At 36.4% G+C, this 212,128-nt stretch overlaps 1 protein-coding gene across 1 annotated transcript; it reads right to left on the bottom strand.

Moving 5' to 3' along the window:
- Positions 1-30,167: 30,167 nt before the first annotated feature.
- Positions 30,168-190,109, bottom strand: CFTR (CF transmembrane conductance regulator; the record flags this gene model as incomplete). The annotated part of the gene is made up of 27 exons (XM_084229492.1): positions 30,168-30,517; positions 31,685-31,790; positions 32,393-32,565; positions 39,520-39,609; positions 47,884-48,039; positions 53,865-54,116; positions 67,553-67,653; positions 71,065-71,292; positions 72,132-72,282; positions 75,771-75,850; positions 79,567-79,817; positions 80,282-80,319; positions 84,932-85,060; positions 87,493-88,219; positions 89,685-89,771; positions 93,298-93,392; positions 115,342-115,533; positions 119,562-119,744; positions 124,512-124,604; positions 126,415-126,661; positions 130,594-130,719; positions 131,415-131,578; positions 132,478-132,567; positions 135,411-135,626; positions 156,532-156,640; positions 160,613-160,723; positions 190,057-190,109. The coding sequence occupies 27 exons, from the start codon at positions 190,107-190,109 to the stop codon at positions 30,317-30,319; spliced, it is 4,449 nt and encodes a 1,482-aa protein (XP_084085618.1). The 3' UTR covers positions 30,168-30,316.
- Positions 190,110-212,128: the final 22,019 nt, after the last annotated feature.

Here is a 212,128-nt window from a genome sequence, read left to right as displayed (position 1 = left end):
TGTTACCAAAAAAAAAAAAAAAAAAAAAAAAAGTTACAATCTAAAGTTTGTACTGGCTCTTTCACAGACTGTACACAACTGTTTTCCTTTTCATGTGACAATATTTTTACATTTTCTATAGGAAAAAAAAGATAATTCTGTCCTCATTCTAGCAGTCAGTCCACGTTTATTTTGACTGATAATTGTATAGACAAAATTTTTTAAAGTTTCATTAGGAAGGCCACATCTGCAAATTTCTTGCTAAGGTGGTGTGTCTAACTGTGGACAAAGTGGGCCTGATGGCCTGGTAAGCTAGGTTCTGGTGGTGTGGATCAGAGGGCAAAGAAGTAACTCATTCAGATTCTCCTCCTTGGGGAAAAAAATAGCATTTGCAGCCACAGGAGGTTTATCAGGGTCAAGTTTTAGAGGCAGGGCTGTTCTGGGACCATCAAGGCTTCTCGATGTTCTTTGTCCCTAACTCACACAATGGCTACCACATTATCCTGTAACCTCTAGGGAGAATGTTTGGAAAAGACCAACACAAGTGATGGTCCATAAACTTAAGCTTCCTCTGGCAGATTCCTAATCCTAGCACAGAGGTTTGGTGGAGGGTGAAAAAAAACGTACGGCATCAGCATCATGTCACAAGTGATTAGCAAACTTGAGAGATGGTTGAATACTGTGTGAATGTCCTACAACTATGGGTCAATCAACCATCCACATCTTAGATGTTTCCTTGCTCATGAAGCATGACAAATGACCACGTTTATCCACCTGGCGCTTACCTAATGAAAAGGATGGTTGTAAGTAGAGTTAGGAAAAGATTTTGAGAAAGACTGCCAAACCTTGGTTCTGGAGGATTATTGGATAAGAGATGCAGGTGATTACTTGTTGAAATGGAGCTCTGAATGGCCTCTGTGTGCAGACCCAAACAACCAGATACTGTGAACTGTGAGCTAAAAAGGTGAGAACCTTAAATCAAAGGAGGAACAACTCACTTCCCTAACCCTTATTAAGTACAAAGAAAAAGCTTAGAGTTAGACCGGCGGAGAATGAAAAAAGTTTCACATGGTTTGGAGACTGATTTCACATGAAAATTCCAAATGTACTTAAGACAGAAGAATGAACCTTCTGAGATCTTCCACTAGCTGCTCTGAGATATTATCCATTGGACTCCTCTTTGTGACATTAAACATCTAGACTCTTTTCCAATGCTAATACACTCCACATTTCTTTTTTTTTTTTTTCCTCAAGAGACAACAACCGATGCTAACCGCCTGGGAGGAAAAATATATCTTAATAATCCTAACAGTAAATAATGTTAATACAAAAGGATTATTAACATAAGTCCACTCTATGTTCTGCTGACCTTCAAAAGTTTCCTAAAAGATATCTTTTTCTCTGAAGGAACCTTGATAGACCACTGGCATCAACATCACAGACGCATCACAAGCCTAAATTTGTCCTCAGTGTTAACCTCTAAATGGAAAAAAATATTTAACATTCAGAAAGGATATAAAATCACTAAGTGTGGAGCATTTAAGCACTGGTTATGTGTGTCAACCTCACCAGAAAGTCTTTGTTGGAAAAGGGTTCCATGACTAATTTATTCCTAACTTTTTTCCTGATACCTCTGAAGAAATTAATGATAGCACTGAAAAACCTCCACACTATAAAAATGTCCATTTTCCAGAAAAGGGAGTAAATCAAGAGGAAGCCCCTAACTATATAATGTTCCTCTTATTGTTGCTTATATCTTCCAGTAATTTTTAATCTCAAGTTACTTGAAAGGCAGAAGAACAACTCATTATCAGTTTATTACTGAGGGGTATAAAACTTCATTCAAGTCTACATATTATGAATAGCTGGAGTTTGAACCCACTGGAAACGAACACAAGAATTCAAATGAAGAAATGCTGTAGACTGAATGTCTGTGTTACCTAAAAATTCTCATGCTGAAACTTAATCCCCGATGTGATGGTATTAAGAGGTGGGGCTTTAGGGAGGTGATCAGTTCCTGTGGGTGGAGACCTCATGAATGGGATTATTGTCATTTTAAAAGAAATCCCAGAGTTTCCTCATCCCTTCAGCAGTGTGAAGACATAGGGAAAAAAGGATTGTTCATGAATCAGAAAGCAAGTCCTCACCAGATCCTGATTCCACTGGTATCTGGATCTTGGACTTCCTAACCTCAAGAACTGTGAGAAATTTCTCTTGTTTATAAACCAACCTCATCTCTGTTTTGTTAAAGCACATAATAAGATAGGAATCAATGGTTAGGACTGGCTTTTTTTACTGGTTAAGGTCAATTAGATTAGGAAACAAAGCAGGTCTTCCTCTCCCCATCTCCAAATCCAGACCTTAATTATGACTTACAGACTCACTGCAAAGCAAGAAAGACCCTCTACCAACACTACTATGTACCAAGCATGGTTCATTTCCCTCCACAAAGTTATCACCGTCGAGTGGAGGGAAACACTTTACAGCAACAGACACTAGGTATTAGCATCAGTTACACATGGGAGATAGGAGAAAGAGTCACCAAAACTTTGGGGGTATATGAACAACATAATTTATCCAATTGTGTTTGAAATTGAGTATATGAGGCTTAAGACTTAAAGAGTAACTAAGCAGTTGATTAGTGATCAAGGCATAGGTGGTCACTCTCCTGCCCAGATCCACAGCCCTGAATAGGAAAACTAAAAAGGGGAAGGGATTCAGCATCCAGTACCATATTGGACATTGAAGATAACAAATCTGTCACAATTATGCTCACTGTCAGTTCCAGCCACAAAGCCAACTCCATAAAGGCCTTCTCCATTCCCTGCAGCCCCATCAACTTTCAGGTACCCGATACCTCTTCTGAAGTTCCTCAATATTGATTCATGCTGCTCTTATACAACCTATTATTTATTGTCCGCTTTGCATCAGAGGTGTTGCTAGTACTTACACATTCCCTGAGGTCAGAAACCATCTTTACACCCTGCACATAAGTACTCAATAAATACACATATTTAGTATTTAATTAAATGAATGACTTATTATTAGTGACTTAACAGAGGCAATCTGGGAACCAGGGGTGGCACTAACAGTCAAGGGATCAGTCATAAAATCTACCTGTTCTGCTCTTACTACATCTACCTGGAGAAAAATGTATAAAAGTACTTGATTGGTACCACTACCTGCCACAGTCCATTACAGTTTACGTTCTCAATGAGACCATGAGTGGCACAAAAATCTATCTTCTTTCAGTTTCTGCTGTTCTGTAACTTCATCATGCAAGTCTGTCCCAATTCTGTTCTTGCCTTTTTCCTTATTCTAGACAAACTAAGCCGTCATGCTTCTTACTTCAAAGATAAATGAGGCCACCCACTAGGAATTCCCTGATCATCCTGTTCTTATTTCATGACATGCAGATGCAGTCTCAACTGTATCTATGAAAATGCACTTTTTTTTTTTTTCAGGATTTCCTGAGCCGGTGCTGCCCCCAGAGGGGGCATATCCTTGCATTCATCCAGAGCAGGCTTTCCACAGGCTGCCTCATATGGGGCATGACTGGGCATGGCAGGAATACCAATAGGCCAGTACGGGAGACAGGGGATTTCTTTATGTGGGGGCTTCAGCACTCCACAAATCTGTAACCAGGCATGATCATAAAATCTGATGTGGAGGCGGGCAGAAGTTCCTACACCAAAAGAGAAATTCTCAGATACCACCAGAGGACTGAACCACCAGAGGACTGAACTATCAATTCTGACACTATTTCTCCAGAGATAGCCTTAGGTGGCACAAGTAAATGGCCTGGTCTCCCAAAGCCATCCTCTTTCGGATGGTAGTCGAAGCCCAGGCTGTTACCCATTCTTATGACAGAGACTATCTACATCAGAAGTTCCTATGAGCTCCTCCTCGGTGGGGTGGATTTACAGCATGGCACACTGAACGCAGAAACATTTTATTTAATGCTTAATGCTTACTTCTATCTTCTTTTGTTATAAAAGGGTATAATGTAGGAACAACCAGAAGGGAGGAAAGCATAGGGCAAAGCATGGAGAAGGGACCCAGAACTCTGTGCCATTTCCAAAGGCTCCACTCTGCCAGTGTCCCCACACATTTGCCAATTGGAAGCTCTCTGAACCCCGCTCTGTGAGTTTGTATGGAGGTGTCATTACACAGAAGTATTTGATTAACTCATTGGTCATTGGTGATTGATTTAACCAACACCACCTCAGCTCTCCCCAGAGGATGTGGTGGGTGAGTTGATGCTCTAGACCAATAGTTGGTTCTCCTGGCAACCAGCTTTTGTCCTTAAAGGACTTCCAAAAATCACCTCATTTTCACATAACAAGAGACACCTTTATCACTCTCAGTTTTAGAAACTTCCAAAGGTTTTCATGGGGAAGTGAAATAGGAAGCCTGGTTAAGACCAAATATATATGAGAAATACATTTTGGCCATCTGAACGACCAAATATGTATTTCTTATCGATCACAGTATTTTAATCTAGTCAAAACTTCCCTGGAGTGGTGTTACAGCTAAGATATGTTCCTCTAATCCTCCTCAGTCTGTCTCCTTCACAGGTATCCAATCTGCACTAGTTTCTCTCGCTCCTTCCTCATTATTCCTCACAAGTGTTTTCCCCAACAAATCTCTTAAACATCTACCACATCTTGGTGCTGCTTCTTGGAGTATTCAAAGTAAAATACTTATCTCAGAAGGCCGGTTTTTCCTCTTCAGCTGTACAATTACTCCAGGACCCAATTCTCCCATGACCATTTTGTAGGTGACATACTATACTTTCTATTTACGTATTATTTCTGTAGACTAGCCTGCTACTCAACATGATGCATTGTAAACATTTTTCTAAGTCAAAAATCACAGTTACCAAGCATTGTTATTAATAACCACATAGAATATTGTCCTTTGCTGGTGCCCTACCCTGAAGCATCATTTCTCACCACTCTCCTCACAACCGAGCTGTACCCAAAAGAGCAGATTTCTTTGATGCCTTCATACTTTTAAAACTCTGTTCCTTTGTGGAGACTGTTTCTATAGCTAACCACATACCTCTTCTTCTCTTGGACAAGGAGATCTTCCCTGACTCTGAGTCAGGTGAAATTTCCCAGCTCTGTTTCCCACATTCACTACACTTTGCAGCCACTGTACTAGGCCTGTCCTCCACCAGAATGATTGCACTAAGAGGAGGGGCCATGTCTGTACACTTCATTCCAGCAGCTTCAGCACTGAAGACAATGTTGTCAGAATGAATATTTAACACATAAATAAGTAAATATATAAATATGGTTTCTGTATATTAATGTTTACACCTCTAAGGCTTGAATCTTCTAGTTTCCAATGTTCTCCTCTTTTTCTTCTAACACACCAGATTTGGGGCTTTCCAATTTCCATTTGCTCTACTTGAAAATATCTTCCCCAGGATCTTCTGAAGACTGAACATTTCTGGTCATTCACGTATTAGTTAAAATGTCACCTTCTCAGGAAGGCCTTTCCTGGCCACTAGCTACCCAACATAATTACTTCTTTCATACCCCTCTTCTCCAACACGCCATGTTTACTTCCCAAAACTTCTCCACCTGAATCCCACTGGCTCTGTGGTCAAAATGTCCCCCAAGCCTGATCCTTTTCCCTCCCATTGCCCACTAGAGTCCATTACCCCCACCACAGCCATGGGAGTCCCCAGAGGAATCCAAATTAATTCAAGCTACTCTCCTGCTCAAAGCAGGCCCGCTTTCTACAGCACTCAGACTAATAGCTTTGCTCTGGGCTCAAACAATCAGTCCCCCTCTTTCCATTATTTCCTGGGTTATTCCCAGAAGTCACACAGGTCTCCTGCTATCCATAAATATGCCTCATGGTCTCCTCAGGGTCTTTGTACCTACATTTATCCCACTAGACCACCCAACATTGACAAGACCTATGCCCCAGCTTCCCTCAGAACTCAGAATAAAAAACAATCTCTGACCCTGTACCACTTCGCCCTGACTTTCATTTCTTCACAGCATTTTTTTACTTGCTAAGAGAATGGCTGGAAGGGTTGGTCTCCAGAAAAAACAAACAAACAAACAAGAAGTCATGATCTGAAGCTGGGAATTTTGAGCCCTGTCCCTCCCTTGCTTGAGAAAGGAAGATTGGAAAATGAAGTTAATAACGCGAAATACTGACATGAGAGCACCTTCACGAAAATTGTGAAAGGATGGAGTTCCAAGAACAGCCAGTTCTATGAAAACACACCCCAAATCCAAACCTGGCACAAAAGCTCCTGGGATCCTCCCAGAGCTTGCCCTGTCTCTCTTCATCTGTAAACTTTATCATATCCTTTCATAAAGTGGTAAATATAATTGTATCCCTCAGGCCTTTAAGCTATTCTTGCAAATTAATCAAACCTGAAAAGGGAGTAGTAGGAACCTCCGCATTGAAGCCAAATTAGGTAGAGTTAGGGGAGCTTCTACTTGTGACTGGCATCTAAAGAGGGGTGGGAGCCATCTTGAAGGACTGAGTTCTTACCTGTGGGATCTGATACTATAGGTAAATGGAGTCAGGAGTTCACCTGCAGGACACCTAGCTGGGGATGCAAGGACTTGATGTATGTATGTGGGGAAGTCCCTACACCTTTGGTCACAGTAAGGAAGAACCTAGGCTATTCCCTACACAGGAGAGAGAGAACTGAGTTTCCAATATGCTTATTTATTTATATATTGTTCCTTTATGAATAATAGAACTTGGACTTGGCTTTTCATCCTCAGTGATGTCATGGTTGTTTCTCAATAAATACTGAGAACATCAAGGAACTTATATGTGTATATTTCTTTCCCCCTGGAATATGAACTCCTCGAAAGACTGTCTCTCAGGTTTATTTGCGTCCCAAATGCTCACCACTGCTCATGGCATAATGAAAGACTCTAAGTTATCTTATTAAATAATAATAAACATGGCACTGATGCATCTTGGAATGTAGTGGTGATTATTTATATTTGCATATTTGTTTGACTCATAGTTTTGTTTAAACTATTAAGAAGCATATCTTTAAGTTGTCCTATACTGACTTTGTGAATGTCACCCTATACAGAAACAAATGTCATCACATTAAGTTGATGAACAGCACACAGGGAGAATGCCTCGTGATGCTGCAGGCAGATTGGACGGATGCAGTTACAAGTCTGGGATATTGGCAACTACCAGGAGTTAGTCAGAAGGGAGAAGAATCCTTCTTGAAAGCTTCCAGAGAGAACACGACCTTGTCAACACTTTGATTTTAAACTTCTAGAACTTCCAGACATGTGAAAGAATAACTTTCTGTTGTTAATCCACCCAGGTGGTGGTATTTTGTTACAGCAGCCCTATGAAACTTATAATGCAGTACCTCCAATAAATAAAAACGCCATCAGTCAAAATTACAGTAGTGTGAAAAATAAAAAAGCTGAGAAGAGTTGGATAGTGGTATTTCCTTCATTTGAATGTTGGAGATTCTATAAAAAAGATTGTTCAAGGTGAGGAGCTAACCATAAACTGGACATTTGCCTGAAGAAATTAGAATTTGTTTCCCCATGCCAGGAAATGAGTGCTCAGTTTAATCTCAAGCTACTTATTACCTTCATTGATGAGCAAGCTACTTATTGCCTTCATTGACAGAAAGTCCTGACATAAAAGTAGTTGAGTGATATGTATATGTCCTGAAACAGCCCCTAGGAAAGCCCAAACTTATGTAAGTGTAAGAGTTAACACACCTAGACAGGTACAACACTCATTAAATTGCAGCATTATGTAAGAAACAATGCTTATTTGCCCTACATTCATTGGGTAACAAAATCTCAAATGAAATAATCAGTTTAGTTACAGATATATATCACCAACAATACCTAAAGGATTTCCTTAATCCAAGAAATTAGGAAACAAGTACTGAATGTAACTAGATCCACCCTATGGAAAAATCATTTCATACATGTAGAGAAAAGCACACTCCTCTTCTGCCCAGTGAACAAATGAGGTTTGGTAAGTAGAGAAGTTGAGGCCAGTTGGAAGTTGAGGCCAGATTCCAGGAAACAGCAGGCATAATACTGAGGTCTCACAGTATGCCCTGAGGCGAGAGAAAACAATTTATCTCTTCTAAGGGCAGAACAAGTTTTAACCCCTACTGGAAAGTTTTATTCAAGTATGGAAGAGAGAAAAAGGAGGAAGGCTACAGTCCCCCTCATAGAAAAAGCTGCTGATTCTATTGTGTTAGATAATACTACATAGATCTCTTGCCTGGTAAAAAGAATAACATTAGCAATTTCATATGGTTCCGTCTGATGAAATATGCCCACGTTTTGGGGAGACACTTCCTTCTCTGTTCCTCTTGGTGGGAGAAATAACTTTCATATTGAGTTCAGAGTAAGAATTTTACCAGTGTACGTAACAGATCTCCATAATCCTTAATTTTAGGAATGATGATGCTTAATTAAATCAAACTTAGAGAATGGCATTTCTTTTTTTCTAACTTGTGTATCACTTTGTTTAATACAGTCAGTTTACTGAATTATTTCAGTTAAAGTAACCATTGCAGTTTTAAAAGCACGAGAAGAGAGATTCTTTTTCTCATGAAGCTCTTTTCCAGCTAAAGCAAGCTTGATGAGGTGTCTTTGTCTACCTGGGGCTATACTCCAAAGAGAGCCTTCTAGAGAGAGCTGATTGTCTTATATATCCTGTTAGCCAGACCAACTGAATTCAGAGATTCGCGTTCACACCAGCTGTAACTATTCACTGGAGGGAATAAAACTGGTCACTAAAATAAGGTGCCGCTGGCATAGCCACCTCAATAGCAAATGTTCGTAAGCAATGACCTAGCTGTCCTGAAGGAGAAAGTAGGCCATCTTTAAGCCCTAAAAGGGTGTTTTCAACACCATCATATGAAAACCAGAAGGATAAATGCCATCCAAGAAGTGCCTGCAAGAGAGTTGCCTATTTCACATAAATTAGTAACATTCCACCAGCTGCTCCACTTGGTACCTGTCTCTAAGCCCTGCTACTTTACACAATCACTCCAAAGAAAGACGCACCCAGGATGAGAGCCTCTACACGGGCCAACCTACCTCCTCCCTGCTGCTTTCTCAGAGGCAAATATCTCAAGATCTGGGGCAATGTTTCAAGAAGATCCAGCACACATTCCTTTGGGGCCTCTCATGTTTGGCATGGGTTCTTAAAACCTAGACAGCAAGAGCCATGAAAGCAAAGACTGGGGGGAGCGGACAAATTAATTTAATGCAAGTTCTTTCAATAAATAGGATATATGCTCAAATAAAATAACCAAGCTGCTCTAAAACCAAATGAACAACAATGTAACACGCAAGGTCAGAAGAGCCCCCAAAAAGTTGGGTTTGTCTTCTTTTTTTTTAAATGGTGAGAAGATAAACAATGTCAGCTGGTTGTGTTGACCCATCTTTATAGGGGCATTGCCTCTTCTGTTTCAATTGAAATATTGTTCCAGTCCCTTCCAACTCCAAAGAACAAAGTAAACATAATCATGCTTGATGTGCCTTCCTGGAGCCTACCGTATGTTTATATGGGAACTTTATTCAAGGTTTATATAGAGCATGTTATTGAATAATAACTTTTAAGTCCTACAGGATAGCATTAATAAAAGATATGGTAGTGGTAAACATTTAAAAATCCTCGTAAACAAATGCAGAAAATACAAAAGAAAGTTTTAAATCACCTTTTAATGGAAATGAAATTCTATTCTCTTTTTCCAAAGAGTTCAGCTTTCTTAAAGGATGAAAACTAAAAGTAATTTCTTACACATTATATTGCTGTTCACCTGGGAAAGTTTCCACAAAAATTAGAAATGCTCCTTGCTGCCAATGGAATTGAAGTACATCTGACTATCTCCATTCTAACAGGTGCCTTAAAACTTGCAAGACCCTTACTATATATTTGTGTTATCAAGGCCCTTACTATGTCAGTAAACTCAAAACTGGGCCTCCCGGGTGGCGCAGCGGTTGAGCGCTGGGCTGTGAAGCTGCCTGCAGCCTCTGCAGCGCCGGTTTGATCCCCAGCCACCGGTGAGAGTCCCACATGGCGCGCAGACCTCTCCTGTAGACCTCTCCTGCCACCTACTGCTCCTCTCAGCAGTGTACTTCGTCAGTCTGCCTGTTCTGCTCCCCACTCTGGTTCTGGTGAATTCTTTCACCCTTCCTCGCTTCAGACTGTACCCAGTGCTTGTATAACTAAATATATCTTTAAAAAATAAATAAATAAATAAACTCAAAACTTTGGGCCTCCCTGGTGGCGGAGATGGTTGAGCACAGTGCTGTGAAGCCGTCCGCAGCCTCTACAGTGTGAGTTCGATCCCTGCCTGCCAGGGTGCTCCCAACCCACATGGCGCAGCAGACCTCTCCTGACTCTCCCGCTGCTCCCCTCAGCAGTGTATTTCAGTCAGTCTGCCTGTTCTGTTCTCTGCTCTGTCTCTGGTGAATCCCCTCACCCTCCCTCATATCCGGCCTGTACCCTGGTTCTTGTATAAATAAATCTTAAAAAAAAATAAACTCAAAACTCTGATGAAAGAAGTTTTGTTTCCTGGCTTGGTTAGCTTTGGTAGGTTTTGCTTGTTAACTCGGTTACAGAGATAATGACATTAAGTTGAAATGGAAACACATACTGCATTTACTCAAAAGGCAAAAAATACTCAAATCTCTTTTCCATTTTCTCTAAGTCAGTGCCCTGAAGTTCAGGCAGCTCTCAGCCATGAAAGCTACTGTTTGCTTGAGAGAGGTAAGTGCATTTTGTGATCAAACAACAGCATCAAGCTTTCTTCTTAGACTTTTTTTTTAATGGTGCTGTTGATTTGGGCCTGAATGCTGGAAATACTAAAAACTCAGGTAGTTAGACATTTTTACCTCTGCAGAGGTATGAGCCAGAAAATCTTGGTTTACCTGGCATTCTTAGCTTGTATATGAAGTTGTAAAATCTTTATTACTGAAGTGTGGGAGATTGAGATCTAAACTGGCTGCTTTTTCTAAGAAGTGAAATCCTGGAAAGCCTATCATGTATCTCTTCAGAGAAAAACACAGCTGAGGCCAGCACCATGGCACCTATTGCTAAGTTAAAGATGCTGCATCTATTTCAAGACATGAAAGGAACATATTTGGCCATAGAACCACACAAGAAAAACTTTCCATATTCTGTTACTGAGTCAGGGGATTGTATATGAGCACTTATAGACAGATGAGGGAATTTCTATGAGTAATGGAAGGACAAAAAAGATCTCGGAAATCAGTTTAGAGAAAAGGATAGAATTAACTCAAATAACATTTTGTTTTTCATGTGACTAACTATAAGAGGAAACTCTGGGGCCTCTTCTGTGGCACAGTGGTTGAGCGCTGGGTTGCGAAGTTGCCCACAGCCTCTGCAGTGCCGGTTCGATCCCCGGCCACCGGTGAGGGTCCCACATGGCGTGCAGACCTCTCCTGCCACCCGCTGCTCCCCTCAGCAGTGTACTTTGGTCCTTCTGCCTGCTCTGCTCCCTGCTCTGGTGAATTCTCTCACCTTCTGGCACTTCTGACTGTACCCAGTGCTTGTATAAATAAATAAATAAATCTTTAAAAAAAAAAAAAAAAGAGGAAACTCTGCAGCCTCCATTTGCTACCAGACCAGGATCTCCATTTGAGGATGTCATTCACATTGATTCATTCCTGCCTACATTGTCATAGGCCACAAGCAAAATGTAATGCTACACTAGCTATACTTAGCTGAAGTAAATATTGAGGCTCCTTTAGAAATGGCATCACATACTCTGCCAAGAAAATGCACCTCTGAGCAAACCCTCATGCTGCCATATAATTCCAGGGGCATATGTGGATTCCCAAAAGCTCAGGTTAAAATTCTTAGGGCTGGAAGATCTGACCACCACCGAGGTAACTTATTGGGACCATTTCTATTTGGGGATGCCCATAGTGAAAAGCTGAAAGGTGACTTAACCATACACTCTGCTGTGTGAGGAGAAAAAGAAAAAACATTAATTCTCTGCCCTTCCACTGTAGGTAATAAACCTTCTCTGCATTGTCAACCTAGCTCTGAGGGCCTGGGGCCAGAGGAAGGATGAAATTGAGGGGTTAGAGTTTGACAAAAAATAGGGGACTGGGAGTCTGGAAGACATAACAGGTGGGATAAGGACTGGGACCCCAGGAGACATGGGAACACTGGGAGACATAACAAAAGAGAAAAGTCAATAACTAAAAAGCCCATGACACTATCACTGGTTAACCGTTAGGACATTGACCAAGGTTGACCAAGAAACTACACAATCATCATAGCTCATCCCCTGGACCCAAAACATGAGCATAACTATAAAATCCCCGAAGTTGTTTTCACCAGTGGGAACCCATTTGGGAACCTTCCTGAGTGTGCATGGGAGCTTGTTTTTGCTTCTCTGTCTTTGCATAAATCTCACACCTGCTTGATGCTGGCAGGAGCTGGCTTGTTTCTTTAACCCTTGTGGCTTTGCTCCCAGGAGCTGACCTGTATCTTTAAACAAACTTCCTTTGGCTTGTTTGCTTACTGCTGTTTGCTTGTGATATTTCAATTCTTTGTTTCACTGGCTGTGATTTCCAGTTCAGCATATCACGTCATATCATGTCATAAAATTAATATGGAAATTTCCCATCCTACCCAAAGTTTTCATGAGTTCTGACTATAAGTTCCCATCATTGAAGATGACAATTATCAGACTCCTTCTTAGGATCTTGAAGACCCCAACTATTTCAACTGGCCAGAGTGTGAAATGGCACATATCACTGGGGTTTTTCAACTGCTGTCAGAAAGCTGTCTCTCTCTTACCTACCTCATCTCTGTAGATTCACAGCAAAGATGCGACCACCCCACCTCCCCACCCTGATCCAACATACTAACTGCCTTTATTGCAGACACCTCATTTGTCTTGTGAACATGAAGTAGGTAGTTCTGGGTAGGTGAACTCTGAAGTGAGTAATCTGGTAACTTGGAAAACAAGTGCTAACAAAGGTTTCCCAATAAAGCTTGTGAGGGTGGGGAACTGCCTCTCAACTAGAACTTGGACAGACTCCTAGAATTTTCTAGCTCTCATTCAATATGAAGAATTACAATCAAAGACACACAAGTCAAAGAAATAGAAATACTATGGAACTCTATCAAGATCAGGTCTAAAGAGTGTATTCAGGATACCACTCTCCCCAGTCAATAAACACACCTACACACAAATTCATATACGTGGTCACACACCCACCATCACACCCATGAACATTCACATTCTGATATGTAAGATTAAGATGAAATGAGGGCTTATTTGGTTTGGATCAATGTTCCCATCAGGAAGGAGATTCAATAATGAGCCTTGAAAGAGAGAATCTTAAAAAAAATCGATACTCACTTTTCTACAATGAATTACCTTAAGACAGGAGATTCAACAAAGTTCTCTTACTTCTGGAATTGATAATTTTGAGCAAAGTTTCTTAAGAAAGGTTTAGGGGAAGGTCAAGAAGTTTTTCTCAACTAGAGTTTGGGGGAAATATTTTCTGACTTAAAAAAAAAAAAGTTCTCTTAAAAGTGATGTTAGATAACCTGTAGTTGCTGAGGTAGAAAACTGAAATATCTAGAGTTGTTTGCTGACCAGTAGCCATTAATTAATACTTTACTAGCAAGAAGACTATCACCTCAAACTAGGCCTCATAACCTGAACGCTCATTCATTAGAACACCGCATATGGACCATCTGGATATGCAGCTGGCTCCCAGCCTCAGACCTCCTGAAAGTCCTCGAATCCTGTTGTGTCCTCTGAAACCATCCCCTCTCAATAAAACCTCCTGAATTTTCAAATGCTTGGGTAAATGTTTTCTTCACCATATTGCTCCAATGGAAATACAGCTTCCTCTGAGCACACTGTTTTTTCCCCAGGGCTTTATCAAGTGGATTGTTTTCTTTACCACACATTTTAAACCACCACTTCTGGAGGTGAAAGGTGTTGGCCTCCTGACCCACAATGTTCCATCCACACATTGCTATCTGCTTCCTCCACAGATATCCTTCTTTGAAGCTCTAAAAGACTCTACCACCTGAATACACTAGACCTTCCCATAGTCAAGTAGATTTGCCAGGGGACGGAGGAGGGCGAGGAGAAGTTTTCCCCTATTTGTTGAAATGACTCCAGATTCACTATTATCCTCATTTGGCATCTCTTATGGTGGTTTTAATATCAATGAAAATAATTACTGCAATGATTTGATTTCTCAGTTCATAAACAAACATCTTTTCCTCCACCCTATCACAGCTATGAATTCCTGTCTAGTACTTTGACTTTGTCATTACCAATATCTGCATCCCATCTGTGACCTACATTTCAAGCATTCTGTTCTTCTATTCTCCTATCATCTCCTTCCTTCTGGTATCCCAACTCCAAAAACATTGAGACCCCACGGATTCACAGTCCAATGGACCACCCACCTTTTCAATATTCCTCACCTATTCTGTGTCTTATATTGCCCCTCATCTAGTTTACATTATTTGGTTCATAATTAGTCACTCCTTTGCATTCTCCTCAACTCCCACTTCTCTGTCTTCCTGTTCTACTTCTTGGCATAAACTCAAACCTAGTTAAGTCCACTATTCCATAACTGCAACTGTGTAGCTGAAGGTAGTTAAAAAACACACAATTGTCCTGACCAGTCTCTCTCTAAATTAGTAAACTCTACCAAACATTGGCTCCTTCATAAGCCTATTTTTCCTTCTGGCCCATTTATTCCCATATCTTACTCCAAAGTCATGTGCCAAACAAGCAGGATGCCAAAAGACACTACTTCTTTAGTTAAGCGTCTAGGAAGGACCGGTGTTTACCAAAACCCTGAATTAGTTGCATTCTGTCCTATAATAAGCATGTCTAGGGCTCCAAATGCTCTCTTAATTACTGAATATCACACAAATATTCCCATTTTTTGTATGTGCACCATGACTTGAAAAGATTGCAGGAAACTTTCTTTAGAGGGCAGTTTACACTTTCTTTTCCTTAAATCCCCAATATTTCTTTTCCCACCCTCACTCTCAATTTATGGTTTTATTACTATTCAATTGATAAAAATTGAGCAAACCCAGAAGAATTAACATTGTTAAAATAGCCATATTACCAAAGCAATACAGACAATGCAATCCCTACCAAAGTTTCAATGGCATTCTTCATAGAAACAGAAAACAGTATTGAAATTTATTTGGAACCAAAGCAATCCTGACAAAAAGTGGAATGGCAGTTATCACCCTACCCAAGTTCAAACTATCTAAAAAATGTGTAGTAATCAAAACAACATGGTATTGTAATAAAAATAGACACACAGAACAATGAAATAGAATTGAAGCTTAGAAATAAACACACACGCATACACATATGAACAGTTAATTTACAATGAAGGAGTCAAAATATACAATAGAGAAAGGGTTAAGTATTTTTTAAATGGTTTTGGAAAACCAGGCAGTCAAATGCAAACAAATGCAACTAGATTACTACCTGATACCTCACACAAAATTCAATATGGATTAAAAACCTGAATGTAAACTTAATTATAAAATACACAGAAGAAAATATACACAATTCTGTCCGCAACATCAGTCTTACAGATGTCTGCAGGGATGTAAATGGTGAGGGAAACCCAATGGTGAGGGAAACAAAAGCCAAAACATATCCTTTAATTTCAATTTGACCTCTATTCTCTGAATTCTTTTTTTTAATTTAAATTTTATTTTTATATTCCCCAGTTACAACCCCCTTATTTTGACCCCAATTCCTCCTTTCCTTGACCCCCCCCAATAGTGTCTCTGGTTCATAGTTGTTTGTTGATTTTGATATTTTCTTTATTATATTCTTTTTCCTGGTCCCTTAAGTTTTCTAGATTCCTGCTATGAGTGAGACCATCCGGTATTTTTCTTTTTCTTTCTGGCTTATTTCACTGAGCATGATCCCTTCCAGCTCCATCCATGTTGCTGCAAATTGCATGTGTTTATCTTTTTTGAATGCTGAGTAATAATCCATGGTGTATATGTATCACATCTTCTTGATCCAGTCATCTATTTTTGGGCATTTGGGTTGTTTCCAAAGCTTAGCTATTGTAAACAGTGCTGCTATAAACATAGGGGTGCAGGTGCTCTTTGGAATTGATGTTTCTGTGTCCTTTGGGTAAATACCTAGGAGTGGAATTGCTGGATCATATGGAAGCTCTATGTTTACTAGGTCCAGAAATCTCCACACAGCTCAGCTCTCCATAGTGGTTGGACCAGTTTGCACTCCCACCAACAGTGCAGAAGAGTTCCTTTTTCTCCACAACCTCACCAACATTTGTTGTAGCTAGTTTTTTTAATGTGCGCCATTCTCACTGGTGTAAGATGGTATCTCATGGTAGTTTTGATTTGCATTTCCCTGATTACAAGTGATGTTGAAATTTTTTTCATATGCCTGTTGGCCATTTGCATTTCCTCTTCAGTATTCTCTGAATTCTTCTCCATACAATCTCAGTCTCCAACTCTTTTCCAACTTAGATTGTCTCAGGACTTCAGTCCTCTCTGATATTGATTCAGACCCTAAGCCATGGAATCTGAAAGTATCATCCAATTTCAAAATGCCTACAGAACACCAGGGGATCATGATATTATTAACTAATACTGATTCCATAATTCTGGGGTAGAAGTCTGAGATTCTTCATTTCTAATAAAATCCTTGGTGATGTTAATGGTGCAGGATGCAAGAATCTAGTTCAACCTCATAGCATGTTACAACCTACATCATAATGACTTTTTTATTTCTGTCTCTACTCTGGATCTCTCTCAACTTCAGAATCATATTCAACTTCTTACTTTCCATTTCACCTGGACATCTCAAACTTATGTCACCATTGAGTCCTCTCCTTTTCTACCCTGTGCCCATTTCATCACCTAATTTTGTTGCTTTTATCTTCAAAACACATACAGTACCAAACCACTTCTTGGTTACACCATTGCTGCTATCTTAGTTCAAGTTTTTCTGGTCTTTCACTATTAAAACACACAATCAACAGATCTCCCTTCTTCAGCACTACATGTCTTTCAGTCTATTCTAAACATATAGCTGAGTGACACTGCTAAAAATAACTCATTATTTCTCTTCTCACTTAAAACACTCCAATAGTTTCCCTTATCACTTGAAGTAAAAACCTGCACCTTTTTTTTATTATTTTATTTGTGCATGCAAGAATTGGGGTAAAGGCCAGAGGTGCAGGGAATGAGAGAATTCACCAGAGACAGGGTGGGGAGAACAGGCAGATTTACTGAAATACACTGTTAAGGGGAGCAGCAGGTAAGACAGGAGACATCTGCTGTGCCATATGTGGGTTAGCTCACTGGCCAGGGATAAAATTCAGGTGTTGTGACATAACCCCTAGACCACCAGGGAGGGTCCAAAGCCTGCATTCTTAAAGAAGCCCATATCACTTGGTCATCCTTTAACCCTATTATTCTATTTCTCTCTCTAATCTGGACACTGTCTCCTTGCTGTTCCCCCCAACATACCAAGCTTGACTCTGCTTTTGCTTTCCATTTACTTCAAATACATTTCTTCAAATAACCACATGACGTGTGTATATGCACAATGGAATATACTCAGTCATATAAAAGGTGAACTCTTGCCGTGGCAATATGGATGGAATTGAAAGGGACAGTGCTAAGTGATGTCAGAAGAAAAACAAACACCGGATGATTTCATTCACATGTGGACCACAAATATCAGGGCACAATTGAGGTTATTAGAGGGGTAGGGGAAAGAGTTCGGAAGAAAGCAGTGAGAGGGCCCAATGGCCTATGGTAAAGGACTATAGGTGTTTGGGTGGTAGATGTGGAGGGTGACATACAACTGAGGAGGTGCAAATCTAGTCCCCTACTACATCTGACTGCAATACTGATTTGGAAAAATAAAAGCTGTTTGAATCTGCAGTGTGTATGTGGAGGAGCCAGGGTGTTACCACTCTAAATCTCTGCTTTACTTCTCTCCTTAATTGCTATTAGTTTAACCATTATTTTCTGTCCCCACCTACTAGAATACAGCCCTATGAGATGGAGGACTTTGCCTTTTTTGTCTGCTACTGCATCCCCAACACCTAAGAACACAAAGGTGGCACACGCACATTTGTTGAACTTCTGATTTAAAATTCAAGGAGTCAGGAAACACACACACACACACACACACACACAGTTTGCAGGCAAACTATAGAACTGAGACATACCACAGGGGAGGGGAGGGGAGGGAGAGGAATCACAATGGGGGAGGAAAGAACACAAGAGACTATGGCAAATATTCCCCGGGTGAATTGGGGGTGAGAGCTTTATGGAGCTTCCACCTGAGGGGAGAAATCAAACATTATACAAAAATGAACAATGATGTAAAAATTAAATTAAAAAGCATTAAAAAATATTTAAGAAAAACAACAAAAGACTCTCAAATGATGTGACCACTCCCTTCCCACCACACACTTTGAAAACAAATGCTTCTAAAGTCCCCTCAGGTGCCAGGTCCCACCCTAGCATTCTTATACTCCCTTGATAATCTTCAGTTTTGCCTGTCAAAAAGCACAGGGCCCCACTGATTACTGGAGATGGGCTCCTGCACCCCGTGCCCGCCCTGAAGGCGTTCTCAGCAGGCTGCACCTTAGAATCACCCGGAGAGCCAAGCTCACTGCAACCCAACACCTTCTCCCAAGAGTCTTCGATGGTTAGTTTGGGTTGGGGCCTTGTACCTGGCTTTGCTCAACCTCTCCAGGTTTTCCTAATGTTCATCAACATTTCACAAACACTGCTGTGGTGATTATCACGTCCTTAGCTCAGGTTCTTACAACAAAATACCAAGAAACATGTATTTCTCACGTTTCTGGAGGCTGGGACGTCCAAGATCAAGGTGCCAGGACACCTGGGCTCTGGAGGGACCCTTCTTCCTGGTTCAACCGCACTGCAGCCACTTCCGCTGCCGCTGCGGCCCTCCGGGCCACCTTCTCACCGCATCCTCACAGGGAAAATGAGCAGAGCCTTCTGGCAACTCTTTGATAAGGGTCCTAATCCCACTCCTGGAAGCTCCACCCTCACCAGCTAATCACGCCCCAAACTCTCCACTTCTAATATCACACGGGAATTAGGGGCGAAACATGAATGTTAGGGGATACACACACATTTAGCCCACAATTACTTTGACCTCAACAGAATAGTCTAGATCAGTGGTTTTTAACATCTTAATATTAGTGAAAATCCCCTGGAGGGTTTGTTAGAAATTTCCTTGGCAAATTCCCAGGTGCTTCTAATTCAGTAGATTGGGGAATGGGCAAGGTAAGTTTGTTTTTACAGCTTCGCAGGTAATGTCTGATGCTGCAGACCCCAAAACCACTCTGAGAATCACTGATCTAGTTCTTTCAGGCTGATTAATATCTGTGTAGAGGAACCTCAGAAGCCTTCCAGGGAGTGGTGGAGGGCCACTCTCACAATCCCAGGTCATGTGGTCAGGCACCTACACCTGAGCTCATTTTTTCTCCCTTGCTCAGAATAAGTCTCCTCATTTTTCTTTTTATGAAAGCTTGGTTCTGTACATTCACTATGGGGGGATTGCAATTGTATGGGGAATATAAAAATAAAATTTATTAATTAAAAAAATAAAAAATAAAGTTATACAAGTATTCATTAAACTCTTACTGTGCATAAGGTGCCGTGCTTGGCGGAAGAATACAACCATGTTCTCTCCCCATAGCAAAGTTAACCACCTGTCTCAGTGTTTTCCTGAATTTCTTTGAAGGATCAATAGGCAGCCAGTGGGATTATTGCAGAGTTCTACAGATGGGGATGCAGATTAGGCCTCAAAAGAGAAGCTAGGTAGGCCCACCCTTGTAAAGACCAAACAGTTTGTCTGTGACATCCCTTTAAGAGACAAAAATAGGTACTCCTTACTCCACCTTGAATGGACCGAATGGACCGCAGGTGGAAACACTGTGGATATGCAAATATTTTCCAGTCAAAGGTAAGGATTCCCCACACCCTTTCCTGGCCAAATAAATACTTTCGACCAACCTTTCCTGAAACACAGAGTGTAAACGGCACAGGAAACTAGGGTTGCGTGACTAAATACACAGGGAAACATTGCGTATGACATTCCTCTCAGAGTTGAGAAGACACCTTTACATGTTAAAAGTTCCTGAGAGAAGTCTTCCAGTAACCGATAGCAAACATCCCAGCAAAGAGACTGAGGAAAGCACTGCCCCAGGTCAATCCAAGCTCTTCATGACTACACTTACAGACTGTGGGTATGTTAGGCAGAATCACTCAGACTTTAATAAGGACTATGAAAAGATAAACAAATCCAATCCCTCCCCCCGCAAACCAAACAAAAAACCCAATGACAAAGCCACAAGCCTGAATCTTGGTTGTGCTAGAAACATAAACTTGCTCCTGCTGTGAGCTACTGTTTTCCTGAGATTTACTGTGGTTTGAGATCCAGTAGGAGGGCAAAGCAGGGCTGATTCTCTAAAGAGGAAAGCGTAACTAGGAAGTGGTTCTCTGTGGAGAACTGTAGCAAACTGTCCTATGACTCACTCTAATTAGAAATTAATCTAAACCTTCCAAATGGCTCAAAATCAAGGAGTGAGATGTGATTTCTAGAAAGACCTGGAAACCATTCTCACAAGGTATGGAACCTCCTTCACAGGGGTTATCTGAAAAACAAATTGAGAATTATATATAAAAGACACTTGGCACTTAGTGGGGGGAAAAAAGAAGAGTTGATTCAAAAAAATCACCTGGTGGTGAAAGATCAGAAAACTGAAAGCTACAGGAATTAGTATTAAGCTGGAGGACTACTCCCCAGTAAAGCAGCTGTGTAAGGGTAGGACAGGACACTGAGCAGGTTTTCTGATATCCAGCAGACCGGGTAAAGGAAGAGTCAGAGTCCTCAGTGGTTTTTTGCAGGCTTTTTATTGGGATTACCAGGTACACAGCAGGCAGGGGTTCTGGGGGGCCGATAGGCTGGCAGGCCTCCCAGCCCCCAGCAGGTCTTCACTCTGGGCTCCCCGGCCTTCTCTAGACTTCTCTTTTAGCTTCTTTCTCTGCTTCTTTTTTTTTTTCCCATCTACCTATGCCCACACCCTACTCCAGGTGCCCGCCATCAGGCATGCATTCAGGACCACAAGGATCCATCATCTATCCTGATGGCGGGAGGGCAGAAAAGCCTGACATTTTTCCTTACCCTTCAAGCTGTTACTGGTGAAAACTGTCAAACAACCAGTTACAAGTCTCGGGAAGTTGCCCTAATGGCACACAGCTAGTGAAGCTACATTTGTTCAAGAAAATATAGTAAATATTAGAACAGTTAAAGATGGTGGTACTTCAGTCACGATCTGCTCACACTTTCCTCTTCTCAGTGCGTGTGACAGTGGCTCTACTCTAGGATGTCGTGGTCAAGAAGGTGAGTTTCCCTTCCTCCCAGTTCATAGTCAAGATCACGGTTTCTCCTGGAAGTGTAGACCAATGACATTTCTCATTTCTCCACCCCGCAGTTCCATGTTACAAGTGAAATTCCAGAAGAGTGCACTGGAGAGGTGTAGGGTAAAGAAAATGTCAGGCTTTTCTGCCCTCCCGTCATCAGGATAGATGATGGATCCTTGTCCTGAATGCATGCCTGATGGCGGGCACCTGGAATTGGGCATGGGCACAGGTAGATGAGATTCACCTGGGCTAAGACTGTGCTTTTAAGGGCGGCGTCACAGGGACGCCAGCAGCAGCAGCAGCCGAAAGAGAAGCCCGAAGCAGAAGCAGAGAAGGCCAGAGAGCCCAGATAGAGTGAGGATTTGCTGGGGGCTGGGAGGATTGCCAGCCTCCCAGCCCCCCAGTACCCCTGCCTGCCACGTACCCGCTGAACCCCAATAAAAACCTGCAAAACCACTGAGGACTTTGACAGCTCTTTACCTGCTCTGCATGGGATCAAAAAACCTGCACAGTGCCCAGTCCTGCCTTTACAAGAGGTCAGGGGCTCCCTTCTTCCCTGCGGTCCCCACTGTCTGCATAGGCTCATTCCAGGTGAATACTGGAGTGGCAATCGCCCTCATCCCAGTTAATTCATGGCATGGAAATTCTATGCCAGGAGAGGCAAACTTAGAAGACCAGAGTCTATAACCCAAGCCCAATACCTTGCTATAAAGATGGGGTGTTGCCCCAAGATAAGGGAGAAACCGTACTTGACCCCAGCTGCCAGATGGAGAGGCAAAACAGTGTTCTCCCCAAAGGATATTGTGGAGATTTAGATGGTAAGCCATTAAAAGCAGGCTGGTAGCATAAGATCAAGTGTAATCTATTAAGTCAGCTAGTTTAACAGCTAATTTACCTACGAAGAAATAAAACAAGTGAAACTAAATGTGTCTCCAGTTGGTGGCATAATCACACAAAGAGATTTATTCCAAGTGGTTTGAAAGCACAGTAATTTCTCTGCAACTATATATATATATATATATATATATTTGGTTGAATATATCCCAGAGATGAAGAGAACTGTGCAAGAACTTAAGGAAAAGAAAAATAAATGTTTGATTAACTGTAATATTGGTGTAGCATTGTACTGTTATCTTGAAATGAAGGGGATACAAAAACTGATTATATAACATTTAATTTTTATCAGTTAATGTTCTCGAGAACTGGGATTCTTGGCATAGGAGAGAGTAGAGATATAAGATAGAAAAGATTTAAAAAAACAACAACAACACTGACGTCCTCAACTTGAATAGGGAGTAATGGATGAACTTCTGACATATTTTCAAAAAGCAGATCTAGAAATAGGTAGAGATATAGACATAGACATGGAGAGGTGTGTTTCTTTGCTCAGTTTAAATCCATTACATATTTTACCTGTATCTATTCCTTAGCCTTCTTTAAAGAAAGGCTGATCCAATGACCAACTTAACAGCAATGAGCAACTCTGGTGACCAAATATTGGTTTGCAAATACTATTTCTTAGTGAAAGGAATTGGGGCTCTTTAGAGAAATGGTTCATTCCATGTCTAAAGTAAGCTTAGAATATGTATAAGTAAGTTTAGAATATCTTGTCAACCAAAATACAGGAAACTATCAAAATCTACTAGGATAGTTCAAAAAGGTATAGGAGTCAACTAGAGATGAGTTTGGATCTAACTTCCAGTTTATGGGGAAAATATAGAGAACAGAAATGCATTTAACAACTCCACGGAGATGAAAACAGCAAAATCCAAACTGGGAATAAAGAATAAACCCATTTTCTTCAATCAGTAAATTGCAAGGAAAAATAAAATTTAATGGAGGGGAAATCTATAAAGGGATTTAAGAGATTTATGAACCAATCACAATATGTGAACCTTAACTGAATAATTAAGGTTCACCACAGTCAGTCTTTGATTTATACTAATCCAATATTAGTGAATTCCTGTTACCACACAGTTACCACACAATCCCCTAGCAACATGGTTCAAATGTCAGTTAGTGCAGTATGTTGACTGAGAATAACTGCATAAAGTACAACCATTATTATAAGCTCCTCGGCCCCAAATCACTATGTAATAACAGATTTGCATCATGCTCAGTGACCAATCATGTCACTTTTTTCAAATTCTGTTGGTCATTGGCACCGTGCAATTGTTATTCAGTGTTGGAGGGTGTCTTGCTCCTTGTCTCTTAGTGATAAATTCACATGACATTTTACAAATGGAGAATCAAAAGAAGGAACTAGCCAATAAAGATGAAAAGGCTGAAGGTAAAATTCCCACCAAATGGAAATGGAAATACAAAAAAAAAGAGCTGAGCATGGGGATATTGACACTGACAATCATTCAAAACATTAGATGAGCAGCCGAAGGAACTCAGTGATGGTGACAGCAAACTTACTGAAACTAAAGAGGTTAAGTGGTGTGACAAAAAGACATCCTAGAGGAAGTGAGGTCAGCAAAAATAAGTGCATTCACAAACTCTTGGAAATATTTAACAGTATTGAAGGCACAAAGGATAAAATTTTGGAAGCTGGTCCAAACTTGGGAAGGAGTATGATAACTTGCCAAGATATAGCAGAGGTGCTTTCTTTGTATTAAGTTGTATGTTAGAAAAAGAAAAGCATTGTTCAAATTATTTTTGGTATTTTAAAAGTAAATAAAAACACTTTAATTCTCAATGTGTCTAGTGTTATAAATTCTAGTACACTACACAAAAGTTAGTTTTAGCCGGATATGAATTTCCCTATTTATTTATCACTATAGCATTAGGTAACATCTCCATTATGTGACATGATTTCCATTTTTTCGGTGGTTAGAATATGTAAGATCTATTCTTTTAACAACTTTCAAATATATACTTTAAACTCACCAGAACTTATTAATCTTCTAACTGGAAGCCTGTACCTTTGATAACATCTCCCCATTCCCCCACATTCAGCTCCAGGTACTCACCATCCAATTCTCCATACTGCCATTAAAAAAAAAAAAAAAAAAAAAAAAAAAACAGAGAAAGCTAATTTTTTTTACAATTTTTGATAAATATTAAAATTTAATTTCTTAGGAGTAACTACAAAGTAATAATTACGTCTTTCCTTTTCTTAGCATTTGTGTCCCTAAATAAGGAACCAGGAAAAAGACTAATTATAATAAAGTAAAAATCAAAATCAACAAGCAACTATAAACCAGAGACACACTATGGGGTGGGGGGGTAGGAGGGATTACAGTCAAAATAGGGGGGGTGGGAATTGTATGGGGACTATAACCAAGATGAAAATGCATACACAGTACAAAAATGAAAAATGGTATAAAATATATATAATAAAATAAAAATAAAGAAATGTAAAATTAAAAAAAAAGTGATTCTTCTATTATCCCAAGGGTGTCAACAGTGAGCAGGAAAGCAATGTTTATATCCCCAAACAATTCAAGCTTAGTTTCAATATTTACAATACCTTAAGGAGAAACTATCTTGGAGATTATTTAAGTTGGTGAAAGTGTACTCATGTATTCTTTTGGAAAACTGGCTATCCTAGTAGAACCAAACCTCCATAAGGGGGCAATTCTTAAGATTAATATGTATTTTTTGTACAAATTTTGTCTTTTAATGAATGGAAGTTGCATTGTGAGTTGTTTTAACTTTTTTATCTAAGTAACTGTTGAGCATTATTGCTACATTAATTCATCGTACTACAAGAAATTAAAGGTCAGCATATTCACTGAAACAAATGGTTTCTCACGTTTTACAATCACTACATCATTTTACAAGCAGAGAAACTGAGTTATTAAAAAATCAAGTGACTGTTTCCACTACAATAAAGATAAACCTTCGGCCAAGAGTTCTCTTTTCTCTGAAAATAAACACACACACACACTGATGCCCAGTTCCTGTCAACTGTCAAGTGACAGTTCTCTTTGGCTGTACACAGTGGGAGCAGCTTATAATTCCCAACCTATTGATTTGGAGTTCCCATGCCCCAATATATTTGCCTTGTATTTATAGTTTTTCCCCCCATTATATCCTCTAATAGGGAATTGTAATTACCCACACCTGTTTTAACAAGTAAAACAGGTTTCCATATTGAGTTTTTTAAACCTCATTCTAAATTGTCTTCCACCTATTTGAGGTTCTTTCTTTAGCAAACTACCAAAATGTTTACATACGGGGTTTTATTAGCATTTCTCTTTAATAGGTAGCAATTTCTCAACCTTGGAAAGTCCCTGGTTACTGGAAGAAGTATGCTTGTTTCAAGATTTAGTTTCATTGTACATAATGAGGAAAAACAAAGTGAAAGAATTGAGAAAAAAAAATAGAGAATGCTTGTGTTAGATGGGAGTAAGTGTAGGTTGAAACAAACAAAATCTGAAACTCGAGACTTTGAGGAACAAGCAGATAAAAATAGAAAGTCTGTCTAACAGTAATAGTTTAAAAAGTGGCAAAGAAGAGGAGAGAAAGCTGATATGACTGGGATGAGCAATAAACCCTAAGTGACCAACATTGATTTTCCCTTCTTAATTGCATATTTTTCTTCTAAAACTATATTTTCAGAATTAAGGGGTTTTTATGGTCATATTTAATTTGCATTTCAATCCTTCTACCTTGGCAAAGGTTTCTTTTTACTCAAAAATGAACCACAAAGACATCAAGTTTCTCATCTGTCATATATGAAGCTTAGCAGTCACCACTTCAACCTAACAATAAGGAAAAAGTTGAATAAATTGAAACATCAATAAACTGTCTTAGATGTTTAGAGCAATAAGGTCACAGGACAAACTGTTGCCCCCCCAAATTAGAAAGACAAGTATATAGAGAATTACCTGAATAGAAACCATTAAACAGAAACTTCCTTAGGAGCCAGTGCTGAGGTAGGAAAATCTGACTTTTAATTAATGAAGTCCTAAAGGCTTACTGTAGACAAGCCTGAGAAAGGAAAACTCTGAGAGACTCTAAGAGGAACTCACAATAAAGATCAGGGAAAAGCTGACAAAGACATTGCAAGAAAAGAAAATCATAAAATAATACATCTCATGTAAAATACTCAAGAAAATGTTAGCAAGTCAAATCCAAAGGTGTATAGAAAGAATTATATAATACAACCAAGTGGGATTTTTCCTAGCTGGTTTAGCATTTGAAAATTAAGCTATGTAATCTATATTATCAACAGGCTAATGAAGAAAAATATACATGATGACAGCAATAGATACAGAAAAAGCATATGACAAAATTCTAAAACCGATTTCCAATAAACTCTTAGATAAGTAGGAGTAGTAGAAAACTTCCTAACTTGATAAAGAATAACTACAAAAAATCTTAGCTAACATGTGTCCTGTCTTATCACTGCATTTGGCATGCTACTAGAAGTCCTGAATAATGTAATAAACCTAGAAAAGAAAGTGATGAAAAAAGAACTGTATTTGCAGATAACATGATCATCTATGCAGAAAGTAAAAAAAAAAATAATCAACAAAAACCTCTACTAAGTGATAATAACATGGATGAAGGATACACATTAAATAAAGTCATAAATCATGTTCCCAAAGACCAGCAATGAGCAAGTAGAATTTAAAACACATCATTATATTAGCAAATCCCCCTACTGCAATACATAGATACAAACCTAACAAAATATATACAAGCTCTATACGAGAAAAACTATTAGACTCTCCTGCACAAAATCAAGAGTTAAACAAATGGAAAGACAGTCTGTAATTGCAGATAGGAATACACAATATTATCAATGCCAGTTCTCTGCAACATAATCTTTAGATTCAATATAATTCCTATGTCTTCTGGTGGAAACTTACATGCTTATTACTAGGTTAAAAAAAAAACAATCAGAAAAGGTTACATACTATATGATTGCAACTATGTGACACTCAACAAAGGCAAAACTATGGTGACAATGAAAAGATTCACAGTTGCCAGGGTTTAGAGGAAGGAATGAATAGGGCTCATGAAAAATAAAACAAAGTAAACCACAAACTTTGTGTGACACTGGTGTGTCAAAGAGGGTTTACTTATTGCAACAAATGTACCATTCTGATGAGGGATGTTGACATCAGAGGTTGTGTGTGTGAGGGGTGGAGTTGGGGGGATAGGGATGTAAGGAGTATATAGAAATTCTCTGTATAATTTCTGTTCAATATTACTGTGAACTTACAACCACCCTAAAAATTAAGTTTATCTATGGTGGGGTGGGGGCTGGAATAGAATAATGAAATAGAGCATGCTCTGAGACTGCCCCCTTGGGGTCATGTGTAAAAATAAACCTTTTTCACTAAGAAATGACTGGACTGGAGCACTAGGCATTCAGTAGCAATCTACTGTTTATATACCAATGACATCTGCATCTTCATGAAGAAACCGCAAGGAAGAAAGTGACCAAAGAATTATCATCAATTAAAAAGAGCTGAATAAAGGAAAAAAACACCCCCACGGCCTAGTGTAGAAATACAATTTCCTTTGATGAGATTTGTTTACTTATTAAGAACTATTAGACAACTGCCATCTTTGAATAAGCTTTCCAAAAAATAAGTGGACCCTTGTGAAATACATCATATATATGGAATTTATCTATATATAGGTATATAGATATAAAATTTCTTGCATTTTAAACCAAAAATAACCTCAAAATTATCCTAACTCATGAAAGCATAGCCACAAAACAGCTATTTGTACACCTGAGTACATAAAGCATTACTCAACATGGTGGAAGCACGCCACCATGACCAAACACAAGTCCACTGACAAACAAATGGTTAAACAAAATGTGTATATCCATCCAATGGAATATTTTTCATCATTAAAAGGAAGAAAGTTCTGGCATATGCTACAACACAAATGAACCTTAAAGACATAGTAAGTGAAATAAGCCTGTCAGAAAAAGACAAATGCCAGGACTCTGCTCATGTGAAGTGCCTAGTTAAATTCAGAGAGACAGAAAGTAGAATGGTGGTTTCCAGAGATGAGGGAGAGGATTGTGAGGGCATTTGTTGAATGGCTACAGTTTCAGTTTTACAAAAGAAAAAAGTTCTGAGGTAGAAAGTGATCCTGATTGCACAACAATGTTCAATGCACTCAGTCACTGAACTGTATACTTTAAAAATATGCAAAATTTGGTAAATGGTAAAAATTACCATTAGAATGGTAAATTTTATGTTAGATACATTTTGCCACAATTAAAAAAAGCAATTTTTAAAAGTGACTTCATTCATGTGCAATTCTCAAAGAAGCTACATCTAAAGGAAAGATTCATGTTTTGTGTTTTATGAACCTTACAGATTGAAGAAATCAAGGAGACAACATTAATGAATGCACTTGAAGACAGCTAAGTTTCACACAAATAAATGGATTTTATTGACACATATTTTCTTAAAGTAATAAATAGAATGCAATTTTAAGAGTTACTTTAGAGTTTGAAGGCAGCATATCTGTGATAGGATCAATCAGATTTTGGGGTACACTCTTCAAGAACTGCACGTAAGGGGGAACCTGTGTGCTAACTAGGAATCATACAGGTATGTGTAACATCTGTGTCAGCCCTGATGCCTCTCTCCACACATAAAAGCAATTCATAATACCTTGCCAGTATCACCCTAGTTCTCCCCCCAAGTTTTAACATGTCATAAAAATATAGCTAGTGTCATAAAAAGTCAACATTTCAAATATAAAAATTCTTTTATACAAATATAATTCTTAATATAATCATTCTTAAAATACAGTCATTTATATGTGTTTGAAACATTATTAAAATAAATAATATTTCCTAGAGAAAAATTTCACTTGTGTCACAAAATTATAAAACAGAAGCATATAAAACTAATTCATGATTGACTCTTTTTCAGTGTGTCTCCCGTTATCTCTCCCACTCATATATACAGAATGGGGTACATTTGGCAAGTGTGAAAACACACAACAGCACCCCATATATACTCAGATCTAGGTCTTTGGACTTCATGTATATCTACCTGCACTGCCATGGTGGGAGCGCCTCTCTACCTGCAGCTTCTGCGATGAGAAGGGCGTACCTGTGCCAATTCACACGAATGTACTTTCCAACCATCCTTCTTCAGTTCAGCGCTGTTAGGAGTTTGTGACTTTCTGGAAGTTGGGGAAAACTTCTGCCTCCAAGGAGCTGTCTTTTCAGTCCCCTGCATGGCACTATAACAGCTCTTTTTCCAGGAAAGGGATATATTCTGATTATCTGAAGTATTAGGATTTTGGGGACTGTGGAATGGTACAAACCTTGACTTCCAGGGCCAAAATTTGTCTCCTGACTGATACCTCAATGTTGCATAGTGCTTATTTTGACAGGCTATCTTGTGACTCACTTGCTTCTAATTCATGGAAACAAGACAGTCAGAATGATTAACAGGCAATATAGTTTTTTGTTTTTATGTATCTTGGAGAGAAGGGAGAAAAAGGGACATAAGTTTATATAAACCACTAAAGTTTTCAGTTATCATCGTGTAATCATATCTCTAGGTAGTATAATGATAGTCCTTCTCCGATACTACAGATTAATGCTTTTCCCTAAACAATAAGTTGAAGAATTAAGTTGGTTGCAGTTTATACCCATCTTTCCAATTACCAACAAAGGGAAAGTGTCTTCAGGAAAATCTGGCTTGCAAATCTTCAAGGATTGAAGTACCTTTCACACAATTTGACCATTGCCAGAAAGCCATTATGCAGACCCATGTGAAAGCCCTTAATTCCTCTTACCAAAAATTAAAAAAAAAAAATTAGTCATCCTTGTTTTATGAGGCAGGAACTTTTCTTCCTCCAACTCTGTGAGTGACTATCCAGTACTAAACGTCTGTATTGCTCTCTAAAGCCGCGTGTCTTGCACCTCTTCTTCCGTCTCCTCCTTCAGAGCAGCAATTTTGGATCTGGACTTGTGTTTGCTGGAGTTCCGGAGGGGGAAGAGCTTCAAGCGGTCCGAGGAGCTGATGGCCTGCCGGAAGAGGCTCTTCTCGCTTAGCAGCTTTTGGATGGAATCATACTGCCGCACTTTGTTTTCCTCTATGACCTAAGGAAGTGGCCATTAGTAAGATCTCAGACAGAAGCAGGGTGGACCAGAGCCAGGACAGAAACTGGCATAGGCTCAGAAAAAATAAAGACCAAAGAGAAGACACAGTATCCAGGGGCTTGCAGTCCGGACATTCTCACCTATCTCATTAATGGCTGAGTCCTCTTGCTTATGAAGCTTATACAATAAATTTTCTACTTAGCAGCTGGAAGATTTATTTTTTTAATGACTGTAGTACTGAGCACTAGGCTTCTTCAGAGAACTTTTTAGGGTTCTCTGAAAACAAGAATGATTCCTGTTTCATCCCTTATTTATGACCTTAGAAATGAATGTAAATCCACAGCACAACAAAGCTGAACCTTTTTTTCAGCTGGGGATTTTTGAAACTGAACAATTCCAAACTGGTGCCTGAGTTTGATGTGCCTCCTTCCATGTTCATGTTGGGCAAATCCAAGGCCAAAGAATAGAAGAGCTTTACCCAACCTCTGGAGTCTGATCATGGCAGGTCAAGAGGTCATGAGTCTGCACCCTAATTTGTCAAGTTGTCCATAATAATGGTAATAACAATCCTTCAGTCAGGAAAACATTTACCTCTGGGAACCTCAAAAGGTTTAACAGAGATGACATGATACATCATTATCCTCAGAACTTCCTTATGACTAAATCCGAGGGAATGTATAAACAGCACTTGAAAGAATCTGTGACAGTTTGGAAAGCAATATGAGAAGCTGGTTGGGAGAGTCATTAAACTGACCCCTGACCCCAAAGAATAATTAGAAAAATGAAAAGAATCTTTTGACTATCACATTAAAACCATTATCAGATTGCAAGACCATCCAGGCTTATTCTGGACCTCATCCAAGGTTTAGTTATTGAAAGTATCAGGACATTGTCTTTCTTGATCCCTAAACAAAAAGGTTCAAAAATGTATAGATATTCCAGTTCATTCGTTAACTTGGTAATATGCTGTTATTTATTGAATTCCAGTCTCATAGCTCAAATCAAAGCAAGAAACTTGTGCAACAATTTTGAATAAAGCCGTTTGACAGTAGATACATGTTTTAAGGAACAACTTGCAGACTGTTGTGATTTGCAGTAACTACCACATATGAGATTATTATCAAGACTTAAAGGAGACATGAGATCTTAAATAAATCATGCACTCACCAAAAATCGTTGACATTCCAACATTGCTTCTATCCTGTGTTCACAGAGGATTACCGTGCAATCAGCAAATGCTTGTTTTAGGGTTCTTCGAATGATTTGGTATGTTCTAGAAAAGAAAGAACATACCACATATAATATCACAGAACATCATAATAGCCTTTCAAACTTGATAACATAACTTTCAACCTATCTTTAAATTACTTATCTTTCTTTAAAATACTTTAAAAATTATTATTGATGTAGAGTCAGCTTCTATAAGGAAGATTCTGCATTTCCGTAAATAAAATAACCAAATATATTGAAGATAATTTTCACAAATAAATATGTTTTCTCATTACAGAGAATCACTAGTAGTCCTGTTGTGTTCTAATTATTCTCTATTGCATACATGTGACAGAAAGAAAAATCATAATGATCAGATATGCAGTGCAACTAAATATTTCCTCATGTATTGACAAGGGCAAAATGTTTATGTGAAATTCCAAAATTAGTCAGAAAAGAATGTAGGACTCTTATATCAAGAAATATGTCCTTGTGCTCAGGTCAAATAGTGACTCTTCCCTTGGGCAGTTACTTCATATCTGGGGTGGGGTGTCCTCCACTTGTTTACATGATGGCCTCATGGGAATCTGTGTCAAAATGAAGTAGGCCTTCCTTGATAATTCTGCTCCAACTGTATTACTACATTGCAAGAAGTCTGAAACTCACATTGGATCCAAATGAGCACTGGGTTCATCAAGCAGCAAGATCTTTGCCTTACTGAGGACAGATCTGGCCAAACACATCAACTGCTTGTGGCCATGGCTTAGGACACAACCCCCATCCACAAGAGCAAAATCAAGCTTCCCTGGAAACTGCTCTATCACAGATCTGAGTCCAACCTGCAGAAAAGGAAGAAGGAAAACACCGTGCTTAGAAAGGATGGTTTAGATAACACAAACTTAAAAACAGTCAAAAGACTGACAGTCTAAAAAGGCATGTAGACATTCTGAAAGTCTAAATTTCCTATCTCCCACCCTCCTGCTATTTGGGTTTGATTGAACAAAAGTCTATGTGCTTTCTTGGCAGCTCTAAGGGCTCCATGTATGATCTGTCTTGTTTCTGTGCTGACCTTCACTCACTATGGAAATTTTCAGATGTCTATCGTGTGCCAAGTACTTCCTTAGGTATTAAAGAAATGATAAATGGCATAAGGCCCCTAGAAGGTCCAGGATTTATAAAGACATACACAAATAATTACAACACAACTGAATATATGCTACTGAACATAATATTCCAGAATGTTTTTACTCCAGCACAACAGATTGTTTTATGTTACTTTCCATTCTCCACTCTGTCATAATACAGTATTAAAAAGTAACATAAAAGAATCAAGTGAGTAGCTCTCTAAAACCATGTCCGGGATGGGTAAAAGAGCCATCTTAACAATTCTTCCAATCCATGAACAGGGAATTTCTTTGTGTCTTTTATTTCTTCTAACGGTGTCTCACAGTTTTAGTTGTATGGGTAAAACAACTTCTTTGTTAAATTTATCCCTAGGTAGTCAAGTTTTTTTGATATAAATATAAATGGGACTGTTTACTTGATTTCTTTTTCTTCTAGTTTATTGTTTGTGTTTTGGAATACAACGGATTTTTGTATATTGACTTTGGAGTCTGCCACTTCACAGTACTAATTTATTGTTTTTAACAGTTTTTTTATGCATTCTTGAGGGTTTTCTATCTATATTATGCCATTTGCAAATAGTGACAGTTTTACTTCTTTCCCAACTTGAATTCCTTTTATATCTTTCTCTTTTCTAATTACTGTAGCTAGAACTCTCAATACTATGTTGAACAGTAGTGGTGAAAGTAGACATTTTCATCTTGTAGTTCATTTTAGAGGAAAAGTTCTCAATTTTTCATCATTAAGTATGATGTTAGCTGTGGACTTGACATATTAGGCTTTATTTTGTCGAGGTATATTCCTTCTATTCTCATTTTTTGGAGATCTTTTTTTAATTATTTTTTAAAATTATTATTTATTTATTTATTTTATTTGTTTGTTTGCTTATACAAGCACTGGGTACAGTCAGAAGTGCGGGAGGGGGAGAGAATTCACCAGAGCCAGAGCGGGGAGCAGAGCAGGCAGAAGGACCGAAGGACACTGCTGAGGGGAGCAGCGGGCGGCAGTAGAGGTCTGCGCGCCATGTGGGACCCTCCTCTGGTGGCCAGGGAGAAGCTGGGGATTGAACCGGCACCGCGGAGGCCGCGGGCAGCTTCGCAACCCAGCGCTCAACCGCTGCGCCACCAGGGAGGCCCGAGAGCTTTTTTAAATGACAAATGGATGTGAATCTATAACTCTAAATCATACATAGTGTTGTAAACCAACATTACCTCAATAAAAAAATATAATTTAAAAAACAAATACATATTTCAACTCATTACTCATTTCTTTGATAAAATCAATTCTAAGAAATTGATGCAATCACAAAGTGGAAAAAAACTGGCTTCAAAGCAATGGTACTAAGAGATTTAAAGGTGCTTAGATATTGGGGTAGAATAAGAGTTTTGTTCACACCAGTAGCTTATTTTTTAAAGCTAGATAGGAAAAATAGCTTGAAAATGCAAACAAGATACAGAAACCCATTATTTCAAAATAAGACAAAAGTGATTGAAGTCTCAGCTTTTACTATTTATTCAGATAAATATACATTGATGTTCATTTTTTGCAAAGCATTGCTAAATATTTGCTGGCTAAAGAAATACATACGTAATTGTCTCCAGTCTTTGGGAAGTCTGGGATTTAGTTATCAGAAAGTAAGATGTACTCCCACTTAACTGTATTACAGGCAGCATGAGATAATGACTTTAAGAAAGACTCTCAGGAGTCAAGTGATGAATTCAGAGATGGCCGCCTCACTGTGTTTGTTCAGCAAATATTAACTGTGTGCCATGATGTTCACTGCAGACAACAATCCTTTCCTTGACTGAGTTTCTCATTAAAGCAATCTCACTTGGTGAAAATTCATTAATATTTAAAAGGATTTCTGAGATTGTGGGAAAGGTAAGCACATTAATTAGACAACAGGGACTCCTCTGATGTATCCTGGGAGACACAAATATAAAACTACTTTCTGATCCAAGTGTTTGATAATGTGAATAAAGGACATCAGACTAGAGTACTCAGATGCTTTCTGGCTTCAATTTTTTAATTATTGGCTTCAGCCTGCAAATATTCTACAGCCTTTACCTTCTTAACACAAAAGCAAAACTTCTCACTTGCTGCCAGGCTCTCGTTTAGTTATTACTCAATATTCCCTATGTCGTTGAGAAATCTCAAAAGGTTAATGTGCTTCTCGATTATCTCCACGTCTTATACCACAACATTTTTTTTTTCCTTCTTCAAACATGTATTCCTTGTCTTATAAGAAACCACACTTTCTATGACCATTTCTCCCTTTTACCATGTATGGGCAACTCTTCCTTTTCTGGACACTTGATTATTAGTCTTCCTCACTCCCAACTCTCTAAACTCTTCTAATAAGTGCTCATTCATTCTTAGGTATATACTATCACTCATGAGCTAACGATTTTTCAAATCTTTATCTTCAGCCCTGGATATATACTTCTTAAACTCTTGTCCCCCTTGGGAACCCTATTACAGTGACCCTTGCTCAGGCCATCCTTATCTCTTAAGCATCATGCTATTAATCCCAAGTAGCTGATTTGTCACTTTAAAACACAACACCTCAGGGATCCTCTGAAAATACCCAGTGGATTATAAAGGATTATGAATGCTTTTGTGGTGGGCATGGTATGGTAACACACATTTGAAGAGATGACATACATCTTAAGTGCTATAAACCAACATTACATCAATAAAAAACACAATTTAATATAAATGTATATGTATAAAGAAAGAAAAATTAAAGATTGACTACATTACTCTCTGTTTGAAATCCTAAAATAGTTCTTTTCTGGAGAGAATACAACTGAGTTCTCTCATATGGCATATAAGACATCCAGAATTGATGAATTACTTTTGGTAGCATCGGAAAGCTTGCAGTTCCTGTATACCTTAACTGTCTCTCGAGTTTTAGTGCCATTACTTAGCATTCTGAATATTTCAGATCATCCTTTAGGGCAGTCCAGTATCTAGTGTTGATAATATGTGTGCAAGTTCCCCTGTTAGACTGTCAGCTTCCTGAGGGTAAAGATTTGTGTTCTTTAGCTATGTGCCAATACTGAAACACATTGTCAGTCTTGACATGTCCATTCATTTATGACAAACACGTACTAAGTTTCTAGAATGCTGGCCAAAGAAAACAAACATGATTTTGATGAATGACAAATGCAAACTTAAGGAAGAATGGCATTATAAATGAATGGGTGCTGGCTTTAGCTCTGCCGATGCAGAGTGTGAGCTATATGACAAGTCACTTTGCTTGTCTGTGTGACTCTGTTTGCTTATCTTTAAGACTCGATATAATCCCTTAAAATCAAATTATAAAAATAGAAGGTCCTTAACAATGACAAAGATGTCAATATTTTATTTTAGATTAGTTACTAGTGTTTAAGGATTTTTTTCAGTATTTTTTTTTCATTGTATTTCCCTTTTTTAAAATTAGGTGACATTTTATAGCACTATGTGTGATTCAGAGGTATAAGTCAAGTGACTCATCAAGAAAAGTACTGGTTAAAGTCTGGGGCTCTACAGTCAAATAGAAGTGGCTTTGAATCTGCATTCCACCACTCATTTGCTGATGGTGACAGTATGTTACTTTAAGCCTCAATACCTCACAGGTAAAAAGAGGGGGAAATAATAGTATAGAATTCAAAGGATTATAATGAGGATTAAATGAGATAATTTGTGGAAAGAGGCTGGCACAGAGAGTGGCAATTGGTAGGTATCTATTCTGTGGTAGCTATTAGTATAATTATATAGCCTAGGAAATTCCAAGGACAGTGGCCTCTTCATTGAAACACTATCCTGGTATGACAATAAGCTCTGTGAGATTTTTCCCAAGTTGCCTTGGGAAGGGAGCAGGAAGTATTGCAATACTATTAATTTATATCATATACCTATAATAAGGTTGAGGTTTTGGTCAGTAGTACGTATTCTCCACTTAGTATCACACAAATCAGACACTCATTTCCTGAGTCTATATTAGGAAAGCTACTTTCCTGTGTTATAGTTTGTACTTCCCTGTGATAAAGACCTGAGTAAAGTGTGTTTTTTTTCCCAAATGAAACTATTTCCTTCCTTCAAGTAAGTAATTAAGCACCTAAATGTTTTTCACTATCAATATTTTGAGGACACAGTTTTAAAAAGTGAATGATGGTGAGACAGACCAATTTAGAGCGTATTTCATGACCTTCTTATCTCATTCTTTCATTTACTATGAAGTATAGTTAAAAAAAATCATTTACAATCATATTCTAACAGAAATTGTTAGAACTTTAAATTCTGAAGTCAATGAACACTCAACAAATGCATTACTTATTTTCTGCCATATGTGATAGGCTTTGGAGAGAAAATGGGAAGCAAAATACGCTAATTGGTTTTGAAAAGATATAAAAGTATGTTACCAACTCTATGTACTGATAAGAATAGCTTAAATTAGCCACTGATTACTTGGATGTAAATGATTGCTTACTCTTGTATTCCTTAATAGACTCTTAATGAGAGTGTATTAAATTCTAGGTCATATGGCAGACCTGGGGATTCAAAGATGAATAGCACTAGGCCCTGCCTTAAAGGAACTCATGGTCCAGATGGGAAGGAAAATAATAAGTGGGAAATTGCTGTTCAAAGATTTAAGTGCTATAAAGGAAAAAGATCTAAAAGGTAATTGCTAGACAGATAATCTAATTTAGTGATCTTTAGCAGATTTTTTAAAAATACGAGATACATAAACATATTCCCAATACAGTGCTATTTTCTAATATTATCATAAGCCATTTTTCAATAGATTAAAAGTATATACAATTTAGTTTGGCTCTATCCAAGCTATGATGAATTAAAAATTACAGTTTAGCATTAAAAATAAAGCATCATCAGTATGTTATGTAGATATGCAGAATTTTGAAGATTACAGAATTTGGCCGTTTTATGCTATTAGGCTAGTAAATCACATATACTTCATATACACTATGATTTAGAAAGAAGTTGTTTTGTGACGTATCAAACTAAAAAATGTACCATAGTCTGTAAAGGACCAGGCATTATCTTCAAAATGTTGACTTTTGTTAATGTTGCACTCTGGAATGTTATTATGGAGCAAGTGTTTGCTCTAGTGAAAAGAAAACATGAAAAAACTCAGCAAGTTGCGGTTGGACTGAACAGTCCATGAGTAGGCAGTGATAAAAATAGACACTCTCAACTCTTTGGACAGTCCTTTCACTACTCTGCAGGTTTTCCAGGGCAAATTTTTAACCCAAAAGGCCACCATTTCTGTTACTTAGCTTCTTTGCTAAAATAACTGTCCAGATTATCAAATGTATAAAGGAAGGAAAATGTTTTTTTAAGAATATAACTAAGTATGAATTGATCAAATAAAATTCTAAATACAGGTAAAAGTTTTACACATTATATTGGTAATTAAAATAACATCTTTTAAAATTTTAACTAATTTTTATGACACTGATTTGCTGTATATTTATTGTTACTTGGCAATAGTTTCAGATTTTATAAAGACTAATGTCTTCCTTCTCAAGTTTTTTTCCCTACTACATTGTGTTCCTATAGTTCATTCTCTGAAAGTCACATCAAAGATCTTAATATGTTCCACTCACAATTTAGTTAATGTTTTCTTTAAAACTTCTGTTTGTTGGGTAATAAGGAAACTTTGATAATGAAAATGGTCAGTCTAAGTGCATTTCATAAGGGATGTGTAAGGTTGGGCCCTCAATTTGTCAGTGTTAAACACTCACAGGGATTTTGAAGCTCGTGGCAGAATTCACTCTGAAGGGAAAAAGAAAATGGGTCCTGTAAGTGTAGACTGCCACCGTCCACAGCTTGGGACTTCAACCTCAAGTTTTATGAAATGGAAGAATTTATGTTCTCCCTTTCTTTAATATAATGCCTCTGTTTCAAGAACTATCAGTTTACAGATAGAATATTGTGGTATAAGGAAACCAAGAATTTCACTCTACTCCCTTAAACCCCAAACTCTTCTGTATAATGCCTTCAATTATAATGAACCACCTGTTGGGTAAGTAAAGAGTGTTATTTAGGAATTTCAATTTTGTTTTGATCTATGTATTTCCCATATGGTGTCCCAAGGACTTCAAGGAATGGAGAATACCTCATCTAGATCTTGTGGAATTTTGCCCACAAGGTGCTTTTAGTCACATCCCCTAAAGGCAATTGACTACTGCTGAGACAACTGTAGCTATTTGAAGGAGCTCTAGAATAATTATCATCCTTCTTTCCTAAACCTATACTTCCCAGGAAATACGACATCTCAAAGCAAATCTTCCTTCTTATCTTTGGGAACCCAGCTAGGGATTTGAGATTGTGTGGAAAAAGATCTTTTGCATCAGGAATTAACGTGGATTACTGCAGGTACCTGGGTCTCTCCTAGTTCATGTCTCATTGTTGCACATTGCTGGAAAGGAAGGAAAATGAGTGCTGTCTCGGGAGCCTCATAATTGGAGACTTACCACTGAGGAGAATAGAAGATCTAGTCCAAATTACTGCATATTCCAGGCATATCAGTGCTCTCCATTTTAAAGTTGTATATATAGACACACATACATTAACATAGGTGAGTGTGGAACATTATTTCAGCTATGAAAACCACTCTTGTGTATGAGCTGCCTTTTTAAAATTATTTTAGTGAGCATTCTTACCTCATCTGCAACTTTCCATAATTCTTGATCATTCCATTGTTCATAGGGATCCAAGTTTTTTCTAAATGTTCCAGAAAAGATAAATACTTTCTGTAGCATAAAGAGATAAGAAGAAAACATAAACAACCAAAACATTTTATATGTTTCCCTTGTTATTGTACAATATTTCTACCAGAAATAAATATTTTAAAATTGGCTAGCAAACACCCATGTACTTACCATTCATTTTTATTTTCAAGTCTTACATTTGGGCCTCCCCGGTGACGCAGTGGTTGAGCGCTGGGTTGCGAAGCTGCCCTCAGCCTCTGCAGCGTCGGTTCAATCCCTGGCCACCGGGTGAGGGTCCCACGTGGCATGCAGACCTCTCCTGCTGCCCACTGCTCCCCTCAGCAGTGTATTTCGTCAGTCTGTCTGTTCTGCTCCCTGCTCTGGCTCTGGTGAATCCTCTTACCCTCCCGAGCATCTGGCCTGTACCCCGGTTCTTGTATAAATAAATAAATAAATAAATAAATAAATAAATAAATAAATAAATAAATCTTTAAAATAAATAAAATCTTACATTTACTTTGTTTAATTTTTAAGAAATAAAATATTACAGCTACATTTGAAGCACCTCATTAATAGTTATTAAGTCCCAATAACTTTAGGATAAAGATATTAAAATCATTGTAAATGGTAGAATATTATTTTTTTATCCTAGCAATATTCCTTACTATAAGCAAATATAAAATCAAAGTTAAAAATTATATGTTATAATTAACTCATTAGAACAAATTTATCTTTTGTTAACATATTCTTTTTGATGTTCTTTTATAAATTTAACTTCCTAGGGGATTTTGAAGTTGTTTGAATTTATAGATATTCATATAAACATACCTGTTCATCTGGTCTATGAACCAAGGGACACCTCTACTTACAAATCCATAGAGGCCCACAGGAGAGGACCACAACTTAGAAGTCAATGAAAGAGTGGAAATCAAACGTTTATTTAATTTAATGAATGTTACAGAAGGGAAGGAAGGGAGGCAGGTAAGACTGATCCTGCTGAGGTGACAAAATAACGATATAATTCTTTGCAAGAAGCACTGAGCTATATCATACTAAAACATTCACCAGATTGCTGTTCACTTAGTCTAATATGATAAAAAAATATTTTAAGAGAAAATCACTTTCATTGAGAAATGCTGATGTGACAATAATATTTAATTCTCTCTGTGCATACAGATGAACTAAAAATAATTTTTATTTTAACATTATAATCTTTTTTTCTTTTGCCTTTGATATATACCACAGTAAGGAGAATTAAGAACTAAATTTCTTGAAGCCCTTAGTTTCACACAGCCTGTGAATTGTTTCCCCAAAATTTATTTCAAATCCATTCACTTCTCTATTTCTACTAGTACCTCATGGCTCAAAGTACCAATCTCCTTCTGGAACACAACAAAAATCTCAAACCAAAGTAATTTCTTCCCTTTCAGTTGGACTCTCATTTAGCAACCAAGGCAGTCACTGCAAATATAAACTGGATGATGTCATTAACCTATTAAAAAGCCTTCAGTGATCTTTTATTATATTCAGAGCTAAGAGTAAAATGCTCAGATAATCTACAGATCTTATGTGATTTAGCCCCTTCTGCTGCTTCTGGTTTACTTAGTTCTCTGCTCTACTCTCTTTCCTTCTTATGCCAGCTGCATGGCTTTTCTTTCTCCCCCCTGGGAATTTCATCTATTACAGTATTCCCATGGCCAACTACATTCTTCATGTCTCACGTTAAAAGTCACTTCCTCAGAGGCATCTTTCCTGACGCTAAAAAATCAAAAATATGTTCCCCCCCAAACATGAGCTCATAAAGTTGTACTTACTTTCAGACTTACAGTGAACATTAAAACTATATATGCAGGGCCTCGCCTGTGGTGCAGCGGTGGTTGAGCGCTGGGTTGCGAAGCTGCCCGCAGCCTCTGCAGCGCCGGTTCGATCCCTGGCTGCTCCCTGGCCACTGGAGGAGGGTCCCACATGGCACACAGACCTCTCCTGCCGCCCGCTGCTCCCCTCAGCAGTGTACTTCAATCCTTCTTCCTGCTCTGCTTCCCACTCTGGCTCTGGTGAATTCTTTCACCCTCCCGCGCTTCTGACTGTACCCAGTGCTTGTATAAATAAATAAAAATAAATCTTTAAAAAAACTATATATGCATTTGTGAGTATTTTGCTTTTAATGTCTATTTCTTCTCTTAGACCATAACTTTGCAGAGTACCCTGCTATCAGCTCACAGGTTTTGTATCTAATATATGCTCAATAGATGTTGACTGAATAAGTAATTGATCTAATGTGAAGATAAAAATTAAAAATATAAAAACATCAGAGTTCAGCAAATATTATTTTTCTCCCTTCTGGAAAAATATTTACTACAAACCACCGTAAAGGAGTAATACTAACAATCCACTATAATTTTGATCATTCTTGCAGAAACCTCACAAATGTACATCAGCCAGATGATCAAAAACAGCATCAATAATGACAAGTCATCTTGAGCAAAGATCCTTGGTATTAAGTGATAAAAACAGCATTTTGCCTCTATGATATTCCTCACACATCACTTGAAAAGGCATACAACATATATAACTGAGGAGAATTCTACAAAACACATGAAAAACATTCCTCAAAACTTTTCAGAGCATAAAAATTATATAAAGCTTGAGAAACCAGCACAGACAAGTGGAGCTTAATGAGACAGGATGATCTAACATAATGTGCCAGCTGGAATGAGTCCAGGAACAGAAAATGTTAAAACCTAAGTAAATCTAAATAAAACAAGGACTTTATTATCAATACTGTATCAATTTGGGATATTATCTGCAAAAATATATCAACTGATATCACATTAATAATAGTCTGGGTGAGAATTCTTAGTATTTACTATCTTCACACTTTTTTTGGTAAATCTAAACTATTATAAAATTTAAATTTTACTTATAATCATTGTTAAATTTTTTCTAGCACATAGCATTGCATAATTAGTCCCACTATATGTTACTAGCATTTGACACAACTATTCTTACTGTTTTTAGTGTTATTTGCTAGCATATTATAAAAATTTGAATAATACACAATGATATATAATTCATAAAAAACTTGGATCATACTCTGTAATTGCTTGAGAAATGGCATGCCTAACTTTTTCTCATAATAGCCCAATGATTTATATGTAATACGAATGAAATGTATGACAATATATGTTGACTAATTTTATTTACAATAGATAAATATTCAAAATTATGAAAGAAGAAAATTTTGTTGAAATTAGACAACTAGAAATCTTAGATGTGTTAGACTTCATACCGTTTAGAAATTCTGTAGTTTTCTTTACAGTTTATTGTCCAGCATTAAAGTAATGCCTTGATTTTTATTTTAAAGAAAAATTAATTGAGTGAACTAGTTCCAACAGAATCCAATTTCATACAATTAATCAGACATTCTGTTCCTGTATAACAAAGAGTATTTGGCACTTTCTGGCTTCTAGGGGTGCCAGCAGGTATCTTAGTTTTGTCTTCTAAAGTGTTTGAAATTTCCACAAACTTATCTCTAAAGCTGAAAGGTTCTTGAAGGTAACATAAGCCCGTTTCCTGGTATATAAATGAAACAGCCGTGGTCCTGAAGTTACACGGCTAAGTCAAACTGATTATACAGCAGAAAATACACTAGATCTATAAATAACAGTAATCCTCTATCTCTCCTTTCAGACTATTCACCAGCAGGAAAGTTATGATGTATAACTACTTGAAATTTATTTTACTGTTATGTAGTTCTGGCATAATGAGCAATTCCTGGAACTCAACAAGAGCATCATTGCTCACCACCTGACTGACTAATCTCCTTGAAGTTGACTCTTCAACAACTCAACTCAGTGCAGAGGGCCCAGCCTACATGGTGCTCAGAGTTGGTCACCTGTCACTGCAACAGGCATTATGTTTTAGCCTTGAATGTCAAATTAAAAAACAAAACAAAATGGGACTTGCTACTATAGTGATTATATGTAATATAAATTAAGTAAGTGGGAGAAATGACTCCTTATTCCTAAGCATAAAGCTAGTTATTTTTCTCTTTTTCCTTGAATTTACACTCTACCCTCAGAGTCCAGACTCTGATCACATCACAGCAGGATCTTCCTATTCTGACTACCTAGGTTCATTCACCACATGCAGCCAACAGCTGTGTGCTCTTCTGCCACCCTATACCTTCCTCTTCCTAGTTCAAGAGGTCGGCTCATTCCTTACTGGGCCATTTCAGTATTTGTCAAGAATTTCCCTCTTTCTCCTTAACCCCCACCCACCTCTTTTTAGTTCCTGTCTCTATACTTGACCATAATATTCCTGCCTGGGAACCTGAATATCCTCTCCACAACCCTCTGCCTTCAACCTTTCTGAAACATACAAACTCTACAACACTTTATGGTCCCCTTTCATCATCACTTCTCTGTGAAATTGTCCATCCTCATTTGTTCATTCCAACAGCATGTACTTCAAATTCAATACAAAGATGAAAGGGACATGAGCCTCTGCCTCAAGGAACTATAAATGGTAAAAATCACCACCACAACCCAGTGTTTTGTATCTACTATGTGCCAGGAATAGCCTAAGTGCTTTTAATTATTACTTTACTCATTTAATCCTCAAAAAGACTCATTGAGGTAGTTGCTTCAATTACCCATTTTATAGACAAGGAAACCATGGCTCGGGGAGATTAAATAACTTGTCTAGTAAAACTCAGAGACTGGTAGAGCCACAGTAAAGAGATTAAGCAGTGACTCAGCACATAAACAACATAAATTTAATACATATGCTATTGTGCTATGTGTATATAAGAGAAAAAATAAAGAAAAAAAGTATGTTTTATTTTGCAATTCTATTATATTCATTTTGCAGGTGTTCTTTAATTATTGAACTTCTCTTTAATTCTTGCTTCCTGCAAAGTGTTTGCAATATTGAGTGTAAATTAAACAAATAAACAGATAATACTTATATAAGACAGAGAGATGTGCCAAGAGGGATTTAGAAATTAAGTTCTAGACACCATGTGAGATTAGGATGTGGGAGTTGTTGGGAGAGATCAGGACAATGGTGGGAAGGAAGGGAGTTTAGCCTTTGAGATGCTGATGTGACTATGGTGAAGAAAAATCATCAGACACAGGAGGTGCGTAGACAGAGGAAATGAGAGAGAAAAGCAAGGTATCTTTCATGGAACATTAAGTGCAGTTTGACTGGAACTTAAAGGTGCTCAAGGGTAGAGTGATGAATCTGACAGGAAAGGTTGGCTTGGAAAACATGATTGTCAGGGACCTAAACCACCATGGTAGAATCTGAACTTTACTAAGTAAAAATGTGGTGTCCCATAAGGTTTTTGATTTGGTAAATCACAAAATCAAAATGCTATTTTTAGAAGTGTAATTTGTGAACAACAAATAATGAGAGACACAAAGAAGATGAAGAGAAAAGCACAACACTGGAGTAAATGGAAGGACACTATGACATGGTGGCAACAGTGACATCAGGACATGGGCTGGAGTCTGTTGTAGCCTCGAACGGCACACCCTGACTGGCTGGTGCCTTGACCCATGATTGCATTTATCAGTTTGGCTTCTCCCTTTGATCTCTGATGTCATTTATCAGCTTGGCTTCTCCCTTTGATCTCTGATGTATGGCAACAAATGTCATTTAGGAAGTTCACAGGTTGGATTGGAAGCAAAATACATTTTATATAATGACAGAGTCTACAGTAATTGCTACAACTTTAAGCATGTAAGAGTTTAATAACCAGTTAATAAATTGTTCAGCAGAATGAGAACTGCTGTACTCCAATTATGTTGCTCAGATCTAGAGATACTATTTTGGCCCCTTCTGATATCCCAAAAAGATTCTTTAACTCTTAGTGGAAGTGCAATGTGCAGACAGGTTATTTTTAGATCAAAAGTCTCATTGTAAGAATGAACCTAGTCATTCCCTGCAAATAGGTTGCATCTTTCAAACTTGTAATTGAAGCTTAAAAACTCCATTTTTGAATTATTTTTTTCTGTTTTTCATGAATTAATTGCTTAACATGGTTCAAGACAAATAAACAAGTTTAAGTCCTCGTGTTTGAATTGCCTAAGACAACGGGGCCTGACAAAAGGTGTCACTATCACTCCTATGTGTCTTCTTTACAGCTCACTGGTTAAGTGGACAAATTAAAGAAGGCTCCAACTTGAAATGTACACAATACCCTATTCCCCAAGATTGCTTTTTAGCTACAGGAGGGAAGAACAATTTCAAAAAACCTGCAAAACTTGCCAAAACTAATGACACCTGTGATTCCACAACTGATATTTTGGGATCACTACGGGGGAGAGGGAATGTTTCACATCCATGTGTCTGAAAACAAGTTTCTAACTGACCCCAGAGATCTCTGATGTCCCCAGTGTCAGAGATCTTGGAGATCTATGCTCTTGCAAGGTCAGAAAGATGGAAGAAAGGAAAAGATGGAAAAGCAAACAAAATTAGTTCTCAGATTTTTAGTTCCTGCTTCCTTCTTTTTTTCAAGGTCAAATTCCAGGAAAGGAAAAACAAACAATTTGAACTTTCAAAGGTAAGTTATGAAAACGAAAGCATCTCTTGATTTGGATATTAAAGATATACAAAGAGTTGATCCTCTTTTTCTCTTAGGCACTTGCTAACTGCTGTCAAGATGCCATTGTAGAAAAATAATGCATTCTGGATAAGACATTCTTGTGATAATGGGAGACAGTCCCAGAAGCCTAGGTCACAAACATCAAGAAGAAACAACTATCACAAGAGCATATATTTTTGAAAGTATATTTCAAAGTATTTCTTGTTTATAATAACCTTGAAGCCAAAGAGAGGGGAAGACGAAATCAAGGCAAGTTTGGAAGATAAGCTTTGACAGAAAGGCAAGAAAAAGAAATTTTATCACTCCAGTCCATACAATTTCCTTCCAGGTTTTATGTACTTGGATTCCTAAATAGAACACACAATAAAACAAAAATATCTCTAGGAGATGGTAAGCTAATGGATTCCTATTGAAATTGAAATGTTTTTTAGAGTTTTACTTACTCTAACAGGTAGAACTGTCCAAAACACAATAGTAAGTAAAGGTTCCTTATTGTAGCTAAGACAGGACCAGAAGACTTAAAGTCAACTGAACAGCAATGCTTCTGGGACAACCAGATACTATTCAGTGTTCTTTAACATTGTTACACTGCCTAATGCCATCACCTTGGGATACTTGCATTCCCTATTTGTCTTTAGATCATCTCACAATCCCTTTTATCTTTGTGAAGAAAGAATACTGTTTTTCAAAAGTTAAACAGGATGAAGTTCCTGGCAACATGCAAAGTCTAGAAAAATGAGTTAAAAGCATCAATCTAGCAGTTACAATATTTAATGCCTCATTAACTGAAAGGAGCAAATGTTCCATAAAGATAATCTATCAAGAAGTACAAGTTCCTTTCTCAGCCTCAATTTGTAGTCAGTCCATCTGGAGATGTTCCCAGCATTTTAATTTTGGGGTATAAGAGAGAATTGCTGGCACTATGGTAGTGGAATGAATTCAGTACCCATTAGCACAAAGTGAACAAAGTGGTAAGTAAAACCGTAACTATGTCCATAGAAATGAGAATAAATTGCAGAAGAATTATGGCATATATGCCTTTCAGATTTGGTTTCAGTGAAGATATTCCTTAGTGTGATTTAGATCATTTTAAACTGGAATTTTAAGCTGCTACTTCTCACATATGTAACAAATCCTCTTTCACAATAACACAGAATGATACTAAGCCAGTGAGGCTAGAGATCCTTTGTGACCCAAATCAAAGAGTGACATTTAAAAAGAAAATAGCTACAGTTTAATCTGACATGGCTCATTCTATCCAAAGAACAAAAAACAATCATTACACTTTCTATTTTCAATTCCACTACCTCATGCTTCCCAATGTTTGTTATTTCAGCAGCATCTTTTCTATCCTTCAAAGCATTTCTCAATCTGCTGTGACTGCTAACTTGGAGCGCAGACTACTGAAGCAGGACCCTAAAGATCTGATAAAAGCAAAAGCCCCACGTTCCCATCATGAATTTTGTATTTTGGTAAAGGTAATAATTGCTTTACCAAAACTATTAATATTTCAAAACTACAAGTCACAGTATTCCAGACTTTTAGAGATAACTTTTCTCCCTAAGAAAAGACTGCTTTGCAGAAAAAAAGACAATATATAATGAATACACTGTGCAGGGGAATGATAATTGTTTGAGTACAAGTGTCAAGTAATAGTAAATAATTTATTTAGTAGCTTTTTCCCTGGCTAAATCTTTTCCGTTTACCTGTGGTATCACTCCAAAGGCTTTCCTCCACTGTTGCAAAGTTATTGAATCCCAAGACACACCATCTATTTGGATTTCTCCTTCAGTGTTCAGCAGTCTCAAAAAAGCCGATAACAAAGTACTCTTCCCGGATCCAGTTCTGCCTAGGAGGCCCACCTAGAATATAAGCATGATGAAATTATCCCCGTGACATAAGGATACCATATTATAAATGTATTCTGGCATTAATTTGAAAAAAATCATTGGAACTAGTTTATAAAATATTCTCACCAAGAAAGATTATCACATCTTCAATCAAACCTTTCTATACAATTCCCAATTCTGACCAATATTGACATGGGGCAGAGCAACTCTGGAACAGAATATAGAAACTGACCACAAGGAACTAAATCCCTAGCTCTGGCTTCACTCATTATTCAACTTTACCAGTGGCAAAGAGGTTGAAAATGCCCACTTTGCAGGAAAGAAAACAAATATAAAATACCTGAATGCACATCACTCCTAAGAATGGTATCATTTCAGAAGCAGTGACCTACAGCTTGATCTAGTCCCAAATGTGAATAGAAGCTTGAAAATTAAAAAGTGGTACAGTTCTATTACTTAGATGCTACCGTTAACAAATGAAGCAAGTGCCAAGTCCAAGTATCAAGTTCACACAATCAAGAATAGGTTCAGTGAGCTATATATTCCCAGAGAAGGCAGGTTATCAAACCAAATTTGTACATTTACCCTGATTGGCAGGAAGAGAATTCTGGGAAACAACAATAGAAACAGCAGCAAATAGGATATTAAGAAAAGAGAAAAGCTATTCTTGTTACTTAAAGATGGTACAATAGCATTGAAGTGAGAATACCATGGTATATTACAAGTGAGAATACCATGGTATATTACATGGTATATTGCAAGATAGAGTACTCAGGCAACCTACTGAGAGCCCCAACTCTGTGTTCTGACATCAACTCAGATCCAGCATGTAGAAGAAGGTACTTTAAGTAGCATAGACCATTCCTGCAGTCATTGATTTAACACTGAATAAATTACCCAGCATTTAGAGGCACTGAATTGATGTTGAATTCCTCCCCTTACATTATTCCCACTGCCTTCTAATCCTTTGATCCTTTTAATAATAGAGTTGAGCAGAGGGTATTTTAGAATAGTGCTTTTCACACTACCTTCGTTTTACTGTTGTTTTTTTTTTAACTCAATCTACTGCACATCAGTACTTAAAAAAAAAAGTTTCTAAAAGCTTACTCTAAACTTCTATACTTAAATCACCATAGACCAGTAACAGTCTGCAAACCAAAACCAGAGCATGGATTGTGATAAGTGCTTTAGAGCATACAAGAAATTTTAACAACAATAATAAATTACGGAATACTTATTTGGAACCTAATGATAAACTTTGGGTTGCACTTAGTAAACAGTAATGACACAAATGTCTTTCTATTCATCACATGAGCTCTATAATGAGACTTTTACAAATGTTTATTCTCTGAAATAACTGAAAAATCAGATAAACTCAATATTATACACAACAAGGTTGTATATAAGGTTTTTTATACTATTAATCACATTTGGTAATTATATTATTTAATTTCCTTTTTGATTATTGTTTATATTTACTCCAAGAATATACGTTCAACAAAAGCAGGGTAGCCTATTTTGTTGTCCATTGAATTCTCAGCACTTAGAATAGTGATCAGCACATATAAAATTCTCAAAAAATATATTTGCTTTGATTGAGGAATGGTCAAATAAAAGTATGACTGGAGAAATGGATGGATGGATTGGATGTATGAATGATGAAAAGGAAGGAAGGCCACAGGAAAAAAAGGGGGGGAAGGAAGAAAGAAAGGAGGTGAGCAAGAACTAAATTTTGGTCAATTATCAGATGAACTCATAATTTAAAAATCTTGAGGAATTTCATTTCTGAATCAGTTTATGTTGCCAAAAATACATATATGTTGTGGTTTTCAAACATAACAGTAAAGCTTTATAGACGCAATATGAATATGCACTGTGCAGACAAGGAAAGGAAGAATAGAAGGGAAGTTCAACAAAGAAGTGATCTGCTTTAAAGTCATATCAATAATTTATGATTAAAAAAAGGTGGCTTGAGATCTAAATTTGTATCATTAGCCAAGGTCCAAAGGATTAGGTTAAATGGCCATGCTGCTGGGCCTCCCCTGGTGGCGCAGCAGTTGAGCGCTGGGCTACGAAGCTGCCCGCAGCCCAGCTGCGCCAGTTCGATCCCTGGCTGCCGGTGAGGGTCCCACATGGCTCCACAGACCTCTCCTGCCACACCTGCTGTTCCCCTCAGCAGTGTATTTCATCAGTCTGCCTGTTCTGTTCCCCGCTCTGGCTCTGGTGAATTCTCTCACCCTCCCGCACTTCTGACTGTACTCAGTGCTTGTATAAATAAATAAATCTTTTTAAAAAATAAATAAATAAATGACCATTCCCTTTCCTTAAGAAGCAAATATTGAACTTTTTAACGGACTTGGATTTTATGATGGAATAAGATTCAGCTGAGAAGCAATTTGTAAATCTTTTGTTTAACTTCAAAGATGTTAAGTATTGCTTTGATTTCCTTATATGATTAAACTTCAGGTAATGCATGATGTCTGACACTTTTCAACAGCAAGGAATCTTACTGGTTTGTACCTAATAAAGGTTTCTTATTGTTTATATAGTTGGCACATAATAATTCTTTTTGGGATTTGTTTTTCCAGACTTCTCAGTGGTCTGTTGAATAAGGCTAGAGTACTTCCACAAATAAGCTTTTAAGATAAATCCTAATTCCAAGTCAGTGTTTTCTAGTAACTTCAATGTACTTCCTCTCTGAGAATTCTGGATCAAGATAAATCAAAATATGATGTGGAAAGTTAAACAGTGTTGAGTTTGGTGCTACTTGTAATTGCATTGTACCATGAATAGAACACTCTTAGTACATTCTTGTCAAAGTGCTTATTTATCATTTTAATACTGCAACAGATTGAAACCTGTTGTAATTATTTTCATTTCGCTGTGACCTCCAGAAATCAAGATGCCAAATCAAATGAAATTTTATTTAAAGTAAGTGAATTTATCAAAGTGATAAAATGTTTATCTTTTATATTCTGGTGTATCTGTTTATTATTAATAAAAATAGCCCTTGAGAATATGTTCCTTATAAACCAAGTATAGTTTACTGAATGATATAGCTACTTCACACCAATTTCTATCAATAGAGGACATGTGTTTAACAAATCAAACAGGTATTCAAGTGCTTATGTTAATTTGTTCTGAATCCCTGATATTGTTTGAACTGTTTCTGGGATCTCAGTATATTGAAAACAATACAAGTGGAGAAGGCAGGTAAGCTCACCCAAAAGAACAGACCTTGAAGTACTATTAAAAATCCATTTAATCACAGAACTGCCCACTATTGTGATATCTACAATTTGTCACTGAAGCATTTTGATAGTCCATGTTGATCATAAATAACCTGGATCCAAATTAAAATCTCAGCGGATATTTTCAGAAGAAAAATAAAAGGGAAAAAAAGGAATTGATATTTCATTTGGGGGACAGCAATCTGGACATTAAAATTTAAGCAAAAAGAATTTTAGAAAGTTGAAGAAAAACTATTTAGGATTGGAAAAAAAAGGGTTTTTAAAGTAAATGTTGTGAAAATACTACATTTCTTATGCATTGAAAATATAATTTCAAGTACAGGTTCTGTGAAGTAAGTAGATGCATTAATAGCTAATAAAGTAATGTAATCTCATTTCCATAAATAATCACTATGGACAAAATATTTTAATATGAAGATTGCATATTTTTTTTAATCTTTTCACCATAATCTGTGCTGAATATTTATATACCCTCAAATTCCTGTGTTGAAATCCTAACCCCCTATTGTGATGGTATTGGTATTGGGAGGTGGAGTCTGTGGGAAACTAAGTCATAAGGCAGAGCACTCTCAGATGGAATCAGTGCCCACTGAAAGGGGACTCAGAGAAGTTCCCTGACCCCTTCACCATGAGGCTGAAGCAAGAAGACAGGCATCTCTGAGGAAGCAGACCTTTACCAGACTACAAATCTGTCACTGCCATGATCTTGGACTTCCCAGTCCCCAGATTTGTGAAAAATAAATTGCTATTGTTTATCAGTCACCTTAGCTAGTAGCCTATGATATTTCATTACAGCAGCCCAAAAGGACTCAGACAGACCACATAAACAAGCACCTTGAAATCCATTTAAAAATAAACAAAAAATGGCCATTTAAGCCCTTTTCCAATGTTTTTTTTTTTTTCTTTTTTAAGGTGAATTAGATCACCTTCTGAGCTGAGCTGACAGTGCTTTGGGCCTGGAAATAGTACACCAAACTTGAATTTACTTCATAGCTCATTATGCAAGAAGCATGTTTGGGGCATCACGTTACAATTTGCAAGACATTGTTATGGGTCCTAAGGGCAAGGCCATAGAAATGTCATTTTAAAAGAATAACATTTTAAGACTCAACTTCCCAGAAGAACACTTTAAGAATCAATTTCTTCTTTAAGGAAGCATATCGCCTAGAATTAGGATAAGCCATTCATCCATTTACATACATAACATTTAATAAACTAGGTACAAAGAGATAAAAAGATGAAAAACAGGCTTCCAGTTTCTAGTCCAAATGACATGTAAGGAACATTATTCTGTCCCAAAAGGTAAAAAGCTAAGAAAACTGAAAAATCAAATTCTTCTTATTTCTGTCAGAAAAAATTAAGTCACAGGGCAAAGTTTCTCCACAGAATGTAAAGACAGACAGGCAAATAAACAGAATCATAACTTACCAGAGCCGAAACCCATGAGCCAGAACCAGGATAGGAAAATGTAAGCTGTTAATAGACAAACTACTGGAGGCTCAGTGTGGTCAAATCTAAGGGCAAAAACTCCAGAAGAGACCAACCCTAGAAAGGCCCCCACACTAGTGAGCATTGCTTCCAAGAGCCCAACCTCATTCATCATCTCACAGTGGAGGAAAAAAAAAAATCACAGACTTTCCAATGCTTTAAATGATCAAATATTCTTAAACTTATGGTCAAATGCAAGTGAAATAGTTTATACCTTTAACAGTGATGGTGGCCTAACAAAAATTATTGCCTATTGTCTCAACAGTTAAAAAAATTCTATTGAAATTAAACCAGAGATGATTTTTTTTTAAATTCAACTTTCATAAGAATTCCCTATCTTAGATTCTATTTCCTTGAAAGGAAAAAGGAAAAAGAAATCAAAATAATAATCCTGTCTACATTTATAGAGCAGAATCACTTATAGAACGTTAAGAGTAGGGAGAATCACTGACTCCTTCTCCAAGAATCAGTTTCAGAACCAGTACATTTTAGTATCTTCACTATGTCCAGCCCAGTGCTGGGATCCATAAGGAACACTTCAAAATGATGCATGGTGTAAAGACATTATTTATAATTTTTAAATGTTGAAATTATTGCTTAGTAGATCATTTTTGCTTAGCATATTATTGGGAAAAAGTTAAATAATCCACAAATAAGTAAATAAATAAAAGCTAAGGAAAAAAATGTATCACTTGTTTGACAAAGTATGCATCAAGCATAATGTGAGATATTAGATGGTGTCAGCAACAAAATAATTCTCTTACCTCGAATGTAAGTTAGTTTCAAGATGCAAAATCTAAAACATGCTATAATTTTGGTTTATTTAATGACTTCTTTAGTGGTCACCTAATAACTAATTAGATATTCTGGAAAGAGAATCACATTTAAAATTGACCTATTTTAAAGGTTCAGGACTGCAATTTAAATTTCATGTGAAAAATTAGTGACTCCAAATAGTAATAGTTAAAATATGTGCATTCAATATTGGTCCTAGTCTATATAATAGTGTTCCAAATGGATTCCAGCACACTGACTTGGGCCACTGGGTTTCCCCTACTGAACACAGTCCTCACAAAGCAAGCAGTGTTTCAATCTCACCCTCTGGCCAGGACTTATCGAGAAGGAAATGTTCTCTAGTATGGCATTCCCACCATCTATGTATTTTGCTGTGAGGTCTTTGACAGTCATTTGACCCCCTGAGGGCCAGATATCATCTTTCTTCACATTTTCATTCTCAATAATCACAACTTTTGAGAGTGGGCCATCCTTGGATGGTTTGATCGACTTGGTAGATCTACCTTCTTCTGGTTGCATATCAATAAACTTGAAGACTCGACTCACAGATCTCATCTGAAATAAAAATAACAATATTTTATTTTTATTTATTTAAAAGCTACAGGCAATGTCAAAATTAGTTTGATATTTTCTAAAGAATAAATTGTAAGATGTGATGCTAGCTATATAACCAAGATGTGACTTGGTTATTTGTTAGGTTTCTCAATGAACTAACAGGAAATAATTGGATATAATTAAAAGCTTAACCAAAGAGAATTAGCTAGGACTTATACAAATGGGCTCTGTACAGACATGTTTATTTTTGTGATCACTTAAGTCTCAGTTATGCAAGCCACACATAAATAATCAAACCATACACAAGGGAATGGATGACGTCAAGGAGAAATTTTTTTCTACTTATGAGTAGCACTGCACAATGTTGTACATCTGGCATATTATAATAAAATGTTCCACACCTCAGAATCACTACTGAAATTTCTTGCCTTTCTCTCAAACTGTCTTAGTCAGTCCATACAATACTCTGTCAGCTGAATGATAAGTACACCCTTGGTGGTTAGCAAATTGAGTAAATTCATAATAATCTTCAAACAAATTTAAGTCATTGGCATATATTTTTAGTTAAGAAATTACCTTTTTAGCCTAACTGACTTTAAGATCAATTCCCATTGCAGAACAAAAGTGACTGCATTAAGGATTGTATTCAAGTTAAATATACATCTGCTTTATAAATCTATTCAAGTAACATTTAATAAAGTATCTTTAATGTACACAGAAATTAAAGAGCTCAAGTATTTTTAAAGCACTTAAATTATTTAACAAAAACATGTTTTTCCAAATAATTTTGATATGTTGGAATTTGGAATATGATTTTTAAAATAGCTCGGCATATCACAGCCTCCAATAAATATTTAAGAAATCAACAGTTGAATAAAGGAATGAGTATGTGAATGGCTACATATAAACAGAAAAATAAATGAATAACAGAAAGGGTTGAAAACTCTGAATTCACTCAATTTCTATTTTTAAGAGATATCCTGATTTTATGGCTCCTCTCTTCCCAGCTATTAACTATTTACTGAGCAGAAAGTGATAGCTGTGTTGTTTTTTTTTTTCTTTTCTTTATTAGTGACTGTTGATTCTGGCTTTACTCAGTCAAGAATGTAATCTCCTTTACAATGATAATATATTATTTAGCTTATTTCTAGCTAAGGCTTAGACTACTAGGAATGATTCTTTGCAAAAAAAAAAAAAAAAGTCAGAAAAAATGCATTTGTGGCATTTGCTCCTATTATTATTTTTTAATCAAAAGGTGAACTGGGAAATACTCTTCATCTTTAGCATGGACTGACTGGTAGATGAATCAGAGAAGTATAGACATTTATTCTATATTGAATATCAAAATTTCTGTCTAAAGATACATTCATATGTACTGCTTGTTTTCATAGGCCACAGATCAGGCCTGCTATTTGTGAAGTTCTTTGTTCTACCTAGTAGTTCTGTGTTGATCTTGAAAATATCTTTGAATTATCTCAAAAAATTATTCAAGAAGAAAATCCTTTTAAGGCAAACTCACTGTTCATGGGAGTAAAATGTCCAAAGCCCACATTCATCATAAATAACTCTAGGGAAACTGAAGGCACATAATCACTATTGCTCCCACATGTAATATTTTAAATTCCAAATTATGGATGACTTTCAAGGGTTATTAAATCTGATTCAGTTATTTTTTATTAACTTTGAATTAAAGTATAGTCTTGCATTTCACTGTCATTAATTTTCAGAGAACTGCTAGTCTACCTAAGGTCTGCAAGATAAATTAGAATTGTAACTACCACTGAGATGAAACTGCCAGAGAAATAGCTCAATTGCATTTAAAATACCTCATGGTATTTATCCTGCATTAGAATAACATCATTCTCTTGAAGTGACTGAGAGAAATACAGAAATGTAGCTTGACTTTATAAAACAAGGTTGAAACTTGATATTTCTGCATGTAAATTCTGTGAAGAATTCAAAACTAGTTTTTGAGAAGAGCTTCAGGTTATCAGGAAAGACACACAACAACAAAACCTTTACATATTTTTATACTTACAACAATCATTTAAATATTGCTATCTAAATTATTCAAAATTATATGTAGTATTATTAGAAGATACAGACATTCAAAATCACTAATCACTATTTTGGCAGCATCTTTGTGTGAGGATTTATGCTTGAGTATGGCAACACATATATCTATATATGCTCTATTCATAACGGTCATAACTGAGGTGAGTCCGGAACGTCTAATATCAAATTAAACATCCCTAAAAAATTTAGAAATTGAAAATTTCAACTTGCCATCTTTCATATAGTTTTTTAAAGTGACCTCAAGATAAACTATTATAGTTATCCACAGCATGATCAAATATCCCTGACCAAGAACAAACTCATCTTCACAGTGGGCACTCATCCATAGCATATGAGCAGATATTCATTCAATACAATGGGCTAGAACACTTTCTGACAAGAAGAAAAGGTGGCTAGTACAGATAACTGCATTATGGTAAATGTTGCAGCCCCTGAAGGATCATGCCTGAATAGAAGATGTGGCCAAATAACATCATGATTTACTAACACCTGTACTTCCATTTACTTTTTACCACCACTGCTTCTCAAAAGAGAAGTTACATCAAAGCCAGAGCACAGAAAATCAATTTTTGCCCTACAAGTTTTAAAAATTGGCTTTTAGAGTCACAAACTTATAGTTTAAAACATCTGAGACATGGGGCCTCCCCGGTGGCGCAGCGGTTGAGCACTGGGTTGCGAAGCTGCCCTCAGCCTCTGCAGCGTCGGTTTAATCCCTGGCCACCAGGAGAGGGTCCCACATGGCGCGCAGACCTCTACTGCTGCCCACTGCTCCCCTCAGCAGTGTATTTCATCAGTCTGCCTGCTCTGCTCCCCGCTCTGGCTCTGGTGAATTCTCTCACCCTCCCGCGCTTCTGACTGTACCCAGTGCTTATATAAATAAATAAATAAATCTTTAAAAAAAAATAAAATAACACATCTGAGACACATGAATAATGATTTTTCAGCTTGAAAAGTTAAAACTGAAGAACTCAAAGCACAATGGTTATGTAAAACAACAGCCATAGAGGAATTATGATGGACGTGAAACAGCTCCTCTCCTATCTCACAGTGCGACTCATGAATGAGTGTTACAAGAGAAGAGTGCTTAGACATCAGTTTCTTTAAAAAGAGTTCTGACTTGCAATTGATCTCTAGTTCTATCCTCAAGTAGATTTGCACAGTAGAGCCAGCCTTAGGGAAGCGTCTAACACCTGGCATGGCAAGGAAGCACCAGTAATGACATGGTAACTTGACATGTCCAGACACCGATACCTTGACAGAGTTTCAGAGTTCCCTGTATTTCCTTGAAAGGAAGTCAAGTGATCCCAATTCTCTGATCCTTCAGGGACTTTATGCCTTGACAGAGAGCTCACAGTCAGGGCAAGAAGAACAAAAACTCAGTCTACCTGGAGTTTATATACCTTTAACTCAGACAGAAACACCAATACCTCAGAGGTAGTGAGCATGATAAGGGACAACCCAGGGCCAAATATTCCCTTCCCGCAGTGCCTTAGAATTCTTCAATCTCCACTCAGAATTTAGATTCACTTCCAGCAAGATCTCAGAATTTCCTGAGATTGTTTCTTCCAGGCAGTAGAATACAAGTACAAATAGAAAGTAAGTTCAAAAATCACAAAAGTCAAGTAATACTTCTTGCACATTTGACTTCATAAACAAGGAGTCATAGATACAATGAGGGGTGGAGCCAGCATTTATAGAACCTGAAGCAAATAAGTCAAGGCACTCTTCTCAAGAAAAAGGACCACGTTTGTGGAAATAAAATTAAGGCCAGCATCTTGAAAGGTGTCCATGCAGGTGGGAGGACCCGAAGCTTTCATAGCATGTGTTTCATGTTAAACCTACTTTGCTTATTGCAGTTATATATTTAAACCATTTCTTGTAATCGCCCTTACATCTTTTATCTAGCACTCAGCAACATGAAGTCCCTCCCTTAATAAATCTTTGTTCATAATGAATGAATCCACTGTTCTTTCTACCTCATACACAGAAAGCAGCATCTGGGCAATGAGAATGATGGTGCCGTGAGTACCTCAGCAGGTAATCCAGGCTGCAATTTTACCTCTCCACTTTTCAGCCTGAAAATACGCATTGCTATTTGAATTAGAAGGAAGTTGCAACAGAGGAAACTATTTTCAATCTCATCTATTTGTTTTCATGGAACATTTTAATCTAACTCAATCCTTTCTCCGATTTAGAATGTCTGCTAACCATTTTTGGGTGATATGTAAAAACCGCCATTGTCCAGCTGTCTAGATTAAGCAAGATAGAAATTCAAACTTGGAAATCATCATAGTGATGGTAGACTGGCAAGCTCAACCTTAAGCTGTTGCTTCTGCGGATAGAAAAGGGCTACCAGAGTAGCAGTGAGTGGGTAGCTCTGCTGGACTTCAGAGAGGAAAGTCTTTGTTGTGACATCACCAGCTTTTGTTTTAGATTTTCAGAAGTAAATGCTGAAGCCAATATGAGACTTGGGCATGGAAGTACTGAACCTATTCTTTATGAGAAGATGAAAACATGATATAATTTGTACACACTTATGTAAAACTGGAGTTTAGCCAACATGAGGTAAGATTTTTGCCTGATAATCATCTGCTTTAAATTTTTGGTTTCATCACTTAAAAATTTATTATGATCTAAAATTTCTACTGAGACGATCTTTAAAATTGAATCTCATTATCTCTGTAATAATGTCTAAAGTTACTAATATAAGCCTCAGAAGAACAAATTCTTTTAGATGTTATTAACAAAAAGCTCCACAGCTATATTCAACCTAATAAGGGACCTGTCTTATGTGAAAAAGAAAATGATTCTTGATTTTCCTTTTCACTTTTTGTTGGCAAAGAGGGAAGAGAAAATTTAAAAGACCTTTTTTAGAGTAAGTCAGGAAGCCAGATTCCTCTCACTCACAAAACTATTTGTTCCATTTCCTTTTATCCTTTCAGTGATTTAGCAACCAAGCTATTAATATTATGCATTAACTATCAAGCTACGGGCCATGATACCCCAAAGTCATGCTAAATATTTCATAAGCCTGAGGTCTAGCTGGCAACACTGTAAAGAGATTTCATAACTGGTTGTTAGATTTCATAACTGGTTATTAGAGGAAGACTGCAAAAAATGTGAATAGAATTATATGGAAAATTGACACAGTGTGAAAAACATCACATTTTCATAATGTAAACTGCATAAAAGGTAGGATTAAAGTTTTTTAAATCATAGATCCTTTCTGGAGGGCCCAAAATAAGTGTTCTGTAGTATTCACGGAAGCCCAAGGCTAGATGGAGTCATTAGCATAATCTTTAGACCTTGCACACATATTTACAAGACAATGACTACTATGAAAGCAGACGATATGCTAAAAACATTATCTTGAAACCCATTCTGCATTTATCACTTACACGCCATTCAACATAAAATGTCAGTTATGGGCCATATTTCTGTATATTATAAGTAGTATAAGTGCACAGTATTTTATAGTATTACATGGAATTAAAACGTCTAAGTCTTTCTAAATTATTATAGCTTAGTGTCTAAACAAATGACAAATCTATGGCAAATTCTAACCTGTGGCAAATCACATGGCAAGTCAGTGTCACTTTTTCTGACTGCAAATGTGACAGAGATGGTGTTCATGACAGAAGAGAAAGGAAATCCAGCACAACCAATGACAAAAGGCATATCCTACATAAAAAGTGTGGAAATATAATTAGTCTTTTTCCTGGTCCCTTATTTAGGTTTTCTAAAGACTAATTATAATAAAGTAAAAATCAAAATCAACAAGCAACTATAAAACAGAGACACCTTATGGTGGGGGCAGGCGGGGCAGGGAGTAGGGTCAAAATAAGGGGGTGGGAATTATATGGGAAATATAAAAAAAAAAGTGTGGAAGTATGAAATGTGTTTGTACCTACAGTTAATAATGAAGAGCTTGAGTGATCATGACATTAAGTGTGCCAACAGGTAAAGAAACACCAAATTTACTCTTCTATGTGAAAGAGCTGTCATCACTCATTCAATCTACTACTCAAACTGGAGCTTGCTTACATTCTCTCTGGTGATATTTTTAAAAGTACATGACAGGGCCTCCCCTGGTGGCACAGGTGGTTGAGTGCCGCACTATGAAGCTGTCCGCAGCCTGCAGCGCCAGTTTGATCCGGGCTGGCAGGCAAGGGTCCCATATGGCGCGTCAGACCTCTCCTGTTATGCCAGACCTCTCCTGTCACGCCTGCTGTTCCCCTCAGCAGTGTATTTTGTCACTCTGCCTGTTCTGTTCCCCGCTTTGTCTCTGGTGAATCCTCTCACCCTCCTGCGCATCTGTCCTGTACCCTGGTTCTTGTATAAAATAGATAAATAAATCTTAAAAAAAAAAAAAGTACATGACAGACTACCAGCAAGTGGTTGGTGAATGCAACTGGGTTTATGTGATAGCCATGAAAAATATTAAAGGAAACCTAAAGAACATAATATAAATATAAAACCATTTATATATATGTAGCTATACCTATAGTCATAGGACAAAAGTCATTAGCCAATGCCTACCAATTCCAAAGTAAGTTCTATCTCATAGACCAGAAGGACAACAAAACCATAACTCCATGGACAAATCCAATCATATTTACCCCTCAAAGATTGAACTGAGTAGGTGTCCTACAGATCATAAATCCCAAAAATCTAAAAATAGTTCCTATCTTGTCTTTCGTAGAAAAAGCTGGCTAAACGCCTGCCATGAGTCATGAATCCTAGAGATCATCTTAAGCCAGTGAATCTCAAGTCTGGATAACATTTTAAAATATATATATACATCATGCCCAGTTATCCTGCCCCCAGTCAAGAAAACTGATTTAAGGGCTTCCCCGGTGGCGCAGCGGTTGAGCGCTGGGTTGCCAAGCTGCCCGCAGCCTCTGCAGCGTCGGTTCGATCCCCAGCTGCTCCCTGGCCACCGGAGAAGGGTACCACATGGCGCGCAGACCTCTCCTGCCGCCCGGTGTTCCCCTCAGCGGTGTGTTTCGTCATTCTGCCTGCTCTGCTCCCCGCTCTGGCTCTGGTGAATTCTCTCACCCTCCCGTGCTTCTGACTGTACCCAATGCTTGTATAAATAAATAAATAAATCTTAAAAAAAAAAAGAGAACTGATTTAATGGGTCTTCGAGGACCTTGAATAATCTTAATGTTTTAAAAAAAAAGTTTCTTCATGTGCTGCCAGGTTGAGAACTCCTGTTCTATCCCATTCCTTCTGGGTGCATGAGAAAACCTAAAAGCCAGGAGCTTTGTGACAGACACAAAGCTCAACAATTTGCCCAATCTTTCTAACATTCCAGAAATCCTTCAGGTTTGTCATATCCTCTCCTAGAAGTTCAAGACCAGAGAACATTTTAAGGTGCTTTCCTTCTCTCTCTTGGTTCTAGTAACATATTAGTTCAAAGTCATTGTTCAGTTCTGACAATTGCAGTAGTAAATAATGTAATCACTGGAATTTCACATTCAGGAGTAGTGATCGTATGTGTAATTTCTGAAATTAGGTCTGCATACATGCCAATCAAGAAATGAAATCTTTCATTTGAAAAGGGTCCGGAAGAGAATGCCAGAGCAAAGAGGAAACTTAGAAATTTTCTGCACAAACTCTTTCATTTTACGAGTAAGAAAAGTGAAGGCCTCAAGGTGGTTATGACTTACTTAAGGTCACCTAACTTTCTGGTGGCAAAGCTAGAGTAGATTATAAAGTAGAAAGCTACTCCATAGAAAAGAAAGAGAATGACTGGATGGAAAGATGTGTTGTGACAAGAGGTAATAAGTGGGAAATAGACCACAAAGACCTGTGGAAATAGGAAGAAAGACAAGATCAAGATGGCTATTAGAAAGCTACTTCCAACAAAAAATAATAAGGCATCAGGAGCAATGAAGAAAAGACAGGTTCCTCTTTTCTCCTCCCATCAGGTTTCTTGTTGGTCGTTGTATAATCAGTCACTTGATCTTTACTGGAACCCAAAATAAACATGGGCAATAAAAAGACAAAGAGAAAACAGAGGGTGTTTCTATTGACAGGAAAACTCTTCTCAGATTGCATCAATCTTGCAAGATCACTTCAGAAACGTATGATCAGAATCAAATTATGATTTCTCTAAATGCATAAGTTTCTCTGCTCATCCTGGTAAATGCTTTCCTCTTGGGCTCTTAGGAACACACAGAAAAAGACGGATCATTTATCTATTACTGAAGTTAGAGAATTAAGGAAACAGAATAATCATGTGCTCAGATCTTTTAATTGTGCTCACTAAGTGGAAGACAATTCTTAAAAGGTCAACTGTCTCATTCAAACTACGAGGAAAAGTGCAGGCAATTTCTCAGTCACCAGATGACTTAATGTCACTGTTTAAAACATCACGTTTTCACCTTTCTAGCTCTTATTTAATCTTCATTCATTTATGGAGGCAGAAATCTAGGCATGCATTACCTATTTAAGATACATAATGCTTAGGTAGTTAAGAAAAGCCTTATGGTACTAAAAATTGTCAGCATGTTGTGAATCCGAAGAAAATAAATCAGTATACAACTTCATTACTATAAAAAGGCTAAAAAAAAACAGCTTTAACAATAACTATAATTCATTTAGTATTTGAGGTATAGAGTGCAAGGGAATTAATACTTCTTATCACCTGTACAGAATGGTATGACAAAGGCAGGTGAAATGGAGCAGCCATACACACAATTTATGTTAAATTAAAAAGTGAATTAAAAATAAGTTTTTAAAACATTGTGCTATAGAAAGTTAGACAAATTAGCTAGGATAGAAACTCTGTTTCCTTTTAATGGCTTCTTGATACCCCATGTGTATTTTATGGATATTCTGGATAAGAACTTACGGCTTACAAATGTCAAGTTTACTGAAAGACAGTCTGTCACTGTGTTCTGTAAACACATGTCCAGTTTATAGCTGGATATATGTTTAGAAAGCAGGTGAGTGTTGTAAACTAGAGATTCACTGAGAGATGGTTTTTGAAGCATAGATTAGATAACACATAGGAGAGTGTACAAGCAAAAGAGGGCCAGAATATAGCTAATATTTAGAGATTTACCAGAAGTGAAGGGTCAGTGGAGAGGCAAAGAGGAACAGGATGTAGAGGAAGACAGGGTAGAAGTAACATCAGGGAAAAAAGAGGAAAGCATCACAAGAAGAAGAATCTGTCTGTGTCATGCATACTGCTGGGAGGTTGAAAGAGACACACGTATTGGTTCTAGCAAGATGTTAGTCATGAGTCATGGGTTAATGGAAATAATGTAAGGGAGGTTGTGGTAGGATAGATAAGTGGATAAAGAAGATGTATTATATATACACAATGGAAAACTACTTAGCTATAAAAAAAAGATGAAATCCTGCTATTTGAGATAGTATGGATGGAAATGGTGGGGATTATGCTAAGTGAAATAAGACAGAAGGAGAAAGACAAATACAGGATGATTTCACTCATATGCAGAATATAAAGAAACAAAGCAAAGAAACAGGCAAAACAAACCCTTGAAATATGAAGAACTGAGCTTACCAGAAGGAGAAGGTAAGGGGTGGGCAGCAGAGGAAGAGGGGCCCAATGGACTATGGTGGAGGATTATTGGGACTTTGGTCATGGGCATAGTGTGAAAACATATCTTTAGAAGTGCCAAACTACACCCCTAAAATGCATGCATAATGGTAAACCATCACCTCAAAAATAATTTTAAAAAAGGAAGAAAGGAGATTGTACAAAGAATAAGGAGAAAAAAATGGAGACAGGAACTCTTTCAAGAAGTTTTGCAAAAAGGTCAACAAAATGGGATGCTAGTTGGAGATCAAGGACAAGTATTTTATTCTTGCGAGAAAATCTCACAAAGAGGAGTTAACTGCATATTACTGGTCTTTATACTACAGGAAAGGCAGAGGGACAGGCAGGACATATAAGTAGAGATACAACAGGTGGTACAACTGATTGAAAGAAATGGGGAGATTTCTTTCTGCTGCACCTACTTCTTTTTTCTATGACATATGTAGCAAGATCACTGGCTGAGAGTGCAGAGGGTAGAATTATGGGAGCACCTGAGAAGAGACACAAAGGTGGGAAAGAACTATCCTAGAGAATAAAATTTAATTTTTTAAATTCATTTTAAAGATTCATTTTATTTATTTATGCATAGAATTGGAGTGTAAGCCAGAGGTGTAGGGGGTGAAAGGATTGATCAGAGACAGAGCAGGAAGCAGAACAGACAGATCTACTGAAATACACTGCTAAGGGGAGCAATGGGCATGACTGGAGAGGTCTGCTGTGTGCAATATGGGTTAACAACTTGGTCGGGAATCAAACTCAGGACACAGCTACAATAGCATAACAGCACTGAGACTTAACTGCTACGCCACCGGGGAGGTCCAGAACTAAAATTTTAGAATTACTAAAATGTAATGAAAGAGTTGCTGGCCAGTTTTGAGTGCCAATTGTTGAGTGCCAATAGTTGGTCATAAATACAAAGTGATTCAAGATAACAATGAGAAAGTATTGTCATCTAAATAATGCCTTTACTAGTTGAAAGCTAACAAAGCTAGGCACCTGGGTGTGAACAATCAATGAGTGGTGAAGAAAATTCATATTGCCATCTTTATAACTTCATACATTTGCTGATTATTGACTGCCCATGTATAAATTAGGTCAGATGGGAAAGTGATATATTCTTTCCAAATCTAAAGACACTGTTGCCTCAATAGTCCTGTACTTAGAAGTAAAAGTGTCAAACAAAACATTGTGCTTTGTATACTTAGTTCTAATTATTCTAATTCAGTTAACAAGTCAGTTAAGTGAAATAAGTTGTTCTCACTTCAGAACTACAAGTACCTTTAGTGTTAATATCACATAAACATAAAATTTGAGGGCACAGCTATCTCCCCTCCTGCTCTCAACATACTCCAAGATGACAATGATACACTTACTGTATAATATTGTCAATTGCATGGGTGAAAGCAATATGACGTGAATAAACAATTATATAAATGCCCATCTGTGCTAGTTGGCAGAGAAATGAAAACTAATATAATCACTTTGATAATCAAACAAAAGAAAATACTTTTTAAAATAAGACTGTATTATGACTTAATAGTTCTTTGCAAAGGTCCTTTTATGCCAGGAGATGAAAGACACAATGTCAAAAGACAGGTCACAAAGCCCAAGACGTCCATGTGAAAAACTAGAGAAGTAAGAAGACCTTAAACAAACTTCAATGGAGAATAGACATGGAGAATGGAAATGGCCCAAATGAAGGTTTCAAATATCAATGTGTAGAAGGTGTAATATAAAATAAGAAAATTAATATGTCAAAGAGAAAGTAATTGTGTATATGCAAGTGCAAGACAAAGAAATGATTTTATATGAAGATGTGAAGCACATGAAGATTTTAATTGTAAAGTCAAAGTTGCAGAAAATTTGAAAAAGCAATTAAATGAATGCAAGCACAGTGTTTATTACTACTTTCCTCTATTTTTCAATAGAAATATTTTTAAATACAATTATGAGACCCAACCTCACAAGAGCTAAGTCAGATGAATGGAGTTGCTCGAAAGAAGAGATCAAGCTAAAAAAAAGTTAACGTAAATAAACCTACTACAAATCAGATTAAATTATATTTCAATTAATTATTAAAATGGCTGTTAAACACAGTATTAAGATACTAGGCAAAAAAGTTTGGTTTTTGTAATGGTATTTGCCCTGACAAAGTTCACAGGTGAATGAATGAGAACACGTGAACTGTCTCAGAGAATGGGAAAAGGAACAAAAGCATAAAGTGTAACACCATGTTACACAGTCATCCCAACTTGAGTTTCCAGAAGCATTTTAAATATACAACTTCAGCAAAACAAATAAGTGTTGATGATTAAACTATTCAGACCAACTCAACAACCTGATCAAAAATTATATATTTGATTTTCAAATAAAAATAAGAAATCTCTTACTTCTTTTTATCTCTCATTCTTGCTGGTATGGGATTTGTGTCCCTGCCACAGTGTTAGCTCATATACATTACTACAGTCTCTGCATTCTACAGAACCAAGACAAGAAAATAATAAAACCAAAATATGATCTTTGTACATAACTAATAGAGTAACTGAATGTGTGGCAGTACTGATCAAGGAAGAAGAGCAAAGACAGTAATAAACTCTCTAGAAAAGAGAAGGGAATTATCAATAGACTAGAAACTTGAAAAAACAACAAAAACATGTGTACTATGAAAAATGTAATACCAATAAATTAGAAAACCAAAGAAATGGAAGGGTTTCTTAAACAAGTCCCCAAAAGCATAAAACAGAAAGGAAAAGATTCATATATTTAACTTCATTAAACTTACTTAAAAGTTTCTTTTCATCAAAAGACAATGTAAGTCATAGACTGAGGGACCATGTTTGAAATATATAGAACTGACAACTGATATGGAATTTATAATATTATATAAATCAATTAAGGGAAAACCATAAGCAAAAAAAAAAAAACAAAAAAAACAAAAAACCTGTCTACTTCAAAAGGTGGACAATTGACATGAAAGCAATTAACAGAAGATGAAACCCAAATGGCTAGTAAAGATGTATTAGTTTGCCTTCTCTCCTTAGTTGTAACTTCACATCTATCAGACAGCCAAAATTAAAAAGTTTGACAATAGGGCCTCCCCGGTGGCGCAGCAGCTGAGCCCTGGGCTACGAAGCTGCCCACAGCTTCTGCAGCACTGCTTTGATCCCTGGCAGCTGGTGAGGGTCCCATATAGCACGCAGACCTCCCCTGCCACCCGCTGCTCCCCTCAGCAGTGTACTTTGTCAGTCTGCCTGTTCTGCTCCCCACTCTGGCTCTGGTGAATTCTCTCACCCTCCCGCGCTTCTGACTGTACCCAGTGCTTGTATAAATAAATAAATAAATCTTTAAAAAAAAAAAAGTTTGACAATATCAAGTACTGTTGACGTTAGGGAACTTTGAAAATTCTCATCATATCTTGATGGGAGCATAAATTGATACAACAATTTGAGAACAATTTGGTGCCATCTAGTAAAGTTGAAAATGGGTGAATTTTATGACCCAGTTATACCAACCCTGGGTATCTGTTCTAAAAGAATCCTGAGCAAGTACACTGTGCAAGAACGCTCACTGCAGCACTAGATCTTGATTGTGACTCTTTATTTATGTGAAGGAAAGAGATAGGGTTTGATGAGAGATATAGGTAGTGGCCTTCATTTACCTGTAGTGTTTTATTTCTTAAGCTAAGGATGGGAGGATGGGGCAGATAATTGTCCCTAATGTTATTGCTTATGCTTTTTCGTTTGGTTGAATGTGTTCATAAAAGTTAAAGAAAATAGTAATTACTTACCAAGCTATCCACATCTATGCTGGAGTTTACAGCCCATTGCAACGTACTCATGATATTCATGGCTAAAGTGAGAATTATGCCAACAGATCCTTCTCCTTCCCCTATAGGTGGAAAAAATAAATAAATTTTATGTTATTTTCATCTCCTCTGAACCAGTTTACTTACTTCTATTATATCACAGTAAAGTTACATTTCAATTTTGTGTAAAGCTTAACCATATTTTATCTTACTTCACTAGTAATAAACTCTGCTAATGGTAAGCATTCAACCAATATTTTAAACCGAAGAGTGACTGAATATTAGGGGTTTCCCTCTTTAAAAAAGCTTCAGACATTAATTTCTACTACTACTCTGTGAGTTGTAAAACCATTAAAGAATATAATGGACAATGAAAAAAAAGTCCTGATGAGTCACTCTGTAAAGAAACTGAGAGCAGGACAAAGGTGTGTTTGAGCGGCATCCACAGATGTTTATCTGAGCTTTGTGAGTTTGCACTGAAACTTCTGCTAATCATATGTTACTGGGAAGAAATGGACATAGTGTTTCATTGTGATATCAGAAATCATGGATCTGCCATTTGAAAGAGAGACTGCCCTCTAGGTTAAAATAAAAATGATGAGTCTACCCAGGCAGAACAATACTTAAGTGTTTAGTTAGAGAACAGATTTTCAGGAAAGGAAAGAACCACTAATTAAATTTCATAAGTATGCAATATTTATAGCCATAAACATTTTGTAATAGGAGTGTTCTAAAATTTTAATAACTTTAGGATATCAAATTGAGTGAGAATCATTTCATTAATAATGCATGATATAAAATTATCACCGGGCTCTAAAATTGGAAGAAATATTCCATCTTATTATTAATTGAAAATTTTGCTTCTACAATTCTTCTAGCAGAAGATGAACTATAAATATCAGGTATGTGCTTTTAGTATTAATTCTAAATAGGTATTAATTCTAAATAGCATTAATTAATTAATTAATTTAAAAAGCATTAATTCCAAATAGGTAAGATCCATACAGGATCCCAATACATTGCTCATTCTGAAGGCTTAGATGAGCATAATACTTTAGTAATAACAATAATATTAAGTAATGTTAGTCTTATGGGTATTTACTATGGGCATTACTGTATTCTAAATGTTTTGCACAATTATCACATTTACTACTGTCCATAGTACTATTACTATATCTATACATGAGGAAAATGGAAACCTTAGAGAAATTTATCAATGAGTACAAGTTAGTACTGATGAAAAATCACTGGAGGCAGGGTTAATATTAGCTGTGTGGCTAACATTCACTCTACTGATTTGATTATTAGGTCCTCAACCATACTTACTGCTAAATTGCTCTATCACCCCTGGTGAAGCAGGACTCATTTATATATAATATAGCATACGATGTACTGGTTTGAATTGCTAACAAATTTTTGTTCTTCGATCCTATTTTAAATAACCGAAAGGAAGAACTATAACTATGAACCTAAAAAAACCAATTTTTTTTTCTAAAAGTTGCCTAAAATTACTGTACTACTAAGGATTTATTTCATTTTCCTGCCCACTTAGATTCCTTTCATAGAGACACTTTCCACAGTCCCAGCTGAGAAAACAATGAATGTGAGGAACCTGTTATTCTCACAGCAGCTCTGTTGAACCCTTGAAATGAACTGAGTCTATTTTGTGTTTTCTCCAGGACTTTGTAACCGATCAGAGGAAGTCTGCTGCTATGTTAGGGGGCCTGAATGGAGAAGCCACACAGTCACCTTGTCACAGCTCTGGTACACTGGGAAAACCAGTTTTCAGAGAAATAAATGAATGAAAAAGTCAGAGAGGAATGGACTCAGGCCAGCACCTGACCTCAAGATGGGAAGAAGGCCTTTGTCTGATTTTCCATGCCTGTTCCATTCCCTCCAGAAGCCCAGGGTGCCTCCTGCCCAGGGTCCCACACCGTGGTCCCACACCAAGTGCTTCATTTTGTTTGAGCAGGACTCTGTTCTTACGACCAAACAATTCCTCAGATGGTATTTGTTCTGGATATCTATCCACTGTCACATATAGAAGATACTTCAATACTTCCTATTACTCCATAATTCAGCTTCTTAAATTAGAAGCGCTTATGTGTCTATATAGGTTTTCATTTTACTTACAATGAAATAGTTCGTGTTTTATCCAAAAGATCCTAATGTTCAAGACATTTGTGTTTGAAAAATGTGGCACTTAATTAAAATTCATTTCACTTCTGTGGCATTTTTAGTCATGCAAAATTCACATTAGAACAATGAATTTCACCAACTGGTAGTTAAAAGAACAAAACTCACCAGGGAGAGGAATTGTGTGTGGGGAGGGGTTGCAGGGAGGAGGGCTGTGGATGTTTCTTTCCCCCTATTCTGAGAACTCTTTAATAAAGAGATTTTTTTGAAGTCAGGATCCATTACCAATATGAGTCAAGAGATGATTTTTTTAACTTGAATCTCAGATTTGCTATCTGACACTCTGTGTTGTAGTGTTTTAAACTATAAAGCAGAAATAGCATTGTATAGAGTTCAAATTCAAAGAAATCACTTATTCAACAACAAGGTGATAGACATTCAATGAAATTATTTGTTCAACAATAAATCAGTCATTTTCTTATTAATAAACTCCCAAAATTCTCTTTAAAGATTTTTATGTAATTTTTGTAACCTAGAAGAATATAGCATTTTATGCAAATCAAAACTACCATGAGATACCATCTTACACCAGTGAGAATGGCACATATTAAAAAAACTAGTAACAAGAAATGTTGGCAAGGTTGTGGAGAAAAAGGAACTCTTCTGCACTGTTGGTGGGAGTGCAAACTGGTCCAACCACTGTGTGGAGATTTCTGGACCTACTAAACATAGAGCTTCCATATGATCCAGTAATTCCACTCCTAGGTATTTACCCAAAGGACACAGAAACATCAATTCCAAAGAGCACCTGCACCCCTATGTTTATAGCAGCACTGTTTACAATAGCTAAGCTTTGGAAACAACCCAAATGCCCAAAAATAGATGACTGCATCAAGAAGATGTGGTGCATATACACCATGGAATATTACTCAGCATTCAAAAAAGATAAACACATGCAATTTGCAGCAACATGGATGGAGCTGGAAGGGATCATGCTCAGCGAAATAAGCCAGAAAGAAAAAGAAAAATACCGGATGGTCTCACTCATAGCAGGAATATAGAAAACTTAAATAAGGGACCAGGAAAATGAATAACTATAAGAAAGTGAAAATCAAAATTAACAAAAAACTATGAACCAGAGACAATCTATGGGGGGTACGGGGTGGGAGGGGAGGGATTGGGGTCAAAATAAGGGGGTTGCAATTGTATGGGGAATATACAAATAAAATTTATTTTAAAAAAATAAAATAAAATAAAAAATAAAACCTGTTACTCCAATAAAAAAAAAGAATATAGCATTTTATTGGTGGACAAGGCTTTCAATTAAATGCTTAACTAGTATTATGTGTTCATCCTACCTGTTGTTAAAATGGAAATGAAGGTGACAGCAATGAAGAAAATAACAAAAATCATTTCTATTCTCATTTGGAACCAGCGCAGTGTTGACAGGTACAAAAACCAGTTAGCAGTGTGTAAATTCAGAGCTTTGTGAAACAGGGCTTCAAAGTAAGGCTGCCGTCCAAAGGCACGAAGTGTCCATAGTCCTTTTAAGCTTGTAACAAGATGAGTGAAAATTGGACTCCTGCCTGCGAGATAGTCCCAGAAACAATGTAAGTCATGTAAATATTGCAAAGTATTCAAGTCCTGAAAATTATTAGCTTGAAAAAAGTAATCATATAGCAAATGCCATTGCCAAAAATAGTTTTTCATTCTGTTGCCATATGTTAAGTAAGAAGCAATTAGAATTCTGCTTTAATATATTACCCTCCTTAATTTTTACTTAGTTACCATGGATCAGAGCTTATTATAAAATCACTGTCATTATTCATATTTCTTGTCTACTACTGGGTGTTGTTTTTCTGGCTAATCCTACATTAATCACTGCTGAGAGAAAATCTTTTTTTCTTTTAAGACAATTTATTCAAGTTTCTCAACGAAGAAAGTTTATATGACTTATTTTAGCTCATATGCAGAAATGTACGGGAAACTGAACCCCTGAAAATGGACCTATATTAAGGCTGTTACTGAAAAATGTGCTTCCCAAATAGCTCAAGTGTGTTTTGGGGCATGCAAAAAGGCAGACCCGGGAGGATAAGGAAGGGTGTCTGGAAAATAGTAGCACTCATTTTCTAATTCGATTTATATAAGTGAATTATGAATGAATATCCTATATGCCAACACTGGTAAGACTCTGCATACTTGTTTTAAAACAAAATGAAGTCACATGGTCATTAAAAAAAATCTATGTATGCTTTTTAAGTCACTGTTTCCTTTTATAGATAACTATGCTTTTAAAAGTCATTGCTATTTAATGCAAGTGCCTGAAAGTAGGGAAATAATTATTGGCAAAGTAGATTAGTAATAGAGAATCAGTAGTGGCTCTTGTGGATTTTTCATGGGTAAGCATTACAATTCAGTGTCATACCTTCAGATTCTAGTTGTTTGAGTTGCTGTGAGGTGTGGATGAAGTAGGCTCTCAATATAATAAAAGCAGCAATCACTGGCACTGTTGCTAGGAAGATGTAGGGTTGTAAAACCGAGACTACTGTCATAGCTCCAATTACAATTAGTACCAACTGTAGGAAGTCAAACAAAACATGTTGGTGATCAAAGGTTTCACACTGCAAAATGGACAAGGTAGGTCAGCAATATATTTCTAAAGTTTTTCCACACTCCATTCCATTCTAAATAAGGGGTAGGTATGTTTCTACTAGAAAGACAGTCACCTCAAAGTATATTTTTCATAGATTCTATGAATATTCAAGCATCATTTAGATCACTAATAATAACATTTGAAGATTTAAAAATATGGTGCTCTTGGATCTTAGGATAGTCTCATTTCCCATACTTTGAACAATGTTGTGTGATAAAATTTAAATGAACATGATTTTTTTCTAATCTTGGCTACTTTTAACATGAACTTTTTATTTTAAGATAATTTTAGTATGAATCTGAAATACCAGGACTTATTTGTTCAGATAATTTCTGAAATTGAATATAACTCTTGCCGTTTTTTGAGTGAGGAAGATCAGACTTAAATAAATAAAGGTCATTTAAGCAAGTTACTTTACTTTTCCAAATCTAGTTTTCTCATATTTAAGACTGAAAAAATATAGAGACAGAGACAGACAGACAGACACACACACACAGAGAGAGAGAGAGAAAGAGTGAGAGAGTTACTTCCCTCCCACCAATTCTATTCCTGTTCCTTGAAATACCTGGCAACATCTATAACTTAGAGGTTCAAAAAATGATTTGGGAGAGTGACTGATTTAACTTGAAATTGGGCTTATTTTTGCTGTCTTCTATGGTGTGAAAATGAATTTTGTGTTTCAGTCAAATCCATTCATTACAGATATCTCCTTACATTATCTACCAAAAAACTGCAGCTCCACTGGCAATCTTAGTAAAGAGCTAACCATAAACATAGTCTTCAGGATCATATTAAGGGATTAAATTCTGTATTTCTAAACCCATACATTTGGGGTGGGGCATAAAACCAATTTCAATAAATGCAAAAAGACTGAAACTACACAGATTATATTCTCTGATTAGAACACAGTTCAATTAGAAATCAATAACAAAATTTATCCTGAAAATTTTCAAAATATGTGGAAACTAAATAGCATACTTCTAAATAACTCAGAAAGCAAAGAAATAACAGCAAGAAAATAAGAAAAAATATATTGAGCATGACACTGAAGTTTTCTTTGCCATGGTTAAAATTAAAATTTTTTTATCTAGGCTTCGATAGAAAATATTGATAAACGTACCTAGTTAATTTAAAATTTCATGGAACTTACAGACTAGTGATCAGGAGTCCATCTGGCTACTTATCGATACATTTTAAAAAGAAAAAGTCTGCTATCATTTTAACCCACTTGAAAAAAATATGACGTAACTGTCAGCAACAAGGGTTAAAATAATACACCTAAAATAATAAAAATAAACCTATTAAACTTTCATATGGTAATTGGTGAGCCAGTTCTCTAACCATTTCCATGCATACATGCATTTTCCAGCTGGTACAATCAAATACTGAATATTTTGGTAGGTAGATGGCAGCAAGGATGGAGGTGTAATTAAAGTGTGCATAAATCTTCTCTTAATGTGTTATTTCCATTTAAAACTTCGGATGATCATATCTCAGTGACAATTTTCTAGTTCCCCAATCATCAAATTCTAAAATTCTCCAATCATCAAATTCTAAAATACCCTCACTATTTCACAAATACTCAGATGAATCTTACTGTGCTGTGCATTAGATTAAATCTATATGGTGATTCAATAATCTAAGGAAAGTCTTCCCTATTCCATTCTTGCCCTGAAAGTGCTACCAGTACAACAAGAAAGCCCCAGATGTCCTAATAACTACAGGACAAGGGACTTCACTGATGCAAACCACAGTACTTAAACCTAGACCATTCATTTATCAGAAATAGGATCTTTTGGGGGAAATAAGATAAAAATTAAGTCCCAGTATGATTAACTAGGGAATATGACTTAATTTAAATAATCATCCATAAGAAATGCCAGTATGTCTGAAAGACAAATGTTGTTGCATTTGGTAGCATGGAACCATTCAGCTACTCCATAGGGACCAAATTGGTGGTGTTGAATTATAACACCAGTTTAAAATGCTGATATGGTGAGGATTCTTATGAATGAATCTGTAACTATTTTTTTTATAAAACAGATGGAATTGAGTAGTCAACTTACCAAGGTATCACACCAGAAGAGAGAAGAAAGAGAAGTAGTTTAAACATTCACGAGAGACTTCTAGCATAAGCATTTGGAATATAACCCAAATAAACAAAAAAGTAAAAAATAGGTCTAGCTATTGAAGAAAATAACTTCATTTGCTCCATTAGAGACCATACTTGGGCACTGAAGTCAGAAATTAAGCACTGTGAGCAAAATTAAGGGCACTGTTTTCATATATTTGATATTTTAATTACACTAAAAGCCTTAAATTCTGCCCAAGGTTTCAATTCACAATGGATTAGAAACAAATTATTTCAGACTGTATAAGTAAGAGGACTAGATAATAGGTAGACAGGCAGCAGATAGAGGGACTATATGAAAACGTGAGTACAGATTTTTAATTCCCATTCACCCTTACCCAAATCTTACACTTTACTAGCCAAAAACAAATTAAAAAACCCAAACCCAAATCAATAGTCTATAAAACTTTTAAGGCACTATCCACCCATGATCCTAGGAAGTAAAAGGTTTATTTTCACCGACCAATGCATCTCAAGCATTCCTGACACTAAATCAACATAAAGCTGTCTGTGAAATGGGAGTAAATAATGAAAATGAAGAATTATTTTGAAATTAGTAAGTAAAGAAAGAAGATAGGTAAAATAAGTATCTTTTAAAACCCATGCAATGAATACCAGATTTGGGTTTTAATTCATTAAAGACTACTAAGTACTTGAGAATTTTTAAGCAAGGGATTAATGAAATTAGTGGAATGAATATGGAAGAGTTGTGAAAGACACGATAGAGATCTCAGTAGCAGGACTCCTATGTATTGTATTATTAGGATAAGAGAGAAAAATTAAAAAAAAACAACTATAGGTTCTGAGGCTATAAATAGAAGACTTTTGTACTTTAAAATATGTTGGCTTCCCTTTCATGGGGGAAAAAAAAATCACTCACCTAGACATAGACATCAGAAGGATACTATGATAATAGTTTTTCTCTGTTAGATTATTTCAAGTTAAAATATATCCTGTGTGGTTCAGGACCATTGAGCCAATCTGAAGCATACAACTTTAGAATTGAAAGAGATCATCAGCAAATTTACCTGGCCCATTTTGCAGGTTAGAAATCTGAGACCCTTAGAGATTAAAATAAATAGCAGTATTTGTAGAACAGAATGGCTACAATCCTGAAACCATATTTGCCATAACATTATCAAATGTAAGGAAACAGAGTAAATAGAAATTAAGTTTTTCCAAAAAAAGGAAACAATGAAAAACAAAAAGTCATTTACTACTTTTTTCAAATTATTAAAAAATTACAAATGCAAAGACACTAATTACTTATTTTTACAAACCTGGATGAAGTCAAAGATGGTAAGAGGCAGAATGTCATCCAAAATTGCTATATCTTTGGAGAATCTATTAAGGATTCCACCTATAATATAAAGGAAGATGCCTCAAAAAGCAGTAATCTTAAAAAGATATCAATACATTTAATGCTACAATTGGATCATCACAGAAGCATTGAGAACTCAAATAAGAATAAGCAAATCATAAATAAGGACTTAAGAAAATTTTAGCATCGTACGAAGATTCTAAGTAACCATGTGTTCGAGTTATTGTCTCCCATCTTCAAACCCCTGTAAATACAGACTGCTGTAAAGTTCAGGCAAAGCCAATGTCTTTAACAGACCCCTAACTACAGATTAGGTCAGGAATGGGCACTCTTCTTACTACTACAATCTCACACTTGCAAGGGTGAGTTTAATGATAATTTACTGGATATGCAATCATCATTTTCCTATGCCTGCTCTCTATTAATATATAGCTCTCCCTCTCCTCTAACCTCTACATCTTTTTGACACATTTCTCCTGAACCCATGGCTGATCTCGATTCCTGCTTGCCCACCACACGACCCCCCTTTGCTGTGTTCTCTCTTCTTCCTTCCTCACTGGCAATCTAAGTGTCAGCCTGTCTTCCAAACTATACATTCACAATTGCTAAGTTTGATAATTTTTTGCATGAAATCGATCATATGCATAGCATCTAATATCTGGCAGGCACAATGCTAGGCACTGAGGTAACAGGTAAAAAAGTTGCACTCCTTGTCTCTGAGAAATTTAATTAAATATATCATTAGATAAAAATTTAAAATACTACACAAACAAGGTGATACTAAGTCATATCATTCACCCTCTCCTAACTGCGGGATAAAGTCCAAAATTCTTAGTTAAATATTTAATGTCTTCCATAAATTAGCCTTAAACCACCTAACTAGTACAGGCTTCCTCTATTCAAACATTCTGCCTCAACTAGATAGGTTTACTCTTTAAATAAACCTTAAATTCTCTGCCTGGTCCAGGTGGTTGTTTCCTCTGCTTGAAAACCCTTTTCCCTCTTGTCTACTTGTTAAAATTTATTTCCTTCCTGGCCCAACTCAAATGCCTCTCTATAAGAATGCATCAGTGTGAGTAGCAGCTAGAATTAAGCCCTTTCTCTAGATAAACTTAGTACCTTTAATACATTTTGTCAGCCACCTGTGTTATAACGATTATATCCCTGTCTCATATCTCAGTTGCTTGTGTACCAGTCTTATCTCTTGTTCTAGATTGTACACTGAAGAGGTCAATGGGATCATGCCACATTTATTTGGCATCACAGTCCTCAGCAGAAAGCCTTATATGTAGGAATTATTCAATGAAGAATTATTTATTTAAGTTACTATCTTTTAACCTTTACTGATAATATGTTCTTCTGTATATTTAAGCATATTTGTATATTTCCCCAAAAATTAAGAAAACTTTTAAAACTAACTTATAGTATTTTTACCGTTTAGAAAAAGACAGTTTCCTTTTGTGAAAAAATAACATTCTGGTGTTTATAATATTTCAAATGGTGGTGTTCTGTCAAAATATGTAGTTGCATACTTTCATCCATTCAATACACTTCAATGAACACCTACTGTGTGTTTGCATCTTAAGTTCATATAAAGAGTAACACAGGAAAGTCAGGCACAGTATCAGTGAAAATCAGGAAGAACACATAACTGTCCCAGGATATATCTGGGAGAAACAGAAATGCACATACAAGACAAGAAAGCAGTGGTTGCTGCCAAGTATAGCAGAGAATATAGTGAGGACAAATGAATTAGAAATCAGTAAGAGCATTAAAAGCAATGGTTTTTTAAAAGCAAGCAAAATTCCTGCCTATAGAAAATGCAGTTGGGAGTAGGGGCAGGAATAGAACATATGGATCTTACAAGATCTTGCTATTTCAATTCTCCAGAGCATAAATAGAAGGAATGCAAAAGCAGAGATGTTTCAGAATCACCCTATAAAGTATATTAATGTTTAGAAAGTAAGATAAATACAAAAATGACATGAATGGTAAATATCTAAACATGAAATAGAGAAGGTTCAGAACTAACTGAACAGTGTTTAAGAAAATAAGGATCTCTGAAAAGTGTGGAATGGAAAGTACAGCACCCCACAATCAGCAACACAGGAGGAAACAAGGGTGCATTTCACGTTGGCTCTGTAACAGGCACAGAGACTGCCTCGGTTCATCCTCACAACGATCTTCTTAGATCACTATTCCTTCTCCTACTTTACAAATGCGGACATCAGGCTCAAATGCAGAAGTCAGGGCAAGCAGTAACTCCTATGGAGCCAAGCTGAGCCTCAAACAATGCCTCTAATCTTTCCCTTATATCTCATTACCATTTCTGCCTGCTGGGCAAATCCCCTATCTTCTCTGGGCCGTAGCTTTTACATAAAAATGAAGTCATTGGATTAAAGTAATTTGATACTCTCTTTAGGTCTAAAATTTCTTAGCTCTGACAAGTATAATAAAATGAGACAGCTCTACTGACACACAAGGGCTTCGGAATAAATATGAAGAGCTTCTTGAATACTAACACTGACATTCTGTCACCCGGAAAAAAAATTTCTTAATATTTTTAGATACAAATCACTCTTTGAATCTCAATCTTGGACTTTATTTTTTGTTTTATAATCAAACATTTGTGTGTCTACTTCCTCTCCCTTGTCTGTGAGTTCTTTCAGGACAAGATGGTCTTATTTATGTTTTCATGTTAGCCCCTGACTTAGTGCCACACACTGTAAGTGTCCAAAAGATTTCTATAAGAATTAAACATAGGGAAATGCTTAATAACCACAGGTTAAATGCAAATTTGCTAAAGGAAGATCAAAGAATTGATTACTTTTAAAATACTACATTGTCATTACTTTTGAAATCTTTGTTCCCTTTATTTCACTAACTTTATTTTCTATGCTTTATTTTTAATTGTGATATAACTGACAAAATTATAAGTTATTTAAAGTGTATAATGTGAGGCTTTCATATATTGATATATACTTGCGTGTGTTAGTGTCTATATATATACATATAGGTGTGTGTATACACATATTGTGAAAGGATTCTTCCCACTGAGTTAATTAACACATTCATCACCTTCCTATTCACCTTTTTTTTGGGTAAGAATATTTAAATTTTACTCTCAGCAAATTTTAACTATACAATATAGTATTATCAATTATAGTCATCATGTTATACATTAGGTCTCAGACCTTACACATTTATGTTTCTACCCTTTTACCAAATTCTTGGTGGTGTTCAGAAATAGTTAAAAAATACATTTGGGAATTGGCCCCACCTCCAAAAAAGAACAAAATCTGGAACAAACTTATATGATCATCTTTGAACTGTTATAGCAAACTAGATTATTCTACCCCATCAAAAGACTTTATCAGTAAAAGACTTTTCTGTTTTTCTTCATTACTTTAAATCTCTTCTTAAACAATGCTATACATTGAAAGCATGATGTCTGGAGTGGGCTAGACCAAATATCTAAATAGAGGAGGGCAAGTGAGCCAGAAGGGTTTGATTCTGCTTCCCCAATACCATCAGCATCATATTCTAACTGTGCTAATTAAGTGATATAGAAATATGAGCAGCAACCATATCTGACAGACTATAATAACTGAGAAATGCACATGCCAGACATAGGAGACTCAGCAAAAGGCAGATTCCCCCATGCAAAAGCCAACACTACCACTGGAAGACCACTAAAACCACAGGTCCTACTGATGGGGGATCAGCAGTTTCATTTGGTATACCTAACCAAGTACCTGCTTTCAAGGTGTTGAGAGTGGACATAGGTGCTTGAAGAACAGAATGTAACATTTTGTGGTGAAGAATTTTGGACACTGTGATCAGAGAATGCACCAGTGGTAAACCTCTGAAGAATCCCAGAGCAAGCAAAGTGTCGGCTACTCCCACATAAATGTAAAAAACATAATAGTAGCTGGTTCTGGTGATGATCACTCCAGAGGTGTTATTTGCACTCTTAGTACTATTTCCTTTGTCTTGAGGAGATTCTCTGTAGAGGAAAAGGGAAATTTTTATTTGGCAACCAAATTTTTCTGTTGAATTTCCAATACATGTAAATGAAGTCTAATTTGAGTCAAAAGAAACAGTATTTCATTAGTCCAGTTTGTGCCTTCAATCTCAAGGATTTACCATTGCAAGAACATTTTTGTCAACCATTTGAGATAGGTAAAACTCACCTTCTTTAAGTTCTTAGAGACAATACTAAGTATATAATGTTTTAAATATTTTTATTACATTTTATGGAAACTAATCACAATTAATGTCTTTAGAGACTGTCAAGGAGCTGCAAGACTACACGTGCTCACAATTTTCTCCAAAGATCTCTATTGTCCACTGTAATAATACCGGGGCAGGGGGGTGGGGCGAGGACGGAGCAAAAATTGCAATATTTAATAAGACCCAGAAAATCAATACAAACAAAACACAATTCACAATAGAATATGGAATACTCACTTTCCAAATAGCCACAACACAACCAAAGAAACAGCCACCTGGAATGGAACAGACAGAGTTGATAGTTTTTCACTATTTTTACCTATTTCTCCCATACCCATCTCTAATTTCACCATGACTTACAACAAAACACACACAATTTCATCTTCCTTTGCTTTGCTTTCTGGGCCCAGTAGCTGAAATAATTGTTCTAATACCCATTATTTGTGGCAAAACATTAAGTTAATGGAATTCAAATTTCGCTCAATTTAATACTTTACCATTTCTCAATGAGCCCGGGAATAATATAACCTTCCCTCAACAACAACTATTCCTTGAACTACACTGAAGATCTAGGATTACAGCTAAATGTCTCAAGTAATATGCTTCGTTTCTTAAGGAGAGTCTAATCTCAGCCTGCAGGCAGGCTGTTTATCCAGGTATTTGATAGAAATAATTTTATTGTACAATGATTACGAGGAACTAATGCCTCTGAGACTAATTAATTATCAGAAAATATGAAGTTGGTATTTATGAAGACCAGTTTAAAGTTTCAACAGTGTAAACATTCAGTTTATAAAATAAGATATGATGCATGCAGATTAAAGCATACACTACTGGTACTATTATAAAACATCTGGGTTTTCTCAAAGTGGAAACATTGGCTTGATCTGTGCCATAACAATGAACTGTGTCATTACAAAACAAACTTAACAACTGTGATTTTTGTAGTTCCTTTGATATTCAAATGACCCCTACTACCTTGTTCTATTTCAAAATGGATTCTATTCTCCCAAAACCTATGGAGAAACAATCTTCTGTTGATGCCATCCCAATTATAGTACTAGAAATTACTCTGAAATTATACAGTTAGCCCAATAGTAACTCTATTAAGGAATCAAGTAGAAAAAAAGAGAAATTTTGAGTGAAATGATTTTTAAAATGAATACAGTATATAAACAAAAAGGGCAGAAACAAATGTTCTTGGCATAAGAAATCTACAAATCTTATTTTATATTCAAGTTTCTCTTAAGAATTCAATAGTACCATGTAAATATCATAGTATCATATAAATTTTTTTAGGAGAACACTTACTTTTTTGTTATTATTAAGAAGTTATATTATGTACTTTAAAGAGGTATATAGTTTTATGGGCCTCCCTGGGGGTGCAAGGGGTTAAGCACTGCACTATGAAGCAATCCGGAGCTTCTGCATGAGTACAACCCCCTGCCAGCCAGGGAGAAACCCACATGGCGAGGTAGACCTCTTCTGTCTCCCCCGCTGCTCCCCTCAGGAGTGTATTTCCGTCAGCCTGCCTGTTCTGTTCCCCACTCTGTTTCTGGTGGCTCCTCTCACCCCTCGCATCTCTGGCATGTACCTCAGCTCTTGTATGCATAAATAAATAAATCTTTAAATAAAAAAAGAGGTATACAGTTTTAGTTAAATTAACATATCTGATAGTAGAGTAACAATAACAAATATAATGGCATCATTTTCACTTTCCTACTTTTTTTCATTATACACTAGCCTCCATGCACTGCATTAATTATTAAAAAAACAACTATCTTTGTTATCTTGGAATTCAAGTAAATTCAAAATGACAAAAAATCTTGGCAATAATCTAGTTATTTCAATGGTCTTTGTTTTATGATAAGTGTTTTCCTATTTCCTAATAAATTACTCATGAACCTAGATACTGATATATTTCTGAGTCATTCTTTGATTATTAAATTCCTCCTTTTCTCCAATTAAAGGAGTGCCCATAAAAACTAGCACTGCCAACATTCTATGGATATGAGTAGATCCCAGAAATAAACATCTTATAATATTTTTATGGAACAATTACCAAACAGTTCTCCAAAGAACTAGTATAGTCAGTATAATATAAAGTTATTTCCTGGTTCGTGTGAATAGAAGCTATGGAACCACCGATCCAAATCAATAGCCTTTACTGACCAGAACAAAAGCATTTCTAAGGCCTGACATAATTACTTTAGTAAAAATATTTGGGCATTCAGAAACAATTGAACAAACAAGTTCTAGCATCTCATTTCCAAAACATTTCAAAGTAAGAAAAGTTTATGCAGTGAATAATAATGACAGCCCCAAATAACTAAAAGAGAAAAGCAAAAAATTCTTTAATTTTAAAATTTTTCAGGATTTTCAACTTGGTTTCATGAAAAACAGTATAGTCTAGATCAGCAGTACCCAAGAGAAATTTCCACAATACTAGAAATGTTGTATTTCCACATTGTTCAATATTGTTGCCATTTATTACATGTGGCATTTTGATCATTTAAAAATGTGGCTAATACGTGACTGAGAAATTGAATTCTAAATTTAATTTCAGTTAATTTAGTTTATATGGCCATATATGGCTGGCAGCTACTATATTAGACAGTGCATGCATAACTACTAGCTATAGGAGGGTATACAGTAATATTTTCTATATACATATACACCAAGTATCAGAAATATAACAATGGTGCTCTCTACAGATAGGTTCATGAATGGCCATGATGATGATTCATGAACTTTGAAAATGGCTGTAGATGAAGAAGATGTAGCTAGTATTTAGAAGCCAGTCAGAATTAAAAGTATGTAGAGTAACCAAGTGCCTATAGTTGAAAAACTTACTTGCCAAAATAATTAACAAACATTCTAGGATATGGAATACATGAAAGCTGAGTATGTATGTAGCAAAACCCTAATAGCATGGTTTTAAAAGTCAGACGTGATGTAGAATTAGAATAAGAACATATTCAGGACCTATGGGAAACCCTACCATGACATAACCTGTCCAGACACAATTCTGATATTCACAACTAAAGAAAGTAAGTATGAAATGAAGTAAAGTGCCAAGGGCAATGTATTAATAGTATGATGATGTATATAAAAAGCTTGAAAATATGAATGTAGCAAAGAAGGTATAATGGTTCAACATTCCATCATAAAGAGTTTTAATAGGCTACAAAGTAAACATTAAAATATCTACAGAGGTCTTTAAATATTACTTAAGATTTTTCACTGTGGTAGATATTTTGCCTAATTAATAACAGGTAATTTCCTCCAGTCATAATAGATGTTCCTGCCTCCCCTCATGCCCCTGTCCATTTTCCATATAGCAGAGAGAATGGTCTTTTTAAAACATGAAAAAGATCACATTATATTCTGGCTAAGGTTTTCATTCCAGTCAATTGGTCTTACTTTTCAACATCATCACATCACTTTTGTCAATCTCATCTCCCCAATTATGCCGGCCTCTCTTAGAATCCCTGGTGGCGCACCAGTTGAGCCCTGGGTTGCGAAGCTGCCCGCAGCCTCTGCGGCACCGGTTCGATCCCCAGCTACTCCCCGACCACCGGAGGAGGGTCCCACATGGCGCGCAGACCTCTCCTGCTGCCCACTGCTCCCCTCAGCAGTGTACTTCAGTCCTTCTGCCTGCTCTGCTCCCCGCTCTGGCTCTGGTGAATTCTCTCACCCGCCCGTGCTTCTGACTATACCCAGTGCTTGTATAAATAAATAAATATATATCTTTTAAAAAAAAATCCATAATTTAACAAATCCTTCCAGGACCTTCACATTTGCCCCAGTCTTTGTATGTCTGACTCTTATCTTTTAGGTGGCAACTAAATGTCATTTCCTTAGAAAGGTCTCCCTGTCCACTGTCCTTTTCCTACCTGTAATTCAGTGCACTGTTAATTTCTTTCTGGTGCTTGCCACTTTCTGTAATTATTTTCATCAAAATGTTTTTATTGTCTATCTCTTCCATTAGAATGTGCTTTATAAGGCCAGGGAGGAGTCATTTGTCCTCTTCCTCATTGTATCCTCAGTGCTTAGCACAACACCTAGCAAATACTGGGTATTCTGTGAATCCATTTTTTAAAAAAATAATAGACAAGAGAATACTTATATAAAACAATTACAAATATCAACAGAGAGAAAATAAGACAATGCTCATATAGAAAACACCTTTTAAAAATCAGGTATAAAAATTACAGAACCAAAGCTGATTCATTCTACAATCACTTGAGAGGGCTACCTCTCAAGTCACAAAATGAATCTGATTATAAATTAATACCTATTATTTAACAAACTATTGTTAAATAATGTGTTTTTGCCAAAGGAGGAGAGCATGATAAATGCTCATGTTAACACTATAAACATAAGTACACTGGGTTATTCCATCTGTATGATCTATTTGTCCTTCTCTGTATACATAGCACATTGAATTATTTCTGGCATATTCTCACATATCAAAAATATGTGTGGAATGAGAAAATGGCTGAATGGTTATTAAAGTAAATTGACACCTTGACATAACTTACTACACTGATTTCAAAGCTTCACAAGTCAAATCACACACTAAAACACAGACCATGCAATGGGATTAACAAAAGGCTAGCACTTGTAATCAACAGCAGGGATATTGTAGGAGTGTATTATATGACCATTTTATTAGTAATGTCAAGTCACCCAGGGATTCCTTATTAACAAAAAGAAGGGAAATCATAAAAGAATAGAAAACAGCAGTTCTCTGACACATATCTGAAAAAAATCACAAGATGAGAGCATTAAAGATTATTTTTTGATACTCCATTCAAATTATCCCTTCCAAATTATCCTTAATTTAACTTTAAATCACATTTTTTTACAACAGAACATTCTTACCTCAGCCAGAAAAATAACTAAACACCAAATTAGCACAAAAATTAAGTTCTTATGAACAGTAATATATCGAAGGTAGGTGTTCCATGTAGTCACTGCTGGTATGTTCTCCAAGTCATCAAAAAAACACTCCTAAAAAAAAAATTATGGTTATTGCAATAAGACAATACTACTTCATATCACTATTTTGGTTTCATTTTTACTGTTTGGAAATAAATATTAATATTTGAATCTAAGTGAATAGTAACCAATATAAACCATCATGAATGACGTGTGATGTCACTCTACATTACAATAATGTCCACTGAAACAACAGTTTTTGAAAAATGAGAAACCCCATAATTCTTCAAATTCTAAAAAGTATTCCACTGATTATATAATTGTATTCTGTTTGGACAATTCCATGACTTTAATGATGAATAATGTCACACCTTTTATCAAAGGAATGATTCCATCCAACGGAAGCTTCCCAGAATCTCCTTTCACTTATTTCTTCAGGGGTCCATGGATGAATACAGTTTGATATTTTGGCCTGAAGGCCAGCTGATATTTGTTCATTTCTTAGTAACCTAGGATTATCTATCTTTCCAGTTATGACTTAAATTATGTAAGCTTTACCCTGGGTATAGTACCCTGGAAATTTTGTCCTTTAGTAGATACACTTCAAAATAAAAACACTGATATCAGATAGTCTAATGGAAAAGAATAGTTTCTCATGAAGTCAACAATATTCACAGAAACAGCACTAGAACTTCGAAGAATGGGCCCAAGGGGTGCTATAAGTGTATAACACACTGGTTAGGTACAAAGAGTTTTGGAGTGAAACAGACATGGATTTGAATCTGGAGTCCAACATTGATCTCCTAGATACTGTCTGAATTTGGGACTATCACTGTGTTCTCTGAACCTTAATTTTTTTATTTGAAATGAGGCAGTGACAAGCACCTTCCAGGGTAGTAATGGGGACTGAATAAATTCTACCTGGAACTGGTAGCAATCAACAAATAACTATTATTAGTCAAAGATATCATTATTTACAACTAAACTTAGGGGTTCAGGTTTGAGAAGTTCATTCCAGCTGATATGAAAACCACATAAAATATACAAAAACAAATAAAAAAGAGACAAACTTCTAGTTTTAAAATAGTCATGCTGATATAATGTATAGCATGGTAACCATAGTTAATAACGCTGTATTGAACACTTAAAAGTTAAAAAAGAGAATAAATCTTAAAGAAAACAAAGAAAAAATACACACAAGAATTACCCTTTAGGAAATCTTTTTTAAAATTATAAAAAGTCTGAAAGTATGTACTTTTCAGAGTTCACCAATTCCGGTCTTCATTTTACAAAGGAGAAAACTTTAGTCCAGAAAAATGCTAATTTGAGACTTGCCAAATGTCACACCACTTTTTTTTTTTAAGATTTATTTATTTATTTATACAAGCACTGGGTACAGTCAGAAGAGCAAGAGGGTGAAAGAATTCACCAGAGCCAGAGCAGGGAGCAGAACAGACAGACTGACAGAAGTACACTGCTGAGGGGAGCAGTGGGCGCAGCAGGAGAGGTCTGCACATCATGTGGGATCCTCGCCTGGTGGCCGAATCGAACCGGTGCTGCAGAGGCTGAGGGCAGCTTTGCAGCCTAGCGCTCAACCACTGCGCCACTGGGGAGGTCCTGTTACACCACTCTTAACTGCGCTACACTGTTAAAGATGTGATCTAAATAAAATACTGCCTGTTTCATGCAAGGTTCTAGCAAAAAAAACAAAACACAAGCATAAGCCCTCTTCTTTTATACTGCTTCCTATTTTAAGAATAAAATAATTTTATTCTTTAAAGCTTAATAAATTTTCTTACTGAAACTATCCCTAGTGTATATTGAGTTTCACATACTTTCTTTAAAAGAATTTTTTTTTTCAGAAATCCAACATAGACAGCAAATTTCAAAGATAAAAAACCCTTCCTAAATTCAGGAAACTAATATTTAAGCCGGAATGTGAGTTAGCCTTATTGAGAGATTATATGATTATTATGTACCTTGGATAAGCTATATCCACAAAAAAACTATTTTGTAGTTGCTAAATAACTGAACCTATTTGTTCATATATTTATTCATACTCCAACCTCTTCCCAGAGAGGTTTTAAGATGTTAATAAAACAGATGCTTTCTAATTTATAATAATGTTTATTACACTAACCCTGGCTTTGACTTACAATAAATTTGATGGAAAAGATACATCTATCACAAAAGGAAACAGTTGATTCATTTACATTTTAAAATAGTTTACTTAATTGTTGGACTTTCAGAATCTTAAGATAAACCTCATCCAAAACCTGTAATTTGAATATATATATATATATTTCCATAAAATAGTTCCATTAAATAGTTCCATAAATATATATATATATATTCAAATTACAGGTTATGGATGAGGTTTATCTTAAGACTATATATATATATATATATATATATATATATATATTGCCCCTATATATATATTGTCCTTCTGTTTAATTACACTCAAGGGCTGGTGAAAACCCACTAATAAAACTTATACACACCTTCAAATCTTCTTCATTGATTTCTTCACTTATTTCCAAGCCACTATCTTCAGATAACCGTCTTGAGTATATATCCATTTCAGTTAAGTTTGCTTGAGGGGCCAGTGACATTTTTCGTGCAGATGCACCTGTCCTTCTGTGAATGCTTTGACCTTGGTTCACTGAGGAGCATGTCATCAGGTTCAGAACAGACTGCCTCCTTCGCCCCTGAAATGTGGGGCCAGTGTCAATCAGACTACTCCGTGGAAGAACGGCCTCTCCCTGCTCAGAACCTGCAACTAAGGACAGTCTTCTCTCTAAAGGCTCATCAGAATCTTCTTCGATGCCATTCATTTGTAATGGAGTCTTTTGGACAATTGAAAATTTTCTTATAGAGTTGACTGGATTGAGAACAGAGTTCTTTCTTTTTTCCCCAAACTCTTTAGGCTGTTTAAAAGATTGTTTTTTTGTTTCATTCCAGGAGACAGCAGCATCTCCTTCTAAAGAGAAACGCCGTAAAGTCTCAGTGAGGATTGAATTTCTTCTGTCTGCAGTAAATTGGTCAAAAGAATCATATCCCATGAGCTTTGAGCTGAAATCTGGCCGTAGATTTTGTAGTTCAGAAAACGTTCCATAAAAATAGCTGGTACCTTCATGTAAAATTAATATTTTGTCAGCTTTCTTTAAATGTTCCATTTTAGAAGTGACCAAAATCCTAGTTTTGTTAGCCATCAACTTACAGACACAGCTTTAAGGACATAAAAAGATACAAATAAGATCAACTTTATAAACGCTTTATTATATTAATGTATTGCATTTTAACATTTTATTTAAAGTATTCTCATATAAAACCTCCCTCTTGTGTTTATAAAACATAAAGAATGTTATCATCATACTTAAAAAAGATTCTAAAAGTAAATATTCAATAGAAATTAATTTGATGCCTCTCAAATTATTACATGAAACATTAATTTATTAAATTTTTACATCATGTCACATTGCAAAGTATAAGGCAAACATACCTAGCATGAAATTAAATATCTAGTATTATAAAAATGTTTAACTTTGAGCAAATTGTTTAACCTCTAGAGGTCTTGATTTATTCATGTTGGAAATGAGGGAACTACGAGGTCACCTTTAAAATTCCTGGAGGTCTATATTTCTGTGTCTTCTAAAACGTTGGAACTTCCCTATTCTTTAAAATTTCTGTTTATTTCCTTTTACATTTTAAATTGAACACCGGTTTAGCTCCTAAGAGCTTATAGTAAGACTAATCTGACTTGTTAAAAAAAAATACAAGAATTGGGAACCTGAGAATTTGGGTAATAAATTTTACCCTCCTCTAATAAAATTTTCATTGATCTGGACATAAATCCCAACAAGAACTAAGGGAGAACAATTTCATTGAAGCATCAAAACATTATATATTACTTAGACAAAGGTATCATTCTAGATTATACTCTAATATACTAACATAACTAGCAAAGTTTATATTGGTAAGAAGTTAATTAGCACAGTCATGGGATTATAAAAATAGTATTTTCTATATTAAATTTAAATTCTAAGAAAGGAGCTTCTAGAAATAATACAGCCATTTTATACACATATCTACATCTTTGTTGCTTAAAATTTTTATTTTTCCAATAAACTACTTTATAGTCCATGAAATCACTTTGAAATTTTTAAAATCAAGTCATACAACCAAATTTCCCTGTTAGGAAATTCACACATATGAGCTTTAATCAGAGCTCAAGTGAAAGGAAAATCCCAAGACCGGACAAAGTTCTTAAGAAGATATTGAGGGAGATGAGTAACCCACACATTCACCTACATTAAAACATACAGCAGGTATAGTTCCTTAAAAGTTTACTATCTTAGGAGGAGATACAATAAAATACTAGCACAGAAAAAGTAACAATAATTAATTATAATCAAAATAATAAACACATGCTACAGTTCATTAATACCATAAAAATTACATATAGTGATTATTAAAACAATAGCAATGAAAGAAACTGGTTTAGCATGAGATAGTCCAGAGAAGATTTTAAGGGAAGTGATCATGAATCTTGACCATGAAGGGAAGATCAGATTTAAGTGCTTTATCACATTCTGCCATACTGAGTCACAATAGTGGATTTACTTCTAAAGAGGTAATTGGCAGTCCGTGGTATTTCTTATTATGAAAGTTTTAAGTTATTAAAAAAACATACCTTTCAAATATTTCTTTTTCTGTTAAAACATCTAGGTATCCAAAAGGAGAATCTAATAGGTACAAATCAGCATCTTTGTATACTGCTCTAAAAAGAAAATGAAAATGAAATTTGATTTCCTTAATATTACCTTTGTTATTTAGAGGAGATGATTTTGAATGAGGAACAAAAAGGTAAGTCACAGATGATATCTATGGCTTTTTACAACACTCCAAGAACTGAAGAAGTAGTTTTGCTATTCATGAATGGCATATACTTGCAAAAATTAAAAACTGAATCGTACCAATTCATTCCAATTAAAAACTTATTTAACACTGAAAATCTACCACAGGCACAGTGCCAGAAAGAGATTCATGAGGTTTATAGAGCAGGAACATTTTATGAACTTATTTAGTCAAGTGCAATAGTTTTAAAACTGAAACTGTAGTCCTTTTGGGGGAAACAAAGTGCCAATTTAGCTATTAAAGTTAAAAAAATTTTAAATTGACATTTAAAATGAACCAAACAAAAATCCACTGGACAAGTTAATGAACAAATCAGTGCTAAAATAGGCGATTGATTATATGCTGTTACAAAAATGTATGTTCTAAGTAATTCAACAATTTGTAAAGTGAAACATAAATGTTCTACCAATAAAGGCTGAATTTGAATGCAAAAAAATTTTTAAAAAATTTTAACAGTGATATCTATTTACAGTCAACACCATATAAATATTTGATAAATAATGATAAAAATTGCATTGGCTTTAAAAAGATTTAGTGTTTTTGTATTACCATAGCACTATGTATAATGTCCAGGCTATGGAAAAAACCTAAGTGCCCCAAAACAGGTGAGTGGATCAAAAAGATGTGATACACACACACACACACACACACATATATACACACAAACAATGAGAAATTTCTCAGTGATCAAAATAGATAATCTCATGCCATTTATAGCAACATGGATGGAGTTGGATGAGATTATGCTGAGTGATTTGAGCCACAAAGAGAAAGATGGTTTTACTTATCTGTGGAATATGGAGAACCAAAACAAAAGGTCAGATGAAAATAAGGTTAATAACCAACCAATGAAAGCTGACTATAGAACTGAGGATTCTAGAGGGGGAGGATAAGGCTAAACCAATGTGGAGAGTGAGCAAATAGACTGTGGTGATGGACAAGCGGTGCTTTGATGATAGGTGTGCTATGGTAACTACACCTAAAAGGGGGACACCCTATTCTGTCAAATACCAACAACAAAAACCAATGTTAGCTAAGTAAAAAAAAAAAAATCAGTGGGGGAAAAAAATATATATATGTACTATTTCATTGCTGTAAAACACAGCAACTAAACTGCAACACTTATGGAACTATTTCATTTATTTTGTAATGGTTTTTATTTTTTACTGCTCTTATAAATAATTTTATAATCACATTTTACTTTTTAATGTTTTCAGTGTTCACTACTACCAGCAAATTTATAGCAGTGCTGCTATGGCTGTATTATTGATACTGCATTTTGCTTATTATAGTCACAGTCCCTATGCTATATACACAAAAATTCCAAACAAGTAAAGGATGAATAATTCATAGTAAAAATGTATACCTATTATATTTTATTTATTAAGAAATAAATTTTTTATGTGCAAGAAAATCTAAATTGAGCCTAGAATAGTAGTATTAAGATGAAGATATAGTTCTATATTATGAAATAAGGTAATTTTTTCAGGTGTGGTTGTTAATAAACCCTCCCCTATCCCAATTATACTGGTTCAGTGTTTATGTTAATAGTTCTTGGCACTTTCTACAAAAAGAAAATTGTATTCAATTAGCATGTAATTAAGAGAATAAAAAAATATAAAAATGTCAGGCCTCCCCTGGTGGCGCAGGCTGGCGAGGGTCCCACATGGTGTGGCAGACCTCTCCTGTCTCACCAGTTGCTCCCCTCAGCAGTATATTTCATCTGTATGCCTGTTCTGTTCCCCATTCAGTCTCTGGTGAATCCTCTCACCCTCCCACGCATCTGGCCTGTACCCCAGTTCTTGTATAAGTAAGTAAATCTTAAAAAAAAAATAGCAAAATGTCAAAGTAAAATATAAAAGAATCTTTGCAGTATAAATTATTGTCAAAGACAACATGCAAGAGAAAAAGGATCCCCATCAAAATTGTACCTTCAAGGTCTTTTTCCCCCCACTTTGTTCTTCTATCTTTCCTGCACACCTGTGGCCACAGTTTCTCAATATATTAGAAATAACATGTCATCATCTAGTACTGACACAAGAATATTCTGATCAGAATAACAATAAATAATCCTTTCCAGTAGTAACAAATTGTGTGTATCTTACAGTAAAACCAAATCATAATCTGGTAAATACAAACCCAATTCTATGTAGAAGCTATATAACATACCTTACCTAAATTTAAAATCAGAATGCTTAAGTCTTGCATTGGCTCACATCTAAGTAAACCAACTTTCACTTATTTAGAAGTCATTAACTTGTCTGTGAATTTTTTACATATATCCATTGATTTATTACTTCACAGTGCAATCCCAAGACCCAGGCATGGTTTAGTATAGAGTTGAGATGACCTGGTTCAAATTGTGGTTCTTCTGTTTCCCTCATGGCTTTCAGCAAGGTAAAAATCTAACATCTTCAATTACCTCATGACCACTTCCAAAGTGGGAAAATATTTTTTTGTGGGATGATATGGTTTATTAAGTAAATTATACACACACAGCCCACCTAGAATAGTACCAGGTAACTACATGTACTCAATGAATTAGTTTCCTGTCCCAGTTTTTGAAAGCAGGAGAAAGCAAGGGAAAAGAACCAAAATATAAGTGAGTCAATGTGATTTCTTGTGAACAACTTTGACAAAGAGTGAGAAGAATTATGTTCAAATAATTATGTTCAAATAAAACTGGAAGAACACTGACATCCCATATCACCAATATTTTTTAATTGAAAGTTATAACCACAGTTTTTTTTTTTCTTAACACAAATTAACTATGCACTTCTCTTTGACAGTTCAAAATGTTCTAAACAAGAATCACTCTCCCGAGGGATAGCTCTACTCTCGACAATGTTAAGTGTGCTTGTCTTATTTGTTGGTATTTCTTTAAAGATCAGACTTCAAGATTTAATACAATTGACATAATTTGCCTTAATATTTTGCGGTGAAAATTATTCATCATGTTGAAAATTTTGAAAATGTATGTTTATCTAAACCAAGAAGCATAAACAAAAGCCTAAAGTAGTTGTGTGCATTGTAAGATCTGGGTGAGCATGGGATTGTTACAATAAACGTAATAAATATTTATATTTTCTCTTTCCTTGTGCTATTCAGAATCCCAAGATTTTTCATTTGCAGTAAACCATACCATAAGGCAAATAAATATATACACACATCAAAGCAGATATGCATTTTGAGAATGTCATCATTTGTATCAGCTATGAAATGTTATATCATTATCTATTGTTCTTAAGGATGATTCTTATTAGCCTGCCATAAAATTCGAGGTGTGTTCAATTCTAGAACAGAATATAAAGAAACAGAGAAAAGTCTCTTATGTTTGCATGCATAATATTAACAGCAAATGTTCACTGGACCAATAATTAGATACTTACCTTGCTAAAGAAATTCTTGCACGCTGACCTCCACTCAGTGTAATTCCACCTTCTCCAAGAACTATGTTGTCTTTCTCTGCAAATTTGGAAATGTCCTATTATCAAAAATAGAAAGAGAGGAATTGTTTATATTATTAGCTTGAATTTTAAAGGCAATTTTCCCCAAAATGTTATCATATATCAGACTACAACCACAGCTGAAATTTTGAACACTGCATCTCAATTACTTCAAATGGTCAATGTTATTTTAGTTGGTCAGAACTGCTGAAATTTTAGAACTAAAATTTTAATTTGTGGAATGTCACTCATTCTTAAAAAGAATTCTTAAATAAAAATTGGGAAATATCAAAAAGTAAAGCATATGTATACTCACAGGTAGGTGAATGTGTGTGTGTTATCCACAGGTCCACCCCAAAACCTAATGCTACCAATATGCCAAAATCCACTTCCTCCCAGTCTGAATTTACTCCTTTTAAAGGAACCTCCAAAAATGAATAAACCTAATTTAAAAAACACTAAAAGAATACCTTCCCCTGATGTGGAGAAACATATTTTTGGATGGTAATGGGCACAAGCAAACTCCTTTCATACTTCTCACCCTCCCATCCAAACAGCACAATCTTCTTCCTTATTCTCAGCTCTTTATTCCCATCTCCTCATGCCATCCACTCTGCCTCTCCTGTCACCTCCTGCCAAGTGTCATCCCTTTACCCAGTTAATGTACTTCTCTGTAGCAACAATCAAGCAAAGACTGTAAGAGATTAGAATCTATCAGGAACAGTCCTTCTAAGTATAACTTGGAAAATAAACCATAGTTGGAGAAAACTAAATTATCCCAGTGATTTAATTAACCATTTTAAAGTAAGTTATAAAACAGTAACTGGAACATTAGTGTATAGATAGTTGAAATACCCATACAACAAACAAAATTCTAGAAGGCTTTCTGGAAGAGATGGCTTTGGCTTGAGACTTGAAGAATGAGAAGAGTTACAAAGGTAAAAAAAGTTTTTCTTATTTTACTTCCCATTCATACACATCTGATCTTTCACTTGGTTACCACCTTCTAATTCCTTTCTCCATTAAAAACTCTCCCCTGCAATATTGCTCCTTTTTCTTCACAATCCAGAATGAAACCACCATCTCTCCTTCAACTACAACCAGCACTGTCTATTTTAAATTATCAACATGATTACTGTTGTTACTCACTTGTTTCTGATACGTACCATATGAAAGTTAAATAGAACTTCATACACAAAATTCTAAACAAAAAATCATGCAAATTATTAAGTGATCATTTCATTTAAGATTAAATATTTCCCTGCTGCCCAAAAGTAGAGTGTCCCTATGAAACCTTTCGTAAGCTGAAATGGTGTAAAACAAAGAAATAACTATCATTCATTTACATGGAAAAGTTCTTAGTATTCCCAAACCCCAAAAATAATCTGTCAAGATATACCCAGTAACACATAAACCCCCAAATCGCATTAACATATAGCAAAACCAGTAATAATATGAATAGACAACCTCTACAAAGCAGTTCCCAAGGAGGGAGCTTTGCGATGCCACCCCTATGGCTTGTTGTACAGGGAATGTATTGCCTCTCTAACAGCTGAGGCTAAACAAATGCTGAACACTATTTTTAACTTCTGCCTAAAATTTCATAAATCTGAACATATTCAGATTTCTTTTGGTTAGTGAAAACTGATACTAATATAGGTCTTTCATAAAAGTAAAATGTGGTAGAACGCAAACTTTCAAAAAGCAAGGGATATCTGTATTTGGCAGCATTTTGTAGCCTGGAACTATGTTAGATAGTACCCCCAAGGAACTGTGACTATCAATAATCCTGACCTAGAGCCCTGAGACCAAAACTGCTGACATGTTGGAGGAAATGCAGCAGGATCCAGTGAAGTAAGATACTCAGGCCTGTGTTGTAGAAATGTAATGTAGACAGATCACTGAGATCCATATAACACTGCAGTGATGAGAAACATGGAGCCAAGCACCATGGGACTATATTATTTTGTTCAATCCATAAGCCAGGCCACATACCTAGAATTCCATTCAGGTAGCAAGGATTACAGCTAAATTCCATATTTCAGAGTCTGAAATCTACAGCCTTGCTAAAGGAGCTCCCCCAGGAACACCTGCTTCTAATATCCTATGAGATTTCCTTTGAGCACACAATCAAGACAGAGCACAAGTGTACTTCTCTTCTACACCCTGTATCCTTTCCCAAGTCCTACTCACTTTAAAAATATTAAATAACTACCTCACACCATGCACAAAAACCAACTCAAAATGGATTAAAGAACTAGACATAAGTCCTGAAACCATAAAATATATAGAAGGAAGTATAGGTGAAACACTACATGACATACATCTCAGTAACATCTTTAAAGACATATTACCAAAAGCAGTAATAGTGAAGGCAAAGATAATCAGCTGGGACTACATCAAATTAAAGAGCTTCTGTACAGCAAAAGAGAAAGCAACCAAAACAAAGAGACATCCCAACGATTGGGAGAAAATTTTTGCACACAACACTAATGATAAAGGACTGATCACAAAAATCTACAAAGAGCTGATGAGATGCAACAAAAACAAAGAAAATAATCCATTCAAAAAATAGGAAGAAGAGCTAAAAAGAAACTTCTTCAAAGAGGAAATGCAAATGGCCAACATGCATATGAAAAAATGTTCATCACTTGTAATCAGGGAACTGCAAATCAAAACTACAATGAGATACCATCTTACACCAGTGAGAATGACACATATTAAAAAAACTAGCAACAACAAATGTTGGCGAGGATATGAAGAAAAAGGAACTCTCCTGCACTGCTGGTGGGAGTGCAAACTGGTCCAACCACTATGGAGAGCTGTGTGGAGATTCCTCAACCTGCTAAAGATGGAGCTTCCATATGATCCAGCAATTTCACTCCTAGGTATTTACCCAAAGGACACAGAAACATTAATTCAAAAGGGCACCTGCACCCCTATGTTTATAGCAGCACTATTTATAATAGCTAAGCTATGGAAACAACCCAAATGCCCCAAAATAGATGACTGGATCAAGAAGATGTGGTACATATACACAATGGAATATTACTTAGCAATCAAAAAAGATAAACTCATGCAATTTGCAGCAACATGGATGGAGCTGGAAGGGATCATGCTCAACTAAATAACCCAGAGAGAAAAAGAAAAATACCGGATGGTCTCACTCATCACAGGAATTTATAAAACCTAAATAAGGGACCAGGAAAAAGACTAATTATAATAAAGTAAAAATCAAAATCAACAAGCAACTATAAACCAGAGACACACTGGAGGGGAGGGAGGAGAGAGCAGGATCAAAACAAGTGGGGTGGGAATTGTTTAAGGACTTTAACCAAGATGAAAATGTATACATTGTGCAAAAATGAAAAACAATGTAAAAATACATAAAATAAAAAATGAAAAAACAAACAAAAAAGAATTAATTAATCGGAGATATAATAGGAAAAAGTCTCAATGTGGAAAAAAGGGGTATTAAGATCTATTGAACCCTCTGAGTGTCAAGAAAGGACTTATACCTGACATACTATGAAGAAATCATTAATTACTGTCACAGAAACACCAAGTAGCATTATTTCTAGCTTCAGCATGGGAAGTGGTAGATTATAAATTGATACCACCTCTCATGCTGAATCCAATTTAGGGAAAACAGTATAGCAATAAAATTTCGATGATACATACATAATTACATCTACAAAATGTCTGAAGCATTGCATATTCAGCTATTATAATAAGCCACGTTAAAAGTAGTGTGAAAAATTAACTGCAATTAAATAAAATTTTTGCTTTTTCTGAAAAAAAGATTAAATATTTTGGAGTGGATAAAAGAGTAATTTTCCTTATTTGAATAGACTAATTGCAGGCCTTTGTAAAAGAAGCAAATTTTCCAATATATTAAGAAGCCCAAGGTTGCTAGAATTAATGGATTTTCTTTTTCCAAATTTGAATTCAACACTGCATTGGCTAAATCAGCTCAAATGTTTAACATTTTAAATTTAGATATGCCAGACGTTATCACGATCATACGATCATTACACAGTTAGATTTAGGGGGGGCGGACTGTGGATTGAGACAATGCAGGATTCTAGCTAGAGCCAGCGTTAAATAAAGATTTGTGAAATGAAGGAAGAAGAGAGAATGGAGGAAGGTGAGGTCACCAAACCTCAAATTACAAAGAAAGTGGTTCAGTAGGAAAGAAAGTGAAGAGAGGTATAGAGAGTAGAGAAAGAAAGTAAATGAATGGAGAGGAGGAAGGAATAATTATTAGAAGTAGGTATCTGTAGGAAAAAAGCAAGAAGATATTGACAGAACAAGTGAGACACGTGATGAGGAAGATAGAAAATGACAGAGGATACTGAACTGTGGTAATATCTCTTTAGTAAATAACCCTACTGAATTAAATGTCCGAAGAATACAAATTTTCTTTTCTTAAGTCAGAATAATAGAATGGTTTAACCAAATTTCTCTCTTAAGAGCCTGTAATATTTACACAAACCAGGGAAAGATAAGGATGGGGACAGGAAATAAAACATTCTCTTCCTTCTTTCCTATGTGAACAAGTGAAACAAAATATTACAGAAAGAAATCAGAATATCCCACAGTGAGCTCCAGCTTTATAAGTTCAGATAAAATGGAACAACACCAAATTCTTCAAAAGAGGACCAGAAATAGCATTCCCTTTGTATCACGCAATCAAATCCTGACTTGAAGCTGGTCAAGGGAAGAAAGGAGAAAACGCTTAAAAAAAAAATAGGAATCAAGAAAGAAATTGCTAAATGGTTTCTTGATACTGTGTTGCTCTGTTGGTTTCATTATAACCACATGCTCTCCAATTCCTTTGTATTTCAGAGCAGTATTAATCCTAAGCTCCTGTGATAATTTACTGGGCCCAGTGTCTGCTCTTCCCAGCATCCTCAGTCAGTAAAACAAGGGCTGGAGCCCCAGACCTGCTTGGTGAGTGACAGGTTTTATTCTTTGGCCCAGTTTAGATGGAAAGAGATTTCCTTCTTAAAGAAAACCATTTTATAAAAAAAGGGAAAGGGATGTCTTCTCTCACACTTGGGAGAGCTTCCAGGTTTGGTGAACACTGGGGAAAATACAACAAAAAACTGCAGCAAAGTGCCCTTGCTCCTGAGTCACTGGTGAATTGAAATCTCAATTATGTTTGCAATACCCAAAAGGCTCTGTGACTCAATCCCCCTAATCATAAACTGGGTAGAATAATAGCTGAACTTTCATAAAGGGTGCTAACTGTAAGAATTAAAGGAAATTTGGGATCTACAAAACGATTTAATAAATATAGAGCAATAAACTATAACAATCCAAGGGAACCTCTTTAAATCTAAAAGAAAGCTTACACAAAACAGAAAATATGAGTGGCAACATTAACTGGAGAGCACAATAATCCATCTTCTAGCTCTGTGTCCACTATAAACTGGACAAGTACTTGGGGTAAGTCTCTTCTGGTCTTTAGTTCTGTCTGTAAAATGGGAATAATATGCCTTCCTTTAGTAACAGATTATGGAGCTTAGATTCCAACCAAGGTAGTTGGCCTGCAAAGCATGTATCTTATTTTTTGTATTTCCTCATTACATGAAATTTAAGAATAAAATTCCCAAAACAACCTCAGTCTGATATATTTGCAATTTTAATAAATGTATGCATAAGTATGGATATAGTTTGTATTTTAATATGCTAAATCTTGTTAAAAATAATGACCTACCTTTTCATTAATTCAGATCTTATTTATTATTCTTCAATAAAAACATGACTTCTTAACATAGGTCATGCAAGTTTCCAACTAGATTTTTCTATAAGTATTTTATACTTTGCTACTATTGTGAACTGAAAGGCTTTCTATTTCCATTTTTAGACTGTTGTTGCCTGTATATAGAAAAGCTAATAATTTCTGTGTGCTTATCTATTATCCAGTCATCTTACCATATAGTCTCTTGTTAATTACAGTACAATTTTGTGTTCTGGTTTCTTGCCTGCTTTTTGCTAGAATATCTTGGGTTTTTTTGTCTGTTTGTTTGTTTTTTGTGGGACCCTCGCTGGCAGCCAGGGAACAAACCAGCACTGCAGAGGCTGTGGGTATCCTCACAGCCCAGCGCTCAACCACTGTGCCACCAGAGGAGGCCCGCTTAGGGTTTTTTAGGTAAAATTCTTTTCATGAACATGTAGTATTATTCTTGTTTTAAGACAAATGACATTAACTTACCACTATTTTGAATAATGTTTACTTTGGAATGTTTGGCCTTAAAAGCTAATGCAATTGTGATGTTTCCTTCCACTTCTATTTTTACCTTGAATCTTTATTAGAAACGGCAGGTGAATTTCATATAAGTTCCTTTTAGCATCTACTGAGCCTGTTATACAGATTTCCCCCTTGTCAATAAAACAAACTATACTGTATAGAATTCTTTGCATTGAATTGATACCATAATTTCAGGTTTTCAGGTCTAGTCTCCCTGTGAGAAATGGATCCCAGGCTGCAATGGCAGCACTGAGCCCCAGCCACTAGACCACCATGGGTTGGTGTCTCATGAAGCCCCAGCAGGAACTTTGCTGACGCTCAGGCAAGCGAGCGACAAGAGGCAGATTTGCTTAAAGAAAGAAAAAGTTTATTAAGGAGAAAGGAAACAAATAAAGTGGGACTCCCAGGCCAGTGGTACCAGGCCTGGGAGGGGCAAGGAAGCAAAAGTGGAGACATGCCTCAGGGAATATACAACATCTTGCCCTGATTATTCTAAAGCACCAACAGTCTCTTTGTGATTGGTTAATTCTTGGTGGTGTCACTTACTCAGTCTTAATATCTCTGTGCCCAAAACTAACTCACTGTGTCCCATACCTTATCGTAGCATACTTTTCTTTATCATCCTTGTGCCAGAATGTCCTGCTGCCCCTAGTCCTGGGGAGAATTGATTAGTCCCCTTTTGAATTTGTTGTCCTTATTTTTGGAGCCTTCCTTAACTCTCCTGAAGTCCCTGCCTGCACTGTCCCTGAAGCTGCCTAATTATCCCTAACTTGCCCTAGGACTCATTGGGAAATTATTAACTCTTCTCTCCTTTTTTGGTTGGTTTTCCATTTTGTTAAATTAAGTTTTAATAATTTACTTATTTCCTTGTTAAAACTTTTATTGATTAGCTATTTTTTTAATTTCTCCAGAAAAATAAGAATTGTATGTATTTTTAGGCTTGCATTTTAACAAGAAATTAACAAGGCACTTAAAGCTAAAAATATCCCTGTGAGTATAGGCATTTTCTATAGATTTGTATAAAAAGTTTTCATTCTGTCAGTGTGTTCTAGATTTAAATTAATTATAGTCAGTATAATGTTCAGTTTTTTTCTCAGTTATAGAGAATAATTGAACCAAAGGCTAGATTCTGTGATTCCACATTACTTTAAACAAATCTATTCAATTTGATCCATGTCACATTCCAACTAAAACAAAGCAACACAAATAGGGGGAAAATTGGATCCTTGTGAACTCTAGTTTTTAAAAACTGACATGTAATACTTTCCCTAACCCTCTTTTCAAATGCCTCGACCCCTAGTGACACCTTTTTGATGTTCTCCAAATTTGGCATATCTTTCACCATTTGCACCTGCTGTCCCCTTTTCCTCTGCTGTATCTGGCAAATCCCTTCAAGATAAATAAAAATTTAATTTCCTCCATAAAGTGCTGTACCCTTTCTATTATTTTATAAGAGTATTCACCTCTTATTAACTGTCTCTATACCTGTACTCTAGAAACTGAACTTCTCAAGGGCAAGGGCAGGGTTGTTATTTCCTCTATGCTTGGGAGCCAAGATCGGTTTTATTTATTTCAGTTTTATAGTCCCTAAATGAAAATTTGGAGGGAAAGGAGGAACTGTTCAAAAATTGCCTTGTATAAAATGAATATCTACATGGATAACAATAAAATTATATCCTTATAACAATAAAAAAATTAATACCAATGGTTTGCAGTAAAGGAAAAAAAATAAAACTTTAAAAATATTTAAAAGGAACTCCCCGGTGGCGCAGCGGTTGCGCGCTGGGTTGCGAAGATGCCTGCAGCCTCTGCGGCACCGGTTCAATTCCCGGCTGCTCCCCGGCTACCGGAGGAGGGTCCCTCATGGCGCGCAGACCTCTCCTGCCGCCCGCTGCTCCCCTCAGCAGTGTACTTCGTCACTCTGCCTGCTCTGCTCCCTGCTCTGGCTCTGGTGAATTCTCGCACCCTCCCGTGCTTCTGACTGTACCCAGTGCTTGTATAAACAAACAAACAAATAAATAAATAATACATGCCTCTTTAAAAAAAATTAAAATATAGACTAGATATGAGATTTGTATTAGAAAGGATAAAGTAAAGATCTAGAAAGTGAGCAAACAAAAAAGGAAAATATAGATTAAATTGGTTAAAAGAAAATTAAAATACTCTTTATAACAAAATATACATTGCATCACCATCCATCTCTAGAGAATAGTAATAGAATGTATAAAGCTGTTTCTCTCTAGGCCCTTCAAGTTACAGATGGTAAAAGGTATTAAATACGATTGTATTAGGGGAAATACTAATGCAAAAGGAAACAAGGAAGGAGGCAGGGAAAACTGGGAGAACTGCCAGATCTCAGTGCAAGTCCATCCTGGATGAAGGCGAGAAAGACCGAAGGTTTGATAGAACAACACTAGGCCCTATGGAGGCTCAGCAAGTTTGGGCAAAGCAATTTGGGAGTCAGAGTCAAAACCCATTAATAAATAAGTCCCATGTCTTCCAAACACAAATCTGCTTTTCCCTGTCATAGTTTATTACCACTAAAACCAGTCTGTGGAAGGAGTGGTCTTAAGACAAATTCAGTGAGTGAAGGCTTGCACGGTATAGCAACTAGGGCTCTTGTTCAAGCACATTTGCTACAACACAGAGGCATATCTCACAGCCCAATATCTTAGCAAAAAAAAAAAAAGTAACGTGTATGAATTCAAATGATTAATACATATGTACAAACTTACAATTAGGGAACTGCAAATTAGAATAAAAAGATAGGACATTTTACAGTTAGACTGGCAGTAATGTCTCTGTCAATAACAACAGCTTTCAAAGATTGAGGAAATGTGAACCTCATAAATGTCTGGTGTAGTGTAAGTTGGTACAGCTATTTTAAAGCACCACTTAGCAGTACCTAGGGAAATAGGAAATATGCACATATATTCTATGACATCACAATTCATTTGCCCAGATAATACACCAGAGAATCTTGACAGTCTAAGAAGATACATTCAAAGATTTTCTCTGTAGTATTGATTAAAATCTTGGAACAATCTAAATGTCTACCTGAGTAAATAAACTGTGATTTATGAGTATATAACAGCTGTTAAAAAGAATAAAATAAATTTCTACTTTTATGTATCACCTTAAAGTGGTAACAGGAACAAAGGAATTTGAAATATGATATGTATAAACCATGCTATTTATATAAATTGTAAAGCCACACACAGCTTATTAAATATTGTTTATATATAAGCATATGCAGATATTAGTGTAAATTAATTTAAATAGGCTGGAAAAGTACATATCACATTCAGAATAGTGAATACCTGAAACTTGAGATTTTGTGGAAGAATGATGGCAAGAAAGATGGGGTGAAAAGTCCTACTTAGAATTCAAGGAAGAAAATACGAATATTGTCATGTAAAGGTTTTCTATCTGTAATAGACACTGGAGTACAGGTTACCTTTAAAAAGCACAAAAAGGGCCTCCCCTGTGGCACAGCTGTTGAGCGCTGGGTTGCGAAGCTGCCCACAGCCTCTGCTGCGCCGGTTCGATCCCTGGCTGCTCCCCGGCCACCAGAGGAGGGTCCCACATGGCGCGCAGACCTCTCCTGCCACCCGCTGCTCCCCTCAGCAGTGTACTTTGGTCCTTCTGCCTGCTCTGCTCCCCGCTCTGGCTTTGGTGAATTCTCTCACCCTCCTGCGCCTCTGACTGTACCCAGTGCTTGTATAAATAAAATAAATAAATAAATCTTTAAAAAAAATTATTAAAAAAAAATAAAAAGCACAAAAATAAAAGATTTCTGAATCTGTAAAGATTTGATTTTCTGAGTCAATGTATCTGAATTCATTTACTGGAATGAAACCACTTATGAAAAGATATGTGTATATGTACATTTGAATAATTTCAATTAAATAAGTGAGAGATCATAATTAGTAGAAAACTGCTGAGACTGAGATGAAATAAAATAGTGGGGGTGTATTGCAGAGAAATGTGAATAAGCACATTCCTTTAAGTTCAAATGCATTAATAAACATTAATAATACTAATATCCTGCTGTTAATGTTTGTGCTTGTTCTGATTACCTATTTCATTGTTCATTTATAGATTTCTTTATTAGTGTTTGGTTTTTGCTTTTGATTGAACATAAAACACTTTGTCTGGTATACACTGTTAAACATTTATCTTTGCTGATTACTAAGGGCACTCAAATCTGTTAATGTATTTATCTTAAGGGTGTTGGTGTTCAGCTTTCAACAGCAAGTTTTCCCTTCTATGAAAGCTAGAATCTAAGAAAAAGGTGCACCACTTCTGCTATCATGAGTTTCAAAAGCAGCATAGCAGCATGTGTAGCTTCAAGAAGTCTTCCACACAGAGATAAATTCTATTTTTCTTTACTTGACTGAAACTTCTCTTCAGTTCTGTTGGAGTTATCCATCAATTGTTGGAGGAAATCACTCATTTGAATTAAGATGTTGGGCATGATTTAATTCCTTATATAAACATTAAACGGAGATTTTATAAAACCTAAGGCTTAAAATAATTCAACTATAAACATTTAAAATTTTTGATCAATTGATTTTCCTTTTGAAGGAGACCCCGAAAACCTTTCCTTTGAAATCATCCTATACTGCCACTTCGATTTTATCAAATTTCTTAGCACAGCTTATCTATAGATAAAACATCTAGATCTTTGTTTCCAAAAGTATGGTCCCTGAACTAGTTATTTGAGAATCACCTGGAAAGCTTGGTAAAGCATGCTAAAGAGCCGAGGAATCTAAATTTTAATCTGTGATTTTTATGCCTACTCGAATAGATATGTGTACTTTTGGCTAGTAGCTTCCTTAATAACACACTGGTCAGAAAGGCAAATATCAACTTCAAAGAATTCTGTGCACATTACATCTTAGGTCTGTTCAAGATTGTAAAACACTTCAAAATTCATAGATAACAAGTACTAGAGAGGGTCAAAGTAATGTTATAATAAACGATCAATAAAGATTAACTTAGGGCCTCGCTGGTGGTGCAAGGGCTTAAGACGCAGCACGGTGAAGCTATCTCCAACTACTGCAGCACGAGCATGATCCCTGGCCAAGGAGTTGACCCACATGGTGCAGCAGACCTCTCCTGGCTCACCTGCTGTTCCCCTCAGCAGTGTATTTCAGTCAATCTGACTATTCTGCTCCCCGCTCTGTCTCTAGTGAATCCTCTCACTCTCCACACTTCCGGCCTGCACCCCAGTTCTTGTATGCATAAATAAATCTCTTAAAAAATAATAAAGATTAACTTATTTTATTATTAAGAAGCATATATAACATGCCCAATGTGATGTATGCACTTTTCACACAAATATTTAAATGTTTTCATTTTTATGTTTTTAAAAGATACCTAAACTTCATTATCCTAATGTTATTCAACTGAGCCAAACAAACCAGAACTTGTTAAAAAAAACCTGCTAAAATAAAGCTCATTACCTCTGATTAAATATATAATAACAAAGGAATGGAATATAGTGTTACATCGGGGGCGGGAGAGAGACAGACAGAGACAGAGGGGGCAAGAGATAGAGGGTGAGGCAAGTGAAAAACTTTAAAGTAGGGTAGAGAGTTACATTTAATGGCCCTGTGTAATTTTCCAATATTTGCTGAGTACATTTGAGCTTCCTGTGACTTTGTAGATAAGAAAATATCGTAAATTTTGTTTTATGACTGCCTTATCACTCTTCAGAACAACCTTGACAATACAGCTGCTGTGGTAAAGCAAGAGGGTAAGAACTTGGTTTGAGGAAATATGAACTTCAGGGCTAAAGCATGTCTTCAATAGTGAATTATTGGATAGTTAGTCATTGTTATTAATGTTTAATAATTACTAAGCACTTATATTGTGCTTTATGCACAAGGCAAATGGGCAAGAATAGAACAGATGTGTTGAAAGAAAAGAGGGAAGAGGTGGGGAGGAAGAGATTAAGCAATTTTAAAGGAAGAGCTGCAAAATATAATTTAAGGTGTCTTTGGGTGTTTCCAAAGACGTAAAAGTTAGAAAAGGCACTTGAAACAATCTAATTTATCTTACTCTGGCTCTACATTAGACTCATTTAATTACAGGTTTTTGGAGTCCAGATTTCAGTTTCACTGAAATGACCCTGAAAGGCTAGTTATGAAGAGCTCTCTAGATGATTTTGATTCCACTGGTCTAAGAACTGGCATTTAAAGCTACTAATTCCTCAACTATCTCTTTTAGGTCTACCCACCCAAGATGCTGGGACAAATCCAATCTTTGGAAAAGCACTTCTTTCTCAGTACTTCACTGTGTTATCTTGCAGTTGACCCTGCTCTGGAGTTGATCTTAGGTCCCTAGGAACTAAATCTCCTCTTTCATAATTCTGTTCCTTGGGAGGTAGGTTACTAACTCACCTCCCATGATCCTTATGAAGAGCTGGCTTTGAAACACCAACTACTCTGCACACACTGAGCAGGCTGCCACGCTATGCTGACTGCCCATCTACTTGAACTTCCATATTTTAAATTTGAAGTTATGAGTCACAAAGTAGATATCTGACCACAAGGGAAGGGGAAAGAAAACATGGGAGAAAATCAGGAAAGACTTATTTAAATTTCTAGTGTGTTGATATAGGTGGTCTTCCCAAGACACATTTATTTAGAATTATGGCAACCTGAAATGTCATTTTCATGAAAATAAATATCTTGCAAATACTTTTCAAAACTATGTCATGGACTTCTCAATACTACTAATTCACAAGTCTTTGTTAGCACAATCTTCTCTTTCATAAATGGCAGGTATATAATCTCAATGGTATAAAAAGAGTGTCAACAATTATGCTGAGATTAATGAGCCTGAAGTTCTAACTTCAAGTCAGCAATGTTCAACTGATAACTTGCTAGAGTCTAACAAAGTTTCTTTTTTAATAAGCAACAACCTTAATCAGATACAGCAAAAAAATTTGGATTTTATTGCTGGTTCTATCAATTAAGAGACAAACTTGAATAAATCTCTTAAAACTTTCATCTCTTAGTCTTCAAAATGTGAATATTTATGAAATAAAAGCATTTCATAAACTGCTAAGCTCATATTCATTATCCCATCCAATATGCATCTTCCTAAAATATTGTTGTGTTGATGGCATTTCCTCCATTAGAAAAAGCAGTTGCTGTGGACCAGTCGGCCTTCCCCTCAGGCACCTTCCTGTACTCCCACTAAGAACCAAGTTTCCCCAACTGCAGTGAGAGTACCATCAGACTGGCTTTTACCACTGACACAAAACATGAAAGTGAATGAAGAATTTCTGTCTTTCTGCATCCCTGGGATTTTGTTTTTTGTTATTGTTTTTCTTTTTATTGCTGGCAAGTAGGGTGATCGAAACCATGATCAGACTGTCCTCATATAGTCCTCCCTTTCCAGACCCCAGCCCTCTGCACTCCATAGAGTTCCCAAAAAGCGCAATGCTCTTTCTTGGCTCCAGGCCCATTTCATTTTACACCCCAGCCACACAGAACCAACTACAGCTTCTTGAATATACAATGTTCTCTTTTGGCTCCAGGTCTTTTACATTCTGTTCTTTCTGTAATTTTCTCCCTGTTCTTCACTTAGATAACTCCTAGTCATCTGTCCCTTTTCACTTTATGTTTTTGTTTAAGATTTGTTTTATCTATTTAGATATCACTTCCTTCAGGAAAACCTTCTTTGACATTCTAAGGCCAGAACACATGCTACTTCTATACTGACATAGGTTCCTGTAGTCACCAATAGCATGGAACTTATCAAATTTTATTGATTATTTGTTCACTTCCTATGGTGTAAAATTCCATTGAGGACATGGATTGTGTCTTGTTCATAAGTAATTCCTAGAGTTTTGTGCAGTCTTCAATGTTTGCATTCACAAATATTTACTGAATTTGTATATGTATGATTTCCCCAATATCTACAAGTCAAAAATTCATTGCCATCAACAACCCTTGTTATACATGAAGGCAGCATCCACAGTACCTGTTGTATCCATAGCAGGAACTCAAAAAATATTTGTTGAAATACGTTCTATGAAGCCAATATTACACTAATACCAAAACCGAATAAGGACAACACAAAAAAGAAAAACTACAGGCCAATCTCCCTAATGAACACTGATGCAAAAATCCTCAATAAAATTTTAGCTATCAGAATCCAACAATGTATCCATAAGATAATTCACCACAATCAAGTTGGATTCATTCCAGGGACACAAGGATGGTTTAACATCCGAAAATCAATCAACGTTATCCAACACATCAACAAAAAGAAATATAAAAACCATATGATAATATCAATAGATGCTGAGAAAGCTTTCGACAAAGTGCAACACCCATTCATGATAAAAGCCCTTGAAATTCTTGGGATACAAGGAACATACCTCAACATCATAAAGGCCATCTATGACAAGCCAACAGCCAGTATCATTCTCAATGGTGAAAAGCTGAAAGCAATTCCATTAAGATCTGGAACAAGACAAGGATGTCCACTCTCACCACTGCTTTTCAATATAATACTGGAAGTCCTAGCCAGAGCAATAAGACAAGAGAAAGACATCCAAGGAATCCAAATAGGAAAAGAAGAAGTCAAACTATCACTATTTGCAGGTGATATGATAATATACATAGAGAACCCCAAAATCTCCACAGAAAAACTAATTCAACTCATCAATCAATTCAGTAAAGTGGCAGGATACAAAATCAACACGCAAAAGTCAGTAGCCTTCCTATACACAAACAATAAATCTGAAGAAGAAGAAATCAAAAAAATCATCCCTTTTATTATCGAAACAAAAAAATCAAATATTTGGGAATAAATCTAACAAAAGAGGTAAAGGACCTATACAAAGAAAACTATAAAACACTGTTAAAAGAAATAGAAGAAGACACAAAGAAATGGAAAGACATCCCCTGCTCATGGATTGGAAGAATAAACATTATTAAAATGGCCATCCTACCAAAAGCAATATACAGATTCAATGCCATTCCAATCAAAATCTCAATGTCATTCTTCAAAGAAATAGAACAATCATTGATGAAATTCATATGGAATCACCAAAAACCCCGAATAGCCAAAGCTCTACTGAAAAAAAAAGAAGGAAATGGAGGCATCACACTCCCAGACTTCAAACTATACTACAAAGCCATAATCATCAAAACTGCATGGTATTGGAACAAGAACAGACATACAGACCAATGGAATCGAATAGAAAATCCAGAAATAAACCCACAGATTTATGGTCAACTAATCTTTGACAAAGGAGCAAAGACTATGCATTGGAGCAAAGAAAGTTTGTTCAATAAATGGTGCTGAGAAAACTGGGTCGCTACATGCAAAAGAATGAAGCTTGACCACTACCTCACACCATACACAAAAATCAACTCAAAATGGATTAGAGAACTAGACATAAGACCTGAAACCATAAAATACATAGAAGGAAATATAGGCGAAACACTACGGGATTTGCACATCAAAGACATCTTTACAGACACATCACCCAAAGCAGTGATAGTGAAGGCAAAGATAAACAGCTGGGACTACATCAAATTAAAGAGCTTCTGCACAGCAAAAGAGACAATAACAAAAACAAAGAGAAACCCCACCGACTGGGAGAACATTTTTGCACCCAACACTAATGATAAAGGACTGATCACAAAAATCTGCAAAGAGCTGATGTGACTCAGCAACAACAAAGAAAATAATCCAGTCAAAAAATGGGCAGAAGAGCTAAAAAGAAACTTCTCTGAAGAGGAAATGCAAATGGCCAACAGACATATGAAAAAATGTTCAACATCACTTGTCATCAGGGAAATGCAAATCAAAACTACCATGAGATACCATCTCACACCAGTGAGAATGGCACATATTAAAAAAACTAGCAACAACAAATGTTGGCGAGGGTGTGGAGAAAAAGGAACTCTTCTGCACTGTTGGTGGGAGTGCAAACTGGTCCAACCACTATGGAGAGCTGTGTGGAGATTTCTGGACCTACTAAACATAGAGCTTCCATATGATCCAGCAATTCCACTCCTAGGTATTTACCCAAAGGACACAGAAACATCAATTCCAAAGAACACCTGCACCCCTATGTTTATAGCAGCACTATTTATAATAGCTAAGCTTTGGAAACAACCCAAATGCCCAAAAATAGATGACTGGATCAAGAAGATGTGGTACATATATACCATGGAATATTACTCAGCATTCAAAAAAGATAAACACATGCAATTTGCAGCAACATGGATGGCGCTGGAAGGGATCATGCTCAGCGAAATAAGCCAGAAAGAAAAAGAAAAATACCGGATGGTCTCACTCATAGCAGGAATCTAGAAAACTTAAATAAGGGACCAGGAAAATGAATAACTATAAGAAAGTGAAAATCAAAATCAACAAAAAACTATGAACCAGAGACACTTTTAGGGGGGCGGGGGCGGGAGGGGAGGGATTGGGGTCAGAATGGGGGGGCTGCAATTGTATGGGGAATATAACAATAAAATTTATTATTAAAAAAAAAGAATATATGTGCTAAAGGGGAAGTATACTAGTGTCTGTTATACTTTGCCTCAATTAAAAAATAGATTAATGATTAAGAAAGGGATGGATAAAGAATGTATAAAATGCAAATATAAAACAAGAATCTAGGCAGAGAGTATATATAATTTTTTCAAGTTTTATGAATGTTTGAAAATTCCTTCAAAAGTTTTAAATTAAATTTTATACTACTGTAGATCTTCCCAATTCTTACTGAACGGAACAATCTTAGGGCTATTTTGGTTTTACAGATAGAAGAACTCTCATTTATTAAGTCAATAACTAGTTACAGAATTTTAATCTTAATTCTTATAAGCTACTTCAAGTTTCTAGAATTCAGCACATTGATTTGGACTGAAAATTTGTCAAGAGGTAACTAGAGAGTAAGAATTCACTCAACCAATGTTTACAAAGTACTTATTAGCACAGCAGTGCCAACTGTGGTCTCTCAAAATATGGTGCTAGTATTTATTTTTAAGTTCTAGGGCTTAAGTGAAGTGAAATAATAGTTCAGTTCAGGAAATGTTATAGCATATCTGTTTGGTTTTAGTTTAATAGCTTTATAAAATAAATTGCTTCACATTACAGTAAATAAATGGCAGTGTTTTCCAATTTAATTACCTATCAGTAGAAAATAATAGGTGGTTCAAGGTACAGTAACTTAGTATGGTTCATCCTGGAGTAGGGGACATAGTTCAATGTGTTTCAAATACCTGTTTTAGATGCCCATTATGTCTTGGCTATTACTGAATACAAATATTAATTTCTATGGCACTGTATTATTTACAGATCACCTAACTGAACATTCCTGACTTCTCCTATAATAGCAGACTGACCATTCAAAGGTTAAGCCTCTGTTCAATGCTGATTAGTTTGGGCCAGATCTGGCGATCCAGAGGTCAAATTCAAATTTAATTAGTCATGTGGCATCTGCACGTTGGAATTTATTTTCCAGAGCAGTTGTTAACTCACTTCTTTGCTTACTTCCCTCCCAATTTTTTCATACTCCTTGCCAATTTCCCTCCCCAATTTTTCTTTTTTTCTTTTTTTTTTTTTTTGTTTTTTTAGTAACATCTTGCCAACTTCCCTCCCAATTTTTTTCTCTTTTAGTCATTTATGTATGAAAACTCCCAAGCAGTGGTGGAACAGAAAACACAGATTTTACCTTCTTCAACTTACACAGTAAATATTTTTATTACAAAGCATATGCAGTGGCTGTCATGACAAATACTTAATGAAGACCATTTTGTGGTTACAAAAGGATCACAACAACTTTGTGGAAACCAATTACTTATCCTTGACCTCTTCTTACACTCCTTACCCCACCTCCCACCACATGCTATTATAATAGTCAATTACTTCTCCAAACCCAGTTACTTTTATAATAGAGTGAGTCACTAAATGAAGACAGCCAGTAACTTGTTACCCAAACACTGGACTCCCTAAGATTCTCTTGCTATTAGTTCTGGGGCTATATGGTAGGATAAAGCAGGGGTGAAGTGCAAGAGAAGAGGTGCTCTGGAAATAAAAAAGACAAGAGATAGTGAAATCTTGTCATTATTTCAATAGCAAAATATAATTATAATCCTCTTAAAAGATAACTAAATGAATAAGGATCAAATATACAGGTTCCTCTTTTTAAACTAATAAAGACTTCAGGGCTGGTTTAAAAAGTTGCAAATATATAGGAGACTCCTAAGGGAAGTCTGGGTACATGCAAAGAGAAAAATGGGAAGGGAAGTTAATGGGCACATGAATACAACATGGTATTTTTTAAAAATATATCCATTCAACTAGGAATCCATTCTACTATAATTTAGATTCAAAGTAGGCTACAAAATGCAGCATGTGGAGATGCTCCTAAAAGAGGAAGTCTAAAGATAAAAAATTTGAGCACAACTTGTTCACCTGTGTTTACAAGTGACAAGTGATTCTATCAGCACAGAACTGTGCCCATGCCCTTCCTATGATAAAGTCTTGAAGCTATCTCACTGAGTGAACAGTTTTCAGCAACAATCTGAAATCAGAAAACTATGTGAAATATGTTACACATGTTTTTTTCCTATCCAAGCAGATTTACACCTGCCTGCCCACTCCTATGCCACCAAGCATCATTACATACACAAGTGCTTTGTAGATATTAGAGCGGAACAAAAACACAAAAATGAGGAAGAAAATATTCTGTTCTCATCTCCATTTCTACGTCTAGATGTAGCTTACTAAGAAACAGATAAACTTTGGCAGTCAAAATGAAATCATACTGAATCATGAATGTTTGTATTTGCTGATAGGGGCAGATAGAGAATATACTGAGGGAATCCTTTGCTGGCACCAGCTGCTTAACCATCGAGAATTCTACAGGTATTTCATGTTCCAATACTTAAAACTCTTCCATACTTAGCCAAAAAAAAGTTTTATTTTGGAAAGTTCTCACTAACATTTTTTCAAAGGTGAGAGTACTTGTTTAACAACAATAATAACAATACAAAACTAAAAACTCAGAAATCACTAAAAACAGGGAAGACTTTATTTTGACTGCCAAGAGAGCTTAGCATTTATAATTATTTTTCTCTTTCCCAGCAATAAGTACTGCTCCGTAATTGTCTCCTTCATTTCTGAGACTGCAAGGTTCACAGAATATTTTCTAAGCAAAATTCTTAAAACTGACATGCATACATCAAAATATTTCTGAAATAGTCATCCAATAAGAATTTACCTTTCTGCCTATCGTGCTAGGTGGAGTATAAAATAATAATTTTTTTAGAATCACTGTTCTCAAGGAATTTGCTATGTAGTTGGAGAGATAACAACAAGAAACATTCAGCAAAGACAACAGCAAATACAAATGTACTCATTGTATTCTCTATATTTGCCAGTTTAAAGTACAAAGAATTAAGGAGAATTTGGGTATTTCTGATTCTCATTAGATGACTGGGAAGGCCTAACTAACAGTTGAAAAGTCAGCAGGACAGAAAGGAGTAGGGATTCAGGGGTATAAATGAAAACCTAAGTGTTTTATACAATATTTTAAGGCAAAGAGGAAGAGTGAAGTGCATAGTTAAAAACATAAAATAATGGAGGTCAACACTATTAACAATTTGTTAACAAGAACTGCGATCTCTCTGCTTTGACCAGATGTCTCACTTCCAAGTAATCACCCCATGTCCTTCCTAAACTCCTAGCAGTTCTTCCTGCCCCACCTTCCCAATTCCTGTTGTGCAGGGAACCCTCAGTGCTAAACCAATTTCTCTCTTCTTATCTCTTGAGGAAAAAAAAAATCACTCTTAGATAAAGGACCACTTTCTCTGATGCTTTTTCCTACTGATACAAATAATATATAACTATGACATTTCTTATCTTTTCACTATTCCTCTCCTTAACATTTGTCTCTTCTTGCCCATCATGAACATTATTTGGATTACTGAAATAGTTTCCTGTTCATCTCCTTCCTACAAATGGCAAATAGTACTAACAACAACTGCTTTATTATTAAATACTTTCTACATGCCAGAAGAATCCACAGAGTTTTGCAAAATAGATAATATCATCCCCATATTGCAGAGAATAAAACTCAGTATGGATGAAGGCTAAGTAACTTTCTTAGGAAGCCAGCTATGTTCTTTCTGCTATCCTGTGAAGTCTTTTATAACATCCATCTTGTTTCTGTTCCTCTTATCACAACCAAAGAGATATATCTAAAATACAAGGCTGATTACATCAGTCACCTGACTAAAGCTGTACAGGATCAAATTCCCAAGGAGGGCATGCATGACATGGCTCTCAAATTCCATTCCTCTCCACTCACTATCCCTTAGTAACATTCTACTTCTAGAAAGACTGTTGCTGGGACAAACTAAGTGGTTTACTGACCTGTGTTTCTGATCACACAGTTTCCTCTGTCCTGAATACCTGCTTCCATTTTTATTCATCTTCCTGGGTGTTCACTATTAGAGAAAGCCTTTCCTGAACTGTACAAACAGGCTAAGAGCCCTCAACCAGCCTTCTTCCATAGTGCCCTAAGAGTATCTCTACCTCAACATTTGCTATAGTGTATTGAAGAGTTCTCTTTATATATATGTCACCAAAACTGTAAGTTCCTAGAGGGAAAGATAATAAAGTTTTTCTCTTTGTACCTACCCTGCTCCCACCAGAGTAAACAGTATCTAGCATAAGGTAAGAACATATATAATGTTGTAGATGGGGTCTGAAATGGACATAGAAACTGAGATCACTTTCCAACTCCACTGCCATTTCTGGAATATGGAACACATTTGCCTATACTTCAAACATTCAGGATCTTATGCCATCTGTTTTCTTCCATAGAAAACCCCAACTTTTATAGACTGGGCCACACAAATCAACTATCATATTTATAAATGAACACTTTTATAATTTTCTCTTATCACTACTTTGTCAAAACCAAAATTCATATACATGACTTCACAGTTCTCATGATTCTTCTCAATTTCAGAACAACAGTCAGTAACAAGAAGTGACTCATACATGTGTTTATCTACATCTTTCTCTCTAGCAGCAAGGAGAGTAGAAACAAGCTAATATTTCCTGAACGGTTAATGGCACTAGATGTTACTTTAGGAACCTTATATTTATCTCATTTAATTTCCTCAACAATCCAGATAATTAGCTCTTCCCAATATTATAAAATGGGTCAGTAGCATCATCTTCATTTTGCCCCTGTTTCAGAGAATAACCAGCACTAGAGGGAATATGGTTGTATTTTCAGGGCCAAAGGAAAAGAAAGAATCACAATTTTAACTGTGGTTCTCCACGGGAAGGTCAGTGCTTGTTCCATTAGGCTATGGTGTTACCAGAATTACTAAAATACTCTTGTAATTTTGAAGTATCTTTTTTTTCAAAAAATGCAAGCTATATTAATGTCCACTGAGGACATTTACCTCACTAATGGGTGAAAAAAAAACTCAACACTTCATATTTCATTGTAACCAAAACAGTCCATCATTAAAAAAAATTACCTCCTTTATGTTTTTGCAAGCTTCTTAAAGATAATAAAGATAATAAAGGTCAAGGGATACTTGTGTCTATACTTGTGAGGTCAAGGGATACTTGATTAATGTATTAATGTACTCAACTTATTGAACAAGGAGCTAAATAGTTTGAAAATTCCATATGCATAACTAGAAATTTTTAACATAATTTCTTACCTCTTCTAGTTGGCATGCTTTGATGACACTCCTGTATCTATACTCATCATAGGAAACACCAAAGACGATGTTCTCTTTAATGGTACCAGGCATAATCCAGGAAAATTGTGAACAGAATGAAATTCTTCCACTGTGCTTAATTTTACCTTCTGAAGGCTCTAGTTCTCCCATTATCATCATTAGAAGTGAAGTCTGAAATTAAAAAACATTGTCATTAAGTCATTTGATCAAATCATTTTTACAATGCACTTACATTTAATTGTCATACAAAGCAGAAGGGTCTAATCTGCTTTTATAAGAGTCTATATTAACTCATTCAAATCAAAATTTATTAGGCACCTACTTCCTGTTCTAGATTCTTGGCTGTGCACAAAGATACAAAGTGGGAGAAAAGAAACAATTACAACAGCATGTGATAAATGCTATGATAGAGGCTCACAAAGGAGTAGCTAGTTCACATTTCTGGCATAGATTTGGAGGAGATTAGGGAAAGATTAGTAGCAGATAACATTTGTCAAGGGCTCACTCTATGCTGGGTATTGTTCCATATGATTTAACCATATTCATTTATATAATCTTCACAATAAACCTACAAGGTAGAATTAATATCATCTTCATTTTATAAAGGAGAGATTAGTTGAAAAGAGAGAGGATGTTTAGTAATATTGTTCCCATATCCCTTCTTTAAAAAACTAGTATAAATCATCAAAGAGATGACTAGGAACCACCAGTGAGAATATCCTTGAACAGCTACTATATATGACCATGGACTAAAATTAAAACTAACGTGACAATTCAAGCTGAAAAACAGGATTTAAACATGCCCTATTTCCTGACACCAAAAACAAAGGTTATAAATAAAAAACAAACAAAAATGAAACCAAAAAAAAAAAAAATGGCGTATAGAGGAATTTGCCAATAGCCTTATCAAAAAAAGCTGGGAGTCAAAGGATATCATTTAACAGTAGCAAATCAAGTAATAGGAGCATAAGCATATTTAATAATACAAAGATAAATATTAAGAATGATACTACTACTAAAATTGAGTAGAAGCAAAGGCAACAACAGAAAGAAAAACACCAATTTTATAGAACTAACATTAGTGAACTAGAGCCCATAAATTTAACATAGATATTTTTGTAAATCTAGGCACTAAAACAAAAATACAAACCTTGATCAAAATCATAACAAATCCACACATACACATAAATGTACATACGCAGACAATAGACTTTAGAAAAAAATAAAAACACAAAACAAAACATAAATATAGAACTTAGATGAAGCATATCTACAAAATATGTAAATAAAAATCAGCTAAAGGTAGTAATGGTTGCAAAGTGATATTAATGTACTTAAAGTCACTGACTACACACCTAAAAGTGGTTAAAATACACCTGAAGAGGTGTGATCCTTTGCCTTTGAACCACATATAGTGTTGTAAACCAGTGTTACCCCAATTAAAGTAATAATAATAGAGATGGAAATTCTCAAAATACATTAGCCATTAAACTTAAAAAGTATTTGAGGACATGCTTTGTAATAGAATACATAAATCAGTTTATTTTAAAAAAGTTAAACTCACCTTTAAAAAAAGATTTTCAGATCAAATTAAAAACAAATACAACTGTAATGTAAATAAAGGACACAGCTAAAGCAACACGATTCATAAAGGTTGGATGGAATTTAAAACCAATAAATGTAAACAAAGGAACAAAAAGGGCTGTGATTTTCATATTGAACAAGGTAGAAGTTAGGTCTAAAGATACCCAACGAAATGAAGAAAGGTACTTTAAGATTCTGAATAGCTAGCCATTACATTTTAAAAAGAGTATATTTATCAATAGCTAGCCATTAAATTTAAAAAGAAAAAAAAAATCCAGAAACTGTAAGGAATAATAGGGAGAATGTAGAAATACACAGAAGTCTTTAATTCAACTTTATGTGTTCATGATAAAACAAGTAGACAAAAGATAAGATATATTAAGATAAATAATATAAGATAAATTAAGATATATAAGAGCTCAATATCATGACTGATCATGTATATTTAATGTGTGTGTGTGTGCACGCGTACGTGATGTGTAGCTCTAACCAATAATTAGGAAATACTCAAACATAATCTATTTTTAAGCGGACAAAGAACAATCATGACGACTTTGGGTTAGATGAGATTCCAAAGGAGAGAGTGTTGATAGGAAGAAAAAGAGATCAAGATGTGAACCCAAGGGCATTTCAACTTCCAGAGGTTAGGGAAGGGAAGAAAAAAAAAAATCATTTGTTGAAATCAGAATTATACATCCAACTAACATTTCTACTTGGATATGAAATAGACATATCAAACTTAATCAAGTACTCTCTGCCGCACTTAGCCCCCCAAAACTTGTTAGTTCTCTAATCTCAGTAAATGGTATCTTGCTGCTTCTAGTTAGCCAAAAAATCCTAGTTCATCCTTGATTCCCCCATTATTTTCATAGGTCATGTTCAATTTAGTTCTATTGTATTTTCCTTTGAAGCATATCCTGAAACTTCTATAACTACCTAGATAAAGCCACTACCATCTGTTACCTGGATTAGCACAATAGTCTTCTAATTCATCCTTGTTTCTACCCTTGTCACTCTATGTCTATTTTCAAAGAGCTATCAATGTGTAAGTAATATCATGTTACTTCTCTACTTAGAACCCTTCAAAGGCATCTATCTCCCCAGAGAAAAGTCCTCTCTTTACAAGACCCTCTGTAAGGCCCATGGATCTCATTTACAAGGCTCCCAGCAATGCTCTGACCTCCAAGTATTTCTCTAACAGCCTGCCTTCCATGGCTTACTCCGTGTTAACCTTACTGACCTCCTTGCTGATGCTTGAACAACACAAGTCCAGTCCTATTTCAGGGCCTTGCTCTACATACTTCCTAGAAAATTTGTCCCCAGACATCCAGATGTTCTAATCCTTCTCCAAGGTTTTGCTCAAACGTTGCTTTTCAATGAGGCTTTCCCTATCACCCATATTTAAAATTGCATCCCAGTCACAATCTTCCTCCTCTGCTTTATCTTCATAGCATTTACCATCATGTAAACACACTGCATATATAATCTTTTTCTCTCCCACTTGAGGCAAAAAGTGTGAGTTTCTTGGGGAGTAAGGATATGTGCTGGATTTTGTTCACTCATAATATAGCCTCAAGGTCTGGCACAAAGTAGCTACTCAATAAACTTGTTCAGTGATACAAGTTTATAATTCAATGCCATATTAGCTTGCACTCCTATGCTGACTGCAGTGCTATTTATTATAGCTAAACTATGGAAATAACCAAAGTGCCCCAAGGCAGATGAGAGGATCAAGAAGATGTGGTATATATACACAATGCAATACTACTCAGTGATCAAAAAAAATTAAACTCATTGCAGCAACATGGATGGAGCTGGAAGAGATAATGCTAAGTGAAATACATCAGAAAGGGAAGACAAATACCAGATGGTATCATTAATATGTGGAATATGAAGTAAATTAATAGTCAGATAAAAAGATAAGCTGAAAAACAACCCTTGATAGCTGATTACAGAACTGAAACATAAAGGAAAGAGTAGAGGGGAAGGACAGAATAGGAGGGGAGAGAGAGGGGGAAGAAAAAAGAGGGAAGGAAGCATAATGATCTATGGTGGTATCAATATGGGTGACTTGATGGTAGGTGGACTATGGTGGTAACACTTGATGGGGGTACCCCAATATTATCTCAATTAAAAATTAATTTAAAAAACTAAAGTTTTCAAAGAACTTTTAAAATGGAACTATTTTTACATAAATAGACAAACCAATGGAATATTATTATAACTATTTTATGTATGTGGTTACTGAGATAAAATAAGTCATGATTTTCCTAGAACAGGTCTGAAAAAATATCTGTGCCAAAGACCAATAAAAATGGATAGCTCATTTATGCAATAAAGTTACTGAATACCCACCATATATAAGAACTGAACTGAGTGCTATGCAAAATATAAAGATGTAGGGGGAAAAGTCACTGAAAATAATATGAAGAAATAAAGTCCAGAGAATATGACTCTCAGTGGAATAATTTATAGGAGACCAAATCCAAGCATTTTCCTAATATCAGTGTAAGAAATTCTCCAAAAAAGCTTCTTCTACTTCAGACCAGAAAAAGAAAAGAGAAATGTATGCAACATTAAAATCTACATTACAAGAAAAAAAAGAAAGACACTACCTTGCCGGCTCCAGTAGACCCAGCAACTGCCAACAACTGTCCCCGCTCTATCTTGAAATTGATACCTTTCAGGACAGGAGTGCCAAGAAGCGAGATGTTACTGAAGATGAGGCTGTTATCACCATTGGAAACGTTTCTATTGTTACTACTTTGTTTTACTTTCTCAAATAATCCTCCAAATCCCTTTAAGAAAAAAACAGAAAATAAAACATAGTTTTTCAGATATTTTCAATAGCTATTTGTTTTATGGATGATTAGTTTGAAAGACACATGATGCATATTTCATAACACATAATTATACAGCACATAATTTCTACAGCACATGACAAAACCATTTGAAAATGATACCATTTAATAAAATTAAAGATTGATTATCTATGTACCTTCTGTAAACTGAGTAAGCAAATATTATTATTGAATCCCTAGCAAAATAAAAGGTAGATTTTATTTTTTTAATTTAATGAAGTGCCATTGTTTTATATCCTTGTTAATATTTTGACAGTATAGGATTTCTCCCCTCACGGGTGCTTTTCCACCACCAAAGCACCCATAGTTGAGGTAGCTTTTGTCATCCTCTTCTTTCAAAGCTGTAGACTGTGACTCAGAGAAACAAAGTGGCCAAAGTCACATAACCAGTAGGCCAGAGATGAAAGACACCCCAAATTTGATGTATAATTTATCGTGATGATAGCACCTTCCTTTAGGCAACCCGAGACAATTCTTTCGTCATTATTATTATATAAATGTGATGAGATGATGTGGTGATTTCACTGAATTCCACTTATATGAGAGTAGCTGAGCAGATAAAATTCCCCTTTGAGAATTTCCTACTTCTCTTTGCATCACAGGCAGCTGGGAAGGTAGCATTTTTCAAACCAAGTAAACTATGAACATCGATCAGGAGGAAGTTACCACAGTTTGAAGGAAATCTAATCTCACATCATCAACATCCAAATGTACATGTTCCTAAAGTACATCTGCCTGAGAATTTGCCTGCTGTTTAACACTTTTTCTTTTCCATGAAAAAAATGAAGCATTTTTTTAGCATCAATTTCCACAGTAGAAGTTTCAGAGAAAAATGTACATAAAAGTCTAAGCTTTTTAAAAAGTGGTTCCAATTATTTTTCTTCCATCTATGTATAAGAGTACCAGTTCTCAGGCCTCCCCTCCCCCAGTGGCACAGCGGTTGAGTGCTGGGCTGCGAAGCTGCCCACAGCCTCTGCAGCGCCAGTTCGATCCCCAGCCACCGGCGAGGGTCCCACATGGTGCAGCAGACATCTCCCGCCACGCCCGCTGCTCCCCTCAGCAGTGTATTTCATCAGTCTGCCTGTTCTGTTCCCTGCTCTGGCTCTGGTGAATTCTCTCACCCTCCTGCGCTTATGACTGTATCCAGTGCTTGTATAAATAAATAAATAAATCTTTAAAAAAATAAAAGAGAGTACTAGTTCTCATGAACCCTCTCAGTAACACTGTTGCTTGTTGGTTTGGGATTTATTTTGTTTTGTTTCTTGTAGTTTCATAAGACGAAATGGAATCTTATTTTTACTTATTTGCTCCTGAGTAACACTAAACAATCTCCATGGATATGACTTCCCTGTAGTTGTGAATGCAATGGTTATAATACCCAGCCTTTGTCTCATCTTTTCAACTAGCTGGATAATAGTTGACAAATCATTGTAACATTCCAAGCTTCAGTCTTCAAAGTTTTTTAGGGTATGAAATGAGGTAATGGATAGGAAAATATTTTGTATACAGTGAAATAGTAACTATTCATGTCTTTTTAAATGAAGTAATACTGTGAGTAGAAAAGAGCTCTGGAGTTAGAGAAACCTAGACTGATCTTTTAGCTCTACCATAACTAGTTATATAACCTTGTCCTAGTTACTTGAACTCTCTAAGTCTCAGCTTCCTAATACATAAATAGAAATATTACCTACTCACAGGTTTGGAGTGAGGGAGGAGTCATTTATAACTCATCAGGCACTTGCCTTTTGAATAACTGGGTGGATGGTGATGTCATCCAAGAAGGTGGAGACACACTGGAAGGAGTGGATTTATAAAACTTTGGGAGTGATGACTGTGAAATGCTTGAGGATCATACAGGAATTTGAAAATATATGTATTAAGTTCAGGAAAGAAACTGGAGCCAGAGATTTGTATTTGAGGGTCACTGGCACACTGACATCATTGAGCCTGAGTGTGGTAATCCAGAGAAAGCATCAAATGCCAGAAGGAAACCTTAAGTAGGGACTGGGTAGCCCCTCATGGCAGGCAGGGTAGGTTGGGAAGCCACTGTCTGAGGATAAAATAATTATAAAGAGTGGTTCACTAAACCTAAGTTAAGTGATAAAATTAAGAAGACAAGAATTTTAATAGATTGGTGAAGGCAGAATCCAGAGTTTAGTGGGGGAGAATTTCATAAAGATAAGGAAGCAAGAATAGATTTGACAGCAACGGGAAGGAGAGTGATGATCGGAGGAGAAGGGTAGGTGTGCAAAAGTCAAGAAAGTTTTTTTAACTTGAAAATATTTAAATGTGAGAAGGAATTAGTTGAAATGAGTTGTTGAATTTTCCCGAGAGAGAATAATTGTTGGGCCCGTTTTGAGAAGAGGAAGCTAGACACTAATAGTTCAGTAAAAGCCAGGAAGAAACATTCTTTTTTCTCTTAGAAAAGAAGAAAGAATGAAACGATAATTCCAAGGGCAGAGAGAGAAGTTGGAAGCATCCCTTCAGAATGATGGCTTCTACTGTAAAAGGTAATGCCATCAGCCTGGGGTCTGGGGAGGAGATGAGATAGAGGGCAGGGAGGTCGGGGACTTCAGAAAAGTGGTTACAAATCTGGAATGGCTTTGGGAAATGGTAAAGGAAATTCACTCAAGATAAATGAAAGGATTTCCCAAGAAGATTTATAGACCCAGTTGTTAAAAATGTAACTGCATAAAATTTACTATTGACAAAAATACATGATATTCCCAGATAGAACCTCTTTCATCAAAGCTAACAAATTTTGAAAGTTTTACAGCAAAGCATTCAGTAATTCAGTTGAGAGTGCTTCTGGGAGAAGACAAAAATGAATGGTCTTGGAAAAAGCAGAGGTTACACACTAGGAGGTTACACACTAGGAGGGATCCCAAACTGAAAGTTGAGTATACCAGAAATCTTGATGAAATTGAAAGGCAGTAAGGGTGGAATTAAGAGACTGAGAGAGCTGAAGGGCTAGGAAATTCTAAGTCAAGAAAGATTTCAGAGCATGATATTTCTAAAGTGGATTAAGTCTAGCTGCTCACAATGCTTAGGATATGACTAAAAGAGAAAGTTTCTAAAGAAATCACTATAAAATATAACTGTTATGGACAGTATGGGATGTTTGTTCATGTGAACACTGAAGGCTCAGACATGATGGAAGACGGCACAACAACAAGGGCCACTGTCCTGAGAAAATACCATTAATGAGTTCTGAGTTTAATACGTGAGAGTCAAAGACTAGATGAGGACACAGCCAGGTGGGAGGCAACAATCTAGCAAAAAGGGTTGCAGACTGTGATATTTGGGTTCAAAATCCAACTCTGCTGGCCTTTGTCAGTTATGTGAGCTAAGTAGATACCTTAACCTTTCTATATTTTTTCTTTTAAACGTGAGGGGACAGAAGGAGGGAGATGGAAGAGCACCAGGGACCACAGTGATGGTCCACAGGTGTGGCAGTGGGAGAACTATGGTGACCACACCTGAGGGGAGAAATCATATACTGCCCCCAAATGTAAGAAAAAAAAAGTACTTAATTTAAACATAAATGAACTGAAATAAAAATAAAAAGTTTTTAAAGGCCTCTTAACCTTTCTAAGTTTTCATTTCTTTATCAGTAAAATGGAAATATTCATATTACTTAGGATAACAGGAATGCTATTTATATAAGACAAAATGTATGAAGTGCTTATTTTAGTGCCTGGCACATACTCAGAGTTATTTTATGAGATGGAGGGAGAGTAAAGTAATTTTCCACCAAAGAAGGGAAAAAAATTGTGTGGAAATGTCAAATTTTTCATTTTCCCTTCATATCTAGTAGGGAATTTGCAATTCCCAAAGCAAAAATGTAACATTACACACACAAGTTTCCAAAAACAATTTTGTGAGACAGATAAAGAATTATTCCCTTACCTGTAACTTAATAACTGAAGTGAAACTCTGCTGGATGAGTTACTTATATAAATAAAATCAATTTATGATATTGTGAAATATGTAGAAATAGGACATTTATTTCACAATATCTATCTTTACTTAGCAGATAAATGATAAAGAAGAACTCAACAAGTGTACAGTAATAAAACCATCAAGAGTTCTCAATACTCACATATGCCAAAAATCATAATATTTTGTGATAATATTTTGTTCTGGCTATGAAAAATAGGAGAGAATTTATAACCATGAGTGAAAATAAGTAAATATACATTGGTCTATCTCTCATACACCTTTATATTGAACGGTATATGGAATGCACCTTGGAGTAGAGAAGTTAGCATCTACTGAGGAGTGATTATAAACATAATCACTCTGCTGAACACATTACATAAGTTATCTCAGTCAATCTTCAGAACACATTTACTAAGTAAATATTAATATTCCCACTTTGCAGACGGAGAACAAATAGCTCCACAAAGTAACTTGGACTAGATTACACAAATGGCAGAGTCAGGATGCAAATCCTGCTCTGTTTGACTCCAAAACTGATGAGATTTGTATTATTTCCTAAACGGTCCTGTGAAACAAGTTCTGATGGAAAATGCTGAAGAGATTTTTATACTGTAATATTCCTGGGCCTCTACTTCTTAATCTATAAAATAGTTCTCACAAACTATCATCACACTAACTTTGTTGTTCACTGAGATGAAAACTAGATTCACCAAGAAGAAACTGCTTAAGTATTTAGTGAAAACAATTAAAAAAAATTCTGACCTCCTCCCAGTAAGCTGTTGCATTCTCCATCATGACTTCTGTGGTTGTTAAATTGTATTCTAATGTCTTATATTCTTGTTTCTGTAAGAAATCCTGTTTCAAAAGAGAGCAAACATGCATCATAGAACCAGATTAGTGTATCATAACAACTATATTACTCTCTAATAGTGCTGCATCTCATATTTGGATTTTATGAATTACATTAGAAATGATGTCTTAATAAAATAAGTTTATAAGTGTTCTAAAGTTCTAAAAATTGCCAAGTATTAGATTTCATCATTTCAAATATAAAACTGTTTTTATACAGTAGATTTTGACATACCATTGAGTCTTCTTTGTACTGTTACATATCTTAATCTTAGTGATGAATTTATGAGGTAACTCTGAATTACCCACCCATGTGCTTCAATTCATCATTAGGACAGAGAGAGAACTAATGTGTTCATCTTTACAGCACCTCCTAATTAGGGGCATCATAAACATCACTTCTCTGGGTTCAGTAATGGTATAATGATCTGATACAAGTGATTTTAAGCAAGAACCCTTAATTCTAAAAAGAAGGCATACTTTCCTGAGGAAGGTTGGAACACAAGGAAGAATTAAGTCCATGCATCCTGAGGTCTTCCCTGTAGAAGGTAGTAAAAAAAGACTGCTACTTGCCAAGCTTTATCTAGTACTTCTTTGCTTTTCTCTCTTCTCTTTTACTGAAATTTCCACATTGGCTTCTTTCTCTCCCAGTTTTGTTTTGAATATCTGTTCTCCAGTTATGTTCCTGTTCAGTGACTCTATGGCTCTGTTCAAGTCTCTTCCCCTCAACAATTCCCCTTGGCCCCCATCAAACACACACAACCCTGATGGGTTAACAGAAGAAACAAAATAACTCCAAGGATTGCCATGATTCTGAGCTACATTCGCCAACTTGTCTAAATCACAGATCTCAAAGTTGCATAGTCTTTTCAAGGTGCTGTGATTAAGGAAGATGGCTGAGTTGAGATTGTGATAAAGTATCTCTGATTGGGGGAGCTGCCACTGATTGTGAGAGAGTACTCAGTTCTCTATTCAATTTTTCAAAAGAGGCTGAAGCCATGATATCTTTTGTCACATTTCCCAATATTAATCAGAGGAAACTAATTGATTTTTTTTTTCAAATGTAGAAGTAAAAAAAATAGGTCTGGGCCCAAAATCAGATCTATGTGCCACTGTCTGAAAACTGGTTTAATTAAAAACTGGCAGAACCACTGAAAAGTGGCTTTACCTTCAGTTTTCATTTATGTCATTGTCATTTATTTTCTGGATTTCATATTTACATGAATGTCAAAATATATCTAACAAACCATTCTGATCTGCATATAAATTATAAAAATCATAATCATAACCACACACAGATTCATGGTGATGATTCGATTAGCTTTGTATAAATTGAAACTCATCATCAGAGGATTTCAAAACTTATCTTCAAAGCTACTAGTTACAGCCTTGCTGGAATTTTAAAGTAACTAATGTGGCATAAAATGCCATTCTCATCCATCATACTGAATAGGGAAATGTTTATAAAAGTTTGTGGTGAACATGCCTAGTGTTAGCTTCATGGTGACTGTCTCCATCTTTTTGCACAGTCAAGTTCATTAGAACTTATTTATGGATTTATTATTTGAATAAAATTCTCCAGAATGCAGAGATAATATTTTCTTCAATTTCTCTGTCTTAGGAGAATCTCACTGGTCTTCATTTCACTAGGCCTTCATTACATGGACTCACTAGATCACATATAGACATCAAGAGCAGAAATCCTATACAATAAACAGGCCCAAAACCAGGAATTCATTTCTACAGAGTCAGCCTTCCAGAAAGGTTCTAGAATGTTCTAGAACCATAATATAACTGTTCAGTCATGGCACATTACCTGTATTTTATTTATGGCTCCAATAGAGTCATACCATGACTGCACGGCCCCAGGGAACTGCCGAGTGACTGCCATGCGCAGAACAATGCAGAATGAGATGGTTGTGAATATTTTTCGAAGGACGATTCCTTTGAGCAGTGCATAGGGGAGCACAGATAAAAACACCACAAAGAACCCTGAGAAGAAGAAAGCTGAGCTATTGAAGTATCTCACACAGGCTGCCTTCCGGGTCAGTTTCAATTCTGTTCTATAAAAAAATAAATAAGATTCAGGGTGCTTATTTACTTTTCAGATATTAGACATTATAAAATATAAAGTCTGAAGGTGGGCTCTTGAGTCTTTTTCTCTGTTTTCTGATACTTTTCACAACCCTGTATGATTTGCGTGACCTCCAGAAAGTTATTTAACTCTTTTCCTGAGTCATCTTGTCTAACAGGCAAAAACAATAAATGAACCAGTGACTTGCATATAATACCTATAAATATTTTAAAATTAATAATCTCAATTATTATTACTACTTTTTAAATATATTTCTTTATTATTAAAGTAAATTATTGTTAATTTTATTATTTAATTACTAAAATTATCATTAATTTTATTACATTAAAATGAGGATTTGGTCTTTTTTTGTGGTGGGTTGATAATTTAATCAATTAAATATGGAAATGAAGACAATGTTAAAGGAAAAGAACAATTTGATTGTCACCTAATAGATTCTTAATGCTTTAGAAATTCTAGCTTGTCTTTGGAGAAAATTAAAAATAACATAAGCCACAAATTTCTCAAACCTTAGCATGAGTTAAAATCTCATGAGAGACTTGTTAAAATACAGAGCCTCAGACTCACCTCTCAAAAATATTTACTGAATAAATCTGCAATAGTATTCCAGAATATGGGTTTTTAAAAGAACCTAAGTGATTCTGCTGCAAGTAGTTTCCAAAAAATTAGAGGAGAGTAGATACTGCATCCTCTCAAGTCTGCCTCTCTCATTTTACTAGAGTTATTTGTAATCCAAATATATTACATTTTTTTTTTAGGGTCATCTCTAGCTCTTTTTATTGGAGAAGCCTAACTATATGGCAGACATCCAGATACAGAGCACCTCCTTGACATCCAGGCCCCTATCCTGTTCCTGAGCTCAAGAATAAAAGCCCCCAGCCCATCCTATTTACTCTAGAATTTACCGGGAAGTAAATTCTCTATAGGTAGGTAATTAAATTTGTTGTTTTTCTCCTACTAATGTCTCTTATTCATTTGTTTACATGATAGACCAAGAAGAACCCAGAGGGTTAAGAAAAATTTCTCCTTGACCCCTAAGAACCAAAACTGTCATTCTCAGGCTTGTCGCATTTTGGGAGCGATGTGAAGATAAATAGTTCAAAAAATTTGATTTTAATTTTTAAAATTGGAAGTGATTTTTAAATTTCCGGCACTTGAATTAGAAAGTGAATCACCTGTCGTTTGAACAATTCAAAGGCTGCAGATATATCTAAGATAACAAAAGTCGCCTCAACTGCCTTTTCTTCCACTCATATGCCATCATCTACTTAAATAATTTTATTTTTTTGTGATTATATAAACATATTTTACATTTTTGATCTTCTAGACTGAGCTGCAAATGTGCTTTTTTTTTTTTTGATACATTGATAATAGTTTTAAATGCTCCAACAGTCAGAAAACAAGGAGTACAGAGATTGGTGAGAACAGTGCACAACGCTGCCTTCAACCTCTGTCCTTCTAAAACAGGACCATAAAAAGTGGGATCCCTATGATCCTCCTCATTCAGCCACTGTAAGGGAAAGCGCAGCAGTGATCCAGACAGGTGGAGGGATCCAAAGGGAGAAGCAATAGCCATGCCTAGCCTTTGGACTCTAGTTCGACATACTTTTATAACTCAGAAAAAAAAAAAAAAACTTCTTATTCTCAAGTGGCAGAATCCTGAGTAACTCTTTAAAATCTGGGGGAAAAAATGTAATCCTGAGTACAGTGATGAGGAAAATGGAGCTCAAGGTGCCCTACCTAGATTGTGATTCACAGTCTAATGAAGTCAAGCCTTATCTTTTTCAATTTTTTGTCACTGAAGACAGATTATGGTTTTAGAATCTCACTGGGGTTTAATCCCTAGCTCTGCCAGTGATAGCTATACTATCTCAAGCAAGTTGTCTTTCCTTTGAGCCTATAGAAGGAAAGCAAAATAGCATCTCCTTGTGGAGTTGTTAGCACAGCAGAGGGCATGACACAATGTGTGTCCCTCATTCTTCAAAAGAAAAAAAAAGAATATTTTCTAGGTTGATATTAAAAAAACCTAGAAAACACTTCATAAAAATGTGAACAAATTTGTCCAAATTGTTGTTGAAATGAATAAGAAACAGCTGACAGCAGGGGAAGAAGTAGGACTACAAGAAAAATGGATTAATGAACATTTATAAGTCACCCAGGAATCTATGCTCCGCATAATAAAATCACTAACACTTTATGAGTCATAAAAATATTTTATGAGTTTCTCATAAAAAAAATTGAAAATGACTTTATTATCAAGGAGCAATAAAAGAATAGATTTTTTTCAGGGAGCTTGCAAATCCTTTTGCCCAATTCAACAGTGGCCCAGGCTGAGGCAATCACCTCTTTGAAGTACATCCTGCCAATTTTTCCAGAACATTATATTTGCTCTCTTGGGTAGAAGCAATTCTTACTTTCCCATATTTACATCAGTACTGTCCAACCTTTTCAGGTAACAATTTCATGCCACATTAAGGAACTGGATTATACAAGTTACAACCACATTGACTATTAGAATTGGTCAAAAAGAAATACAGACTAGGATGGATAGATTTAATCTTCTGAGGAAGAGGGTTAAAAACCCAAAGTCAAGATAAGTGAGCACCAAGAATAACCTGACCAGGAGTTACCATAAAGCCTGAGAAAACTGGATTCTCTGATGACCTCATCACTCTTGCTATGTCTATGCTTATAGGCGTAAGTGTGACCAAGGGACAAGTGTGATGGGGGATAAACAACTTCAACCAATGAATCAATTCCCCCAAGAACTTTAAGCATATTCTGGAAAGCAAAATATAATTCCTTTCCTGGATTTGTCTTGTAAGGCATAATAAAAACAGGTGACCATTAATGTTTGGAAAATAAATACTCTTTTACTCTTTCTATTTACATGGCAAAGGAATTAACATTTCAGCATTTCTTTTGTTGTTCCAATCACACACCTGCAGCTCAGTTACCATTGTCCACTGGAATCAACAGCCTGAATTCCTGATAACACATATTCATGCCACCCAAAAAGTATTTTTCCTCTTCCTTATAGGGTATCTGCCCCTGTGAAACTCTCATATGCAATACATCCCAAAATTATTTGCACTTAACTGTATAGTCAACCTCACTGAGTATCCTAAACCATTTTTTATAAAACCTGGAACTTGACTAAAGAGAAATGGTATCATGACTACAGAAATGCCATATATTTTGCCCAAAATTCTCTCAGTGATCCTATCTCAGTCTGTGCTGACTTTTTTTGCTGGAGAGAGTCTTTCCTAATCAATGAAAGAAAGGTTGTCTGAGGTTAAAACAAGACTAGTTATAAGTGCCAGGTAATGACTGTATCTCAGGTGGTGGTTCGCTTACACTGAACTTCTCAAGTTGGAGAGCTTATATAAACACAATTTATAGACATTATCCAGCATTAAGTTAATAAGGAACAGACATTTTAACCAAATAGAGAGTTTTTCATTTTTTGTGAACACATAAATTAAGTAAAATGTAATAGAAAAATCACTCATTTTGTTCAAAATTATATATTATAATTATGTATTATCATTATATATATTTAGTAATCTAGCAGTTCCATTTAAGATTTCAATCAACTTCCTGTTTCATGATCACTATTTTAATCAAATAAGCATATTAAATAGCTGTAAACACATACAGGCAATTATTCCATAAGGTATAAATATCCTTAAAGTACAAAACAACACATGTGATCAACTATATAAAACTACACCCCATGAAAGTGACTTTATACAAATCATGATGAATGTTGACTTAGTTTAAACCAATTGTTTGTCAGAAACTGAAAAGATGAGTTGGAAGTTCACTGTGATAGACTTATTTTTAAAATATTAAACATTAACTTGCTAGTTATATTGAAAAATTATCAGAATGACTTACTGTCTTAGATTTTCAATAATTTTTTCCATTGCCTCCTCCCAGCAGTATGCCTTAACAGATTGGATATTTTCAATAATTTCTGAGGTGATCACAAGTCTTTCGTTGATCTTCCCAGCTCTCTGATCTCTGTAAACCAATTAATCAATCAACCAATTGAATACTTCATGAAAACAAGTCAAATTATCCACTAAGAATTGCTCAAGGTTTTAAGAAAAGTCACATTTCCTTTTATCAATAGATGGTAACAAAAAGAACAGCTGCCATTTACTAAGTGCTTTCAACATGCCAGACACTGTACTAAATGCATTCCATTTATTATTTCTAATCTAATCTAACAGTCTAAAGATGCATTTATCTCCATTTTAAAGATTAAAAAGCCAGAAACTCACCTAACTAGTAAGTATGCAAAGTGAGATTCAAGCCAAGAGCTAGCTGATTCAAAATTTGCATTTTTATCATACCCTAGCTGACAAACTAGAAGTCTTCTATCACTACCAGTAGTTGGTATCACTGACTCATTTTGTAATAAAAAAAAATAAATAAGTAGAGTTCTGGCATGATGATCCATGAACCAGAGTAGGAAAAGCTTATAAATTCTATCTAAAATATATGCATTCCCTCCCATTTACATGTTTCATTCATTCTACCTAAATCTTGATCATTGATGCCACTAAATCATTAATGCCACTAAAATAACTCCTTTTTAGTAGCACCCAGTAAATAAATCACAGTTCACTATGTACAGTAGTCCTGGGCTCTGTTAGAGAGGGCTTTCTGAAAACTTAATTTAAAACCTTTTAAAGCTATGGAAATAGTGTTACCTATACTTCATCATCATCTTCCCTAAGCCGGACTGGAAAAGGGCAATGACAATTAGGAAAGCAAGTCCACAGAAGGCAGAGGCCTGTAACAACTCCCACAGCAACCCCATCAGAAGGGTCACTTGTAAAGGAACAATCCACACGAAATGAGTCAATGCAAGTCCCTGGAAAATAAAATCATAGTGAAAACTAATACATTTTATCCACCTTCACCCCCAAACAAACAAGCATAGATGAAAGAAATCAAGCTCAGTGAACTTATACAACCAAACATCCCCTGGTTCTGAATATGCAAAAAGCTAGGTGTTTGTTACATGGAGCACACAGCAATGTGCTTTAACACTGTACACACAGTCCAGGATTTCCCAGGGGACAAATTTGAAGTCGCTGCTTTTTAAAGTATGTTTTTACTCAATGGAATAGAGACTGAGCATCTTAAGTATCATGTAAAGAATTTGTTGTAAATAATTTTCTTCTATTTTTATAAAGCAAGAGTGATGGCACAGAACATGGGGAAAAAAAGAAGCTTCAACTACTTCAGAAGCTTCAACTACTCAACTGCACAATTCTATCATTTGATGATATCTTCAGAATAAAGCATGCTCAATTCAATGGTAACTTACTTAGTACCTGCTCTGGATCCAGCACCTTGTTCAGTACTAGGAATGCAAAGATAAATAGAACAGCATATCTGTCCTCAAGGACCTTGCTTTTGTCTGTGACACAAGACAGCACTTAACAGGCACTGCTCAGAGTATCATACTCAGCCAAAGTAAATAAGTGATTTAAAGTATTAAAGAGAAACAAGATCTGACAAGGATTGAATTTTGAAAAACCTTATTAAATACACAGCAAGTCAAGGTGCCTTTGAATTGAGTTGTCCCACAAAACCCGAGAATGGTCTTCTGCTACACAACTTAGCTTTGTCAGTTTTTAGAAACAGGAAGTTAAGGATGCATACAATTTAACCACTTATAATTGCTATATGACTCAGAAAACTTTGGGGGGAAGTTTTACAATTTATAACAATAATACATAAAATATTAAGCCAGTAGGTACATACTTCATCAAATTTGTTGAGGTTGTTGGAAAGGAGACTAACAAGTTGTCCAATACTTATTTTATCTAGAACACGACTTGACAGCTTTAAAGTCTAAAAAGAAAAGGGGACATTAGATGGTGTTGACAGAGACAAATATAAGTAACATCATAATACAGCTGAGGAATTAAGTTACTATAAATGCATTTTAAGTAAAGGTAATGAAAATTATTTTATATTTCATCCAGTTTAGTATCTTTCTGTATTCTCTTCACAACAAATATGATACTGGCATACCTTTAGCTATTTTATTTTCAGTAGTAAGAGAGTAATAATTATTTTTATCCTCAAAAGTGGGAAAGATATTGTACTTATATATTCAGTTACATAGTGTGAGCAGTATTTATTTTGTTTTTGTATTATTTTTATAAAAGGAAAAAAGGCAGTGAAATTTGAAAGGGAAAAAAAAACCTTAGCTCTGAATTTTTCATGTAGTACTACAGTAATTCTATTGAGTAAAAGTACCATTAAAGTCAATAAAAGTATATTGTGAATAACTGTATCACTAATAATTTTGGGAAAGATCATATTAACAATACAAAATTCTTAAAATTTACAAAGAAAAATACATATACAATAGAATTTATCATTAAGATAAATATGATTATGAAAGATCAGTCATACTTTGCCTATAAAATTTAATAAGAATTGAAATGCCCATCTTGATGGCTTTCATTGGAGAGTACCCATCAAATACTTGTTTCAACTGAATCTCTCACATAATATGCAGCACTCAGTAGAGGCAAATCACTGTATTCAACGCTTCAGGGATTAAGGTTTATTTAAACATAATTCTCTTTACAAAGCAACCTTAGTTACATATGATAAATGAGTTTATTGTCATAAACCATAACAGTGTAGATAAAGAAAAAGGTCATATATCTGGTTATGAAGAGATTTTATTGAGGAGGCAGAATTCCAAAACACTATTTTGAGCAATATGGAAGGGTGGGAGGGAATCCTTTGAGCTGGATTACACATGATTTAGGCACAGACTCAGTCTCAAGGGACTGAGTTTTCCATGGGGCCTATCATGGAACTGTGTGCATGAACAAGTGCTGTGTGAACTTTTCTTAAGTTTGGTTAGTTCCAACTTCTTGAAATTCACAGACAAAACTCAATTCAAAATATAATTTGGATGTACCACAATTGCAGATTTTAGAACAAAGCAAAAGAGTGCTCTATTACAAAATTTGGAATATGGTAGGAAGGGTAATGGCTGCTGCCAACCACATGAATGAAACTGGGACCAGTTTACTTTAGGCTCACTTTAGGAATCAAACCAGAGCCATGTCGAGATGTTTTCACATCTTTGGGGAGGATGCCAATATTGGTCAATAAAAGCAAACTAGGTAGGAATAGATATTGAATATTGAACAGATACTCAATACTGAGAAAGAAGGACAGCTATGCTAGCTTCTAAATCTTCATTAATACACACTAGGTATGAAAGCAGTATATGGCTGTATTTCAGCCAAATGATATATATGGACTTCTTTACAAATAAACCTGCTATTTTTTAATCTTCCCTTTTGTAGCCCAGAGAGCACTCATGTCTTTGCTTTCTGTGTAACAGTTTACCATGCTTATTTTATTTTCCCTAGTAGTTGAAAAACCCTCCACTCCAAGGATTATGATTTACCCATTTTAGAAATTTGGGAGAAGCCTGTGCATAATGTACCATGTATTTTAGGCCCTAGTTTCTTATATCCATAAAATAGGGATAACAGTTTCTATCACGAGAGTCAAGATAGTAGACCAAAATCACTTAGAAGCTTGTCATGCACATCCTTAGGCTTTAGTTATACCAATAAGCACATTAAAAATACTTTAAAAACTAAATTCAACTGTCTTTTATATGCATTATGAGTAAATTGCACATTCTAAATGATACCTAGCAAATTCTTCACTTAAGCAAAATCTCTGGATCAAAATAAAATTTTGTTGATCAATCACCATTGCTTTCCTGGTACTTATGAACTGAAATGGCAGCTGAAGTGATTTGATTATACTGTGGACTCTGCTTTTTTCTTGTGCCTCCATAAAAGCCTTTTGAACAATAAAGTACAGCTATCAAGGTTTTATAACACAATTGACCTTGCATTTACATTACAGAAGCATCCTGGGATGCTAGAAGTAATTTCATATCTATGTCCCTTTATAAGGCAAGTGTATAGTTGTTATATTAGGGGAAGAAAAAAGAGATAAAGCAATAGCCAAATAATTGAATTAAAACAGCTTTCCATAATGACCTGGCAGTTGCAAGCAGTCACCTAAGGTCTGGAATCAGGTTGGTGAAAGAACACGTCATTGAAATGACCTTAAATTGTATTTTTAAAATATCAAAGTCTTAACTTGGATTCATCTAAACTATACTTCAGCAACTTTAGCTCCTGTCTGAACAATACACAAGAAAGGCAGGCAAGATTCTTATGATTGCCAAGCCCATGCTGTCCCCACAATTTTGAATTTGTAGCACTCACAGGATAACAGAAATCTAACCTAAAATAACCCAGTGGATGTCACCTCTATGTAATGAACAGTTACAGTGGAAACTTTTACTGCTTGGGTTACCATTAATAATTACATAGTATACTCTTCTTACTGAACATAAAAATATTGAGTCATTTCAGTAGGGAGCCATGGATTCTTTAAAAAATGATGACATGACTAGTGAAAAATAATCCATAAAACAGGCAATTTATAGAAGGTGTTCAGTAATTATTAGATAAAGTGAATTAAATTACCAAGAGAAACTAGAAACATTAATTATCGCCACCACTTATTTTATATGCATACAGAATTGACTTCAACACATATCCCTTACTTGTACCAGAATCACATTTAAAGCATGATGCCACTACAGGAAGCATGGAAACTGTACAAGGAAGTATTACCTTTTTATAAATCAAACTAAACATAGCTATCCTCATCTGCATTCCAATGTGGTGAAGGCCAAAAATGGCTGGGTGCAGAAGCAGTGTCCTCACAATAAAGAGAAGGCATAAACCTATGGCTAGGTAAATAGCAATGGAGCGTTCCACTTTGTTATCTGGATCATAGGAAGCTATGATTCTTCCCAGTAAGAGAGGTTGGACTGCTTTGGTAACTTCCTGCAGAAGAGGAAAAACAGAGAAATTAAATTTCATTTCCCATTCATAAAATGCCCTCACAATTTCAACACAATAAGTTTCATCTTTAGAGGACTTAAAATGTGTTTTATATAGAGGACCATAGCATTTATGAAACTCTCCAAGTTATTTTTCAAATCTTTATATTTTGAAATAGGAGTTATATTTTGATTAGAACAAAAGTCATTTGGAGACATTTGTGTCAAGTATTTTTGACTAAAGAGTGTATAATGGCCATAAAGTAAAAGTATAGTTTCTGGAGTGATGTGTTAACATCTACAAAGTACTTAATATTTTATAAGATATTTTCATATGATTTCTATGACAAATTTTAGGAGTCAGAGTGGGAATTATTATTTTCATATTCCAGATAAAAAAAACTAAGGCCAAAGAGACTAGATGACTTGATAAGATTTCAAAATAGAACTTTCAAAAGTATTTCAAGCAATGGCTTTATCTTCAGAATGAGCAACGTTTCTCCAGGCGATCACATAAAGGGGAGCTGGCAACAGGAGGAAGGAATATGCAGGCACTAGTAGTATTTAGTCAGTCACTTCATGGCCATGCCCTTCTCAATCTGGAATTAAGTATGAAGGAGTATGCCAACAAACTTCAAACATGAGGCAGTTTCCAAAGATTCATCAACCACTGAAAGGCTTACTAGTTGATAAAAAATGTCCAAAGTTGTGTTTTCCAAATGCATCTTTAGTCAATTACAATGTCAAATTGTCTGCCAAATTCAGTACCTTTTCTGCTGAGTATATAGGAGTTCTAACCAATCCTACTAAATTGCCTTCGACAGGGAAAGACACATAATACCCCCCACTTTATTGTTTTAATAAAATGGGGTCTAAGGCTAAACCCTGCAGGAAAATGATGGTATGCTGATTGGTTCCATTGTAAATGTATACTTTTAAGCCCTACTAAGCCCATAGTGTTGCTCAGTATAACTCCTTCTCAACCCTTAATTTCCTTTTTCACCCATTTGTCACCATTATTATGTCTTTTCTAGACCTTAACTACCCAACCACCAGCCCATTCAATCTCAATATAATTTTAAAAATACCTGGAGACAAACAAAAAATGAACATGTGAGTTACCCTGAATGTATGAGATGCAGCAAAAGCTGTACTGAGAGGGAAATATGTAGCAATATAGGCCCACATCAAGAAACAAGAAAGATCTTGAATAAATCATCTAACCTTATACCTTAAACCTTAAGGAAGTAGAAAAATAATAACAAACAAAAGCAGGAGTCAGTAAAAGAAACAATAAAAATTGGAGTGGAAATAAGAGAAATAGAAATGAAAGATAGATATCAAAACGAAACCATTAAATACATAGATGAAAACAGGCATGACATTGGCTTCATTTGGCTACTTAACTCTGATGGAAACAGAAACAAAAACAAAAATAACAAATTGGACTACATCAAGCTAAAAGTTTCTTCCTAGCAAGAGAATGCCATACAAACGAAAAGATACCCTACTATATGGGAGAAAATATTCGCACTTTATAAATCTGACAAGGAGCTGATATCTAAGAACTACAAAGAACACATATAATTCAAAAAGAAAGCAAAGAACCCAATCAAAAAATAGGCAGAAGAGCAAAATACATTACAAAATACGCACATAATGTATGTCTACATTACCAAAGTAGACATACAGATGGCAAATATGTACATGAAAAAAATGCTCATCATCACTATTATGAGGGAAATGCAAATCAAAACCAGAATGAAATACTACCTCACGCACATGAAAAAGTTCAACATTCGAAAGTACAGAAATAACAAGTATTGTTGAGGATATGGGACAAGAGAAGCCCCTTTACACTGTTGGTGGGAAGGTAGACTGGTCCAGCCTCTATGGAAAACAGTATAGAGATTACTCAAAATATTAAAATATATCTGCAATATGACCCAGCAATTTCACACCTAGGAATTCCACACCTAGGAATTCCACACCAAAGAATGCAAGAACACTAATATGAAGGTATATATACATTTCTATGTTCATTAAAACACTATTTAAAATAACCAAGGTAGGGCCTCCCCTGGTGGTGCAGTGGTTGAGTGCTGGGCTGTGAAGCTGCCCGCAGCCTCTGCAGGGACAGTTCCATCCCCGGCCACCGGCAAGGGTCCCACATGGCACGCAGACTTCTCCTGTTGCGCCCACTGCTCCCCTCAGCAGTGTATTTCGTCAGTCTGCCTGTTCTGTTCCCCACTCTGGCTCTGATGACTCCTCTCACCCTCCTGCACTTCTGACTGTACCCAGTGCTTGTATAAATAAATAAATAAATAAATAAATAAATAAATAAATAAATAAATAAATAAATAAATAAATCTTTTTAAAAAATAAAATAAAATAACCAAGGTATAGAAAAACCTAAATGTCCAAAGAGAGACTAGTAAATATAATGTGGCATACATACACAATGAAATACTACTCAGGGTTTTTTGGTTTTTTTTTTAAAGATTGATTGATTGATGATTGATTGATTGATTGATTTATGCATACAAGAGCTGGGGGTACAGGCCAGATGTGTGGGAAGGTGAGAGGATTCACCAGAGACAGCAAGGGACAGAACAGGCAGACTGATGAAATACACTGCTGAGGGGAGCAGCGGCGCGACAGGAGAGGTCTGTGGCGCCATGTGGGACCCTCACCGGTTGGCTGGGGTTGAACTGGCGCTGCAGAGGGTGCAGACAGCTTCACAGCGCAGCGCTCAACCGCACCAGGGGAGGCCCAAAATACTACTCAGTTTTAAGAAAAACAGATGAAATGTTGCCTTGCAATAACATGAATAGAACTGGAGGGGATTATGCTAAGCAAAGTTAGAAAGGAGAAAGACAATTCCTGGATGATTTCATGCATATATGGAATTTAGAGAAACAAAATAAAGGAGCAGGCAAAACCAAACCAAACCAAACCCCAGAAATCGAACTGTAGAATTGAGGCTAACAAAGAGGAGAGGGAGCCCAGTGGACTACAATGGAAGATTAAGTGTGGCACAACTAAAGATGTATGAACCTACACCTTTACATCATATATAGTGTTACAAATCAATATTACCTCAATGAAACAAAATAAATTAATAAAAGACATGAACCGATATGAATAAAAAGGGATGTATTTTTTTCTATCAACTTCATCCTCTGAAAGAACACTAATGTGGGCCCCCCCGGTGGCGCAGCGGTTGAGCGCTGGGTTGCGAAGCTGCCCACGGCTTCCGCAGTGCCGGTTCGATCCCCGGCTGCTCCCCGGCCACCAGAGGAGGGTCCCACATGGCGCGCAGACCTCTCCTGCCGCCCGCTGCTCCCCTCAGCAGTGTACTTCGGTCCTTCTGCCTGCTCTGCTCCCCGCTCTGGCCCTGGTGAATTCTCTCACCCTCCCACACTTCTGACTGTACCCAGTGCTTGTATAAATAAATAAATAAAACTTGAAAAAAAAAAAACACTAATGTATAGAGTGCTGTCATTGACCATTGGTTTTGTGTAGCTGATCATTTTATACTGTATATTTAGTATTTCATTTCAAAATAACTGTTAGACCAAGGCTCTGATTATAAGAAAATATTCATGTGTTTTAAAAACTTTCCCAACTAATCACAATCATGGGATAGTAGAGTTCCCTCATCTCATATATCCATATCTTAAATTTAAGTCTGAATTGCAGTAAACAGACAAATGCTTAAAAAGATTCACTAAACTACCCAGTAAAAAATGTTTATCATGTCTGTGGAATAGTGCTTATTTATTAAAAAAATATGTGCAGAAATTATTGTTTGCAGGCATACATTATTTAATGGATGCTTTATACTTTTACAACACATGTATCCATCTCTAGAATACCAATATAGAATTATTTTTGAGGTTTTGAATTTTATATAGATGGTATCGTACTGTGCATTCTACAATTGTTTTTAACATTGTGTTTAGATATTTATTACCAGGGATACGTGTATATCTACTTCATTTATTCTAAGTGCTGACCAACATGACATCCTGTGTATAAATTAGATAATGTGCTCCATGATTCTACAGTAGAAGAGAGGTTGTTTCCATTCCTAAACTATTACTAACTGTAAAAGTGTTGTCCTGGCAATTTTTATTAAGTTCTATATCTATGCCTAACTTTCTCTAGTGTAAATGGTTTTACTTTATAGTAACTCCTTAAGCTAGGAAAATCTACAGTCAATATAGCCCTTGGATTTAAAATTGTATGTATTAACATATTTGCATTACAAAACAAATTTTCACAGCGGTAATATTTTATCCTTAAAATTATTTTAGATGAATGTTTAAATCGTTCTAGAATTTTCTGATTTTCTTGTTTTTCATAGATGAATGTCAATACTATATTTTGATTTATTTTTGTATTATCATGTGTTACTCTTGCTGAAAGTGTATGGCTATAGAGCAGAAAGGAGCATCGATAATTACCATACATAGCAGATAAAGTATCATTTCTTGCTCATTATAAGATAATAACTGAAAGAGGCAACTATCACTGCTGCTCATGAATTCAATTGCTCATATCATAATTAGCATAAAACCTTTCTTCCTTTTCTAGAACCTATATATGTATTTTCCTAATAGATATTATATCAAATAATATAGTACTACTAAAAAATATCACATTACACATTTCTAAGGAGTAGCTTCTATTTATGGAATGCCAAAAAGAACATTCTAAGAAAAAAGAAAACTTTTCTTTTAAAGATTTATTTATTTATTCAAACAAGCACTGGGTACAGTCAGAAGTGCGGGAGGGTGAGAGAATTCACCAGAGCCAGAGTGGGGAACAGAACAGGCAGACTGACGAAATACACTGCTGAGAGGAGCAGTGGGCACAACAGGAGAGGTCTGCGCACCATGTGGGACCCTTGCCGGTGGTGGCCGGGCATGGAACTGTCGCTGCAGAGGCTGCGGGCAGCTTCACAGCCCAGCACTCAACTGCTGCGCCACCAGGGGAGGCCCAAAAGAAAACTATTCTACCAACCCAGTTGTACTCAAAATTTTAGTTAGAAAGGTACACATATAAGTTTGTTTCCTATTGAATAATTTGAACTAAACTCCCTGTCATTATATTGCCATAATTTTATTCATGCCCTGTCATCTCTATCACAAAGGCCCATTAGCTGAATTGCTATTCACTTGCCATTTATAGCAAAGTAAAAGTGTATTAATCTGATTGGACATCTTACAAATTATGATTACTTAAGTGGTTGTCATCTTACCTCAACTGAAAAAGGACATACTCTTCTTTTGAACTACAATGGCTAATTCACAAAGATACTAGTAGTATTAACTTGGGACAGTACATGCTCACGAAACAAATTGGTTTATTTTGGGGTGAGAAAATTCTAATAATAGAGCCATCTGCAAACAGCAACCAATTTTAATCTCACCATTATGGAACTGTTAACATTCAAGGACAAAATTAGCACTCCAACCCCCCTTCAAGAGTTTAATCTCTTTTAAGAAGCACATTCCCTAATATTTACAATAGAACTATTTACAGTATCACCTGATTTTTTATTTGGAAAGGAAAACAATGTCAACTGATACCTTGCTTGATCTATGAAGTACAATCCTTTACACTAAGCATCCTTAATGACTAGGAGGAATATAGTACTATATTCTTGGTCTATAAATGCTACATGTACCCTGCTATTCAGACTATTGTTAGAGACACAGACATTTCCAGACATGGATAAGTCTGCTTTTGCTGGATATTCAGGCCATGAAAGAAAGTTCAGATAAAAATGGAAAACTTGGTACAAGTTTGCAATTGCATTAAGTGAATTAATCCCAAAATAACTTGACTTGAAAAATCACAATTTCAAGTCCCAGGCATTAGTTGTTCCTAATACAAGTAGAGGATTAAAGGACTTCTAAAGTTGCATTGTTTTCTACTGTGCATTGTTAGCAAAATCATGATCAATATGATTTCCATTCATTTTAATTATATTTATACCAGGAATTCTAGGACATTATTTGAGAAATACTGAGAGGTTAAATGTCCTCATATTGAGAAATTAAAAGTATACCAATAGACTATGAAGAGCATATCTTAATAACAACTGCTGTAAGGGAATCTAATAAAATTCTAATATCTGCTTTTGATAAACCTTCTAAATAAACACAAGTATATATAATATATCTATAGATATAGATATATATAGAGAGAGAGATCTATATCGAGATATATATATATATATATATATATATATATATATATATCCCCTTAGCCTGAGAAAGAAGTTTTTCCTCAACACAACAATCAGCACCATAATTAATAAAACTCTAGATGCATTACCCTGACAGTCAGAAAAACAGAAACAAATACTGGCTATTACTAAAATTTAACATTTTTCTGGAACTCCTATCAATGTGACTCAACAAGAAAAAGTTTTGAAATATGAATTCTGAAAATAAGTGAAGAGTGTTATTATTAGCATAGAATATGATTTTCTACAAAACAAATTTAAATGAGTCAAGAGTTTAACAGGTAGAGGTTTAAAAACAATCATACTAAGAAAATACATTCCAGTATACCAAGCATAATAATTTCACAGTAAAAATATACCATAAGATACAATGCAAATATCAGTTATACATAAATATATCACAATTTACTTTATGAAACATTACTGACATATGACAAATAAATGGAGAAACTTAAAAACTTTTTAAAAAGAAAAACTGGATATTGGAAGGATCACATTCTCCTCCACGTTATTTTTTGAGATTGATGTAACCTCCATAAAAATTCCTAGTAGGATTTTGGGAAGTGAAATTTTATTTTATTTTATTTTATTTTTTTTTTACTTTACTATTTTTTTTTTTTTTTATAAATTTTATTGTTATATTCCCCATACAATTGCAGCCCCCCATTCTGACCCCAATCCCTCCCCTCCCGCCCCCGCCCCCCTAAAAGTGTCTCTGGTTCATAGTTTTTTGTTGATTTTGATTTTCACTTTCTTATAGTTATTCATTTTCCTGGTCCCTTATTTAAGTTTTCTAGATTCCTGCTATGAGTGAGACCATCCGGTATTTTTCTTTTTCTTTTTGGCTTATTTCGCTGAGCATGATCCCTTCCAGCGCCATCCATGTTGCTGCAAATTGCATGTGTTTATCTTTTTTGAATGCTGAGTAATATTCCATGGTATATATGTACCACATCTTCTTGATCCAGTCATCTATTTTTGGGCATTTGGGTTGTTTCCAAAGCTTAGCTATTGTAAACAGTGCTGCTATAAACATAGGGGTGCAGGTGTTCTTTGGAATTGATGTTTCTGTGACCTTTGGGTAAATACCTAGGAGTGGAATTGCTGGGTCATATGGAAGCTCTATGTTTAGTAGGTCCAGAAATCTCCACACAGCTTTCCACAGTGGTTGGACCAGTTTGCACTCCCACCAACAGTGCAGAAGAGTTCCTTTTTCTCCACACCCTCGCCAACATTTGTTGTTGCTAGTTTTTTTAATATGTGCCATTCTCACTGGTGTAAGATGGTATCTCATGGTAGTTTTGATTTGCATTTCCCTGATGACAAGTGATGTTGAACATTTTTTCATATGCCTGTTGGCCATTTGCATTTCCTCTTCAGAGAAGTTTCTTTTAAGCTCTTCTGCCCATTTTTTGACTGGATTATTTTCTTTGTTGTTGTTGAGACTCATCAGCTCTTTGCAGATTTTTGTGATCAGTCCTTTATCATTAGTGTTGGGTGCAAAAATGTTCTCCCAGTTGGTGGGGTTTCTCTTTGTTTTTGTTATTGTCTCTTTTGCTGTGCAAAAGCTCTTTAATTTGATATAGTCCCAGCTGTTTATCTTTGCCTTCACTATCACAGCTTTGGGTGATGTGTCTGTAAAGATGTCTTTGATGTGCAAATCACGTAGTGTTTCGCCTATATTTCCTTCTATATATTTTATGGTTTCAGGTCTTATGTCTAGTTCTTTAATCCATTTTGAGTTGATTTTTGTGTATGGTGTGAGGTGGTGGTCAAGCTTCATTCTTTTGCATGTAGCGACCCAGTTTTCCCAGCACCATTTATTGAACAAACTTTCTTTGCTCCAATGCATAGTCTTTGCTCCTTTGTCAAAGATTAGTTGACCATAAACCTGTGGGTTTATTTCTGGATTTTCTATTCGATTCCATTGGTCTGTATGTCTGTTCTTGTTCCAATACCATGCGGTTTTGATGATTATGGCTTTGTAGTATAGTTTGAAGTCTGGGAGTCTGATGCCTCCATTCCCTTCTTTTTTTTTCAGGAGAGCTTTGGCTATTCGGGGTTTTTTGTGATTCCATATGAATTTCATCAATAATTGTTCTATTTCTTTGAAGAATGACATTGAAATTTTGATTGGAATAGCATTGAATCTGTATATTGCTTTTGGAAGGATGGCCATTTTAATAATGTTTATTCTTCCAATCCATGAGCAGGGGATGTCTCTCCATTTCTTTGTGTCTTCTTCTATTTCTTTTAACAGTGTTTTATAGTTTTCTTTGTATAGGTCCTTTACCTCTTTTGTTAGATTTATTCCCAAATATTTGATTTTTTTTGTTTCAATAACAAAAGGGATGGTCTTTTTGATTTCTTCTTCTTCAGATTTATTGTTTGTGTATAGGAAGGCTACTGACTTTTGCGTGTTGATTTTGTATCCTGCCACTTTACTGAACTGATTGATGAGTTGAATTAGCTTTTCTGTGGAGTTTTTGGGGTTCTCTATGTATAATATCATATCGTCTGCAAATAGTGATAGTTTGACTTCTTCTTTTCCTATTTGGATTCCTTGGATGTCTTTCTCTTGTCTTATTGCCCTGGCTAGGACTTCCAGTATTATATTGAAAAGCAATGGTGAGAGTGGACATCCTTGTCTTGTTCCAGATCTTAATGGAATTGCTTTCAGCTTTTCACCATTGAGAATGATACTGGCTGTTGGCTTGTCATAGATGGCCTTTATGATGTTGAGGTATGTTCCTTGTATCCCAAGAATTTCAAGGGCTTTTATCATGAATGGGTGTTGCACTTTGTCGAAAGCTTTCTCAGCATCTATTGATATTATCATATGGTTTTTATATTTCTTTTTGTTGATGTGTTGGATAACGTTGATTGATTTTCGGATGTTAAACCATCCTTGTGCCCCTGGAATGAATCCAACTTGGTCGTGGTGAATTATCTTATGGATACATTGTTGGATTCTGATAGCTAAAATTTTATTGAGGATTTTTGCATCAGTGTTCATTAGGGAGATTGGCCTGTAGTTTTCCTTTTTTGTGTTGTCCTTGTTCGGTTTTGGTATTAGTGTAATGTTGGCTTCATAGAACGTGTTTGGTATTGTCCCTTCCTTCTCAATTTTTTGGAAGAGTTTGTGAAGGATAGGCACTAATTCGTCTCTGAATGTTTGGTAGAATTCATTTGTAAATCCATCAGGTCCTGGGCTTTTGTTTTTGGGGAGGTTTTTGATTACCATTTCAATTTCGCTAATTGTAATTGGTCTGTTTAGGTGTTCTATTTCTTCTTTATCTAGCTTTGGGTGATTGTAGAGTTGTAGGAATTTGTCCATCTCCTCTAGATTGTTAAACTTGTTTCCATATAACTGTTCATAGTAGTTACTGATTATTCTTTTGATTTCTGCTGTGTCCGTTGTGATTTCTCCTCTTTCATTGATGATCCTGTTTATTTGTGCTTTCTCCCTTTTTTCCTTTGTGAGCCTGGCTAGGGGTTTGTCTATTTTATTGATTTTTTCAAAGAACCAGCTCTTGGTTTCATTGATCTTTTGGATTGTTTTTTTAGTTTCAATTTCATTTATTTCTGCTTTGGTTTTTATTATTTCTTTTCTTCTACTGGTTTTGGGGTTTTTTTGTTGTTCTTTTTCTAGATCTTTGAGCTTCGAGATTAGGTTGTTTCTTTGCGTTCTTTCTTGTTTCTTGATGTGAGCTTCTATTGCTATATATTTTCCTCTTATTACTGCTTTTGCTGCATCCCATACATTTAGGATATTGGTGTCCTCCTTGTCGTTCAATTCAAAAAATTTTTTAATTTCTTCTTTGATCTCCTCATTAGTCCAATGGTCTTCCAGTAGTGTGGTTTTTAATCTCCATGAGGTAGGAAAGTTCCTTGCCTTCTTTTTATGGTTTATTTCTAGTTTGATGCCTTCATGGTCAGAAAAGATGGTTGATATGATTTCAATCTTGGTGTATCTGTTGATGTTTGTCTTGTGCCCCAGTATGTGATCGATCCTGGAGAATGATCCGTGTGCGCTTGAGAAAAATGTGTACTCCATTTTTTTGGGGTTTAGTGTTCTATAGATGTCTGTTAAGCCCAATTGCTCTAGGTCTTTATTTAGAGCTTTGGTTTCTTTACTTATTTTTTGTCTTGTTGATCTATCCATTGTTGATAGTGGTGTGTTGAAGTCTCCCACTACGTATGTGTTTTCTCTGATGTCTGTTTTCAGAGAGGACAACAGTTGTCTGATATATTTTGGTGCTCCTTCGTTTGGTGAGTATATGTTAATGAGTGTTATTTCTTCTTGAAGTATTGTCCCCTTGATCATAATGTAGTGACCATTGGGGTCTCTTTTTATCTTTTTGAGTTTGAAATCTGTTTTATCTGATATAAGTATAGCTGTTCCTGCTTTCTTTTTTGGTCCATTTGCTTGTAGGATTGTTTTCCATCCTTTAACTTTGAGCCTATTTTTATCTTTTGTAGCTAAATGTGTTTCCTGGAGACAGCAAAAGGTTGGGTTTTGTTTCTTAATCCAGGCTGCAACTCTGTGTCTTTTTATTGAAGAGTTTAGTCCATTTACATTTAGAGTTAATATTGATATGTTAACATCTGTATTTGCCATTGTGTTTGTCTTTCCTTTGATTTTATTTATTTATTCTTTTAATAACTTTTTTTTTTTTTTTTGGCCTTCTTTCATTGTTATTCGTCGCTCTGAGGTTCTGGCTTTAGGACTCCTTGTAGTATTTTTTGGAGTGGGGGTTTAGTTGCAATGAAATTCCGGAGTTTCTGTTTGTCTGGGAATGTCCATATTCTTTCTTCAAAGAGGAAGGAGAGCTTTGCGGGATAGAGTATTCTTGGTTGGCATCTGTTTTCTTGGAGTCTGTTGACTATGTCCCTCCACTCTCTCCTTGCCCGTAGTGTTTCTTCGGAGAAGTCTGATGTCAGCCTGATTGGTTTTCCTTTGAATGTTATCTGTTTCTTCCCTCTTGCCAGCTTCATTATTTTTTCCTTGTCCTGGATTCTTGGGAGCTTTACTATTATGTGTCTTGCTGTATTTTTCCTTTCGTCGTGGAAGTTTGGTGTTCTTCTTGCTTCTTGTATATCAATTTTCAGCTCCTTCTTCACATTTGGGAAGTTCTCTTCAATTATCTCTTTGAATATTTTCTCTGTTCCTACATCTCTCTCCTCTCCTTCTGGTATTCCTATAACTCTTATATTTCCTTTCCTCATGGAGTCAGATAGTTCCCGAAGTCTTTCTTCGTTCTTTTTCCTTCGTACTTCTCTTTCCTTTTCTGTTTTGGTTCTTTTTATTTCTGTGTCTTCAAGATTACTTATTCGTTCTTCCATTTCATCTATTCTGCTTTCATTGCTTTTCCCAGAATTCTTTAGTTCTTCCATTAATTCTTTGATCTCCTGCATTTCTTTTACTTCCCTCTTTAGGGACTCAATTTCTTTCTTCTGACCATTGTTTTCCCTCTCTAGGGACTCAATTGCATTCTTCTGATCGTTGATTATTTTTCCCTTATCATTGTTTTCCTTTATGACTTCTGTCAGTTTTTTAATCACGGCAATTTTAAATTCTCTTTCTGGAAGGCTCAGAAATTCTTCTAAGTTATTGTCGTTGCAATCTGGGGGCTGGCTTTCTTTTTGTGGTGTGCTTTTTCTCTGGAGAGTTGCTAGGTTGCGTGTGGTTCTTCTCCTCCCTACTGTCTGTTTTCTAATTTGCCGTATGCGTTGGGACACTGTGTTGTTGGGACTTGCCGGCATCTTGGGTGGGCTTCTCTGTTCCCCTCTGGTTCTTCCAGGAGTCATCTGTCAATTTCAAGCAGCCTTTACTGGAGAAAGGTCCCTGTTCTAAAATGCCGATGTGGGGACACACTCCCCTGTGCGCCTGGTCTGCCCCGGCGGTGGGTTCCTGCTTCCCTCTGGGCTTGGACTGCAGGCCAGAGGGGGTCTGGCGTGGGCGAACTTCCCCCGCTCACCTCTGGCTCCTGAGGAAGCCTTCTGCAGGTAGTCTTTACTGAAGAAATGTCCCTGTTCTAAAATGGTGATGTGGGACACACTCCCTGCGCTTCTGGTCTCAGGCACACTCTTCTGCGCGCCTGGTCTGCCCCGGCTGTGGGTGCTCGCTCTCCCTGTGGGCTCAGACTACTTGTTCAGAAGGGGCCCGGTGTGGGCTAACTCCCCAGCTGGCCACTAGCTCCTTCAGTAGCCTGTGCTGGGGTCAAGTCGCTAGGTGGCACCAGAGATCTCTCCTAGAGCCCTTGGGGAGCTGATTTTCCACCCCGTGGGACAGGGAGCAGAGCGGGGATGGTAGGGTACACCTCAACAGCTTTGGGGTGCTGTGTCTGCCTTGTGCCCCACCGTCGTGGGGAACCCACGCCCCTAATTTCGTGCCCTGGGTCTCAGTTCCAAAGCCCTCAGTTCCAGGACGCGGGCTGTAGCCCAGATCAGTGGCGCGGGAATGGCGCCTTTTGAATCCCGCTCCCCTGCCTGGGCGCCTTGTTCCTGCTCACTCAGGGAGGGCCTCCGCCGTCTCCCTGCAAGCCTAGGTCGCAGGCGCAGGGCCCTGGGCAGCTGCAATCCGAGCGCCGCTTTCGCGCAAGCTTACCGGGCGGCCGGGGCTGTGTGCTGGTGCTGGTCTCCTCCTGGGGGGCGGGGCTCTCTTTTTAATGGCGCGTGGAGCTCACCTCCGCGGCGGATCCTGCAGGGTTCGCCTCAGCTCCCGTTCACGGGGTGTGGTGGCTGAAATAGTTCCTTTCCACTCACAGTCCCGCTTGCTGCATCCGTTTTTCTTGTTGGGCGTTTTGGTTTGTTGTTTCCCTGGTCTCTGCCGGTCGGAGAGTGCCGCCTCTGTGGGCGGGGGAGGGGAGCAGGGTTCTGCGCTTCCCTCCCTTCTCGTCCTCTTTTATGGCAACTTTCTTCTTCGGGCAGTTTGCTGGAGTCGTCCGTTTATCTTCCGTGTCCCAGTTCTCACTGGGACCTGCCGCTTTTCCTCCCTATTAACTTTTTTTAATGGGAGATCTTACTCGCAGCGTCTCCTCGCCGCCATGTTGCTCCGCCCCCTCTCGGAAGTGAAATTTTAATACCATAAGAGCAGGACTAAGCTTTTGCAACAATTCCAATGTCATTGCAACAATGTACAATGCCTACCACAGAATACCCACTCAGCAAGTATTTGTTGAAGCAGTGAATAAAATTATTCTAAATTTCATTTGGAAAAACTGAGAGACTAATCAAAAACATTTGAGAAATAAGAATAAAATATGAGGGTTTAAATTACTGGATATTAAATATTATTAAACAACTATAATAATATATGGTGTAACAAAGAAATTTACTGATTTATCTGGAAGTCCAGGCACAGGTCCAAGTACATGTAATGATTCAATATACAATAAAATAATGCATTTTAATTCAGTGGAGACAGGCTAGATTATACAATAAGTGATAGAGAAACTAGATACTTATTCTTCTAATTAGATTTCTATCTATACATACACCAAAATAAATTCCAAATGGATTAGATATTTTTTCTAAAAGATGAAACAGTAAAAACATATAGATGTGCTTATATAATAACCGAATGGGGAGGATCTTTCAAAATGGCTGATGTTAAAAGCAGAAAACAAAGAAAAAGGTATATAGACTTGGCAGTAAATGTTTAAAAATTATAATGTCTATTAAAAAATAAAAATAAAAAAATAAAATCTTGCTAGAAACATAAATGACAGATTGGGGAAAATATTCTCTCATGTATTGATCAGAAAAAGCAAAGAAACCAAAAAAAAAAAAAAAAAAGATGAAGTACACACATAACAAAAGACTAAAGCAAAATTAATATATAAAAACTTTAAACTCACTAGGAACCAAAAGTTTAGCAAATAAAATTATAAGTCTTTTTCACTTAGCAATTTGGAAACACTTTTAAAATGATAACATGTATTATTGGTGAACATGGATCCTTTACTATTTATTAGTAAGAAAGTAAATTAGTAATCTTTTCTGGATGGCAATTTGAAAATCTACTAAAATTTAACTTTGGATGTGCATTAAGGATTGTTTACTAGTGTGAATAATTGGAGCACTATAAATATTCAGTGATGATGAACTGACAAATTATGGCACAGCTATATGATTCATTGAGCATTAACATGATTATGTAGAAAGACATCTAATGACGTGAAAAGGCATTCGCAATATATCAAGAGGAGAGGCAGATTTATAACACCTTATGTCAAGTAATGGTCCCCTGCCATTTATTAAGCATATATTCCCACAGTGGGGGGAACCCCTGAATATCAAGGGACCACTGTACCTAAGTTTTTGAGAAGTCCAAAGTTATACTTAGATTTCTCAAATGCAGAGGGGACAGCATCCCTAACCCCCATGTTGTTCAAGGGTTAACTGTAAACTGAGCACCTTGCTTTGCCTCTGGAGACCTCAGGGTTTCCCTTACACATACACATCAATTTTTCTGGTGGTTTTCTGATTTTTTTCACAGGTAAAAGATATCTAAAAGGATAATAAAATTTTGGATAGAAAATTGCATGTAACTTAATTAATAAATGAAAAAAAGAAAAAATACATGAACAAAAATATGAGCGACAGTAAGCACACATACAGGGTACAATCCCAACTTAGCACTTCTAACTGACTTACATACAAAGCAAACATTTAACATTCAGCCTCTGACATGGTGAAGAAGAGCGTCAAATATTTACATGGATACGCTAAGATCTGGTGGTAAGTTGTGGCTTTATACTCATTGCTAAAGGAAGAGGTTTTTTCCAAGTTTGGCATAGAAAATTAAACCTATTCCTTGCCACAAATGTTTGCAGTTTTTACAAAGATGCATGTACACCATACCAAGAACAGATTCTTTCAAAAATATCATAATACTTGTCTACCTTTAAATAATGTTTTTTAGATTCAATACCCAATTCAAAATGTTTTGTTTTGGGTATTTTCCTTTTGGTGCTGTTTGATTCATTAACTCTTATCAGCAAAGCCCTCACTAGAAATCTAAGCTAATGTTTAGTAAGAAAAAAATTCTTGGATTAAACCAGCAATAGGTTTAATCCAGAAAATGGGATAATGGAAAATATATTCAAATATTAAATTTTTTCTGAAAAATGCTTAAAATGTAGCTATGATTTTAAACATTAACAAAATATTTTCCTCAGCCCTATAAAAATTAAATCAGCACGTTAAGACATTTGCAGCACATATTGAGAAATAAGTAAATATAAATAATATGTGTATTTGTGCACATATGTAGATACTCTATTTAAAGATATATTAATAGTTAACAGCAGTATGGCACTTTTTGTGAACCATTTTAACATCAATCTAGCAAATCAAGTTATAAATCAACATTGCTGTAATTGAAGATAGTTGCCATTTCTCTAGGCTACATGTCATAGAACATAACTTCAAAGAAGGAAAGGATCACAGACACAGTACCCTTTACTACGGCTCCTTTAATTGCACAGTTAAGGAAACTGAGATGCAGACATGTCTGATTTGCCCAAAGATCATAGAATAGGCTGTAGCATCAGAGCATAAGCATAACCCAGGAGAGTTAAAAACAAAATGTTCTACCTTTGAAAAAAATACACACTTGAGTACATCACATATATTTCACTTTATTTCGCTACATCACATTCATTAGTCACTGCTGAATACTGGTTAGCTACAAGAGCTAATGATGCATCATGTTCCTACAAGGAATGAGAGAACTGGGCCTCATCCAGGTTAAATCATAAGTACATGATTACAGACAATTCCTAATTTACAATTTGATTTTAGTCCCAATATTTCACATGTACGAATGAGAGATAATTCTACTGAACAAGGTGCTGAATACCTAGGTTACCCCTCAAAAGCATACATAATGCTTTAGAGAAACTTCTGTTCAAATATCAGTGTAGAAACCTAGTCACCCTTACAACAATGCTTCTACAAGAAAAGATAAAGCATTTATAGTTGCTGCATTCTTGGAAGAGAAGCATGTGCCTCTTAGCTATATCTTGACCCTCTCCATGCACCCTGTTATCTGCTTCTTGGGAGGCCTGGAGGAGGGTGCAGGAAGGAAAACAGAAAATTAACACTGGGACTTTCCCATAAACTCTTCTCCACATTTCAGTTTCAGTGAGATTCCTATCACTTTCATTCGGGGTTTCCTTGGCTCTGCTGAGTCTGTCCACTTCTCTTATAACAACTGTTAAGACTTTCTCTTCTTCCATGACCCAGTAAGACCTGGCAACACAAAGGTGACTCTCAGGCAAAGAGCATTATCACCCGAGTGTTCTTAGAAATGCAGAATCTCAAGTCGACTTGAAACTTCCTGAGTCAGACTGTCATTAAGAGAGTGAATATTCATTTCACTATGTTTTAAATTGTTTCAGTATTATCACTAAGAATAAAATCAAATGAAAATGTTCTTTCTATGTGTTACCTTCCTCCCCACCCCCACACCACCAATATTCTCACTTAGATTCTACCAGTGTCATAGGCATTCAGTGATAATGCCCATTTTTTTTTCTATCTGAATCAGAATCACCAGGGAACTTTTCAAGGCTACTGTTATCCCATCTGCCATCCCAGGCTGATTAAATGATCTGATATGGGGTGCAGCTACTGGTTACTCTAAAGACTGAAATACAAATTCCTTATATTTCAAAGAAATGTAAATGCCAAGAACTTCCAGGTCCTCCCATTGTAGGAACTGGGGGGACGGATGGAATGATATGGGTAGAAAGTACACATGTATTTTACGTTATAAGATGAAGTTTCTAGTAGGAAGTTGAGTATATAGTGTGAGCTCAGGCAGTGCAGCATGCAAGTCACTGCTGGGAGCAGAGAAGCAGCTAGTTATGAAGAGAAAGGAGGATGGGAGAGGAAGAGGAGAAGAGAATCCTACCTGATAGGCCTCTAGAAGGATATTGCTGGAGATAGCTGTCCTTAGGTAGCCAGTTATGTAAAAGAGAGACACAAATCAAAGCATCGAGGTCAGGGGCTGTCTGTGTGCAGAATTCCCCCAAACCACTCTCCCAGAAAGCTTGTATTCAAATACCTATTCAACTCCTTTGTTGAAACATAAGAGACAAAGATCTTTTTTTTTTTTTTTGCAATATAGAATATGGAACATGAGAGCTTTAGAATATAAGAACTTCTCTTTCATGTCCATAAACTTCTTAGAATTTAATGAATAAAAGTAGTTTGCCCTAAGTTGCACTGCCAAGTATGCCAATTTCATGATGGAAAACATTCCCAGTGCAGCCTAAGAATCAAGAACACTTTTCAGAGCATGTTTGTGAATTTCTTATCATAACAAATGTATTGTGATAACCATATTCTCTCAGTAATCTGCTTACAGAACTCCCTCCACTTGGCTTCCCTCGGACTATCCTTAATTGACTCTTACTCAGGTTTTCAACAGCCAGTTTCTCTTCTTTGCTGGCATTCATAAATGTTAAAAGACAGTATTGTATCTGGCTGCTGAGTCAGATGGAGAAAAACTAAATACATAGTTAATGACGAAAGGCCATAGCTAATATGATTTATAATTGCATCAGTATTACAGAAAGACAGTCTCCTTCATGATGATATTTCCTTTTTCTTAACCTTTCACGGTCAACAGTAAATATTTTTTCTGAAACCATCCAACATTCCTTATATCAAAATTATCCTGATTTAGAGAGACTAAGAATCTATAGAACATTTTGAATGTATACCTTTTACCAAGTGTTAAAGTACCTTCAAGAATTCCTGCTCATCTAATGGAATTTAAAACTTACCAATATATCTGCCCCCTCCCCACACACACACACCAATGAAGGATGCCCAGAAAGAATACCATAAATACTAAGACATTAGGATAAGTTTTTTTTTCTAAGGATAGAGGTATTATAATGACTGTTTCCTCTTTTCTTCTATAAGGAACAAAAACAGTGGTGTTCAGAGAGCAGATGTCCTGAAAAGCTGCACTTGTCTTAAAAAAAATAAAAGCTACCATAAAAAGTTCCCAAAGTATCAACAAGAATGACCCCCATGTATCCATCCACCAGTGATTATGAATTCATGAACAATCTTATTTGAAAGCTACAATCATCTTAAGAACTACAAAATAATACAAATTCTTTGAGGCTATAGTTTTCAACATTTTTATCACTTAAAATTGCCTGGCCTCAGTGAGACCTCCCCTTTGTGACATGGGTAAGAAACCCATAGCCTCACCAAACTTGAGCCATTGCCAATATAAATTTTACTCTCCATTCTGTCTCATCCTGCACATTTCAGCTGTTTTCCCTATCACTTTTCCTCACCAACATTCTGTTGATTATCAGTAATACATTTGACCCTCAAATGTGGGGTCAGCTCTAGATCTGTAGTCCAGGGTTCAGGCTATCTAGGGAACACATCTCCCTTCACCCATATCCATGGGTAAGTAATGCAAATCATGTAAGGTTGCTTTTGTTGTGATATTTTTAAACTTAAAAAGTTTAAGAATGTTTATCCTTCTTCACACCCAGTCCATTCTCCTACACCTTGTTTTGTTTATAGGTCTGGCCCTTAGCCCTATTGTCTCATGGGGGGATTTCCCATTTCCTTCCCAAGTATAAGGAAATGAGACGATTCTAGTTGGTTTCCTATTCTTGTTTCCTGTTGTTAACTTTCTTCAGATGTGACCTTGAGATGACCCTGGAAGAATCATCAGCCCTCAAGAGTCTGTTAACCTGTGTCTGCTGAGAAGATGCAAAGAAACTCAGGAGACAAAAGACCAGTTACTACTAACCATCATTCAGTTGAGTACCTAAATACAATCATTGTAAATATAATTATAGAGCAATTTTAATCTGATACAGTGGAAAGGTCATGGGCTTTGGAGCTAAAGAGATCCAGCAATCACTCAAATTTACCATATGCGTGACTTTGGGAAAGTTACTTAATTTCCCTGCATCTCAATTTCCTTCTCTGAATATTAGAGATAATAGTGTCTGCTCCAAGGAGTTATAAGGAAAATCAAATAAAATAATCTGCAACAAGGGCTTAATGTTGAATCTGGAACACATTAGATACTCAATAAATATTAAACCGTATCATGTTCATTTTTTGGTCTGTGTGCACCAGACCAAAAAATATATTTTGTAAACATATTTGGGCATCATCTAAACTTTCACGTTTAGGTGAGCATTTTTGCTCACATGCAACTTCTATGCTGGTGGAATCTACAGGAATAAATTAATCCACAAGCCAGGCACAGCTCAAAAGGGGCTTAATTATGCCTCTCTTCCAGCTTCTGCTCAGTTGTGTTTATGTTAATCAATGGAAGCAACATGTGATGGAGAACATGATTAGGGAAATTTTTGCATTTCACAGTCTTAGTCATGACATAATAAATGTTTGAAATATTGGCTTCACTCTAACAATGATATAATCAGAATGTCACATTCTTAAATGTTACAAGAGGAAATCACACTTCTATACACTGATTTAAATGCAGTAAATATAGTCATTAAAGCAAACAACAAAATATTTTTTAATTAAGTCAAGTAGGACCAGAAGTTATAGATAAAATTGTTTTCCAAAGCTCTGGGTACTTTTATTGAGGAAAATCCCCTTATAGATAACTTTAAAATAACTCTTCAGATACCTTATTCATATTTACCAGCAAAATATTTTCAACCCCAAACTCTTGCAGGTTTCTATAGGAATAGATGAATATATCAGAGAGACATAAAGACATATAAATAGATTTAAAAGCCAGAATTGCTTCCTTAGACCTAAAGACAGTCATCTTAGTTAAGAAGAATTTTTAGATGGTTTTTACTTGGTGGACATTAACTACAGGTTCTTAAAGCAATGCAACTTGTATGGCATCTCTTTGGGAGACACTGTGACTTCACTCAGTCACAGAGGCATGAAATGAAAACAACAAAAATTCATCCAGGTGGTACTTAACATCCCAAAGCAAATATTGCATACAACTAAATAAATTTTCACCTTGTCATTAACTCTCACAAGTTACAGCTAAAATTTTTTAAATGATGCTCTAGTGGTGTAAAAACTAATAGATCACAGTCACATTTCACAGCAGCTGGAAAACATCCCAGACTTCATGAAAACACTACAAAGGCTTGAGTTTTCAGGCATGGCTCTCTTTTCACATGGATAAAGACATAGGAGATTGAGAAAACATACTAAAAGAGTGCCTTACTGCCATATTTAAAATTTTTGTTATTTTTCTTTGAGACAAATATACGTAAGAAGTCATAATATCAAATTACAAATATTCACATAGTTAAATGACTGCATTTGGCCTAATTTTTCTCCTGACATTCCCCTGTTGAGTAAAGGCACCGACAAGCTCATGTATTAATAAGATCATGTGACCTGGAGTCACAACAGAAAATTTTTTTAATAAATTGATTTTATTGAACCCCATTTAAAATTGTAAATTGCCACTTGTGTTCAGAACATCTTAGATCCAAGAAATTTTACTTGTTTCTAAAGGCTTTTTGGTCTCTTTGTATTTTGCGTTGAATTAGTCTTTATCACTATACACTGTATTACCCTAATCCTTCCATCATCATAAAAATGAGCATAATTATTTCATCCATCATGAATTTACAAATGAGATTCTTACCCCCAGATATAATAAGATTCCATAGAACATAAATCTCCAGAAAAAGCATCGACGAAGGGCATTCATGAGTTTCGGATTTTTCTTTGAAGCCAACTCTCTGTCCCATTCTCTGCAAAAGAATAAAGAGGGAAAAATAAGTGGTATGTCCAAATATTCAAATTGTTCTGTTTCCCTTAACATAGTTTTATTCACACAAGTACATCTTAGGAGATTAACCCAAATGACTAAAGAGACAAAACCTTGTGAACACCAATGCTCAGTCAAGCATTTGGCAGAAGCCAGTGCTCTACCATACATCTTCAGAGTTGACTTCATGAAAAGGCCACATTATATGTGATAAAGAAAGGTTATGAGCTTCTTAAAAGCAATGTGAAAGAAATGAAGTATGACTCTTTTGTAATAATGACTTATATAGTGTGCTGAGAGCACAGTGAAAAATAAGTAAATAGTTTAAAATTTCCTATAACATTTAATCTCTACCTGTTCAGAACTGTAGACTTTACAAAATGTATCCATCAAACCAAAAAAAAAAAAAAACAAGACAAAAATTAAGTTAATGTTTCTGTATTGAACATTAGAAAAACTTGTTTTTAGATGCTGTTTTTAAATGTAAGGATCTTAAACAAATATCATCAAACTCCAAACTCCATTTTCAGTTATTAAAGTCATATGTGGAATAAAGTCATTTGTAAATTAAAATGATAAAAATTCTACATTTTCTGGCAGGAATATAAATTAAATACCCTGAAAACTTTGAGATATAAATAAAATTTTTGTTTTAAATACTATAGTTTCATCAGATAATTACACTTATTTTAAGTTTTTGCCACTAGTCTGTTAATAAAAACACTTTCTCTTCCCAAATGGATAAAATATATTTGTAAATGTTACCCTCATCTTCATTTTCTTTTAACTGTACATTTTTTGACTGAAAAGGTTCATGAACCACAGGCAAGAACAAGATAATGGTTTGCATTTCATCAATGACTATGCTTATTACTATCCATCCACCATAACTAAAATTGGTTCTAAGTTAAGGCAGAACACACAACAGGGATTTGGGAAAGTTGTGCATGGACATTGGCTTTCCTCAAAACTTACTACCTATAATGTATATTTATCCTATCCATTCTATCTACCTCCCTAAATTCTTCCCCACAGTTTCACTGACACATATGGAGGTTACTTCCCATCTATACCATTCAGTGATTCACAAAAGGGTAAGAAGCTAAATATACAGGCAGACTCAGCCTCTCCTTCAAAAGAAGAATAAATCAAATGAGAAAAGCAGGAAAGCAAGGTGGTACATAAACCAAAGAAAAGGTAGAAGAGCTCCACCTTCAAGTCATACAGGAAGATGTCATTACATGTGACATTAAGAGGTATCTGGTGACCCTGGTTAATTCATGGAATTTGTATTTCATGAAACTGAGATGTAAAAGAGAGATAAAGATGTGTACAGTCCAGGAGAGCAGAGAAACATTAGCTATTAAAGGAAAAAAATAATCATAACAGGGTAGCAACCAGAGAAGAAGGCAGATTTGGAGAATTGTTTTTAATGAATGGGACTTGAAGAATCTGTACTGACAAGAGTCAGTAGCCAGGGTAGGCGGTATGGTTCAAGCAGCACTGAACAGGCACAATGAGCATTACAAATACCAAGAGTTAAACTGTAAGGGAAGAAGTTGCCTGCTTATTAGGCTTGCAGTTTTGTTGTAACCATGAAATAAAAATGTGTTTTTTGCACTAGCATGGAACAGAGAATTCAACCCCACAGCCAGGAAATGAGACAGAGGGACCTACTTACCTCAATCAAGGGGTAATGACATGAGAGGACCTTTGTTAAAGACACTTAGGAAATTTGAGGTCAGGGTCCCTTTCCAAGGGTGCAAAAGTACAAAGTACTGTAAGTACTAAGTGAATTTCTTTCAAAAAATTCAAATGATAATTTTATAATAAAAGAAATAAGAAACAGGGTAAAACAACAGATAACCCAAAAAGACAAGAATAATAATGATAAAATGCATGATCTTATGATTGCACAGAGTTCTTGAATTGGAACAAAATAAACCTTTTTTTATTGAATTGAAATGGTGGACGTAATGAAAATTGAGCAGAAAAAATTGCTAGGTCAGATAATCCTACAAATTCAAGTGTATGTCTTCTATTTGGCCACAAATAAAAATACATATGACGTACAGCTTTTAATTAACCTAGTGCTACTCTGATTAATATTTCCAGCAACATCCACTCAGAACTTAGATATTCAATATCTATTATATTATATTGAACTTGCTGACATATCTAAAATGTATTATGTTAATATATTTTATCACTGCAGCAAAACTACAGGTTTTTACATAATGCTAACTTTTCTACAATCATTCATTCATTCTACAAATATTTACTGAACACAAATTGTGTTCCAGACCCTATCCCAGGCACTTGAAGATAAATCATATAAAAAACAAACTACACCAAAAAACAAAAACAAAATATCTCTTCTTTCATTGCACTTTCACACAAAGTGCTCAATAATAGGAACTAGTTCTTTCCAGGGGAAATATGAATTTGCTGCTCCCACTAGTCAAATTCTTTGAATAAATATCAAGACAAGTAAGGCTGAAATCTTACTTTACCTTGACAACATTTGTTTAAAAAAAAAAAAAGGAAAAGGATTTTAATGAAAATAAGGTAAATTGCAAGTCTACTCAACGTTTTATTTTGGTGCAATAATTTTGTGACTACTTTTTATTGTCCTTTTTTTTTTTTTTTTTTTTTTTTTGGCCAACACCTGTCTCATCAGACCCTGTGCTGCTGATATAAGACCAAGTTTAGCTCTCTCATTGACTGTGCTTGGTTCCAGGAGAGATCATGTGACTAAAGCAGCTCTAGAATTATTCACATTTGACCAAGGAGAAGGGCTTTTTCCTCTGTGCTCTGGAAAGATAAGAGCAACTGTTCCCAGGACCACCTGCATGGAAGAAGTTGGTCTGAGAGAATAAAACCAGCACCAGGTGAATGCCACCAGGTGGCATTTGAGTCCCTGGCTCCAGTGAGTCCCCAAGGTCAGTTTTCTATGTAGGCCTTCACACAGAATACAGGATCAAAATTTTCCTCTTTTTTATTTACTTCAGCTAATTGGGTTTCAGTCGCTTACAAGCAAAAGTGTTCGAACCAATGCTCTCAGAAAAGGAGACCCTGAGAATTTCTTTACAATGGCCGAGGGACAGGCTGTGGTGCAGATTTGAGTTGGTGCAGATGGCTCCCTCTGTCACTAGCTAGCAAATTACATCATTTCTCTGAACCTCAAGTGCTTTCTGTAAGATGGAGATAATGATGCTCTCTTCTCAGATTGGCTGAAAGGAAATACAAAGCTTGACATTCAATACATACTCAAAAATATGATTTTACATTCCTTTGATACTCAATAGCCATTATCTTAAAACTCCTTAAGATCTATATTTGTATTCACATATTAAGATTTTGAAAACCAATATATAAAATTTACTTTATAAAAATGCTATTTCAGTCTTAACTTTAGTCATCAAATCTAGGGAACTTAATGTTATTTAAAGACAGGTAACTTCCCTGAATTCACATATGTATTTTTCAAAAAAAAAATTCTTTCCCCAAGAAAATGGTTATTAAGAATTGTTCAATTCTTGGGCCTCCCCTGGTGGCGCAGGTGGACAGCCTCTGCAGCATGTGTTTGATCCTGGCTGGCCAGCGAGAATACCACAGGGTGCAGCAGACCTCTCCTGCCTCTCCCGCTGCTCCCCTCAGCAGTGTATTTTGGTCATTCTGCCTGTTCTGTTCCCCGCTCTGTCTCTGGTGAATCCTCTCACCCTCCCGCACATCTGGCCTGTACCCCAGTTCTTGTATGCATGAATAAATAAATCTTTCCAAAAAAAATTTTGTTCAATTCCTAATTGGTCAAGATTTTGGCAAGAAAATAGGATGTGCCTGTTTAAGTATGCCATTTTAAAAATTAAGTTGCCTAATGTATGTTGGTTCTCTGTTCTCTAAACAACAGTATTAAATTTTCTCTTCAACCAATAAGCAATGTTCATGAACATACCTTTCCAATTTTTCAGACAAATTGTCCGCAGAATCAGCAGAATGGATTTGGTATATGTCTGATAACTCCAGGCGCTGTCTGTATCCTTTCCTCAAAATTGGTCTGGTCCAGCTAAATGAAGAGAGGAAGGGCAGATATAAATATTGACTTGATTTTGTCTCTAACACAGACCTGAAATCTATCACTTCAAATATTCTGGCATGTGAAAAATCACAGATGCATACATATGAGAATAAGATGAAGTCCACAAAGGTAAATGTCAGAAATTCATATCTTATAGGAAACATCTGTATATAACACCAACACCGCTAAACTAATATGACTGCAGCATTGTCATAAAAGGATGTGTGGCGCAGCAGTTGAGCACTGGATTGCGAGGCTGCCCGGAGCCTCTGTGGCTCCGGTTCGATCCCCGGCTGCTCCCCCGCCACGGGAAGAGGGTCCCTCATGGCATGCAGACCTCTCCTGCCACCCGGTGCTCCCCTCAGCAGTGTGCTTCGGTCCCTCTGCCTGCTCTAGTCCCCGCTCTGGCTCTGGTGAATTCTCTCACCCTCCTGCGCTTCTGACTGTGCCCAGTGCTTGTATAAATAAATAAATAAATCTTAAAAAAAAAAAAAGGATGTGTAATGATTCATGATTCTTTCTGACAAAGAGAATTCTTCCCAGAGGAAAAAACAAACTGTTAAAACATTTTATGGTAAATGTAGCCTTTTAATAAATAATAGATGCAAGTGCATAGTTTGCTATGACTGCTGATGTCCAGTCTCTACCATTGCAAATACAAGATGATCTGTGAATAAGACAGACCCTTAATCAACACCCTATGTTATTTCGTTACTGTAGCAAGATATTCAGCAATGAGGTATCTGTTGAATGAACTGACTGTAGCTTTAGGGTTAATGAGTGTTTGTACCAATTTGTTGACTTAATTATCACGTCTGAATCATTAATTGAGGGTAAGGATCATAACCTTCCTATGTTTTGTCTCCTTACCCCACAGCAGTTACACACATCAGCCTTTTATGCATCTAATAAACAACAATCTGTGAAATTTATGACAATAACTAGTAAAGCTATTATAAGGTAAATAATTAGGCAGAATATACCAGTTATTTTCAAATACACTGTTTCTAACCAGTATGGATAGGTAAAATAATCTTCACAAAGATATGAAAATCTAAAAAGAAGTTGAAGAAAAAAAGGAAAGGAAGAGGAAGGAGGGTGGAAACTTGTGAAACAAATCATACAGAGAAATTTCTAAGCAGAACTTGTATTTGTCGATGAAAGGAATTGAACTTGGAATTAGTGATTCCCAACCAAATACTTTTCCCATTAAAATATTTTTTTTTCTTAAGAGAGTTCTGAAAGTTGGTGTCATTGAGACTTTGGCAATATATCAAAATACACATTAGCCACAAAATATCAAAAGCCAGTGTATCAACAACATCTGAGAGGCAAACTAAACTAATAGGAAAAATATTCTAGCAAAAGGGAAATGCTGAGCCAAATGCAAACTTGTTAATACTGTTTCAGGGCAAAGCTTTGTAGAAGACCCCCATATCTACTTTTACCAAAACTCCAAGGGTTCAGATTCTTATTAACACTTGTTTGGTCTCTAGCTTCCTCTGTAGGCACCTTGCCTATGTTCCCCATGTCTCCACAATGCATCCTTCTTTAAAACTTAGCTGAAACATTTGGAAACAACCCAAATGCCCAAAAACAGATGACTGGATCAAGAAGATGTGATATATACACTATGGAATATTACTCAGCATTCAAAAAAGATAAACACATGCAATTTGTAGCAACATGGATGGAGCTGGAAGGGATCATGCTCAGCGAAATAAGCCAGAAAGAAAAAGAAAAATACCGGATGGTTTCACTCATAGCAGGAATCTAGAAAACTTAAATAAGGGACCAGGAAAAAGAATAACGATAAGAAAGAAAATATCAAAATCAACAAACAACTATGAACCAGAGACACTCTATGGGGGTTGGGGGGCGGGGAAAGGAGGGATTGGGGTCAAAATCAGGGTGTTGTAATTGTATGGGGAATATAAAATTAAATTAAATTAAAAGAGTAAAAAAATAAAATTATTGAAATTCTCATGTATTTGATTGGAGAAGGAATCATACTATAGGTACTGCAAAACCAGTCTCTCCAATAACACATGAGATAGTGTTTGAAGGACTGGTGTATTCACATCTCTTCATTCATACCATCAGCCAGATAAGAGAAAGAAAGTAATTTTCATTTTTTCTCACCCAATCTATAGTTCAAAGAGGTTGCTAGTGGTAAATACAATTAGTATTATAAGACATATTTAAAAGATTTGATTTTAATCTATGAATAAACATATCAAAGTGAGAACTGATTGCATCATGTATCCAAAAGAAATGCCACTGAATAAACCTTATTGGACCAAAAAAAAAAAAAAAAAAACCACTTAGCTGAAACAGGGCCCAGCTCTAAAGCTCAGTGATTTCATCAATCATTTCTTGCTAAAATATAAAATATCAACAAGTGACAATGAATTAGTATGTCACTTTTTCCCCATTAAATTGCACTATTTGTATTTTTTTAAGATTTATTTATTTATACAAGCACTGGGTACAGTCAGAAGCACAGGAGGGTGAGAGAATTTACCAGAGCCAGAGGGGAGAGGAGAGCAGACAGACTGACGAAGTACACTGCTGAGGGGAGCAGCAGGCATGGCAGGAGAGGTCTGTGCGCCATGTTGGACCCTCACCCGGTGACTGGGGATCGAACCAACGCTGCAGAGGCTGCAGGCAGCTTCGCAACCCAGAGCTCAACAGCTGCGCCACCGGGGAGGCCTTATTTGTATCTTTTAAAAGAGCCCTCATACCTTAACAAAGGGTAATAAATTTATTGACACTTTTCCTGGAGAACAAAAAGGAACATAGTTGAGAAGAATCTGAACACAGCAGTTAAAGAAGTTCAAAGCTCATACAGCGTCTGCAGTGGACATCATTTGAGAAGGTGAAGGCATTCACCATCCTAGTATCCAACATACACACTGGAAGTACAAAAGGTGTCAGTGAGGTTGTGAAAATTGGAGACAGCAATTTTAGGATATAAGCTCTATCCTGTTGGTTATGAAACTTTGTGAACTTAAATCAAGAAGGGAAAAGGTGAAGCAAGTACATACTATTAATAAAAAAAAATCATGTTTATTTAGAACTTTCCAAAGAACTTTTACAAACATTAGCATATGGTGATTTTAATTTGAAAATCCTGTTAGGTAGAACAAAGAGGGATCTTTGTCCTATTTTAAGGTCTAAGAAATGGAGGCTCCAAAATATTAAAAACTCGCCTGTTACTAAATGGAAAAAACAACTTTTACCACATTCTTCTGATGTTATTCATTCAACTTTCCCCACTTAGGAAAATTAAGCACAGTGGGTTGGCCTAAACAGATAGTTGGGAGAGAATCTAGAAGCAGGGAGACTACAGACTACAAGTTAACAAACCACAGGCAGGAGTGGTGGTGTGTGATGGCAGGAGCTCAACAGTCTCCTCTCCAGGAAAAACAAACAAACAAAAAAACAAAAAATGACTGGCATTTGCCAATTTCTATGGTGTGAATATTCCCACCAGGGCCAATTTAAAAGGACCAAATATCAAGTCACTGAACAGAGTTAGGACGACACAGTAGTTGTATATCATCCTGTAGTATGTCTACCATTCAGGTACAATATCTAACAGCATAGTCATTACTAGGTAGCATAAATATTAATAAAATGTGAAATAATTAGTGAGTGATAGCTTTTCTGTCTTTATTACCTTGGTTTTAATATACTGTATTTCATTATAAATTTAAATAATTTAATTTTTAATACTAGTTATGTTTAATAACCAGGTCAAAAATTTCTTGAAAACTTTATAATTAGCTCAGTCTGGAAATGACCAACTGTCTGATGGTTGGAAGACTTGTAACAAGGATAATGGCAGTGAGTATGGGATAGAAGGGGCAATAAAAGATTTAGTCAAAAGGAAAATAGATTCAATCCTATTAACAGATCTTACATTTTCAGTGTTTGAAATTATTAAAATATGACAGCAAATTCATAGATAAGCAGAATTTCACTACTTGTAAATATAATACCAAAAAGACTTTTGTAGGAAGTTTAAAAATAAATCTTTTCATTTCATTTTTTAAAAATAATATATAAACATATATCTTTTGGTCTATATCTAAGATCTGATGACCATTCCCATTTTTTTTTAAAGATTTATGCATACAAGAACTGGGGTATAGGCCAGAGGTACAGGGGTGAGAGGATTCACCAGAGACAAAGTGGAGAACAGAACAGGCGGAGTGACTGAAATACACTGCTGAGGGGAGCAGCAGGTGAGACAGGAGAGGTCTGCTGCCCCAGTGAGCTCCCTCACTGGGGATTGAACTTGTGCTACAGTACAAGTAGTTAAGGATAGCTTCATAGTGCTGACTCTTAACCCCTTGCGCCACCAGGGAGGCCCCTCCAATTCATTTCTATTTATTTATTTATTTATTTGTTTGTTTGTTTATTTATTTATTTATTTATACATTTATATAAAGTAACATGGTTTGGGGCTGCTTTTATAAAAAGTGTCCTGTGTTAATTTGTGCCCATTTTAGTATGATGTTACATCATGACACACAGTTTTGGTTATCAAGATAGAGCAACAGCCTAGCGTTAGAGCTAACATATATAGTAATATTAAGGTTCATTAGCTATCTATAATTATTAATACAATTTATTATTTCCTGACAGGTTCACTATAGTAAACCTATTTTTTGTATCCTGAAATAAAATATGGGTTAAGATAAATATGAGAGCTAAAATCAACTAAACTTTGGCTGCTTGGCAATCATGAGCATTATCTTACAGAGAAAATTCATTCCATGAGGTTAGACCAGTAAGATTGAAAGAAATTTTTGTCCCTTCAAGGGGACAACCTCAAGGTCAGTCTTAGAAATAAAAAAAATAAATAAACAAAATTCCAGTACCTACACTCAGACTCATAATGAAATATGAGTTACTATAAAACTATAGCAAGCACTCCTTCCAAATAATCCTGAGTAGGTTAAAACATATTCAGAATTGGGCCTCCCCGGTGGCGCAGCAGTTGAGTGCTGGGTTGCGAAGCTGCCTGCAGCCTCTGCAGCGCCAGTGCATTCCCCGGCCAATGGCGAGGGTCCCACATGGCCCACAGACCTCTCCTGCTGCCCGCTGCTCCCCTCAGCAGTGTACTTCGGTCTTTCTGGCTGCTCTGCAACCCGCTCTGGCTCTGGTGAATTCTCTTACCCTCCTGCACTTCTGACTGTACCCAGTGCTTGTATAAATAAATAAATAAACCTCTAAAAAATAAATAAATCTAAAAAAAAAAATTCAATGAGTATCCAAGGTGCTTTATAAACCAAAGCAGACACACCTGAGTAACAAAAGCAATAAACCCTATTCCTCCTCTTTGAATGTGTCCCACCTCTAATTGATCTCTTCCTTCTTTCATAGGCTGTCACTATATATTAACAGTGGCCTTATGAATAGTCTACTTACAAGTTGTGACAGTTGCAAAGTAATGGCAATTTCTAACAGAAACTAGCTACTCATTAATTATGGGATAACAGACAGAGAACTCTAAGGTATACAATTTTTTTTAAAGATTTTATTTATATAAGAATCAGGGTACAGGCCAGATGCGTTGGAGGGTGAGAGGATTCACCAGAGACAGAGTGGGGAACAGAACAGGCAGACTGACGAAATACACTGCTGAGGAGAGCAGCAGGCAAGACAGGAGAGGTCTCCTCACCATGTGGGTTGCTCCAAGGCTGGCGGGGATGGAACCGGCACTGCAGAGGCTGCGGACAGCTTCACAGCACTGAGCTCAACTGGCTGCGCCACCAGGGAGGCCCAATATACAACTTTTTATAACGTAAGTTTTAAGTTAGCTTGCAAAAAAAAGTTTAGTACTCCTGATATACTCTTCTGTTCACTTAATTATAAGAGGCTTTAGGTTTTATTGAGGAAACATGCTATCACTTGATTTTTTAAACATACATACAGACACAAAATGAAACTACTTAATTAGTTTCCTTTCTTAAGGCTAAACTTTCAATTTTGCATGGAGTAACTAGTATTCCTTACAATTAAAAGAATTTTCCAATTATAGCCTCTATTAAAGCCTTGATTTTCACAAAACCTATCCCTCTAAAAGCACATAATTAAAGCTTATAATCACTTTTCCTTTGACATTTGGCTTTGTTTAATCTAACAGGGGCATCTGACCTTTTCATCTGCTAGAATTTAACATGAAGGTCAGCTATCAGTCCAAAATATTTTGTTCGTAGAAAACAATCATGCTTCTACAGTACTTAACATTACTTTGCATTTAACTAACTAAATAAAATTAAATGGCAAATTCAAAACACTAGTTGCAGGACTCATTTCCCAAATACTGACAAATAAACGCATCTACACTTTTCCATTTTAGGATGAAATAATTAAATAGGAACTACTCTGTATAAATAAATTTAAATAAACTAGTGGCTTTATTATCCAATATATATAGCATATTTTTCATTCAATATAGCCAATATATTTTTCATTCAATATATACAATATATTTACATGAGCTTGAAGTAGGTTATAATATAATATGGATGGTTCTAACTAAAGAAAATGTTAAAGTTTAGGCAGAGAAAAAAAGAAGAAGATTTGTACAGACTGATAATAAATCACAAATTGCTACATCACAGCTTTAGCTATTTTGCTTAATGTTTACGATGACCAGGATTGATTTGAGACTGGTAGTCAACTCATCCTATAAGAATTACAATAAAGGGGGCCTCCCCTGGTGACGCAGGCGGTTGAGCGCTGCACTGTGAAGCTGTCTGCAGCCACTGCAGCGGCAGTTCGATCCCGGCCAGCCAGCGAGAGTCCCACCTGGCGCGGCAGACCTCTCCTGTCACCCGCTGCTCCCCTCAGCAGTGTATTTCATCAGTCTGCCTGTTCTGTTCCCCACTATGTCTCTGGTGGATCCTCTCACCCTCCCATGCATCTGGACTGTACCTCGGTTCTTGTATAAATAAATAAATAAATCTTTAAAAACAAAAAAGAACTCAACTTCATAAAAAAAAAAAAATTACAAAAAAGGGCCTCCCCGGTGGTGCAGCGGGTTGAGCGCCATGCTGTGAGGCTGCCAGCAGCCTCAGCAGTGCGGGTTCAATCCTAGCCAGTAAGAATCCCAAATGGTGTGGCAGAACTCTCCTGTCGAGCCCGCTTCTCCCCTCAGCAGTGAATTTCTGTCATCTGCCTGTTCTGTTTCCTGCTCTGTCTCTGGTGAATCCTCTCACCCTCCCATGCCTCTGGCCTGTACCCCAGCTCTTGCATATATATATAAAAAAAGGAATGACAAAAAAACTCATATGAGTAACACTTCAAATGAACATAAAATTATAATCCATTACTTGCTATGATTACACTTGCAATTGTACACTTGCAGTTGTTTTCTCAACTTAGATTCAACGTTATAATCAGATGTACTTTTCTCAAAGGATTTTAGTGAAAATAAAACTTGAAGTAGAGGTATATAGCTCTTAAAAGTCCTATATAAAACTTGCAGGTTTCACTATACCCCAAAATGTTGTCCTGTGGTCAGGTCCAATCAGTAAGTCCTTGTTCTCTGATTCCACAAAGTATTTGAACAGTGTTTGATACTTGTCCATAAAACTGTGAATTTATCAGCAATAATCATCTCAATCAGCTCAATCAACTTTAGGAAGTACATGCTTGCTAGAGACCAGTCACTTTTGTGTTTGAAAGTTAATTATTCATGAGGGTTTAATCTTACCAAGAGAACAACAGAAGTTCTTTTTCTTTATCGAGATGAGTAAACTATAAAGTAAACGTAGACAATGAATTTCAGAAGCTCTGCAAAGATAATTATTTGCTACTCAACAAAAGACCACACACCATTTCTGAAAAACCTTCTGGAGGCCTAGAATTTAAAACCATACAGGCTTCCTAATGCAAGTTAATTTACCTTCCTGCCATATGAATCCACATATTAAACAGAAAATCAATTTGCCCATTTTATGAGATACTTCTCACTATAAGGATTGTAAGCATATTAATAAAATGTCTGCAAAGGTATTTTCTTTGTGGTTTATCTGCATTCTCTAATTTTAGCTCTTCAAAATACAGAGGGAGTTCTTAATTACAGAAGGAGGAACATAAAATTATAATCCATTACTTGCTATGATTACACTTGCAATGATCACAGACTTCTGGTGAAATATTTTCTAACTATACTATTATCATATAATGTTCACTATCAATATTAATTTCCTATAAAATTATTTTTTTCATTCCTGACATGGTTGTCTGAAGAAATAGTTCATCCTGAACACTGCAAAATTCCAGTCATGTGACTCCTACTACAATTCTCTTACTGGAAAAAACTGAATTAGTGAATTTAAGAAAAAAAGACAACCCCAGGTCATAGTCCTACCTCTATCATTTCCCAGTCACATGATCTTAGAAAAGACTATCCTTAAGCAACTGCTAGAAATAATAACTACCATCACTACTTTACCTGCTTTTCATGGGGACTAAATTCAATGTTGCCTATAAAACATGGCAATTGTGCATTACTACATGCATCCTTATATAAACTACTTGGCTTCAGTTTAAGTTCCAGAGCACTAGAGTTTATCATTATTGGAATTAAAGCAATAATAGTTAATATTAGCAGTGTATTATGACATCCCTGAAAAATCCTAAGTGTTTCTCATACATTATTTTATCTGACTGCCACGATTCAGGAGATAAAGTCTAATATTATTTCCAGTTTACATATGAGTAAGGGAGCTTCAATAATTTGTCCAGAAAGAGTTAGAATTTAAAAATAAGACTATGATACCAAAAGCCTACACTTGGATCAAATTTGCCATAAAAAGACTAATGAAGAAAAAAACAGTACAGTTAGGTTTAACAGTACACAGTTAAATTTGACAGTAAAAACACAAAGAACATAAGAAAAGTACATAAACATATATATCATGGAATATTACTCAGCATTCAAAAAAGATAAACACATGCAATTTGCAGCAAGATGGATGGCGCTGGAAGGGATCATGCTCAGCGAAATAAGCCAGAAAGAAAAAGAAAAATACCAGATGGTCTCACTCATAGCAGGAATCTAGAGAACTTAAATAAGGGACCAGGAAAATGAATAACTATAAGAAAGTGAAAATCAAAATCAACAAAAAACTATGAACCAGAGACAGTTTTTGGGGAGTGGGGGGCGGGAGTGGAGGGATTGGGGTCAGAATGGGGGGGTTGCAAATGTATGGGGAATATAAAAATAAAATTTATTATTTAAAAAAAAAAAGGTAATCACTAACTTTTCACTGCCCCCTCCCAAGTTAAGTGAAAGTTTCTCAGTTTAGGGCTCAGCTCTCACTATAGGAACCCAGCTGTTGGGGCTTAAAAAAAAAAAAGTGCTCTTATTAATAAATAATAATAACTAATATTTGGAACTTTGTGCTATAACTAGTATTTTGTTATTACTTAAATTTATTATCTCATTGAATCCTTATAATCTTTATACATAAGAATTATAGTAACTCCACTTTATACATGGGGAAAATTGGGCTTGAACATCAAACACTAAATGTGTGGTAGGATTCAAATTCAATCCATCTGACTTCAAAGTAATGTTCTTAATATATACTCTTAACACTTGGTAGGGATAATTAAAAAAAAAAAGAAAAGTAGATAAATAGGACATTATTAAAACTTTTTTTTTAAGATTTTATTTTATTTATACAAGAGCCGGGGTACAGGCCAGATGCGCAGGAGGGTGAGAGGATTCACCAGAGACAGAGTGGAGAACAGAACAGGCAGACTGATGAAATACACTGCTGAGGGGAGCAGCAGGCGAGATAGGAGAGGTCTGCTCACCATGTGGGTTGCTCTGAGGGTGGCGGGGATTGAACCGGCACTGCAGAGGCTATGGACAGCTTCACAGCGCTCCGCTAAACTGCCTGCACCACCAGGGAGGCCCGGACATTACCAAAATTTAAAGCTTTTATGCTTCAAAAGACGCCATTAAGAAAGTAGAAAAATAATACCAAAAAATAGGAGAAAAGTTTAGCAATTCACATATCTAATAAGGGACTTGTATCTAGAATATTTAAGGAACTCTAAAAATACAGTAATAGGGGGCCTCCCCGGTGGCGCAGCGGTTGAGCGCTGGAGCGCTGGGTTGCAAAGCTGCCCGCAGCCTCTGCAGCGCCGGTTCGATCCCCGGCTGCTCCCGCATGGCACGCAGACCTCTCCTGCCGCCCGCTGCTCCCTTCAGCAGTGTACTTCGGTCCTTCTGCCTGCTCTGCTCCCTGCTCTGTCTCTGGTGAATTCTCTCACCCTCCCGTGCTTCTGACTGTACCCAGTGCTTATATAAATAAATAAATAAATAAATCTTAAAAAAAAAAAAAATACAGTAATAGGGCCTCCCTAGTGGTGCATAGGGTAAAGACGCAACCTATGAAGCTGTCTGCAGCCACTGTAGCACAAGTTCGATTTCCCGCCAGGGAGATACCCACATGGTGTAGCAGACCTTTCCTGACTTGCCCACTGCTCCCCTCAGCAGTATATTTCAGTCAATCCACCTGTTCTGTTCCCCACAGTGTCTCTGGTGAATCCTCGCATCCCCCACACCTCTGGCCTGTTCCCCAGTTCTTGTATGCATAAATAAATAAATCTTTTTTTTAAAAGTCAATAATAAAAGACAAATAACCCAATTTAGAAATGGGCAAAGATCTGAACAGATATTTTCCTAAAGAAGAAGATAAGCAGGTCTCCCCAGTGGCGCAGCGGTTGAGCAGTGGGTTGCAAAGCTGCCCGCAGCCTCTGCAGTGCAAGTTCGATCCCCGGCTGCTCCCCGGCCACCGGAGGAGGGTCCCACATGGCGTGCGGACCTCTCCTGCCGCCCGCTGCTCCCCTCAGCAGTGTACTTTGGTCCTTCTGCCCGCTCTGCTCCCTGCTCTGGCTCTAGTGAATTCTTTCACCCTCCTGTGCTTCTGACTGTACCCAATGCTTGTATAAATAAATAAATAAATCTTTTTTTTTTTTTAAAGAAGAAGAAGATAAGCAAATGTCCCAGGTCTCTTGAAAAGATTGTTTCAACATCATAAGCCATTAGGGAAATGCAAATCAAACAATGAGATACCACTTCACACCCACTAGGACAGCTAAAATTAAAAAGACAGGTAATGGTGTTAACAAAGATGCACAGAAATTGGAAACTTCATACCCTTCTGGTGGGAATGTAAAATGATTCAGACACTTTGGAAAACAGTCTAAGTTCCTCAAAATATTAAAAATGAAGTTACCATATGACCCAATGATTCTGCTCCTTGGTATATGCCCAGCAGAAATGAAAATGTATGTTCATGCACAAATGTTCATAACAGCATTTTTTAAAAATAGGCAAAAAGTAGAAACAATCCAATATCAACTACTGAATGGTTAAGTGTATATGCCTACAAATGGAATATTATTCAAAGATAAAAAACGAATGATGCACTGATAAATGCTACAGCATGGATGAGTTCTGAAAACTTTGTTATGTGAAAAAAGTCAATCACAAAAGTTCACATGTTTTCATTTATATGAAAGGCCCAGAATAGGAAACTTTATAGAAATAAAATAAAATTAGTTGCCTAGGGCAGGTGAGGAGGAAAGAATGGGGAATGTCTGCTTGTCCGTGTCATTTCTTTTTTGCAATGATGAAAGCATTCTAAAACTGATGGTAATGGTAGTTACACATCTCTGTGGAAATATTAAACACCATTGAATTATATGCTTTAAATGGATGAATTGTTTGGTATTTGAATTATATATCAATAAAGGTGTCATTAACACAAACAATGACAAAAATGAACTATCAGTATTAACATTAAAGCTTTTCCAAGTGTTTGATTTTTCACTCCTAGAACTGGTGAAATGCTTATTTTATTATAAAGACTTTGACACTCATAGCCCTTTCAAGTATGTTAGTCCCTGGGTTCCAACTGCAAGACATTAATATCCTATGCAAGCCCATGAGAAGACCTAAGAATTAGTGACATGCTACATGAGCTATGTAAATTGTTTATTTCCTGTGTCTCAGAAGCAACACTTAATTGTCACAACTACTATGCATACAGAAAAGGTGCAATAGCAAGAAGTATTGCAAAGAAACTGGCTAGTGTGGCATGGAAAGGCCACTTGTAACAGTTATACCTAATTTAGTCACATGACTTGGATCTCAGGGATTCAGATCACTGAGAAACAAGCAATACAACCAAAAATCCCACCCATCTTGAAAGATAAACAGAGAAGGAGCAAAGTATTTTGATTTATTGTCCATGCCATTGTACTTTAGAAAAGCAGCCTCAGAATATTGTTCCAAGGTTTTAGTTTGATTGTTATTCTATCTGGGTATGAAGTCACTAATAAAAACCACAATAATGATTATAGCTGAAACAAGTGGCTAAAAAGAAAAGATATTAACTGCCCTATAAAGATGATGCATCTTGTATGAGTTCACTTTAGGAGCTTTTTACTCACTGAGAAAGAAAAGTGATACATTGCTCTCTAATTTCTGCTTTTTATTTCCTTTGGCAATATGAAATATATTTGAAACCAAAAAAATAAGGAAGCGGCGAAACGAATTGCTGTTCAGATTTTACGGTAGAAATGCCATTGGCTGGCATTTGTAAAGCTTATAGTGAGAAACTTGTGTGACTATCATAACTTCAGCACTATTACTGTTATATTAGATACTGCATGAGAGAGAGCAGAGCAAAGCAACAGCTGCCAGCATGCCCAGTGGTAGCTGAGAGCAAAAGAAGGAAAACAAGTTCTACCTCTTCTCTCTAAAGTAGGAACAAAACATACTTCACATGAGTGATAGAAGGATATCTCTCACATGATATATTGATTTAACTTTGCTGGTATTTGTTTTATAATTATCCCATTTATTTGGTATTCCCTCCCTTTTTCTCTAACTTTAAATCCCTCATTGAAGCTCTTTGTTCACTGAGTCTGTTCAGACACCATCATTAGGACCCAAAGTAAACACTCTCTAATAATCTTCCATCCCTGGGCAATGAAATACCCACATCCTTTCCAAGCCATGGTTGTCATTTTAGAATTAACTCAACATCTGGAATCACAGCTTCTTGATATTTTCTGCTGAATTTTTTTTCACAGTGTGGAGATTACTCTGCGTGCTTGCTTGAAAGCAGAAATCCTCCAAGCAGCTCAAGGACCTTCTTGGTATGAACTGATTCTGGCAAAGCACAGGCCAGATTCTCATGTTCAAAATCTAAATGACTTAATAATCCATCCTTATACAAACACAAAGTTATCATTACCTATTAAATCCTCTCTGACACCAGCTTACCAGTTACTATCCAGAAGAACCTTTCCCCAAAGCTGAAAAAATATAATAACGTAGTGTAGTCCCAACCAACAGCTTGAGGATAAAAATGTTTTAAGATGAAGATAATTAAGATCTAATACTCTAAGAGTAACACTAAAACATGCTGCATTAGGAAGGCAAGGCTGATGATTCTTTTTAATTCAGTCATAATAATGCTGGTCTCGAGGGTTCAGCTTGGAATCATCTGAACAGATAAATGATCAGTCAAAATACAGAATTTTGCTTATTTGTCTTAACCGCTTCACTCTAATTGTTTTATGCTGTCTGCCTGCTATACTGTTATGTTTTTGTTACTCATGATTATTTCTCAGAAGGGTCCAAAAGGCAGCATGGCATGGAATCCAGATTCTCAGCTGCAGATGATTTCCCACCCTCAAACTATATAGGAAATTGGGGTTTTGGTGGCATTTTAACCCTTCTTTCTCTTCCATTATTACTTTGGTAATACTTTGGTAATAGTTCCTGTATTACTTTGCTCTACAGAAAACAAATTATAGCATTAAAAGGTATAGTTCCTTTAATTTTCCCCCTTCTGGCGAAGAGGAACTGAACTGTATGCAGACATGCCTAAGTCAGGATTTGTTTCAGAATCTGTTGCTGAGGTTGTGGAGCACTATTTTTTATTTTCTTGAGGCCTTGACATTACTGGAAGAGACAGTGAAGGCAAAATTCCTAAGAGGTAAAGGAGGAGACTGATGTTGGCTAACCCTTACTCATCCATACTATGACTCCCAGGAAGAAAAAGAGATGACAGAAGCAGGGAATGGAGACAGCAATTAATTTAAGATTTACGAAGGAAGTAAGGCTACTGAAGTCTCATTTTAAATTCCCTTCATTTAATCTTTGTCCTTTTTTTTTTTTATTGTCACTAACATTCAGATCCATGACATCCGAAGTTGCTTTGCCCTATCAACTTCAAAACACACAATAATGAATAACTGAATCACTAACTCACCCTAATAAGCAATTGAAAATGGCCACCTCTACAATTAGGTCATAAAAGAAGATATAAAACAAATCACGATTTAGAGAAAAAATTTTATAGGTATTTCACACTTATTATGATCTCAAAATGTCATCATCTCATTTCCATGTGCATTTTTGGAAAATGAACTTTAAAGGAAATATCAAGCCAGATTCTCTTCCTTTTGAACTCTGCAGGAACACCAACTGGATGCAACCATTGATAATAAGGTGGCTCTTAATTTTTGAAAGAATTCTCTTATTCATATCACTTGGCATGGCATTTTTTGCTTTTGTTCGTGGATAACACTGAAGAAAAATTAATAACTTACTTGAAATTAAAACCTGATTTCTATTTCCAAGACACCTGAAATGCACTGAAAGTTTCTGCAAATTATGTATGTGTGAGCCTTCCTGAAACCTAGGTTTATTTTCCACTGTGTGCTCCATTCTCTCCTATACTTCTTACATCTGAGCCATTACCAGAATTTGCCTATTTACCTGTCTCCCAATCCTGTTTCTAAGCACATGAGACCATCAGCAACTTGAGGGCAAACACCTTACAGGTATTTTTGTTGTTTTGTCATTCAATTATTTTTTAATTTTTAAATTAATGTCCCATTATATTTGGTTTGCTAGCTTACTTTCCTATATGACTAACTTCTTGAGGACAATGTCAGTATAATTATACCTTTATATCTCCATTTTCTTATTCAGCACCTAGGACAACATAAAAAGTGCACAAATTAATGTGCTAACTGATTACCTAAATATGCTGTTTATAGTCCATGAGAGGACACTAATATAATTGCAAGTGGATGTTGCTCAGTCCTGACTCCTGTTCAAATGTATTACACACCCAAAAAAGGTCAAAACATTTTCCATGTCTCATGTAAGTGCAGAGCAAATGTGAGGATGTCTATACTTGTTTAGAGACCTTCCTTCAATAACTTTTCTGCCCCTTTTCTGAGTCATAACTTAAAGCCGATAATCCTATACTTTTCAGCCAAGATTACTTAATTCTGCTCAATAAAATTTTCATCTCCCTTCATTACCAAAATATTATACCTAATGTCTGGTCTTTATTCTATTAATTCTTAGTGGAGATGTGTCAAAATTTTACACGTAGAAAATCATTCTTCAGTCTACCCAAGGACAAACACTCCCTTTAAATTTGACCTTCCTTGATATTACCATGTCAGGTAACAACATCTTCTGCATTGCCTCCACAGTATTCATGTACCATTTCAGATGAGGTACACATAGCTTTTAAAAGTTTCATAAATTAGTGCAATTCTTCACATGAATTATACTTTACAGTTTCAAATTGTTTCTATGTCATGTTGAGTTCCTGAAGACTATTACCAGTACACGTTGAAGTATATTCCAGGCCAAAAAGATATATTTGAATCCTAACTTCTAGTACCTCAGAATGTGACCTTTGTGAAAAAAGTCTTTACCTAAATGATCAAGCTAAAATGAGTTCATTAGAAGGAGCCTAAGCCAGTATCACTGTTGTCCTTCAAATAAAAGGAAATTTGGACACAAAGAGAGGTACACAGAGAGAATGCCATGTAAAAAATGAAGGCAGAGGTCAGGGTAAGACCTCTTCAAGTCAAAGAGAAGCCAAGAATGCCAATAATCCACTAGAAGCTAGGGGACAGGCATGCAAAGATTGTCCCTCACTGCCTCAGAAGAAGCTAAACCTCCTGACACTTTGATCTTAGACATCTGGCCTTCAGAATATTGTGACAATAAATTTCTGTGGTTTAAGCTACCCAGTTTTGGAACTTTGTTACAACAGCCCTAGCAAACTAACACGCTGGTGCCAAGCAATAGGGGAATTCATGTTAGAACAAGGCATATGAGCAAAGGTGATGCTCTGAGTATGTAAGACAAGTTTAAGTGTTGGAGATGAAAGCCAATGGCAAAGTAAAGGTTGCAGCTATGTAATTAGGCAGAGAAAGTTGTAGGAGATCATTATAGAGATCATTCTTTATAATCCTAAGAAAGTACATGGTCTAATGCACATAACAGGTAGGCTAAATTCAGAGAGCAAAGGTACTTTCCTACAACATGGAGGCAAAAATGAAAAAAATATTAATTATAATATTCATGTTGTTGATAGTGTTTACCACTTATTAAAGAGCTATTCTATGTCTGATGTATTTGCTGTTACTTAATGCATGGAAAATACTTACAGAGTATGATCGTTAATTTTATGTATCAACTTAAAAGATATTTCGGAAAAGATTTACATGTGAACTGATGAGCTTTGGGTAAAGCAGCCTGCTCTCCATAATATAGGTGGTACTCATTCAATCAACTGAAGGTTTAAATAGAAGAAAAAGGCTGACATCCCAAATAAGAGAGAATTCTTCAGTATATACTATAGAAAGATAGATCTGATAGAGATATATCTCCTATTGGCTCTGATTATCTGGAGAACCCTGAATAATACACATATGAAATATTCAATGATTGTTATATATTATAATAATGCTGAGCCATGTTGTGTTTAACTCATTGTACTGATGAACATAATATCATCATCAGTGGTTAAGTAAATGCACAAGATCCCTGTTAAGAAGTTACAAAGTGAGGATTCCAACCAGGTCTGCCTGATTTCAAAGTGCATGCTTCTTCTACTATAAATATCTACCTAAGCACTGACAAATGAGGAAAAAGACAAAGTATAATGTGAGATCATTTTGTAAGAGAGCACAATGAGTAAAATGAGGGACTTGAGAGAAGGTTAAAAGCACAAAGGTCAAAAAAACCTAGTTCAGTGGTTTTCAAACAATGGGTTCCAATATCTAGGGTTCCCCAAAGACAGTTCACAGAGTTCACACACTTTTTATTTGAAATGTCAATATTTGAAGTATGTTTTACTATTTTAAAAATAGTAATAAAAATAACACACATCTTCAAATGTATCACATGACAGTTTTAGCACACTGGATTCATCTAAAATTATCCTGGTGACCACCAGCCTAACTCATTTACTGCCCCTTATGTAGGTGTGCTTCCCCTGACTTCTCTTTGCACATATTTAAACATATTACAATCTGTCACTGATTATTTCCACATTGCCTAAGTGAGCATGTCACTACAGCACATATGGGCCAAGCTCAGTTACAATCCATCAGATCTCTGGCATACTGGCTCACACAAAGTTTCATCCCAGTATAACAGAAAGTCGCACAAGTCCAAGAGGTTGATAATAAACTGCATACAATATTATCATGGTTTTACAGTATTTTACTACGCTTACTTAAACATTACAGTGACAGTGATTATAATATTCACCTTCAAATTAATAATAGCCTTTTCTAAAAGAAATGCTCCTTTAATATAAAGGGTGTTTTAGAAATGAAGAATATTATATACTTATCTGCTCAATGACCCATCACTTTCTTTTTCAGTATCAAAGTTTTCTTCCAAGCCTTCTTCACATTCAAACATATTCTTCTGAATCACTCTGAGATATTGTCAGGCATGAATAGGGTAACAATATTTATACTCTACAGTGTAAATACAGTGGCAAGCTACATTCATAATACCTCCATCCATAGGACAGACTGTATAATTTCAAGGCATGGTAAAGTGCTGAGTTAGGACAACTACTACTTTAATTACAATGTTTGCTATCCCAGACGAACGTCAGACTAAGTTTCAACTGTTTCCTTTAAAATTAGATCACAGAATAATCTTTCTAAAAAATTTCAAGGAAGAAACTAAATTTAAGTTAAAAGTCAATCTTTTGGAGGACAACCAATACAAATAATTCAGCTGAGGGCACAGGAATATATGCTTTCTATGTGTTAAGTTCTCAGAGTCCACTTTATTCCTGGCTGACAAGTTTCTTTTGACATCAATTATAAGAGGCATAGCAATTTCAGAAACAAAACACTGAAAAACCCAAGACTACAGGACCAAGAAAATAGAGTATAAATGTTACATAATCATTTCAGCCCTCATCTTGGGGCAGGAGACTAAGACCATCTATTTATAGAAGAGCTATTGTCTTTCATTGTCACTTTTATTTGTATATACTGCAGTTACATGGAAGATTTCTTTTGCAAATTGGAATTGAATGATAAAAGTATTGTTTTAAAAATTTGTGAAAATCTCTGCAATAGTAAAATCTAAGACTTATGTTCAAAGTGTCAAATATCAAGTTGACGAACCATCTGCCTGAGGACTCTGCCTCTTCCTTCAGCCTCAAGAAAGTAAACATAGAGAAACAGGTAACACAGTGATGAACAACTAGAGATGGTGATCGGTGATCACAGTGCAGGATATCAAAGCAGGGGAGCGGTAGTGAGAAGACTAGTGAAGTGACTGAACCTGGAACACAATTGAGTGAAGTTGAAAAGGTAAGAAGAGTAGATATAAAATCTCAACTGAAAGACTGACTTAGTAGATTTGAGAAAGTAGAATATCAGGAAGCTGTATCTGGAAAAATAAAAAAATGAATGGGGATGGCTAGTACCTAGGCGGAACACACAGGAGTGAGAATAACAGTTTGAGTCAAGTTTCATGCAACTGAGCCGTTTCTATGTGACCGTGCTTGGTTACTGTTAAGCTTTTGGCTGACCATGTCTTTCTCTCTTACACTAGACATTTAGAATTTTAAAGGCCTCATTAACCTAAGACAATGCCCTTCTTCCCCTCCCTAAACTCCCCTCATCATCCTTCCACACCTCAAATCAAGTGGCTTGCCACATGGACCTACGCAAAGGAGCAACGAGAGGGTGGGAGTCTGGCAATTCCAGGAAGAATTGAGTCTAGTTCTTTAATGGTACTGCTTACAATGCTTGTAACAAAAATAATATATTTTAGAGATAGTAAAATTAAGAAAACCTATATGTGAAATTATTTAATTCACCAATTCCATTCTAGGTTTTTGGGTACTATTATGTACTGATTAAAAGTAGAGTTCTGACTTTAGACCAATCTAAGTTCATATACTGATTTCAAAGGAATTAACTGAGTGACCTGTATAAATCTCATTTCTTTCTAAATTATATGTTTTCTTATCTATAAAACCTATCTAAATTGTTGGAAGATTTCACTGTGAGTATATGTTTCATTCCTGATACATGAAAAGTGCTTAGTAAATGTTAGGAGGTAGTGGGAGGAAAAACTGCAAATTTCAAAGAACTATGTTAGAGGAAATTTCAAATTCAGTGACAAGTTGAACTGTATCTGTTTCTATTGTTAATTTACTGAACTTTTAAAATTCTTTCTTAAGCCCTAAGGTTGAAAAAGGAGTAGCCCACATTATATGATTATGTGGTAGAATCCTCTTCTTTGCCCTCAAATCTGTAGTTTTCCAATATTTTATTAAGCACGAGTTGTGCCATTTAAATCCATTTTCTTAAGATTGACCTAATGGTTCTCAGATTTTAGTAGGCAAATGGAATCACCTGGAATGTTGTGGGGGAGGGTAGAGATTGTGTTACCCTCTTCAAGAGATTCTTTTTCAGAAGGTATGGACTTGAATCTAGAAATATACACATGCATACATATAATACATATATATATATAAACATACATACATATATATGTACACACACACATTTACCTCAATGTTGTTTTAAACCAAGTGGTTGGTATACCACAATTTGAGAACAAGCTTTAGAAATAATGTTAATTAAAAGTGAGAGCGCCTAATTTTCAAAGCATATTTACCTAAAAAAAAATTCTTTATCCTGTTCTTAGCTAGATTTCCTTTTCAACAGAGCAAATTTTGATCATATTTTCACTAAGCATCAGCTTTAGAGGCTCATTGTTTAAAAAAAAACAAAAACAAAATATATGTCAACTAACCCCATAACCTGATTCTACTTTTATTCATTTATTTTTTTAAATATTGGCTATGAGATTTCTTTAAAAAAAAAAAAGATTTATTTATTTATTTATACAAGCACTGGGATACAAACCAGAGGCATGGGAGGGTGAGAGAATTCACCAGAGACAGAGCAGGGAGCAGAACAGGCAGAAGGACCTAAATACACTGCTAAGGGGAGCAGCCAGTGAGACAGGAGAGGTCTGCCGTGCCATGTGGGACTCTCCCTGGCTGGCCGGGAATTGAACAGGCACTGCAGAGGCTGCGGATAGCTTCACAATGCTGCGCTCAACCCGCTGCTCCACCAGGAAGGTCTGACTCTACTTTTACTCTGCTGTTCATTACCCCATCAAGTGGGGCCATGAATTACAACTCTTGGAAGACAAGAGTTGTGGTGAAGCAGCAAAAAGAACTGAATCAGCAAAAGTTTTTTTGAGTTAAAAAGACTGCTAAGTTACCAAGCTAACAACTCAATCTAAAGACTTTTTGGGATTGAATCCAATAAATATAACCAAATGTAACAATCTAATGTTCACATTTCATAGGAAGTATTTTTAAAGGTTTTTTATATCAGTTACTTTTACTTTAATGTTTATAATAATTATCTTTCTGGCTAATAAAATTTCATTGCATAGAAACTTAGCTCTGATATTTAGATGGTTATGCCTGAGCTTAATTTCATCAGTTTTATAAACTCAGTACAATGAATAAAATTTTGGCTGTCAATGCACTTAAATATTTTATACTCTGAATTAATTGATCTGTATACTTAATGTCTAACTATATTAATAATGTTGGTCCAAGTTGGCTCCATAATCAAATTAATCAATGGGAGATTCATTTGCTTTGTGCATATTGGTTTGCACTGCATATATATAAAGTACATATTGACTTTTATGGATAGAAGAGAGTCATCCTAATAGCAGCTGCCAGAACCTCAAGGATTCTGCCTACAAAGCTTAATTTTCACATATTGGTATGACTGATATCAGATTAAATTCTTAGGTCTCTTTTTAAAGCGCTTAGTCTTCAAGAGGCATTTGAGGTTGGGGGTGAAGTTAGGCAGAAGGTGGCTGTGTTTTAACAGTCCCAAAGTGTTGGTGTAAAACTAATATAGCATTTTTTCAAGGATAATGAAAATTTTAACACCCAAAAAATGGTATTTTATGATAGCAGATGTCATTTATTTAGCCACTGAAGACTTGAATTCCCAGATTTCCATACCTCCTTGTTTATTATCACAGAAAACAGACGTGTATTTGTCACCTGATATAAGAAAAAAAAAAAAAAAAACAACACTGCTTTCAGGAGTGACATTATAGTGGGTTAGGGGCACTTCAGACTCAGTTGTTGCATTTGGTGGGAAAGGTAGTAGGAAAGTTCTAAGTAGAACTTAAATAAACAATTCTGTCCCTAGAATACGGCTTCTTCCTCCTGACGCACTCTCAGGTGACTGCATCAATAAGGTGAAATAAGTGGGCACTTTAAATCCTTCCCAAGTTGCCACCCTGGACTTTGCTGAACAGTGTGAAGGAAGTATTTATAATTCTGACTATCACCTCAGACATCTTAATATCTCTTACTTAAGAGTAAGCTCTAAATGAGTTCAGCATATTTTCAAATAATCGTATTACCTGGCCTTGAGTCATACACACCATTTTCTTTTTTATTTTAAAGCAAAGCAGAGGCCTCAACCCCCACTCCACGCCTTCTTCTCCAATTCAAACTCCTCTCAGCAAGCTTCACAACTACTCTGTTACCAAAGTCAGCAAATGTAGACATTCTCCTTGATTCTTTTCTTCTCTCACCTCCTACATCTAATCAATTACCAAGGCCCCTGATTTCACATCCCTAATGTCTTTCCAATCCATCTTTCTCTCAATCATTATTTCAGTTCATTATTTCTTTTGCAAAATTGCAACAGTTTCTGAACTAGTCATGTCAACTCCCCACTGAAATCCATGATTTTTTCACTTCCAATAGGATAAATTCTTTGAAGCTCACAACCCCCTTAGCATCAGGCTCTGGCTAGAATGTCAGATCCATCTTCCTCAAATCTCTGTCCATATCTTATGCTGCTAGTCACAGGGCACTTCTCTGAATTCCCAGCAGATGTTCACTCTTACTGCCAGTTCTACTCACAATCTACTGGTTCCTAACTTGTGCCCACCCTCTTTGCCTGGAAAAATCTCCTTTAGGACTGCTAATGGATTCCTCCAGTAAGCCTTCCTTGATCAGCCTTATAGACTGTTCGTATAAACCCTTGAGATTTTGGATTTCAGGGAACTTCTTTGATGAAGGCAATACCAAATCATTTTTGTCCACCTTGTTATTTTTAGTGACTCACATGGAATACATTTACTCACATGAGTAAATGAATGAGAGCATCCTTCAAGCTGCCCTGTATCATGACCTATAGAGGAAATACTCTCTGACACAGTTCCTTAAAGCAACCTACAGAATTCTCTGATGATATCAGAGTAAAGTCCAGTTTCGGGGCTAAGAATCCTAACAGTAAGAACTTGCCAGAAATATTCAAACCATTTCTTTATCCTACAAGCAAGGAAATCAGCAGAGGCTTTTCCACAAAGACTAAGGCCTGACTCTAAAGGAACACAAGAAAACCTGGTAGAATAATCGTTCTAAGTATTAAAAGTCTATCCACAGTTCTACCTGCCTTGACCCTTTCATATCAGAATGCTCTTGCATTACAGGATTATTGAAGGTCATTTTTCTACTATATTTGTGTGTCTATAGGTTCACACACCATGGAGTCATTATCATCAAAAGAAATATTTATTATACTGCTAAATGCGGGAGATCTGAAATGGCCTGCATACTATACTAAACAAGTCATAGAAGGCCCAAACTTCTAGGGCTTCACAATTTGAAACAGCCATTAATGTCAAAATATAGGAATAAGCAAATGGAGCTGCAGAGAGAACAGCAAACTTGATGAGCCTTACAAATTGGATACAGCTGTGAAAACTAGATCTTTTAGAGCTCTATGCTAATATATTCATTCTCAACATCAAGCAATCGAATTGAATCTTAAGAGGTTTCTTGCTAAAAGAAGCCTAAGCTTTCTTCCAACACAAAGTAAAATAATAAAGCCATTTTATAGCCTTATATAATATGAATTTTACATTGAAACAACCATATGGCACATTCTTAGGAGCTAGAAAAGAAGCACATGAAATTGTCATATTTGGTTCCATAATAATTCATGTAACACTCTTGTAAATTTAACCTTCAATCAAGATCCTCAAACAACTAAACCCTTATCATAATCTGTTTCCCCTCTTGACCTCATTACATCACATGGGAATTTTCTCCAGTGAAGCAGACCCTACACAGATGTGTCAGAAATCAGTGGAATCAAAATTGACAAAATTGCTGCTGACTCACAGGTGTTTTTAAATATTTAACAAACAACATATAGCTGCATGCTAAATGGTTAACACCCTTCCCTGATGGTTTTGTAATCCCATACTTACACTGTAGCTCTATCACACTGAAACTCCAGGTTCCAATGAAATGACACTAACACTAAAAATACATTTATGGCAGTGCTCATTTAAGGTTTTTAAACAAGTTTCAACATTATACACTGAATAATGTGACACTAAGTACTACTTCTTCCTGCAAAACATAAATGGAAACCATGAGTTGGCTAACAGTTGGCTCTGAGGCTCTGAGGTTATTTTGATTATTGTATCAAACATAAAATATTGATAAAACAGTTAGGAAAAATACATTTACTTCTCTATTTAGCAAGGAATAATAAAGCTATACCATATTATAAGTACATAAGAATATTCCTTGAGGGCCTCCTCTGGTGGTGCAGTAGTTGAGCCTGGGCTGCGAAGCTGGCCGCAGCCTCTGCAGCGCCAGTTCGATCCCCAACCACCGGCGAGGGTCCCACATGGTGCACAGACCTCTCCTGCCGTGCCTGCTGCACCCCCAAGCAATGTATTTCATCAAGTCTGCCTATTCTGTTCCCCGCTCTGGCTCTGGTAAATTCACCCTCCCGTGCTTCTTACTATACCCAGTGCTTGTATAAATAAATAAATCTTTAAAAAAAAAAAAAAAAGACTATTCCTTGAGAGTCAAGGAAGCAGTAAATTTAACTAGCATATAGAAAACATTGGAATATATTTTAAAAGCAAGGAGGAATTTCAAACCTTGCAAAATTAAAAACCAATGAAATATTTTACATATATACTATGTAAAATACACATAGCTATAATTTTAGTAAGATGATGCAGAGAATGTACCTTTTAAACAGAGTTTAACCAATGAAAATTGACACAAGAATAATACATATCTCAAGGTAAAAACCCAACTATCATTTTTTTTTAAAGCCAGCAAAAGGCAAATGAATAGATAGGGGTTTACTGTGGGGAGTCATCATTTGTCAGTGTTCAGGTCTTGTCTAAAAGACAAACCTAATATATTGATCAGGATAGGGCTATGAGTATGAGTAACTAGCCTCCCTTGGCAACATTTCTATGAACACCCCCAACAGTGTGCAAAAACAGTTATGACTGCCATAATTTTAGATTTCCTCGTGCCTTGCAAACATTTAAGCGAAATGTTAAAGTCACTGTAATGGATGTTTTTACAACAGACCACAATGTATGTAACCAAATAAGTGTGGTTCTCTTCATAATAACCATCTTTATGGGGTTTAGTTTTTTTTTTTTTTAGGATATATTACTGTAATAAAGCTTCCCTTGCTTCAAGTACTTATGTTTTTCTTCAGTAGGAAATTCCTTTCAAGTGTGCAATACATTTTGGAATAATGATGTCTACACTTAAGTACCAATTGGCTGTTAACAAAGCAAATTATGCTGAAGTCTTTATACTTACAGGGTAGATATGATTTTGAAACATAGTCAAAAGTCATTTAGACGCACATGTGACCAGTCTGGGTAATTTGTTTTTTAATCAAAGCAAGCTATAATGAGAAAATGGCTATAAAGTCATGAAGCTACTCTATATATCTGAGAAATAATTTCTGTACTGCTTTTAAAGATAATTCCATAATGAGATCCAAAAATATTATGATCAAAGGTAGAATATTTACAATAAGAGTTTGGTTTTCTATGATGGCTATTTTTAACTGTCACATCCATTCTGAGGTATAAATTCTGGTGTACTTCTTCAAAAACATCTCAATGTTTGTGTTTAATAATTATAAAAATGTCTTAAATTATCTTATTAGCCTGACTTACAATATACAATTCTTTGCTGATTTCCCACCTTTTATCTTAACATTACTCTTTGCTCTTACTTGAGACTTATCTCTGAATATATGTGGGACCCCTATATCCAGTCCTATAGCATTGTATACTTGTATTCTGTGTAGCTCATACAATTTTTCAAGTATAGCTGTAGACTTCTGGTTAAATACCATGCCCAAATACAAACCATGTCATCAGACATATGGTTTGATATACATTCTAAAAACTGGACAGAATAATGAAAATTTAGGGCATGAGAAGAAACTGAGTAATTGCCATATAGATTATTTAAAAAGTAAACTTGGAAAATTTCTTAAAAACAAGCATAATCGGGCCTCTCCTGGTGGCGCAGCGGTTGAGTCCTGGGCTGGCCGCAGCCTCTGCAGCGCCAGCAGCCTCTGCAGCGCCAGTTCGATTCCCGGCCTCCGGCGAGGGTCCCACATGGCACGCAGACCTCTCCCGCCACACCCACTGCTCCCCTCAGCAGTGTACTTCGGTCCTTCTGCCTGTTCTATTCCCCACACTGGCTCTGGTAAATTCTCTCACCAGAGATAATATATATCGTGTTAAAGTTTTAAAACATCTTCCTAATGCATAAAAGTTTTAAGTTAATGTACTTGTCTTCCATGATATAAAAGTTTATTCTTTGCAGTGAAAAGTCTCTTTTAGATTATGTTTGTAAATATATGTGCATATTTATACATTTTTACATAAGCAATTTGACAGTTCAGATGTCTTTCAAACTCTACACTTGATGTGAAACCCAAGCAAAATTAAGAAAGCATTTAAGTTGTCACAATCTAAATTATCTTCTGTTGCTAAGAGCAATTATACTTCTCTTCATTAGAAAATATCTTTAAGTAGCTCCCTGGTAGCACAAGGGGTTAAGACACAACCTATGACACTACAGCAGCCACTGAAACATGAGTTTGATCCCCAGCCAGGGAGAAGACCCACATGGCGCAGCAGACCTCTCCTGACTTGCCCGCTGCTCCCCTCAGCAGTGTATATAAGTCAGTCTGCCTGTTCTGTTCCCCACTCTGTCTTTGGTGAATCTTCTCACCCTCCACACCTCTGGCCTGTATCCCAGTTCTTATATGCATAAATAAATAAATCTTGAAAAAAAAAAAGAAAATATCTTTAAAATTAGCAATACATTTTTTGAACAATACCTAAACTCAAGTAACACTTGACTATTTTTTTTAAATATTTATTTTTATTTATTTATACAAGCACTGGGTATAGTCACAAGCGCGGGAGGGTGAGAGAATTCACCAGAGCCAGAGCGGGGAGCAGAGCAGGCAGACTGAAGTACACTGCTGAGGGGAGCAGCGGGCGATAGGAGAGGTCTGCACGCCTGTGGGACCCCCCTCCTAGCAGCCAGGGATTGAACCAGCGCTGCAGAGGCTGCAGGCAGCTTCGCAACCCAGCGCTCAACCACTGCGCCACTGGGGAGGCTCGCTAGCACTTGACTATTAACAAAACAAATTATACTGAAAAATCTTCATAATTTTAAGGTAGTTTTGATTTTTTGATATAGTTAAAAGTCATTTAGAAACAAGTCCAAGTGACTTGAAAGAGACAATGAAAACGATACTTAAAATACAATCCAGACAACTTTACTCCTTTATGAAACTGAAGGGATCATATTCAGAATGTTAAATTCTAAGGTACTTAACAGCATATGACATAAGTATATGAATTTTTTCTGTATATATGATAAAGTCATATAAGTTAATACCTAAACTGAACTTTCATACGATCCTATTTTAAAGACTTTAAAGGTCAAAATTTAAAGGCCAGATCCCACAAACGCAGAGAGGCTAAGGAACTTGCCTTGGGTCACACAGCTACTACGTAGCAGGTCCAGGATTTGAATCAAAACACTCTGGATCTAAAGCCTAACACCCCTGGCCATTAAACATTACTATCTAGCCTACTGCAGAAATTGTGGAAAGTACTTTTTCTCTCAGAATTACAACCCAGAAGGAAGATTCCAATAAATGGTACTTTAAGTAGCTGCGAGTTCCTATAAATACTAGGAGCTTAAGGTTTTTTTTTTTTTAATACACCTATTCTTAGAGTATCTTATTATGAAATAGGTTGGAGAACAGGAATAAGTATGCTCTTAACAAACAACCTGAAAGCATTATTTTAAACTATACTAAAATTTATAAGGTGATCTGCTTTAAAAAGAAAGTATTGTGATAGATCAGTAATGACCTAATTTAAATAAACAATAAGCCACCTAAAATTAGTACTTAGATTTACTTAGATATATTTGGTACTTAAAGTAGGTATGGACTATTTAGTCTTCTGAAAATTGCATTTGAAATGATTAAGTTCCCCACAGCACTCTGCTAAGATTGACAATTTATGTCAATTCACATTTCCTAAATAGCAGGAAAATAGTTCAACAGATAATTTTTATAGATGGAGTAACAAAAGGTGCTTTAGACATCAACAAAAAGGTGATTCCAAAGAGCAAAGTCTTGCATCCACAGGGAGGAGCTCTCCTACAATAGACAATGGCCTCTCCTTAGCACCTGAGGTCCAGGTTTACGAAACATGAATAAAACACAGATGTGAAACTAAGTACCCCTTTACACACATACAGAATATTTATAATATATTTGGCTTTTCTGATACCTGAGTATGCTGATTCATTGGATAATTATGAGTCAAGTAATATCCCATGAGAGAGCTGCACCTATTCATTCATTCACGTAAGTTTAACAAGAAGTAGATATAGTATCCAAAGAACACTTCAAATATGAAATGCTACATTTAATTACACTTTGCCTAATACTGAATTTAGACTCTAATTTTAAAATCTCATTAGATTTAGTTTGCAAGCTTTTGTCTCATCACTTGCAAAGTAGGATAAAAGCACAATTATTAAATGTCAATTGGATATAACCTCAGTATCTATTCCTATGGTTTCACATTTCCATGATAATTTTGAGGCCTGTCTTTAAATTTTAAACTGGTAGAAATGGATTTCTATTTTAAAAAGAGATGTTTTAAAGGATTTGTTTTCATTTGTACGAAGGAAGATTAATAGGGGCCTCCCTCGTGGCGCAAGGGGTTAAGACACAACCTATGACGCTAACAGCAGCCACTGCAGCAAGAGTTCGATGCCCGGCCAGGGAGCAACCCACATGCCGCAGCAGACCTCTCCTGTCTCTCCCGCTGCTCCCCTCAGCAATGTATTTCAGTCAATCTGCTTGTTCTGTTCCCCACTCTGTCTATGGTGAATCCTCTCACCCCCAGCATCTTGGCCTGTATCCCATTCTTGTATGCATAAATAAATAAATCTTTTTAAAAAAGATTAATAGAAGTTTGAAATGTACTCCTTAGATTTAATCAGCAGCATAACAATAAAAACTTTATTTAAACACAAATTACCCACTTTACCACTCTCCATAAAAAGCTCAACATTCAGTCAACAAATGTTTCCTGAGCACCTACTACATGCAGGTCTGGCACTTGCTCTCTGTGTGCCCAGAAGACATCTGAGGTTCAGTGGCATGAAGGGGAGATGAACAAACAGTATGAAACTGTTTTCATTAACAAGTTTATAACTCATACATTTCTTAGAAAAATCCAAGAAAACTGCACAGCAACAATTTGAGTCTTGAGAGTATGACTTTCAATTACAAGTAGACTTAGTTCTCTATTCAAACAATTGGCTTCCCATTTTTTTTAATCTTCTCTCTCTCTTTCCTACAAAAATTCACCTTCTCTTCCTTAACCATGACTCACAGGGCATCTTTAAAAAGAAAACAAAAAAACTATTCCTCTTTCCCCCAAACCTAGCCCATACACAAGCCCTCCTCTTTGCAGGGCACGTGTCCTTCCACAGCTCGGCTGGACACCCTCTCACCTGAAAAAAAGTTTGGAGATGACGCTGGCCTTTTCCAGAGGCGACCTCTGCATGGTCTCTGGGGGCACCCGGGTCCCTGCTGGGGCAGGCTGGGTTCTTGAGCTCCTAAAGCCAAACTCCCTACTCTCCTCGGTGCCTGCCGCTCGCCCCTTTTTCTTTGACCTGCCGTGATGTCATTAGCGCTTAACTACACCCACCCACCCCTATTCCACACACCTCCCCTTTCCTTGTGCTGCTTCCCCGCCTCCACAGCCCAGGTTAAAAGCCGGCGCAGCCTGGTCCGGCCGCAATTTTGCTGTAGCGGCTTTCTCCACCCCCTCGCACCTCCCGACAGCTCCTGTCCTCCCTTTGCAGACTCTCCCAGTTGCCTCCCTCGCGCTCACTCCCCGCAGGTCCGCCTTCCTACCGTCCAGCCTGCCCGGCCCGCAGGTGGGCACCGTCTCCGACGACCCAGGACCGCAGTCGCCCGCCGGGCAGAGCCGCCGGGGGGAGCCGCCTGGACCCTCCCCGCGCCCGGAGCGCGCCGCCGCCGCCGGCCGGAGCCTTCCTGCTCCCTTTTCCCGAGATTCTTGTCGAACTCGGGTAACGACCGCAAGGTGCATTTTGAAAGAGAACGAAAATATGTCTCTCGCATCAGCACGAAGCCTTAGAGAGCCGGAGTCCGCCGCCCGAGTGTGAGGTGTTCTCTGTAGCGCTTCCTCTGAGCGTAGGAGGAAGAACCAAGCTTAGTTACTTTCATGCTTAGGCAAAATTCCGAGGATGTCAGAGACGTATTTAGGGTGGTGAAATCCTATAAAGAGAGAAGATACGTTATTGCTTTCTCCATTACGCGCCCAGGATTTTAAAATTATCTTCCCTAAGATTTTCAGTCCGACTTCAGTTAGTCAGGCAGACTCCAGTGTGTGTTATTGACAGGTGAACAGTGTGTAAACTAACCCGCCCTCCTATTCCTATCCTCGTCTCGTTAGGCAAAACAGCTTGACTAATACACTGCCAGGACTCTAGCCTGCCTTTGAAGTGAAGGAAGCGTGTTAACTCTAACCTGACTCAGAGAAACGCCATCTTCAACTCTCTGAGGACATCTAAGGTTTTTCAGGTGTGGGCCCCTTTGCTTCTGAGGTTTTGGTTTGTGAATTGTGGGCCGGTGCGGTGATTCTTAAAGAGCCAAGCTTTTAGTCTATTGTACAAAGGCTAGTGCACATTGAGTTTAAATTGAAATTTTCAGATGAAAGGAAACATTTTAGTCTGATTACTTTATTGCCTCACTTCTAAGGCAAGGATATTTACTTGTGAATTTCCTGGTTGTTGACTTGTGATCACCCAAATATAGTACAAATAAAATGTGTGTTTCATAACAGAAAGACAGGGACATGTATTTAATTCATTCATTCAGCAGGTTTCTATAGCTGCACTTTGCATTTCAACCTTACCCTTTTTTCCTATCTTAAAGTAAGGTTTATAAAAACATGAATTTTATTATCCTCAAGTTTAATGGTAGAGAAATGAAGAGTAAACAGATAAGCCAAACTACAAAGTTAGATACCAGGAAAGAACATCAGTATTTCTAACTCATGATTCATTGCTTCCAATTCTGTTCCATGTTTTCTTCTCTCCAGTATGACATAAAATTTGAAACTCAGTCTTCATTATTGACTTTTCCCAGGTCTGTGATTAAACCCACTCCATCCACTTCCCACCTCCAGTCCATTGTTTGCTTTCTAACTGCTAATGTGAGCCATCAGATATAAACCACATATATTGAAAAGAATTGGTAATCAGTTCCTCTTTTATCAAAGGACAAGTGGCAATAAAGGGATTAAGAATAAAGTTCCAAAGAAGTTCACAGAAGCTTATCAAATGATGTGGCGTGAAGAGACACAGCTTTCTTCTGGAAAGCTTAAATAAAAGTCACTTTTTTTTTTTTTGGTTCTTACTATTCCAGGCATCTAATTTTCATGCAAGCCTATAGTAACTGGTAGATTGATGTTATTCTCCCCAGTTTTCACTTGGGGAAACTGATTAGAGAAGTTAAGTAAATGCCTATGATGGTAGAGAGAAAATTCAAACTCAAGTCTAATTCTAAACTATTATTACTATCTCTTTATAATATTGCTTCTAATAAAATCATCCCTCACATATTTATACACTATCACTTGTACACCAACTGTCTTTTCACATTACTTCCATGAAATTGTAACTGATAGACTTGTTCAAGAATGAGACCGAAAAGAAAAATTTATAAACTATGTGCTACTGGAGTTACATATTTTTAATAAACAACATTTAATTATGATATTCCATTTTAAGAACATGTACGTTCACATACAAAGGAACACCCTAGATTTTTATCATTAAAGATTATACCCCCAATTTTTTCTGGGCTTAAGTAAGACTTTAGCATTATTCAGAATGTTAACATTCTTAGCAGACATGAATAAATCAACTAATTGAGACCTGATATTCAAAATTTGCACATAGGTATTTACCTGATATGGGCATGGGGATGTGCATATCAGGAAATGTTCAAATATATGGCTGACGGTCATGACTGAAATCCTAAACGTGGCTTTGAAATGTTTAAGAATAGGAAAGAGAATAGGCCAGGTTGAGAATGGAAGGCAGTAATGATAAACAGTGAAGCTATTTGCTATAAGCGACTCAAACATAAGTTCATAAAATCTTATTAGAATAGCCTACCTGTTTGAACACTTCACTGTTATGCCAGATACCATGCAAAGAACACAGCATGCTTTGCCTTTTCTAAATACTTTTAACATCTTTTCGGGACATATAACTTTACATTATCCATCTATTAAGCTGAAGAAACAGAGGTACAGAAAATTTAGTAATTTTCCAACATATAACTAAAAGAGAAAAACTGATATTTGGACCTAAACTTTCTGTTGTTATTGCTTGATCCCAATTACTTAACCACCTTACAAGGCTCCCCTTCAGAATTTCCTAATGTTTTAAGCCGAACTGATGTAAAATATATATGATTAGGTAGCCATCTGTGTGGACTTAATTTATTTTCTTTTTTTTTAAATATTTATTTATTTATTTATTTATTTTTGTTTTTTTTTCCTTGAATTACAGTTTTTTTTAAATAATAAATTTTATTTTTATATTCCCCCATACAATTGCAAATGCCCCATTCTGACCCCAATCCTTTCCCTCCCGCCCCCCACCCCCCAAAAAGTGTCTCTGGTTCATAGTTTTTTGTTGATTTTGATTTTCACTTTCTTATATTCATTTTCCTGGTCCCTTATTTAAGTTTTCTAGATTCCTGCTATGAGTGAGACCATCCGGTATTTTTCTTTTTCTTTTTGGCTTATTTCGCTGAGCATGATCCCTTCCAGCGCCATCCATGTTGCTGCAAATTGCATGTGTTTATCTTTTTTGAATGCTGAGTAATATTCCATGGTATATATGTACCACATCTTCTTGATCCAGTCATCTATTTTTGGGCATTTGGGTTGTTTCCAAAGCTTAGCTATTGTAAACAGTGCTGCTATAAACATAGGGGTGCAGGTGCTCTTTGGAATTGATGTTTCTGTGTCCTTTGGGTAAATACCTAGGAGTGGAATTGCTGGATCATATGGAAGCTCTATGTTTAGTAGGTCCAGAAATCTCCACACAGCTCTCCATAGTGGTTGGACCAGTTTGCACTCCCACCAACAGTGCAGAAGAGTTCCTTTTTCTCCACACCCTCGCCAACATTTGTTGTTGCTAGTTTTTTTAATATGTGCCATACTCACTGGTGTGAGATGGTATCTCATGGTAGTTTTGATTTGCATTTCCCTGATTACAAGTGATGTTGAACATTTTTTCATATGTCTGTTGGCCATTTGCATTTCCTCTTCAGAGAAGTTTCTTTTTAGCTCTTCTGCCCATTTTTTGACTGGATTATTTTCTTTGTTGTTGCTGAGTCACATCAGCTCTTTGCAGATTTTTGTGATCAGTCCTTTATCATTAGTGTTGGGTGCAAAAATGTTCTCCCAGTTGGTGGAGTTTCTCTTTGTTTTTGTTATTGTCTCTTTTGCTGTGCAGAAGCTCTTTAATTTGATGTAGTCCCAGCTGTTTATCTTTGTCTTCACTATCACTGCTTTGGGTGATGTGTCTGTAAAGATGTCTTTGATGTGCAAATCCCGTAGTGTTTCGCCTATATTTCCTTCTATGTATTTTATGGTTTCAGGTCTTATATCTAGTTCTTTAATCCATTTTGAGTTGATTTTTGTGTATGGTGTGAGGTAGTGGTCAAGCTTCATTCTTTTGCACGTAGCAACCCAGTTTTCCCAGCACCATTTATTGAACAAACTTTCTTTGCTCCAATGCATAGTCTTTGCTCCTTTGTCAAAGATTAGTTGACCATAAATCTGTGGGTTTATTTCTGGATTTTCTATTCGATTCCATTGGTCTGTATGTCTGTTCTTGTTCCAATACCATGCAGTTTTGATGATTATGGCTTTGTAGTAGAGTTTGAAGTCTGGGAGTGTGATGCCTCCATTCCCTTCTTTTTTTTTAAGGAGAGCTTTGGCTATTCGGGGTTTTTGGTGATTCCATATGAATTTCATCAATAATTGTTCTATTTCTTTGAAGAATGCCATTGAGATTTTGATTGGAATAGCATTGAATCTGTATATTGCTTTTGGTAGGATGGCCATTTTAATAATGTTTATTCTTCCAATCCATGAGCAGGGGATGTCTTTCCCTTTCTTTGTGTCTTCTTCTATTTCTTTTAACAGTGTTTTATAGTTTTCTTTGTATAGGTCCTTTACCTCTTTTGTTAGATTTATTCCCAAATATTTGATTTTTTTGTTTCAATAATAAAAGGGATTTTTTTTTATTTCTTCTTCTTCAAATTTATTGTTTGTGTATAGGAAGGCTACTGACTTTTGCGTGTTGATTTTGTATCCTGCCACTTTACTGAATTGATTGATGAGTTGAATTAGTTTTTCTGTGGAGATTTTGGGGTTCTCTATGTATATTATCATATCGCCTGCAAATAGTGATAGTTTGACTTCTTCTTTTCCTATTTGGATTCCTTGGATGTCTTTCTCTTGTCTTATTGCTCTGGCTAGGACTTCCAGTATTATATTGAAAAGCAGTGGTGAGAGTGGACATCCTTGTCTTGTTCCAGATCTTAATGGAATTGCTTTCAGCTTTTCACCATTGAGAATGATACTGGCTGTTGGCTTGTCATAGATGGCCTTTATGATGTTGAGGTATGTTCCTTGTATCCCAAGAATTTCAAGGGCTTTTATCATGAATGGGTGTTGCACTTTGTCGAAAGCTTTCTCAGCATCTATTGATATTATCATATGGTTTTTATATTTCTTTTTGTTGATGTGTTGGATAACGTTGATTGATTTTCGGATGTTAAACCATCCTTGTGCCCCTGGAATGAATCCAACTTGGTCGTGGTGAATTATCTTATGGATACATTGTTGGATTCTGATAGCTAAAATTTTATTGAGGATTTTTGCATCAGTGTTCATTAGGGAGATTGGCCTATAGTTTTCCTTTTTTGTGTTGTCCTTATTCGGTTTTGGTATTAGTGTAATATTGGCTTCATAGAACGTGTTTGGTATTGTCCCTTCCTTCTCAATTTTTTGGAAGAGTTTGTGAAGGATAGGCACTAATTCGTCTCTGAATGTTTGGTAGAATTCATTTGTAAATCCATCAGGTTCTGGGCTTTTGTTTTTGGGGAGGTTTTTGATTACCATTTCAATTTCGCTGCTTGTAATTGGTCTGTTTAGGTGTTCTATTTCTTCTTTATCTAGCTTTGGGTGATTGTAGAGTTGTAGGAATTTGTCCATCTCCTCTAGATTGTTGAACTTGTTTCCATATAACTGTTCATAGTAGTTTGTGATTATTCTTTTGATTTCTGCTGTGTCCGTTGTGATTTCTCCTCTTTCATTTATGATCCTGTGTATTTGTGCTTTCTCCCTTTTTTCCTTTGTGAGCCTGGCTAGGGGTTTGTCTATTTTATTTATTTTTTCAAAGAACCAGCTCTTGGTTTCATTGATCTTTTGGATTTTTTTTTTGTTTCTATTTCATTTATTTCTGCTTTGGTTTTTATTATTTCTTTTCTTCTACTGGTTTTGGGGTTTTTTTGTTGTTCATTTTCTAGATCTTTGAGCTTCGAGATTAGGTTGTTTCTTTGAGTTCTTTCTTGTTTTTTGATGTGAGCTTCTATTGCTACATATTTTCCTCTTATTACTGCTTTTGCTGCATCCCATACATTTAGGATATTGGTGTCCTCCTTGTCATTCAATTCAAAGAATTTTTTAATTTCTTCTTTGATCTCCTCGTTAGTCCAGTGGTCTTCCAGTAGTGTGGCTTTTAATCTCCATGAGGTAGGATAGTTCCTTGCCTTCTTTTTATGATTTATTTCTAGTTTGATGCCTTCGTGGTCAGAAAAGATGGTTGGTATGATTTCAATCTTGGTGTATCTGTTGATGTTTGTCTTGTGCCCCAGTATGTGATCGATCCTGGAGAGTGATCCATGTGCGCTTGAGAAAAATGTGTACTCCATTTTTTTTGGGTTTACTGTTCTATAGATGTCTGTTAAGCCCAAATGCTCTAGGTCCTTATTTAGAGCTTTAGTTTCTTTACTTATTTTTTGTCTTGTTGATCTATCCATTGTTGATAGTGGTGTGTTGAAGTCTCCCACTACGTATGTGTTTTCTCTGATGTCTGTTTTCAGAGAGGACAACAGTTGTCTGATATATTTTGGTGCTCTTTCGTTTGGTGAGTATATGTTAATGAGTGTTATTTCTTCTTGAAGTATTGTCCCCTTAATCATAATGTAGTGACCATTGGGGTCTCTTTTTATTTTTTTGAGTTTGAAGTCTGTTTTATCTGATATAAGTATAGCTGTTCCTGCTTTCTTTTTTGGCCCATTTGCTTGTAGGATTGTTTTCCATCCTTTGACTTTGAGCCTATTTTTATCTTTTGTAGCTAAATGTGTTTCCTGGAGACAGCAAAAGTTTGGGTTTTGTTTCTTAATCCAGGCTGCAACTCTGTGTCTTTTTATTGAAGAGTTTAGTCCATTTACATTTAGAGTTAATATTGATATGTTAGCATCTGTATTTGCCATTATGTTTGTCTTTCCTTTGATTTTATTTATTTATTCTTTTAATAACTTTTTTTTTTTTTTGGTCTTCTTTCGTTGTTATTCGTCCCTCTGAGGTTCTGGCTTTAGGATTCCTTGTAGTATTTTTTGGAGTGGGGGTTCAGTCGTAATGAAATTCTGGAGTTTCTCTTTGTCTGGGAAGGTCCATATTCTTTCTTCATGGAGGAAAGAGAGCTTTGCGGGATAGAGTATTCTTGGTTGGCATCTGTTTTCTTGGAGTCTGTTGACTATGTCCCTCCACTCTCTCCTTGCCCATAGTGTTTCTTCAGAGAAGTCTGATGTCAGCCTGATTGGTTTTCCTTTAAATGTTATCTGTTTCTTCCCTCTTGTCAGCTTCATTATTTTTTCCTTGTCCTGGATTCTTGGGAGCTTTACTATTATGTGTCTTGCTGTGTTTTTCCTTTCGTCGTGGAAGTTTGGTGTTCTTCTTGCTTCTTGTATATCAATTTTTAGCTCCTTCTTCGCATTTGGGAAGTTCTCTTCAATTATATCCATGAATATTTTCTCTGTTCCTACATCTCTCTCCTCTCCTTCTGGAATTCCTATAACTCTTATATTTCCTTTCCTCATGGAGTCAGATAGTTCCCGAAGTCTTTCTTCATTCTTTTTCCTTCGTACTTCTCTTTCCTTTTCTGTTTTGGTTCTTTTTATTTCTGTGTCTTCAAGAGTACTTATTCGCTCTTCCATTTCACCTATTCTGCTTTCATTGCTTTTCCCAGAGTTCTTTAGTTCCTCCATTAATTCTTTGATCTCCTGCATTTCTTTTACTTCCCTCTTTAGGGACTCAATTTCCTTCTTCTGATCTATCACTTTTTTAATCATGGCAATTTTAAATTCTCTTTCTGGAAGGCTCAGAAGTTCTTCCAAGTTGCTGTCGTTGCAATCTGGGGAGTGGTTTTCTTTTTGTGGTGTGCTTCTTTCCTGAGGAGTTGTTAGGTTGCGTGTGGTTCTTCTACTCCCTACTGTCTGTTTTCTAATTTGTCGTATGCGTTGGGACACTGTGTTGCTCGGACTGACTGGCATCTTGGGTGAACTTCTCTGCTCCCCTCTGGCTCTTCCAGGAGCCATCTCTGTCTTCTGGGGGAGCTTTCTGCTGGTTTTAGGCAGTTTTTACTGAAGAAATGTCCCTGTTCTAAAATGGCAAAGCGGGATGCAGTCCCTCCGCTTCCGGTTTCAGGCACACTCTTCTGCGCACCCGGTCTGCCCCGGACGTGGGTGCCTGCTCCCTCTGTGGGCTCAGACTGCTGGTCGGAAGGGGCCTGGCGTGGCCTTACTTCCCGGCTGGCCACTGGGTCCTCCAGAAGCCTTCTGCCCTTTTCAAGCAGTCTTAAGAAATTTCCTGTTCTATGGGGTGTTAGTGACTTTTTTTTCCTGGTCGCTAGGTGGCACCAGAGATCTCTCCTATTGTCCTTGGGGGGCTGTTTTTCGCCTCCCCCCACCCCGTGGGACAGGGAACAGAGTGGGAATGGTAGGGTACACCTCAACAGCTTTGGGGTGCTGTGTCTGCCTTGTGCCCCACCGTCGTGGAGAACCCACGCCCCGAATTTTCGTGCCCCGGGTCTCAGTTCAAAGCCCTCAGTTCCAGGACGCGGGCTGTAGCCCAGTTCAGTGGCGTGGGAATGGCGCCTTTTGCACCGCTCCCGTGCCTGGGTGCCTGGTTCCTGCTTACTCAGGGAGGGACCTTCACCTCAGTGAGGACCTCCTCCGCGCGTCTCCCCGCAAGCCTAGGTCGCAGGCGCGGGTACCTGGGCAGCCGAGATCCAGGTCTGCATTTGCTTTTCAAGCGCGCCAAGCGCGCCGCTTTTCCACACAAGCTTACCGGCAGCCCGGGCTGTGTGCGCGTCTCCCGGGGTCTTTGTTCTTCTCTAATCTAAATATTTATTTATTTATACAAGCGCTGGGTACAGTCAGAAGCGCAGGAGGGTGAGAGAATTCACCAGAGCCAGAGCAGAGAACAGAACAGGCAGACCAATGAAACACACTGCTGAGGGGAGCAGCGGGTACAGCGGGAGAGGTCCGCGCGCCATGTGGGACCCTCCCTGGTGGCCGGGGATGAACCGGCGCTACCGAGGGTGCGGGTAGCCTCGCAGCCCAGCGCTCAACTGCTGCGCCACCAGGGGAGGCCCTATGTGGACTTTTTTAAACTGTAATAAAATATATGTCACAAAATTTGCCATCTTAGTCATTTTTAAGTGTACAGTCAAGTAATACTAAATACACTCACATTGCTTATGTACCTATCACCATCATCCATCCTCATAACTCTTCATCTTTATAACTGAGCCACTATACCCATTACACAGTAACTCCTCACTCTCCCCACCTCTGGCAACCACCATTATACTGTCTTCATGATTTTTGACTACTCATAAGTACCTCACATAAGTAGACAGTATTTTTCTTTTTGTGACTAGCTTATTTCACTTAGCCTAAAGTCCCAAGTTTTTAATACATTGCACAATTTCTTTCCTTTTTGAGACTGAATGCTAAATAGTTAAGTGTGTGTGTGTGTGTGTGTGTGTGTAAAAACCACATTTTGTTTAACCATTAATCTATTGGTAGACAATTGGCTTTTAACTATTGTAAATAATGCTTCTATGAACACGGGTATATAAATTGTTTTAGTACCTACTATGTATCGGTACATTTATTTAGTTCCTACTATGTGTTCAGCAATGTGCCCTGTGCCTCTTTGAATGCTCTCAGTATATAAATGCTTATGTGTCAAGCTGTTCTATATTACTCACTGTCAGATGACTGAAGATTCACCATTAGATATCACCAGAGCAAAACTGCATGATGCTTCACTTATGCATCATGTTCAATTTCATTTGAGTGTGTTCCTCAGATTCTTTCCTAAGAATAGGCTTTAAGAGTGAGTTAGTAACCAAGACTATAGTAAAAAAGTAGAAGGAGGAAACAAAAAGTCTATCCCCATAGGAAAGAAAAGCCCTTCAAAAAAGAAAGGCTAGACTTTATCTGTTTGATGTGCATAGGCTGGTTCCACTTATAAAAATATCTAAGCTACAAGGGTAAGAACAGTGAAGGCTCTTACATAACACAGTATTTGATGTGGTGTAAATACACATTATAATCTTAGAAAGCTGTTTCACAGAGACACTTTTGGGGGGTGGGGGGCGGGAGGGGAGGGATTGGGATCAGAATGGGGGGGTTGCAATTGTATGGGGAATATAAAAATAAAATTTATTATTTAAAAAAAAAAAAAAAGCTGTTTCAGACCCAAGGATGGGTGTCCTGGTACATGAGTAGGTCAGATTATCATTACTTTTACTGCATCCAATGTTATGCTTAGTCTGACAATTCTGTTTATAAACATACATGAGACATAATCTATTTATACACACACATAACCCTTCTTCTCTATAACTTCCTTGGTGACAGAAATTGTGTCTTCTGTTTTCCTTTACCTTATTTCTTATTTAGTAATAGTTTATAAAAACAATAATTTTTCTCTTGGGGTTATTGACCTAATAGTTTAAATGTCATCTTAAATGAGACCTGAAGATGCTCAAGATAGGAAACATTAATATTAATCTTTCAGTTAACAAGAACATGGTGATAAGGCAGGTAGGAGTACAGAATAAGGCAGGTTGTCCATCCTTCAAGACACAGAATCTTCAGTGGTCATCAAAGTTCCTTGAAGAAGGTTTCAGAGTATAACAGAGAGTTTGAGATTTGAGGCAATATAGGATCAGATTTCGATTGTGGCATCACTACTTATTAGCTGTGTGGTATTGGGTAAGTTACTTAACCTTTCTGTGCCTAATTTTCTTTTCTGATAATAAGATTAATAATACCCACCTCATCGGGTTGTTGAATGGATAAGTCAAGGTACCTCTACCTTAGCACAAATGACATTTGGAGCTGAATAATTCTTTGATGGAAGGGGGGGGCGGTCGTCTTGTGCATTGTAGGATCTCTAGCTTCTACCCACAGGACACCAACAGAATGACACACCACTCCTCCAATTATGACAATCAAATCTGTCTCCAGAAATTGCCAAGTACCCTCCAGGACTGAAAATCAATCCTGGAAGAAATTAAATGCAATACATATAAAAAACACAAAGTGCTTAGTACCTAATAAGCCGTCTACAAATTTCAGGTATTACTATTACATACCACTGGTCATAAATCAGAAATCACTGTAATGCAAATAGAATTTTTTTTAAAGATTTGTATATACAAGAACCAGGGTACAGGCCAGATGTGCGGGAGGGTGACAGGATTCACCAGAGACAGAGCAGGGGAACAGAACAGGCAGACCTACTGAAATACACTGCTGAGGGGAGCAGCGGGCAAGACAGGAGAGGTCTGCCTCACCATGTGGGCATCTCCGCAGCCGGTGGGGATCGAACCAGCACTGCAGAGGCAGAGGACAGCTTCACAGCACTGCGCTCAACCACCTGTGCCACTAGGGAGGCCCTAATGCAAATAGAATTTTACAGAAAACTGAATTTCCTAAATACTGTCAGAATTCTCAGGACCTCTGGACTCTCACATACCCTCTGAACTTCTATGCTTGTATTTGAACTAGATGAAAAGGGAGAATTCCCAATACCTTTCCAATATAAGATAATTTTAATTTAGGGGCAGAACTATATTTTATATGGTGTAAACATCCATATTACTTTTGCAATTAAATGATATTCTGAAAGCTTTATTGTCAGTTCCTCTTAATTTTCAGCTTAGCAATGGTATATTTTGAACAACTGTGTCCAGATGGAATTTGGCACCTTGATGGGCCTTCTGTAACTTACAGGTACTTCCTTGTAAGGAAATCTGTAAGATCATCAGTCTATACAAAATGGGAGTTTATTATTGCTATCAGTGAACTGGCACAACTATGAACATTATTCCTAATACAATTTTATTATGAATGGAAAAGCTAATAAACCTGGGATTTTCTAAAACTGACATTCATGAAGACTGTTTCATTATTTATACTGGTTCTCCTTTCATTTTCCTGCTGAAGCATTTTCAGAAACAAGAGAATTCATAACACCAGATTAAATTTTCATTGGTGATATCATGCTGAAAGTCAAATGCTATCTATAGTATTAAAATTGCGCCTTTATATACTTGAACTTTAAGAAAAAAGTGGTAATTTTCCCCTCAGATGAATTCTATACTAATTTACATGCTACAAAAAGGAGTTATATTTACAAGGCAGGAGACAACAATAAGTTAGAACCATTTGTAATAACATGCAAATCAGGAGGACATTTGAAATAAAGAATAAGGAGGGAGACAAGATAGAAAATTTTTCTTGCACCTGGGAGCTAAAAGTAATTCTTTTATCTTGGTTCTCAAAGTCTAGTAGGTTATATTATTCTCATCATCTGATATCTAACAGAAATCAGTTTGTAATTTCACAGGAAGAACCTCCCTCCATCCCAATCTTGAGTCTGCCATTCAAAGAATCATATAATTATCACTGTATGACATCATGGGCAGTATTTTCAATTATGATTTTTTAGGAACACTTATTTGAGGGCCATTTTAATATTAGTTCATGATTAAAGGCAGTGACACAGGAAATCAGTTATTCAAAGAAGGCCATTTAATCCAGAAACCTACAATTTGAGAATTCCCAGGTCAAAGTCACTTTTCTGACTTGCTTTAACTTATCCTGTATAGATATAGCCTGTGAGATTTTGTTGTCTTAGGACACTATGCTAGCTATGTATTGATCTTCAAGTTCAGGGTGATTGGTGCAACTATGGTGATTAATCCATATGGTCAAAAGGACAACACATTCCTGGTTCAGTGACTCTGGCTCATTGGCCTCCACAATCTGCATTACAGAATGACTGGAACCACCCTCACTCCAAAAGCTGTTAAGAGTCAGCACTGACAAAATGGTGGTAAACATTTTGGAACACTTACTTACATGTACAAAAATTATGTTTAAAGATATGAATGAAAATGAACTAAATCCTTCTTGGAACAAAGCATACCATCCTAATTCAGAAAATTAAATTGATAAATACCATAGTTTTCCTCTAAACAAATATGACTGTTAAAAAGTTCTACCTAAAAATAGGGCCTCCCTGGTGGCATAAGGAATTAAGTCTCAGCACTATGAAGCTATTAGCAGCCACTGCAGCACGAGTTCAATCCCTGGACAGAGAGCTAACCCACATGGTGCAGCAGACCTCTCCTGTCTCACCCACTGCTCCCCTTAGCAGTGTATTTCAGTAGATCCACCTGTTCTGCTCCCCACTCAGTCTCTGATGAATCCTCTCACCCCTCACACTTCTGGCCTACACCCCAGTTCTCATGTGCATAAATAAATAAACCTTTAAAAAAAGTTCTACCTAAAAATATAGAAATAATAATTCTTTTATAAAGCAAATTAAATTTTATGTGATTCTGTTTTTGCAAGTAAAAACAGATATATACTTGCTGCATAATTTATGCAATATCCCTTGGGTAAAAAAATTATAAAACATACATATATTATTGTCATCATAGTTCCATTTTACAAATGAAGAAAATTAAGGTACAGAAGACAAAATGCCAGGCTCAATTTCAAGAAATAAAGCCAGAATTTGAATGAACCCAGTGATCTGGCTCTAGAACTGAGGACTTATTCACTGTGTGCTATGTAACTGTACTATGTGCTGTGGATCATATAGCACTTTTTGTTTAACTAAAAGGAGGTGCTTTTTACAATTTGACCACTTGCTTCTCTGTTAACATGAAAACAGGGATCTATTACAAAGATTTTCTTTTCATCCTTTTCTTCATTTCTTCAGAAGCTATTGAGTGGTTACTTAATTCTAGGGCTGTAAAGGAGGTACAGTGAGGGAAGAAAATATCTTTTTCTTTTGAGGTTCAACATAGTTACAGTCTAGTTGATGAATTGAGATTAACCCAACTGAAGGGCTCAAATATGGATAATGAATCCCCAAGGAGAATACAAGATACCATGAAAGGTATATTATACCTATTGCCTGATGGGAGATGGGCCACTTTACAGCTGAAACTGGAAGCTTGCCTCTACCTACTCATCATTGAAGGCTGGATGGGCTTTGGAAATTACTAGAGCAACTTGGAAGGTCAAGTGTAACATACTACTAGCTGAGACTAAGGCTGGGAGAATGAGCTTCATCTTCCTTCAGGAACTACTAAGACCTATGTAAAAATCTCTCCCAAATAGGGTGTTAATTGCAGCAGTGGACCAGGATGCAACAAATTCTATGGGAGAAAGTATTTTCATCATTGACACAGTGGTGTGGTGACAAAGATTCTGGCAGCAGAAAATGGGGCAGGGCCCATGCACACGGACTGATCAAATTCAGATCCACCATCTTTCTCATGTTTGGAAATAGAAATGATCCCTTTTGACTATGAAAATCCTATGGTTCTTTGACTATTATGGGGTAGTGTAAGAACTTAAAGAAACATTTCTGGACTTTTCACTAACTTCAACATTTAAAAAGAAACATGACCTTGTTTGTATCCCAAGAAAGGAGGTATGTAGGTCATGTGTATGTATACACACACACACACACACACACACACGCATGCACACAAACATATATTGGAAAAAGGCCTGGAAGGATATATGTCAGAATCATCTTATGATATAAATTTCTAAACTTCAAATTTTTTCCAAAATGAAATGCTTCTTGTGAAATAAGTGCTTTCTGACTCCATTCCAGGTCTATGCCAGGAAAGGGAAACCATGAATAAGACAGACCTCTGCTGCCACATTCAAAGGGCTTCTCATCTCTAAATATTTACACAAACTGACAAAACAAAGTATTAGGTGCCTGACTTCAAAGGAAATTCCCATAGTCAACATCTCTTTCATTTATTCTTCTCATTAACCCTGCAAAATCTATAGTAATTCATTCAACTTTTTGTCTTCCTCCCACTTCAGGCATGCATTCATCCTCCATTTCTGTTTTAGGACTAAAAACAAAATCTTCTCAGGAAATCATTATAAAAAGTCACAAAGATGTCCTGTTAGGAGTGGAAGAATACTTCCATCAGGTAACATTAAGCATTTGACCCATAACCAACTCTATCTACAACTAGCTCATTAGAGTTACTAGTATAGTAAATCTTTTCTTTTTTCACTTCTCTGCTCAAACACACAGATGGTTCCATTTGTCATTCAGAGTACAAGATAAAGTTCTAAGAATGATCAAAAAGGCCCTGCACTGCCTGTTGCTGCTATTAGCTTTATGACCTCATCTTCCTCCTCTGATCTTCTTGTTCTCCTAAGACACACCTGACACATTCCTCACTTGGGTCTCTGCACTGTCTGTTCCTTCTGCCTGGAATGCTTTTCCCTCAATCAGATTACTTGCTTCCACGCCACCTTATAGGGCTTTACTCAAATATCAATGCTCAAAAGGACTCCCGTCCCTTCTTTAAAATAGATGACCTGCCTGTCAACTCCCAAGGCAGTCTCCATGGAGTTTATTTTGCTCCCATCTATTTCATTTTTTTCCCCATAACACTAAACACTTTTTTTCTTTTTCCTTTTAAGAGTGCCCCAGCCATCAAGAGACTGCTCATTCATTTACGGGTTTGCACTTTCGTTCTTTCCTGGCTTAGTTGCCATTGCCTGTCTGGCAGGTTAAGGTCAGCTCTCTTTTTTTTTTTTTTTATTCCTTACTTTATTTTGTTTTTTTTATTTTTTTTAAATAATAAATTTTATTTTTATATTCCCCATACAATTGCCGCCCCCCCCATTCTGACCCCAATCCCTCCCCTCCCGCCCCCGCCCCCCTAAAAGTGTCTCTGGTTCATAGTTTTTTGTTGATTTTGATTTTCACTTTCTTATAGTTATTCATTTTCCTGGTCCCTTATTTAAGTTTTCTAGATTCCTGCTATGAGTGAGACCATCCGGTATTTTTCTTTTTCTTTCTGGCTTATTTCGCTGAGCATGATCCCTTCCAGCGCCATCCATGTTGCTGCAAATTGCATGTGTTTATCTTTTTTGAATGCTGAGTAATATTCCATGGTATATATGTACCACATCTTCTTGATCCAGTCATCTATTTTTGGGCATTTGGGTTGTTTCCAAAGCTTAGCTATTGTAAACAGTGCTGCTATAAACATAGGGGTGCAGGTGCTCTTTGGAATTGATGTTTCTGTGTCCTTTGGGTAAATACCTAGGAGTGGAATTGCTGGATCATATGGAAGCTCTATGTTTAGTAGGTCCAGAAATTTCCACACAGCTCTCCACAGTGGTTGGACCAGTTTGCACTCCCACCAACAGTGCAGAAGAGTTCCTTTTTCTCCACACCCTCGCCAACATTTGTTGTTGCTAGTTTTTTTAATATGTGCCATTCTCACTGGTGTAAGATGGTATCTCATGGTAGTTTTGATTTGCATTTCCCTGATGACAAGTGATGTTGAACATTTTTTCATATGTCTGTTGGCCATTTGCATTTCCTCTTCAGAGAAGTTTCTTTTTAGCTCTTCTGCCCATTTCTTGACTGGATTATTTTCTTTGTTGTTGTTGAGTCTCATCAGCTCTTTGCAGATTTTTGTGATCAGTCCTTTATCATTAGTGTTGGGTGCAAAAATGTTCTCCCAGTTGGTGGGGTTTCTCTTTGTTTTTGTTATTGTCTCTTTTGCTGTGCAGAAGCTCTTTAATTTGATGTAGTCCCAGCTGTTTATCTTTGCCTTCACTATCACTGCTTTGGGTGATGTGTCTGTAAAGATGTCTTTGATGTGCAAATCACGTAGTGTTTCACCTATATTTCCTTCTATATATTTTATGGTTTCAGGTCTTATGTCTAGTTCTTTAATCCATTTTGAGTTGATTTTTGTGTATGGTGTGAGGTAGTGGTCAAGCTTCATTCTTTTGCATGTAGCGACCCAGTTTTCCCAGCACCATTTATTGAACAAACTTTCTCAGCTCTCTTAATGCTTCTTCACTATGACCCATGAACTTCTCTGTTGCCCTTTGACTACTGTGCTCTACCAGGTGGGCATTATACTCAAAGCTTATTAGGAAGCACTATGGTTCAGTATTTCTAAAGCAGTGTTTCTCACATTTTAAGGTTCTTCAAAATCACTTGGAGAATTCGAAAAAATACAAATTCCTGGGCCTCAAACCCCAAAGATTCTGAACCAGTAGCTCAGGGGGCCTGGGAATGTGTATTCCTATCAAATGCCCAGGTTGTATGGTGCTACTGATTTGAGACCACACTTTTTTCCCCCTATGCTATAGCTGGTTTTATCTTTCTTCAAAATCTTACAAGTTTTATGTATTTAAGTGTCACAGTTACACTGCAATTCATTTCTGTGTATTATAAGCATTAATTTTCAAGATCTAAAAATGTTAAATAAAACTATTTTTAAGTTAAGCATTCATTATGGCAAATATTTCCTTTAAAGAAAACACTTGAAGTCTCCAAAAGGAAAATGTCTCAGTCCTCTGTTTCCCCAGAGTGCTCTGCAAACTCCCTACTCTTCTCAGAAACCAGGCAGTGGGATGTGAGGAGCAGCAACAATTTCTTACACCCATGCCCCAATAGCAAGAGCCCTCCCGTAAAGCAAAGCAGGAACTCCACTCCTTTTGCTCCTCAGGACCTATAGGGGTGCTGGTCTTGTTTCCTGACACACAACCTGTATGTCATCAATGCTACAGGAGAACAGAAACCTTGAACCTTTCTCCACCTGCCCTGTGCTTGGCACTGTGGGAACCTGACCACTGACAGGTCCTTGGAGGCGAGCCAGGCCAGTGGAACAGCCAGTCCTATGCTGTCTGCTCATTGCCAAGCTCAGAGTCAGCCACCAGGTGCAACTGCACTGCTGTTTTTGAAGACCAATTTGGTCATGATTCTAATTATCTGTATGAATTCTTTTTGTTAATACTTATCGAATAATAAAGCAGATGACTCTGCGATGGTATTTGTCTGATCCAATATTGGGTAGGGAAAAACAGCCTTATTTGATTATTACATTTTATTTTACTTGCTTTCAGGAAAGATTGTTTTTTCAAAAAAAAAATTGAGATGAGGGGGCCTCCCTGGTGGCGCAGGGATGAAGTCTCAGCACTATGAAGCTATCAGCAGCCACTGCAGCACAAGGTTGATCTCCAGGCCAGGGAGCTAACCCACATATGCGCAGCAGACTTCTCCTGTCTTGCCTGCTGCTCCCCTCAGCAGTGTATTTCAGTAGATCTGCCTGTTCCATTCCCCACTCTGTCTCTAGTGAATCCTCCCACCTCCCCACCCACACCTCTGGCCTGCACCCCAGTTCTTGTATGCATAAATAAATAAATCTTTTAAAAAATTGAGGTGAAATAAATTTAGATGAAAGGATGCAGGAGAAAATGTAGACTTCAATTCAGTCATTTGAATGTGTCCTCACAGAAAGCTAAATAAATTTGAGGTTTGTAACTACATCTGAATAATTCCAGAAAAATGGACCATTTTCTGGAATCTGCTTTCTAAATTTGCAAACAATTAAATTTTTTAAAAGAGACATTAAATTGGCTGTGTAAGAAAACAAACGTTATTTCTTCCCATTTTTAAAACAATAGACTATCAGAAAAGTCAGGATGTATTTTTTTCTTTGAAAAACATAAAAAAAAAAACTGCACCATGACTTTTCTGACAACCCAATATATTGTCTATCAGACAGCATGGAATAGGAGCTTAGAGCTCCTCCATTGGGATTTCCTCATCTTTAAAATGGGAGAAACAAGTTGCCATCTTTATTGGGTTATTATGAGAATTAAATGAGTTTAATTGATATAAACAAAAAATTGTTTATATAAACAATAAATTTAATGCATTACCTAACATAGGGTAAGTGCTCAATAAATGGGGGATATGTGTGTTTCAAATTTCATATCATCACATTAAGAATCTACTTAATGATGAACTGTTTCATCCATTATTTTTTTACATGAAAAGATGAAATGTATATGATAATTTTTAATGATTTCTTCAAATATATATCTTCTCTATGAGTTTTTATTTTTGTTTATTTACTTCCTTCAAAAATAAAGGAAAATAAAACTTGAGTAATAAGAAAACAAATAACCCAATTTAAACAATAAGCAGAGAGTATGAACAGATATTGCATCAAAGAAAATAAACTGAAGGCAAATAAGCTTATGAAAAAAATGTTCATCATTTGACATTTACATTAGGGTGCTGCAAATTAAACAACGAAATACCATTACTCACCTTTTAGAACAACTAAGATAAAATGCCACTACTACTGCTGGTAAAGTTTGTTGGTGGGAATGCAAAATGGTATAGCCACTTGAGATAGCATTTTACAATTTCTTACAAAGTAAATACAGTCTTAGTATATAATGTAGCAATCATACTTTATGTATTTATCCAAATATTTGAAAACTTATGTCCACAAAAAAAGCCTCTATCATTATGTGTATAGCAATTTTATCCATAATTGCTAAAATCTGGAAGTAAATAACATATATTTCAATCAGCAAATATGGGAGACAAACTGTGGCAAAGCTATGCAACAGAATGCTACTCGGTCATAAAAAGGAATGAACTGTCATGACAAAAAGACATGGATGAATCTTAAATGCATACTGCTAGTGAAAGAAGCCAGTATGGAAAATTTAAATACTATAATGATTTCAATTATTTGCATTCTAGAAAAGGCACAATTAAAGAGATGGTAAACAAATTTGTGGTTATCAGGAGTCTGAAGTGAGGAAGGAAAGGATAAGATAGGAAAGGATAAGATAGCCCTAATATTTTTAGGGCTGTTAAACTATTCAGCACAAAACTGTAATGATGAACACATGACACTGCATTGTCAAAACCCACAGAACTTTACAGCACAAAGAGTGAACTTCAATGTATATGAATCTTTTAAAAATCATTTAGGAAATCTAAGATGGGTAGGAGGACTCCAGGATGGAATGCAGAATGTGACAGAAGAATCTAACTGTATTACAAGTATATGAAACAGTATCACCGAAAAGAGTGGGAGGGAAATGTTCTAGATAAGTACCTTTGGAAATGAGTGGAGTCTATAAAACTACCAGCAAAATGGCTTATATAAAAGTATATCCCAGAGAAATCCGGGGTAACAGTTCTGAAACCATTATGTATTATACTGGAAATAAAGAGTTAATTTTTCATTTACTTAATTTTTTAATAAAATGTTTCATTTTTAATAAAATATTATATAAATGAAAGTTTAAGACAATGGAGGATTAAGGAAATAGGGGAAGAGGTTAGATTAATTCTGTGGTAATGAATTAGAGCGAGGGATACTTTATAAACTCATGTTTAACTTAATAAAATACAAATTGTTAATATATAAATATTTATAAATGGGCATAATCAAAGCTACTACACAACATATATTTCTTTGTTCTGTCAGCTGAGAAGACCTAGAAACAATGACATCTCAATACCAATCAACAGGTCTTGGTTTCTAATACTGCTCTCCAACAAAAGGAACCAGGTTTCCTGTCAGAAGAGGGGCAGGAAATATACGAGGTGACCAAGCACAGTGCCAGAAAGTAAAGAAGTGCTAAGATACAAACACAAATGTACACACCACAATGGTGGGGCTATTTCAAAGGACACAAGACAAGAGAGGTGAAAAAGTCCCAATGGCCAAAGCTAGAACAATTTGAGCAATAAAATCATTATAACCTATTGAACTATAACCAAAGTGTTAAGTATCTGTGAATCCATATTGATATAAATGAATAAATTAATCAGACATAATTGGCAGATCTCATGTACAGAAGAATTCCAAATAATTTATGTACATACTTCACTCTCAAGATACTTCACTCTCCCCACTCCTCAAGTGTGGGCTGTGCATGGTGACTTCCTTCCAAACAGTACAGTATGGGAGGGAGTCGGGAAGGGAAAAATAATTTTATGAAGGAGGAATCCGACAAACACTTTCACATCTTGACAAACACTTTCACATAACCTTGGATGTTATGTGATGAAAGTGGCACTATACCTTTATGATTCGTCTCTCAAAAATCAATAGCCCTAGGATAATCACGAAAAAAATCACACAAATCCCAGTCGAGGAAAATTCTACAAAATATCTGAACAGTACTCATCAAAATTGTCAAGGTCATCAAAAATAAGGGAAGTCTTAGAAGCTGTCACAGCCAAAAGGTGCCTAAGGAAACATGAGGACTAAGTATGTGTTATCCTGGATGAGATCTTAGAATAAAAAGATTAAGTAAAACCTTGAAAAAAATGTGAAAAAGCATGGACTTCAGTAGTAGTGTATCAATATTGGTCTATTAAATGTGACAAATATACGATAATAATGTTCCATGTTAATAATAGGGGAAACTGAGTATGAGGTATAAAGAACCTCTCCATGCTATTTTAACAACTTTTCTGCAAATATAAAATGATTTCAAAATAAAATTTGTATTTAAAAAATACAGGAAAGTTTTGTACTGATCTCTGTTTGGTATATTTTTCCCACAAAAACAAATTACTAACAACTTGAATATTAAATATTAATAATCTTGAATATTAAATAAGATCTCAAACCTAGATCCTTTTATGTTTAACACTTTCAAATTCATTACTCTTAGTTTTTATTTTCCTCAGTTAATTATTTCTCTTGCAAGAGTGACCATAGGATCTAGGGCTTAGAGCATGAACTATGTAAGTCTGAAAAACTGGCTTCAAATTGGGATCTCCATGACCTTAAAAAACTTTCTATCCCCGGTGGGAAATAAATCATGTAAAAAACAATAGTCAATGGCTATTTCATAAATAAAACAAAAACTACTAGATGTCTCTACATAAACAAGAAAAATAAAATCTTCATGTTTCCTTGTCAACTCAGGACCATTAATTATTCATTTATCTGTAGCTATTACCAAAATGTTGGAATTCATCAGCTAAAATTTCAAGGTAGTATTAGCCACTATGAAAGTTGTGCTACTTAAAATAAA

This window comes from Talpa europaea, assembly GCF_964194135.1.
Source record: "Talpa europaea genome assembly, chromosome: 3".
Taxonomy (NCBI): domain Eukaryota; kingdom Metazoa; phylum Chordata; class Mammalia; order Eulipotyphla; family Talpidae; genus Talpa; species Talpa europaea.
Note: the sequence above shows the minus strand (reverse complement) of the source record. Positions and strands in the feature narration are given on the sequence as shown.